General features: G+C 33.5%; 1 protein-coding gene across 1 annotated transcript; it reads left to right on the top strand.

Annotated features, from left to right (window-relative positions):
- The first annotated feature begins 37198 nt into the window (after positions 1 to 37198).
- On the top strand, positions 37199 to 224474 carry LOC126892659 (nose resistant to fluoxetine protein 6-like). The gene is made up of 11 exons (XM_050662301.1): positions 37199 to 37459; positions 48460 to 48605; positions 49605 to 49843; positions 57208 to 57508; positions 84187 to 84353; positions 85738 to 85906; positions 120598 to 120791; positions 130753 to 130903; positions 176516 to 176714; positions 192078 to 192220; positions 224282 to 224474. The coding sequence occupies exons 1-11, from the start codon at positions 37387 to 37389 to the stop codon at positions 224423 to 224425; spliced, it is 1926 nt and encodes a 641-aa protein (XP_050518258.1). The 5' UTR covers positions 37199 to 37386; the 3' UTR covers positions 224426 to 224474.
- Positions 224475 to 240092: the final 15618 nt, after the last annotated feature.

The raw sequence follows: 240092 nt of genomic DNA, 5'->3' as shown, positions 1-240092 counted from the left end.
AAACCTACTAAATTTTATTTGCATATCTCAACCGGTTTCAGAGCAATAAATAAATCGTCAGTTTGTAAGAAAAACTTCAACATCCCGTATCTCGGAAACGAAGCATTTGAGGACATATGTTTATAAAGCAAATGGTCATTATTTTTTCATGCACCCCTTAAAGATTTTTGCACTTATTTAGAAACACCCTGTATTGATGAATAACATGGCTAGTTGTTAAAGTACCTAACTTTTTTATTATTATCACACATAAGCGAATGAATCGAAAAGCAAAATATTAAGAAAGCCGAAGGCTACAGTTGAGTTTTAATTTGAATATTTTATATACACTAGAATATTCCATAGGGTGTTCCAAACTTTGAGGAAAAAGCACACTATCATTGTTACACCCGGTATACAATGACACTGTTTAGCAATAATATTATTACATCGATATCCTTGAAGAATAAAGCTATATACTAAAAAAATTACTCAAGTCGAACAACAGGTTTAGGAAATACGAGACATCAAAAATGTACCATTTTTAGGGTGGTGCGTTAATTTTGATGCCTATTGTATTATTACATACTATGAAACTTCTTCTTCTTCTTCTTCTTTTTGTATAGACATAACTTTGTCTGTTTTTTCAATGTGCCTCTAGTAAGTTGTCGTTCCATCGTTTTCGTGGTCTTCCCACTGATCGTCTTCCTATTGGGGAACCGTCTCTCGCTGTCCTGACTACCCTATTTGTTGTCATTCGGCTTATGTGGTCCTTCCATTCTATTCTTCTGTTTCTTACCCAGTTGTTAATGTTATCCACCTTGCACCTTCGTCGTATATCTGTACTTCTAGCTCTGTCCCATAGAGTCTTACCATCGATTTTTCGAAGGGTTTTCATCTCCGCTGTTTCGAGCAATCCTTTTGTCCTCTCTGTATCGGGTCGTGTTTCTGCCGCGTATGTCATTATTGGTCTGATGACTGTTTTGTAAATTCTGCCTTTCATTTCTTTTCCGATATTTTTATTTCTCCATATTTTGTCATTGAGGCAACCTGCGGCTCTGTTTGCTCTATTCACTTGATCTTCCACTTCTGTTTCGAGTCTTCCGTAGCTAGATAGTGTGATGCCTAGGTATTTAAACTCCATCACTTGTTCTATTATCTGACCTTCCAGCTCCAATTTACATCTTATTGGATCTGCTGTTATAACCATGCATTTTGTCTTTTTTGAGGAAATTAACATGTTAAATTTTCTGGCGATTATGTTGAATTGGTGCAGCATTCGTTGTAAATCATCTTCACTTTGAGAGATTAGTATTGCATCGTCCGCATAGCAGATTATTTTAAGTTGTTTTTTCCCATTTGGTATCCTTTTTTAGTTCTGACTTTTTGTATTATTTCGTTCATGATCAGGTTGAACAATAAAGGACTCAAGGAATCCCCCTGTCTTATCCCATTGTCGGCTTCAATTGGGTCAGTTAGTTCATCTTCCACTTTTACTTTTATTGTGTTGTTCTGGTAGATGTTTTCTATCGTTTTAATTATTCCCAGAGGTACCTCTCTCGAGTATAACAAGTGGATAACGTCTTTTAATGTGACCCTGTCAAATGCTTGCTTAAGGTCCACGAAACATAAATATGCAGGTTTGTTGTATTCCAACGATTTCTCTTGAACTTGCCTCATTATAAATATAGCGTCAGTGCATGACCTTCCCGACCTAAAACCTTCCCAAGTAGCAATTTTACGACCTGCAACCAATTTTGTCCTAATGGGACGTTAAATTTAAGGACAAAATTGGTTCACAATAAGCCTTAACCAAGGACAACGTCTGTTTTTCCTATGGACCAACGTTGCTGCTAATAAGTAATATAATCTGATGACCAACAGACATCGGGAATAACGACGTCAATTATTAGGATAAGGTTTGACGTTAAGCTGACGTCGGTCTTAACCTATCTGTAGTATAAGTGCAATTAAGTGGCATACATCAACGACTACTCAACGTCGGGAATTACAACGTATTTTTTAGGATAGATGCCAACGTTCAGAGGACGTTGGTGTTTTATTGAGTATGGTAGACGTATTTTTCGGGAAGACGACAACGACAATCCAACGTTGAGAATACCAACGTTAATTATTAGGTTAAGGTTTAACGTTAAGCTGACGTCGGGTATAACCTCTATACTACAATGTAATTTACTGGAAGACATTTAACGACTGCTCAACGTCGGGGATTACAGAGTATTTATTAGTATCGAACCCAACGTTCAGGAGCCGTCGGGTGTTTTCTCAGTAGGTATATGGTAGATGAAGGTGAGAACGACAATACAACGTAGGTAATAACAACGTAGTACTTAAGTAAAGTTGTATACGTTAACCTGACGTCAAAGTTTTTTTATAAGATACCTGTAATTAAAAAACGTCGACGACTATCCAACGTCGTAAAGTAAATTTTCGACAATTGGTTGTTTAGTTCACCAGATTAAGGCGTGTTCACGACGACGACCGGTCGTCGGGAGTCTGTCGTCAAGACCAGGTTGTTTGCACTTACTTTAGGACGTATTAGGTATACCAATAGGTAAATTCGAGGTGTGCAAGGTAAAAATAGGTTATACTAAAGATCGGCAGGGGGTGTCCTTGTCCAAATCAGTTAAAATGTAGTGCAATTAAGGTCGCGAGTCAAATCCGTCATTAATAAAAGATCGCCATGGTTCAGCCATTTTTTGAAACATAATGTTTGGCAATTTTTTTGCTAGATTGTAATGAATATTTGATTTTAATTAACGAATTTTGTTTATATATAAATCAAGGATAATTTTGTATGGGTCTAGACATAATAATATGTTTTTTTAATTACGATGGTTATTTCTATTTTTACCGTTTTGTTCGATTTAACCTGTAAATTTCTGAGGCGCTTTCAGTTTTTAGCAATTTTTATACCTAGTTTAACAGTACACTTCCTTGCGTTTGTAAATTTTCGACCGCATTATGCAATGAGGCAGATGATTAATAAAATAATTATTATACAAGTCACTTAGGTTATATTCTGAATAGAGTAGGAACCTACTTAAATAAGTTAGCAACAGGCCGTCATACATCTTAGTTTCTGATGATTTAATATCCTCCAAGATTATTAACCTATTTGATAAAAATGAAGTGTGTCGGCCGTACTTCTGTGGTAGAGAATTTTATACTATTACTGTACAAGACCAAAGTCCTAAAAACTAACGTAATTTGACGATAAAATATCTCGAGCTGAGAAGTCGAGAGGGGGACGTCGAGGCAACCCATATTTCTATTCCCCACTTAGGTGTAAATAGCGGTTTTCTGACCGTCGTCGCAACGTCGCGTATTAACGTTGGGGCAGTTAATCCAACGTTAAGACGTCGTAATATTACGTCCAATTGCTTCTTGGGTTGTTGTTCTTCTGCTAATGTTATAATTTCATTCAATTTGTTTGTTATCACTTTTGTTGTTAATTTTAATGTTGTGTTTAATAAGTTAATCCCTCTGTAATTCCCCGGGTCTGATTTGTCTCCTTTTTTGAAGAGAGGTATTAGGATGCTTGATCTCCATTCTTGTGGTATTCTGTTTTGTTCTATTATTTTTTGTATTAGTTTTAATAGTTGGTTAGTTAGATCTTGTCCTCCGTACTTTAGGAGTTCCTTCGATATTCTGTCCTCTCCTGGAGACTTTCTATTTTTTAGTTTTCTTAATGCTTCCTTTACCTCTCCCTCCTCGATGTTTATTTCTTCGTTTGTCGTAACTTCAGGTGTTGGTGGTTCATTATCGTCGCCTTTAGCAAATAGAGATCGGAAGTAGTCTGCCCATGTTTCCTTCTGAATGTGTTTCGCTTTTATTAATTCGTTCATCTCCTTTCTTTGCCCTCTGATCATTCTCCATACTTCTTTTTGTGTTCCGTAGAAGTCGTAATCCATCTGTTTTGAGAAACTCTGCCAGTGCTTCCTTTTTATTTACCTCACTAAAGTATTCGTTTCGTTTCTGATTCGTTTGTAGTGGTTGTATGCCTGTTGTGTTTGTTTTGTTCTGTATTGTAAAAAGGCGTTCTTCTTTTCTTCACATTTTATCTTAACTTCCTCTCTAAACCACGGGGTTTTCTTCTTTAATATGTGAGTATTCGTTACTTTTCTCTCTCCAAGTGATTCTGTTGCAGCGTCGTTTATGTTATCTTTGAGTTTTTGCCAGCTTTGATCTGTAATAGCTTCATACTATGAAACTTTTACAGATAATAAAAATAAAGCTTTTTTAAACACATTAAAAAGTTCTAATGGGTATTTACCGAAAAGTTCTTCATTTTTTGGTTATTTCACATTGAAATATTCGATTTGGAATTTAACGAATAAGAACGTATTTTTCATGAGCTACAACTTTGTTTTTGCTGGTTTCAATAGACATCACGAATACAATTTTTTATTTCGTTTTTTTTTATGCTACACGTTTGAAACCCTTTTGTTATAAGTAAGAAGAATTGAAACACCTTTTCAACGAATGCCTTCACAATGGGGAAGTTCCAGATGATTTTAAAGAAAGTTTGACAATAATTATCTTCAAAAAAGAGGACACGGGGATCTGAAGAACTATAGGCCGATTTCCCTGCTGTAACAATGTATGAGAGTAATAACTAATAGGTTATCGTCGAAGCTTAATAGCTATCAACCGGTCGAGCAGGCAGGGTTCCGAAAGGGTTACAGTACAGCGGATCATCTTCTTACAGTCAGAACGCTAATAGAGAAAGCCAATGAATATCACTTGAACTTATACATTGGCTTCGTTGATTATGAAAAGGCATTCGACTCCATATAACTTTGAGCAATAGAGAGAGCTATGAACAAATGCAGGATAGATTGTTGATAGAGAATGCTAATACATAATATTTATAAGAAAGCTACAATGAAAATAAAAATAGATGAAAAAACCAAAGCTATACCAATCAATAGAGGAGTTCACCAGGGAGACGTTATTTCACCAAAGCTGTTCACACTGGGACTTGAAGACGTGTTCAAAGACATTAACTGGGTAGATAAAGGAATAGAATAGAATAGAATAGAATAGAATAGAATAGAATAGAATAGAATAGAATAGAATAGAATAGAATAGAATAGAATAGAATAGAATAGAATAGAATAGAATAGAAATATGCTTTACTGTCACTGAAAATTTTTACAATTTTATGGATAAAGCTTACATACAGTCAAAAGAAAAACATAATATAAATAACAAATAACGACTACAATTTACTAAAATTAGATAAATCGTCAATAATGTACAGTATAAGATATAAAAGCCAAGACAAAAACAATTTATTGCAAAATATATATAAATTGCAAATTGAACATACAACAAATAAAATAAAATAGGTACAACATAAGGAACTGACAAGTTTATGCTACTGCGCATGGAACCCAATTTTCTTAGTTATTCATTAAGAAATTCTTCTATTGAATAATATGGTCTTTTGGATAGATAGGCTTTTGTCATTTTACGGAACTTAGGGAAAGATGTTGCAGATTTAAGTTGTAACGGAAGATGATTGTACAGTTTCTTTGCGGAATATAATATAGATTTCTTTACTAACTCAGTGGATTGAATCGTGTTTACGAATTAAACAAACCGTTTCTAGAATATATAAAGATGGAAGTGTTAAAATTTCGTGATCTCTGAAGTAACTTCTGCAATGTGTAGATCTTCTGAGGCCAAACAAATATCTTATTGCTCTTTTTTGCAATCTAAAAATGACATCAAATTGAGCAGCTGTACTAGAACCCCAAAAAGGAAGACCATATCGAAGATGAGACTCGAACAACGAAAAATATGTTATTTTAGAAGATGCTAAATTGAGTTCCCTTGAGACAGATCGTATTGCATAGCAAGCTGAGGCGAGTTTCTTACTTAACGAATCGATATGAAGGGACCATTTGAGGTTGCTGCCTAAAAAAAATACCAAGAAATTTTACAGAATCAACGGTACTGATCTGGCTGTTATGAAGTGGCAAAGGTTGAAGAGCTCCTTTATAGGATAATGCTACTGTTTTATTTACGTTAAAAGAGAGTAAATTAGAGTCAGACCAGGTCTTTATCGTCAGTAGATCCGAAGTTATAGTTTCATGAAGAGATGCAATAGTTGAGTTGCTTCAAGTGATACTGGTATCATCAGCAAAAACATAAATTTTCCCATTGATTTTTAAATTAGTGATGTCATTTATAAAGATAAGGAACAGTATAGGACCCAATACTGAACCTTGTGGTACTCCACATACGATGTTTTTGAGACTAGAGTCAGTAACATTTGCTCTAACTAGTTGTTTCCGATTATTCAAGTAGGATTGGAACCAATTCAAAGAAATACCTCGAATTCCATAGAAATTTAGTTTTATAATCAAGATGTCGTGATTTACACAATCAAAAGCTTTGGCATAGTCACAGAAAACAGTGGCAGTATAAAGATTATTGTTTAGTGCTTGGTAAACCTCATGTAGTACAGAAAACATGGCATCAGTGGTACATTTATTTGTTAAAAAGCCGAACTGGTTTTGTGATAAAATGTTGTTATCAACGATAAAGGACATAAGTCGAGTTTTAATGAGTCTCTCAATAATTTTGGAGAGTACCGGTAGTAAGGCAATAGGTCTATAGTTGCAGGCATCAGATTTTTCGCCACCCTTATGAAGAGGAATAATAATGGCTGTCTTTAGGCACTCTGGAAATTTACCTTTTTCGAAGGAATCATTAATTAGTGAGAGGAGGATTTCCAACACATTTTCTGTGAGATTAGAGAAAATTTTTATAGATAGTCCATCAGTACTACAGGATGATTTGCTTTTGATACTATTGATTGTTTGGATAAGTTCAGAGTTATCGACTGGTCGTAAAAAGAATGAATTCGAGACCTGTCTTGAATTAGGAAGATAGGAAATGGGATCTTGTTGCGGCAAAATTGTTGATGTTATATTTTTACTCACATTAACGAAGTAGTCGTTTAGACTTTCAGTATTTGGAAGGGAAAATTATTGAGCTGTGTGAGTTATATTTCGAAGATCGTTTATTATAGACCAAGTTTCTTTTGCAACACTTTTAGAGCTTCCCAGACGATTTTGATAATAGGCTTTTTTAGCTGACCTGACAAGTTTTAGATATGTTGTCCTGTACTTCATGATATATTCAGTGACAGCAACATTGGTAGTAAATTTCTTGATGTATAGTAGTGAACGCATATTCTTAGCTGATATGCGAATACCTTTCGTAACCCAAGGTTTCCGATGTTTTGGCTTAATAGGAATTAAAGGAAATGCCTGAGGCCGCGTTCAGAGTGGACGAGCAAAGAGCAAAGAGCAAAGAAGTGCTAATAGCGGGTAGTTACGCTAGACGAGAGTTAAGTTCTTTTCCATTCGGCAGTATGGATAGGAGCGGTAGGATATTTGCTCTTTACTCTCACAGTAGTCCATGTAGTGAGACCGCTCCCGTCTGAAAAAATTTCCGATTCGGTCTCTTTGTGGATTCCTATTTAAAAATATTTTAAAATTTCCTTTAAACAAATCTGAAGGGTGCCGGGCGGTATTTTTGGGCAGAAATTGTTTAAACAATTTTTTTTAAACAAATACAAAAGATCACGTTTTTTGCTCTGGAACATATATTTTTAAGTTTTGTGGGTCATTCTAAACAACAAAGGTATCTTGTAAATGTTCTCAAAATTGATAGTTTTCGAGTTATAGGCAATTTAAAATCTGCAAAATGCGAAAATACGCATTTTCGAGGCCTAAAAACTCATATTTAAATTAGTATTTTTGAGGTTGCCAGATACTTAAATTGAATTTTAAACATTGAGCTTCAAGACTCTGAAGAGTGATCGCGTTTAACCTTAATTTATACCGTTGTTTTTTAATTGTTAAATATACGTGTTTATCCGATTTTTTTGCCGGTGCGGCGCGCTCTATTTCAAAAATCTCCTATTTTCCTCCGAAAATTATTTTTCTAGATTTTTTGGGATTTTCTAAATAAAATAAGTTTCTTGACATTTTTCTCAAAAGTTAACAGTTTTAAAGTTATAAGCGATTTAAAATCCAAAAATGAGTTTTTTATTAACTTATAACTTTAAAACTATTAACTTTTGAGAAAAATGTCAAGAAACTTATTTTACTTAGAATGTCCCAAAAAATCTAGAAAAAATAATTTTCGGAGGAAATAGGAGATTTTTTAAATAGAGCGCGCCGCACCGGCAGAAACATCGGATAAACACGCATATTTAACAATTAAAAAACAACGGTATAAATTAAGGTTAGACGCGATCACTCTTCAGAATCGAAGCTGAATGTTTAATCATCAATTTAAGTATCTGGCAACCTCAAAAATACTAATTTAAATATGAATTTTTAAGCCTCGAAAATGCGTATTTTCGCATTTTTCAGATTTTAAATCGCCTATAACTCGAACACTATTAATTTTTGGGAAAAATTACAAGATACCTTTTTTGTTTAGAATAACCCAAAATGCCTAAAAATGTATGTTCCGGAGCAAAAAAACGTGATCTTTTGTATTTGTTTAAAAATAGTTATTTATGAAACAGTTCGTGAAGTATGCTTTTTGCGAACGCACGCGATATTTAGAGCACGAGCGACAGCGGAGCGAATGCTATACATCGCGTAAGTTCGCAAAAAGTACTTCACGCACAGTTTCATACAATATTTTATCTACTCTACCATAAACAAATACAAAATCTGTAACTCTTCGTCAGTGGAATTCATTTCTATTCTACAATTTTTAGAACTTTGACATTTAAAAATTCTAACTTCTTTCAAACCACAAAACTGTAAAAACTTTTGTTGTAATTTATTGCTCATTATGTCATCACCATGACAACGCCAAAGTTAAGGATATTTGATTATATGAAAGTGTGTTAAAAACAGTGCGAAAAGTAAGTCCCATTTAAAATACATTGTTACTTCACGCTCACTTTAAACACTTCACGCACTGCTATCTAGAATGACAGTTTTCACAAACTAAAAACTTACACATAATATAACATAGAGTAGATAAAATTGTTTAAACAATTTCTGCCCAAAAATTCCGCCCGGTGCTCTTCAGATTTGTTTAAAGGCGACATTTTTGAATAGGAATTGACAAAGAAACCGAATCAAAAATTTTTTCAGACGGGAGCGGTCTCACCACATGGACCAAAGAGTGCGACCGGAGAAATCAAACTTGTTTGGTTTCGCCGCTTTGCTCTTTGCTAGCACTCTGTATACCTCCATTTACCAGTATGAGTTTGATTTCTCCGCTTTGCTCTTTGCTCTTTGCTCTTTGCTCTTTACTCTTTGCTCTTTGCTCTTTGCTCGTCCACTCTGAACGCGGCCTTATTGAAGATGTGGAGAAGCTTATCTAGAAAAACACTGAAATTATAGTCCACGTCTATAGAAGGAAATTGCCACTCAGAAGTTAAGCATAAATTTTGTAATTTACGAAAATTCTGGGCGGAAAAAATCCTACCCAAACGTCGGGTTTTTGAGGAGGGTTTGCTGAAGATGTTAAACTTCGTATACACTGCTTCATGATCAGATAGTCCCGCATTAATAACTGTAGAGCAGACATCAAGGGGTGAGAAATCTGAGACAATATAATCGATTATGGTAGATGTAGTTTTTGTAATCCTTGTAGGAGAATCAACGTGCATTGAGAGACCATACGATTCAAATATGTTTGCCAGGGACACTTGGGTAGCACTAGCAGCAGCATAATTAATGTTAAAATCACCGCATAGAATTTTTCTGCTTTTATGAGGCAGGTCATCTAACAAATTTAGCAGGTTCTGAAAAAATAGTTCCACGGTACAATCAGGTGATCTATAAATGCAAATAATGTAAAGATTAAGATTTTTATTATAAACTAAGGAAAACTCAAAGAAGGATTCACTTAACAAAAAGTCATATTTTGTTACCAGAGAAAAATCATTATTTCTAGAGAGAATCAGGGTGCCTCCATGAGCCGAACTTGGACGATCATACCTGGCAATTGTGGTATATTTTTCTACAAAAAAAGGCTCGTTAACTTCAAGCCAGTGCTCTGTAACCGCAACTATCGGAGGAAATCCTAATTCCTCCAGAAACAAAAATAATATGTTAATGGAATAAATGTTAATGGAAGAAAGAGAGAAATAAAGTCATTTGAGATATACTGACGATATTGTAATATTCGCTACAAGTTTCGAAGAATTACAGACCATGATGACGCAACTATTTCAAGCTTCGGAAAAAGTAGGCCTTAAGATGAACTTTGGAAAAACAAAAGTAATGACGAATGCACGGAACATTACAAAGATAACGTTGAATGACATAGGTTTAGAAACAGTAAATGAATACATCTAACTGGGACAGATAATGAAAGTAAACAAATAAAATCAAACTGCCGAAATTACCAGAAGAATAAGGTTAGCGTGGGCAGGATTTGGAAAACTGAGTTGGATCTTGAAAAACACTAAAATAGAACAATATTTGAGAACCAGAGTTTACGATCAGTGTATCCTCCCTATACTTACGTATGGTTCACAGACATGGAGACTCACCAAGGTCAATATGGATAAAATAGTAAAGACACAGAGAGCGATGGAAAGATCAATGCTCGGGGTGGGGCTCACAGACAAAAAAAAACAAATAAATGGATATGAAGCAAAACCAAAAGTAAAAGACGCAGGAGAACATGCTGCCAAATTAAAATGGAGCTTCGCAGGACACAATGCCCGACTGAAGGATAAAAGATGGAATCACGAAATACAACAATGGAGACCGTGGTTAGGAAGAAGAAGTAGGGGAAGGCCCCAAATGAGATGGGCCGATGACATAAAGAAGTCTGGAGGACACAACTGGAAACACGTGGCGCAAAATAGACAACACTGGATTGAATTGGGGGAGGCCTATGTCCAAAGTTCGATTACTGAAGGCTGAAGAAGAAGAAGAATGCTACACGTTTGCTAAGAATATTTTTTCCGACCGAAAAATACCGGAAATCATGTTTTTTTGGGAAAATAAACATTTTCAATCACAAATAACTCAAAAAGTATTGATTTTTAAAAAAAAACTGTATACAGTGATGAGCGCGCTAATAACCTGCAAAATAGCTCAAAATATGAAAAACATAATACATTGCGAAACAAAAAGAGATCAAACTAGTGGAGGTCGAAATTATCGTTATAAACGTCTAAAATAACATTACATTACATAGTTTCCCACCTTTAGACGTATTAGAGGAGTATGACAACTGCCACTGTGACAGTAGAATTTTATAAAATACTCCGGTCACAGACGTCTAAAGGTGGGAAACTATGTAATGTAATGTTAATAATTAATACGTTTATAACGATTATTTCATTCATAGGAGATTCTGACCAATAGGAAGCTACAGAAATCTAAATTAAATCGATAATTTTTGATAATCTCCCGTGGTTAAGCATATTACGTCAGATGCCCTTCGTTGCTATGAAAAAATACATTCAGTGACATTAATGACAATTAATGTTTTAAAAATTATAAAAGTGATGGCTTTCCATCGTCAAATATTTATAAAAACTGTGCGTTTAATGGTACTTACCTAAATAAGTTACAATAAAATTTTGGTTTTGAACAGTTTTATTCATGAAATAATCGCAACAAATTGCACTCGACCTCTGAAATTAATATAGAATTTTTGCTCTCGTGACACTTTGACATAATTTCACTCGCCTTCGGCTCGTGAAATTAAAACTGTCAAAGTGTCACTCGGGAAAAATTCAATAATTTCAGAGCTCTTGTGCAATTACTACTGATAATTTCCACCTTCACTAGTTTCATCTGTTTTTGTTTCGCAATGTAAGGTACAGCTGGTTCCAAAAAAAAACTGATACGACTCTTAAAGCGTATTTTGTAGAAAATTGAGCAGTGTACTTTCTTCTTCTTCTTCTTTTTGTTTTTGGTCTCGGTGCAAGGCAATTACCAGCACGATTTATAGGCGATCTTGATGTAGTCTGGCTCTAAGCCATATCAAAATCGCTATGTTCTTGTAAAAAGCTTTTGATGAGGTGTGATATATTGAATATGAGTTTAATTATATTTAATTTATTATATTTTGAAGGATAAATACTTATTATTTACATACTGTCACTGCCAAATCTTAAAATTTGTCAGATAACTTCAACCTCAAAAAATGGCTGTTTGTTTATTTTATTATTTGTCTGTCATAATAAATATAATATAATGTCAGACCAATCATACACTGCTCAAAATGATCAAATATTACTAAGAGTCGTATCAGTTTTTTTAGGAACCAGCGTACATGCAGCCAATATGGCCAAGCAGGCAATATGGCCACTTCCTTATAACTTGGTAACTACCTTGAATTTGAAGTAGATGGCGCAATAGATATAAAGAGTATGTTCGCCAAATACGACAGCCGCTAGAGTAATCAGTCTTAAGCCGACATTGTGAGTGTGTGCTGCATTACAGAAGAAAATAGTGCCTCGTAAGTGCGTCATTATAAACGTGAAACTTATTATATCTCTTTTTACAGTAACAATCACGTAAGTATTTTTTAAGTAGATATTACGTTTAGATTGTGCAAAGGTACGATGATAAATGAGTGCAGTTATTTTTTGGATAAGTTTATGATAGTCCCTTATACTTGAAAAAACAGTTGATTTGGTTCATGTGAGCAATATGGCCATTACCGATAGACAGCAATATGACCATGGCCATATTGCTATGCATACATTTTCCTAATAGCGTATGTATCATACCAGTTTTTTTGTAATGTTTTCTCTATTGTTTAAGGAATAACGATGGGTCGTATTCGCTCTAGAGGCATAAGAGGGCAATGGAGTGAAGAAGACTTAACCCAAGGTGAACGCGGATATGTCAGTAAATAGGGCCAGTACAACTTATAATCTACCAAGGAGAACCCTTAGGCGCTATGTCGAGCAAGGTAAGACAGGAAAAGCCGCCATGGGTCGTAAACCCATCTTAACTCAAGAACAAGAAGCTGAATTAAGTCGAAGAATCATTCGGTTATCCGAAGTAGGTTACCCGCTAACTGCAAGTGTACTTCGTCGATGTGTTTACCGGTATACCAAGTTGAATAATATTCCAAATCCTTTTAGAGAAGAAAAAGAAAAGGCTGGGCGATATTGGCTAAATGGATTTATGGAAAGAAACCCTCAAATTCGAGTTAGAAAAGCACAAAATCTAAATCCGGCAAGAGCCCAAAAACTAAACAACATCATTGTAAATGACCATTTCACCAAGCTAGAAGAAGTATTGCGATCTTTACATATAATGGAACATCCTGAAAGAATCTATAATATCGACGAGAAAGGATGCAGGCTCTGTTTGCACCATCAACAAAAGGTGTTAGCTGCAAAAGGGTCACGGCGGGTACATCTCGTTACGAACGAACACGCACAAAATGTTTCAATTGTAGCCTGTGGTAATGCTATCGGAACAGCAATACCTACCGTAATTTTATTTAAAGGGAAGCGCATGAAACAAGAATGGAATGATTCAATGCCTGCAGGGACTTCAGTACTTATGACCGAAAAAGGTAGCATGACACAAGCAACATTTTCCCGTTGGATAGAGCATTTTGCAAAGTTTAAGGTTCAAGGTCAATGTCTGCTTATTTTTGATGGAGCCAAGTGTCACTTGGACTACAGTATTTTGGAAACCGCTGACAGATTTGATATAACGTTGTATTGTTTGCCCAGTAATACGACTCACGAACTCCAGCCAATGGATAAGGCTGTATTTAGGGCGTTTGAGTATTACTGGGACGATGAGGTAGTAAAATATTTTTCCACGCATCCAGACGAACGTTTAATTAGTAAGATGCGTTTTGAAGGCATATTTTCAGCTGTTTGGGATAAAACAATGACAATGTCAAATATTAAAGCAGGCTTCAGAGCAACAGGGATATATCCTCTAAATCGTGAAGCCATTCCAGAGATTGCATTTGCTCCAAGCACTGCAAGTCAAAATCAGGACCAAGAACCTCAACAGCAACAGCAAATGTCTCAAGAAACAGTTCCATCTAATACATCTGGTTTATTAGAGAATAAGGAAAATAATGTCGATCGCTCAATTTCTTTAGAAGCTGGTCCATCCACATCTGGTGTAAGATCACAAAAGAAAAACGGTACTAGAGCCAGAACTTGTACCCATGATGACAGCAGCAGTGATTCAGACAGTCATTTCAGTGTACACCATGAATCTAGTAACTCTTATTCTGACGAATAAATTGTACAAGATCCTGCCTTGAACGAGAACAATTCGTTTACTAAGATGCTACCAACTCCAGATATGGTACTAACCAAAGCTAAGAAACCCAGAAAACCTGCTCTGAACAGTGGAGCCCAAGTTGTCACAAGAAACTTGTTCACTAAAGAAAACAAAATTCTTAAGGATATTTCAGTATCAAGTACGAATATCAAAAAAAAAAAATCAAAAATATCTAGAGCACCAAAACCACAATGTAAAATTTTAAATGAGTCTTGGTATTGTAAACTCTGCAGGGAAGATAGACAAGCAGATATGCGCTTATGTGTTAAATGCAAGGCTTACGTCCATGAGGAGTGCATGGGACTCACTAAAGACGATGTGATAGAAATTTTCATGTGTCCAGATTGTGGATAAAAATTTCATTTTTATGAATAAAAAAATTGTTTTTGCAGTTACCCTATATTGACCTGTCATAATACATTAATTTTTGAGCTTATGTTATTATTTTGGCCTTTTATTTCAATCATTCCCGAATAACATTTTTTTGTAATTCTGTACATAATGAATATTTTGTATGGCCTTATTGCCATACACCCGGTTGGCAATATGACCAACTCATATTATATCTAATATTACTCATATTTTTGTAACGGTTCTTACGGTTGACTTTTAATTACTTAGAATATCTGTCTAATAATGTAGTTTATACTATAGCATATCAAAAGTTTTGAAAAACTGAAAACATTATTATGTAAAAAAATAAAACGTATTAGCGTGACCATATTGGCTGCATGTACCTTATTATGCTTTCCATCTTTTGAGCTATTTTGCCGGTTATTAGCGTGCTCATCACTGTATAACAAAAATATAAAAACCTTATTTTGTAAAAGGTATATACGTATTTAAAATCCCTAAAAAGGGCTGTATCACAACAAAACGTTTTCGGAATCAATATTCAGTCATTAGTGCTATCACCTAAAATAAGTATAACTCTATCAGTAAAACAAACGTGAGGTTAAATTTTGACAAAGGTAAAAAGGTGAATAGATAGTTATATTTACAGGTTTACATGCTTTAAGCCACCAAGATGTACGGGTAAAAACCCTTAAATTGATTTTAAACAGTTGGGGTTACATTATATTATCTGATTTTGAAGGATGTTAAAAATATTTCCAGATTAACCCCTGGCATCACATGACATCAACCATATTGGTTGGAAAATTGTAGGTAGAACCTTACATGGCAGAGTTTAGGTGACAACTGATCGGAATGACCCCCGGAAGGATGTCATTACCAGACTGACTTCAGCCAAAAGAATATAAATTTTATGTTAATATTTAAATAATAACAGTAGTGAGAAATATTTGTTGGCATTAAAAATAATTTATAGTCCAGGGCGCATCTGTTTTGAGATGGACGTTGAGAGGTGACCCAATTTTTTTGCAGAAATTGCTTTAAAATAAATCAAATAATAATATTTGAGTTATCCTCCCTGTCAAAAAGGTCCGGAACATTGTTTAAATAATCAAAATGTCAAAAAATTAAGGAAAAATTCGATTTTTTTCTTCGTTTTTTGATTATCACTTTAAAAGTATTCATTTCAGAGAAAAGTTGTACGACATAAAAGTTGCGTAATTAAATTTCCTACAACATAAAATTGGTTTAAAACTTAAAAATAGTCACCCTAGTTGCAAAATAGCAATAATTGCGAAAAAACCATACAAAAACAAGTATTCGCATTTTACGTTTTTCAACCATTTATGCTACACTTAGGACCTTCATATTTCACCCAGAAAAACTTTATGATACAGTAAAACAATACTGTAAATTTCATTAAGATCGGTTTAATAAATTTTGCAAAATAAATTTTGCAATCCAGCTTTCGCAAAAAAATTCATTTTTTCAAAATGTTACAGGACTGAAAATAAAACAGATAGCAGGTTGAAATTTTTTTTTGCTTATCGAAGTGTACTGTACCTTTCATTTGCAATTTGCAAAATTAAAATCGATTAATTACCACGGCGTCAGGACAATTACCAATTTTTTAAATAAACAATAATTTTTGGTGTTACGCGCAGGACAGCGGTGTTCGATTCACACGAGTGGATTTCCACCAAAATTGCTTCCAATGTTTATTTAATATATTATTTTCTTACTCTATATTTTGTTGTATTTTAATATTTTAATTCCACAAAAATCAAACTAATTTTATTATTGTTTGTGAAATATTGTTTAAACAATTGCATATGTTTAAAAATAATAAACTTTTATTTTTTAAGTTAAAATATATGAACAAAGAAAGGTTTTGCTAATAAAAGTGTTATTTTAAAGGATAGAGTATGTGTTTTTATTTTGCAATAAACAAATTTATTTATTTATATCGAAATTTAATAAAAATTAAAATGTATCAATCATTATCAAACGTAATTGGAATGCCCAATCAGAGCAAACTATCCGCTGTCCTGCGCGAGGCACCAATAATTTTAGTTTATTTAAAAAAATTCCTGACGCCGTGGTGTTAATCGATTTTAATTTTGCAAAATTGCAAATGAAAGGTACCGTAGACTTCTATATGTAAAAAAAATTTCAACTTGCTATCTGCTTTATTTTCAGTCCTGTAACATTTTGAAAAAATGAATTTTTTTTACGAAAGCTGGATTGCAAAATTTATTTTGCAAAATCTATTGAACCGATCTTAATTAAATTTACACTATTGTTTTACGGTATCATAAAGTTTTTTTGGGTGGAATATTAGGGTCGTACGTGTAGCATAAATGGTTGAAAAACGTAAAATGCGAATACTTGTTTTTGTATGTTTTTTTCGCAAGTATTGTTATTTTGCAACAAGGTTGACTAATTTTTAAATTTTTAACCAATTCTAAATTGTAGGAAATTTAATTATGCAACTTTTATGTCAGTACAACTTTTCTCGGAACTGAATACTTTTAAAGTTATAATCAAAAAACGAAGAACAAAATCGAATTTTTCCTTAATTTTTTGACATTTTTATTATTTAAACAATGTTCCGGACCTTTTTGAGAGGGAGGATAACTCAAATATTATTATTTGATTTATTTTCAAGCATTTTCTGCAAAAAAATTTGAGTCTCCTCTCAACGTCCAAATGTACTAATATTTTTACAGATGCGCCCTGGTCTATTACCCTAAATAAGTATGATTGATGATATAGTATTTTTACTACAAAAACGTTATTACGTAGGTCAAAATTTTTGACGTAAGAGAACTGTCAAAACATTAGAATGTGACTTTTCATTATTGGCATATTTATTATAAACATGGCAATAATGAAAAGTCACATTCTAATGTTTTGACAGTTCTCTTACGTCATAAATTTTGACATACGTAATAACGTTTTTGTAGTAAAAATACTATAGTTAAAAATTATAGGATCAAACAGAAGTGAATTAATACTTTCTTTAGGGTAGGCAATTATCATTACATGAGATGGAAAATTATGTTATTAGGTAAGCTGATGGGGGGTTCCGTCACTGGCTATATATTAGAAGATACGTATAATTAGATCGATCGTCTAAAAATCAAGTTTTTGGTGGTAAAAAGTGAATTTTAAAACTTATAAACAACAATTAATAAAACTTAATTAATAGTTAAATGGTTTAAAATATTTACATAGTGAAAATTCATAATATTTTATTGTGGAAGTGTAAATTTAGTTTATTAACCTACAAACAAGTAAGACGCGTGGTGACAGAATTTAATAAGGTACTCAAAAATAACAATAACATAAACATAGGCGTAACAATTCAAGGTAAGAATATTCCATATTTTTATTATTAAAAATAGATTTTGGATCCTCTGGACGGTTGGATGGTTAAAGTATTGGATTATAATAGTATAAATATTCTTTAAACCATAATAAATAAAGTAAGCCTAAAATCAACTTAAAAATCAATTTAAAAATAAAATATTTGATTTAAAATCTAAACAAACTACATTTAACCACTCCAGGAAAGGCGGTTCCTCCGCAGGGTCGACTTGGGATAAACCTTTATCGGTGAGTGGTCGTGTAGGGAAAGGTAAAAACAAATACATCGTCATGGAAAAAATAATGGAAGAAATAATAGAAAAACTTAATAAAATGGAAGAGAGAGAGATTAGGGTAGAAAATAAAATAGATGCTATATCAATCGAACTCAATAAGCTAAAATTAGAAAATGAACTGATCAAAAAGGAAAACCTGGAAATCAAAGAGGAGATGAAATTGCAAGAAAGAAGAATCGAGGCTCTAGAAAAAGAAGTAAGAAAGAAAAACATTGTGATACATGGTGTAGACGAAACAACAAATGAAAATAGAGCAATCCTAAAAAATAAATTCAAAGAAATAACTAATAAAATGAACATTTCAATAGACGAAAACGAGGAGATACAAGATATCTATAGAGTAGGAAACCAAAATAATAAAAGCAGGCCTATAAAAATAGAACTTAAACATGTGTCGAAAAAAATAGAGATACTAAGCCAAACACGCAGACTCAAGGGCAGCAAAATATTCATTACGGAAGACTACTCAAAAGAATACCAACAGAAAAGGAAATTTCTAATCCACCAACTGAAATTGGCTAGAGATAAAGGTTACAGAGCGTTCCTAAACTATAACGGGCTCAAAATAGATGGAGAAATATATACCCCGGAGCAGTTGGGCTACAAAAATGATAACAATGGAGAAATTCAACCTGAAAATGGAGCAGAGGAACAAAAAACAAAGGGGAGAAAAGCGAGTGAAAGATCCCCAGGAAACGAAATACAGCAAATACCAAAATCAATAAGAACAGCAGAAGGGGGAGCATATAACTCAAAAAACTGAAAACACAGGCACCAAAAACTGCAAAGATACTAGTAAAAAAGACAACGCAAATGGAAAAGGACAACGAAAATAATGGAAAGGAAACAACAATAATAGGTACTTGGAATATCACAAGTCTTTATGGTAAAGAATTCGAATTGACAGAGGAAATGAAAACATACGGCATTGACATCCTAGGCCTGAGTGAAACGAAGAAGAAGGGAAGAGGAAATATGAGATGTGGCGATGGTTACAAGCTCTTCTACTCAGGTGTACAAGAAATGGAAAGAGCAAAAGAGGGAGTCGGTTTTATAATCACGGATGATCTGAGTGGGAGAGTTGTAAAATACCAAGCAATAAACTCTAGAATAATTACCGTAAGTATAAAACTAGACGAGTTAGTTAGCATAATACAAATATATGCACCAGTCGAGGGCACAGAAGAACAGAAAATGTCTCAATTCTATAGCGAACTCCAAACAGCTTTAGACGAAGTGAGAGAAGATACTGAGAACATAATTATTATGGGAGACTGGAATGCTAGAGTTGGAAATGACATCAACAAGGGACTTGGAAGCCTTGGGCGGTATGGAGAAAAAGCTGAGAACAGAAATGGGAAGAAGATGATACAATTTTGTGTAAATAACGACTTAAAAATTGGAAATACATTCTGGTATCAAAATATGGAGGACAGATACACTTTTGAAGCACAGGAAAGAAATGCCAAAAGTCTAATAGATTACATCGTGATTCCTGCAGAAATGAATATTATCAAAAATATAAAAACAGAAAAATTTGCAGAACTTAATACTCAACACAAGCTACTCGTAGCCGAAATGACTACAAAGAAAAAGCAATATATAGTCGATAAGTCATACACTAAGATAAATATTAAGAAGCTGAAAACAGAGAAAGAGAAAAGTGACTATAAACAAGAAATATATGAGGAATTGCAAAGAATGGAGCTGGAAAGAGAGCAATTGGATATGGAAGAAAGATGGAAAATACTAAAAGACACACTATATAAAACAGCAGAGAAAATTTGTGGAAAAAAGTCAATAAATAAATATCATAAGAGAACAGAATGGTGGAGTCAAGAACTAAAGAAAATAATAAAGGAAAAGAAGCAAGCCTGGAAAAAATATCAACAATGTAGAAATGAAAATAACAAAGTAGAATACATGGAGAAACGTAATAGAGCAAAGATAGCAGTAAGGAAAGCGAAAAATATGAGCTGGGAAGAATTCGGAAAAGAATTGGAAGCAAATTACAAAACAGATAACAGAAAATTCTGGAACCGTATAAAGGGTCTAAGAGGGAAAAAAGGTAGGGAACAGTATGGAATCAAAGATAAAAATAACCAATTGAAAATAGAGACTACAGAAATAGTAGAAGTATGGAAACAATACTACGAAGATAAATTCAAACACGAAGAAGTAGAAATATATGAAGCAGGAAGAAATAGACCAGAACTGGAGGAGGAAGAGGAACCAGAGAGTATAAGGAAGGAAGAACTGGAAGAAGCTATAAACAATATTAAACTTGGAAAAGCGGCAGGAGAGGACCAACTAGATCCAGAAATGATAAAATGGATGGGTGAAAAAGGAGAGGACTGGCTATTACAGATATGCAAGGAAGCATGGAGTACAGAGAAAATCCCAGATGACTGGAAGAAGAACATAGTTCTACCAATATACAAAAAAGGACAACATAATGAATGCGAGAATTATAGAGCAATATGCTTGTCATCGGTCGCCTTCAAGGTATACACGAGAATTATAGAGAAGCGTCTAAGATCAGTGATAGAGAAAGAATTGGAAGACGAACAGGCTGCATTCAGATCAAACCGTCAAACAAACGATAACGTCTACATCATAAGAAATATAATAGAGAGACAATGCCGTAAAGGGAATGAACTATTTCTCATGTTCGTCGATCTGAAGGCGGCATTTGATACGATAAACAGAGAAATATTGTGGAAAATATTGGAGAGCTATAATATACCAAAAAAGATGATAAAAGTCATAAAATCTATATATATGGAAGTAGAAGGCCAAGTACAAATAAATGGAGAAAGATCAGGCACTTTTAAATGGGATAAGGGAATTAAACAAGGAGATGGACTAAGCCCCCTCTTGTTTATAATAGTCATGGATACTTTAATCAAAAATACCAAAGATCAAACAAGAAACCTTCAATACATAGTAGGATATAAAAACTTAAATGCAATAAAGATCAACTCCCTTCTATACGCTGATGATATAGTTCTAATCACAGACACAGTAGAGAAAATGCAGAAACTAATAGATATTTGGCAAAAAGAGATACATAAATTAAAAATGGAAATGAACCTCAACAAAACAAAACTTATGATAATAAATGAAGATGAGAAAAGAGAAAGGAATACTAATATAATAGTAAGGGAAAAAGTAATAGAACATGTATCTACTTTTGAATATCTGGGAAATATAATAACAGATGATGGGAAAACGGACTTGGCAATAAGTAATAAACTGAAGAAGGCAACTAGCGTGTATTACTCTTTAAATAATACAATTTTTGGAAAGTCAGAAATAAGCAACAAAACTAAACTCAGAGTATATAACAGCATAGTAAATCCGATAATGACATATGGGGCGGAAACATGGATTGTCCAAAAGAAACATGAATCAATGATAAACGCGACGGAGATGAAATACATGAGAAAAATAGCCGGAGTTACGAAGTTTGACAGATTCAGAAATGAAGATATAAGAAGAGAGTTGGAACAAGAACCGATAATTAGGAAGATCGAAAACAAACAATTAAGCTGGTTTGGACACATACAACGAATGGAGCAAAATAGACTTACAAAGAAGGTACATGAAGCCAAAATGGGAAACAAAAGAAAAAAGGGAAGGCCGAGGAAGACATGGATGGACCAGATCCAAGATATAGGTGAAAGGAGACACATCAGTATGAGGGATATGAAGAACCTGGCCACCAATAGAAGCAATTGGAAGAAGTGGATAAAAGGCGGAACCCGACATCCGACGCCCTGAAGGGCACTAAGGATTATGAGAAAGAAGAAGGTAAGCTGATGTTATGAGCTTAATATTTGGTGTAATTTATTAATAGAAGGATCCAACAAAATAGATAAAAGATGATATATATTTAGTTTGGCTGAAGAACTATGTACTACTAGATGTGAATATAAATAAGAAAAGTAGTAATGAGGAGACTGAGAAATCCAGAGACCCGACATCAAAGTATCTGAAGATGAAAAATTTAAGCAATGATGGGATAGGAAGGATATAAGGTTATTGGTGTGTAAGAATGGAAAAAGAAGTAGTGATGAAAGACAGGATGTAAGTTGATATTGGTGGGTTGGTCTGTTACAGGAAATTAGACTGTGTATGAGGTTTAAATGAGTGTGATAAGTCATAGGTACACCGAGAGAACAATTTCTTTTCTCCTAAAACACCGATTTCTTTGAGCAATATTTCTTAAAAGTTAACATATCCTATTAACTTAAACATACCGGTTCACATATAAAGAAACGAGTTTTTTAAAGACAACTCAATAATTTCTTACAGATAATTTCTTCAATACTAAGAAATGCATTAATGGTTACATTTAATTTTCTTATCCTAAAGTTTTTATTTCTTAAATTGAAAACTACAAATATTTTGCAGTATAAGAAATATAATGTTAAGTTAATCCATATTTATATTAGTGAACAAGAGATTTTCTTGCAATCAAATAAATATTTTAAACCACAAGAAATAATTCTTCAGAAATACCCTCTGTAGTAACTGTGGTTATAAAATAAAAACTTTGTCATTAATGCCGAAATGTTACTTGCAAAGAGATTTTCTTCCACAAAAGAATTGCGCAGATTAACTATGTATGATTTAGTCGTCAGTGTTTGTCAAGATGGCGTGATATGTTCATGTTCATATAGATGGATTTTGGAGTTATTGGTGTTCTTTAAAAATTTACGGATATTTTAAAGGTACGTACATATATAGGTATTAAATAAAAGTAAATTGAGTAATTTAAGATGTAATAATAATATTGTTGCGTATTCGAATGGTTAAAAAAGAAACATAATATTATCTTTATATGCTTTTTAGGTATAATGATGGACGACTCTGAAATAAAGGAGCTTATTATTCTAACTGGGAAATATGCCACAATTTAAAGCTGGGACAGAATGATATAATATATAGCTTCAGAACAATATTAAGAAAGGAGTTATTAACCAACTGCGGGGCCTTCCAGAAATGGTAGAATTTCATACATGTAAGTACCTTTTTAAAAATGTGTATACTTATGTATCAACTATAATAGGTTTCTTGAATGTATCGTCTTCTATAAAAAATATACAATACAACGCTATATCAAACATGGCGGGTGCAACGCTGAGGATGTTTTCTGTTAATTTATTTGAGATAAAGAAATCAGTTAGTCTAAAAGAAATATATGTTTATGGTTAAGAAATGTTATTGCCGAAAACCGTGAATTAGTTAATATTATGTATTAAATGACATAGATGTAAACTAATAATACTTTCCCGTAATAAAATTTCGCTGTCTCTTTTAGGTTATAAAAATTAAGAAAATTGCATATTATTATGTCTGATTCAATGTTTTACATTGGTTGCATTTTCCCTCTTGTTTTAGCTAAACAATGTTTATTGTGTGACTTAATATTATACAGATAAATAATTAATATTTCATTAACAAAAAGAAAAAAATAAACAAAGATGTGTAGGTTAAATAATGCCATGTTTGAACTAAATATGATTGATTATTATTAGTAGGTATTAATAGTTTTTATGTGGGGCTTTTTTTTTGTATTTCCCAAATTTGTCAAAATAAATATCTATATCTTTATAAAAAAAATTATTAAAGTAAGTTTACTCTTTCTACGTAACGATTTTGTTTTAGTGAATTGCTGATATACAAAGTGCTATTAACAAAAGAAGGAAAATTTGAAGAAGTTGGATTTGCCTCTCCATCCTTTTATTGTTGTGTAGAAGCTAGTGGTTTAAGATTGGAGAAAATATTTGTATGTAATAATAACGTTTTATATCTTCTTTTATCAATAAATAATGATTTTACCTTAACACAATGATTTATTTCGCCGTATGTAATATCACTTTATTTTCAAGAAATCTTAACTTAACTCTAAATATACGTTTATCTCTGCGAAATATATTTCTTAACATTAAATACATTAATTATTAATAGTAAAATGATAATATTCCTTACTAAGAAATATTATTGCTCAGAAAGAATAGTTTTGTAATGTGTAGAAAATATATTTTTATGACTAATAAAATTAATTAACATCAAGTGTAATTTCTTTCTGATAAATGGGTTTGAAGTTTGCCAGAAAGTGATAGTTCAATCGTGTTTAAGATATATTTCTTTGGCTATAGTGGAATTTATTTGAAATATTTTAGAAAATTATATCTTACATACAAAGATATATTTCTTAGGCAATATGCCAAGTCGATCTTTCTTAAATATTAATAAAGTTTCTTTATGTCAAGAATTTTTTTCCCTCGGTGTATAACTTATCAAAAATGCGGTTTACGCAATTAGGGCTATTTTGTTTCTTGTTGACTATTTCTAGGTCCTCATACAGGTCCAATTTTAGGTAGTCTTTCTGAGGAATGTTGTGTAACAAGAAGACGTCTTCTGGGATGTTGAGAGTGTGTTTTTATTGTTTAAGATGTTGTGAGAAAGTGGAAGTGTTCTCTCTTTTGGTGTGTTCTAGGGAACGAGAAGCTAGTGATCTACAAGTTCTGCCAATGTATGTGGCATCACAATCAGAGCATTGTAATTTATAGACCCCACTACGATTCATATAATGAATAGGGTCCTTAGAATTAGTAAGACACTGTCCTAGATTATTAGGGACTTTAAAAGAAATATGGGTGTTATCAACTGGTCTTTTTAACAGATGTTTAATGTCTTTAGCAAGACGCTCATGGTGATAAGGTAACGAAGCATAGATGGATTTGATAATCCGATCTCTGGGGAAAGCAGTCTCTCTCAAGACCCTGAGGTGTTTCTTATCAATGATTTTGTTTATGAGATTGGGGTTATAACCGTTATTGAATGCTATTTGACGTAAGATGTTGAGTTGTTTATTGTAGTTAGATGGAGATAAAGGAATGGTTTCTAACCGATGTACAAAACTGTGAAAGGCTGCATGTTTGTGTGACATAGGGTGGTTGGAAGATATTGGTATGACATGATCCGTTTGTGTAGGTTTCCTATAGATACTGAAATCGAATTGGTCATTAAATCTGGTGATGGTAAGGTCAAGAACGTTAATTGATTGGGACGATTCTAGTTCCATAGTGAACTTGATGTTGGGGTGGATGTGGTTGATTTTAGAAAGTAATAGATCTGCTGATTCAGAATTCCCGGATATGAAGACTAAAATGTCATCAACAACAAGTTTGCAACAATTGAATAATTGAGTTAGTAGTAGACATAGTAATAGAATTTGCTCTTAGAAGAGAACGGACCAGATTAACGGTTTCTTGTTTGGGGACAGAAGTGAATAAGTTACTGACATCGAATGACAGCATTGTGATGTTGGGGTGAAGATTAATTTGTTGAAGGTTGTTGACTAGATGACTAGTATTTTTGACTGAGAAACGAGGGGCGAAATTCGTCATGTTGTTAATAAGACTAAGTATAAATTTTGAAAGGATAGAGACTGGAGTGTTAATGAAGCTAACAACTGGACGAATGGGAATGCCCTCTTTGTGTATCTTAGGTAAACCATACAGTCTGGGTGTCCAAACCAATGAGTTGCTCGGTATTTTGTAGTATATGGCAAAATGTTCTGAGAAAAGTTGTGTGAAAAGTTTATTGGTGTGTTTAAAGTTTAATTATGAACTTTTTTGAGGGATCTTCTGGGAGTTGAGTAAAATCATTCTGGGAAAGAAACGTAGTGACTTTGTCGTTATATAGAGTCTGATCTAGAATTACTAGATAATCTGCCTTAGTGATAATTAGGTTATTAGATTTGATTTTATCTTTGATTGATTTGAGAGTTTGGAGTTGGTTCCCAAGTAGCAATTTGTCGACGCGACAACGTTGTCTACCGCGTGGCAACGTTTTCTTACAACGTTGTTATTGCCTAGAAGACGACCCTATTCTGCACTGATTTGGTGGACGATTTTTGAGTTGTCTTAACGTTGCCTAGGCAACCTCCTGTAAGCAACATCGTTTCGTAAGCGTTGCATAAGACAACTGAAGCGACTATAAAAAGCACCTGCTCGTGCAATGGTTGCTCAAGGAGTCAGACTAGTTATGTTTCTTTACCTATATTTTTAACACATGTATGGTGAATGCGAAAACCAAAAAGTAAACTGTTTTGACATCGTATTGGGTATTTAAATTTATATAAATACATAAAGGACTTATTACCTGATGTGAAATTTATAAACGCATCTCAGATTACCGTCAAATATGGATATTTCACCTTTAAAAAACACACGCGCTCCTTTTTTTATGACATTTTTGACAAAAATAAGCAATTTTAAAAAATCAAATTTTAATGTAAATGTCAAAATTTATGTTAAAGATGTTCTGTATAAATTTAATGTATTGATGGTGCTTTTAAAGGTATCAGAAAATGCCTGCATTTTTATATTCTGTGTTTTCATTTTCTTTACATCCCAAAAATCTCAAGTAAAACCAAAATGGCGCATTAAACAATATCACCAATATTACTAAAAAAATACTTTATAACCAACCTTAGACGGACAAGACAACTTAGAAGTCCAATCGCCAACCAAACCCGACCGCACCGACTATCAAAACCATTTTAGAACGCACCCTCTTATTGGGCGACAGAGGTCATGTGACCAGTGTCAAAAGCGTATCATTCTCATTAACAGCGTTGCCACATTTAGTAGATTTCTACTTTTTTGGTAGATTTTTGATATTTTTTAAAAAATTCTATAGTTTATTTTTTAACCAGGAGGAGTAAACTTAAAAGGCAGATTCACGCCTAAGAAAGTCACTAGAATAACAACCAAATACATCTTCTTTTTTGGTTGATCATGTCGGCCCTCAACGGTAATCCATAAATATTATATTATATTAATACGTCGCTAAAGAGTTCTAAAAACGACTGCTTTTTATATAAAAGCAGACTAACAATCATTATAGGAATAACACAGAAGAGTGGAGTAAACTTGCCTGCAGTTGGACCAATTACAAACAAGCATTACAGGGCGGTAAATTTGAATCACTCCTCTTGGTTAAAAACAAACCATTAGTAGGCAATATTTTTTAGTAGATTTTTGGTATATTTTAACAGAATTTAATCCATTTTTTTCGAATCATGAGGAAACTGTAATAAGTATTTTTGAAAAATTTAAACGCAGAATGAAAGACTGCATTATTTAGAAAAACCGAGACGTTTCTTTTGAACGAGATATTTGGAATTAAAGTCACACTAATTTTTTTTTTTCACCCCTGTAACTTATTAAAATAAACATTATAGAAGTTTTCAGGGACTTTCGGTCCTCGGTAATAACGTAATCTTTCTTTGTGCGTTCAAATTTTTCAAAAATACTTATTAGTTTTCTAAGGATTCGCAAAAAATGAAAACATTTAAAATACATTGAACATTTTAACAGACGATTTGCGCCTATCCCCTTAAGGTAGCTGTTGTTTTTATTATAAAAAATCCCAAATATATCCCAAAAATCCTTAAGTATATTTCAGTTTTTGATTTAGTAGATTTTAGCTAAAAAATGGTAATTACCAGTTAGTGGTTTGGAATAATTAGGTTCCCCATTTTGTGGAATTCCTCTTGGGACATTTAGGACGGATGTGCATATCACTGTATTACTGTATATTTACATGGCCTAAAAAGAATCTACTGATTTTGTGAAAACAAAACTACTAAAAGAGTAAAAACTGACCTGGCAACCCTGTCTACGAAAGCTGATACAAATTATCAGCTGATACAAATATGAAAGGTTATCAAATCTCAAATCTACTGATAAAACAATGGAATGGAAACCAGCTATTAAAAAAACAAATAAACAGGTTGTTAAATAAATCGAAAATTTCCCTCAAAATAAAATATATAATAATAAGAAAAAAATAAGGTTATAAAGTAAATTCTTTTTCTCCTCTGGAAATTGCCGCAAACGTATCACACCTCTAGAACAACACAGGGTCGTGACGTGACCAACAACTCTACTCAAACTCAACTACAGAGTCGGCCAGGGCGTAAATTAGTTTAGCATTATAACATTTTTAAGTCGTTGCAATTGTTGAAAAAACTGAACTGTGATATGTAGTTGTCACAATGGTAATAAATTAGTTGCCCGTATAACTAAAGGTTGTAACATCGTAATGTCAGTTGGGGTAGGGGACGTTGGCCGAAACAACTGAAAATGCTCTCGGGCAACGTTGTATATAGTGCATTTGTTTGTACTGACAACCAATGCGTCGAAAAATTGCTACTTGGGTTGTTCCGTTTTTTGCCGGAAAATTGAGGAAAGGATTAATTGAATAATGTGTTTTGATAAAAGGAAAGTGTATTGATGGATGACGAGGCATTCGATGTATTTTGTGAGACATTCAGATAAGAAGAAGCAGCAGCAGATGAGGTATTTTTGTTCTTAAATTTATTAATAGTGTTGAAGCATGACTTTCTAATAGACGTTTTTTGATTTAAAGGGACAGAAAGATTTTGGATGATAAGATCTAGTTCAATGGAGAGACTCTGAAGGTCCTTTTCAGAAACCTTACTTGGGATAGAGTACTTGAGACCTAGATTTAGTCAATTTAGTTCATTATTGTCAAAGACAACTGACGAGAGGTTTTTAAGCCTTGGATGAAAAGTGAAATTGGAATATTTAGTGTTATGTATATGTATATGTATATGTGTAACGTTTCCTGGAGTTTTGACTCTACAAAATTTTGGATAAACATTAGAGTTGATACATTGAGATATGAACCATATATCCAGTTTGGTGGTGCATATTTTAGTGGTTAAACGCATGTACTGGGGAGCCAGGCGGGCCATACCGTCAAATTAAAAATATCACAAGGAAATATCACATATACTTTTTACAAAATAAGGTTTTTATTTTTTGTGATTTATGGTATACAGCCAGTACAGGAATTTTTCCATGTGATATTTTTTGTATAACAAAAGTTGCTTATAATTAGTCAGTTTATCTATTTCTGGACTTATTAAACAAGCGTTTTTTACCCCCAAGAAAGGGAGACTGTCACCCCCCAAGTAAAAGCAACCAACGTGGCAATATTTCCTGTTAACTTACTGGGATATATGGGATATCTCCAAAACTACACACAAATAAGCGGCAATTAACAGTCACATTTTATGGTTGAAATTATATTGGTGCAATCATTGAACCCCAAGTTAAATAATATAATAGGAAACTTGTACATTTTTGTTTTATTAAATAATAATGTTCAGTTTCGTTTAATAATAAGATTTCCAAAATTGCACGCCTCAAAAACATAATAACAACTTATAAACCGGGAGATATTAACAGAACTTCAACCACGATTTTCTAAGTCCTGCCCTTTGCAATACTGGAAGGTTAGAAAAGGTACTTACAATTTATGGAAAAATCCACGGGTTTCCTGTGACATTTTCCTGTGAAAATTAGATTTTCCATAAGGAAAAAAATGGGGAGTTGCGATGCATTTCTGAGTCCTGCCATATCCATAGAATGACAGGATACTATCAATTTTATGAAGAAAATTTTTTGGGCAGGAGGGTTGAAAAAGGACTAAGGGAGTATATGGATATATGAACATATAATGAAAATAATGCAATTTTCATAATTTTCTTAGTCCTGCCAACTTAATAAATTAAACATAATTATTTGAAAATGATCGAAAAAAATGTTGGCATGACGTCTCCTAATGTTTAACTGCACTTGGAAAATTCTGTGGAAAATTTTCACCCTGGTTCCGTGATTTTCTGAGTCATAAAATAAATTTTATTATAAAATAAATAATTTAAGTAGGCATTATTCAAAATGGCAGGATGTTTAGTTACACCTTTTTTACTATACATAGTTAAAAAATGTGTAAGAAAATTCGTGGAAAGTTACACGATTTTCTGAGTCATGCCATTTTGGACATATCTCAATAATATTAATATAAAGCTATTTACAAAGAGGCAGGATGGTTGTGTAGTTATTTCGTATATAAAAATAACATTTTAAGTCATTAAAATTATTGCAGGTTATTATACAAACATATTCATATCACCACAATTTTCTGAGTCATGCCATCTCAAGTATGCTTAAAAAAACTAATGTAAAACCGTCTACAACGTGGCAGGATTACCGCAAAGATATTTAATACATCAAAATTAATTTTTATATCGATAAAAGGATCGTACGGTACTAAATATTATTTTCCTAAGTAATGTCTTGGATTTTTACACACCTTTCAAATCTAATACCAAACTGTAACATATTTATTTTAAGCGACTAGATCATATTTGTATCTAAGTAAACGTAATAAAAGTAATAGGAAAAATATCAATAATTTTACAATTAATTGTAAATATATAGTACGGATTGTACCTATTATACAGGGTGTCCAGAAACTCTTCTAACAATCGAAACGCGGAGATTCCTCAGATAATTTTAAGAAAATTAACTCAATTCACCTCGTCCGAAAATGCTTCCTAAGCTATATAGAGCTCTTTAAAGATGGCGTATTCTAATTAGTTTTTTTTAAATACCTCCAGAACACTTCTATTTAGAAAAACAAAAACTGGTACACCTATTTATCTTCCAGAGATAAATAGATTCCATCATTTGTCAATTTTTAGTACCGGTCATAGGCGTCCCTTTAGGGTTGGGAAACGGATATTCTATAGCATAACTTTTCTGTGTTTAACTTTTAAGCATTTTTGACACTGGATTATTAAATTATGGGATATTCTTGTACTAAACGGTACTCTTGCTTTAAGTCGGTAGGATAAGCCGTGTTCTAGAAAAATCGATTTGAAAAATTGTTTGGTTTTTTAATTTGAAAAAAAAAAAATAATAAAAAAAACTATTCAGAAAAACGAAAATTGGTACCTTTATTTCTCTTCCAGAGATGAATATTTTATTAGTTGTGAATTTCTAGTATCGGGCATAGGCGTCCGTCTTGGGTAGATCAACAAAATCTCATAACTTGCTTTAATTTTTAATCATTTTTGACAGTAGAGTATTAAATTATGAGGTATTCTAGTGCTAAAAGTTACTCTTGCTTTAAGTCGCTAAATACACCGTTTTTTTTTATTTTTTTCGTATTTTTCTTAAATTCAAAATACGAAAATTTTTTAAATTGGTTTTTCTAAAAAACGGTGCATCCTACCGACTTAAAGCAAGAGTATCGTTTAGTACTAGAATACCTCACAATTTAATAATATAGTGTCAAAAATGCTTAAAAGCTAAAGACAAAAGAGTTATGCGATAAAATAACCGTTGCCCTACCTAAAACGGACTCCTATGACCGGTACTAGAGATTCGCAATTGATGGAATTGATTTATCTCTGGAAGATAAAAAGGCGGACCAGTTTTTGTCTATCGAAATGGAAGCGTGCTTGAGATGAAAAAAAAAATCAAATTACAAGGCGTCATCTTCACAGAGCTCTAGTTCCCCTAGGAAACATTTTTGGATTATGTGAATTGTGTTAAATTGTCTTAAAATTATCTTAGGAATCTTAAAATTATATACAGGGTGTTCCATTAAAAAAAACGTAAGTTTATGTCACGCTGTCTATACGGGTAGCCCTGTATATTAGAAAATATTTTTAAATTATGATCCTCTGTTTGCTCCAGGTTTTACCTAAATAACTTTTTTTCGTATCTCTTATGACAAACGAGTGATTGGACTTTGTCACACTAATGCCCCACCCTGTATACGAAATAACTATAAAACCATCCTGCCTCTTTGTAAATAGACTTAAATTAAGATTCTTGAAACATATGCAAAATGGCACGACTCAGAACATCGTGGAATTTTTCACGAATTTTCTTACAAATCTAGGACTCCTGCCGTCTTACAAGAACCGTTTAACCTTCCTGCTGAGTACCGAAAAAGTATTGATTGCATTTGAGTATTATAACTTTTCAAAAGCAGGACTCAGAAAATGACGGAATCAGGGTAAAAATTTTGCGCATAATTTTCCTAGGGAAAAGTATTAAACAGTAGGAGACGTCATGCCAACATTTTTTTTTGATCATTTTGAAATAAATATGTTTAATTTATTTAGTTGGCAGGGCCCGGAAAATCATAAAAATTTTATTATTTTCCTTACATGTTTGTACACATATATACTCCGTTAGCCCGTTTGCAACCATCCTGCCCAAAAAATTTTCTTCATAAATTCCATAGTATCCTGTCATTCTACGGATATGGCAGAACTCAGAATATCATCGCAAAACCCTATTTTTATTTTTTGGGAAAATCTAATTTTTATAGGAAAATGTCACAGAAAACTTGTGGATATTTCCACAAATTGTAAGTACCTCGTCTACCCTTCCACTATTGTAAAAGGCAGGACTTAAAAAATCGTGGCTGAACTTCTGTATAATATCTCCCGGTCTATTAGAAGTACAAATTTAAAATCTTCTGTGTATTTAAATTATTTCAAACGATCGAAATAGCGCGCGAACACTTGTGACGACATATCGTAATATTTTGTAATGACATGTTTCCTGTCTCATATAAAAGTATATACCTACCATTTTGTTTATATTTAATGGGAGTTTGATACAAGTTTTGAAGAGATATTATTGAATTGTCTGCTTGTTTACTATGGAAAATAAAACTTATAAGTGTTGTTTTAGTACCTACCATTAAAACCCCCAATAAAATATTTATCAGCAAACAGATCCACTCAAAATATTCGGCTCTGTCGAAGCTCTTTTCCAACAATTTAAAATACGAAATGCAGCGCTCATAAAAAGCGTGAACGTCACTCATGAAGTTTTTGATATTTATGAAATCTTTCAATTTATTTAAGAGTTGTTTAGTTGCTTGGGGAAGAAAGGACATCGCACACATCTTATGGAAAATATAATGTCACTCAAATTCAATAAAACTTACATGAATAGATTCGTTTCAATGTAACGGTCACTTATTATCATTGCGCCAACTCTGAATTTTCAGTAATAAGAGCAGGAATTGATATAAATTAATCTGAAATCAAATGGGTAGGTACATAAGTTAGAGAGAGAAAAAATATTTTAAGATATCCAAATTATCGGGACTTCATAAATCTTTTAAGATTATTAAGCCTCTTACCTTGTAAATCATAAATGACAACGCACTTCCAGTGACGCACCGTAAAACAAGGGTATTTAACGCACTAATGAGAATTTAACAGAATTTTATTTAATTAACACTATTGAATTACGACTTAAATTGCATTCTACTGTGTTTTAACATTATCGATCAATTAAAAGAAAATTAGGCAAATCGTTTGCTTTAGAAAGAATCAAAAGTTTTTGTCACTAGTCAACTTTATCTGGTAATTATTGTAAACTAGTAATTATTATAAAGGGTCGTTACGTTCCGCCAAATGGTTAGTTTTTGTCGAACTGTTGTTCTACTATTAACTATTTTAATTAGTGAAAATGCAGTGTTTTATTTGTGATGTTCGAGTTCGTGCTAGAGGTTTTCGTCGAGTTGAGAACTTAGATAATCTTCCACCAAGATTTCAGGAGATTGCATTGGGTCGCCGCATGAACAACAGTCTACCGGAAGCCAATTTTGATATTGGGATTGTGATTCACATAAACTGCTACAGATACATCATTGAAGAAATTGAACAAGGTAATGATGATAATGTGAATGCTTGTAGATTCAAGTGTGTATTACAAAGAAATAATTTATGTTTTGTATGTGATAGAGCTAGAAATCTTGAACGTTTGTCATTAGAAGCTAGAGTAGATATCTACATGAAACGAGAGATTTTTGTAGGAAAGGGTGCTTTATGTTGCAGTGATCACATAAATGATGACAGTATGTTAGATCATATTATAATAGAGAATTTGCGTGGTAATATGCGTAATGTTAACTTAAGTCCGAAAGAAGTTTCAGAGTGGTTTCAAGCGTTACGTCTGACATCAATTGAAAATACTACTAATCGTTTCGAGACAGACACGGGTATTCAAGAGGACGACTTCAAAGCATTGACAAACTTAAGCAAAAATAATTTTCAAGATCTTTATACTTATTGCGATGAGGTCGTAGTTTATGATAGAACTAGAGTTATTACTAAAAAGGATTTAATTACATTTCTTATGAAATTAAAATACAATTTAAGTGACGATTTATTAAAAATTTTGTGCTCATATTCTAGCAGATCCAACGTTAGTCTGACAATAACTGCAGTACGTACAAACAAGTCTTTGTCAACGATTTGTTAGAGAAAATCTGGGTTTAGAAGCAATTGGTCGCCAACAATTTATTAGAACCCATGTTACAGATTTTGCTAACTCTTTGTACAATCCGAATCCTGACAATCCTCAAGCCATTATTTACATAGATGGAACCTATCTCAAAGTTCCCAAATCGTCTAATTTTCGAAGTCTTCGCCAAACTTACTGTCTACATAAGGGTTATCATTTAATCAAACCTGTTTTAATAGTCGGACCTGACGGATATATTTTGGACGTACAAGGCCCCTATTTTTCTGATTCAAGAAATAACGATGCTGCAATTTTACAACATCACCTTGAAGATGAGGAACAAGATGAAGTAAATAACTTGCGTAACTGGCTGCAACCAAATGATATTGTAATTGTAGATAGAGGCTATCGTGATTCTATTCATTTATTAAATTATTTAGGCCTAGAATGTCATATGCCACCACTTCTATCAAGAGGACAAAGACAGTTGTCTACTGAAGATGCTAATAAAGCGCGATTAATTACTAAAACAAGATGGATAGTTGAAGCTCGGAATGGACATTTAAAAAGTATTTTTAAATTGTTTTGTGGATTAATACCGGTCCATCATGTGCCTAATATTAGAATGTTTTTAAAAATTGGGTGCAGTTTAATTAATAAATATTTTCCACCTATTCAAATGCAAGGTGCAACTGCAGAATTGTCAGAAACAATGCAGGAATTGGCTGCATATGAAAATGTCGTAAAAGCTCGTGTTGAAGTTGACCGTTTGGACTTACAACGTATTCAAGATGATGCATGGGTGAATTTAGATGAACTTATTTTAACAGAATTTCCCATTTTGTCGTTACAACAGATAAGAGATTTGACTATTGGAATCTACCAAGTAAAACTTGCACCCAGTTACATTCAAGATAAATTACAGAGAGAAAACATTGAACATTTTACATTTCAAGCACTTTTAGAAGAACAGGGTCTTCTTAGAGCTCGTATTTACTCTAGATTTCGTCAGGCGACTAAACATCAATTATGGATAGCTTTTCAACCACTCCACCTAGAAAATGACTGTGACAATATACCAATCGACGGCTACTACTGCACTTGCAAAACTTGTGCACGAACTGTTGGATGCTGTGCTCATGTTGCAAGTGTGTTATGGTATCTAGGGTATGCAAGGCATGACGCAAATGTAAGGTATCCATCAACACAGTTATTACATTCTGTCTTAGACGCTCCTAATAGAGACGTGCATTTGAATCAGTAATTGTTGACTTTTTGAATACCACAACTTGGTTTTTAATTTTTATATATATATATATATATATATATATATATATATATATATATATATATATATATATATATATATAATATATATATATATATATATATATATATATATATATATATATATATATATATATATATATATATATATATTTTTAATAATTAATGACAACACGGATTAGGCCTAATGGGGAAACCATGCAAAAAGAAAACGCGCCTTGCATTTTACCTCAATGGTGGTGGGGAAATGAATGCATTATTTAATCGAAATTAGTTACAGATTTTATGTATACCTACCATACATAAATAATAAAAAATGATTAGTATTGCACAACATTTACACAGACGAACCACTCACTAATGAATGCATTATTTAATCGAAATTAGTTACAGATTTTATGTATACTTACCATACATAAATAATAAAAAATTGATTAGTATTCCACAACATTTAAACAGGCGAACCACTCACCATTGATAATTTTTAACGAACGCCTATGTAATAATTAAATATTTGGTGAGAAGTAGGAAAGTATAATAGTTTCACTAATCCGCTTTTAGGACCCGCTGGGTTTAAGCTGCTTTGAATAGCACCCTGAGTAATAGTAATTGTAACTGACATTTTTATGAACTCCCAAAATATGATTTTGATAAACTTTAATTGCAATTTGCGCCGTAATTAATCATAATTAAGAGTTGGCGCAATGATAAGATTTGACCGTTAATTTAAAACGAATCTATTCGTATAAATTTTATTGAATTTGAGTGACATTATATTTTCCATAAGATGTGTGCGATGTCCTTTGTTTTCCATGGTGTTTTGACGATTGGTTTTTAACTTTGTCAACTCCATGTCCACATCTGTCGCAGTTAAGTTAGTCTTCTCCATAAACTCAATGGTTTTTACCTCTCTTTCTTGTCGTTTCCCCATTACTGAGGATCGTGATTTCTTCCAATATTCCTAACAATGTTTCTCCATTGGTCTCTATCTTTAGCTGCTCTAAGAGCTTCGCAGAATAAGTTTCCGCAGACTGGAATGGTTTTTATGGAATTCATTTAATTATTGTCCGAGCACAAAAGCCAAAAATTCATTTAATTTTCTGTTGTGAAGACTGTCGCAATGAGAGAGGGTAGTTTGTTATCACAACAGAAAGCAGCCACCGTCTTTTGTATTTCGTGTTTTTTGATTATCGACATTATGTGATTTTCCAAGATTTCAGACGTTTCTCCGGCGACAGATAGAAAATTGAGTAACTTTACAGATATTCCAGGTACAAATTACCTAACAACTATCCCGCCCTGTTTGATGTATAAATGTTAACTTGGTATCAAAGTACTTTCAACATAGTTATACTTATCAATTACACAATTTTATTTACGTACATTCACGTAATTTGTTACAACAAATTTGTTGTTTTAATGTTAATCAAAACTGATATATTTTACATGCTATAAATTTTCATTTAACATGAAAATTTTATTGAGTATAAGGTCACTACTGACAAATTGAATTAAGTGTGAGAACCGATAACATTTTCTTCTATGAATCGGTCAAATGAAATTTAAAGAAATAGTCAGTCGGGCAAAGAGTAGGTAAATACATATCTATACTATCAGTGAAATATGAATTTTTTATTCAACATAGTTTTTTTATTTCTTGTAACAGTTTTTTCTACTACTGAAGGGTTGGTTACAGGTAAGTTACCTCTTCAGTAAATTTAACATTTGCTTTTTTTAATGAAATTCATGATAAATGTGAAACTTTTTTAGTATTAATTTTTTGAAAACTTCCAATAATTTCTTCTTTGGACTCCCTCTTCTACATCCCTAATTTCTATCTTCTTTAGTCTTGTTTTATCATTTCGGTTCTCAGGCATTCGTATAATGTGGGCCGTCATCTGGCTATTTGGCCTCTTATTTTTGCTGTAATTATAGGTTTTCCATATTTCCTAATTATTTCTTTATTTGTTCGCAGAACCGTGCGGTACATATTTTCAATATGATGCAAGTCTTCGAAATGCCGCCCCTTAAATATTATTAAACTTAACTTTTATATTTAATAAATGAAACTACACAAAGTGAACGATAACTTTTACTTAAGTAACATTTACAAAAATTATAATTTTACTCTTCTGACTTTAATTTTGGTAAACTCGTCAATCAGATTGGTGTAGTCTAGTGGGGATAGAGATAGGTGTAGCAGCTAGTGACAACTTTATTGAAATTAGTGCTAATCTTTTAGTTTCATCTGTCTTATGGCTTCGTAAATACTTTTTAATAATTTTTAATTTTGAAAAACTTCTTTCCCACTGGCTACCAAGACAGGGAGTGTTCTTTGTGTTACAACTACATTTGGGTATAAAGAAATTAAAGGTTTCATGGTAAAGGTATTTGAAATTGAAATTGAAAGTATTGAATTAAGATTCATACTTACAATATTTTTCTAGTGTTTTATTATCTATTTCCCTCAGTTTAAAAATATCATAAAAATTTATTACTTATGAGTTTCTAAAAGGGAAAATGGATCAATCAAAGAATTAACGTAAATGTCTAAAATATAGATGAACAATTTTAAAGGAAAGAGCACATATCTTATGGAAAATATAATGTCATTCAAATGAAATAAAATTTACATGAATAGGGCTTTTCATTCACAGTCATTTGTTTCGAGCTTCTGTCATGTGTCACATAATATTAATATATCTACGTCATACGTTATTGGTATATAACAATGATACAAACCAAAGACGTATGGCGTAGATATATTAATATTATGTGAGACATGACAGAAGCTCGAAACAAATGACAATCGATGAAAAGCCCTATATATTCGTCCCGACATTTCAATCATTTGATATCATTGCGTTAACTCTGAATTTTGCTTAATTAGGGCGTTAATTGTAATTAAAGTTTATCGATATCAAATTTTGAAGTCCATAAAACTGGCATTCATAAATAATATTAGTCTAGCGGCTATTGCAAACAGTCTATTCACCATTAGATTAAGCCGACTAGACGCGGTACAACTAACCAAATTATACCTACTTTATTATCAATATTAATAGCCTCTGCCTTAATCCCCCAGAAAGATTTATGGAGTAAGCGAATTACAAAATCTTTTTTCTCTCTTTGACAGACGTAAATTCCCATTTTATTTTAGATTTATTTTATCAATTTACGCTCTTGTTATTCAAAATACAGAGTTGGCGTAATGATAAGAAATTATCGTAAATTCGGGACGAATATATTCGTGTAAATTTTATTTCATTTGAATGACATTAGGTATATTTTCCATAAGATGTGTGCGGTGTCCTTTAGCTTCATCTAATAAGAGCTAGTCCACGGATTTTTCGTAATCAAAGAAATGCTTTTTTCACCTGGCTGGAATATCATTTCCAGCTGGAAATTCAGAACTTATATTAAGATTTTCTGCAATTTCATTAAATTTTCATTTTGTTATTAGTCATATATCTATTATTGTCTGGAACCTTTCTATTTTCTATAGTTTCTGACATTTTTACAAAATCTGACAATTTATTTTATTATACTGATTATGCCGCCCCCCTTGTGATGCCGCCTGATGCGACTGCCTTGCCGCATCATAGCACGGCACGGCCCTGTTTGTTCGTATTCTCCAAATATTCTATTAGACCGGGCAGTATCGTCGCCCCCGCTAGCGCAATTATTCCGATTCGATTTTTTTGCACAAACTTACTCAAAAAGAGGTCCTTATAACATATCCACAGGGTGCCGGGCGGTGCCGTGGTCGAAAAATTTTTTAAACAATTTTTTTTAAACAAATTCACAAAAATAATTTTTTTATTTCCAACAATTTTTTTTAGATAATTTGGATCATTCTGAGCAAAAAAGGTATCTGGTCATTTTTTTCTAAAATTGACTGTTGTCGAGTTATACGCGATTAAAAATTTGAAAAATGCGAAAATGGCCATTTTTAAAGCTTCATAACTCGATCAAAAATGATTATTATGAAATTCAAAAAGTGACAAAATCAAGATTCAAATACCTTCTTCAGCGTTCTGAAGAGATTTTCGTCATTAATTTATTACAAAGCTGTTATTTTTAGTTATTAACAATTAGCGCCATAGTCCAACTGTATCGTCGACCCCGTTAACGGAACTATTTCGATTGGATTGTTTTGCACCAACTTACTCAAAAAGAGGTCCTAATAACATATCCACAGGGTACCGGGCGGTGCCGTGGTCGAAAAATTTTTTAAACCATTTTTTTTTAAACAAATTCACAAAAATAATTTTTTTATTTCATATTTTTTTTAGATAACTTGGGTCATTCTGAGCAAAAAAGGTATCTTGTAATTTTTCTCTAAAATTGATTGTTGTCGAGTTATATGCGATTAAAAATTTGAAAAATGCGAAAATGGCCATTTGAAGGCTTCATAACTCGATTAAAAATGATTATTATGAAATTCAAAAAGTGACAAAATCAAGATTGAAATACCTTCTTCAGCGTCCTGATGAGATTTTTGTCATTATTTTATTACAAAGCTGTTATTTTTAGTTATTAACAATTAGCGGTATAGTCCAACTGTATCGTCGCCCCTGTTAGCGGAACTATTTCGATTAGATTTTTTTGCACAAACTTACTCAAAAATAGGTCCTTATAACATATCCACAGAGTGACGGCCGGTGGTCGAAAAATTGTTTAAAAAATTTTTCGACCACGGCACCTCCCGGTACCCTGTGGATATGTTATAAAGACCTTTTTTTGAGTAAGTTTGTGCAAAATAATCTAATCGAAATAGTTCCGCTAACGGGGGCGACGATACAGTTGGACTATACCAGTGGCGCGCTGGAACTTTTCGAGCGGCCCGGCGATTTTATAGAAAAGCGGCCTCCCATCCTCATTTTACCTTCTATTATCAGGATTTTTATTCGTTATTTATAAAACAAAAATACAAATAGTGTAGGAAACAAAGGTTGAACCTTGCAAAATGGACACAAGTCCGGTTTTATTTTTTTTCTGGTATATCAAGGGGTGCTTATTATAAGACTAACTTTTTCTGAAAAAATTTCGCCCCGGAACCTCCCTTTTCACCCCTTTAAAGGGGGTAATTTGTGGTTTTTGCGGAACGTAGCCCTTCCTGTAACTTTTACAAAAAATTTCTTTTATAGAAATATGAAGAGGACTATATTTTCTACGATTTATTTCCAACACCATCTCTCTATCATCCACCATTTAGCGGGGGTGGCGCCCTAAAGTTGACAAGTTTTTAAAAAAGATGTTTTTAAAAAATATATATTTTTCCCTAACTGTAACGGAAATTAAGAAGAAATCCTGCGGTAATTATTCACAAATAATTGACTGATTTTTTGGTATAGGTTTTACTTAAGGGTAATTGCCTTTTTTTTAATTGCAGGGTGTTACATTTTAAAAAACCTCTTTTTATACCATCTGAACCGTTTATGCTAGAGTAAAAAGACTTTCAGCGATTACCCATGTACTGGTGTTATTTACAAATTTGTATAATGCACCCCCATTTTTTCCCCGGAACCACCCCAAAAAAAGAAGAATTAATAAATAAATTGATTTTCTTGGAATCCTTCACACACAATGCCCTTTATTAATATGCTTCATACATCATTTTGTGGACGTTATTATTACCCATGCATGGACACCAAAAGCAATTTCCTAATGCAACCCCTGAAGCAAAAAATAAATAAATAAAATGGGGGGTTGAAAATTTTTTTTGTTTTTTGCTTTTTGATCCATATGGGCATATGCTTCATCAATAGTGCTTTTCAAAAATATATATGGTTATTGCAACATCTCTGAGAAAACCACCCCTATCCTTGAAAATATACTGCAGAAACTACCCCTATCCCTTGGCGAGCATGTTTTTACGATTTTCTCATTACCTATGTATTCTTTTTAAACAAAACTTATACAAGGTTAAAGACCACTATTTACTCTAAAAATTATGTCGTATTCATTTTTTCGTATAAGCAACCGTTACGGCACAGTGGCGCCGTAAACCTCATATATGCTTTGGCGGGCTCCAGTTTTTGTTTTTTTTTTGGTCATCTGTTCGTTTTATTGATAAAGTACTTATGCAAAATAAAACAACACAGTGTAACCTACAAATTATTACTTATGCACATTTTACATTCTTTGCTCCCCAAAGCCACAGTGGTGGCCCAAAATAAATTTTTGCATATTTTCGCCACCTACATGCATTTTATTGCATTAATGCTACCTTAACAGCACAATATTTACCCTTAGGTGGTCGCTACGCAGTGGAGGATCCAGGGAGGGGTGATGGGGGTGATCACCTCCCCCCCTCTCAAACCAAGTGATATTATATTCAAAGATTATAAAAATATTCATTTATTTTTATAGAAATTTAACCAATTGGCACCCCCCTCTTAACGATGCTGGATCCGCCACTGTCGCTAAAGCATAAAGAGTCATTCTTATAAAAATAATATTAATATAATATAAGTATTTCTATAAAAATAAACGAATATTTTTATAATCTTCAAATATAATATCACTTGGTTTGAGAGGGGTGGGGGTGATCGCCCCCATCACTCCTCCCTGGATCCGCCACTGCTTAGCGACCACTTAGGGGTGAATATTGTGCTATTAACGTAGCATTAACGCAATAAAATGCGTGTAGGTTGCGAAAATATGAAAAAATTTATTTTGGGCCACCACTGTAGTTTTGTGGATCAAAGAATGTAAAATGTGCATAGGTCATGATTTGTAGGTTACACTGTGTTGTTTTATTTTACATAAGTACTTTATCAATAAAACAAACAGATGACGAAAAAATAAACAAAAACTGGAGCCCGTCAAAGCATATATGAGGTTTACGGCGCCACTGTGCCGTAACGGTTGCTTAAACGAAAAAAATTAATAGGACCTAATTTTTAGAGTAAATAGTGGTCTGTAACCTTGTATAAGTTTTGTTTAAAAAAAATGAATAGGTAATGAGAAAATCGTAAAAACATGCTGGATAAGGTATAGGGGTAGTTTCTGCAGTATATTTTCAAGGATAGGGGTGGTTTGCGCAGGGATGTTGCAATAACCATATATATTTTTGAAAAGCACTATTGATGAAGCATATGCTCATAAGAATCAAAAAGCAAAAAACAAAAAAAAATTTTCAACCCCCCATTTTATTTATTGTTTTTGGCTACAGGGGTTGCACTAGGAAATCGCTTTTAGTGTCCATGCATGGGTAATAATAACTTGCACAAAATGATATATGAAGCATATTAATGAAGGGCATTGTGTGTGAAGGATTCCAAGAAAATCACTTTATTTATTAATTCTTCTTTTTTTTTGGGTGGTTCCGGGAAAAAAATGGGGGTGCATTATACAAATTTGTAAATAACACCAGTACATGGGTAATGGCTGAAAGTCTTTTTACTCTAGCATAAACGGTTCAGATGGTATAAAAAGGGGTTTTTTAAAATGTAACACACTGTAATTAAAAAAAGGGCAATTACCCTTAAGTGAAACCTATACCAAAAAATCAATTATCTATTTGTGAATAATCTCCGCAGCATTTCTTTTTAATTTCCGTTACAGTTAGGGAAAAATATATATTTTTTAAAAACGTCTTTTTTAAAAACTTGTCAAATTTGGGGCGCCACCCTTGCTAAACGGTGGATGATAGAGAGATGCTGTCGGAAATAAATCGTAGAAAATATAGTCCTCTTCATATTTCTTTAAAAGAAATTTTTTGTAAAAAGTACAGGAAGGGCTACGTTCTGCAAAAACCATAAATTACCCCCTTTAAAGGGGCGAAGAGGGGGGTTCCGGGGCGAAATTTTTTCAGAAAAAGTTAGTCTTATAATAAGCAACCCTTGATATGCCAGAAAAAAAATAAAATCGGACTTGTGTCCATTTTGCAAGGTTCAACCTCTGTTTCCTACACTAAAAAATATCAATTATTTTTAAATCAAACATAAGACTTTGAATTCAATGACATTTTTTTAAATTTTTTATTTTATTTTAAATATTTTTTATTTAGGAATAAGCAATCTTACAAATAATAAATATTATCATAATAATATCACATATCATCACATATCACATAATAAAATATACATAGTTTCAAAAGTTATGCATTACCTAAAATTATGCTCATTTTCATAGTTGATTTTTTCGTGTACAGATTAACGTATTCCGCTATTTTTTTACAATTTTAGTTTTTTCTTTGGTATTTACCCAGTTGAGCAAAGGTTTACTCAAACTTCTTTTTTGAACTTATGCCGGGTAGAGGAAAAGATATGTTTTTCTGATGTTAAATTTGAGACACCCTGTAGGGAGGACAAGGTATAAGTGTTGATATATGTACATAGAAATCGTATTGTAGTCTTATGTTTTGTGAACATTTTGTTTTTTGAATGTCCCTGATATCTTTAGAAACATAGAAAATGGACGGTTTAATTCTTTAACATGACATGTTTTATCCGAAACAAAACTAAATTAACAATAAAAAATAACGGCTAACAAACCTTTAAAAACAGAGAGGCATATAACGTTAACAATTCTGGTCGAAACCTTAAGATATATTTGTCCACCAAGTGAGCGGTATGTACAGCGCAACATAAGAGAGACGAGATTGTTTAATAGAGGCTCTGTGATGTTTTGGCGTGGACTTTCCTTGAGAGTGAGTACGGATTTGGTGTATACGTGGAGGTTCTTTAAATAGCGAGAGGTATTTATTTGAACACTTTGTTCCTTTCGCACTATATATAGAAAATAATTTCATCTTAGTGTATGATAAGACATAATCTCCTCACGTATCGCATGTCATCAGTTAAAACACATATTAAAGAGTAAAACCGTCTAGTTTCTTTGTTATTAAAGATATGAGAGAAACTAAAATAAAATGTTCACAAAATATGGGACTACAACATAACTTTGATATATACCCACCTTTGTACGTTTTCCTTCCTACAGGGTGTCTCAAACTTTTGTTTCAGTTAAAACACATGTTGAAGAATAAAACCATCTATGTTCCTTGTTTCTAAAGATATCATATCAGTGACATTCAAAAAACAAAATGTTTTTGAAATATTTTCTTAATATCATTCGATTAGAAATTAAAAAAAAAAATGTTTGTTACATCTAAAATTTTTTGGGAAAAAATCCTTTTTGACCGGCCTCAAGAGGCCGCAGCCTCTCGGTGATTGCACCGATTCATTTACATGGCCAGCACGCCACTGGACTATACCGCTAATTGTTAATAACTAAAAATAACAGCTTTGTAATAAAATAATGACAAAAATCTCTTCAGGACGCTGAAGAAGGTATTTGAGTCTTGACCTTGTCACTTTCCTAATTTCATAATAATAATTTTTAATCGAGTTATGAAGCCTTGAAAATGGCCATTTTCGCATTTTTCAAATTTTTAATCACGTATAACTCGACAACAGTCAAGTTTAGAGAAAAATGAACAAATACCTTTTTTACTCACAATGATCCAAATTATCTAAAAAAAATTGTGGGAAATGAAAAAATTATTTTTGTGAATTTGTTTAAAAAAAATTGTTTAAAAAATTTTTCGACCACGGCACCGCCCGGCACCCTGTGGATATATTATAAAGACCTCTTTTTGAGTAAGTTTGTGCAAAAAAATCGAATCGAAATAGTTCCGCTAACGGGGGCGACGATACAGTTGGACTATACCGCTAATTGTTAATAACTAAAAATAACAGCTTTGTAATAAAATAGTGACAAAAATCTCTTCAGGACGTTGAATCTTGATTTTGTAACTTTTTGAATTTCATAAAAATCATTTTTAATCGAGTTATGAAGCCTTAAAAATGGCCATTTTCGCATTTTTCACATTTTTAATCGAGTATAACTCGACAACAGTCAATGTTAGAGAAAAATGACAGGAGACCTTTTTTGCTCAGAATGACCCAAATTATCTAAAAACAAAATTGTTGGAAATAAAAAAATTATATTTGTGAATTCTCTAGTTCTCTAATTTTTTTCCTGTTGGTTTATATCTACGTTGTATACATATTATTATTGCATCTGAAATTTTACACTTTCTTGAAATTTGCATAAATCAAGACTATTTTGAATTCAATAATCAAATATACACAAACAACAGTGCAGGACTTATTATGGGTAATCCTCTAAGCCCATTACTATTCTCCTTTTCATGACCATTTTTCAGTGCGTTACAAATTATAGAAAAAAAGGCAAGTCCGTGATAATACCAAAGATCTTATACACATAGATTTGGCCAACTCGGAAAAATAGCGTAACGCGGAGCAGTTCGGGTCGGTGGTCTATCTATCTCTCTCTACCGGCGCTTAACTTTCTCTCTCTAGCATATGATGGCTGCCGCCTCTGTGTAACTGTCGTTCCATTACTTCCACCTCTTGGTAGATACGCTTACACTCGCACGACAGACAAAGATAGCTAGACCACCGTACTTGATATCGGAGTTACACCCCGATGCATTGAGTGGCATATCCCTAGCCAGATCTATTCACTTTACATATCTCTGGATAATACACATTTATGACATTTATTCTAACATGACATTTTAGTTAAATCTGACAGTTGTCACATTTTATTTTCAATTTGGAATAAAAACAAATCAATTTTGTGTCTATTGCATTTATAAAATGGTATTTTCTTTGATTTGTATAGTCTTATAAATTGCACAGATTATATTGATAATATTATTATTTTATTTAATAAATAATTCTTTTTTGATTATGGCGCCATCTACCGACAACTAGAATAACTAGAATAAATGTTATAAATGTCTGTAATCAGCGACGTGCGTTTTTTTCTGTCACATACAATTTAATGCGTTAGAGAGAAATCGAAAAACTGTTACGCACTGAAAAATGGTCATGAAAAGGACTATATTAGATATATTTATGAACCTGAAATATGTTATGAACTTGAAACAACAATCTCTAAACTTCCGGTATTTAAACAGTTCCTATATTGGTGTAGATACGTGGATGATATACTAGTATGCTTTACAGGAACTAACAGACAACTTGATTTCTATCATACATTAATTCACTTCATAGTAATATTGAGTTTACAATAGAAACAGAACAGAATAAGTCCATAAACTTTCTAGATGTAACAATGACCAGACTACACAACAAACATGAGTTCTCCGTATATCATAAACCTACCCATACTGACACCACCATATACAATTCATCAACCCATTCTACACAACACAAATTAGCAGCCTACCATAGCATGATACATAGACTGACAGAAATTCCCATGACAAAAAATAACTTCGAGATAGAACTAAACATCATTAAACAAATAGCAGTAAACAACGGCTATAACGAACAAACAGTTAACAAAATTTTAAATCAAAAACTCCATAAGAAAGCCCTGAAATTAGTGTATCCACCACCACAGAAATAACCCAGTACCTTCTGCTCTCTCACATATACTGGCAAGATAACAACAAAAATAGCTAGATATATAAAAAAGAAAGGAATAATACCAGCTTTCAGAACTAACAACAAATTAAGCAAATATATTAAGAACAATAAAAGCGGAAAGAGAAAGCAACTACAGTGTGGTGTGTACAAACTAACTTGTGGTGACTGTCCGAAAACGTACATCGGTCAAACTGGCAGAACTTTTGACAAACGGATAGCAGAACACAAAAGGGCTTTCAACAATAGAAAAACAGACACTTCTACATACGCACTTCACCTTCTAGATCATAATCATTCTTTCAATGAAGAGTTTCAAATTCTGCATATATCCAAAATAAAGGCCTTAAGCTATCTTTTTTAGAATCTATGGAAATTAATAAACTGAAAAATGCAGATATAATTCTGAATGACCAACTCGAGACAAACAGCTCCCCACTCCTCAACCTCTTCAGTTAGAGACTTAAAAAGGCAAACACATTGTAAATTATATCACTTGAGAAAGGCACTCTGCCGAAACAGCTGTAGTCACATAGTTGTAAATAATAAATTTTGTGGAAGTATAGAAAACAAAAGTTTTCAGTGTTTTATTGTGAGAATTTTTTGATGTGGTTTTATGTGCTATTAGATTGAAAACTTAGTCTTCAGTTTAGAAGCCTTCGAAATGTGGCTTTATCGCCGTATCCTAAAGATATCGTGGACGGCGAAAGGCACAAATGCAGATGTTCTTAAGAGAATCAACCAAGAACGCCAACCTTTCGAAACCATCAAGGAAAGGAAAACGGCGTATCTGGGTCACACCATGCGAAACGAAAAATACCAGTTCCTTCAATTTATAATCGAGGGTAAAATTGAAGCCAAGAGAGGAATAGGTCGCAAGAAAATGTCGTGGCTTCGACACATAAGACAATGGACAGGGATTAACGACATACAGTCTATGATACACATTGCAAGAAACAGAGAGTTAATGGAGAATGTGATCGCTAACATCCATTAGTGGATTTGCGCCTGAAGAAGAAGAATCCGTATATTCCAGGAGATTTCCAGGTACAATACTGTGATAATATTTAAGATTTCGTCAGTAGACACAAACATTATTATTATTTTAAACAGTGCTTCGAATATTTGAAACACTGTACACTAAAACCAATTTGTCTGCAACCGTGAGGAGAAGAGATGACACACGTTTGTTTATGCGGTTAAAGTGACCTGGAGGGTTTTTGTTAACTCTATTTACCTGTACATGTTTATTTTTTTTTTCTAGATAAAGATTATGCTTCTTTACCAGACTTATTTCATCAAGATAATTTTGATAAATGCATGCTTTTTGGTGATGAGGCACTGTACTGCTCTTTTGAATACGAATTGGAACCACTAAATGATGAGAATGCCTTGTGGAAAACTATGCAAGTAAGTCTATACAATTTGGAAAACGTTTTATTCCCAACTCAATACTTTGGGAACTAGGTAGCCACTAGCTGATTGTCTTGAGTTCTTTTAAGCTCAGTACGCTGAGTCGAACTGATTTTATGTTCGATCCAATGTATAGTCGTCGTTTAGTGTGTTGTATAAGTAGTGTGACCAACTAGACCGAAAAATCCGGGACATGGCCCGAATTACGAAGTCGTGTCCCGGCGTCCCGGACAAGGCTTCCGGGCCATCCGAATTTTCAACGTTTTGGTAAAATTCCATTTTGAAATTTTCAATACATCATTCTTCTAAGAATTCACATCAAATTGAATTGGTTGGACGAAAAAAAGTCGACAATTTCTAGACTGTTATACCAATACCACATCCAAAACGCATGCATTTTATATCGTCGTATTATATGTAGTTCGACGAAAAAAACTCTGGACTTTTTCCGGTGACTGTATTTTAATTATCTTCTTCTGAAAAGACGATTTAAAAATATGAATATCAAAAAATGATCATTATATTTTATCCCAAGGTTCAATTTACATGGAAATCCAACATTAGTAGATTTTCTAATTTTTCGTTTTTTGAGAACAACATCCAGATTGGAAGTCGAAACATCAAAAACTAACAAAAATGATATTATCATTAGGTACAACCCATTCCATCAAAAACATTTTTGTCAACATAAAAATTTTAAATAATCAATAAAATGATGATAAAAGTTAAATTTTTATTTATTAAAGTTTTATATTTAAAAAAATGGCCCGATTTTCATTGAAAAGTCCCAAATTTTTGGTAGTTTTTTCAGTCTTGTCCCGAATTCGACTAAATTGGAGTTGGTCACACTATGTATAAGACTAGAGAATCTTGGTCTGTCCTGTTTTAAGTGACATAACACCTCTTCAGAACATAGTTTGTTTTGCCAGTTGCTATCAAGTTTACTACTGAATTATTAATTTATCCCATTTTTATCCAATTATTTATTTATTTTAGGAATTATCAAAAGACAATTATAATTACAGGCATGATAACTTGAGACACTGGATATGTGTTCCGACTAGTTGTCCCAATGTTACTGAAAAGTTTGAAGACAGTAGTATGCTGACGAAAGAAATAAATAATTGTTACGATAACAAAATGCTTAAGTACGGATTTAGAGGAACCGTCAAAAAGTTGACATGTGACACCAACAAATCTAAATTCCCAGTCGACTGGATAGATATATTAGTCGGGTAAGTATCCAGCAATCTTCTTCATATGCCTTGTCCGTTAGCCACCCAAAAATACTAAGGTTAAAACCTTTTAAAAATAGACTAATTGTCTTATATAAATGGATATGGATACATAATAAAATCCAGAGGATGGATATAATTCCTTTGGATATAGCCTTAGGGCAACATATGACTCCCACACTTGGTACATGGGTTGTTCATCATCATCATTGGCTCGACAGCCCTTTCTGGGTCTTGGCCTGTTCCAGGATTCTTCTCCACTCTGATCTGTTTCGTGCTTTTTTCTCCAGTTTTTTATTTTTAAGGTTTTTATATCATTTTCTATTTGTTCTAAATATCTCAGCTTCGGTCTTCCTCTTGTTCTTTTTCCGACTGGCATCTGTTTGAATATTTTGTTTGGTATTTCGCCTTCTTCCATTTTTTCTACATGTCCCATCCAACGCAGCTGTCCTATTTTAATGAATGTTATGATATCCAGATCCTGGTATATTTCGTATAGTTCAAGGTTGTACCTTCTTCGCCAAATTCCATTTTATTTTGTGCCCTTATATGTGTGTCGCAAGATTTTTCTTTCAAAGGTGACTAGCAATGTTTCCTCTCTTTTAGTGAGTGTCTAGGTTTCTGAGCCGTATGTGAGTACCGGTCTTATTAAGGTTTTGTATATTTGCCATTTTGTTTTCCTTGCGACGTTATCTGATCTTAGTTGCCGAATTAAGCCATGGTAACTTTTATTGGCAATAAATATTCGCCTCTTCACTTCCTCTGCTACGTTATTATCAGATGTGACTAGGGATCCCAAGTATGTAAAGTTTTTTACCCCCTCAATGTTGTATTCTCCTATTGTTATATTTTGTGGCTGCCTTATTTCTGTGTTTTTACTTACCTGCATATATTTTGTTTCGTTCTGGTTGATTTTAAGGCCACTATTTTATGAAGCTCGTTCTATTTGATTGAATGCCTCTATCATTTCTCTTCTTGATCCTGCGATTATGTAAACATCATCTACAAATGCTAGTATTTGCACGCTTTTATTAATTATTGTTCCTCGAGTATTGACTGTTGTGTCCCTCATTATTTTCTCGAGTACGATGTTGAACAAGATGCATGATAGAGCGTCTCCCTGGCGTAGTCCCTTTTTCACATCTATTGTTTCCGTTAGTTCGTTTTGTATCCGGATTTTACTTTCTACTTTTAGAGATTCTTTTATCAGTTCTATTAGTTGTGTTGGTATATTAAATTCTTTCATTGCTTTTATTAAGAATTCTCGGTTTATATTGTCATATGCGCTTTCGAAGTCTATGAAGAGATGATATGTGTCGATGTTATGTTCACTTGTTTTTTCGACGATCTGTCGCAGAACAAATATCTGGTCTATTGTTGACTTCTGTCTACAGAAGCCACTTTGGTACCTGCCAACTATTTTTTCAGCGTGTGGTCTAAGTCTTTCATAAATGACGTTGGACATTATTTTGTATGCTGCATTCAGTAGCGTGATTCCACGGTAGTTTTCACATTCTAGCTGATTCCCTTTTTTATGTAATGGTACAATAATACCACTATTCCACTCCGCTGGTAGCTGTTTATTTGACCATATCTTTGTTATCAATTCATGTATTGTTTTCTGTAGTGCGTCTCCTCCTTCCTTCAGTAATTCCGATGCTACTTGATCCGATCCCGGTGATTTATTGTTCTTTAATTTGTATACTGCTGTTCTAATCTCGGCTATTGTTGGTGGACTCTTTTCTCTGTTGTCTGCTTGGTTTAATGGTTTATCAGGGTTCGTCTCACTCCCATCTCCTTCAAGCTTTTCTGTAAAATGTTCTGTCCATCTTCTTAGTATCTCTTGCTGTTCTGTCAATATATTACCTTCCTTATCTCTACACATCGTCGTTCTCGGTTTGAAGTCTTTTCTGCTTTTGTTCAGTTTCTGATAAAATTTTCTTGTCTCTGTCGATCTACTTAGTTCTTGCAGTTCTTGAAGTTCTTTGTTCATATATTCTCTCTTTTTTCTTTGGTGAGTTTTCTTTTCTTTTTTGCGTAGTTGTTTATATTATTCCTCTGCTTGTCGGGTTCTGTGCCCCTGTTGCATCAGTAAATATGCTCTGTTTTTGCTGTGTGTTATAATCTGACATTCTTCGTCAAACCAGTCATTCGTTCTTGTTCTTTCTTTACCTTCTATGCCTAATACTTCTTTAGCTGTCTCTTTTATGATTTCTCTGCACTCTTCCCACTCCTTATTTGGGTTTTCATGTTTTGGTCTGTTTTCTAGTTTGATGCTTATCTTTTCTTTATACTCTTTTATTTTTGTTTGTTTCTTTGAGTCCTTCTACCTTATATCGTTCATGTTTAGAGCCTCTTTCCTTTTTGATGTTTGAAATTCTAGCCCTTACTCTACTTTGCCCGTCTTCTGGTGCGGACGTTTATTATATTCGATTGGTGTCTCGAGTCTACAATGACATGATCTATCATATTTACTGTCAGTCCATCTGGGGACTTCCAGGTACCCTTGTGTATATCTTTGCGAGCGAAGTATGTGCTAGCAGTCACCATGTTAAGTGATCTTGCTAGGTTTATTAACCTATTGCCATTGTCATTTGATTGCTCATGGAGACTGTGCCTACCTATTGTGGGTTGGAATTGCTGTTCTCTTCCAACTTTGGCGTTTAGGTCTCCATAGATTATTTTTATATCATTTTTTGGGCATGACTGATATGCGGACTCTAGTTCATCATAAAACTCTTCTTTAATTTCATCTTCTTTTTCTTCTGTCAGGGCATGCGCATTAATTAGACTGTAGTTAAATAAACGTCCTTTAACTCTTAAAATACACATTCTGAAGCTAATGGCTCTGAAATCTCTTATAGTATGTTTTACTCTTTTGTTTACTATGAATCCAGTGCCCAAGACGTGATCTTTAGGATCGCAGCTGTAGAAAATCGTATGGCTTCTTTTTTCCATTATATTGTTTCCAATCCACCTCATTTCTTGTATGGCAGGTATGTCTATTTTGTATCTATTTAGTTCATTTAAGAGATTTTGGAGAACTCCCAATCTATACAAGGTTCGAATATTCCATGTCGCAACCCTCAAATCGTATTCCTTTTTCTCGCACAGTCGTCGTCGTTTGATCAGTCCGGCTTTTCTTCCTTTCACGTTCATAACTCGTAGTTTTTCTAGGAGGAGGTAGTTAACCTTCAGCCCAACCCCCTATTCTTTGGAGGACCAAGACTCCCTTCTTCGTCAGCCCTGACCCCACCTTCCACTGGGGTTGGTTACCCAATCTCCAGTGGAGTTGCTCAGGTTACCGGTGTGTACCAGCTTGGAGGTGAAGATAGGAATTGAGTAGGAGAGGCTAAGTGATGCCAACAGAACACGACATCATGTATTGCGCTTCACTACCCCTTTACACACCACATGGTTGTTAGGTATTAATTAATTAGGTCATTAGGTTGAAAGAGGTGAAAGAACACCAGGAGTTGTCTTTCGCCTATTTCAACGTAATGACCTAATTAATTAATACCTAGCAGCCCACGTACCACTTGTGGGAGTCATATGTTGCCCTCAGGCCATATTCATAGGAATTATATCCATCCGTTGGATTTTATTATGTATCCATGTATATGTATAAAGCATTTGGTCTATTTTTAAAAAGTTTTAACCATTGTATTTTTGGGTGGCTCAGCATGTTCTTATAACACTGATAATGCTCTTGTTACAGAGCAAAAACGTTTTGTTTTAATATCTATAGCCCTTTTAGGGGCTTTTTAAATAAATAAACCTTTTACCAAGACAAATTTTTCATTAAATTTACTTGTAATTAATGGTATACAGCCAGCTACAGGAAATTCTTCCCTGTGGATATAAATAAAGCATAGTTTTATTCATGAAATAATCTTACCGAAGTAAACTCGAACTCTTAAAATTGCCGATTTGTGATCTACTCGTGACAATTTGACATTATATGCCGAACTAAAAGTTCATTATGGATATTTTCTTAAATGTGACAGAGTTGTCAAAACTAGGAAACTAGTTGCAATTAAACAAAAACAATCTACTTAAAATTATTCCCACTGTAATAATGTACAGTAGAAGATTACCCCTGTAATAATAATCTGGACAGAATTAAACATGTAATGAAAAATCTTACTATCCGATTGGAAGTTAAAATCGTTAAAAAATAATCGCTGTACTTTTTATCCTTGTAGGTTTCTATTGGTCAAAATATCTATGGTAAGGATATTACGGGTGAAAGGGATACGGGTTCATGTGATAATTTATGGACACCAGGAGACGAGCAAGGTGCAGTAGCGAATGGTGGGTAGGGAGAAGGATTTATAGGTAAAACGCACTACCTGTCGATTTACACCACATTTATTCCGTGATTAACAATAGTTGCTACAATAATATGAAGAAATACAACAATAAATCAAAGTCTTTTTCCCACGCACCGATTCGTATCGTCATCTCGTGTCTTAAGAGGAAAACTGACAGAGCTTGTTGCGACATTATGAGTGAAATAAAAAAATGTAACAGAAAAAGATAAAAACTGAAGACGCGATTCAACCCAACGTGAAAAAGATTAAACCCAAGAAGGGATGGAGAAATTTCTGTCAAAATTTGGTATTTATGACCCTTAAAATAACACCAATTGCTAAAATTTATTAGCCTGTGGATAGTGTGGATGTCTCGTCAGCCGAGGGTACGATCAGTGGCGTGGTAATTTTATGGTCAAACTACGTTTTTTTCTAATTTTTATCATTGTGAGAATTAAAAAAACCAACTAATATTTTTATCTCCACCACTGAGGACGGTCAACTTTTTGGTTGCCTGTATTCTTTGGGACATATTCGGGACATTTTATCACAAAGTAAATATTACTAATTTTACCGTCTTTTAGGGTATCTGCGTTCTCTTTCTTTTCCACTATTATATATATTATATCTCTCTTTGCCGACGTTTAAATTAGGACCCACTTGAAGCTCGCTTCAACACGCGCCTCGACCTCGTCGTGAGAATTCTCCATTATCGTTCTGGCGCGCAGTCTCTTCGATTTTAGTCGAATGAACATTCGATTCTTCAAGGTCGTCGTTTCGTAACTCGGCCGTAGTGGCACAGGGCCGGCTTATTACACTATGAATAAAATAATCACTGAAACTTCGTACACATCTCTGCATACAGATGTACTTCGTAAATTTAAAAAATTAGTTCGTTTGGGTCTTAGAAAACATTTCATCCTGGATACGCTTTTTGAAAACTCTAATATGAATTTTACAAATTAGACAAATAGGCAATTAAAATGGCATATTTATTTTTTCCACACACGATTACTTAATTTTTTATAAAAAAATCAAATTTGACTATGAATTAAAAGTTTGGTAAAGTGAACCATAGATTTAAAAAAATTAACTTTTACAAAAATTAATTTTTTTTAACAAATATTTAATTTATGTTACCACCCAATCAACTGATTTATTTAAACTAGAAAAAAATCAGGTCCTGCTTTAAAAAATAGTTCGTTTGGGCCTTAGAAAAAATTTCACCCTGTATACGCTTTTTGAAAACTCTAATATGAATTTTAAAAATTAGACAAATAAGCAATTAAAATGGTATATTTATTTTTTCCTCACACGATTACTTAATTTTTTATTAAAAAATCAAATTTGTCAAAATCGGAATTTTAACCTAAAAATGAAAAAAAAAATGAAATCACGGTAACTCGCTACAACTCTGTTCCATTTTAATATTTTTTTTTTGAAATTTTTACAGCACATATAGCTTACCATTGTGAAGACTATGAAAATTGTTGTAGACTTTCAGTCTTCTTATCGTAAAAGTTATGAATTTTAAAAAATAAAAGATGCAGATTCGTGAATTGCAAAGTTAAATCGCAAAAATTAAGTGAAAAAATTTAAAATTTATCTATTTGATCACGTCTATGTTAAACTATAGAATCCAAAGAGAAGTGTATGGGGAGTTTTAGATCTAGACGTGTTATACAAAAAAAAAATGGTGAAACTTTTAATTTTAAGAAAGACGTTGTTTATTTTTTCTTATTTTTATGGTAAAATTGCGATTTTGACAAATTTGATTTTTTAATAAAAAATTAAGTAATCGTGTGGGAAAAAAATAAATATGCCATATTAATTGCCTATTTGTCTAATTTGTAAAATTCATATTAGAGTTTTCAAAAAGCGTATACAGGGTGAAATTTTTTGTAAGCCCCAAACGAACTAAATTTTTAAAGCCGGACCTGATTTTTTTTTAGTTTGAATAAATCAGTTGATTGGGTGGTAACATAAATTAAATATTTGTTTAAAAAAAAATTAATTTTTTTAATAAAAGTTATTTTTTTTTAAATCTATGGTTTACTTTACCAAACTTTTAATTCATAGTCAAATTTGATTTTTTTACAAAAAATTAAGTAATCGTGTGGGGAAAAAATAAATATGCCATTTTAATTGCCTATTTGTCTAATTTGTAAAATTCATATTAGAGTTTTCAAAAAGCATATACAGGGTGAAATTTTTTCTAAGACCAAAACGAACTAATTTTTTAAAGCCGGACCTGATGTTTTTCTAGTTTGACTAAATCAGTTGATTAGGTGGTAATAGTGTAACGATTGACCAAAATAAGAGACACATCGATCTGACCGTTCAAAAATTATGACGAATACAAGTTTCTGTCAAAATGCGAAACTCGCCCTGTATATTATTAAACAATGGGAGCAGATACTTTTTAATGGTCATTTGTTATTCCCCATAGGGGCCTCTATACGAGGTAGGAGTATGTACAGTTCCTCATTCATGACTCACCCTGTATTATGCATTTCTGTTAAAGTCGATTCGCTTATCGGAGACACAACTGTCGAGTGACGTTGGTAATTTTTTGTGGGAAGTTAGGTTACTAGACGTGACTGGTAATTACTACACAACCAAACATACCTGCTCATAGCCAATATTATTAATAGTAAAAAGACATGAATAACATAAACCTTACGCCAATCTATAATTATTTATTTACACCACTATAATGTATAAAAACATTATTGTATTGAGAACACATGAGAAAATTATTTATAGTTCCAAATAAAAATATTTTGTAAAAATAAATTCCACAAAACTTTAGGAGTTTAGTGTACACTCCCACTATTTCCAATAATTCTTCTTTTTTAATGAAAGATTAAGTTGATTAGAGCAGTTAATAGTGTGAGGTAGGAATTTTTGTGTTGTATGTTTCCTATTCCGAATGTGTCAAAGTGAATGTCGGCTGAGGGAATTCAGTATAATAAGATTTTTAAGCTTTGGTATTAATATTTTTAGGCATTAGAATTAATTTAATTTAATTAATTATTTATTTATTTTTAGCTTCCTCTTCATTGCCTACATAAGTTTTGTACTTTTGTGTACAATTGTAGATAATGTAGTACAAAGCTGTTATGAGAAAGACTACGAAAAATTTTCTAACAAAATCTATGGAAGAATGGTGATCTCATTTTCTTTATATAGAAGCTGGATAAGACTTACAACTGTCAAAAGTACGCCAGAAGTCGAGTATTTTAGGCCGTTTCAAGGTCTTAGATTTTACAATCAAATTATTGTTATTTTGAGTCATACGGCCATGGTAGGTCTAGTCAGTTCAGTTGGTAATACGAAGTTCGTAGAAACGGTAAGAATACTAAGTTTCTCTTGCATTTATTTTTATTCCATACAGTAAGCCCCACGCTTGTAGACACACAGGTATATTCCATCCCAAACCCTTTTTTCAGTGCGTCACAAATTATCGAATTCAAAAAATTATGTATTCCTTGACGGGTAGATATTTGCATATTACAACGGATTTATACTTATATATGTATCATTGGTTGACGATTACAATAATGTAAATAGATAACCAATCAATGAGGCGAGTAAGATGATTTGACACAAAAATAACAGTAGTTTACAACCAATTTGCGACTGGAATGCAAAATGCTGTTGTCAGTTCATTTTTGCGCCCATATAAAACCCCTTAAAGACATAAATGGAAAAATTATTATAGAAGTCAAAGAGAAATTAAAAAAGTGGAAGGCGTACATAACAGATCTGTTTGAGGATAATAGACAAGAACCGGAAGAAATGGATAGCGAAACGGGACCAGAGATCATAATGGAGGAAATCGAACAAGCAATACGAAACGCAAAAAACGGAAAAACTGTAGGTCCAGACGAAATACCTGCAGAATTACTGAAATGTCTAGACCAGCGGTTCTCAACTACCGTGTCGCGACACACTGGTGTGCCGGAAGAACCTATCAGGTGTGTCGTGAGATTTACGAATATGATATTTTTATTTATATTTTTATACTTGTTATAATATACCAATTATACATTCAACCATTTTTTTTAACTATTAGGTATATACCACGTTATACCAATCAATAAAGTACCAATCCGTAATTGTTTCCTAATATATATTCATCTGTACTTACCTACCACTAGCAAAAATTTGTACATATAAGGGTGTCGCGAATCTGTAAGGAGTACGTTAGTGCGTCGCTGAGTAAAAAAGGTTGAGAACCGCTGGTCTAGACGATGAACTCTACCTGTACTACTGGATCTGTTTAATGAAGTATATAAAACCGGAAAAATACCTCAGGAATGGTTGGTGTCCACCTTTGTAACAATACCTAAAACAATATATGCCAAAGATTGTTCAGACTATAGGACAATATCACTAATAAGCCATACCCTCAAAATATTTCTAAAGGTGATTCATGGAAGATTATAAAGAAAGCTAGAAAATGATATGGATGATACCCAATTTTGGTTCCGCAAAGGACTTGGAACAAGAGAGTAATTGTTTGCATTTAATGTCCTCTCTCAAAGATGCTTAGATATGAACCTGGATATTTATTCCTGTTTCATCGACTTCGAAAAAGCGTTCGACATAATCCGACATGAAAAACTAATAGAATTATTGAAAAACAGAGATATAGACAGACGAGACTTACGAATTATCATCAATCTGTATTGGAATCAAAAGGCCAATATAAAGATAGACGAACAAGAGTCCGAGAATATTGATATAAAGAGAGGGGTAAGACAGGGTTGTGTACTGTCGCCGCTACTGTTTAACGTGTACAGTGAAGCCATATTTCAGGAAGCGATAGCGGAACTAAGTGATGGAATTTCTATAAACAGAAGAATAGTAAATAACATAAGATTCGCTGATGACACCGTTATAATGGCAGACACCTTGGAGTCGCTACAAGAATTGTTAAATAGAATTAACGATTATTGCATTCGATATGGACTCAAAATAAACAAGAATAAAACTAAATTTATGATTGTCTCAAAAACACAACATGGAAATAAAAGGTTAATACTAGAGCAAACCCAAATAGAAAAAGTAAAGACATACAAATATCTGGGAACCTGGGTTGATGACAAAAATGACCAAAGCAAAGAAATTAAAGTCCGAATTGAAACTGCAAGGCAAGCATTTATAAAAATGAAAACACTGCTTACAAACAAAGACCTTCAGTTGCCTCTCAGATTGAGGGCTCTAAGATGCTACATATTTTCTATATTACTATACGGAATGGAAGCTTGGACATTGAAAAGGCAACACATAAGAAAAATAGAAGCGTTCGAAATGTGGTGTTACAGAAGAATGTTGAAAATTCAGTGGGTTCAAAGTATTACCAATGTTGAAGTACTACGAGGTTTAAATAAGGAGTTAGAAATTACGAACAGTATAAAAACAAGAAAACTAGAATATTTGGGTCACATTACCAGAGGAGAAAAATATGAGCTGCTGAGAGTTATTATGCAAGGAAGGATCCAAAGAAGAAGAAGCATAGGAAGAAGACGCATCTCCTGGCTGAGGAACCTTAGAGAATGGTTTAACTGTAATTCATTACAACTGTTCAGAGCAGCAGCCAATAAAGTGACCATAGCCATTATGATATTCAACCTCCGTTAGGAGATGGAACTTTAAGAAGAAGAAGAAAACCCCATGAACGCCCATGAACCACCGGCGCACCTATAAAAATTTTTAGGGGGACCAGACGTGAAGATGTTGCACTTTATATTTTGTATACTTGGATAACCATATATAATTTAAAGCATCCGAAAAGCCAGGGGGGGCACGGCCCCCCCTACCCATAGGTTTGGGCGCCCATGGCAAGAACGGCTGTATCCTGAGCGTATCTGATATTGTTGATTACTTCTCCACCTAGTCTTACTCCCTCTTGTCTCTCATCTAAAGCTTTCCTAAAGATTTCTTCAGAGTATAGATTAAAAAGACTGGGTGACAAAATATAACCATGACCGACTCCACGTTTGATGGGCACGGGTAGTTTTTCAGTACAACTATCTGCAATTTTAATAGATGCTAATTGATTGTAATATAAGTATTTTAGCAGTCTTAAATTGTAGTATTGTAGTGATCAAGTCCTGCTGCTCGCAGGCAATCGAAAAGTGTATCGTGTTGTACTTGGGCAGATGCTTTGTTGAAGTCGATGAAACAAACATAAATGTTCTGCCGGAACTCACAACTTTTTATAAGAGAACGCGCATACAAAGGAGTGATTCTCTAGTTCCTAAACCATTTCTAAATCCAAATTGCTTATTAAACATTCTACTTTTGATTTGAACAGAAGAAATACTCGGTTATTCATAAAGCTGAACGCAAACGACTCGTATAATTGGCGAATAATCGTTACTTCCGTATACTTGCCTTGTAGTGTGACTCAGTTAATAGTAGGTACAATAATTATTTGTCACTCGTTACCACTCGTTGGTTTTCCATTTGTTGTTGGTAAAAATGACCCGAGTCAAAGACATCACGATTATTTGTACACATGCCAAGTACATACTTGTCTATACTTGCAGATGAGGTGCTCAAACGAAATGTACAAATAAATGGCATTTACTGCGACTATTCATTTAGGCCAATCAAGTTAGGTTTTTTCTAGACATAACGGAAAAGACGAGGTTTGACAGTTGAAATGTGTAGTATGACATATTACAAAAAGACTACCATCTTGGGATTCATCAATTTTTTAGTGGAACATTTTTTAAATAAACAATCAAAACGTCAAACTTAGTTCTTTGCTCATAACTTAAAAACTTGTTTATTTAGAAATTTGACATCCACAGATAACTTTTTCAAAAAAAAAAAAGATACATCGAATGAGATACGCTAAATGAAAATCGGTTAATAAACAAAAAAGTTATTGCAAAACGGAAGACAAAATCACTGTTTTTGAATATTGTTAATAACAATTTTATTGTTTATTAGAATATGTTTTAATATAACTAAAATTGAGGGCATTATGGTGTTTGAATGGTGTGCAAAAAATGGTCCAGATCTGTTAAATAGTTTTCGCAAAATTGAATTTGTTTATAAAATTTTTTGAAAAACGAGCTGATTCCTGAGGCTGGTCCAGTTAATATGGCTGAATGTATCTCAATAATCCGGGACTCATTTCCTTCGTTAAGATGTATACTAACAGCGTATAAAAAAAAAAGTAAATAAAATTACATATACGTACACAAAATTATTTGTTAATAAATAGCAGTTTTTAAGCTTATAAACAATTACAATAATTTCATAGAAATTAGATCAAATTAAATGGCAATAAAAAATACGGAAAGCTGGTTAAAATACACAACTTGTAAAAAAAAATTTTAGGTCGTACGACCCTTGGGGTCTGAGAGAGCCCCTTTTTTGAAAAAATCACTGTTACGTTAATTAACAACACTAAGATCTGAAATTAACCAATATTTTATAAGAAAAGTCAAAGTTTTTAACAAAGTTTTTAGCGGTTGAGGTTAGGGGGGCTTCGGCGGCAATGGCCGCCGAAGGATATTTTATGTAGAATGAAAAATTTATTTGAAGTTATCTAAATAATCCCCAAAGAAAAGTTAATTTTTAGTTATAATTCGTGAAAGTGAAGTAGCTTAGTGTTGTCTGTTATAGTTATTGTAGTACAATTATGGCAGTTTAGCTTTAATAAGGAAGAAATATTTTCGAGCATGATTGCTAATGTGTTTGTTCTTAGTTAAATGGAATAATGGATATTTGAAGAAAAGTTATATATATTATTTGTAAGGATAAAAACGTAGGTTGTGCATATTGTTTCGAGCAAGACTCGCATAACCTACATACATGTACTGGGTAAATGATAGCGCATTGCATAATCGAAACCCATAAAAAAAGGAAGAAGAAGAAGAACAAAGTTTTTAGCAAGAAAAAATGTTAAAAATTGTTTAAACAGTAGTGTTATAAACAAAAATATTTTGCGTTCCGACTAAAGTAAAAAATATCGAGCGTAGTCGACTGACTGAATAGTGGGCGCGGTTGGCGACCGGCAGCAACTCCTAAAATTACGTTATACCGACCACAAAAATCAACTTTAAAGTGAATAACAAATTTTCGTCATTCCTTATGTTTTCGAGGTCTCCAAATCCGAATATGGAGTTTATTTTTTTCTAGAATTAGTGGAACATGTTCAAAAATCAAATTTTTTGCAAAAATGCGATAAATCAATTTTGATGATTTTTCAATTTTAACTCACTGTATTTTTGGTCGCTGTAAATATTTCCTTTTGAAAATTTTACTGTGTTATCTTTGAAGCGTTTAGATAACAATGAGATTTGTCCAAAATGATTAAACACATTAAAAGAGAAGTTGTTAATTTTTAAACATTTTGTCGTCAGATTTCGTTAGTTTCATGCTTACAAAAAAAGTTGAGTGACAAACTTTTTAGTTTATAATTTTAACTAACACAGAAGTAAAATATAATTCATGAAGAAGTTTTCCAAAAAAATTTAATTTAAAATATGCAATAGGAAAAATGTTATGTGACTTTATAGACGAGCGGCACACTGGCACACCCCAAAAAAAAGCTTATTTCTCGAGATACTGATACTAATTTTGGTAATAGGTACTTTATATTTTTGATGGTGCTGAAAACGAAAATTAGAATTGTTTTGAATTTTACGTGGAGGAACATTATCAAAATCGCAACTTTACCCTAAAAATAAAAATCACGTTTTTTGAAGACAATGGGACCTGCTTCAATATTTCTGTCTTGCTATAAAGAAAGTTATAAATTGTTTGAAGTAAAAGGTGCAGATTATTGAATTGCAAAGTTTAATCGCAAAAGTTGAGTGACAAAATTTGAAATTTAGCTGTTTAATTAATTTTATGTAAAATCTAGAGTACAGAGAACAAAATGTTTTATAGAAAAAAGGTGGTGTAACTTTTAATTTTAAGAAAAACGTGATTTCATTTTTTTAATTTTTAGGGTAAAATTTCGATTTTGACAATGTTTCCCCATCTAAAATTCAAAATAAAACTCATTTTCGTTTTCAGCACCATCAAAAACATAAAGTAAGACCAAAATTAGCCATTCACCAGAGTGTGGTTGATATCTCGAGAAATGAGCGGTTTTTTTTTTGGGAATACCACTCGTCTATAAGGTAGCGTAACTTTTTTTCTGTTGCATATTTTGACTTGAAATTTTCCAGAAAACTTTTTCAGGACCTATGTTTTAATGCTGCGTTGATTAAAATTATAAACTAAACAGTTTGTCACCCAACTTTTATAAGTTAACAGAAAACTAATGAAAAAATTGTTTAAACAATTTTCCGGCCGCGGTAGCTCTTGGTACCCTTTGGATTTGTTATAAGGAACTTTTTTTTGAGTAAGTTTGTGCAAAAAATAAGAATCGGAATAATTTACCTAACGGGGTCGACGATACAGCCTGGACTACACACGGATTCAAAATAGAGAATAAAAAATGGCCTATACCTACCAATCGGGTTCTACTGTACCAAGTTTACTATTTTTTTTTATCTATGGTACCACATTAAAATAATCATGTTTATCTTATTTTCATTGCAAAATTATCCAAAACAAAGCAGCTAGTGGGATGTATAAACCTTTTTTTTAAGTGGCCTTTTTATTGTCATTTTTTAAATTTATTTATTTAAAATTTATAATTTTACTAAATAAATGTGCAAGATAATAATATTCATAAAATGCAAGTTTCTACCAAAATATATAAATATAATATTAAGCTTCAAATCCGGTATACTGTCAATGTTAAAAATGGGCTGCAAAGGTCTAGCGCTAGCGAATGGTAGTCCGCAAATTTATTCTCATTCGGTTACGCCCATTATTTTTTTTTACGTTAGTCGCAACGCAAAATACTTTTTGTTTATAACACTACCGTTTTAACAATTTTTAACATTTTTTCTTGCTAAAAACTTTGTTAAAAACTTTGACTTTTCTTATAAAATATTGGTTAATTTCAGATCTTAGTGTTGTTAATTAACGTAACAGTGATTTTTTTTTTAAAAACGGGCATTTTTTCAAAACAACCCTAATTTTCGTTTTCATCACCATCAAAAATAAAAAGTATTACCAAAATTAGTATCAGTATCTCGAGAAATAAGCTTATTTTTGGGGTGTGCCAGTGTGCCGCTCGTCTATAAAGTCACATAACATTTTTCCTATTGCATATTTTAAATTAAATTTTTTTGGAAAACTTCTTCATGAACTATATTTTATTTCTGTGTTAGTTAAAATTATAAACTAAAAAGTTTGTCACTCAACTTTTTTTGAAAGCATGAAACTAACGAAATCTGACGACAAAATGTTTAAAAATTAACAACTTCTCTTTTAATGTGTTTAATCATTTTGGACAAATCTCATTGTTATCTAAATGCTTCAAAGATAGCACAGTAAAATTTTCAAAAGGAAATATTTACAGCGACCAAAAATACAGTGAGTTAAATTTGAAAAATCATCAAAATTGATTTATCGCATTTTGGCATAAAATTTGATTTTTGAACATGTTCCACTAACTCTAGAAAAAAATAAACTCCATATTCGAATTCGGAGACCTCGAAAACATAAGGAATGACGAAAATTTGTTATTCACTTTAAAGTTGATTTTTGTGGTCGGTATAACGTAATTTTAGGAGTTGCTGCCGGTCGGCAACCGCGCCCACTATTCAGTCAGTCGACTACGCCCGCTATTTTTTACTTTAGTCGGAACGCAAAATACTTTTTGTTTATAACACTACTGTTTAAACAATTTTTAACATTTTTTCTTGCTAAAAACTTTGTTAAAAACGTTGACTTTTCTTATAAAATATTGGTTAATTTCAGATCTTAGTGTTGTTAATTAACGTAACAGTGATTTTTTCAAAAAAAAGGGGCTATTTCAGACACCAAGGGTTGTACGACCTAAAATTTTTTTTAGAAGTTGTGTATTTTAACCAGCTTTCCGTATTTTTTATTGCCACTTAATTTGATCTAATTTCTACGAAATTATTGTAATTGTTTATAAGCTTTAAAGCTGCTACTTATTAACAAATAATTTTGTATACGTATATGTAATTTTTTTTTACTTTTTTTTTCATAGGCTGTTAGTATACATCTTAATCAAGGAAATGAGCTCCGGATTATTGAGATACATTCAGCTATATTAACTGGACTAGCCTCAGAAATTGACTCGTTTTTCAAAAAAAATTATAAACAAATTCAATTTTGCGAAAACTATTAAACAGATCTGGACCATTTTTTGCACACCATTCAAACACCATAATGCCCTCAAGTTTAGGTATATTTAAACATATTCTAATAAACAATAAAATTGTTACTAACAATATTAAAAAACAATGATTTTGTCGTCTGTTTTGCAATAACTTTTTTGTTTATTAACCGATTTTCATTTAGCGTATTCTCATTCGATGTATCTTTTTATTCTAAAAAAGTTACCTGTGAACGTCAAATCTCTAAATAAACAAGTTTTTAAGTTATGAGCACAAAACTAAGTTTGACGTTTTGATTGTTTATTTAAAAATTGTTCCACTAAAAAATTGATGAATCCCAAGATGGTAGCCCTTTTGTAATATCTCATACTACACATTTCAACTGTCAAACCTCGTCTTTTCAATTATGTCGAAAAACGGCTTATTTTTTACTAACTTGATTGGTCTAATTTAGTAATCACACCCACACCACTGATTCATTTGTCAAGGTTTCTAAGCAAAATATTTACGCTCGACAGTTTACGCTTTACTGTCGAAGAAATCGCTGCGCTAAAGTGGAATCGGGCAGGACAAGTCGCCAGATTGTCAGACAACCGATGGACAAAACGTATTGTCGAGTGGAGGCCACGAGAAAAAGCACTACGGAGCAGAGGACGACCACCAACCAGATGGGCCGACTATATCTGAAGCATATTATTGGTAACTGGATGCAAGCCGCACAAAAGAGACAGATGGAAAGAGCTGAGGGAGACCTATGCCCAGCAGTGAACGCGCACGGGTTTATGATGATAATGATGTTTATGCTCCCCTACTTGTAAATTGTAGACGTCAATTCAAAAATACGCTCGTATACTTGCTAAAAAGATAAATAGTCTAGTAAAATAAAATTACACTACATGTAAATCAAAATGTAAATTCGTACAGGTTGAAACAAATTTTATATCAAAGTTTAGGTGGGTACAAAAGATATTTTCAAAAAAGTATCCAAATCATACAGGGGGATCATTGTTTAAATAAATAAAAAGGGGTCATTTTTGCAAAAAAAAATACTTTTTTAACTGCTGAGGTCATTCAAGTACTAATGAAGGTCTATAGGATTATTTTCTACAAAGTTGAAGGGTAAATCTTTTAAGACTTATATATATATATATATATATAATCCTAAACCCATTTACCCTAAGGTGTCGGGTATACAAGACTTACTAAATTAAATTTGACCCCCTATTTATTTAAATAATTATATATCAAACTTTAAAAACAAATTTGCAAAATATTATTTTTAGCGTTTTAAAAAAGAACTACAAAATATCTTATTTTACAGAATAAGTTGCCCTATATTACCAGTATAAAGCAAAAAAAAATTGGTCAAAAAATATTTAATATTTTTTGAGATATTCAATTTGATTATTAAATGTTACTATATTTTCAATTGCAAAAACGCGGTTGTTCCCAAAGACCTATTTACCTGTATTAAATCTTATTATTTTTATTTTTATGTATGTTCTCGATAAATGATTTGATAAACACAAATTTCAATTAAACTTCCCCCCAAAATGGCATTTGAAAATTATTCAAATTTGTTTAAAATTTGTTTTTTAATAACGTCGCGGGGATTAAATATTTTGAAATGCTGTTTCCATAATTGAGTTCCTGGGAACTTTTCACTAATTAAAATTTTTTTTTGTCTTTTTTTCCTCTTCTTTTTTTTTCTTGGAGTTTTATTGCTACGGGCCCTTTTAGGGTTAAGTTTCATTAAGCATCTCGACTCTCTAAGTTGTAGATTCTAGACCTAAAAATATTAAGATTTAACTAAAATCTCTTTAATAAAATGTGGCTACTTACTGAGTTACAGGGTATTTCATTTAAAAATTTAAAAATTATTGTTACCAAGTACTTTAAAACTATTTGACGTATCCGTATTATACTTGACAGAAAGTGTGGGTACTATACAGTCTACTAAATTGTGATAAATAAAAGTTTCTATCTAGTACCAGAGGCGTACGACAGGGGATAGTGAATTATTGACCCTTCCCAAATTCTACGCCACTGAGGGAATTACTATTTTAGCGAAATTTTTCGATTCTCCAATACTTTCTATGTAAATAATATATTCTTTACTGGTAACGATTAAGTCATTAGTTTTCGAGATATTGGACGTTAAAAATGAAATGACATAGTTATTTTGATTTATTCATTCATTCATTTTAAACTTCCAATATCTCTCAAACTGATGACTTTATCGATACCAATAAAGCTATTTACATACAAAGTATTGGAGAATCGAAAAATTTCGCTAAACTAGTAATTCACTCAGTGGCGTAGAATTTGGGAAGGGTCAATCATTCACTATCCCCTGTTGTACGCCTCTGGCACTAGCTAGAAACGTTTATTAATCACAATTTAGTAGGGTGTATAATTACCACACTTTCTGCCAAGTATGATAAGGATACGTCAAATAGTTTTGAAGTACTTGGTAACAATAATTTTTAAATTTTTAAATAAAACACCCTGTAACTCAGTAAGTAGCCACATTTTATTTAAGAGATTTTAGTTAAATCTTAATATGTTTAGGTCTAGAATCTACAACTCAAAGATTCGACATTCTTAATAAAATTTAACCCTAAAAGGGCCCGTAGTAATAAAACTCCAAGAAAAAAAGAAGAAGAAAAAACGACAAAAAAATGTTGTTAATTAGTAAAAAATTCCCAGGAAGGCAATTATCGAAATGTCATTTGAAAATACTTAATCCCCGCGACGTTATTAAAAAAACAAATTATAAACAAATTTGAATAATTTTCAAATGCCATTTTAGGGGGGAGTTTAATTTAAATTTGAATTTATCAATACATTTGCCGAAAATATACATAAAAATAAAAATAATGAGATCTTCAGCAGGTGAATATTTCTTTAGAAACAACCGCATTTTTGCAATTGAAAATATAGTAACATTTAAAAAACAAATTCAATATTTTAAAAAATATTAAATATTTTTTGACCAATTTTTTTTTTACTTAATACTGGTAATATAGCGCAACTTCGTCTGTAAAATAAGATATTTTATAGTTCTTATTTAAAAGGCTAAAAATAATTTTTTGCAAATTTGTTTTTAAAGTTTTATATACAATGAATTAAATAAATAGGGGGTTAAATTTAATTCAGTAAATCTTATGTGAAAGATCTACCCTTAAACTTTGCAGAAAAAAATCCCATAGACCTTAATTAATAAGTGAATTACCTCAGCAGTTAAAAAAGTATTTTTTGCAAAAATGACCCCTTTTTAATTACTTAAACAATGATCCCCTTGTATGATTTGGATACTTTCTTGAAAATATATTTTGTACCCACCTAAACTTTGATATAAAATTTGTTTTAACTTGGACGAATTTACATTTTGACTTTTTTTTTATTTTATTAGGCTAAAATAATTGTATATTTGCCAAGTACGCCAGTATCTTAAGCGTGTGGCTCGTCAAACTGATTAGTCTAAAATCGATGCATTTGTTGATTAGTCTAAAATCGCTGCATAATTCCAACCAGTCATCTGGATTTTCAATGGATCAACCATTTTTACTTCGTTGTAACGTTTGTTAAAGAAAGCGGTTAAGTAGGTACTGTTTTCTTCGTCAAGTAGGAAAAAGTAGAAATAAGTAGGAATAAGTAATAATAACACAGGCCTACAGAAAAAAAATTGTTTTGGTGCCGTGAATCTTTAAGCTGATTTTTACTATATTAGGGGCGATAAATCGAAATATGGATTTCGTTTTTTTGTATCAGCTCTAGTTTTATGGATATGACAAATTCCGAAATTAGAGTTTTAATATTTGAGATAATGAAGAGTATGCTATTCAAAGGAATATACATTGTTAATTAAACTTATTCCTCAGTATATATTTGTTGTTCTCACTGTATTATGCCTTATTTATGGAAGAAATAATACTTTAATGTCGTTACATTACTATTTTATAAGGAAATAAAACAGCTTGAAGAGTATTTTTAAACTTTTAAAATGATACATTTACCACTTGTAAACCCATTCAGCCTCCACCTAATAATGGCTCATAGCCCATGGACCATGCTTCGCCTACATAGAAAGGAAGCTCTCCCAGATAAGTATGGAAAAACTTAAAGCAGGAATATTTGATGGAGCAGAGGTCAGACTTCTTACAAAGGATCCGGCTTTTGTGGGGTCAATGAATGAGGAAGAGAAAAAAGCTCGGTTTTCATTTGTGGACATTATGAAAAATTTTCAAGGAAATCACAAAAGTGAAAACTATGCTGAGCTGGTAAACCGTTTGCTGAATAACTTCCAATCACTTGGATGGAATATGAGCATCAAAGTTAACTATTTTCACAGCCACCTGGTCCGTTTCCCTGAAAACTTAGGTGACACAAGTGAGGAGGAAGGTGAGAGATTTCACCTAGAGATAAAAACTATTGAGGACCGCTACCAAGGAAGATGGACACCCATATGGTGGCAGATTTTTGCTGGGTTTTTAAGACAGGCTGTTTAAAGTTCATTCCAGGAAATCAACGCAAGCGAAGCTTTCGTTACGTGAAGTAAAGGTTTTTTTCTATTTTGTTAGTTTTCTCTCAAAACTAGTTGTATATCTGTTTCATTGTACAAAGGGTTTTATTGTAGTTAAATGGCTTAATTCGCAGATGACATAGTTTTGTTCTCTGACAACCTCAAGGAGATATGTGCAATGCTACATGAACTTCAGTTAGTGTGTGCCAGTGTAGGTCTTAAAATAAACAACTCCAAAACAAAATTCATGACAAACCTAATACCTAGCGGAAATATCAATATTGGAGACAACGAAGAAAAATACACATACTTTGGACACGAACTAAAGATCACAAGAGACAACCCAACATGCGAACTACGAAGAAGAATAAACCTAGCATGGGCAGCCTATGGAAAACTCAAAGACATCTTTAAAAGCGATATACCAATTTCTTTAAAACGTAAAACATGTGACCAATGTGTGTTGCCTGTGTTGACTTATGGTGCCGAAACTTTGACATTGACAGCTACAACTTCTAAAATGCTGCAAACAGCACAGAGGAAAATGAAAAGGTCAATGCTGAGTATGTAGCTTCGTGACCGAGTTGGAGATTAAGAATTAAGACTAAGAACATGAGTTACCGATGTAATTTCCCGAATTGCCACCCTCAAGTGCAACTGGGCCGTGCACGTCGCTCGAATCAGGGATGGGAGGTGGACGAAGAGATTACTTGAGTGGAGGCCGAGATTAGACAAAAGTAGTAGAGGAAGACCCCCACTCGTTGTACTGACGATCTCAAAAAAATGTCAAGAAATTGGATGCAAAGTGCTCAAAATGGAGCACAATGGACAAAAATGAGGGAGGCCTATGTCCAGCAGTGGACGCAAAGGGCTGGACGATGATAATGAAATGACTTAAAATATACGTATTTTTTAATTGTGTGGTTTTTATTTCAATTTAGTATATCCATATCAGCATATTCGTATTTTAATGCATAAAAGCTGGCATGACCTACGTTATCTTGAAAACTAGAGCTGATAGCGCAAAACTAAAGCCATATTCGAAATCAGCAACCCAAATATACCTAAAATCAGCTCTAAACACTTTGTCACCAAAAACACTGTAGGTCTGTGTAATAGTTATTTATGTACCAAGTCAGTAAAGTTACTCTTTATCGAACGAGTCTGATATTATAAGCGGAGCGAGCGTTAGCGAGCGAGGCGAATAACAGACGAGTTCGACAAAGAGTTTTTACTGACGTGGTGCATACAAAATTTTATCGCCAATCATAAAAGACGTTAACACTTACTTAATTAAATCCTAATGAAAAAAGAGTGAGTGTACTTGTTACGCACGTAAGACGTTATACTTCTATTATTATAATTTCAACGAAATAAATATATTTTAAACAGTCTAATCGTATTTTTAGTTAAATATTAAACCAATTTTAACACTTAAAATAAAATACCAAAAATTAAAATTACCGTTAATAGTTACGTTATTGTTTATGAAGCGTAGCCTTCCGTAGCGCAGTTGCTTTTCCCTTGATGAATAGTAGAAAATCTAAATAAATATATTAGCTAACAAATTATCATTAACATCTGTCACCGTCCTATATTTTATATAATCGAATTAACAAAAACACAATTTCATAATATATTTGCATTAATACAAAATTTAAAAGATTTAAGAATTTTATCAATTTTAGACGAAATAAAAATTTCGTATGACAGTAATGACAATGACAGAAAGCTTTTGCATAATGGCCGATTTCGATGTTTAATCGATAGTTTTTGAGGTAATCAATATTGAATAAGTACCTAATTACTAAATCTGTAAAATTTCGATTTATATTTTAAAAATATAATTGCGAAATACTACGGAATTTCACTTTCTGACATAAATTTAATTAATAATAACGTAAATTTTGTACAATATTTTTAATAATTAAAGTAAATAAATTTTAAGTTAACTCAAATAAATAATCATATGAGGGCAAATGAGTACAATAATGAATGACTTTAGTGACGGTTGGCGATAAATATTATTATCATTAGTTGGCGCTAGCCCTTCGTGGGCCTCGGCCTACCTCAAAACATTCTTCCATCTTTTCCTGTAGAGTGTCTGTCTTCTCCATCTCCTTACTCCAATCTTCCATAGATCTTCCTGCACATCGTCCAGGTATTTCAGTATAGGGCGCCCCCGTTTCTTCTTCCGACCCGCTGATTTAGCATAATAATTTTAGCAGGATTTCTTTCATTCATCCGCATAGCATGTCCCATCCATCTTATACGGTTTATTTTGATTGTTTTCTCCAGAAACCCTATCCGTTAACTTTGCCATATATGGTTCTCAGTACTTTTCTTTCAAAGATCTACACTTTTTATCTCGAACCATCAGTACCATTTTTCCGATCCGTAAGTGAGCACTGGGCATGCGTAGTATTGTTTTATAAAGTTTGCACTTTGTTTCTCTTTAGTAAATCATCAGTAAATTTACAAATCAAAGATAGAAGCGGATTTTGTGCGTGATAAGTAATATGGAAAAACTATACGGGGATATGTTAAATTAGTTGTGTAGATACATGACTTTCACCAACGGCCGGAAACCAGAGTGGGGGCCGAGGGTAGTTATAATGGGTCAAAGTCGCGGTTTTTATTATTTTTTTTGTGGCGCTCATGATCGAGATAGTGCACCAAAATTTGGGAATAAGTAGGTCATGCCGTAACTAAGTAAAATCGCTAGTGGCGGAACGCTGCGTGGCCGACAAAGGGGTGGGGGTAGGGGTGAATATAAAAAATATAAAGGGTTTTTTGCGACGTTCGTAATTGAGATAGTGGACAAAAATTTGGGAATAAGTAGACCATGACATTACTAAGTAAAATCTCCAGAGCCGGAAACCAGAGTGGGGGACGAGGGTAGTTATAAGGGGTCAAATTCGCCGTTTTTATTATTTTTTTGTGACGCTCATGATCGAGATAGTGCACCAAAATTTGGGAATAAGTAGGTCATGACGTAGTCATCAAGCCCGGGGCCAGATCAACTGCCTATTGATATTCTTAAAATAATAGAAAATGAGTACATATATGTCCTCTTAAAGCTATCTAATGAAATTTATCAGTCGGGTAACATACCCAATGAATGGTTGACCTCAACATTTATTTGTCTCCCAAAAAAGAAAAATGCTAGAGAATGCACCGACCACCGTACCATAAGCCTGATGTCTCACACACTTAAAATGTTTTTAAAGATCATTCATAAACGCATTTACCAAACACTTGATATGGATATTGAAGAAACCAACGTACTAATCCAGAGATGCTTGGAAGTGAACCAGGATATGTACGTCTGTTTCATAGATTACAACAAAGCTTTCAATAAAGTACGCCACAAACAACTAATGGACGTCCTCAAAGCAAAACAAATACAATACAATGACCTTCGAATTATAACAAATCTATATTATAAACAGCAAGCACACATACGCATTAACGAACACACATCAGAAGAGTTCGAAATTAAAAGAGGAGTGCGACAGGGGTGTGTATTGTCACCACTACTATTCAATGCATACTCTGAAGAAATTATGAAAAGAGCTCTTGAGGGAGAAACAGCAGGACTAAAGGTAAATGGAACGCCAATTAACAACATTAGATATGCGGACGATACTATCATAATAACAGACAACCTTAAAGACCTCCAAAAGCTAATGAACAAGATAGTTGAGTATGAAGAAGAATATGGATTATCAATAAACATCAAGAAAACTAAATTCATGAGGATATCAAAAACCCAAAATAATGATGAAAGCCTGACAATTAAAGGTAAAACTTTAGAACAAGTAAAAAACTATAACTATCTTGGCACAATAATTAATCACACAAACGATTACTCCAAAGAAATCAAAGTTCGAATAGAGAAAGCAAGAACAAACTTCAATAAAATGAGAAAGGTAATTTGTGCAAGAGAACTGAAATTAGACTTGAGAGTTAGGCTGGCAAGGTGTTATATTTTCTCGACTCTGCTTTACGGGATAGAAGCATGGACTCTTAACGCATCGACTACTAAAAAGTTGGAAGCATTTGAACTGTGGGTGTATAGAAGAATCCTGAAGATATCATGGACCGAGCATATAACAATCAACGAAGTCATGAGAAGAGTCAACAAAAGACTGGAAATATTGGAAACCATCAAGACACGAAAGCTGCATTACCTGGGGCATGTTACGCGTAATGAGAGATACAACATACTTCAGTTGATTATACAGGGGAAAATCCAGGGCAAGAGAAGTGTAGGAAGGAGACGAATTTCGTGGTTGCGTAACTTGAGGGAATGGTACGGATGCACATCAACCGAACTGTTTAGAGCAGCAGCATCTAAGATCAGAATAGCCATGATGATTGCCAACCTCCGTCGCGGAGATGGCACGTGAAGAAAGAAGAAGAGGTCATGACGTAACTAAGTAAAATTTCCAAGGGTGGCACGCTGCAAACCGAGAAAGGGGTGGGGCATGGGTGAATACAAAAAATATAAGGGGTTTTTTGCGACGTTCGTGATTGAGAGAGTGCACCAAAATTTGGGAATAAGTAGACCATGACTTAGCTAAGTAAAATCTCCAGACAGGGGTCGAAGTCGCAGTGTGTATTATTTTTTTGTGACCTAGCACAACATTTGTCCCCCACGCAGCGTTCCGCCCCTGGAGATTTTACTTAGTAATGTCATGATCTACTTATTCCCAAATTTTGGTGCACTATCTCGATCACGAACGGCAAAAAAACCCCATATATTTTTATACTCACCCCTGCCTACCATCCCTTTGTACCTCAAGCAGCATTCCGCCCCTAGAGATTTTACTTAGTTACGTCATGACCTACTTATTCTCAAATTTTGGTGCACTATCTCCATCATGAGCGCCACAAAAAAAATAATAAAACCGCGAATTTTACCCCTTATAACTACCTTTGTCCGCCTCTCTGGTTAGCGCCTCTGGGGATATTACTTAGTTATGTCATGGTCTACCTATTCCCAAATTTTGGTGCACTATCTCAATCACGAACGTCGCAAAAAACCAATTACATTTTTTTATATTCACCCCTGCCCCACCCCTTTGTCGGCCACGCAGAGTTCCGCTCCTGGAGATTTTACTTAGTTACGTCAGGACCTACTTATTCCCAAATTTTGGTGCACTATCTCGATCATGAACGTCACAAAAAAAAAATAATAAAAAACGGGACTTTGACCCCTTATAACTACCTTCCTCCCAAACTCTGGTTTCCGGCTCTGAAGATTTTACTTATGTCATGGTCTACTTATACCCAAAATTTGGTGCACTATCTCTATCACGAACGTCGCAAAAAGCCTCTTATATTTTTTATATTCGCCCCTACCCCCACCCCTTTGTCGACCACGCAGCGTTGCACCCCTAAAGATTTTACTTAGGTACGTGATGACCTACTTATTCCCAAATTTTGGTGCACTATCTCAATCATGAGCGTCGTTAAAAAAATAATAAAAACCGCGACTTTGACCCCTTATAACTACCCTCGGCCCCCACTCTGGTTTCCGGCCGTTGGTGAAAGTCATGTACACAACTAATTCAACATATCCACGTATAGTTTTTCCATATTACTTATCACGCACAAAATCCGCTCCCAGCTCTTAGACTATACTGTCTATGGAGCATTTCACGTTACGAATAGAACATTGTGGAGATAGCCGCATGTATTTCTAACGAACGATAGAATCCGTACTGACTAGAATAAATCGTATATCGGCAGTCGAGTATCCACCCGTGCGCGATAGGTTTGGCAACACTGATCTCCGTAAGCGTAACGTTCTATTCTTAACGTGAAATAAAGATTATACATGTTTTATACCTGATTGCACCAACAGATCTTAAGCTTAAAACGTGAGTTAGGCTCAGCTAACGAAACATACGCGTTACACCATTGAGTCTTAGATCACTTTTCAGTTTGCCATAATGGACTGCCACTTACATTGATTAGATAAGAATCGAAAATTATGGTATACCTAAGGTAAAGCGGCCTATCTGGGTGTTTGGTAAATAATGGGCTATAGCTTAACCTTAGATTCCTGAGGTTAAAATAGGTCGATTTAAGCTAACTTTCCTTAGTGCAAAAGTTGATAATAACCTAAATACAGGGTGTCAAAGTTAAACTTGTATTTTATTTATTTTTGAATATTTCCTGACAGGCATGGGACAACAACACGAAATTTGGTAAGTGGTGCTGGTACTGTACAATCTACTAATTATGTTAAACAAACGTTTCTGGCTACTACCAGAGGCGTACGACGGGGGAACGTGAATGGTTGACCCTTCCCAAATTCTACGCCACTGGCGGAATTGCTATTTTAGTGCAATTTTTTTATTCTCCAATACTTTCTATGTAAAAAATATACTCTTCATTCGTAACGATAAAGCCATTAGTTTTCGAGATATTTGAAGCTAATCTAAGCTGAATTAGCATAATACATTAATCAAAATAAGTGTGCCTTTTCATTTTTAACTTCAAATATCTCGAAAACTAATGACTTTATTGTTACGAATGAAGAGTATGTTATTTGCATAGAAAGTACTGGAAAATATAAAAATTATGCTAAAATAGCAGTTTCATCAGTGGCGTAGAACTTGGGAAGGGTCAACCATTCACTTTCCCCTGTAGTACGGCTCTGGTATTAACCACAAACGATTATTCACCATAATTTAGTAGGGTGTACAGTACCCACACTTTCTGCCAAGTACCATAAGGATATTTTATCTCAAATAGTTTTATAGTACCGGGCACACATAATTCCTTAAAGTTTTAAATAAAGAATGTATTATCTTCTTCTTCTTCTTCCTTTATTGGGTTATATCCCTCGGGATAATTCGCCCAGCTTACACCAGGGAAATACTCTTGTCTTGCTCTGGGCCAAATATATATATATGCTAAAGCCTCAATTTTTTTAAATATAAGTAGGAACATCTTCTCATAGGGCCAGACAGTCCCTACAGGAAAGGCAATATTATAACATAAGGGTTAAAACTATTATCGTTTGGAGGTCTAATATCTTTTTTATCTTTATCTTCTTAATTTTTTTAATTCCAAGTTGGGAATTGATTAATTTATAAGTTAAGTTTAGCTAAGTTAAGGAATTTAAGGATCAAGTTAATCCTACGTTGATTAAGGTTGGACATAAGTAGGCACATTTCAATGGGGGTAGGGATATTTGTTTTAGCTAATTCTTTATATAGGTCAAAATTGGGTGACATATTTATAGGGCACTCAAAAATCAGATGATTCAAGGACCCAACCCGGCCACAGTCACAATATGGGTTGTCTTTTACTCCTATCCTGAATAGGTGAACTGGAGTAGCACAATGACCTGTCCTCATTCTAATAATGGTGGTTATATGTCTTCTGTCTTGATATGCAAAATTGTGGGACCAGGGGAGTTTATCTATCTGACCTATAATTTTAGAGTAAAATGAATTATTTCGATTTTTCCCCTGCCATTCTTGCTTCCACCGATTCCAGATGGAATGCTTGATGTCTGGTAGAAAGTTGGAATAGTGAATTTTAATTTTTACAATGGGAAATAAGCCACAATATTATTAAAAAATGATTTTTTATTAACGTTTCGGCGCCCAAATCGGGTGACGTTGTCAAAATACAAAATACTACTAAATACCTACTAATCAAAATACAAAATACAGTAGTATTTTGTATTTTGACAACGGCACCCGATTTCGGCGTCGAAACGTTAATAAAAAATCATTTTTTAATAATATTGTGGCTTATTTCCCATTGTAAAAATTAAAATTGTAAAAATGCCACAAGAAACTAGCTTCAGAACAACATTGGAATAGTGAAGAGTGATACCAACAGCTACATTTAAGGTTCTACCTATATTAGCTAGTTTATCAGCCACCATGTTCCTTTTAATATTCGAGTGTCCTGGAATCCATGCCAGACTAATATTAACGTTATTTTCTTTCGCTTCAATGATGCCTCTCTTGGTCATGAACGATGAGTGTTCTGTTTCCATAGAATAGGTTGATCTGCCTATTTTCTGTATGGCACTTTTAGAGTCCGAGCAGATGATTGCTTGTTTAATCCCATTTTTCAAAATAATTTGGAGGGCATGATTAATTGCGACAATCTCAGCCGTACATATTTGGGTATACCTAGGTAGTTTACTGGTATACGAATAGTTGATCTCTGGGCTAAAGACACCAAAGCCTGCTGATCCTTCACCATCAACCGAGCCATCCGTGAAGAATTTGATGTGACTAGGTTTATTTAGAATTATTTTTTGGAGTTCAACTGAGGCAAGTTCATCTGAACGATTAGATTGGATATTTATGATTGGAATTGTTGATAATTGATGGTCTAGTTCAAAGTTATGGCATGGGTATAAGTCACTTAAATATAAGTTGGGATAAGTACTTTTAAATTTGTTTTTTAAAAGCACTAGAAATGGAATATTTCTGTTTTTCCAATGATTTTGGTTCCTTTGAATTGCCAAGTCTAACAGGTCGAGGGCGGAAATAATTGGGTTGCCAATTAACATTAAATTTTTTAATATAAATTTAGAGCTAAGCCATTCCCATCTAGATTTAAGCGAGATCTGACCACTTTCACTTAAGAGAGCATGGATTGGGGTAGATTTCATGCATCCAGTTATAATTCGGATACTTTTGTATTTTAGTTTCTGCAATCTTTTAATTAAGGAAGTTCTACAATCGAAAATTACCTGGCAGCCATAGTCCAGATGGCTCTGAATCAGACCATTGTGTACAATTTGTAAGGTTTTTGGATCACTTCCCCAATAAGTCCCACAAAGAGCTCTCATCACATTCAAGCCACGATTTACTTTTAGTTCTATTGAGTTTACATAATATGAATTCCACTTTAATTTTTTTTTTTTAATATTTACCCCCAGGTATTTGACTGAATCCACCCAACCAATATTCTGGTTACAAAATATTACGTTGGGGGGAGAGATGTTCGTGTTTCCTTTTGTAAATAATATTGCAGAAGATTTGTTCTGTGATAGATTTAAATTGTGGTCTAGCAACCATGATTCCATCTGAATCAAGAATTTATTTACATTAATTACCAATTCATTATTATCACTCCCTCTAATCAGAAGAACTAAATCGTCTCCATACTGAATTAGTTTGTATGAAAAGGGGATTATATTATACAGGGACAGACAATATAGGTTGAAGAGGATAGGGCTTAATGGGGAACCTTGGGGTAGTCCCAGACTTGATTTTCTTGGGCCATGGGTTTGTCCCAGTTTGTCTTTGACAAATAGCTCTCTGTCATTTAGAAGGCAGAAAATCAAATTAGTCAGTTGGGTTGGAATGTTATACTTTAATAATTTGGAATACAGGAGTGATATATTGACATTATCATAAGCAGAAGAGATATCTAGAAAGATGCCAGTAGTGTATTGGTTTAGAGCGAAGCCTATTTGAATTGTTGAGGTGAGGTATGTAAGGCATTCCGTACAACCTCTACCCCTTCTAAATCCTAGTTGTAGTGGATTAAAAATCTTATTATGTTCCACAGTCCACTCTATTCTATTCTTTATAAGAGTTTCGAGCATTTTGCCTACACATGAAGAAAGAGCTATTGGTCTAAAGTTTAACGGATTATTACAATCTTTATCTTTTTTGATTATAGGTAAAATTACTGATTGTTTCCACTGAACAGGAACTATACCCGTTCTAAGACTTTCATTGAAAAGTTGAATTAATAACAAAGATCCAACAATGGGAAGATTTTTTAACATGGAGTAGGAAATCTGATCCAAACCAGGAGCCGAGTCAGATTTAATTGAGAGGGAGTTCTGATACTCGTCTAGAGCAAATGGCGGTTCTAGGGCTTGAGGAGATCTAACCAATACTTTATTGACAGCGGAAAGAGGGGTTAAGCAACATAGAATTTCGTGTGATATAGGAGTAGAAGGCAATTGAGTATATATTGTATTGAAGGTTTCGAAGCCGATACCTTATTAATTTTCTCCCACACAACTTTTAGAGGAGTGTTTCTATTTAATTTACTGCAAAATAGCCTGAAACTATTTTTACGTTTTGATTTTAGGAATTTTCTTGATTTGGCTATATTCTTTTTAGCCTCGATATAGTTTTCCACTGATGGGATATTTTTAAATTTTTTTAAGGCAAACACTCTCGCAGTGACCACTTCAGCACATGAGTCATCCCACCATGAAATGTGGTATTTGGAATTATTAGCAGGGTGAAGCCAAGGAATTGTTTCATCAGCTACCGATGATATGGAGTTAGTAAAAAATTCGTAATCTTCCCTGGGAGAAGCTGAGAAAATGCTGTTTAAATTGTTGTGATAAGTAGACCAATCAGCTTTCTTTAGATTTCTTCTTTTACATGAATGCGGGGGAGATTGAGGACATACACCTATCTGACATATTATGGGGAAGTGGTCACTAGTTCCAGTATCTGAAATAGTGGACCACTTGCCCACCCTGGCTGCCACATCGACTGATGCCATTGTTAGATCTACTACCGACTTACTGCCTCCTGGGGCCACCAATCTAGTTGGAGACCCATCATTGAGAAATACTAGCTCAAGTTCCTCCAAAGAATCAAAAATAATCCTACCATTGTGACTGTCTCTAGAACTACCCCATGCCTTATGATTACAATTTAGATCACCCATGATTAAAAATGGCTTATTAGGTGATTTCACAAGGGAAGACCAGTTGGATTTGGAGATAGAGGTGTCTTGTGGACAGTATGTATTAAGAATATTCAAATTAAAGTTAGGGAGAAATGTGAGTTGGAATTGGACATCATGATTGAAGCCTGGATTGGCAATTTGAATTTCCCTATAATCAATATTGTTTTTGATAAGAGTAATTAATCCACCATAGCCATCCTCTCGATCTTCTCTGATTATTTGATACCCTCTACATCTTATAACATGTTGGTTTAAGAGCCAAGATTCGCTAATAAGGATTATATCTGGGTTAAGGTTTTTTATAAGGATTTTTGGATTGTCAGAATTAGTGTTATATGAACGTATATTCCACTGAATAATAGTTATCGGAGTGTTAGGATTCATTATATAGATTATGTTTGCTAGACCAAGGAGTCAGAAGATCTCGAATTCTCAGGCTCGAGATCCTCTATTCCCCTCCGACTCTGGTTTACATTTGTATTGAAAGGTGATACATTTTTAGTTATGCTGGTCTTTAGATCTACCATATTGTAAGGAATGGAGTATGATTTTGAGTTTATTAAGTCCCCAATGAAGGTCATGACGAGCTCCCTGTGAGATTGGTTCAGCATAGACATGGCCTGATTGAAATCCAAATGAAGTTGGGATAAAGATTGTGAGCTAGTGATTTGAGAATCATGAGCAGGATTGAATTTTAAAGTTGAGGGCTCATTTATTCTTCTACCTGATGGATTAATAAGTAGTCTTCGGTGGGAGATTTTATCATAACCTGTATTTTCTTGTATTGAAGGTCTTCTTCTTTTTTGTGGAGATTGAGTGACTTGACTAAAAGGTTTTGAATATTGAGCTGAGGCTGCAGACCTCCTCTCCTGTGGTAAGATGCCATTAGAATTATTCTGATCGTTATGTAAGGGGGAAATCGTTTATGTTGAAAGATGAAATATTAGAGATTCTAGGAACCTGCTGACTTGCCTCATAGAAAGATAGATTAGAAAAGTACATTACATTCTTAATATCTTTTTGTCTGACTCTCTCTTCAATTACGACTACTTGATTCATGGTCAGAAGATTTGCAGAAAATGCAATATTTTGTACACGTATTAGATGAAGAATCCTCATGAGAAATTCCGCATCTAGCACATTTCTTTTTTCCTCTACATTGGTTCGTAGAATGGCCATAAAGTAAGCAATTCCCACATTGAAGAAAGGGCTGATGAATGGTGTGACCCTCACTGGTAGTTGATATATGGAAGAGACAAATTCAATCTTTGAATCTACTTGTACTCTTCGATTCATTCGCTTAACACTTAATATCTTACATAAAGCCAAGTTTGTTTCTGATGCCTCCTTTATTTCTTCCTCTGTGAATTTTTTATTAACTCCCCTTACTATACCCCTACAAGAAACCTGATGAAATGGAATGAAATGGAATGAACACCTCATACCCTAGGGCTTCCCAATCTTTTCTCACAACGAAATCGTTGGCTGCTTTTCTAGTAGCAAATAATACACCTATCCTGTTTTTGCCCTTTCTACTGATTTTCGTGATGTCTTTAATTTTTAAAACGGAAATAGATTTAGCTATCCTTAACACGTGGTAATCTCCAATATTGCTATTCTGACCTTGGACAAATACTTCGTAAGGACCTATGTCAGTCTCCGAATATAGTATTTGTTTTTTTACTGTAAGACTTTTTTGAATACTTGGACGTTGAGATTGACATTCATATTGGTTGATTTTATTAGGAGGGTCAGGTGGTGGAGGAGGATCGGGAGGAACTTCTTCCTCCATCTTATGCGGCGGATTGACGAATTTAAAATCTATACTAGGCGATGCAAATTAGAAATTAACAGGAAAATATAGATAGTTTTGGCCTTTGTTGGATTTTTGTCTTCTGAATTCAAATCTGAAAACGGCATTTCGATATCTCTAACCGTCTTCGAGATAATCGACCACAAAGTCTAAAATGTGACGTCATAATCCTTTTATTTTCTTCCGACAAACTAAACGTTAGCTGAAATCGTTGCTAGTAAGTAGGCTAGTTTTTTAATCTGAATTTGTTAAGCAAAGCATAGGTTATTTGCATTATTTGAGTTTGACACTTCGTGAATGTCAAACTAAATTTTAAATAAAGTATTAATAAAATATCAATGACATTTGATAGTGAATTTAATTATTATATAAAATAAATACGATGTTCAAAAATACAATTTAAGTATATTTTGAAAGCAATAACTTATTAACAATTTTAAAAAGGTTTATACGAGTATACGGCCTCCCTTTTAATGGACTGTTCCATTTGTTATGAAATGAAAATTGATATTATAGTCGGTTCGGTAAACTCAGACACAACTGGCTAGTGATTTTAGTAGGTAATTTTTTGGTTTTTTGCCAATTTTGCAAAAATTGGCAAAATTACTAATTATTTAGTAATTATTAACTATTTAGTAATTATTTTTTTTTGCCAAATTGGTAAAATTACTGACTAAAATCACTAGCCAGTTGTGTCTGTGTTTAGCGAACCGACTATATAAAATATTGTTTGGATAAAAAATTATGGTCTGATATGTGCAATTATATCCTTCTAATGGAAAAAAATATTTGAAGATTTTTCTCAAATTATGGATACCAACAACATTTTCATTTATAACTCTTTTATTTTTAATTTGACGAAGAAAAGTTATTCTTCATAAAAAGCTCTTCATGGTCTAAGATTTATGATGCAACCATCTTATATCAAATTTTATTAATTTTATACGAGGTATATAAAAAATATGAATTTCGATCAAGAGTAAAGTACCTTTATAGTTAACAACATTTAAATTAGAATGATATAATTGCACATTAAAACATAATTTTTAGTTCTAAACAACTTTTCATAATAGCAATTTTCCATATTATGAATTAAAATACGTAAATAAACAAAGTTTTCGTTATGATAATGCTGGTATTTTCAGCTTGTTGATTAATGTATTATGCTCCTTCGTTTTTAGCTTTAAATATCTCGAAAACTAATGGCTTTATCGTTACGAATATAGATTATGTTTTGTTCATAGAAAGTATTTTAGAATCAAAAATTGCATTAAAATAGTAATTCCGCCAGTGGCGTAGAATTTGGGAAGGGTCAACCATTCACGTCCCCCCTTCGTACGCCTCTGGTAGTAGCCAGAAACCTTTGTTTTGACATAATTTAGTAGATTGTACAATACTAGCACCACTTACCAAATTTCGTGTTGTTGTCCCATGCCTGTCAGGAAATATTCAAAAATAAATAAAATATAAGTTTAATTTTAACACCCTGTATCTGGGTTATTATCAACTTTTGTACTAAGGTAGGTTAGCTTAAATCAATCTATTTTAACCTCAGGAATCAAGGTTAAGCTCTGGACCATTGTTTACCAAATACCCTGTATAAGCTGAGCTGGGCTAAGCTTGAGCTCAAAATTTATTAGTGCCACCAGGCATTAGTGATTCTTTGATTATTTTCTTTTTGGTTTTTTTTTAGTTTATTCATTATCAAACACTTAGGTAATACATAATATTCCTTTGATTTTTAGATGAATTCTTCTCTTGGTAACATTTTTTTGTCAAGTGGGCCGATGTGTGTTTCCACAATGTTTAGTTTATCTTCCACCCTCTTATCATATGCAATTTTTTCTCATTTTGAAAAAAGAAAACTTACACTAAATGTTTTGGTAATGTTGTTTGTTGAGCGATATTTAAGGTAAGTATAAATTATTTATTTTTATACCTTCATGCAAAAACAAAACTTTTTTATACATAATTTGCTTATGTTAATCATGTTTTTTTTCTCATTTAGCATACAAAAATCGAATAAAAAGTAAATAGAATTTATGATGATTTAATTATAAGAATTATGATAAAATTGTATTAGAATCTTCAAAAATGAAAAACGAAAATAGAGTATACATGTCTAAATTATGTATAAAATTAACATTTTACTAAGCTCAAAATTCCTTTTGAGTTCTTCCATCATTACTGTTAAAGTGGGTGTTGATTAAATAAAATTCAATTAAAATTAAATAAAAATAAATAATTTTTTTTAATATTAAAAAACTAAATGACATTGAAAAAGATTTGGTAAAATAAAATAAAATAAAATAAAATAAGTGAAATTAATAAAAAATTAAATAAAATTGAAAAAAAATTAAATACATTTAAATAGAATTAAATAAAATTACAAAAAAAATAAAATAAAATATAAGATTAAAAAAAGTAGGTAAACTTAAATAAAATATGCGAACAAAATAAGTAAAATTAATAAAAATTTAATACAACTAAAAAAATTAAATAAAACTAAGAAAATTGAGAGAAATTGCTTGAGAGAGTGGTTTGGCTGCACCACTAATGAACTTTTTAGGTCAGCTGTAAACAAAGTCGGGGTAGCCTTGATGATTTCCAATCTCCGATAGGAGTGGCACAAGAAGAAGAAGAAGAAAATTGAATAAAAGTTAATAAACTTACAAAAAAATAAATATATATTACCGGTTTTATAGCGTTCTACGCCTTCCGGTAACCAATCGCCAAGCCTGTCGAATAAAAAAATTAAATAAAACTGAACTTAAAATTCAATAAAAATGAATCAAATTCGATATCAATTAAATAAAATTATAGAAAATAAAATAAAATAAAATAAAATAAAATAAAATAAAATAAAATAAAATAAAATAAAATAAAATAAAATAAAATAAAATAAAATAAAATAAAATAAAATAAAATAAAATAAAATAAAATAAAATAAAACAAAATAAAACAAAATAAAATAAAATAAAATAAAATAAAATAAAATAAAATAAAATAAAATAAAATAAAATAAAATAAAATAAAATAAAATAAAATAAAATAAAATAAAATAAAATAAAATAAAATAAAATAAAATAAAATAAAATAAAATAAAATAAAATAAAATAAAATAAAATAAAATAAAATAAATAAAATTATATCGAATCGGATTGCATCTAATCGAATCGAATCGAATCGAATAGAAACGAATTGAAACAAATCGAATATAACTGAATATATGTATAAGAATTATTCACTTCTCTCAGCACTCCGCAAGTGACACGTTTTTCTTTTTTATCTTTTAGGTTGATACCGCCATTAGTAGTAGTCCTACTTTTTAACGTAACTTGGTGGCGCCACTTGGGAAGTGGCCCAATCTGGAACAGGATTGTTGGAAAGGAATATTTAAATTGTAGAAAAAATATGTGGACTAACTTAATGTTTCTAAATAACTTGATAGATGCTGAGAATATGGTAAGTACAAATGTCAGACTCAAATGGGTTAAAAAAAAAAGGCTTAAGAAATTTATTACTTTGGCTGCATTCCCACTTATTATTAACGGCTATTGTAGCTACAGACCTATTTTGCTATTGTGTCATTTTTAAAACTATATTAGAAACTCATCCTCGCCAGAATAAAAAAAAATGTCGACAAGTACCTCATCCCACAACGAGGAGAATTCAAACCCGGCAAATCTTGCATCGGTCAAGTCCTCGCACTAAAAGGAAACATTGGAGAGGGCTTTGAAGAAAAACTTATAACAGAGGCTGCTTTCGTAGATTTGACAGTAGCCTATGACAGAGCAAGGCATAAATCTCAATGACTAGTATGACCACCATCTGGGTAAGGCGGTGTATTATTTCTTCCTTATGCTGGAGGGCAAAGTAAGTAGGTAGAGAGTTCAAAAGAACGGACTTCCACAGGAAAGTGTTTTAGCACCAATGCTCTTCAATATATATACAAACGAACCACCTCTCCAACGTAGCACCTAAACCGTACTGTACTTAACAATCGCAAAGGGTAGAAAATCGAAATATTTCCAAGAAAATAAAAATAAGCAGTTGGACTTCGTAAGTCCTAGGTTTTTACCCAACGTGACCGGAAGTAGAGCCGGAAGTCAATATTTCAACTCTTCGTGTAACTTTGCGTTGACTGACGTTTGGTATACAGTGCACTCGAATAAGTGTTACCTCCCCTTATTACCTTTTCTATTTTTAGAACATAAGCAAAACGCTCGGACAGGTCGATTTTTAAAATAATCATAGTATATTACAGCATCAATGTTTCGAACTTTACGTGATCCCTCTTCAGGTAACAGGCATAACTTTGATTTTTTTAAATAGGAAAGTACATCATGTGTCATGTGACAACTCATTTAAAAGATTTGAAATACTTATTACAAATATGTTTAATACTTTAATCCTATTTGAGAGAGTAGGCACAAAATTAGGCCGAATTCTTTTTAAACGCATTCATTTTTTTTCGAATCCTGAGAAAACTAATAAGTATTTTTAAAAAATTTAAACGCAGAATGTAAGATTACTATATTACCGAGGGCCGAAAGTCCCTTAGAATGAATAAAAAGTTTCTTTTGAATTAGATATTTGAAATTAAATATCAACAAAGGAAGAGGATATAGAATGGGAAACAAAGAAGTAAAAATACTCTGCTACGCAGACGACGCCATATTGATAGCCCAAAATGAAGATAGTCTGCAAAGATTATGCCCAAAATAGAAATTGATGGTATTAGTATTGAACAAGTAATTGAAGTAAAATACCTTGGAATTACATTGTCAAGTTACGGAGACCTAGACAAAGAGGTGAGAAATCAAGTACAAAAAGCAAATAGACTGGCAGGATGCCTTAATAACACTATATGGCGAAACCGTCATAATGCTGAGATGAAGTCAACAATTTATAAAGCCAGTGTAACACCAATAATGACATATGCATCAGAAACAAGACCCGATACAGCCACAACACAAAGACTACTGGAAACGGCAGAGATGAGAGTACTGAGAAGAATTACAGGAAATACACTGAGAGATCGAAAGAAGAGCGAAGATGTTAGAAGACAATGTAACGTACAGTGTATAAATGAATGGACATTAAATAGAAAAATAGAATGGAACAACCACATAACCAAAATGGAGGAGACACGTGTGGTCAAAATAGCACGAGATTAAACACCAATCGGTAGAAGAAGTATCGGCCGACCGCGCAAAAGATGGAGTGACAACCTTCCATAGAGGTATCAATCCGCCAACGAACAAGCAGAATTGTTTATAAAGAGTAAGAAGAAGAAGAAGAAATTAAAGATTACACTAAATTTTCTCCAAGTATTTAACCCCTGTAACTTATTAAAATAAACATTATAGAAGTTTTCAGGAATTTTCAGCCCTCGGTAATAATGTAATATTTCATTCTGCGTTTTAATTTTAAAAAAATACTTATAGTTTTCTCAGGATTCGAAGAAAATGAATCCCATTTAAATAGCATTGAAGCCGAACGTACCCGAAAGTACGTACCCATCCCCTTAACCTTTAACTACTGACGTGCATGTTTCAGAGCGTTGACTCTGGCATGCGGTATGTCATACTGTAGCCTGATCTCCTTTATTTTCAATATGAATAATTCATAATATGACATAATATTTTAAGTTCTTTAATTTCTGTTAACAGACCATTTACTAAAAGTTAATAGTTTTCGAGGTTTGAGCAAAAAAGCGGAAAAAGCTGAAATCTTTCGCTTTTTTCGCGATTTTTTCAATGTTCCGGCAAGAAATTTTGTCCACAAACCTCATATTCGGATTCAGCAGCCCAAAATCCATATATAATGAAAGAAATCAGAACTACCCCAAAACTTTCCTAGTCAAAACACAATTTTATTGAATCATGATGTAAAAAACAAATACAGTGATATGAGACAAAGAATTTGTCAAATAATATGATACAAATAATATTATTGGGCCGGGAATGTCTCTGCTTTTCCCTTAGAGCCACAGAAGATCAGGCACACATAGAGTCACAGTTTCAGTTGGTATGAACATTTCCTTCGGATATGTTATCTTGATTTCTGATAAACCTTGAGGTTTTGTCCTATTAAAATGAATTAGTTGAACAGCTCCCTGACTTCAATAAACCTCAGGCGCGGGATTCTTTTTTATCCGAGGAATGGGTTGCTTAGGAGCTACTGCATTTTTTGGTGCAATGCAAGAAATGCCACATATGACGTGAAAAGTGTGGTATTCGTCGATTGTATGTACGTTAAAATCAGCGTTATCGTACACCTGCTGTGTAAAGCGCTGCAGGTCAATTTTCTGCGGATCGCCTGCGAATGCTGACACTTCCAGGCGAACAGCTTCTGTATAGGATGAACAAAACCCCAAAGAGGAAACTACATCAACCTATTTTTTTGAGCCGTACTTTTTGTAGAGAAAACGGGCAACCCTGCAAGGAATGGTGAGACCAACTATGTGGGTCTTTCTGCCGCTACAACACTTTGAGCAAGCGCGTTGCTTATCTGGAAGTGTCAGCAATATCAGGCGACCCGCAGAAAATTGACCAGCCGTGCTTTACACAACAGGTGTACGAAAACGCAGATTTTAACCCTTTCTATGCCAGGCCTTAATTTGCATGTTGGTCTCTATCCCAAAGGTTTTTTCATGCTTAGAGTCCCATTGTCTTATATATACGTCGCATATAAATAAACAAATAAATGACCAAAACATGTTTTTAATGAGTTTTTTTTAACCAACGTAAACGTTTTCTTTTCAAAAGTACTCATCAGGGAGCAAAACCAACTTGAAAAAATGTAACTAACTTAAAAAAATAATGTTATGTAAATTAATATTAAAAGTTTTCTTTTGTGTGGTACTCCTCAAAACATGACACTACGCAAAGGTCGACTCCGCATCTTGCACACATGTATCTCGATTCGCTTCTTTTTTTTTCTGGTCTTTTCTGTGGCTACAAACGCTTCACATTCTAGCAGCTACATATAAGAGTTGTCACCAGTGCTACAATATAGCATATATCTAAAATATGTGAACAAATATATACGGCAATGGGTCCGCATGACCTGTTTTAGGTGCCAATATTTTGAGGCTTTGGGAGCAATAATCTAACATTTTCGGACATATTTCTACGGCATTGGGACACCAATGAGTCTAACATTTTATAAGCAACGCATATTTTCGGCTTTGGTAAATTGACACCATAACACCTTGAACGTATATGTATATACGGCGGCTGGGAATACAGACCCACTTTTTCAAAAACATATATATGCAGCGTTAAGACAGAAAGAGTAACCGTACATATAATCGACGGATACCACACTTTTTACATCATGGGTGGCATTTCTTGTATTGCACCAAAACATGCAATAGCTCCTAACCAATCCATTCCTCGGCTAAAAACTAAACCCGCACATGAGGTTTATGGAAGTCAGAGAGCTGTTCAACTAATACATTTTGAAAGGAAAAAACCTCAAGGTTTATCAGAAATCAAGATCCGAAGGGAATGTTCACACCAACTGAAACTCTGACTCCATCTGTGCCCGATATTCTGTGGTTCTAAGGGAAAAGCAGAGACATTCTCGGTATTTTATAATGGAATGGATTCATGGAAGCTGTGAGAAGAGACATACCATATTCATATTATGAACTAACATATATTATTTTTACAGAGAACTAGGAGAAATATATTAAATGAGGACATTTTAATAAAAACTATAGTTTAGGAATGTAAAAATTGGGTTTTGCCGAGACCGTTAAAAATTGGCAATTTTCAACTTTCAATTTAGACCGAACGGTTCGTCTGAAAAAAAAGTAAATATAGGTCTGGATCCCGCGTATGAAAAAAAAGTTGATTAATAGCAAGCTGAAAATTTGTTAATAGCTTAAGAGTGTCTAGTTGGATAAACTTTGATATATGGGAATACTGAAACAGGGGCAGTTCTAGTTGTGGAACAGGTTAAAAATTTGGAACGGTCACACCACGAAAACGGCACATTTATTTTGTCCGACAGAATAGACTTAAACTCTCCTAACAGAGATTAAACTCTCATGCAAAAATCAGACTGCTATTTATCACCTGTCATAATTCCTGTCATTTGATATATTCTACATGTTCCACTCATTAAAACGCCCATTTGGTGATAAATAGCAGTCTGATTTTTGCATGAGAGTTTAATCTCTGTTCGGAGAGTTTAAGTCTGTTCTGTCGGACAAAATAAATGTGCCGTTTTCGTTGTCTGACCGTTCCAAATTTTTAACCTGTTCCACAATTAAAACTGCCCCTGTTCCAGTGTTCCCATATATCAAAGTTTATCTGACTAGACACCCTTAAGCTATTAACAAATTTTCAGCTTGCTATTAATCAACTTTTTTTTCATACGCGGGATCCAGACCTAATAGTGATATTTGTAGATAATTTTAAGTACTTTAATTTGTGTTAACAGACTATTTATACAGAGAGAGTCTGTAATTTGGAATAAATTCAATATCTCAAATACTAATCGTTTTTTTGAAAAATGCTTAGACCCATCGATTAGTATTTCAAATTGTCCTTTTTGACATACAATAATAATGTGTACAGGGTGTCCCAATTTAGAGATGTGACGTCATCTTTACTTTTCTTAAATGGCAACACTCTCATTTTGATAGCTATTTTGATAGGGTGTGTAAAGTTATACATAACTGCAAAATATCAAATTTTTATTCTTTACCATTTACAAGATAATAAAAGATAACACAAGTTATGTCTGTAATTTGGAATAAATTCAATAATTCAAATACTAATTGTTTTTTTGAAAAATGCTCATACCCATCGATTAGTATTTCGAATTGTCATTTTTGACATACATAAAGAATGTATACAGGGTGTCCCAATTTAGAGATATGACGTCATCGTTGATTTTCTTAAATGGCAACACTGTCATTTTGATAACTATTTTGATAGGGTGTGTAAAGTTATACATAACTGCAAAATTTTAAATTTTTATTCCCTATCATTTATAAAATAATAAAAAATAACAAAGTTATGAAAAACAAGTAATCAAATAATAATTGAATTTAATTATTTGAATTAAGCAAATGTTCATAATGTTGCCCATTGACTATTTGACAGTAATTGAGGCAACATTATGAGCATTTGCTTAATTGAAATAATTAAATGCAATTATTATTTGATTACTTGTTTTTCATAACTTTGTTATTTTTTATTATCTTGTAAATGGTAGGCAATAAAAATTTGAAATTTTGCAGATATGTAAACCTTAACACACCCTATCAAAATAGCTATCAAAATGACAGTATTGCTATTTAAGAAAATCAACGATGACGTCATATATCTAAATTGGGACTTCCTGTATACATCAGTATTGTATGTCAAAAATGACAATTTGAAATACTAATCGACGGGTCTGAGCATTTTTCAAAAAAACAATTAGTACCTATTTGAATTATTGAATTTATTCCAAATTACTGACATAACTTTGTTATTGTTTATTATCTTGTAAAAGGTACCTAGAGAATAAAAATTTGATATTTTGCAGTTATGTATAACTTTACACTCCCTATCAAAATAGCTATCAAAATGACAGTGTTGCCATTTAAGAACATCAACGATGACGTCATATCTCTAAATTGGGACACCCTGTATACGTTATTATTGTATGTCAAAAAGGACAATTTGAAATACTAATCGACGGGTCTGAGCATTTTTCAAAAAAACGAGTAATATTTGAGATATTGAATTTATTCCAAATTACAGACTCTCTCTGTATACTTAGTCAACAAAATAGCAGTGTTCCAGGTAAAGACAATATTCCATATTCCATGATATACCATATACCACTTCAATATAAAATATCATTATTACATATTTTTAATGAAATTTGGAATGACACGTCACAAATTCCAGAGAGTTGGAAGGAATATATTCTAATACCTATTAAAAAACCTGGAAAACCAGAAAATTCTTATAGTTCATATAGACCAATATACCTAGCTTCTTGCTTCCTAAAGACGTTAGAAAGATTAATAAAAAATAGAATTGAACACTGGTTAGAGCAAGAAGATATTTTCCCAAAATCTCAGTATGGATTTCGAAAATCAAAGTCAACTCAAGATGCGATAATTTCCTGAGTCTCATCTATACTAATATACTTTACTGATAATGCATATACTATGGCTGCTTTTCTAGATGTCTCTTCTGCATTTGATACCGTTAATTTGGACATTATGTATAAAAAACTAGTAGACATTGGTTTTCCCATCAACTTAGCTAGATTTCTGAGGACACTGTACACTAATAGATGGACGGTTTTAAAAATCAACAATTCCATCTCCACTCCACGTCTTACAAATATAGGACTACCACAGGGTAGCATATTAAGTCCAATATTATATATTTTATATAATATTGATTTAGAAAATTGTATTAATAGCACAACAAAGATTATTCAATATGCTGATGATGTAGTAGTTTACACATCCCACAAATCATTAGATATATGTAAAAATAATTTTAATGTCTCAATTAGGGCTGTTCTTAATCACTATCAAAATATTGGTTTAGCAATATCAGAATCTAAAACAGAAATTTGCATTTTCTCCAGAAATCGTCAAATTCCACAAGGTCATTTGGCAGTAGGTCAAATTCAATATCCTATTAAAAATTGTATAAAATATCTCGGTACTTATTTGGATAGAAAACTTCTATGGAAGGATCACATGCATCATATCATAAAAAAGTCTGAAAATGCAATGAATATTCTACGAGCCTTTTGTAGAACTAATTGGGGTGCCGATCCAAATATAGCACTTTTATTTTACCGTACTATGATTCGTCCTATTTTCGATTACAGTTGTCATCTGTATGGAACTGCTGCAAACACACATTTGAATAAATTAGAAATACAAAAAAATAAATGTCTTCGACTTTGTCTTGGATATTTGAAGTCTACACCCGTTAATATAATGGAAGTTGAGGCGATAGAACCTCCCCTGGAATTTCGACGACAGTTTTGAAGTGATAAATTTATTACTAGAACCGTAGGAAAAAATAAAACTATCTGCAATATATACATAAGTTATCAATTTTAGATCTAACTTATAAATATTGGACAAAGAAAAAATGTCCCCTTCTTGTAGATAGTTACTTGAAAATATCTCAATACCGAAGTACTTTCTATACTTATGAAAATCAAGTTTCACCTATGTATTCCCATGTATTAGAAGAAATTTTCTCAAAACAAATTAATACTTTTTTTATGGATATTAATTTAAATCCAGCCGTTTTTCAATCATTTATACTTCATAAATGGCCACATTATCAGTTTTACTATACAGATGGATCCAAAGTACAAAACAAAGTAGGATGTGCAATAATCAATATTCAAAGTGGATTTAAAAAATTATTCAAATTGCCTTGTGAATCATCGATATACACCGCTGAAATGATAGCGATACTTTTTGCTTTAAGACACATATTTAGTAACGAACCCTATAGCTGCATAATATTTACAGACAGTAAGAGTGTCGTTGATAGACTAACTAACGTACATAAGTCCCAACAACTCAATCATATAGAACTGGAAATTATAACTGTTTATAATAAAATTGTAAATTTAGGAAAAAACATCATTATATCATGGATAAAGGGACACGTAGGCATTAGGGGTAACGAAATAGTAGACAGGCTAGCCAAATCCGCCCTAGAAATAGGCGAAGAACTTCCCATGAACTTACTACCCATTTCGGATATTGATATTATTAGTAGACGACACCAAAAAGAAAATTGGCAAAGGTATTATCGAAACAAAAGAACTGGTAGTAATTACAAACAAATGCGACCTGAAATTCCCATTAACAGATGGTTTCATTCTGTATCAAATCGCCATTTCATAAGAGTTATAAATAGATTGAGATGTAATCATGCTCTTACCCCCCTTCATATGTACAGTCTGGGTCTCACAGAGTCACCTAACTGTGAGTGTGGAAAAGAAGGTAATCTACTACATATTCTCCTCGAATGTTCACATCAATCAGTAAATATAAACAAATTTTATGATAAGCTTAATATATTAAAAATTCCACTTCTCGTCTACCTGAACAATTTGATTTTTTCTGAATATATTAATATATTACAAACAATTTACGAACATATCAAAAATTGTAAACATAGATTGTAGAAATAAAATTTACCCTATATTTAAGAAATTTTATTAAAACAAAGCAGGCATGTTTGTTAAAACAAAACAAACATGTTTGTTAAAACAAAACAAACATGTTTGTTTTGTTGTTATTTTGTTTTAAATCCTGTAAATTTAAGTAATTATTGTATATTATAATTGAAAAAAGAAAAGGACAAAAAAAAAAGAGAAAAAGAAAAGAAAAAAAAAGAAAAAAAACAGAAAAAATAAAAAAAGCAAAAAAAAAACTAAGAAGATGTAAACCTCCGCGAGGATGAATCGGGTTTACGTCTTAGCGTAGTAAAAAAAAAACAATTTATAAAAAATAACAATAAAAAAATTAATAAAAAAAAACAAATTAACAATATAAAAAAAATCCAAAAAAATACAAAAAAAAATAAAAATTTACAAAAAAAAATGCACAACCAAAACAGAGTATTATTTAGATAATAATTGTAGATAATAATGTTAGTTTGTTATGTATTTAGAGTTAGAAATACAGAAAAAATTCCTCTGATTGAAAAATCAAATTTGTTTGTTTTTAAAATAACAAAATGTCTGGCTAATTGGCTCGGCCAAGGCCATCAAATTCACTAAAAAAAAAACAGACTATTTACTAAAAGTTATTAGTTTTCGAGATTTGAGCAAAAAAGCTGAAATTTTTCGATTTTCTCTCGATTTTTCCAATGTTCCGGCAAGAAATTTTGTCCGCAAACCTCATATTCGAATTCAGCAGCCCAAAATCCATAAATAATTAAAGAAATCAGAACTACCCCAAAACTTTCCCACTAGGGAGCTCGTAGAGTACAAATTGACTGAAACATCAACCACAGAATGATTATTTATAATAATAATAATAATAATACAATGGCTAAATACCCCACGTGGGTAGAGCCGCTAAAAAGCTATCTAGATCCATCTTTTTTGGGGTGATCAGTCCCAGTCTGCTACTCGATACTATTGACTATGCTTCTCCATTTCTTTCTAGCCCCTGTCTTTACCTGTTAGTCTCTAATTCCTGCCCTATGTAAATCTTCCTTTACTTCCTGTAACCATTTTGTTCTAGGTCTTCCGCGTCTTCTTCTTACTCTGGGTTCCCATTGTAAAAGTGAGTGTATATTTGTTGCGCTACCTGCTCTCCAGATACGCCCCAACCATCTAACTATGTGCTGTTTAATTTTTTAATTATATCTCCATCTTTCTCTCCTCTCCTCAGTCGTTTCCTCATTGCTGAGTGTCGTGATTCCCTATAACACAGGCCTACAGTGTTTTTGGTGCCAAAGTGTTAAGAGCTGATTTTAGGTATATTTGGAGTGCTGATTCCGAATATGGCTTTCGTTTTGCGCTATCAGCTCTAGTTTTCAAGATAACGTAGGTCATGCCAGCTTTTATGCAGTAAAATACGAATATGCTGATATGAATATATGTACTAAATTGAAATAAAAACCACACAATTAAAAAATAAGTATATTATAAGCCATTTCATCATCATCATCCAGACCTTTGCGTCCACTGCTGGACATAGGCCTCCCTCATTTTTGTCCATTGCGCTCCATTTTGAGCACTTGGCATCCAATTTCTTGACATTTTCTTGAGATCGTTAGTCCAACGAGTAGGGGGTCTTCCCTACTACTTTTGTCTAATCTCGGCCTCCACTCAAGTAATCTCTTCGTCCACCTCCCATCACTGATTCGGGCGACGTGCCCGGCCCAGTTCCATTTCAGGGTGACAATTCTGGAAATTACATCGGTAACTCATGTTATTAGTCTTAAGTCTTAATTTCCAACTCAGCGATATACTCAGCATTGACCTTTCCATTTTCCTCTGAGCTATTTGCAGCATTTTAGAAGTTGTAGCTGTCAATGTCAAAGTTTCGGCAGCATAAGTCACCACAGGCAGCACACATTGGTGACATGTTTTACATTTTAAAGAAATTGATACATATATCGCTTTTAAAGATGTTTTTGAGTTTTCCATAGGCTGCCCATGCTATGGTAGGGGAGCAAAGTATGCTAAATGTGCAGTCACTCGAGCGCTTTGGGGACTAAGTAAAGTTTTCCATTTTAGTAGGCGCTTGCCATTTTTTAATTTAATTTTCCATTTCCAACAATCGTTTTTTCCGATTATAACGCCATCTATCCATAATTCGAAAAAATGTTTCGAATAAAAGTTATTTATTTTTACGTAAGGAATCCAAATCTGCAATAAAAAATGAGGGCTCCTATTTAAGATTTTAAAGTAACCTCCCACCCCACATCCATGGGGGGTCGTATTTGGTGCCATTCGATAGATTTTTCAAAAATATTGAATAAGTGTATTTTACAGTTTTTCGATCTGATGTTCATTTCGCGAAATATCGCGGGATTCGTATTTAAAATATTAAATTTACCCCTCATCCCTCTCCGTAGAAAGTCGTGTTTGGTATCATTCGATAGATTTTTAAAAAATATTGGGCATATATTTTTTAGTTTTTCGATCTGTCATTCATTTCGCGAAATATTCGCTTTTTTCTGGTGAAACTTTGGGACTCACCCATTTCCTTACGCCCGGCTCAAATCGTCAGATTTTTAAAATATACACTCTTTTGCATGTACTTAACTTACCTTATCTTAACACATTCGCGGTCATGACTGCATATGAAGTCATTTACTCCATAAGAATACGTTTATAAAATGACAGCGTGTCCGCGAATGTGTTAATCTGACAATTTCGAGTTTTTTTAAGGATAGATTTTTTTTTCGGGCTCCCCTTAACGAACTCCCCTGTGTTAAGAGCCAATATATGGTAGAGGTACATCTGCAGGGTACCAGGTTTCTCTCCATATACTAATCTGACGGGCTCGAATAACTGCAAAAATCCCCGCTTGGGCTCCCCTACCACTAGGTTTATTCTTCTTCGTAGTTCGCATGTTGGGTTGTCACTTGTGATCTTTATTTCGTGTCCAAGGTATATGTATTTTTCCTCTAGCTCTACTTCGTTGTCTCCAATATTGATATTTCCGTTAGGTTATAGGTTTGTCATGAATTTTGTTTTGGAGATGTTTATTTTAAGACCTGCACATATTATCTCCTTGAGGTTGTCAGAGAACAAAACTATGTCGTCTGCGAATTAAGCCGTTTAACTACAATAAAACCCTTTGTACAATGAAACAGTTATACAATTAGTTTTAAGAAAAAAACTAACAAAATAGAAAAAAAAACTTTACTTGACGTAACGAAAGCTTCGCTTGCGTGATTTCCTGGAATGAACTTTTAAACAGTCTCTCTTCAAATCTAAGCAAAAATCTGCCATCACATGGGTGTCCCATCTTCCTTGGTAGCGGTCCTCAATGGTTTTTATCTCTTGGTGAAGTCTCTCACCTTGCTCCTCACTTATGTCACCTAAGTTTTTAGGGAAACGGTCCAGCTGGCTGTGAAGATAGTTGACTTTGATGCTCATATTCCATCCAAGTGATTGGAAGTTATTCAGTAAACGGTTTACCAGCTCAGCATAGTTTTCACTTTTGTGATTTCCCCGAAAATTTTTCATAATATCCACAAAAGCCGAGCTTTTTTATCTACCTTATTCTTTGACCCCACAAAAGCCGGATCCTTTGTAAGAAGTCTGATCTGTGGTCCATCAAAGATTCCAGCTTTAAGTTTGTCCATACTTATCTATGTAGGCGAAGCATGGTCCATGGGCTATGAGCCATTATTAGGTGGAGGCTGAATGGGTTTACAAATGGTAAATGTATCATTTTGAAAGTTTAAAAATACTATTCAAGTTGTTTTATTTCCTTATAAAATAGTAATGTAACGACATTAAAGTATTATTTCTTGCACAAATAAGGCATAATACAGTGAGAACAATAAATATATACTGAGGAATAAGTTTAATTAACAATGTATATTCCTTTGAATAGCATATTCTTCATTATCTCAAATATTAAAACTCGTAATTTCGGAATTTGCCATATCCATAAAACTAGAGCTGATACAAAAAAAACGAAATCCTTATTTCGATTTATCGCCCCTAATATAGTAAAAATCAGCTTAAAGATTCACGGCACCAAAACAATTTTTTTTTCTGTAGGCCTGTGTAATACGAGCAACTATCTCTTTCCATCGGCTTCTGTCCTGAGCTTCCCTCATGGATTCAGATAATGTTTTTCCACTGGCTTTCTGTACTTGATCCGTCCATCGAGTAGGTGAGCTACCTCTACTTCTGCGCCCTTCAACGTTTCCCGAAATTATAAGTCTCTCAAGATTATCATCACTTCTTCTTGCAATATGGCGGAAAAATTTTAAGACGGTGGAGAGGCAAATAGAGGAAAGTCGAGTCTGAATGTTAAGCTCTTGGAGGATTGAGTGATTTGTTCTCTGTTCCGTCCATGAGATCCGAAGCACTCTTCTCCAGCACCACATTTCAAAGGCGTCAATCCATTTTCTGTCGTCCGATTTCATTGTCCATATTTCGGATCCGTAATTAAATATGGGAAAAATTAAGGCACGTACTAATCTTATTTTGGTTTTCTTCGACAAGGAGCGATCTTTCCAGATTCTCGATAATCGACTCATAGCCTTTTTGGCCAAGCCTATTCTCCTACGTATTTCTGTTTCACAAGATCCTGTATTACTGATGTAGGATCCTAGATAATTGAACTCGTTAACCACTTCAAACTGGTCCAAGCCTCCTGTTGTCTAAAGTGAATTTGAATAATCTACTATCATAATTTTTGTTTTTTGTTTATTGATCTTGAGACGATTTAGAGACGTTTATTGATCTATAGAAGAATACGAAATGATACAAAGCAATTGGTACGAAGAACAAAAAATGAACACTGGGAACAGTTTACAAAAAGGATGGAAAGCGACTTCTACGGAACACAAAAACAAATATGGAGATTCATAAGAAACCAACGGAAAGAAATGGCAGAATTGAAGGAATACAATAACATACCAGCAAACGAATGGGAAAGATACTTGACGGAACTGTTTAAAGGAAAGGAAAATCATAATCAAAATAATAACCTACCTGAATTAAGACACGAAATTGAAATCAGTTTTCAGAAAGTAGGGGTAGCCATAAATTCACTCAAAAATAGGAAGTCACCAGGACCAGACGGAATAACCAACGAGCTTCTAAAATACGGAGGAGAAAGTATAACCCTAGAGATGACAAAACTTATACAAAAACTAATATTGCACTGCAAGATACCAGACGCATGGAGAAACAGCATAATGATACCAATGTTCAAAAAAGGAGACAAAGAAGACCCCAACAATTATAGAGGTATAAATCTACTAAACACCGCACTTAAGCTAACCACAAAAGTCCTAACCAACAAAATCAATAAACTAACAACTTTATCAGATGAACAACAAGGATTCAGATCCGGAAGATCCTGCGTAGACGCCGTATTTGTACTGAGACAAATCACAGAAAAGGCCATTGAGTACAATAAACCAGCATATCTATGTTTTATAGACCTGACAAAGGCTTTCGATCGCATCCAAGTCGAAGACGTCTTACATTTACTGTATGGAAGAAACATACCAATCAATATTATACAAACCATCGAAAACATCTACTTTCATAATCGAATACAGGCAAAGATAAATGGAAAACTAACGCAGTTTATACCAGTACAAAGTGGAGTCAGACAAGGTGACTCATTAAGCCCACTGCTCTTTAATATAATAATGGACGAAATAATAGAAGCAGTACGTAAAGGTCGTGGTTACAGAATGGGGAATAAAGAAATCAAAGTATTGTGTTATGCAGACGACGCCGCATTAATCGCCGAGACAGAAGACGATCTCCAAAGATTAACACACATCTTTAATACAACAGCCAAGAAATACAATATGATAATATCAGCAGAAAAAACCAAATGTATGACAACATCTAAATACCCACTACGATGTAAAATCGAAATTGATGGGAAAATAATAAAGCAGGAAGCAAGGTTTAGATATCTGGGAATTGATATAACCAGTTACGGAGATGTTGAAGAGGAAGTACGACAACAAAGCTTAAAAGCAAGTAAAGCGGCGGGATCTCTTAATGACACAATCTGGAAGAACAAACACTTAAGACAAGACACAAAAGCAAGAATCTATAAAGCAGCAATTAGACCTATATTAACATACACGGCGGAGACAAGGCCTGACACATCTAAAACGAGACGACTACTAGAAACAACAGAGATGAAAATACTCCGACGAATATCAGGGAAAAGTCTGTTGGATAGGGAGAGGAGCGAAAACATAAAAAGATCATGCAGTATAGAAGACATAAATGGATGGGTGACAAAACGGAAACAGGAGTGGAACGAACACATTAGTAGAATGGCAGAGGATAGGATAGTACGAATAGCACGAGATAAGTCACCAAATGGACGAAGAAGTATTGGCAGACCAAGAAAAAGGTGGTGCGATAACCTAAACAATTTAGGAGGATAATATTGAAGAAGAAACAGGCTTTAAAGCCTACATACAAGAAGGAAGAAGAAGAAGAAGATCTTGAGACCGCATCTATTGCTTTCGGCTTCCACTAGCTGCAGCAGGCTGGACATTAGGGTGCATCGAAAAAGGCGAAAAAGATTTTTTTTTGCGATGGAAAAGTAATACCTCACAAAAGTTGCCCAATCAACTGTTAAGTATTTTGGTAAAATTTTTTCGAAGTTGGAAAATATCTTCTTCCCCCCCAAGACAGTTAAAAATTTTGAAAAAATGTTAACAGACGAAAAAAATTTTTTTTGGGATGGAAAATTAATACCTCACAAAAGTTGCCCAATCAACTGTTAAGTATTTTGATAAAATTTTTTCGAAATTTGAAAATATCTTATGCCCCCCCCCAAGACAGTTAAAAATTTTGAAAAAATGTTAACAGACGAAAAAAAATTTTATTTCGAAATGAAAATCAAGCTCACAAAAGTTGCCTAACACACTATTTAGTATTTTAGTAAAATTGCGTTGAAATAAAAAAATATTTTCTGCCCCCGACGGCAACTAAAAATTAGAAAAAATACATTTTCCGCAAATCGCCAGGAAATTTTGACATTCCTGTCAAAATTTCTTGAAGAAAAAGTCAGGACTTCCTTACTGTAAGGAAATGTCATTTCCTTACTGTAAGGAAATGATATTTCCGTACAGTTGTTAGTGTTCTACATAAATGATAGAAAACACATTGCTATTAAAACCTTGTAAATTACCTTAATCATTAAATTTTCTTTATCTGGAGCTTCCTGGATAAATTTTCCAATTTCTTCCTTCGTTAAAATCTTAGATTTCTTTGCCCTATAACCTTGAGCTTGCCGTTTCAATAAAGAACGAAGTTTTGAGTATGTAGATATATCTACATTGTGTTTAAGTGCAAGGGTTGACTTCAGCATTGAATAATTGGCCCATAATGTTGAAGATTTCATCTTTAAACAAAGGTCTAGGAAGTATGCCATTACAACATTTTCTGAGAAAGAACTCGTATTTTTACTCATGCGATAATCCGTAAAACGTCTGTATGCATTTTCGTACTTTTCTCTTGATTTCTTTGGCAATAATTCTAATGAAGCAGTATTCACTGCCTCAACCAGCTCTGGAGGAGTCCCAGGAATGGAAATTTCATCATCACTTATCATTTTACTTTCGAGAACACCAGCAATTAAATTTATAAGCGTCAAGTTTGACAATTCAACCTCAATACGTTTCCATAGTAACCCAAGTAATTTTATTAGGAATTTCAAAGCACCATTTATTTGGGAATAAAATTATCGCGTTTTTTTTAAATCAATCAATATCTGTCGAATTTTAAACGATTTGCGGAAAAATAGTATGTTTACCTCGTAGGAAAAGCCACATTCCTGGACTCTGTGTTGCTAAGTCTCGGCTTGCGCCTCGACTTAGCAATCTTCACAGTCGTCCAGGAATGTTAAGCTTTTCCTACCCGGTAAACAATATACTATTCTTTTGTGAGGGAAATGTAATACCTTATAGAACTTGAATAAATAAATTCGGTTTAAATTGGAAAATATTTTCTGGTTTCACAAGGCAATTAAAAATTTTACTTAAGAAAAGTATACTAAAAAATTCTTTTTATAAAAAATAGCCTAACTTATCCGTCTCCCTGATGTCACCCAAGTTTTTTAATACTAAAATAAATATAAAACAGAGTACAAAATTAGGTATATAAATTTTACAAAAAAAATATGGTAAAAGCATGATTTTTCGAAGATGTTTTCCGATTTAGCATTAAAGTGAGGCATAGTTTTTCTGGAATCAATTCGAATTTTTATAAATACATCCCTCAAATACGCTCCACAAACTGCTAGAGAAGCTTGTGTCACAAGCTTGACACATCGCTCTACACATTGTTTGTGGCAGTGATATTTCTCAATCTCAATGTTAAAAGGGTCTAAGTTAGGATTCTTAATAAAATCTCGCAGATTGTCACTCGAAAATCTAGAGAATATGAATATAGGTGGTTCTGTAAGGTGATATTCTTGTTAGTTAATTAACTCAAAGTAGTGGTTTGAATCAAAATTTTTATAGGAAAAAGTTTGAAGACCCTCACGTTTTTTGATTTGGTCACTGGCAAACTTCTTTTGATGTCCAAGGGGTAGATCATTTGAATGTCGCAGACATACAAACCACTGAAGCGGTTTTTAAAGATGTTCTCCTAACAGCAGTATTACATCACCCTTAACGCCAGTATTTACGACTGTTTCGTCACATGCAATAGCTGGATTTGATACTTTCTGATATACCAGACAGCGGATACTCATATCCGAAATATTTGCACCCTGGCTCATGCACAAATGTTATGTGTTCTTCCACGATCGATTGACCATAAAACTTGGTACTTGGTACTGTTTTTTACTTGAGCTAAAGTTTTGTTTTTGAGTCGGTAATTTTCTTCTTTTGCCGTTGTTCTCTCTGATTATATTTGTTTTTGTTTTTCCTACCAATCGAGCTTATCACCATTTTTCTGGGACCTCTTTGATTTAATAGAAATTCACGCTCATCCAGAGGCACTTTTTGAGATTTGCTACAAAGACAATTAATCAGAGTGTCACATTTGCATGCAGCAAGATCGAAACGTGTAGTTTTACTTTTATTCTTAAAGCATTGAATTTTATTTTTGTAAAATTCACTGTTTTGCTTGTTCTTAAATGGTTTCATAAGTTTCATATTTATATTTGTCATGATAGGCTTTTAAAAGCTGAATAATTCTTGTATGTTAAATTATTGGAATTAAAGCCTTTTTCCATATTTTCTCCAATTTAATTGCAATGTGTTTGGCAATACCAAAAAATTCTGGCTCTTTCTTGCTGAGTTTTTTATCCTCTTGCAACCACAAAACTTCATCGCTTGTTTGTATTTCGGTAAAACATATTCAGGTATATTTGGTGGTTGCCCAAAAATGGGGCGGTACACAGCACATCTTGATTTTATTCCCCATGATCCTGGTTTATCTATTTTAAAAATCTTTAATTTACAAACAACAATATGTAATAACAAAGTAACGCACCGCACCAAACATAAGCGAAAATTACACGCACGGACTCACGAAGCGGGACATTTCAAAGGGACTGGGGAGACTGAAAAAACAAATAAAAACTTTAAATATCGTTTAAATTTGTAATTGACAACATTTTTAGTTTTCTTTAATTGATCTTAGACCGACTTAGCTCATATTTTATTCCAAATAATATAAATTGAAATTTCCATAAAAATCAGATATTTAATAAAATTCAAGGTCGTTGGGGGGGGGGGGGCAGAAAATTCGCTCAGAAAAAAAAATAAAAATACTAATATGCTGAAAAATAACACTAGCAACTTTTTTCACGCTATTAGATATAACATTTCCAACTTTTATTTTTTCGATGCACCCTACTGGACATTTCTTCTTCGGATGCAATTATTAATGTTGTATCATCTGCATATCTGAGATTTCAGATCTTCTTTCCTGCGATAGAAATACCGGTATTCCATTTGTCGAGTGCTTTTCTCATTATATATTCCCCATAGAAATTAAAAAGACTTGGAGATAGAATACATCCTTGTCGGACTCCTCTACCCATTTTAAAAGGATCGGACTTATGGCTTTCAATTCTTATTCTGGTTTCACTGTTCTCATATAGGCTTTTCACCAGCTTTTCTCCATCTTTCAGCTCTTGTTTTATTTCGTTGTTAGTCCTAATCCTGTTATACTGTTTCAGACAATTTAACATAATAATATGTCCCAGTATAGCTCTCATCACTTTCCTCTCCACACTGCTGTAGTATAAAATACTGCTCCAAAATTATTATGAACGCATGAATAATAGGGTGGGTCGAAAATATTGTTTTGCGAATTTCGATTTGTAATAGTGCGGAAAACATGACCTGGGTAGAGACTTAAAAACGTGCATATTTATTTTTTATTTATATTAACATTAATTACCCGCGCATGACGTTTGAAAATTCGGAAAAATTGTTAAAATTACATTTATTTTATCAGAGTTTATTGTATAAATTACATGGCATAAAATGATATTACATTCTTATATTCAGAGATACACGTAATATAAATAATAATCAATCCAAAATATGAGAATAATCGTGCGCATACTGCGGAGGAAGGAGTGCGGAAATAGGGCGTAAACTGTCGATCACGCGTCTTTGCCTCAGTGCACCTAATTAGTTCCGGGCGAAAGGTCGCGCGCATTTATCTAATGTTTTCGCGATTTTAAGTAGTTTTTGTTAGCTTTGTGACTTTGTGCATCATGGAGATTTCAAATAATACCCGAAAATCCACAAGTTGTCCCATATTTGGTGCCCCGGAAGAAATTAACGAAAATCAACTACCCACTTACAAACAAGTCATAAAATATTACAATTTAGTAAGACATCAGCTTAAACTTGAGAACAATTCAAAAAAAGAGCCATCCATTAATGAAGTATCTGAAATAGTGTCATTTAAAGTTGAATATTTATGGAGAAAAGCGTCTATTCCTACTGTGTCTCATAATCGTGTGATGCAATATAAAAAGTTACCACGCGAAGTGTAAAAATTTAATAAAATCTTTGAAACGTTTATCAGAAGAAAAAATTCAAGATTTTCATAGAAATTCGGAAAAACTGTTTGATTTGAGTTCATGTAAGTGTAAAGATTTAGAGTTATGCAAATGTTCCAAAGACCAAAAGATTCCTAAGGAAGAACGAGTTTTTTTAATAGATCAGAGAACAGAGAGAAAAATGATTATGGGAACTGTTGATTTATTGACAAGTAAGAGGAAAAGAAAACTGAGTGATAGAAAAATTAAGCTTAAATCCTATTACGATTCTAGCGTTTGTGAACCAGGCCCTTCTCACGAAAATCCTAATACCTCAATAACGTCTGGAAGTAGCGATGAAGAACAAACTTTGCTCTCAAGTTCTCACGAAAATCCTAATACTACAATAACGTCTGAAAGTAGCGATGAAGAACAAACTTTGCCCTCAAGTTCATCAAAACCAGCATCAAAAAAACGTGAAATAACATCTCTCAACAATTTATCAACTATCTGTGACCGATACGGGATATCCGATAGAGCAGCTGCTGCTGTCGCTTCTGCTGTTTTGCAAGATGTGAAAATCAACAACGAAGTAATCGATAAGTCGAAATTGCGACGAGCGAGACAAAAATTACGAAAAGAAACCTTATCTCAAAGCCAACTAGATACTATTCCTGCCTTATTTTTTGATGGACGAAAAGATAAGACCCTGAAAATTGTTATGAAAGGGGGAAGAAAATACCGCTCAACATCTGTGGAAGAACATATTTCAATAATTAAAGAACCAGGATCAGTTTTTGTCAGATATGCCGTTCCAAGCCTTGGAACTGCAAAAGGATTGGAGTCTGCTATCTTTCAAACAGTAACAGGTCAACTGAATATGTCTCTAGGCAGTGGTTCCCAACCTTTTATGTCTGGCGACCCACCTTCTGATGTTTTTTCATATTCGCGACCCATCCCTCACCCATGATGATATATATGTACGTTATTCAGCTACTGTAAGAGCCACGCCGCGACCCACCTAAAATTCGCCCGCGACCCACTAGTGGGTCGCGACCCACCGGTTGGGAAACGCTGCTCTAGAGGATACTCTTGCCATAGGTTGTAATGGGACGGTAACTAATACGGGCAAATACGGCGGAGTCATACGGCTCTTAGAAAAGCGTTTACACCGACCACTTCAATGGATCATATGCCTTTTACACTTAAATGAACTGCCCTTAAGACATTTATTTGCAAAACTTGATGGCACCACAACAGGACCTAATACTTATTCAGGTGCTATCGGAAAGTTATTAGATGATTGCGAGAAGCGCTCTGTTGTCGTGTTTGAAAATATAGAAGGTATGTTACCAAACATTTCAAATATAAAAGACCTCAGTTCTGATCAACGTTACCTTTATCATATCACATCTGCCGTCATAAGTGGTAAGTGCCCTTCTGATTTGTCTAATCGCTCTCCGGGGAAAATGTCGCATGCCAGGTGGCTAACAAAGGCCAACAGGATTTTGCGCTTATATGTTTCCACTGAGATACCTACAAACGAACTCAAACAACTCGCTACTTTTGTAGTTAAAGTATATGCTCCTATTTGGTTCGAAATCAAATTAAATCCGACATGTAAAGATGGAGCAAGGCACTTTTGGAAGTTGGTATTTTATTCTCGATATCGTCCGCAAGAATTGAAGAGTGTCGTTGATCCTGTAATAAAGCGAAATGCTTACTTTGCGCACCCAGAGAACTTGCTCTTATCTATGTTATCTGACGAACAAAAACATGTGAGAGAACTTGCCGCTAGACGCATTATAAAGGCAAGGAAACCATCTGAATCCCTTCAGCTTCGAGTCTTTGAAGTGCCTAAGATAGATTTAAACGCTTCGTCTTACATCGATTTGATAGACTGGCACCGGCACCAATCTTACTCGCAACCACCTATATTGATCAATGTTCTGGATGAGACTCTTCATTCCCTAGTTGAGTCAGGTGGTGATGATGAAGTCCTTTTTCTGAGGCTACCATGTCATACTCAAGCTGTGGAGCGGGCTGTAAAAACAGTAACAGAGGCGTCTATGCAGCTTTGCCATAAAACAGCAAGAGAAGTTTTAATTAAGAATAAAATTATTTCACGAAAGCTTATGCCTAAGTTCGAAAGTAAGAAAGATTTTAACGTGATTTGAAGATTTTTTATTTTGTCATATTATTTGTTTATTTTTCTTTCTTTATAATAAAATTTAGTCCAAAAGCACTTTATTTTATTAGTTTACGTTGTTGTTATTCCTATGAGCCACGATAAATCGATTTTCAAACAATTCACAAAAAAACAAAAATTTCAGTTTTTTAAACTCAATGCGCGGGTAGAAGGGGTTAAACTAGAAAAATTCTTTTTTCATTGTTTTTCATGAATGGATGTGGGTCACGTTTTTTTTACTATTACAAAACTTATTGGACAATTTTATTTTTTTCCATACAAAAGTGACCCACCCTAATGAATAATATTAAAAAATGGTGGAGGTGCTTACAAAATCCTTTATAAATTGAGTTACAAAAAAACCCGTGTATTGGTAACTAAAATATAGTAAAATAATGTTGATAGCAATTAGATAGAACAACTAGATGAACTTGCTGCCATACCAATAGCGGAAATATACACTGGACTTCTTCTTCTTTATGTGCCGTCTTCTACCGAAGGTTGGCGCCCATCAAACGATAGGTTTCTCTGTTTTGTGCCGCATGTATTATGTTCGCAGCTTCTGGTATTTGAAACCATTCTCTCAAGTTTCTCAGACAGGATTTCTTCTTTCTGCCCAAACCTCTTCTACCTTCAATCTTGCCTTCCACGATAAGCTGTAGCAGACTGTACTTATCATTACGGAACACATGGCCCAGGTATGACGCTTTCCTCCTTTTAACAGTTGTTAACAATTCCACCTCTTTACCCATTCGTCTCAATACCTCTGTGTTGGTCACTCTGTCTGTCCAAGGTATTCTCAGTATGCGTCGGTACAGTCACATTTCTAGAGCCGCTAACTTCTTTATAGTTGCTGCTGTTAACGTCCACCCTTCTACTCCGTAAAGTAGCGTAGAGAGTACATAGCATTTTGTGGCGCGCCATCGGAGGTTAACGCTTAGGTTGCGGTTGCTTAAGAGCTTTCTCATTTTTATGAATTTGGATCTTGCTATTTCAATTCGGATCCTAATCTCTACGTCTGGGTCCCACTTATCATTTACTGTATATCCCAGATATTTAAATCGGCGTACTCTTTCAATACGTTCGGCTTCAATATTCAGGTCGATATGTTGAATGTTCTTTTTACTAATCACCATAAATTTAGTTTTCTTTCTATTGATCTTCAGTCCAAATTGGTTGCCAGTTGTATTTACTCTATTTAGCATCATCTGTAAATCTTCGATGTTATCGGCCAGTATAACAGTATCATCTGCATATCGAAAATTACTTATTGGTACGCCATTAATCTTGATGCCCTCATTGTACTCTTCCAGGGCCTCTAGAAATATTTGTTCCGCGTACAGGTTGAAAAGCAGTAGCGAAAGAATACAGCCCTGTCTAACCCCTCCAGAAATGGTTATGTTTTCACTCACCATATGTCCATTCTTTATGTGGGCTGTTTGATTCAATTATAGATTTTTTATAATCTGGATGTCCTTAGTGTCAAGTCCTGAAAGATGTAATAGTTCTATGAGTTTGTCATGTTTGATAGTATCAAATGCTTTCTCATAGTCGATAAAACAGGCGTAAACATCTTTCTGTTGATCCAGGCATTTTTGAATCAAGACTTGTATTGCAAATAGGGGCTCTCGAGTTCCAAAACCGCATCTAAAACCGAACTGTGTTTTACTTATGCTGTGTTCTAATTTTGCTCGTATTCTGGAATGGATAATACCCAAGAATACTTTAAGGGTATGACTCATTAAACTTATAAGGCGATATTCGCTACACGTCTTAGAATTGGATTTCTTGGGAAGGGGCACAAATGTAGATTTCAGCCAGTCCGATGGACTTTGACCAGTATCGTATATCTTATTAAACAGTTCCAATACTACATTCATGTTGTTCTCGTTAAAAACTTTTAAAAATTCGACTGGTATTTCATCGCCCCCTGTTGCTTTCCCATCTTTCGTTTGATCTATAGCTTTTATCACCTCACTTTTCAATATTTTTGGTCCATTCAGATCAAGAGTGTTCGTAGAAATATGACGATAATCCGTAAACAAATCTTTTATGTAAATTTCCCAAGTCTGTAACTGTTCTTCTTTATCTACAATAAGTTTGTTGTTCTCGTCTATTAACTTACCAAACTGTTTTTTCTTGTAAGTATAAGTAAACTCCTTAATTTTTTTATGCATGTTAAAACTATCGTGTCTTCGTTCTAGCTCTTCTATTTCTTGACATTTTTCTTGTAACCATTTCTCTTTGGATTCTTTTATCTTTCTGCTGACAGTTCTATCCAGTTCTTTATATTGTTCGGGAATATTCTTATTTTCCCTCCTTCTCTCCATGAGGTGTAATATTTCATCTGTCATCCATTCGTTCTCCTTCTTCCGCTCGTAGTCACCAATTACTTCTTTCGCACCGTTGCATATAGCGTCCCTTAAGTTGATCCAGTCTCTTTCAATATCATCAGTATTGGTTGTTAAAGCAACATTACTATTATTGCTATTTGTAAGCTTGACTTTTATCTCGGGATTTCTAAGTTGATCCATATCTAATCTTTTGTTATTCTGTTTCTGGATTAAGGTTTTTAGTCTGACTCGTAATTGGGCTACAAGAGGATTATGATCAGAGTTTATATCAGCTTCAGGATATGTTTTGGCTGATATTATTGCGTTACGGAATCGTTTGTTAATTGTTATAAAGTCTATCTGATTTCTAACGATGTACCCAGACTTGTCCTGTGGTGACCTCCAAGTGTACAATCTTCTTAATGGTAACTTAAACCAAGTATTAGTGATAATTAAGTTTTTCTCCTGGCAAAACTGTATTAGTCGATCACCTCGTTCATTTCTTGTTCCCAACCCATACTTGCCAACTACGTCACTGACTTCGCCTTTTCCTATTTTGGAGTTAAAATCTCCCATTACCATAGTTATGTCTTGTTTCTTTAGGTTTTTTATGATTTCATCTAATTGTTCGTAAAACTCTTCAATTTCTTCATCAGTACTCTCAGATGTGGGAGCATAATCATGAATTATATTTATGTCTAGAGTGTGCGCACTTATCTGGATCAACATGCAGCGTTCTGAATATGGAATAAAAATTTTTATATGTTTTCTGATTTTATTATTTACTAGAACCGCTACTCCATGCCTATGGTTGACATCTTCTTCTCTGCTGCCTGAAAAAAATATTGTTGCATCCTCCTTCTCGTACTTACCATTACCTGGCCATCTTATTTCACTCATCCCCAGAATATCAATTTTGAGCCTCTTCATTTCATTAATTGCGTTGTTTAGTTTTCCAGTCTGATAAAGAGTTCTTACGTTCCATGTAGCTATCTTAACAGTATATTTTCTGACATTTTCATTTGTTTTATCCAGTCGCATATTTTCCACGTAAGGCCTGGTTCCCACCGTTGCGTGGCCGATCTCTGATTTCACATCGTCCAGCCCGGAAACTCGACGACGCCGGTTGCTAATCGGGTCGCATGGCATATCATCTTTAAATCTCCTACTCGTCATGATGGACACTGGACTAGTTATATAAAAGTAAACACTGACTTGTGTGAAAGTACATGATACCGCAAGAAAACCTAGCGTAGCAAAAAGACTAACGGCCGATTTCATAATGAAGTTAAAGGAGGCTTTAAATTTAAAGTTGCCTTTAACTTGAGATTTCCGTTTCATAATCAAGTTAAAGGTCCCATTTTATCAAAAGTCTTCTTTAACTTTAAAGTGCAGATTTCGTACCTTTAAGTTGCTAAAGTCTCCTTTAAAGGGTACATAACCTATTTTGTTGAGTTGAAAACACAGTTGTTTTTGGTTAACTTTTAAGGTTAACATAACAGTCAATATAATTAGTATTACTAGGATTAATTAATTGTACTTAAAAAGCACAATTATGTATAATTTTGAAACGTCTAGTTCAAGAAATTTATTGTATTCAGAAGACCAAAAATTAACCAGAACAGATTAAGAACAAACTGTTTTGAACAATAATAATATGATGATATGGATTTTTATCAAAGATTTAGGTTGAAAACAAACAGTTTTGTGTGCCTTCTTAAATAGAAAACCAAATAACTTTGTCTACTATTAGGTAAGTGACTAAAAATTTGTTGATATTAAGTAAAAACAATGCTGTTTATTTATTTTAGAGGTGGATGCATTACTCCCATACAACAAATTCTGTTGGATTTTATGCATCAAGAAGTATGCAATTAAATGTAGCTGATTTTACAGCAGTGTCCAGAGGTTCAGCAAGTAGAATTATAAAAATAGTATCCTTTACAATTGCAAGAATCATCAAGAGATGGAAAGTTGTTGAAGATTTTTACAAGTTTGCTGTATTCCCTAGAATAATGAGTGCAATGGGTTATACTTTAATTAAAATAGATTCTGGAGGTGTCCAGGATGCAGAAATTTTCAGGTCCAGAAAATCATTTTTTGCATTGAATGTTCAGTCAGTGATGCAAAATTTAAAATTAGAGATATATTGTTGTACTGTGGCCATCAAATAAGACATTTTTAATAATAATGGGGTGAAGCAAAATTCAGGGCCTTAGAATCACACAAATGTAGCTACATTTTGTTTTATTTTCGTCTACAGAAATATTAGGGTTATGGTAACTGAATGTTATAATATGTACCTAGGTATGCATGTGCTAACCCCCTGAATGTTGAAAGTGGTATCTTTGGTCATTACATATTGGTTGGTGACAGTGACGAACAAGGAATGTAGTAGAACAGCAATATGGGTTGTGAAAATGAAGATTTCCTATACTCCGCTTAGGAACGAGATTACAATTAGAAAACATGACTGTGATTGTTGCAACTAGAGTGCTTCATAATATTGCCATTGATATGGATGACAATTTTCCTGTGAATAAAACTGAAGATGAAGCAAACGATGAATAATTACAACTGATAAAAAATAATGAAAATATTTCATAAAACAATATAACTGTGTTAATAAATGAACACTTTGGTAGATTGTAAATATATTTATTAATAAAAGCAAAATGAATGTATTGAACTTTTTATTTATTTTAGTTTATCCCATTTTTTTATAGACCTGGATCCCACATACCAAAAACAGTTGATTGATAGCAAGCTGAAAATTTGTTAATAGCTTAACGGTGTCTAGTCGGACAAACTTTGATGTATGATGTATGGGAACACTGGAATGGGGGAAGTTTTAATTGTCGAACAGGTTAAAAATTTGGAACATAAAACTACGAAAACGTTCTACGTATTTTGTCAGACAGAAGTTCCAGTTGATTTGTTACCATTTCATTAAACTCTCATGCAAAAATCAGACTCGTGTTTATCACCAACTGGGCATTTTAATGAGTGGAACACGAAGAACATGTCAAATGACAGGAATCATGTTGGTTAGTAATAGCAGTCTGATTTTTGCATGAGAGTTTAATGAAAGCGTAAAAAATCAATTGGATGTTCTGTCCGACAAAATAGATGGGGCGTTTTCGTAATCTGACTTTCCAAATTTTTAAAACTTCCAGTGTTCCCATATATCAAAGTTTGTCCGACTAGACACTGTTAAGCTATTAACAAATTTTCAGCTTGCTATTAATCCACTTTTTTTGGTGCGCGAGATCCGCTTATTAGGTAATTTTATTTTTAAATCCAATAATTTTATTTTTTTATATTCTGCCTCTTCCCTTTCAATCCTTTTGTCCTTCTGTTCTGCAAATATGCAATGCAAATGAACATTAGCTTGCCTATACATGATACTCAATTATTTGGATAATTTAAATGATTTTTAACAAATAAAATATTGTACCGACCTTTCCTTTATTCTTCACATTTATTTATTATACATATTTCTATAACTTTCTATCTTTTGTAACACATGAAGTTTCTCCTCTTTGCTAAAGCTTGTAGAATTATTTTTTTGTTATCTCGTTATATGTCCATTTTTTTAGATTTTACTTTTTATTGATGAGTAATTAAGTAATATTAGTAGGTGTATATAATTATTAAATAATAGTAATACCTGTAAGTACAATAAAATAAAATTAAAAAGTAAGTATTAGGTAGTGTTGCCCAAAATCGGTCTTGGTCTTGCAGTCTTGGTCTTGTTCTTGCGTTTTCGCAAGACCAAGACCAAGACCAAGACCGCCTAATTTTAGCAAGACCAAGACCAAGACTTACCGTGCAAGACTTGAGCAAGAACAAGACTAAGCCTGCGAGACTCTTGCGTCTTGCAGTTAGAACTGAGGGTCGTTTTAGGGAGTATATAAGTTCGGCTATACTCTTAGATACTCTATCAGAAACAAAAAAAATTGTATTAAAAATTTTGAAAATTGGACTTATGCGCATTTTTTAGTCATAGATTCTTTCTCAGCAGCAGTGGCGTAGCTAGCCCCACAGGGGCCCCGTATCAAAGATTTTCGCGGGGCCCTTTTCAAGAACTGATATAAGGTAGTGCTAGAAAATGTTCGATGGAACACCGTACTTATGTGAATGTGTACTCTTTTGTATGGTGTCTAAGGTTAGACTTTAACGGATACCCTTCTCAAAAACCTGGAAGCCTTTGAAACCTGTGTATCGGAGGATCCTACGAATAAGTTGGGTGGATAGAGTTCGTAACGAAGTTGTTATACATTGGAGGGGAAAAATTACGGGAAGTCATCAGAACAGTAAAAACTCGCAAACTTGAATATTTTTTTGGCCATGCTATGAGGTGATATGTGCTATCCGGATTATACTACGGGATGGAAGCGTGGACACTGAAGAAAATTGACGTGAGAAGACCGGAGACATTCGAGATGTGGGTGTACCGAAGAGTGCTAAAGATCTCATGGGTAAATAGAATAACCAACGTAGAGGTAATGAGACAGACGTATGCATAAGGAAAGAGAAGTACTTCTAACCATTAAGAGAAGAAAACTGAGATATATGGGACATGTGATGAGAGGAGATAAATATCTAATACTCCACTTCATTATGTAAGTAAAATCCAGGAAAAAGATTTATAGGAAGCTGATAGCTGGTTTAAGAGGAAACAGTAGCGATCAACAGGTAGCGAAAACGCGTTCAAAGATTACGGCTGTAATTTTGAATATTTTTTCGAGATATTTGGCACACGTATTCGTAATATAATAAAGAATGGCGGTATAGAGCCCAATTTGAAAAATATATTAATATGTGGAAATTACTCTGTAATTAAATACAATATTTTTACAAACTACTAAAATTTTTTATTTCATTAGTAGTTCCAAAATGACACAAAATCTAGGCATCTGATAAAAAAGTTTATTTGAAGAAAGTGTATTTTTTTGTTCTTCTTAGTGGCGGTACAGGCTCGTTTTTTTTAATATTGCATTTAATTACAGAGTAATTTCCACATATTAATATATTTTTCAAATTGGGCTCTGTACCACCATTCTTTATTATATTACAAATACGTGTGCTAAATATCTCGAAAAAATATTCAAAATTACAGCCGCAATCTTGGAACGCGTTTTGGCTACCTGTTGATCGCTACTGTATCACCTTAACTCATTGCTGAAGAATCTTAGGGCATAGTTTGGATGTAGTAACAACGAATTATTTAGAGCCGCACTCTCAAAAGTAAAAATCGCTTTGATAATTGCCAACCTTCGAAGCGGAGACGGCACCTAGAGAAGAATGCGCCACCCAGAGAATTATAATATACTCCATTTAATAATAAAAGGCAAAGGAGACGGAAGAAAAGGGTCAGGTCGAAGAAAGACGCCATGGCTTAGAAACTTAAGAGAGTGGTTTGAGAAACTCCAGCTTCCATTTTCCGAGCTGCCGCCAACAAAATTACTATAGCCAATTTGATAGCCAACACTCGACAATCGAGCACGGCACATGAAGAAGAAGACATGTGTGAATGATTTTATTCCACTTTAAAATTCCTGAAATTCAGTTACTCATCAGTACCAACTAACCAGCATCTAAAAGAATTACTAAGAAGTGTTGTCACCATTTATTCACTAAGGTTTAAAGAATTATCAAAAGAAGTAAAATAAATTTATAATATTTAAATTTAGTACAAATAGATTGTACTTTTATTTACACGTGTTCAACAAATATTCTGTACAAAATTCTGTAAAAAAAATTTTAACACCTCTTTTGCATAACGGCATAACTTTTTAATACGCATTTAATGACGGCTTCTAAAAAATTTCAAATTTCTATCAAAGAATATCAAGGACCTTGGCCACCCCTGTTACAGACGACAATTAGATAAGAATTAATTATTGTTTCATTAGTAGATAGAGATCTAGATCTAGTACTTACCATTGCAATCTAAATCACTTTGAGAATCTGGTTGATAAAAAATGAAGAAATTTTGGGTATTATCTTCTTCAAAACTTCTTCCTTTTTTTGTTTAATTTTTCTTTTCATCGCTCCACTCAGCTACACTCTTTTTATTTCACTAATTTTTTTCACTTCACAATATTTTCAGAATTTAAAATTTAAACTTTCTGAATCGACTGCACAAATTGAACCTAATAAACCTAATAAACTCTAATAAACCAAACTCAAAAAATAGATTTGAAAACAGATTCAGTTTTTTCAACAACACTTGTTATATAAGCCAAGGGTGACTGGACAATGAAAAAATGGGCTAAGGCTAAACAATAAATAGATTAAGTACACGCAAATATACCCAAAACAATACATATACACACTGTTCCAAATCGTCAAGGATTAAGCGATAACAAAAATTGCAATTTGGCCATTTTACAGTGTGTCACCGCCAACGGTAAATGAACCATGAAAAGTACCTAACTTGAAAACAAAAATAAAGCTTCTTTGTTGTTATGGAATAAGGCGGCAAATGGATATACAATATACATATTATGATTTACAATGCAATATTATAGATAAAGACTCCATTATACGAAAAGGTCGACATCCAAACAATACACTGTTTCAAAGCGTTTTATTAGGGAAATTGTAGAATATTTTGTTCAATTTTTTCAATGGAAGTTTTGTTTCGACATGCAGCGCCAAGGTCCGGTATAATATGCCGGATATCGTGTAGACATAATACCGAAATATTATTTTAACGATATAGGTACACTTCTCCAAGAAATTAACGCACCACCCATCTTTATTTATACGTCCATGGCACCACCTTAAAAATGGGTCATTTTTAATGTCTCAAATTTCCTAAACCTGTTGTTATTTAAATTTAAGTGATTTTTTTTTAATATTTGGTCTTATTCTATTCTTTATAAATATCGCAGTAATAATAGATATTGTTGCTAGACAGGTCAATTTTGTCAGTGTATACCGAGTGTACCAATCAAACTGTGTTTTTTCTCACTCTGTGGAATATTCTAGCATTATGCTAACTTATTATTCTAGCATGCAATAATAGCATACTGAAATTAAAGCCCAACTAAAGCCTCATATTTTCTTAACATTACGTTTTTTTATTCATTCACTTATATTGGATAATAAAATAGTTATGTACTTTTTTAACTATCCATGTTTTTCATCAATACAGAATGTTTTTAAATATAGTCTGTTCGCTAAACTCAGACGCAACTTTCTAGATATTTTAGTCGGTAATTTTGAAAATTTTAGTAAAATTAACAAAAAATAATTACTAAATAGTTAATAATTACTAAATAGTTAGTAATTTTGCAAATTTTTGCAAAATTGGTAAAAAACAAAAAAATTATCGACTAAAATATCTAGCCAGGTGCGTCTGAGTTTAGCGAACCGACATAAGTATGGCAAACTTTAATGGGTAATTCTGCACGAAAAACTAATGACAGTTTACTTCATAAACGTTTACTTTATAAATGCTTTGTTTACCAAATAGGGAGGGGTTGAAATTTTTCTTACAAACTGACGATTTATTTATTGCTCTAAAATCGGCTGAAATACGCAAATGAAATTTTGTGGGTTTTAAGAGGTAGTTTTAACTTTAGTTAGTTAGAACATAACAGCGATCACTTTAGATCGTGGGTTCAAACCCCACCCGGTGTCAGTTGTTTAGATATTTATTAATTTGGCTAGTCTTTACTATGGCTATGATATTCAAGCTTAAAATGTACCTCTCTGTTACGTTGTTCTAAGATATGCAATAGGCTAATGGGCAACTGCGAGACTTGCAAGACTCTTGCTGCAAGACCAAGACCAAGACCAAGACTGGGAGCGCAATACCAAGACCAAGACCAAGACCAGGTGTACTGCCGCAAGACCAAGACCAAGACTGTCTAAGTCTCGTCTTGGTCTTGCATTTGGGCAACACTAGTATTAGGTGATTAAAAAGAAAAGTATAGTAATAATAAATATATAGAAATAGTAATAACAATAAGTAATAATAATTATTATAATAATTAAGTAATAATAAGTAACTTTTTGTAGTAAAAACAAAAATTATAGGGGGAGTATCATACAAACTGGCAAAATGTATGACATTCAAATGTCATTATTTCCATTTTAGTTCAAATATAACAGAATTCAGTTTAACCAACAGTATAAAATTTCATTAAAACACACTTTACTAAAAGGATCCTTTAAATCGAATTATGAAATCAAAATCGTTAACAGCCGCTTTAAAGTCCACTTTAACATAAAGCCTCCTTTTACTAAAGTCCACTTTTTCGAATGATTATGAAATCGGCTGTAATAAACCATACTAAAACTGCAGCAATTGAGAACAGGTAGGTACAATTACACACCACTTAAAGGTACACATATGATTTTAACTATTTAGAATGGGAAATAAGCCACAATATTATTAAAAAATGATTTTTATTAACGTTTCGACGCCCAAATCGGGTGCCGTTGTCAAAATACAAAATACTATTAATATAAACAAAAATGTTGTTGCTTAGTAAAAAAATTCTTCTAATAATTTATTTAATTTGACTCATTTATATCGGCAATTCAGATACATATGATACATTTTAAAGTAGAAGACTTTAAAATGATATTGCTAATATTTATGAGTTGCGTTCCTGGGACGACTTTACTGAAAGATAGTTCATTCGATTACATGAAATCAACCCCAACTCAAGAATATCCGTCACAAAAAAATCATAGCATGTGATCTGTCTTTAAAAAGACAACCACATGCAACGGTGACATTAAAATTCTCGCGTTAGAGATCTCATAGTAAATCACGAGGGAAAACCAGGAAAAACCTCGTGATACTATCCCGACATCTTATCATTGTCTTTTTAAAGACAGATCACATGCTATGATTTTTTTGTGACGGATATTCTTGAGTTGGGGTTGATTTCATGTAATCGAATGAACTATCTTTCAGTAAAGTCGTCCCAGGAACGCAACTCATAAATATTGGCAATATCATTTTAAAGTCTTCTACTTTAAAATGTATCATATGTATCTGAATTGCCGATATAAATGAGTCAAATTAAATAAATTATTAGAAGAATTTTTTTACTAAGCAACAACATTTTTGTTTATATTAATAGTATTTTGTATTTTGACAACGGCACCCGATTTGGGCGTCGAAACGTTAATAAAAATCATTTTTTAATAATATTGTGGCTTATTTCCCATTCTAAATAGTTAAAATTGTAAAAATGCCACAAGAAAATAGCTTCAGAACAACATACACATATGATGTTATAAAACATGTTCTACAACAAAATATATTAAAAATCCACAAGGACAAAGTTTTCCTGTAGTTGGCTCTATATCATATAATACAAAAAAAACATGAAAAAAAATTTTACGAAATGCTTTTCTTTGGGTACGAGGACTAAAATTAAAAATATTAATTAAAAATATTATAAAAAACATATGCAAACATATTTGCAAAAAAAGCAAAAAATAAAAAAATTGAAAAAATCTAACACATTCGTTCAAGAAAAGCGTGGGGCGAAAACCGTTTATTTGATGAAGACGCGCCCCACGCTTTTCTTTAACGAATGTGTAAGATTTTTTAAATTTTTTTTATTTTTTACTTTTTAGTCGATTTTTTTATAATATTTTTAATTTTAGTCCTCGTACCCAAAGAAGAGCGTTTCGTAAAAATTTTTTTTCATATTTTTTTATTTTTTACTTTTTAGTCTTACACTTTTCAAATATAAAAATATATCGTCATGTTTAAAATATATGTATAAAACGTAATTATGTACAAACATGAAAAGTAGTCGGAATCGGCAAAAAATTTGGAACTTTATTGTTTATTTATGAAGAATAGCGTAAAAAATTAACGAAAAAAAATGAAATTGTGTATAGTTCATATAATTAGCTACAATCTGTAAAAGTTTCAAGTTTTTTCATTGTAAAAAACAAGAAAGTTCAATCATTTTCCATTAAAATCGTTTTTTTTATTTAAACAATTAATAAACATAAAAAATAATTTTTATTGACTTTTCGTGTATTGTTCCCAGGAACGCATATGTCTGCAAATTTTCATTCATTTGCATTGAAGAAAAGGCAGTCAAATTAATGTCTAAAAATTTGACGCAAACAAAGATCCTTTATAAAAGGTATATATTTAAAAATCACTAAAAAGGACTACATCACAGAACTAGTTTTCGATTGGATGACCAATCATCATCAGTGCCTGCTTACGTGATCTAACAAAAAAATATAATATATTCGATGCGGTATGGCATACCGCATGTCAGTGGTTGAGGGTTAAACTCTTTTCTAGTTGAAAATATCATATTACCTGTGTACGATGCGCTTAACCCCCACAATTTTTGTACCCCAATGTTAACTCTCTTTTTTCAATAATTATTTTTATATCAGACCAAAAAAATGTAATTATTTATTTCAGTGTACACCTACAACATGGCATGTAGCACTAGATACGCAATATTTCATCCTGCTTTTGCTACTTTTGTGGTATATAAAAAAACATGAAAAATATATGTTACATATAGTTGGAGGTTTACTATCTACAGGTATATTAATCACATTCTACATCAACTATATCAACAAGTTGGAAGCTTTTAATATACCAAGGGCAGAGTAAGTAGCCTTCTCACTTCTAAATCTGGACCTCGGAGGTAAACTACACTATGTCGACATGGCGTTGTTTTGTTTTTATTCTTTTAACTCACTCAGCTCTCCAATAGCTTTCTAGAGGTATACTACACTTGGTACTAATGACCACGAAAACGAAATTAATAAAAAATAATTTAACACTATGTTCAAATAATTTGAGAGGTAAAAAGCGCCATGTAAACTTGGGTGTTTTTACCTCACAGTTACTCACTGAGTGTTGATCGCAAACAACACTATGTTGACTTAGTGCACTGAACACCTAGCGGCAAACGGGTCATAGGTAACTGTTCTTCTTAACAGAAATAAATTTCTTTGTTTTTATCTATTCTTTTTTATAGTAGTTACCTAGTTGTTTTTATAAAAATCGTGGTTATTAATACATTGTAATAAACAATCAACAAATATTGTGTAGCTTCTCTTGAAATTAGTGTTTCTATTTCGAATGGTGTTATGCTAAATATACACATAGTTTTAAAAGTTATGCTTCACTTAAAACTAAAAAATATATAAAAGAAACAAAAATAACCACAAGTATTATTAAATATTATTATTTTGTTGAGCCACAATATGTCAGCAACAAATTGCCAACATTGTTGTTATTTCTGTTTTCTTTCAAGTGACAATAAGTACATATTGGTTCATTAATAATAATGTTCTATTTGTGATAAAATATAGACAATTAAATAGACAACCAAACAACGTACCTTGTGTCTGGTATATACATAAAACTTATTTAGTATTACAATGGTATTACCTCATAATAACCATTTTTTTAAATCTTTTATAGTGCGTCTAATTAATTTGGCCAGATACTGTATACTACGGAAAAACAGAATCTCTTCAGATTGTCAGCAGATGTTGATGTTAGCGTTTATTGAATCGTTTTAAAGAATTCTTCACCTTACTTTTATTTTTTTGTTATAATACAGCTTCATAATTTTACAACACTATATTTTTCGGCAAACTTTTGTAAATTTAAACCAGACTTTTCACTTTCTCAGCTATTATAATAGGTACATTTTTATTATGTTTCTTAGCGGCAAAGGTTTCTTATTTTACGACATCCTTCCTTCGTGTTACCGACCACCGACCGTAATAAAAAAATTTTATGCAGGGTATTTCGCAATATTGGGTATTATCAACAAGTACCCATACAAAATATTTTGGCCGATATTAACTGGTAAATTTCTATGAAGTGGGATTTAAAAATAATGAGATTATTTAAATGGCCGTTAATACAGGTTGCCGATTGTGACAGGTGGCCATTAACACAGGTTTTAAGGTAATAACATTTAACTAAATTAAAAATTTGTTTCATGAGAAGTACCTAGCTAATTTTTTGGGCTTAAATACCTTTAAATTCAATAAATAGTTTATAAGTATAGATCAAACCTATCAGAGGCAAACTGCACTATGTCACTGTAAATTACCATTAATAACAGTAATTAGGGCAAATTTTAACGTTTCATTAGTTGAATTGTATAAACTAGTTATATGTTATGATTAAAATACGATCGCATTGTCTTTCAGAGCGAAACATACCTAATTATGGGATATATAAAATTTTTAAAACATTCAGAGGTAAACTGCACTATGTCACTGTAAATTACCATTAATTACAGTAATTAGGGCAAATTTTAATGTTTTATTAGTTAGATTATATAAACTAGTTATATGTTATGATTAAAATATGATCACATTGTCTTTCAGAGCGAAAGATACCTAATTATGGGATATATAAGATTTTTAAAATATTCAAACTGATCTACTGAAAAGTTGCTTAAAATGACATAGTGTAGTTTACCTCCGAGGTCCAGAAATGTTGCTCTACTGAAAAGTTGCTTAAAATGACATAGTGTAGTTTACCTCCGAGGTCCAGAAATGTCTTTTAATTTTTACTTAGCGCATCGTAATAACAATGATAAAATGTTTATATCATATACGTTCACGTTCAGTTCTCCAAACCAATACAGTCTTGTTAAAAATTCCACAATTAATGAGATCTTATACAGTGATGAGCGCACTAATAACCGGCAAAATAACACAGAAGATGGAAAACATATTAAGTTGTGAGATAAAAAGAGATGAACCTAGTGGATGTGTTAAATTTAGCGATAATAACTTAAAGATTGACATTATATTGATTGTTTCCCACCTTTATACGTATCGGACGAGTTTAAGAAATGCCACTGTCACAGTGACAGTTTTAGTTGACGTACTCCTCTCACGCGTCTAAAAGTTGGGAAACAATCAATATAATGTCAATTTATATGTTACTATCGCTAAATTTAACAACTGTACTAGTTTTATTTCTTTTTATCTCACAATTTAAGGTGTTTTCCATCTTTTGCGCTATTTTGCCGGTTATTAGCGCGCTCATCACTGCATACTGGGTGTTTGGTAAAGAATGGGCCATAGCTTAACCCTAGATTGTGGAGCTTAAAAAAGGTCGATTTAAGCTAACTTACCTTAGTACGAAAATGATAATAACCGAAATACAGGGTGTCAAAGTTAAATTTTATTTCATTTATTCTTAAATATTTCCTGACAGGCATGAGCTAACGACACACAATTTGGTAAGCGGGGGTTTTTTAAGACAAGAAATCTAAATTAGCCACCAAAAATGGTGTATTGCCCAGAGGGCGCCACATACGTCTTTCAGCGGGTATTTAATACGTTCAATTTTTTTTATCCCCACTCTATATACTTTTTGAATAAAAATTTATATTCTCTTAATATTTCTACTTAAAAAAGTTATACTACGTTCATCTCGCTAAACTTAACCGTTTTTATAGTGTTGGAAAATTCTCGAGAATGAAAAATCGGAGAAGATTCTCGAGAATATTCTTGAGAATATTCTCGATATGGAGAATTTTCTGAGAATGAACCCCATGACGCGCTTAAGAATATTGTTGAAAATGGAAAATAGGGTATTAAAAATCATGATCTTATATACAAAATTATGAGACGAAACAACAGTGTTATTTGTATATAAAAAATACAACAACAACAGAAAACACAAAATTTCTTTGATAAAAAAATTAAATTTTCTTCTTTACAGCAAATTAATCGATGTGGTTTGATAAAAGATGAGGCCTCGGATTCAGAATCTATTTTTATCATTAGCTCATCCTAGTCACCTACATTCTGAATTTCAATGTACTGATCAGAAGTTGTGGGATTTTGTTTTTCACGAGTGGCCAGCTCAGCTTGGTCTACGTCTTACAATTTTAAATGGTGGGCAATAAAAGTTACCTTAGCGTACGGCTCCACGGGCGAGAAATTGACGCTAGCAGTAGCAGTAAAATGAACTTAAGGTTGTTCTGAAGCTATTTCCTTGTGGCATTTTTATGATTAATTATTTATATGGGAAATTAGCCACAATTAAAATGAAAAAAATAATTTTATTAACGTTTCGACGCCCAAATCGGGTGCCGTTCTCAAAATACAAAATGTATTTTGTATTTTGACAACGGCACCCGATTTGGGCGTCGAAACGTTAATAAAATTATTTTTTTCATTTTAATTCTAGCTTATTTCCCATATAAATAATTAATCAATGAACTTAAGGTTCCGCGGAACGGAATAGAAATAGCCGAACTGTACCGACTACAGGACTTGTGCGTAGTCCGTTCAGTTTGGCTATTCCCATTCCGTTCCGCGGAACCTTAAGTTCATTTTACTGCTACTGCTAGCGTCAATTTTTCGCCCGTGGAGCCGTAGCCTTACGAGCCCATTTAGCAGTGAGCCGGTTTCTTTTAGAGGAGTGGATTAAAAAACCATAAGTATTGAAATTCCTTTCAGTCGCTGCACTGGATGAAGGCATGCTTAATATATCAACTGCTATTTTAGTTAATTTTGTTCCGAAACATGTACCTTTTCACCATATGATTGGGACTACTTTTTCAATTGATTTTACAACGTATGGTTTTCCAAAAAATCCCTCCTTATACCGATAAAGTGCCAAATCTGCCATTATTTCAGCCGACTCATCATCATATTTTAAAGTTGCTAAATTATCTACAAACTCAGTTTCCTCAACTTGTTCTTCTCTGCTTAAGTGAACACCATTCTAAATATTTGCACGTTAATATTGCACCAAAACAATAAATATTGACACTGTAAACACCCTTCCTAGAGGTTCATGAAATTGGTAAAAAAAATATACCTACATATTTTTTAAATTATAATAATTTCACCCGTATCTAGTTTTTATTTTTTTTTTTTTCGGTTTTTGAAAATATAGAAAATTTTTGCCGAGAATATTCTTGACAGAATTTTCTGGCCGAGAATATTCTCTTGAAAATATTCTCTTCTAACATCACTAGCGATGCAACATATTATTTGCATATCATTGTAGTTACACCCGAAAAATAAACTTAAAACCAAAATAATTGTACAAGTTCTCATATTTATGTTATTGCATCGCAAATTCCCTTAGAAGAAATTTGGATACATTTTTGGAAATTATTATGGCTTTAAGTTTATTTTTCGGGTGTAATTACAATGATATTATGCAAACAATTATGTTGCATCGCAGATTTAAAATGCGGTTATTTTGAAACCTGTTAAGTTTAGCGAAATGAATCTAGTATATCTTTTTTAAGTAAAAATATTAAGAGAATAAAAATTTTGATTCAAAAAGTATGTAGAGTGGGGGGCAAAAAAATGAACATATTAAATGAGCGCTGAAAGACGTATGTGGCGCCCTCTGGATAATACATCATTTTTGGTAGCAAATTTAGATTTCTCATCTCAAAAAACTCCCGCGCACCAAATTTCGTGTTGTTATCCAATGCCTGTCTGAAAATATTTACGAATAAATAAAATAAAAGTTTAACTTTGACACCGTGTATTTCGGTTATTATCAACTTTCGTACTAAGGTAAGTTCGACCTATTTTAAGCTCAGGAATCTAAGGTTAAGCTATGGCCCATTCTTTATCAAACACCCTGCATACGGGGTGAGGCAGATAAACGGCCTATTAGAAATATCTCGAGAACTAAAGGCAGCAGAATCATGAAAATTGGAATGAAGCGGTTTTGAAGAGTGATCTATTTAATGAAAATATTTTCATCTATTTGCTACTTCCGGTTATACCGGAAGTTGCTTATAACTTCGTTTTTTTAACTGGGACACAATGTACATTTTTATATTTTTGGATTCTCCTTGATGCCGTCTCTCTTAAAATATGAGGTTTTGTAATATTATACAGAGTAGATTAAAATATAATTACTTCAGTTTTTTTATTAATCTCGTACCGATATTCACACCCTGTAGAATTGTAGTAGTTTGACATAAAAAACTCTGTTTATGTTCAAATGAATTTAATATAGTCTACTGTTGTTAAGAATTAGCTAAATTTTTAATTTTATTATACAGGGTTGGTCGAAACCCTGCATCAAAAAAATATTTGAAATTTTATTAGGTTGGCCGTGAAAATATTCAAAGACAAAGAATTTTTCAAAAATAAATACATATTAATTTAGACTGATCCTTAAAATTACCAATAATGGTTGAGCTATCAAAATAGCTAGGTATGTGGTTAAGATTTATGTTATATGATATGTAGTAGTTGATATGTTGATATGTAGTAGTTGAGACACGATCGAGATTAAATCGTCTGTTATCGATGTATCCACATACGATCTACAGTTTCCCCTAATCGATATGTTAGCTGTAAAATGTTGTGTTGGTTATAGAAAATTTTATGTTTTAGTTCTTTATATTATTGATAAGTTAAGTTCTGAAGACTTCGAATACTTTTTTGAATGTTTAGAACAACTGGATATATTTAATGAAACCATTGTTATATTAGGTGACTTCAATGTACCCAAGTTTGTAGATCAAAGCAGATTAGATAAAAAAACATCAACTGTATTAGATTTTTTAAGTTTATTTAATTTAGTTCAATACAATGATGTGCCTAATAACTTAGGTCGTTTGTTGGATTTAGTAATGTCATCAGAGAAATGTGATATTATTCATGATAATTCTTCACTGGTTAAAGAAGATGGTCATCATCCTGCACTTATGATAAAGATTAATAATTTGGGAAAAAAGGAAATTAGGTTTTTACCAAATTCTAATTCGAAAATGTATAATTTTCGGAAAGCAAATTTCACTTCTCTGTATTCTGAACTATTACAAACTAATTGGGACTTTTTAGATAATTACGATGATGTAAATATAGCATTAAAGCAATTTTATAATATATTGTATACAATAGTTGATAGATATGTTCCGGTATACAAAAATTATAACCATAAGTATCCAAATTGGTATCACTCAGATATTATTAAAAATATTAAACTCAAAGCCAAAAACCGTCAAAAGTATAGAAAAACAGGAAACGAAATATATCACATAGAATTTAAAAGATTGCGCAAAGTTATTAAACAGCAAATTAAAACTGCATATAACAATTACATTGAAAACATTCAAGACAGTATTACCATTGAAACAAAATCATTTTGGTCTTATGTACATACTAAAAATAAGTCATCGCGAATTCCAGGTGAAATGTGCCATGAGGGAAATACTTTTGATAATCCCCAGGATATTGTCAACGCTTTTAAAACATTTTTTGAAAAAGTATATGTATCTACTGACAATAATGAACCAGAGGACATCAGCGTTCAGGGTTTTAATTTACCAACCATTAATTTTTTGAAATTTGAAGAAAATGAAATTCTGGAAGCTTTTAAAAGATTAAAAAATAAAATGACGACTGGTCCAGATAAGATTCCAGCATTTCTAGTTAAAGATTGTACACGAATATTTGTCAAACCGCTTCAAAAACTGTTTAACTTGTCTTTGGAAACTGGAAAATATCCTGAAATATGGAAAGAGTCAAAAGTATGTCCTATATTTAAAAATGGAGTTAAATCTGATATATCTAATTACAGACCTGTCTCTCTGTTGTGTAACTTCTCAAAGATTTTCGAGATTGTTCTGTATAATCGTATATATCCGTGTGTTCGCGGCTATATTGCACCTTTTCAACACGGATTCATAGATAAACGATCTACCGTCACAAACTTGGTAGTGATGACACAATTTATTTCTGAAGTATTAGATGAACAAGGACAAATTGATGTCGTATATACAGACTTCTCGAAGGCATTTGATAAGGTGGTTCATCCGTATTTATTATCCAAGTTATCAAATTTAGGATTTTCTGTTAATTTAATTAAATTCTTTGGTAGTTATTTAATAGGAAGGAGACAGTATGTATTCTATAATGGCTTTAAGTCAGATTTAATTCTGTCTAAGTCTGGTGTTCCGCAAGGCTCCAATCTAGGACCGTTATTATTTTTACTTTATATTAATGATTTGTTTCAAGAAATTAACTGTAAAAAATTGTGTTTTGCGGACGACTTGAAAATTTTCTGTAAGATCGACACTATTGGCGATTGTTTAGAACTTCAGCGTAACTTAACTGCTATTGATACATGGTGTACTAATAACAAACTACTATTAAATGCTGCAAAATGTAAAGTAGTGAGTTTTTGCAGGAAATTGACGACAATTAACTTTAACTATATAATTCAGAACTCTGTTTTGGAAAAATGTAATAGCCTCAAAGACTTAGGTGTCATTTTTGACTGCAAGTTAACTTTCAATTTGCATATTGAACAAAAAGTTTCTGAAGCTATGAGAATGTACGGTTTCATTATTAGGAATTGCAGAAACTTCACCAACATAACACCAATAAAATTATTATACTATTCTCTAGTACGTCCAAAATTAGAATATTGCAGTTTAGTTTGGTATCCTATATATAATTGTTATACAAAAGATATTGAAAAAGTACAGAGAAAACTTATAAAATATCTGATATTTAAAATTGATGGAATCTATCCTAACCGTGGATGTGATAATAATACATTATGTTGTAGAGTTGACATGGTTAGTTTAGAATTAAGGAGAGAAATTAGTTCATTAACATTTTTATATAAATTATTACATAACAGTATTGACTGTAGTGATTTATTAGCACAAATTAATTTCAACGTTCCTCGAGTTAGATCTAGATCAAACGTTTTATTTAAGTGTCCAAGAGCAAGAACAAATATATTAGTTAAATCGCCTCTTTTTGTCATGTGTAAGAATTATAATAGTATTTGCAATCATTGTGATATTTTTTCGTGCTCACTTAATGATTTGTTAAAAATGGCTTCTCTTTACTTAGATTAGGTCTCTACTATTACTTTGTAGATGTTATACTAATGAATTATGTGATTTTTTTTTCTGTATTTGTCCTATAAATGGGAAACTGTTGGGCAATAAAGCTATTATTATTATTATTATTATTATTATTAAGATTGTTGGTGCGATTAACAATTTAAGCACAAATTAACCCAGTTAGGTGTAGGGAATGCTTAAGAAATAAAAAAAGTACCATAACATATCATTTCATTGCAATACTAAAATATAGGGTGTTCCATTTAAGAAAACTCAGAAAATGCTCATTCCGAGCTTCGACCAACCCTGTATACTAAAATTAAAAATTTAGCTATACTAATAATTCCTAACAATAGTAAACAATTTTAAAAATTATTTGAACATAAATGGAGTTTTTAAACTACCCTCTATAATATTACAAAACCTCATACTTTAAGAAAGAAAAAATCGTGTAGATTCAAAAAATAAAAAATTACAGGCTGCCCCATTAAAAAAATGAAGTTATTCAATATAACCGGAAGTAGCAAATAGTTAAAAATATTTTTATTACATAGATCGCCGTAATTTTCACTATAAAATGTCGAAATATACAAGCCTAGAATTTTACCCCTTGGCATTGTGAAAGTATGCAACTACCATCAAGCAATACATAATTTTATGAAATGTATTTATAATAATCACGGCAGTGGCGGCTTTTGGGGGTAGGCAGGATAGGCCGGGCCTACCCAATAATTTTAAGAGCTTTAAAATTGAAAAAGATATATTCAAAAATTATGTTAAAGCATGTAAATAACTTTTAAATATACTAAATCACTCAATACATCAGCGTCCGTTAAGACAACTTTGTTATTATATTATCACAGAAAGCATCGAATCGTATTCAGGCATTTTAGATATCATTAATAGGCCCGCTCGCACCAGGCCGACCTAGCTCACATAAGATCTCCGCACAAAAAGCTTTTGAAGTTAAGCAGCTTGCCGGACAATGATTTTATTTGTCGTGTTATGCTTGGTGTATAGGCCCGAATCGAACTGGCCTTCGACCAGCCTCGTTGCCACTTTAAACATAATTATCGAATTCTAATATAAATTTTCTTTTTATCGAATTCTAATATAACTTTTCTTTTAAATTTGAATAAAAAATATGTAACACAATCTATAATTGTAACATATTTTTATACAAACAACACAATTGTAAACAAGTGCACGTTTGCGCAAAATGAGTTCAAAAAAATTCGTAAAATTGGAAAAAAAAATTGTTCGATTTTCACTGTTATTACTAGTGGTTTGGCCGATCTCGGTTGATTGTTTAAACTTTTTCTTGGAATAGTGCGATAGTTTTATAATTGATACATAAAAATGAGTTTTTCTGAGGCTTTACTAAATATGTTAAAGTTACCTTCTAAGTATTTTTATACATAAAAATAAATTTATATTTGCATATTATGTATTACACATACTTATATGTAATTTGCTGGCTTGGCCTACCCAAAATTTTACCCCACCAGCCGCCACTGAATCACGGACTTACGCTTTTTTCTGTCACTTGCAATTTAATGCGTTAAAAAGAATTCGATGAACTGCACTGAAAGAAGGGTTTGGTATAAACTGTACATACTGATTTACTATATTTAATATCATCTGATTATTATCCTAATGTTTTTATTTTTAATAAAAATGTATACCATTTTTTATACCATATCTTTTTTTTTTCTTTTTTGTTTTTATTTTATTTGTAGGACTGTGTATGACATTAAAAACCTGAGAGGAAATCCACATTGGCATAAACAGTTTATATCACCCTTTGGAAACACATGTGGTCCTCTTCTTGGTATTATCTTTGGTTATATCATATATAAAACAAGAAATGTCGAGATGTTCAAGCAAAAGGTAAAATATTAATTTCTGAATATTTAAGTATTAATAATTTATTTTCCTAATTTTTTTTTATTTATTTAAAACACTTATACCACATCAACCACGCAGGGTTATTAGTGGGATTACAAACACAATATTTTTAATAGGAATTACATTAAAAATAATATGATACAATTTTATGTCCTTTACATAATTCAATACATTTAAATTTTTGTCCGTCAGGATGGATTTGAGGTTGTCTGGAATTCCATGTATTCTTCTTTCATTTTGGAAACAAGGGCAGTCAAGCAGGAAGTGTTTCACTGTTAATGAAGTGGAGCAGTTGTTGCAAATTGGCGGTGGATCTTTACTGATAAGAAATTTGTGTGTTACAGCTGTATGACCAAACGGTTGATGATTACTTGGTCTCGTCTACTAGTGGGGTTATTCATACAGCTGTTCACCTGTGGGCATATTGGGATTAATTTGTTTGCAGAATTTTCCCAGTAATTTTGCCAAATGTTGTTGCAGTGAATTTTAATTAGATTTTTCATATCACTGTAAGGGTACTTTGTAATTTTTATAGTATCTTCTAAGTTGATTCGGCTTGTAGTTGCTAGTTGATCTGCTTTTTCATTTTCCCAGATTCCAGTGTGCGATGGTACCCAAATGAAGGCTATGTCCTTTCCCATCGAATGTAGTATGTCTAATTCATTTTTTATTGAATCCACAAGGAAAGAAAAGTTTTCCTGTAGTTGGCTGTATACCATCAATCACAAAAATTGGAATAAATCCTTTGTAAAAGGTATAAAATTTATTAAAATCCCTAAAGGGCTACATCAGAACAAAACGTTTTCGATTTTTTTACAAAATCATCATCAGTGTAAGACAGTCTGAGCCACCAAAGAAATATAGGGGTAATAACCCTTCAAATATAAAATGTATGCTTTACAGATGCATATTTACTGAAAATGCCTTGTGATGGGCATTTTGATGCATTTTAAGTAAATATGCATCTGTAAAGCATACATTTTATATTTGAAGGGTTATTACCGCTATATTTCTTTGGTGGCTCAGCTAGCATCCAGGCTGTCTTACACTGATGATGATTTTGTAAAAAAATCGAAAACGTTTTGTTCTGATGTAGCCCTTTAGGGATTTTAATAAATTTTATACCTTTTACAAAGGATTTATTCCAATTTTTTATTGATTGTATAATGGGATTTGTTGTATAAATTTGCTTTAATTTCAATAATGCATTAAGTGAATCTGTAATGATGACGCACTTCATCGTGTTAATCGATTTGAAAAAAGTTAAGGCTTTCAATATAGCCGTGGTCTCTCCTGTGAGTATACTACAAGTTGTAGGTAACTGTATGCTGTAGGAGTTTTCATCAGAATAGTAAGCAGCAGTATGTCCATCAGGGGTGTTAGAGGCGTCTGTAAATATGTGTAAGTGATTGGGGTAATATGATATGATTTCTGCAAAAAGAATTTTAAATAATTGAGATGTTTGTATTTGATTTGGGGTACTTTCTTAGTGTTAGGTCAATGGTGAGAGGGTGGGTTGTCCATGGAGGAGAGACTGCATTTGTATATAGCAATAAACTAAATTGATCCATGTTAAAATTTGTGGCTTTTATTCTTTCTATTAGAGGTATACAGTTTGTTGATTTTTTAGAAGAGGGGATACCAGGTTGGAAAATTTGAGAGAAAAGAGGATGTTGTTTTTGGATTGAAATTTTGGCAATGTAGTTTAGTGATAACTGTTGTCGTCTTATGGTCAGAGGAGGCTCTTTAGCTAGAACTTGTAGGCTACAAGTGGGACTAGTTCTAAATGCACCAAGTGCCAGTCTCAAAGCTGTAGATTGAATGCTGTTGAGTTTTTTAGGGTAGTTTTGTTTGCGGCGTTATAACATATGCAGCCGTAATCTAGTTTACTTATTATGAGTGATTTGTATCTGCGCCCCAAACTTTATTAGACAGAATTTTGAGTATATTTAACCTAGATTGACAGGAATGTTGTAGTTCCTTTATATGCGAGTTCCAATTTAAGGTTCTGGTAAAAGTTAGACCTAGAAAATTAACTACTTCTGATTATTTTATTGATAAATTATTTAAAGTAAGTCAGTAGAATATCGAGATCTGTTTTTATTAAAAATCATGTATTGTGTTTTTTCTGTAGAGAAGTTAAACCCAGTTTTTGACGTCCAATTTTCAAGCCGAGTTATAAAATTTTGTAAGATTTTAGTTGCAGATTTTATATTGTTTGATTTAGTATAAACGACGATGTCGTCTGCATAAATACTGGCTTTAATAGGTGCCCTAATTTCATGAATAACACTATTAATAGCAACTAAGAATAATGTTGGACTTATTATGGAACCTTGAGGGATTCCATTATCTAATGTTCTTGTTGAGCTTTTAAGGCCATTTATTCTAATTTCTATTGATCGATTATTTAAAAAATTGTTTACAAATGCTAATATGTTACCTTGAATTCCGTTTTCGCTTAAATTTTTTAAAATACAGTGTCTCCAAGTTCTTTCAAAAGCTTGGGTAATATCAAAAAATATTGCAATCAGTTTTTGGTTATTAGCAAAGGCTTCATTAATTGAGTTTTGTAAAGTAACATGGTTATCTGACTTCGACCTGCCTCCTCGAAAGCCGCTTTGATAGGGGGAAAGGAAATTATTGTTTTCCAAGTGCGAGATTAAACGTAGGTTTAAAATTTTTTTTCAAGATTTTACACATACTACAGGTAAGAGAAATGGGGCGGTAAGAAGAGGGATTATCTTTGGGTTTATTTGGCTTGATGATGGGAATTATTATTGCCTGGGACCAGGGCCGCCGAGAGGGATGAGCGGGCCCCAGTAAAAAGTGAAGGGCGGGCCCCCGGCAAAAAGTGAAGAGCGAAAAAAATTGTTTAGTTTTTATAGAAATAATAGTATATTACATACCTAGCGGGAAAGTACTCTATTTCAGCCGAGCAGCAAGGTAGTTTACCGAGGTAAACTACAGACGCGAGGCTAGAATGAGTTCCCGCGAGGTTTGTATACTATTTTACTCACAATCGGTTAGTAGTTTATGGATTTCTAATACTCTAATACTAATCTACCAATAATTATTTCGTTTCAAATATCTGTATCCATTTTCATTATGTGATAAGATGAATTATTTTAAGTAACCTGTGAGATCGTTGCTAGGTAATAAAACAAGTTTGTTGAATCTGACATTTAGGCGATACACGACGCCATTAATTGTACATATAATCAAATTGTGTTTATTATATTTACTAATCATCTATTTCTGAAACTCATAATTTTGAGCAACACGGTCTTACTTTAACCGTTAATAGTAATCATAATTCCAATGTAACTATTACTTATTTATAATTCCAAATAATTGACGAGTTGGCCGTCTTTGCAAACAGACGTGTTTTATTTAAATTCAAATGGGACATGTTTTTGTTAAATTGGTGATTAGTGTATGGTAATTAACAACTAGGAAATCAGTAAGTAGACTTTTTGTTGAGCAGATATTGGTATAATATCTGTAAATTTAATACCTTTATTTTTATTTTATTTTCAAGTGTTGCAATTTTGGCATCCAGAATCGCAATATGTCTAATCAATCTCACGTCACCTCTGATTTAACCTCCAAAAATGAATCTCAATCTACTTCTTTTCTACCACCTCAAAACCCATCTCCATCTAAAAACAAAAATCAACGATCTTATGCAGCTGCTACTCTCACAAAAGCTCCTCCACCCACTACTCCTTCCCGTGACCAAGCTATCATAATGCCCTCCGCTCCCAACACTGTCATTTTTGATTACATTAAGGCAATCGGCACAATTGTTACACCCAAAAATATCCATTTTGCATCACGCGTTGCCTATGGTCGTATTTTTATATATTTATCTTCTTCTGAGCAAGTAGATAATCTATTAAAAACCACTCAAAATATTTCAATTAACTCTCAAATTATCCCTATTCGCAGACTTGTATCTCCATCAAAAAGAATTTTAGTGTCTAATGTTAGCCCTTCTATCCCACATGCTGTTATCGAAAAAGCTCTCTCTGATCTTGGATTAAAGACTATTACACCTCTCACTCATGTCAGATGTGGTACAACTGACGATGAATATGCACACATTATGAGCTTCCGAAGGGTAACTTATATAATTTCGGAACGAGAAGACTTTTCCCTTCAAACGTCGGTTCTAATTGTTCATGAAAATATCCCACAAAGAATATTTATATCAACAGATAAATTGGAATGCTTCCTTTGTAAACAGCCAAATCACACTGCCGACTCCTGCCCCAACATATCCAATCCTATTTCCTCTCAACCGAATGAAAAAACTATTGATCATATCTCTCACATTTCTCATACTGAAAGTGCCAACAATGTTCAAAATTTTACTGACGACTCTCAGAACCTTCCCGTCACGTCTATATCTACACAATCACCGGAACCCGGTGACAAAAGACCTCACTCCAACGATAGCCGTCTAGAAACTCCAACCCCTAGCTTACCAGAAAATCTTTCCGATCCAAATAATCGAGATCACTCTGAAACCAATACATCTCAAATTATTCATCAACAACCTAAAAAGAAAACCAAAAAATCTAAGTCAAAAGAACATGGAATACAAATAATAAGTGATATAACTCGCTCTACCATTCAAAATTTATATGCTAAAGCTGACACCTCATTCTCCCTTCAAGAGACGCAGCTAATTGCCTTTCTTGAAAATACTTTCGGTAACTCTGACCCTTTAGCGGAAGCATACAAATTTACTACAGACATTCCCTCTCTTCTACAAGATTTAAATAAGCTATATAATGCTTCCAATGAACGTTCCTTAAAAAATCGTCTAACTCGTCTTCAGAACAAAATTAAATACAAACTAGACCCCGACTCTTACACATTCTCTGGAGATCCTACTACTGACGAATGCTACTCTACTGACTCGTCCTTACATTAACCTTCTTTTTTAATATAACGTTCACCATTCTCCAATGGAACTGCGATGGATTCTATCCTCGCATAGAAAGAATACAAAAACTTATTACAATCCACAATCCTGAATTTATCTGTTTTCAAGAGACTAATTTTAAACAAAATCACTGTGGTCGACTTAAAAATTTTGAAGGGTATCATCGCATTCGTACTAACTGTTCTAGAGCTAGTGGCGGTGCATCGATATTTGCCTCAAGCGATATATACTCCTCTCTTCTACCTCTTACCACTAATCTCGAAGCGGTAGCAATAAGTGCTTGGTGTCCAACCAAACTCACTATATGCAGTTTATATATTCCTCCAGACTATAAATTAAAAGAAGAAGAATTAGTTGATCTAATCTTTCAGCTTCCACAACCTTTCATACTTACTGGCGACTTTAATGCTCATAACACCATGTGGGGCTCCATTCGTACATTTGGAAGAGGTAAAATTGTTGAAAACGTTTTAAGTGTGTCTGGTTCTTGTCTTTTAAATACGTCCTCACACACTCACTTTAACTTATCATCCAATACCTTTTCCGCTATAGATCTTACCATATGCGACCCTAAATCAGCACCCTTTCTTTCCTGGAACACTTGCGATGATCTGCACGACAGTAATCATTTTCCCATCATAATATCTTCATTCTCTAATCAGGAACATCCTATCCGCAATTACTGGAATCTAAAATTTGCTGACTGGACAAGATACACAATTGAAACGAAAAACATCCTCTCTACTCAAACTTTCCATACAGACGCAAACATCGCTCTTAAACAAATAACTGACTGTATAATTACAACGGCTAACAAGTATGTTGGTAAAAAAACATCATCTTTCACCCGCAAAACAGTCCCTTGGTGGAATTCAGCATGCGATGAAGCTGTCCGCAAATCCAAATCCGCTCTAAACAAATTGCGCCACAATAACACCCCGGCCAATCTTATACTCCACAAAAAACTTAAAGCCAAAGCCAAATATATCATAAAACAAAGCAAAAAAACTTCCTGGCAAAATTACGTCTCAACCTTAACAATCCATACCTGCCCTAGTCATGCCTGGAACCAAATAAAACATATACAGGGTCGCAAATCTAGTAATAAGGTTCCTAATATTATCATAGACGACAAAGTCATCTGTGATAGCCAATCAATTTCAAACGCTTTCGCCCTTCACTTTGAAGAAAAATTTAAAAATAAAAATTCCTATTCTACATCCAATTCCTCTCTTGTCCCTCCCCTTATAAATAATTCTATTGACCCTCTTGATATCATATATGTAAATGAACCTTTTACCCTACATGAACTAAAATTAGCCTTATCCTCTTGTAGAAGCCATGCAGCTGGTCCTGATAAAATCCCATACATTTTCATAAAAAACCTCTCCGATATCTCCCTTTGCAAACTACTGGATTTTTATAACCTTGTATGGAATTCCCAACAATTCCCAACGAAATGGGGTGACTCTACCATTATTCCGATAAGGAAAAAGGATCAATCCTCCTCATTAGCAAAATCTTATCGTCCTATTTCTCTTACTAACACTTCCTGTAAACTTCTTGAGAAAATGATTAATAAAAGACTACTATGGTTTTTGGAAAAATATTATCAAATTTCAAATTTTCAATCCGGATTTCGACGTAATCGATCCACTAGGGACAACCTTGCCCTTCTACAAACCCACATAGCAACAGCACTCAACGGTCAACAAGATATGGTCGCAGCTATTTTTGACATTGATAGTGCCTATGATACAATCTCTAGAAAATCCATATTAAACAAATTACGTCATTGTAACCTTAACGGAAATATTTTTCACTTTATAGAAAAATTTCTACAATCCAGATCCTTTAAAGTATCTGTAAATGGTAAGTCCTCTAGAATATGTTCTCAGCGACACGGAGTACCTCAAGGTTCTGTTATTAGCCCTACCCTTTTTATTCTTGCTATAAATGACATATGCAATAACTTCCCCAAGCCTGTTCAATATGTTCAATACGCCGATGACCTTATTATATATTGCCATGGCAAAAACGTTAAGACCTCCTGTCAACTGTTACAGCTTTCAGTTGACCCTGCCCATCCCTTCTCCAGTCACTCCTCCCTGGACCAAACACCTCCCTTTATTTAACACATCCCTTACCATTTACAACAAACATGACACACCCCCTGCTCTTATAAAGAAAGCATTCCTAGAAATACTAGACAGAACATCTTTTGATTTAATACTTTATACTGATGCTTCCAAAAATTCTTGTGGTGTAGGATGCGCAGTTACTACTTTGAAAGATCTTATAAGTTCCTCTCGGTTGCCTTCATCATGCAGTATTCACACGGGAGAGCTGTATAGCATTCTCCAAGCCTTTAAATCCATCTCCACATCATTCAAAAATGTAGCAATTTGTACCGATTCGCTTTCCTCCATATTCTCATTAAAATCAATGTTTACTGATCATCCACTAGTTCAGAATATACACGATATATACCAATCTCTTCATGCTCAAGAAACAAGGGTCTTACTTATCTGGCTCCCATCGCATATTGGCCTTGACGGTAACGAAACTGCTGATCACCATGCTAAAGAAGCGGTTACTTCATCTATTAGCCAAATAACCCAAACAACAATCCAAATAAGCAAAGACCTTAAATCCAAGTTCAAAAAGTCAATCCTACAATCTTGGCAAACTCGTTGGGATAACTGTGACACAGCCTTACACAGAATTCAACCTACACTTATTACTCGGCCAAGTCTTAACCACCTCACCCGCAACGAATCAAGACACAAGACATAAGACTGACACATGGACACTTAATGTCCACCAATAATGAACGTCCAACATGTCAAAAGTGCAATACAACCCTTACAGTAAGCCATATTTTAACAGACTGCCAAATGTACACCAGATATGCCAGAAAACACAACATGAAAACGTCGCTTCAAGATATCCTAAACGATACAACTGAATTCTCCAAAGTGCTACAATTCCTGAAAGACATTAATCTCTTTAATAAAATTTAATAAATAATATCAAAGTGCAACACAACCCTTTCAGTAAACCATATTTGAACCGCCTGCCAAATGTATGAACACCATAAACCACAACATGAAGACGTCGTTTGAAGACATCATAAAGGGTATAATACTCGTGAAAGACATTAATCTATTTAATAAAATAAAGTTTAATAGCTAAGTAATATCTAATTGTTATTTTTTTGTACTATTAAGAATTTTTGTTATCTTGTAATCTGTAATAATTGTTTAAATTAACTGTACCATGCCAATGGCCTTAGCTGTCGAGGCATTTAAGCTAAATAAAAAAAAAAAAATTCCAAACAGTTTTCTTTTTGTTATTGTTGTTGTTGTTTCTTAATTAAATAAATGTTAAGTGGATTCTATTCTTTCTAAACCATCTTTTAATCAAAAATGACATTGACATTTGCAGGTAGAAAAGTGAAAGATGCTAGCCGGGAAAGTACTTTCCCGGCTAGCTGGGAACGTAAAGTAAGTAATAAGTCGCTTCCTGATTACTTCAAAGGCTAGAAATCCATAAATTACTAACCGATTGTTAGTAAAATTATTAATAAGAAATATTACAAATATAAATTTTATTAAATTTTGATTATATTTATAATAGTGAAAATATTTATAATACAAGTGTTTTTCGAGTTTTCTGATCGACAAAAATGTCTCTAATTTTCGAAAAATCGCATGATTTTACCAAATAATTCTCAATTCACAAAGCTGATACCTAGATAGGTAGCTAACCGATCCTGTTTCATTGCGATTTTTAGCATTTTGTTCCATAGCATTTTTATGCGAAAAAGAAACCTAAAGGATCTTTCTGCTTTGACTGTCAACGGTAATGTGCAAAATATTCTTAACGCAATAACGATTCAAATTTGAGATGTTTAATTTTATTAAGCAAATCTATTGGAGAAAGTCGAGATTCACCAATATTATCCGTGTATATCACTCTCAAATAAAAAATTTCATCTATCAATTCGTCACTGATGTCTTCTTTATAAAACTCGCGCAATACATATATAAATTTTTTTTAATATTGTCTTCATCTTCATCTCAGAATAGCCATACAATTTTAAATAGCGAATGAATTTTATTATCCGCATTAAATCTTGTGGTTAAATTGCTTATTATATGACAATATTAAATATTTCCCAGCGAAATATTGCGTTGCTGGTAACTAATTTGGATTCTTCAACATAGATTCTTCTGATTTTTTGTAATTCTTCTAGAAGCCCTGATATATTTTTAATCTCCATATCCATACCATAGTTTTATCTGACTGCACACTGCACTGTAGTACTCCTGTGATTTATTGCTGTTAAAATTTTAAACCAAATCGATTAAAGGTCATAATATTAAATATAGCCGAGTATTAATTAAACGCATTATGGACATGAGAAGGGAAGAGCAAAAAAACTGGAAAAATTACGTCTTTCGTCTGGTCAACGCCGGGCCGCCGGGCCCCTTATATCGCCGGGCCCAGGTAAAATGTACCGGCTGTACCGCCCTCTCGGCGGCCCTGCCTGGGACCAAAGGTCAGGAAATTTATGTTTTAGAAAACAAATATTAAATAAATCTAGTAGAACTAGTTTAACTGTAAATGGTAAGTTGTTTATAAATATTGGTGGTATGTCATCTGGTCCGGCCGAGGTGTTTTTTAAATCAGAAATAGCAAATTCCAATTCTTGAAGAGTTATGGCGATATTTAAAGAATTATCGATTTCGTTTATGGTGATAATAGAGGATTCTAGAGATTCCTTGTGCGTTAACATTTCCTGAGGTATATTATTATTGATAGAATTGTGTTGGTAAACATCAGCTAATGTTTCTGCAATAGTTTTGTTACAAGTAATTAGCGTTTGACCAAGAGTTAAGGTATTTATTTGTCTAAAAGAGTTGGAACCTTTGAGTTTACGTATTTTAGACCAAATGACAGCTGAAGGGGTTGATGAATTTAGAGACGAGACATAATTTTCCCATGTATTTCTTTTGCTTTTTTTTATGAGATATCTCGTTTTCGCTCTAAGTTTTTTAAAATTGAGTAAATTTTCTTCAGTATTCTGCTTTTTAAGTTTATTAAACGAGCGTTTTGTTATAGATAGAGCCAGTGCGATTTCGCTGGCCCACCAAGATACTGGTTGCCTATTACAAAGTTTAGTTTTACCGATATTAGTTAAGGCTGCTTCTGTTATGATATTATTTAGGGATCTAATGTCAGAGTTTATGTCACTGCTTAATTGGAAATTTTCAATTTTCTTTTGGATGTCGATTTGATAGGAATTCCAGTTTGCATTTTTTAATTTCCAAGATTGATATATTGGGAATTTAGGAGATTGAGATTTATTAAATGTTACATTAATGGGGAAATGATCACTGTCATGTAGTGATTCTAAAGTATTCCATAAGAGATAAGTTGACAATGATTGGCTACATAATGTTAAATCTATAGCGGAAAATAAGCCGTTATAAGAATTAAATCGGGTCGATTTACCAGTATTAAGTAGTATTAAATCTGAGGATTAAATGAAGTGATTCATTAGGTTGCCGAATTTGTCAGTTTTATGACTTCCCCATGCCGGATGATGACAATTCATATCACCTAAAATTATTTTTGGATTTGGGATTTGATCTATAAGATTACTAAATTCTTGTAAATCGAGGTCGCTGGGATGAGGCAGATATATATTGCAAATGTTAATGGGTTTTTGATAAGTAACTGCTACAGCTACAGCTTCAAGACTAGTATTTATTGCAATGGGTTTAGCTTGTATATCAGTTCTAGTAAAGATAACTACTCCGCCACTGGCATGGTGAGCGTTTCTGTTTTTTAGAAAACATTGATAGTTTCGAAAGTTTATATTGGTATTTTTAAAATGGGTCTCTTGAAGACAAAGTATTTTAGGAGATAGTTCATTTATTAACAGTTTTAATTGTTCAATATGGGTGTAAAACCTATTAAGGTTCCATTGCACAATAAAAGAATCTGACATTAGATTTCCGATTGGGATTGCGGTTCGTCGGACTCTTTAATTGAAGATGCTTGATTGGGGTTTAGTTTCTTCTTTAAACGGGTAATGTTATTTTTTAGTTTTGAGTTATGGATGTAACAGTGGATGAAGTTAAGAATATCGATTAGTTCAGAAGGTTCATTGAAATAATTTTTGGAGATTAATTCAGGATGTTGAGAGTATAATGTATTTTCTAGAAAATCGCAGATTTCATTATAATTTAAAATAAATGCGGGTGATCTATTCTCTATTTTATCTTTTATTGATTCCAGAGAGAGAGTAAGTTCTTTGCGTGAGGATTTATCTGATTTTTTGTATTTTTTCTTTGGTTTGTTTAAAGTAGGCGGCATAAAAGGTTGTGTGTTAATTTGTGGATTATTGTCAATAATGTCTGGAGAGGAAGAGATTTGTCTTTTAACTTGATTGGTTTTACTGGGAATATTTATAGAGGATGGGGACTTTTCGACTGCTAGAATTTTGGTAGAATTATCTGAGACTGATGATGTACTGGGAGGAGGGTTTTGGTTTGTGTTGTTTATAGGTGTTACTGGTGAGTCAGTTTCTATTGTTAAATTTGTTTGCTCATTTGATTCCTGAGCTATTGTACTAGGTTGGCTAGTTTCTAGTGAAGGGTTTGATGGGGTCAGATCAGTTCTATGAGGACATTCAGTTTCTTTGTGGCCTATAGTTTTACAATTTGAGCAGTTATATCCATCTATGGAGAGGAACAGATGATATAGGGTGTTGTCATGTGTTATAAGAAAAGAATCAGGGATAGACATATTTTCTAGAGGATTGATAAATATTTGCCGTCTAAAACTGAGGACATGGCTGTATTCTGTTTCCGGCATACCTACTCTTAAGATAGTCATCTTAGACACGGCAATGATACCCATCTTTTGTAGTTCTGCTTCTATAATGTTGCTAGGAATTGTAGGGCATGCATTAGATACTATGAGTCTATCGGCTGGAGTAATCAATCTTCTTATTTCTATCTCTGCTTCTTTTATAGTTACACATTTGTAGGAGTGGAGAAGTGAATCGACCATGCTTTTTGAGGAAAGATAAATACAAATTCGATTGTTAGAAATTCTTGATGCGAAAATGACGTTACGAGGTCCTACTAGTGATCCTACTGCAATGATGTAGTCGTGAATTTTGGTATCTTCCATACTGGACCGGACAACAGCTTGATCTTTTGTTGGATGTTTAAAAGAATTTACTACACTGGAATATGAGATTGGAGATGAGTTTTGTGTTTGATTCATGTTGATTGAAATAGTGTTATTTAAAGTAATATAGTTTGAAGTCATTATATTTTAAGGTGCCGTAAGTCCGGCCCTGTCGCCAGTTCGAAAACTGGTCTTCGTTCTGGACACAATCTTGTTTTATCAGTATTTTGTAGGTTATATTTCTGATAATATTGTTTATAATAATGTAATTTCAAGTACTCACGTTTGTCTATATTGGTGGGTACTTGTGTTGCACTAGAACTTTTATGCACAGGTGAAACAACAATATTTTTGAAAGGTAATTTACCATTCAAAAATAATTTTATTTTAGGACGGCTTGAAACGTGGTATATTGTACCATAGTCAGGACCGTACCATCTTCCTAAATTTATATATTCAAAACCCCACGATACTGGCGGTGAGAAGGACGTTCTTCTTCTTCCCCGCTTTGGACCCCGCTTTCCAAAGATTTTTTCCTTGCAGGATGAGGAGGGAATTCCTTGTAGGAGGAAATATTTGGATTCATTTCGTATTTTGTGTCCGAAGTATCATAACTTTAGAGATCTGATGGTGGTCAGATAGAGTCACTTTTTCTTGTTAGTAATCATAAGATTTGTCTTTTTTACGTTTATATTGTTGACTGTAATACATTATTTTGTTCATAAGGACTTATAGGGCTTTTAGGCTGTCCGAAAATACTATGGTGTCATCTGCATATCTGATATTGTTTATAGTCCAGGAACGGAAGCTTTTCACCTCGCAATTTTTACAGAATGGATCGATTTGCTTGAAAATTTGAGAATAAGTAGTTGATAGTATAAGAATCGTTGCTACGAAGAAATACATTCAGTGACATTAATGACAATTAATGTTTTAAAAATTATAAAAGTGATGACTTTCAGTCGTCAAATATTTATAAAAACTTTGTGTTTAATTGTACTAATTTGTACTTACATAAATAAATTACAATAAAATTTTGGTTTTGAGCAGTTTTATTCATGAAATAATTTTTGCCCTCGTGACACTTTGACATAATTTCACTCGATTTTGGCTCGTGAAATTAAGACTGTTAAAGTGTCACTCGGGAAAAATTCAATAATTTTAGAGCTCTTGTGCAATTACTACTGATAATTCGATGAAATAAAATTATTTTGACATAATATTTAAAAGTCAGATCAGTAGACAATTACAATGGTTTTGAATCGTCGTCATGGAAACCAATATCGTCGTTGTGGTAACCCATTATATTGAAAGTTTAGTTTTGACAACCTTGTCAAAGAATTAATTTGTGTATTTTCACTTCTAAATAAAAATTGATATACCTCTATTTTTTGTGGCTTTTTTTTCAAACGTACGGCCCTATAAAAAATATTGTTCCTAACTCATGCGGAAAGTGTCTTCCCCGCACTCGATTGCTTGCCCGAAACGCTATCGCGTCGTTCGTGTCAACGGCAGTCTCGTGCGTGAAAGTATCACTTTTCGCACTAGTTAGGAAAATAACTACATATATTTTTATTGTTTTTTTACTAGCAGTCGATCGCTTGACGCTTGCAGTTTGTGTAGTAGATCCTACACAGTATAAGTCTGAGCACCACTGATGTACATGGTGTCCAGAAACTCTTCCAACAAACGAAGACCGGAGATTCCTCAGATGATTTTGACAATTTAACCCAATTCACCTAGTCCGAAAATGCTTATTAAGGGATCTAGAGCTCTTTAAAGATGGCGTCTTGTGATGCGATTTTTTAAAATACCTCCAGAACGCTACCATTAAAAAAAAAACGAAAACTTGTATGCCTATTTATTCTCCAGAGATAAATAGATTCCATTTATTGCGAATGTATAGTAGTGGTCATAGGCGTCGGTTTTGGGCAGGGCGTCGGTTATTTTATCGCATAACTTTTTTTGTTTATCTTTTAAGCAATTTTGACCCTGGATTATTAAATTATGAGGTATTCTGTTATTAAAAGTTACTCTTACTTTAAGTCGGTAAAATACACTGTATTCTATAAAAATCGATTTGAAAATACTTCGTTTTTTGAATTTGAAAAGAATGTTCACAAAAAAAACTATTTAGAATAACGAAAACTGGTACATCTATTTATTTTCCAGATATGAATCGACTTCATCAATTCCAAATTTCTAGTACCCATCATAGGCGTCCGTTTTGTGTAGGTCAACGGTTATGCTAGCGCACAACTTTTTTGTTTTGAATTCTTAAGCAATTTTGACACTAGATTATTACAGTATGAGGTATTCTAGTACTAAAAGTTAGTCTTGCTTTAAATCGGTAAAATACACCGTTTTATTTTGAAAATATTTTCAAATTTTTCTCAAATTAAAAAAACGAAAAGTTTTCAAATTGATTTTTCTAGACAAGGGTGCATCTTAGTGACTTTTATCAAGAGTATCTTTTAGTACTAGAACACCTCACAATTTGCTATTACAGTATCAGAAATGCTTAAATGTTAACGACAAAAAAGTTATGCGATAAAATAACCCTTGCCCTACCCAAAACGGACGCCTATGAGCGGTACTAGAAATTCGCAACTAACGTAATCGTTTATCTCTGGAAGATAAATAAGTTTTCCAGTTTTAGTTTTTCTGAATAGAAGCGTTCTATAGGTATTTAAAAAAAATTAATTACAAGACTCCATCTTTAAAGAGCTCTAGCTCCCTTAGGAAGAATTTTCGGACTAGATGAATTGGGTTAAATTGTCTTAAAATTATCTGAGGAATCTCCGGTCTTCGTTTGAACACTTATTTGGAGGCCAAGGAATATAAGCGTACTTATATCCAATAGGGAACTTGCACATATTTTTAAATATTAAAATAATATTAAAAAATATAAGGTAACATGATCTTAAAACGAATGCATGCAAAAAAAACAAATATTTTTAACTCTACGCGGCTTTGAAAATGCTATAAAATTCAAATTTCTTCAGAGATGCGTAAACTGGTCTGACGTCACGACCCAGGGTCTACCTGCCATCGACAACAAAACCGCTAGGATATTTTGAAAATATTATTTACAAATTCATTTACATTCACTTAAAACTCTTATTACTCTGGGCTAATTAGCAAAATTCATGGGAAAGTTATTTACCAGCAATTTTATTGCTGGAATAGAATTATCAGATCCTATATATTAATAATATAGGTATGCAAAGTCCGCAGATAGTGTGCTACTTTTTTTATAAACAAAATGGCGCCGACAAATCGTATTTTTTCAATTATTGCTCTATAACTCCGAAGATTTTAACTTTACAACAAAAATATCCAAATAAAAATTCACCGCAATTAAATTCGGCATAGAGATATGTTTTTCACGATTTGCTCCGACGAAAATTTTCCTCGGAAAATGCGGGTTTTCCTAACATAATCTCTAATTTTCAAATAAAGTTTTAGGTAAGTAATTATTAATCAATAATTAAATAACTTAGTGAAATCAAAGCTTTCTTGGTATAGATTGTAATTCCAGAAGCCGGTGAAAATTAAACGAATATTTTAGCAACAATTCAATTGTTAATTAACAATTTACGATCGCAGTAATAACCAAAATAATCATGATACATTCATCAAACTTATAAAGATTATAAAGATGAGATGCTTATTTAATATTTTATCTTTAAATTTATAATCTTTAAATTTTGAAAAAAAAAATAGTTATAATACGCTGGTCTAATTAGTAAAGTACAAAGAAAGGTTATTTACCAGCAATTTTATTGCTGGAATCGAATTATAAGATCCTATATATTATTAATATAGGTATGCAAAGTCCGCAGATAGTGTGCTACTTTTTTTATAAACAAAATGGCGCCGACAAATCGTATTTTTTTCAATTATTGCTCTATAACTCCGAAGATTTGAACTATACACCAAAAACACTCAAATAAAAATCCACCCCAATTTAATTCTACATAGAGGCATGTTTTTCTCGATTTGCTCCGACGAAAATTTTCCTCGGAAAATGTGGGTTTTCGCAACAAAATCTCGAATTTTCAAATAAATTTTTTTGGGCTAGTAATTTATTTATCAATAATTATATAGCTTGGCGATATAAAAGATTTCTTGGTATAGATTATAAATTCAGAAGCCGGTGAAAATGAAACGAATATTTTAGCAACAATTCAATTGTTAATTAACAATTTACAGTCGCAATAACCACCAAAATAATCATGAGACATTGATCAAAATTAGAAAGATTATAAAGGTGTGATGCCTATTTAATATTTTGTCGACAAAATATAAATTTTTCATTTTTTTGCATAATCTTTAAATGTTTAAAAAAATTGTTACAATCAAATTAACATTTCTCAGAAATTGTTTATTATATTCTAATTGAAAACAATACTTAAAATGCGTATTTCATAGGTCTTGAAAATGAATGCTTTAAAAAAATTTCCAACCATTTGCAAAAAAGTTATGAAACAGCAAAGCAAATATACGAAATCTCCGTTGTTTATAATTTGTTTTAATTGTTTCAAAGCTTAAAAGTGAGTATATGGTACAATCTAATTACTCACAAAGAATGTCAAAAATTAGTGCAATGGTTATATTTTAATCAAAGATTAAAAATATTTTTTTTGTAATTTTTAGCGCAAAAGTAGCCTGATACAGAGTCGGAGCTTAAATGTTCACTCGAAGCGACTGACACGCAGCATACATTATTTATTAAAAGTGTACGTCGCGCGGCCGATCGTCGCTCCGAGTGAAAATTTTAGCTACAGTACTGTATTAGTCGACGTTCACGCGTGTAAATTACAAAAAAATATATTTATAATCTTTAATTAAAATATAACCATTGAACTGATAATCGATATTTTTTTGTAAGTAATTAGCTTGTACTTTAAACTCACTTCTACGCTTTGAAAGAATTTAAAAAAATTATAAACACCGTAGTAATCGTATGTTTACTTTGCTGTTTCATTACTTTTTTGCAAATGGTTACAAAAAAGTTTTAAAGCATTCATTTTCAAGATATTTGAAATGCGCATTTTAGCTATTTTTTAAAATTATAATATAATAAAAACTTCCTGAGAAACGTTAATTTGTTTATAACTATTTTTTTTAAACATTTAAAGATTATGCAAAAAAATAAAAAATTTATATTTTGTCGACAAAATGTTAAATAGGCATCTCATATTTATAAGATTTCAAAGTTTGATCAGTGTATCGTAATTATTTTGGTTATTATTGCGACCGTAAATTATTAATTAACTATGGAAGACACACAGTGTGGATTCAGGAAGGACAGAAGCACGCAAGACCTAATATTCACATTAAGACAAGTAAGTGAGAAGGTAATCAAGAAAAATAGAGAGATACATATGTGCTTCATTGACCTGGAAAAGGCGTTTGACAGAATCCGAAGAAAGGACGTTTGGAAGACACTAACAGAAAGGGGAGTCGACAGACACATAATAGAAGTAATAAAGGATATGTACAAAAATAATACAAATACAGTAAGAACCAATAACGAGGAATCCAGAGAATTTTCTACAAGTCAAGGCGTCAAACAGGGATGCGTGCTGAGTCCACTGCTATTCTCAGTGGTACTGGATGAAGCGATAAAGAAAGCCAAGAGAAGAATGAGAAAACTAACATTAGGATACTGGCAAATGAAACAGACTCAACTATCGGAGCTACTATTTGCAGATGACATGGTATTGATAGCAGAAAACAGAGAAGACTTACAGAACAATCTTGAAATCCTAGAAGAAGAACTATCAAACATAAATATGAAAATTAATACAGAGAAAACAAAAACAATGATAATTTCAAATACGAGGAAGACACACGCAATAGAATTAGACGGGAAACAACTAGAGCAAGTGGAATATTTTAAATACCTAGGAGTAATAATCGAATCAAATGGTAAACAAGACATGGAAATAAACGAGAGAATGGGACGAACAGGAAGCTTATTTAACACTATGAAAACAACATTTTTTGGGAAAAAAGGGATACCGGAAAAAGTAAAAACGGCAGTCGTTAAATCAGTAGTTAGACCAACAATCATGTATAGCAGCGAGACATGGACATTGACGGGGAGACAAAAATCCAGAGTCAATGCTATGGAAATGAGGTTCCTGAGGAAAATAGCAAACAGAAAAAGGACAGACAAAATACGAAACGAAACAATTAGACAAAACCTAAAACTAGAACCAATCAATGAAAAAATAGTAGAAGGACAACTTAGATGGTTCGGGCACGTGTGTAGAATGTCGAACGAGAGGCTAACAAAACGAGTGTTCGAAACGAGAGTGCAGGGGAAAAACAAAAGAGGGAGACCAAGAGTTATGTGGGTAGATGAAATCAGGAAAGAAGTCGAGAAGAAGGGATTGACATTGGAAAGTGCAAGAAACCTAGCGCAAGATCGGAAAGCATGGAGACTACAATGCCAAACTCAACTCCACCAGCCTTACACCTAAAGGTAGAAAGGCTTAGGACTAAGTAAGTAAGTAAGTAAATTATTAATTAACAATTGAATTGTTGCTAAAATATTCGTTTAATTTTCACCAGCTTGTGGAACTATAATTTAAACCAAGAAGGGTTTTAAGTCACCAAATTATTTAATTATTGGTAGATAATTACTTATCTAAAACTTTATCTGAAAATTAAAGATGTTGTTGGGAAGAACCGCATTTTCCGAGGAAAATTTTCGTCGGAGCAGATCGAGAAAAACACGTCTCTATGCAGAATTTAATCACGGTGAATTTTTATTTGAGTGTTTTTGTTGTAAAGTTAAAATCTTCGGAGTTATAGAGCAATAATTGAAAAAAACACGATTTTCGGGCGCCATTTTGTTTATAAAAAAAGTGGCACACTATCTGAGGACTTTGCATAGCTATATTATTAATACAGGGTGTCCCGGAAAATAGTGCGTTCCTTCAAGGTATGGGCTAAGTGCACCATTTAGAGCAAAAAAGTCTAATAATTTTTTTTTGTTAAGTCAACCGTTTTCAAAAAAATAATTTATTAATTTTAATGCATTTGATTAATTTCCACAGAAAAGCAAATACAGCCGGCAGCGCTGCGTTCCTTCTGTGCTAAAATAATTTTACTGTAACTCAACTATCATGAATCATCGATCATAGGCATAATATACATTGATAAAATACTGATAACAGTAATAGAAAAACAGCATAATATTTGTGTTTATTAAATATCTAATAAATAAGGTTTGTATAGTGTTTTAACTTACATAAAAATTTTTTATTACAATAAAGCACGTCTTCAAGAAGCATCGATAGAACATGTTGCAAACATTTGAGTACCTGCATTTCTCCATTCAATCTTCTGGGAAGTTCGAATGGTTGAATTAGATGATTATAAAAAATATTCCCAGCCCACAAATTCATACTTTTGTCAACCACGAAAGTTAAACACACCATTCGTAAAAATAAACTTTATCTGCACATAACACTTTACACAGAAATTCGGGTTCTCTGAAGATCTTATTTTACTTGGAGGTAAATAGCCTTGCTGTAAATCTTGCACTAAACGTAATTAACATAATATCATGATACTCGCTATCGAAATCATGACAATATCACAACAATAGGATGTACCTATTCTGGGGTTACAGGTGATTATGATATGACTGTTTGTGTTTACGATTTGTATATTTTTATCTAAGCTGTGTCAAAATAAATAAAACTGCCGTGTTGCCAAATGTAAATTTTAGTAAAATACATTATTTTAATTTTTTGGGGCAACAGATGACTTTAGAAAAAAAATTTATAAGAAAGTTTTGTTTTAAATGGTGCATTCTACCCACACCTTTAAGGAACGCACTATTTTCCGGGACACCCTGTATATAGGATCTTATAGTTCGATTCCAGCAATAAAATTGCTGGTAAATAACTTTTCCCAAAAATGGCCTATTCTCCGATAATCAGCCCAGACTATATATGTAGAAGTCGATTGTATAGAATAAAAGTTGAAAAGAAAAAAAGGTTGTTTTGGTGATTGTATTAATTCCATTTTAATCGTATTTAATTGGAAACTCCAATGTATTATTTGTGTTCTTGTATAGTTCATAATCAGTTTATTTAGTTTCAAACTGAAATTGATCAGGTGTTAAAACAAATAAGTATTATTAATAGGCATGTTTAAATTGTTTATAACAATGGATTTAATTCCTCTTACTTTTATTACTAAATATATACTATAATATAAAAGTTTTGTTTATTTCTTTCTTCTTTGTTATGAATCTAAAATATTTATAAATGATAGGTTTTAGTTTTGTTTATCACAAAATATTACGACCAGAAATATATTCGGAACATTTATTATTATAAGGGACGAACGTTTTGGATTTGTGTTGTTAGAAAACCGAGACCGAGAGCTAAAATCTAATCTCTCAACCAAATAATCAACGTTACAATATACAATGCACATGCAAAAGTACAGTTGCAAAAATGTTCTATTTAAAAAATAAGTGTTTTTTGCGTAGCAGATACAGACTTATAGTACGTTCTTTAACGGTAAAATATTGCAAAACCTCTAAATTTTAAATAACCTCTTGGATTGACATGAAATTTAGCATACACATAGCTAACAAGTTAAAGAAAAAAAGTGATATTGTGACGATGTGTGCTTTTGCCGTGGGGGTGAGTTTCGCCCCATATTGGGGGTGAAAAAATATATGTCCAAAATAAGTCCGGAAATCGATAAACTGATTAATTCTAAGCAACTTTTGTTCTATAGGGTTTTTTCACCAAGCCAATACTTCTCGAGTTATTTGCGAGTGAACATGTTCATTTTTCAACGAAATAATCACGTTTTTAGACGGTTTTTCGGAAATAACTTAAAAATTAAGTATTTTGTCGAAAAAAAAATTCTTAGCAAAAATATAGCCTGTAAAAAAGTGAAAAAAATGATGTATAAACTAGCTCTCTTTGCCTAGTAGAACCAGAGTTACAGCTAATGAAAAATAGGTTCATATTCGTCAAATTCCAAATCGAATATTTTAACGTGACGTAACCAAAAAATGAAGTATTTTTGGGGAAAACTCATTACAACTTTCTTAAAGAATTTAAAAAAAGCTTAATTTTTGTTTTATAAAAAATATTTCTAGCATCAAAAGTAAACAAGTTACGCTCAAAATAAACTTGGTCCTTTTTTTGCAAAAAAATCGTGAAAATTACCCCCTAATTAGCACCTCAAATAAACTTAATCGTTACCACTTCACAAGTTTCTTTATTCGTGTATGTATTATTTACATGATATGGAAGTTTCATCGGTTCAACTTCCTTATTTTTCAAAGGTCTGTAGTTAAAAGGGCTTGAACGATTCTCTAATCAGGAGTGTATGCAAATTGAGAAACACCAAATCTTAACCAATTTTTGTCTTACAGAAAAACAAAAAAATACAAAATATTCAGAAAAGCAAAGCCGACTCTTTTTATTGTTTGAGATTTTTGATATCTCTTACAAATTTTATAGACAAGGCGAAATCGGCGGGTTCGAAGGGAAAAATATTCCCATGAGATTTTTTTGCATAATCACATTCGTGAGATATCCTAGAATAAGGTTCAAGAAGTCGCCTACGTGAAAAGTGGGCCAATTTTTTTTAACAATTTTTTTAATCAAATTGCAAGAATCAATATTTTTGGCCCGAACAATTTTTTCTTTAATTTTTTGGACGTTTCTGGACAAAAAAGGTCTTTTATAATTTTTCTCTAAAGTTGATCGTTTTCGACTTATAAGCAATTTAAAATTGAAAAAAACGAAAAATGGCGATTTTTAAGGCTTAATAACTCGGTTAAAAGTTATTATTATGAAAGTCAATATATGACTAAATCAAAGTTTAAAGCCCTCCCTACAAGATCCTGAAGAAATTTTTGTCATTATTTTATTACTAAGCTGTTATTTTTAAGAAATAATAAATAAGCGCCATGCACGTGTGCGGAGGCTGTAAATGCTGAGTGCGAGAGAGAAGCCATTCCAGCAGTCCAATTGTGCATCTTACTCGCACTCACATTTACAGCCGAGTCAATACGATTTAACCGCTCATTGTTATTAATTAAAAATAACAGCTTAGTAGTAAATTGATGACACAGATTTCTTCAGGATCATGTAATGGCGACTTTAAACTTTCATTTAGTCACTTTCTGACTTTCATAATAATAATTTTTAACCGAGTTATTAAGTCTTAAAAATGGTCGTTTTCGCGTTTTTCAAATTTTAAATTGCTTATAACTAGCAAAAAATCAACTTTAGAGAAAAATTATAGGAGACCTTTTTTGTCCAGAATGGTCCAAAAAACCTAAAAAAAATTAGTCCGGGCCAAAAATATTGATTTTTTGCAATTTGATTAAAAAAATTGGGCCGCTTTTCACTTGGGCGACTTCTTGAACCTTATTCTGGGATGTCTCACGAATGTGATTATGCAAAAATATCTCATGGGAATATTTTTCCCAACGAACCCGCCGTTTCCGCCTTGTCTATTAAGTTATTTTAAAAAAAAAGCGTTTTTTTTAAATTAAAAAATTTTAAAAATTTTACTTTAAAACCAATTTTTTTTCAAAAATAAGTACTTTGAATCGATGAAACTTAAAGATCATATAAACACAACATAATTAAAGCAACTTGTGAAGCGGCAATGATTAATTTCATTTAAGTGGCTAATTAGGGGCTGATCTTCCCGATTTTTTGTGCCAAAACAAAAGGGACCAACTTTATTTTAAGCGTAACTTGCTTACATTGGATGCTAGAAACTTTTTTTATAAAAACAGAAATAAATCTTTTTTAAAACACTTTAAAAAAGTTCTAATGAGTATTCCCCAAAAAGTGCTTAGTTATTTTGATATTTCACATTGAAATATTTCATTTGGAATTTGGCGAACATGAACCTATTTTTCATTGTCTATAACTCTGGTTCTTCTGGGTGTAGAGACCTCATGCGTACACCATTTTTTGTACTTTTTTACAGGCTATATTTTTGCTAAGAATGTTTTTTTCGATAAATTACTTACTTTTTGAATTATTTGCGAACTAAAAACAATATTATAAATAGTTGAAAGACTGATAGGTTTTGTACGCACTTGAAATGAATGAAAGAAGTGAAAGAAGTATATTAAAGTGTGTAAATGTTTTTTAATTTCCTTAGCTAAGCGCTTTCGACATAAAAGTCATCTTCAGAGCTAATGGTCAATATATAAAAAGTACCGGCTACTTAGGAATGTATTTTCTTGCATCTCATTAAGAAATTTGTAATTCAGGTCCACCGTACAACTCCGGCTGATGAAAGCTAGTTTTAATTTTTAGTTTTTCTATGGTAAAACAATGAAAACAACCACTGGGACGATACATACATATAAAATTTTTTTCATGGTAAAGGTTTTACCCAACCATTTTGAAGTGATATGAGCTGGCGACTGACTCTCCTGACTGAGAGTCAGTCGCCAGCTCATATCACTTCAAAATGGTTGGGTAAAACCTTTACCATGAAAAAAATTTTATATGTGTGTATCGTCCCAGTGGTTGTTTTCATTGTTTTACCATAGAAAAACTAAAAATTTGGGTCTACTGAATCCAAAAATGCCACCAGATTTGTTCCATCAGATCGTTTTCAGAAAATACGACAACAGATCACATTTCTAGCATATAGGGTAATTTAACGCAGCACCACCTACATATGTAGTGCTGCTACCCATGAAATAAACCAAATACGAATAAAAAGTAAGATATTAATTGGACCGCGTTATGTAATAGCGGATTAAGCGCCAAAATGAAGTTTTGAGATAAATCGGTTTAAAGATTTTAAATTTGTTTTTGGTACTGTTTCTAAAATATAGTACTGACATGTTTCATATTTAATATATAATGCAAATGTAAATAGACTTTTACATGTGTTTAAAATTTTTTAAAAATAATTTATATTTTAAAACTTATTCGATCAAATGTCGCTTAATTCGTTAATGATTTTTTAAGATATGCATGAGTTAAGATCCGAATACCGGATTAAGAGACATATTTGGCGCTTAATCTGATGTTTCCTGACAAAGGATATCTTTCAATTCGATATCTTGAACGTTAGTAAATATGTTATGTTTTGTAATAAAGAATTAACTGACTATTCGTGGCGCTTGATTCGTTATTACACTTACAAAGATGCGGATTTTTGTTTATGACAATGGATTATGTACCATTATTGGCGTTTAGTTCGATATTACAAATCCTAGTGTGAGATTTTTTTTAATAAAATAAAAAATGTCGCTTAATACAGGCATTTAAAAACAGCTTTTTTTTTAATTTTTTTACAAAAAACATATTTTTATACATAGATTTGCACCCTAGCTGCAAGATGGCACTATTATCTCGATTTTGGACTTTTGGCGGTTAATCCGTTATTACATAACGCGATCCAATTGTACTATAATGTACTTACAAACATCATCACACATCATATCTGCCAAAAAAACTTAACTTAACTCTAACCTAACCGGCAGCGTCGCAACAAAAATGTGTTATTCGACGTCACCTAAAAACTTCCTTTTGTATGATTTTCTTGCAAAGGCTTTAAAAGGACGGTCCCTTTGAAGACTCCAGCAGTAATCCGCCATCATGTGATAGCCCCATCTTCCTGATACCCCTCTTTCATCGTTTTGGTATCTTGGTGAAGATTTTCTGGGAAACGGTCTAAGTGGCTGTGGAAGTAATGAATTTTAATACTCATATGACAACCGTGTTTGTTAAAATTGTTGAGCATTTATTCCACTTTAATGCTCAATTGGTATACTTCCATATTTGTTGCCATTATGTAGAAGGACACACTTTAAACTTCGTTTGGAACTGTCGATAAAAAGATGCCAGTGATCTGGTGTATACTCCGATACACCCATTTTTTCTAACAGTCCTTTAAAAAACCGTATCATCTTGCTGAGAAAAAAAGGCAAAAGATCTTTTATCTCTATTACCGTAGTATGTAATTTTGGTGTCTGAGTGACGAACATTCTTTTCTTTTAGTCTGGAGGTAAGCAACTCGGAAGAATCCTTGGGAAGGTTCAAATTTCTGATAAGATCACTTAGCTCTTCCTGAGTAAAGCGCTCAGGACGTGTTGAATCCCCTTCAAAATCACTGTCGTCTTCCTCAAATCTATTAGTCTGCAGTTCGTCAAATAATGTTTCGGCATTATCCTCTGGTAATATAGGTAGGCTAAATATTGAAATGGGTATCTGCTCAAGCTGATGTGGAATTGGTCTTATTGCTGAATCCAGGTTAGGATATGTTCACGTATATCGATTGTGACGATTAATGCCCTTTATATTCACAAGACAGAAATACCAATCGTCAAAATAATTTTTGGTTCCCTCCATACCATTGGAAAACCAAATTTAAACATTTTCGTTGTCCTTTCGTCCACTCACTGTCGCAAGTTTTCAATACAAGTTTTGCACACTACATGTGGAGCTCAGGATTTATCTTGATCTCCTAAATTACCACCAAAATAGGCCTTTTGTTCATTTGCCCATTTGTCTTAGAATTTGTTAAGTTTGTTTATAAACAATTATAGTGGTGGAATATACAGAAATGTAAGAATATTTAAGTATTTGATAAGTATGTTATACCTATCTCGAAAACTAGAGCTTATACAAAGAAAAGGTTTTTATTTTTGGAATCAGCACAGATGAATCAACTAAAATCAGTTGATTTTTTTTCGGCAGCCAGACAAAAATTTTTTTTTGTTGGGCTGTGTTATCGGAGAATAGGCCATTTTTGGGAAAAGTTATTTACCAGCAATTTTAGGATCAAAGGATTATTGCTCTATAACTCCGAAGATTTTAACTTTACAACAGACACACCCAAATAAAAATTCACCGTGATTAAATTCTGCATAGAGACGTGTTTTCCCGATCTGCTCCGACGAAAAATTTTCTTTGGAAAACGCAGGTTTTCCCAAAAAAAATTTTTAATTTTCAAATAAAGTTTTAGATAAGTAATTATCTACCAATAATTAAATAATTTGGTGACTTAAAAGCCTTCTTGGTTTAGATTATAGTTCCAGAGCTGGTGAAAATTGAACGAATATTTTAGCAACAATTAAATTGTTAATTAATAATTTACGGTCGCAATAATAACCAAAATAATTATGCTACACTGATCAAACTTTGAAATCTTATAAAGATGAGATGCCTATTTAACATTTTCTCGACAAAATATAAATTTTTACTTTTTTTGCATAATCTTTAAATGTTTTAAAAAAAATAGTTATAAACAAATTAACGTTTCTCAGAAAGTTTTTATTATATTATAATTTTAAAAAATAGCTAAAATGCGCATTTCAACTATCTTGAAAATGAATGTTAAAACTTTTTTACAACCATTTGCAAAAAAGTTATGAAACAGCAAAATTAACATACGATTACTACGGTGTTTATAATTTTTTTAATTTTTTCAAAGCGTAGAAGTAAGTTTAAAGTACAAGCTAATTATTTACAAAAAATATCGATTATAAGTTTAATGGTTATATTTTAATTAAAGATTATATATATATATATATATATATATATATATATATATTTTTGTAATTTACACGCGCGAAAGTAGAATAATACAGTACTGTAGCTAAAATTTTCACTCGGAGCGACGACCGGCGGCCGCGCGACGTACACTTTTAATAAATAATGTATGCTGCGTGTCAGTCGCTTCGAGTGAACATTTTAGCTCCGACTCTGTAGCAGGCCTACTTTTGCGCTAAAAAGTACAAAAAAAAAGTAATTTTAATCTTTGATTAAAATATAACCATTGCACTAATTTTTGACATTCTTTGTTAGTAATTAGATTGTACCATATACTCACTTTTAAGCTTTGAAACAATTAAAACAAATTATAAACAACGGAGATATCGTATATTGATTTTACTGTTTCATAACTTTTTTGCAAATGGTTGGAAAATTTTTTTAAAGCATTCATTTTCAAGACCTATGAAATACGCATTTTAAGTATTTTTTAAAATTAGAATATAATAAACAATTTCTGAGAAATGTTAATTTGTTTATAACAATTTTTTTAAACATTTAACGATTATGCAAAAAAATGAAAAATTTATATTTTGTCGACAAAATATTAAATAGGCATCACACCTTTATAATCTTTCTAAGTTTGATCAATGTCTCATGATTATTTTGGTTGTTATTGCGACTGTAAATTGTTAATTAACAATTGAATTGTTGCTAAAATATTCGTTTCATTTTCACCGGCTTCTGAATTTATAATCTATACCAAGAAAGCTTTTATTTCACTAAGCTATATAATTATTAGTAAATAATTACTGGCCCAAAAAAATTATTTGAAAATTCGAGATTTTGTTGGGAAAACCACATTTTTCGAGGAAAATTTTCGTCGGAGCAAATCGGGAAAAACATGCCTCTATGTAGAATTAAATTGGGGTGAATTTTTATTTGAGTGTTTTTGGTGTAAAGTTAAAATCTTCGGAGTTATAGAGCAATAATTGAAAAAAATACGATTTGTCGGCGCCATTTTGTTTATAAAAAAAGTAGCACACTATCTGCGGAATTTGCATACCTATATTAATAATATATAGGATCTTATAATTCGATTCCAGCAATAAAATTGCTGGTAAATAACCTTTCTTTGTACTTTACTAATTAGACCCACGTATTATAACTATTTTTTTTTTCAAAATTTAAAGATTTTAAACTTTATAAGTTTGATCAATGTATCATGATTATTTTGGTTTTTATTGCTAAAATATTCGTTTAATTTTCACCGGCTTCTGGAATTACAATCTATACCAAGAAAGCTTTGATGTCACTTCTTCTTCTAAAAGTGCCTATTTTCTGGAGATGTTGGCGACCACATTGACCCATCGTATTCTATTTACGGCAGCTCGAAATAGATCAGTTGACGTTAGACCAGTCCACTTCCTAAGATTGGCCAGCCAGGATATACGTCTACGTCCAGGGCCTCTCCTGCCCTCAATCTTGCCTTGTAGAATCAACTGCAGCAGTCGGTATTTTTCATTACGCATAATGTGGCCGAAGTAAGCCAATTTTCTGTTCTTTACGGTGTTAATTATTTCTTTGTCTTTTCCTAGCCTCTGGAGAATAGTTATATTAGTTGTGTGGTGTATATATGAGACCCTCAACATACGTCGGTAGCACCACATTTCAAACGCCTCTAACCGTTTTATGGCGTCTTCTGTCAGGCTCCAGCTTTCAACTCCGTATAGGAGGACACTAAAGACGTAACATCTAAGAATTCTTATGCGTATATTGATACTTAAAGACAAGTTGCAGAGAATTTTCTTAAGACTGTTAAAAGAGCTTCTGGCTTTTTCAATACGAGTTTTTATTTCGTAGCTATGATCCCAAGTATCCTTAATGTTGCAGCCCAGGTAGCATATTTTCTGTACTCTCTCTAGGGGTGTATTGTTTACTGTAATTTGGGCGTTTATGTTGGTGTTTTTACTAATGATCATTATTTTTGTCTTCTTACAGTTTAATTTTAGGCCGTATTTGTTACATGCTTCTACAACATTATCCATGATCCTTTGGAGCCCCTGCGCACTATCTGCCAGCAATACTGTATCGTCTGCATATCTAATATTATTTATAAGTTGTCCATTTACTGCAATACCATCTTCTGATTCGTCCAAGGCCTCTCTAAAGATGTTTTCAGAGTATATGTTAAATAATGTTGGTGACAGTATGCAACCCTGTCTGACTCCTTTTTCAACCGTGAAGATTTCGGACAGTTCATTTTCGAATCGAACTGTTGCTTTTTGTTGGAGATATAAGTTTGAAACGAGTCTTATATCCTTACCATCGAGTCCTGATGTTTTTAGGATATCGATTAGTTTTCCATGTGGGACTTTATCAAATGCCTTCTCGAAATCTATGAAACATGCATACACATCGCAATTGACATCCCTGGCTCTCTGTATTAGAACTTGCAAGCTGAAAAGTGCTTCCCTCGTTCCGAGTCCTGATCTGAATCCAAATTGAACTTCACTCAGCTGTTCTTCTAATTTGGTGTATATGCGCGAGTGAATGATACTAAGGAGTACTTTAAGTACATGGCTCATCAAACTAATTAATCTATGTTCTTCACATTTTCTAGCGTTGGCTTTTTTGGGAAGTGGAATGAATATTGATAGTAGCCAGTCTTTTGGTAAGTAACCAGTCTCGTATATGTTGTTGAATAACTTCGTAAGAGCTGTAATTTGTTGTGCCTCTAATAGCTTTAAAATTTCACCATGCACCTCATCAGATCCTGGTGATTTCCCATCTTTAATCCGCTTAATGGCCATAGTTACTTCTTCGTTTGTTATTTCTGGGCCGTAGGGATTGTCTATTTCATACGGACTTCGTGCAGCATCTTCGAATAATTCTTGCATATATTCTTTCCATCTTCTTAATTTATCTTCAATTGTAGTCAAAATTTGACCTTCAACGTCTACGACTATGCTTATGTTGCGTTGTTTTCTGATGTTCTGTACTTCTTTAATCTTTTTATGCATATGGAAATCGTCATGTTTGCGTTGTAGTGTTTCAATTTCTGTACATTTCTCCATCAGCCATGCTTCTTTTGCCCCTTTTATTTCTCTTAGTATACTCTTATGCAACTTTTTGTATTCATTGTGATTTCTACCTTTTAATTTCCTTCGCTCTTCCATCATCTGCAATATTTTATCTGTCATCCATTCTTGCTTCTTTTCTCTTTTTGATTTAAGATATTCATGCGAAAGTGTGTTGATGGATGTCTTCATTTCGTTCCATTGGTTTTCTATGCCACTAGGAGCGTCTTCAACTATTTTCGCAAAATTCTTATTAATCTCTGTTTATACTTTTTCCTGGATTCTATTTTCTTTCAGTAGTTTTATATCTATCTTGGGTCTTATTTTCTTATGAATTATTTTGAGTCGTATGTTGATATTTGCAACTAACAGACTATGATCTGAGAAGACATCAGCGCCTGGATATGTTTTTGTTGAGGTGACAGAATTTCTAAACCTTTTGCTTATGTTAATAAAATCAATTTGATTTCTTATGATTTTCCCTGGGGTATCACCGGGTGCTTTCCATGTATAAAGCCTTCTTGGATGTAATTTAAAGAATGTGTTCATTACAACCATATCCGTCTCTTGGCAGAATTGTATCAGTCTTTCTCCTCTTTCGTTTCTTGTGCCAAGACCATATGACCCCACAACATTCTCGACTGTACCTTGTCCTATTTTGGCGTTGAAATCGCCCATGATGATAGTTATCTCCTGTTTTTTTGTCAGCTTTAGAGAGTTTTCTAGAGTCTAGTAGAAATTTTCTATTTCTTCTTCGGTTGATTCGGATGTCGGTGCGTAGACCTGAATGATATTTATATTAGAGGGACTTGAATTAATCTTCAATAGCATAACTCTATCTGATATGGGCGTAAATCCTATTACTGCTTTGGCTATTTCCCTTTTTACTATGATCGCTACGCCATTTCTGTTTCTTGTTGTGTCATCTCCCGAATAATAGATATGGTGTTCACCTATAATTTGTATGCCAGAATTTGGCCATCGAACTTCACTGCATCCTAAAATATCTATGTTTAGGCGAGTCATTTCTTGATTAATATTTGCTGCGTTGCCTGCTTGATACATGCTTCGAATGTTCCACGTACCGATCTTTTTCACTTTTGGGACATTATTGGCTGACCGGGGGATTCTTAGCACCCTCTCCCCACTTAAGGGTTGCCCGGGACTGAGGGCCGTTTGTTTTGGGTTTTCAGCCATTGTGGTGTCCTGGGGATATCCTTATGGATCTTTAATGTGGTAGTCATCCCGTGGCTTTCCACATCTCAATTCCGTTGGCTAATTTAGCTCATCCGTCTTCGGAGTCAATTTCCCAGCTCCAGGGCAATGAAGTGCCCTACCAAATGTCGGTTCTTCCACCCGTAGCTGTTGACCAACAAATGGGAGATTACTTATACCGGTAATTGTTCGGTTAGTAGAGGGTGAAGTAGCAGGAAATATAGTGACCGGTCTGCCTTCGGAAACCTAATCGCCATTCGGGGTCGGAAGAAACAAGAGTTAGCCAAGAAAGGCTGATAGGAAAGATTGAAAGACATTTCACTCAAGACAAGTTGAAAGAGAGTAAAATGTGAAGGCCCTTATGATCCGCCAGGTGCGTTTCATAAGCGTATGAGTATTAATACATTTTGTGTTCCCGCTCATACTTCGGGGTGTTGACTACAGACTGTATGGCTCGTCCAGCATGCCATAGCATGGAGGATGGGGTACACGACATTTTTACAATGTAGATACTCCAACTCCACGGCCTGACCCCAAGTGATGTCACTAAGTTATTTAATTATTGATTAATATTTACTTACCTAAAACTTTATTTGAAAATTAGAGTTTTTGTTAGGAAAACCCGCATTTTCCGAGGAAAATTTTCGTCGGAGCAAATCGTGAAAAACATATCTCTATGCAGAATTTAATTGAGGTGAATTTTTATTTGGGTGTTTTTGTTGTAAAGTTAAAATCTTCGGAGTTATAGAGCAATAATTGAAAAAAATACGATTTGTCGGCGCCATTTTGTTAATAAAAAAACTAGCACACTATCTGCGGACTTTGTATACCTATATTATTAATATGATCTTATAATTCGATTCCAGCAATAAAATTGCTGGTAAATAACCCAGAGTACAACATTAAAATGGGTATTGACTATCTATTTCTGTACTTATCTCCAACTTAACCAAAATTTCACTTATACCCCTTGGCTTCTAGACGCCTCAATATATTCTGATCTTTGGTGCTTGTGTTAGGCTCTTAGAGTTAATAGTATTGTGGCAGCCCAAGTAGCAATTTTTCGACGCATTGGTTGTCAGTACAAACAAATGCACTGTATACAACGTTGTCCGAGAGCATTTTCAGTTGTTTCGGCCAACGTCCCCTACCCCGACTGACATTACGATGTTACAACCTTTAGTTATACGGGCAACTAATTTATTACCATTGTGACAACTATATATCACAGTTCAGTTTTTTCAACAATCGCAACGACTTAAAAATGTTATAATGCTAAACTAATTTACGCCCTGCCCGACTCTCTAGTTGTCTGTCACGTCACGACCCTGTGTTGTTCTAGAGGTGTGACACGTTTGCGGCAACTTCCAGAGGAGAAAAAGAAATAATTTACTTTATAACCTTATTTTTTTCTTATTACATATTATATATTTTATTTTGATGGAAATTTTCGATTTATGTAACAACCTGTTTATTTGTTTTTTAATAGCTGGTTTCCATTCCATTGTCTTATCAGCAGATTTGAGATTTGATCTTTGTATCAGCTTTGGCAGACAGGGTTGCCAGGTCAGTTTTTATTTTTTCAGTAGTTTTGTTTTCACAAAATCAGTAGATTCTTTTTAGGCCATGTAAATACAGTAATACAGTGATATGCACATCCGTCCTAAATGTCCCAAGAGAAATTCCACAAAATTGGAAACCTAATTATTCCAAACCACCAGCTGGTTATTATCTACCATTTTTTAGCTAAAATCTACTAAATCAAAAACTAAAATATACTTAAGGATTTTTGGGATATATTTGGGATTTTTTATAATAAAAACAACAGCTAACTTAAGGGGGTAGGCGCAAAATGTCGTCTGTTAAAATGTTCAATGTATTTTAAATGTTTTCATTTTTTGCGAATCCTTAGAAAACTAATAAGTATTTTTGAAAAATTTAAACGCACCAAGAAAGATAACGTTATTACCGAGGACCGAAAGTCCCTGAAAACTTCTATAATGTTTATTTTAATAAGTTACAGGGGTGAAAAAAAGAAAAAATTTAGTGTGACTTTTAATTCCAAATATCTCGTTCAAAAGAAACGTTTTGGTTTTTCTAAATAATGCAGTCTTTCATTCTGCGTTTAAATTTTTCAAAAATAATTATTATAGTTTCCTCATGATTCGAAAAAAATGGATCAAACTCTGTTGAAATATACCAAAAATCTACTAAAAAATATTGCCTACTAGAATTTTTTAAAAAATATCAAAATCTACCAAAAAAGTAGAAATCTACTAAATGTGGCAACGCTGTTAATGAGAATGATACACTTTTGACACTGGTCACATGACCTCTGTCACCCAATAAGAGGGTGCGTTCTAAAATGGTTTTGATAGTCGGTGCGGCCGCGTTTGGTTGGCGATTGGACTTCTAAGTTGTCTTATCCGTCTAAGGTTGGTTATACGGTATTTTTTAGTAATATTGGTAATATTGTTTAATGCGCCATTTTGGTTTTACTTGAGATTTTTATGATGTAAAGAAAATGAAAACACAGAATATAAAAAATGCAGGCATTTTCTGATACCTTTAAAAGCACCATCAATACATTAAATTTATACAGAACATCTTTAACATAAATTTTGACTTTTATATTAAAATTAGATTTTTTAAATTTGCATATTTTTTGTCAAAAATGTCATAAAAAAATGAGCGCGTGTGTTTTTTAAAGGTGAAATATCCATATTTCACGGTAATCTGAAATGCGTTTATAAATTTCACATCAGGTAATAAGTCCTCTATGTATTTATAAATTTAAATACCCAATACGATGTCAAAACAGTTTACCTTTTGGTTTTCGCATTCACCACACAAGTGTTAAAAATACAGGTAAAAAAACATAACTAGTCTGACTCCTTGAGCAACCATTGCACGCGCAGGTGCTTTTTATAGTCGCTTCAGTTGTCTTATGCAACGTTTACGAAACGATGTTGCTTAAACAGGAGGTTGCCTAGGTAACGTCAAGACAACTCAAAAATCGTCCACCAAATCAGTGCAGAATAGGGTCGTCTTTTAGGCAATAACAACGTTGTAAGAAAACGTTGCCACGCGGTAGACAACGTTGTCGCGTCGACAAATTGCTACTTGGGAGGCTATGCAACTATGCATATATCTGTTTGCTCCCTGAATTTTTCCTTTAATCTCTTCCGTGGTATCGTTATCTGCAATGATTGTTGCTCCGAGATATTTAACACTATCCACTCTTTCAAAGCTATATGGGTCTAACGTAATATTTTACCCTATCCTATCTCGTCCCTATCGCCTAATTGTAAATTGTAAACTAATTATAAGGTAAGTTGACCAAATAAGGCCCACTTAATGTTTGTTAGTTGTTTTTTGATAAATAAAATCACGATATAAATCTGAAAACCACAGAGAAGGTAAATCACATATTTAAATTTAATATGCGATTGTTAAATTTTGTCAAATGTTTTATGAGTTGTTACTTTTTAGTCTTTAAAAAATGGTTGCTTCTGGGCCTGATTAGGAACACCATGTTCTTAATAAGGCCCACTTCATGTTCTTAATAAGGCCCACTTTTTAAATGTGACAATTATGCCTGGTTGCACCAACAGATCTTCAGCTCCAGTTTAGCCCAGTTCAGCTTATGTCGCATTGATGTTCCACGTCTTAAGCTTAAGGTCTATTGGTGCAACTATACATTATTCAAATTAAACAAAGGTGACATGTAGAACATTTATTTTGTAAAAAATAATAGGTACTTAAAATAATTATTGCAAACAGTCTGGACATATGAAAACTGAGTCTTTATCACCTGCTGAAAGTCCTACAAACTCTTCATGAATATATCGTTTGCAGCTGTCACAAAGTCTCATATCTTTAACGACATCCTCATTGCAGACGAAACAATACCAACTATCTTTTCGTTCTTCTTTGTTTTTTGAGGTTTCAAGTGAGCAGTGTTTATTTTTCTCTTCTCCTTTTTTTAGTTGTTTTTGATTATTTTTCCGTTTGCCAAGTTTTTTCCTTTTCTTGATTGGTTTTTAGGGTAATTTAAACCAGCTTCATCAAACAATGATTTTGTGACTTCCTGTGCTCGATGGTTCAGGGATTTCTTTCTATCACCTTTGCGTTTTCCAGTTTCCAATTCTGGTGTTATTAACACTGCGTTGAAATTTACTGACATTTCGTTTTCTTCTTCTGAGCTGTCATGTACTGAAAATTCATTGTCAGAACCGTCAAAACTCTCAGAGCTATCTTGCGTATTTTTCTCCTTTAGAGCTTTTATTTTCTTTTTTCTGTCTGGAGTGGAGCTGCCAATGGGGTTATTCGTTGCGGAAGTCGAAGCTGATGGAATAGCAGAATCTTCTGAGTCTAATTTATTTTTTGTTATTTCTGATGGGCAAAAAGCTATGTCAGGAATGACACTCGGATCATACGGGTATATTCCCGTAGCACGAAAACCTGAAATAACATTTGATGCTGCAGTTGCTTTTGGCCATACTTTTGAGAAAATTGTGCCAAACGAAAATTTATTGATCGTTCGATCTGGTTTATTTGTCCAGTAGGTGATAACTTCGTCGTCCCAGTAAGATTCGAAGGCTTTAAATACCGCCTTGTCCATAGGTTGCAGTTCATATGTGCAATTACTTGGCAGGCAAAAAGCGTAATTTCATGCGACTCGGCTTCATCAACAATACCTGCATCCAAATGGGACGATGCTCCATCAAAAATAAGCAGTCCTCTTCCTGTTGGCTTGTACTTAGCCAAATGTTGTACCCACTTAATGAAAACTGGCGTAGTCATACTTTCTTTCTCGGTCATTTCAATAACTGTTCCAGCAGGAAGATTGTCATACCATTCATTCTTCTTTCTTTTTCCTTTGAACAAGATCATAGGTGGAATTATTTGTCCTATAGCATTTCCACAACCGACGATTGACACATTCTCAGCGTGCTCTTGCGAAATCAAATGAACTCGTTTGACACCTTTACGAGCATATACCTGTTGTGATTTATGAAGGTTTAGACGGCAACCTTTCTCATCAATATTAAAAATGCGTTGAGGGCTTTGAAGGATATCAAGCTGCAACATAACTTTGCGTAGCTTTTCAAAATAGTCATTGACTATGAATCTGTTTAATTTGGCGGCTCTAGCTGGATTCATGAATTGAGATTTTCTTTTAACTACTTCGGGATGTCGATTTAAAAAAAGTTTGAGCCATTTTCGACCAGCTAAGTTTTTATCGATAAAAGGTGCAGATATGCCATTTATTTGGCAATATTCATGGACAGAACGTCTTATCACTGTTGATGTCAGAGGCATTCCAACGTCAGCTAGCCTAAAAATTCTTCCACACAACTCAGATTCTTGTTGGGGGGTTAAACATGAAGGGCGCCCAAGTTTCTTTTCCGCTTTTCCACTAAGCAAATGATTCCTAAGTGTTCGACGGGCAATATTAAATTCCTTGGCGGCTGTTCTTACTGACATCCCATTTTTAACTGCTTGCAAGGCCAAAGCCATTTGTTCTTCAGTCCATAAAGCTCTAGGCATCTAATGCTTTTTAGTATTTTTTTCTGAAACAAAGTTAAAAACTTATAAAACGTGTTATTGTAGTGGTCTTAACAAGTCTCACCCATAGTCTTAATAAGGCCCACCCGGGCCTTATTAGGAATACTGTAGGTGATCAATGTTTTTTAAGACATTACTGTAACGAAAGAGAAATCTTGGCCGACCAGCGTCGGCCTCGGCGGAGAGGAGGACAGACTTCTCGAACGTACGTCCCGTAGGCGGAACAAGCTGATAGCTAGAGATGGGCGTCGATTGTTCCAGAATAACAACTGGGTATAAATACGGGCATATTTGTAAATAGAGTTTAGTCTTAAGCTAAAGTTTGTAAAGTAAACTTGTATAAATAAATAATAAAGTCGTAAATAAATACCCGAACGCTCGTTTTTGTTACAGTGGTGTCGGTGTTCGGTAAAAAATACAGTAAACTTAGTGCGATATAAATAAGTGAATTCGGAAAGACTTTTAAAAGACTTTTGAACTTTATTCGTCGGGAATAACCGGAGTGCGTTTATTGTTCGGTATTCGGAAAGACTTTAAAAGACTTTTGGACTTTATTCGTCGGGAATAGTTAAAGTGCGTTGATTGTTCGGTATTCGGAAAGACTTTTAAAAGACATTTTGGAAAGTACGTGTGTGCCGACCAAAGATGTTGCTACAAGAACTTACAGTAAAACAGCTCCGTGAACAGCTAGAGGAACGGGATGTGGACAGCAGTGGGCTCAAGATAGTCCTACAAGCACGACTCGAGGATGTCCTCACGAAGAACGGAGAAGACCCAAAGACGTTCCACTTCCAGTCAGCAGAACAAGCAATCTTATCGAAATTCGAAAGTGTTTCTCAAAAGATCGATGAAACTTCTATAAATAACGAGAAACTTGAAGAAGTTAGTAGAAAAAGCGACGAGAAATTCGATAACGTTGCTTAAAAATTTGACGAGACTGCTCAAGTAATTAAAGAAGTTTGTAGACAGAGCAACGAAAAATTTGAAAGTGTTTGTCAAAAGATCGATGAAACTTCTAGAAAAAGCGACGAGAAATTTGAAAGTGTTTCTCAAGTAATTAAAGACGTTTGTAGACAGAACGACGAGAAGTTTGAAGAGGTTTCTAGAACATTCGATAAGATGCAGAAAAGTGTAGAGACCGTAGAAGAAAAGATCAAACAACTAGAAAGCATGATAACCGATACAAAAGTACAACCATCAGTTAATGCAGCAGCGTTAGATCCTGTAGTGAAAGATGAACTACCGAGAGACGAAACGTCGCATAATATGAGATTCAAATTACCACCATTCGATGGATATCTCTTGGTCCATATATCTTAGACAATTTGAAGCTATTGCGACCGCCAATCATTGGACCGAACAAGAAAAGGCTGTTTCATTGACTGCTGCTTTACGAGGTGATGCTGCAGATATCTTAAGGTTAATTCCTAAGGGTCAAGAAAAATGTTACCAGACCTTGTTCACTCGTCTAGAAAAACGCTATGGAGATGCTCATCTACAACAAGTATACAAAGCACAACTGCGAAGTAGAAGTCAACGAGCAAGTGAGAATCTGCAAGAATTTGAAGCAGATGTTGCTCGTGTGGTGCGGTTGGCTTGTCCGGAGGCGCCGACAGTATTTTAGAAGAAATTGCCGTAGATACCTTCATAAATGGGTTTAAAGGGAATGAACTACAGAAAGCCTTACGACTAGCAAGACCGAAAGTTTTAGATGAAGCACTTGCTATTGCATTGGAGCACGAAACGGCTAGTCAAACTTCACGAAGCCATAGAGTAAGAACCATTGAAGAAAGTGACGAACACAACGATGAACCTCTGGAGAAAATGATACGGAGAGTAGTTCGTACCGAGATGCCAAAGAGACGCGACCCTAGATGTTGGAATTGCGGCGACGTAGGCCGTATTCGTCGTAATTGCAAGAAGATCGTACAGCCGTCGGAAAACTAAAGCGGGTCGACACCAAGGGGCAACTGCCGACCTCGAGAACTAAAGCCCCCATAGTAACTGTCAACCTTACGTCCTCCGGTGCAACCCACAACTTATACATCGAAGGTCGTATCAATAATAGATGTAGATCGTTTTTGGTGGATACAGGTGCAACGAGAACTATCGCACGCCCAGACGTAGTACGAGGCCACCATAAGTTATCACCTGCAACAGTAAAGCTTAGAACAGCGACTGGTAAGCTAATTAACACATATGGCGAGGCTAATATGTGAATATCCATTGGCCAGACCACAGTTGAACATCAAGTATTAATTGCCAATTGAGTTTATATTGGGGATGGACGTACAAGAAAAGTGGGGGCAATATTGGATGTTTAAAATGGAGTTCTCAGGATCAATGGTGAAGAGTTGCCCTTTCACGACGACAAAGAAGATGCCATCCGCTTACTAACTACATGCGACGTAACCATACCCGGTAATAGTGAGAAAGTTCTGATGACCATGCTTGATGGACACTGCCGAGAGGGAAGTTTAAGGATGGTCGAAGATGTGGATAATGTCGAGTTCCTAACGGCGAAAACTTTGGTAAAAGTTCGAGATGTCATTCCTGTAAGAGTTATGAATGTAAGGGAAACTGCTATTAAGTTAAGTAGAGGAGCTTTGATCGGACAGTGTGTTCCCGTGGCTTCCATTTGCTGAACGAACGGAAAAAGTGAGGTCTATGCTGATAGAGTACCAAGATGTTTTTGCTATTGATAAGAAGGATAAGGGCAAAACAAGCATAGTAACGCATAAAATAAATACCAGAGACGCTCAGACAACGGCCTAGACGGCTTCCATTTGCGAAAAGAGATGAAGCCGAAGAGATTATCAAGGATATGGACAAACAAGGGGTAATTGAACCATCGAACAGTCCATGGACATCACCAGTAGTTCTGGTAAAGAAGAAAGATGGTTCGACGCGTTTTTGTATCTACTACCGCCAGCTCAATGCGGTAACAAAAAAAGATAGTTATCCTTTGCCCCGAATAGACGATACATTGGATACTCTCTCTGGTTCTCGATGGTTTTCCACACTCGATTTAAAAGGTGGATATTGGCAAGTAGACATGGAGCCAGTCGATCGGGAGAAAACCGCATTTTCGATAGGATCAGGGCTTTGGCAGTTTACGGCTATGCCGTTTGGTTTATGTAATGCCCCTACCACATTTGAAAGATTAATGGAAGCAGTTTTAAGAGGTCTAACATGGAAAACATGTCTGGTTTACTTGGATGATGTAATTGTGGTTGGAAATTCATTTGATGAACACGCCAAGAATTTAATAGAAGTCTTTCAATGATTGAGGGCAGCGAACTTGAAGTTAAGTCCGAAGAAATGTCACATGTTTCGACGAGAAGTTAAGTACTTGGGACATATTGTATCAAGTAACGGTGTAACAGCTGATCCTGAAAAGATTGAAGCAATTAAAGATTGGCCAATACCAAAAGATAAACATGAAATTAGAAGTTTCCTTGGCCTATGTACATATTGCCGACGATTTGTCAAAGGATTTGCCAATATCTCCAAGCCCCTAACAAAGTTGACGAAGGAGGGCAAAGAATATACATGGAGTGAAGAGTGCCAAAAAACTTTCGAACAACTACAAATAGCTCTGATCAGTGCACCGATATTAAGATACCCGGTACAGGCAGGAAAATTTGTTTTGGATACCGATGCTAGCAACAGTGCCATAGGAGCTGTTCTCTCCCAAATCCAGGATGGACAGGAAAAAGTCATCGCTAATTTCAGCAAAGTCCTGTCGAAACCAGAAAGAAACTATTGCGTTACCAGAAGAGAACTGCTGGGTGTGGTGAAGGCTTGCGAACATTTCCATAAATACTTGTATGGCAGAAAGTTCCTTCTTCGAACAGATCACGCTGCTCTAAAATGGCTCATACAATCCCGTAATCCAGAGTTCCAGATGGCAAGATTGTTAGAACGATTACAAGAATATGACTACGAGATAGAACATAGGGCCGGAAGAGTTCATTCAAATGCTGATGCCCTTTCGAGAGGACCATGCAGTGCAAATTGTAATCACTGTGCCAAATTAGAGGAACGATTTTGCCCCGTGAGACGAACCACCGTAGTTAATGAACAATGGCAGCCCCAACAGTTACGACACGCCCAAGAAGATGATCCATGTATAAAAAGAGTATTGGATTGGATGCGTCGAGGTGAGAGACCTAGTTGGCAAAACATTAGTGCATGTAGTCCGGAAGTCAAGGCCTACTGGAGCCAATGGAATTGCCTGATACTAAAAGATGATCTTTTGTACAGAACCTTTATGGTACAGAATCTAAGCTTCAGTTGATTGTACCTAAAAGTAAAGTGTCAGAAGTATTGCGTCAGTTGCATGACGGTACATCAGGTGGACACTTTGGTATTACGAAGACTCTGCAAAAGGTTCGAGAACGGTTCTATTGGGTAAACTGTAAAGATGATGTAAGAAGATGGTGCCAGAAATGTGAACTGTGTGCATCCGGTAATGGTCCAGTTGGTAAAAAGAGAGCACCCATGAGACAGTATAATGTTGGCAGTCCTATGGAAAGAGTTGCAAGTTGGAAACATTGCAGGTCCATTTCCAGAAACTGAGGCTGGAAATAAATACATCCTGGTAGCCATGGATTATTTTACGAAATGGACCGAGGCCTATGCATTACCAAATCAAGAAGCTGCTACCGTTGCAGAGGTACTTGTTAAAGAATTCTTCAGCCGATTTGGTGTTCCCTTGGAGATCCACTCCGACCAAGGGCGAAACTTTGAGTCAGCTCTTTTCCAAAACGTTTGTAAATTGATTGGTGTCAATAAGACCAGAACAACACCCCTGCATCCTCAATCAGATGGGATGGTCGAGAGGATGAACCGAACGATGGGTAAACACTTGTCCAAAGTTGTATCTGAAAATCAGCGAGATTGGGACCAACACATTCATTTATTCCTGATGGCCTACCGCTCGGCCGTAAATGAAAATACAGGTCAAACCCCAACCTGCCTGATGTTGGGTCGTGAAGTTCGTTTGCCCTGCGACCTAGAGTTTGGCTGCAGACCTTCCGAGGAACATGTTGCGGGCGAAGAATACGTCGACCGCCTGAAGTTACGAATGAACAACATTCATGAATTTGCCCGACAACACATCCAGATAGCCAGTGACAGAATGAAAGATCAATATGATTCTCGATGCAAGAATGAAAGCTTCGAAGTAGGTGATCTTGTCTGGCTGTATAATCCACAACGTCGTCTCGGCTTGTGTCCTAAACTGCAAAGACAATGGGAAGGTCCGTATGAAGTTAAGAAGAAAATAAATGACGTAATATACAGAATTAAGAAGTTGCCAAATGGTAAACCAAAAGTTATTCACATAAATCGTCTTGCAAAATATGCTGGCTCAAATGAAACAGAAGAAGCCCGAGTCCTCCAAAAGGAGATGAAAGACGCCGCACAGCCAAGTTTTAATCAATTTATGTCAAATTACGCAGCGAGAAAGAGTGCTAGATTCGGCGTGACCACAGAAGTTCAGCAAGATCTGTTTGGTGTTCCAGAAAACGTCTCTCTAGCCCACTGTGTTGCCCAAGACCTCGAGATGACTAAAGGAATCTCGTCCGTATTCAATAGAAAGTTCGGCCGCCTGGACGAGTTAAGACATCAGCACCCTAAAATTGGAAGAGTACTGCGATTGGAAGATGGTCCTCGATCTTTGCTGTATCTGGTGACCAGGAAGTCTTATACGGACACGCCAAGCTGCGAGAGCATATGGCGTGCTCTAACTAATTTGAAGAAAATCGTGTGTAATTTTGACATCAAAGATTTGGCTTTACCAAAAATAGGCCATGCAGTAGAAAATCTGGATTGGAAGATTGTGAGAAGCATGCTTGAAGTGATCTTCAGAGAAACTGGCGTACGAATTACTGTGTGTTGCATGAACCCGAAGATGCCATACCCTTCAAAGACAAGTAGACTGCTACTTCTTTTCTAGGGGTGTATGCAGAGCTGGAGAATCCTGTAGATTCCGCCATCCTGGGCCTTCATCTAGAGTTGCTGATCGGGACGCTCAGATCTTAAGAGGGGAGCAGTGTAACGAAAGAGAAATCTTGGCCGACCACCCTATAACAGTAAAACACCTCGAGAATGACGTAATCGAATGATCTAGGCCTCGGCGGAGAGGAGGAGAGACTTCTCGAACGTACGTCCCGTAGGCGGAACAAGCTGATAGCTAGAGATGGGCGTCGATTGTTCCAGGATAACAACTGGGTATAAATACGGGCATATTTGTAAATAGAGTTTAGTCTTAAGCTAAAGTTTGTAAAGTAAACTTGTATAAATAAATAATAAAATCGTAAATAAATACCCGAACGCTCGTTTTTGTTACATTACTATTATTTACGTTTTATTAAACATAAGGTAATTCAGGTACTATGAAAGTACAACTAATAAGTACACAAATGTCATGCAGAATAAAAAAAAAACGCTGGACGGAAGGGCCGCCCGAGAACTTTATCGTACCGATCTATTATCGTTATCGTACTAGATACTGGCATTCTATAAAAATAACAAAGTTACTCGTTATTTTGATATTTTAGATACACCTTGTATACTTGAAAATATTTTATGGTTCTACGCATCATTAATTCCCGCATTTGAGAAAATGTTCGGGGACACACTATGGATTATTGCATAAATCAATAGAATATTAGTCATACTTTCATTTCAAATTAGTCCATTTTTCTGAGAAATTAATAGTTTACAATATTTGCATTTTACTGCATGGATTGTAATGAAATTTTGGGAGTAGCCCAAAGCCCAATCTCCTAATTCAAAGTCTATCCTATATACTATGGCGCTTTTATCATGGGGGCGGTTCTCACCACTTCTCGGGGATAGAACATTTTTATTTTCGAATGGCATGGAGCAAAAGGAAGAATTTTAAGAAAATTTAAAAATGCGCTCTATAATTTGATCTTATTTTTTTCACCCGTCCAACTTTTTGAAAGTAGAAGTAACACTATATTAAGAGGTATTGCAAAAGAAAAACAATGCATTTAAACTCTGGTGAATGAGGGGTTAAATGTATGTACTTCTCATTTTTCCTTAAAGTACATTAATCATATATATTTTTGCACCATATCTCGCTTAGTTTGAATGTAACCGACATTTAACGGTGCTCGTTTTAAAGGCCTTTTCAAGCACTACAAAAGCATGAGCACTTTGAGCATGCACCAAAAAACAAACTCTTTTTACCTACCATATCTCTTTTTGTATTATAAATAGAAAATTTACGAAGGAACGAATCTCTTTGTTATTTATAATTAAAAAAAAAATTTATATAGTGTTTTTAGTTTGATGCATAGTTTTTAAGGTATTCACAAAAAACCGTCCGAAAACGTGTCATTTTTAAATGAAAATGGCCAATTTTTAACTACGCATAACTCAAAAAGTATTGAGTTCTCAAAAAAAAGTATAGATCAGTTTTTGCTTAAAAATAGGTTCTCTAGCCACTTCCATGCTTATTTTGACCAATAAATTTTCCACCCCCTTGAAGGGGTGGGAATTGCCCCAAGATAAAAGCGCCATAGTATATAGGGTAGATTTTGTTTCTTGAGCTATTCCCTACTTACTGTGAAAATATCAAGTACATCGATGTAGTAGGATGGAATTCGGAGCCAAATACCATCATTGACTGCTCTATAATAATGCTCTGCTATGATCGCGTGAGAGGGGACACACACAAGATTCTAGCAAAATTTCAGTTTTCTATAACTTTTCGAGTTTTTGAGTTTTATGCCATTGGAAAGATAATTTTACATTCTTTCAAAATATGTAAAAATATACAGGGCGTATGTAAAAAATTAAGATTTTTTTTTTTCATTTTCGGTTAAACCGGAAGCCATATTGTAGGTAAAATTTATTGTGCTAATAGATAACAAAGTACTATATATGTCTGCGAAATTTCAAATTTTAGTTTCTATTACAGAGGTAGTTACGGGCACTCTAATATTTTTTTATAAAAAATTCATAACTCCCCTTCTATGAGGAGTTAAGAAATATGACTAATGTTATTCAATTTACCGATAGGATATAAAAAACATATCAAAAAATAAATAAATTCCTTGGAGTCATTTTAGAGAAAATCTAGTTCAAATTTATGTCAAATTATGACCCCTTAAATATAGGCAACCCATAGCTTTTTCTGAAAAACGATAATATTCTTGTTATAGCCCCATCTTTAGGCTATATAAATGTTTTTTCAAATTAAATTTATCTTAAACAAGATTTTAGATTGGTAGGGAAATGTATCGGGTGGGCGGTCGGCCATGCTGGCCGCCATTTTGGATTTGGAAATGTCAAATTCCGTATTTCTATTTACCTATCGATGAGCTAACTTTAAGTTAAATTTCATTCGTTTCGGTCAAAATTTGCAAAAATGGGCCCCAAATAACCCCCCTATTTCGGCCCCCCTTTGAGAGGTTTTTTTCAAAAGCTTAGTTTCTCGACAAAATTCTCTTAAACTTACTCATACCGAATTTCATCGAAATCGGTCCAGTAGTTTTTGCTGGGCGTTGGCGACATACGTACGTACATACGTACGTACGTACATACATACGTACATACTTCCGACATGTTTTTTTATTTGCTTTTTAGACTCAGGGGGACTCAAAACGTCGAAAAAAAAGTGAAATCTGAAAAAAAATTTTTTGCACGATCCTATAACTTTATCTATTATACTCATACTGCGTATGTAGTACGATAAAGTAAAAAATCGCACTCATAATCGTATTAAATTACAAAAGCATACTAACCTCAATATTAGATTGGATATTTACCCTTTGAACACTGTAAACGAATGATCATATAAAAGCGACAGTTCGCGTCGCTGCTCAACTTAGTGTAACAATTTGCACCTAGATGGCTCTACTGCATCTGTACATTGCAGCATACTGCCATTATTTGTCCATCCTGAGGAATAAGGGCGAGTGGGCTTTATTAGGAACCGGGCTTTATTTGGCGAACCTACCTTACGAGTCGAATAAAACTGATTGCTTTATTTTAGAGAACAATGTGGAAAATATTGCACTATCTATTCTCTTATGTTCCGGCGCTATCGATTATAATAATTCCAGGCTGGTATATATTAGTACTCAAACCTGAGTATGATCCATTTATGGCTTCTTTCATCGCCGTGGTTGGCAGGCCTATATTCCTTTTAGCAATAGGATTTGGAATATATGGATGCTTGCACGGAATTGGTGGTAAGTGAAAATTTACTATATAATTTAGTTTCCTAAACAACTTATATAGGTATTTAATAAATCTTCGTGTGCCTCATCCTTGAACATTATCGATCATCATGGCTCACCTTACTCACCTTACTCCTGCGTCGTGTACCCTGTTCTCTTTTTCCTTTTACTTTCCCTTATATAACCAATCGCATCAACTCAGATTTTTCATTTCTTAGTATGTGACCAAGCTTCACAGGTAGCCCAGTCCTGCTAAAACCATTGCCTACTTTAAGCTTGGACCATTTTCGCGACCTTTTCCGTATGGCCGAAAGCAGTACTCCACGATAAATTTTTTTTCTGCAAAACTGAGAACCATCCTGAAACACCTTAACATTAACACGACATTCACCAGTGGCGGATCCAGGGGAGGGCGATTGGGGCGATTGGCCCCTCCTCTCTAACCAAGTTATATATAAAGCTTGGATTATAGGCAAAATGCTTTTTTTTGCCTATTTTGCCTATTTTAATTGTTTTTTGCACTTTTTGCCTTTTTTCGTAAATTCTGATATTATTCTATTACTAAACCATTCTATAATCAAATTTTGGGTCAATAATAAAATATCAATGGTTTGTTTATATAACAGATTTCTAGGAAAATGTACCTGATCGAGACTTGAGGGTTAACTATTTGGAAATCCCTAAGCTTTATTAGTTTATTATCAGTTGTACAGTCGATTACTGTATCAGAGTTTAGTCACAAATTGCTATATCCTAGTTTACTTTTGTTGCGTATACCGAAAAGCAAAGAACACGTTTTAAAACGTTTTAGACATTTGTGTGAAAAGATGACATCTAAATTAAGGCTATGGATCGCACCTTATTCGGAACTTTCTCTAGAATGAGATGGAGCATTTTGTAAACCATGCGGCAAATCGGTAAGTTTTATTTTTCTCTTTTTTTCTTGTCCCACAACATAACTAAATTCTAAAGCGGTTTTAGAATTCTAATTATTTTTTTTTTAATTCTCAGATTTCAAGTAGAAAAAAGTACTTTATTGACCAGCATTGTGGAACCCCACTTCATAAACGTAATTTGGAAAAATTAAATTCCTCTAAGTTAGCCCAAATATCTCTGCGGGATAGTTTAAGCAGTTCAAAAAAAAGGAGGAAGACGCATTTAAATTTGATTTATGCCAGATGATGATTGCATCGAACATTCCTCTATATAAAGTTAATAACCCTAGTTTTAAATGCTTTTTCGAAAAATATCTTAATAAATCCTTACCGGACGAGAGTACATTGAGAAAACATACTGTGGAAAAATGTTATGTGAAGTGTATATCAAAAATTAAGCGGGAGTTAGAGGGCAATTTTTTGTATATTATCGTGGATGAAACGACAGATGTATGCGGCAGGTATATAGCTAATTTAATGATTGGAATTTTGAACGAAAACTTTGCGAGAAAACCTTATTTAGTTGCCGTTAAAGAATTGGAAAAAACAAACAATTTAACAATAAGTCGATTTATACAAGATAGTTTAACAAACCTCTTTTTACCCAACCCTATACCAGTGAATAAAGTAGTTTTAATGCTTTCAGATGCTGCGGCATATATGTTAAAAGCTACTGTTAATTTAAAAATTATTTATCCTAATTTAATTCATTGCACTATAACGATCAGATGGACAAGAGGTCATGAAGACTGAACCAGAAGGATCAGGACGATATTATCCTTAGATGGAATAAAGGAATGACCGAAGATAGAAAGGTCCAATCGCCTACATTGACGAAACAATGGCCACGTTGCTCAGTCGGAAGAGATGTGGGCATGGTTCTTTGTGTTGGGCTTCTGTTACAATGAAAGGTGTTAAATGAATAAACAATGGTATGCGAATAGAGCTAATGAAACGAAGATAGACAAAAGGTAAATAGATAACGTTAACTGCTGGTTTGACACTTGGACTCTAAGGAAACGGAAATACTTAATACTCAAACGAAAATATAGGGCGCCAGGTATTTTGACCAAAAAATACTCAAAGGAACAATAATTAACGAAACATAACACAACAATAACAAATTAGCAAGAATGCTACGACAAAACAACATTGTTCTTAGTCTTGAGCTGTAAATAATAAATAAAAAACGGCATCGTACACTTTAACAAAACATTTATTAAAATACTCAATGAAATCTCTTAATGCTCACATAATATATGCAAATAAAACGTAAAAACGTCAACCACAAAAACAAAAATTACTCAATAATTATTTAAAAATGGTTAACAAATTGCATATACGTTGGTGTATTCACCAGTTCACCAACACCGCAAAACTAACAAAATACGAGATGTACCTATAATGTAAGTGAACGAATATAACTCTTATTAACTCAAAAAAAAATAAACTGAAGTTACTCAAAAAAATAAAAAATCGATACTCTAAATAAAACTTATTCTTACCGTTCACTTACAACAAAAAAGAAAGAGCTCTTTGTTTATATATATATATATAAATCTAATAATACTCAATAATAATACTCTAAAGATACTCAAAAAAATTTACATGGTGAAAATGTCTTTTATTTAAATATTAAAAATAAAAAACAAGTGACCGGCATATATGTAAATGTCACTATTAACACTAAAAATGGGCTAAAACTGTAAGTCAATGAACTTATCCCACGGAAGAAACACAAACATAAGTTCCTTGTTCTGGACACGCGAGAAGACATCTCAATACTTCTAATAAAGGATGCGTAACTTACTTGAAACAGATGTAGAGGATGCCCTTAGAGGCATTCTTTATCTAGGCCAGGTCATTTACCCAGCGGCGAAGTCGAAATAAAAGGAACGACAAAGAATAGCTTTGGCCACAGTGTAATGTGGATTCAGGTGCTAGCGATAGGTGATATCTGGGACTTGGGCCAGGGACCAGCCCTATGAACAAAATTAAGTATTCACAGCGAGTGTTCTATAAAGAAAAGGGTTTTGTAAAGACTTACCAGAAGAAAATTCTAGGCTGGTCCATCACAAAACAACTAACGTCCACTACATGACTGACACGGCTTAACTTACTGCCACAAAGTTTAACTCACGAATGCCAAGATATCTCAGATTTCTGCTTAAATAAGACTGACGGCTTGGGGTACGCGACTTGCCAACGGTCGCCACAGAAATGCAAAAAAGGGCCTTATTAACACTATAAAGGGCATATCAAGCCTAATACTTAAAATGAGTTATGGGATGCAAGGCCCATATCATTCACCAGAAAGCTATTAAAGTCTAACATTCGACTCTATCGATAGCACACATGTGTTTCTAAGAAAAACACGGCACTAGAGATTCTGAAGTCTACAGGGAAATAAGTTAAAATCCATGTAGCAATGAAAACTGAATTAAATTCTACACTGGGAAAACTTAAACGTTATACAGCTTCCCCCCACGATTTAAACCGTGGTGTAATACCACTGTTTACAATCGGAGTCTGCAGTAAGCACCATAAACAAAAGACTGACCATCAAGCAGTAGCCTGACACAGTTGGTAATGATCTAGACACACTAAAATAAATTTTGGTACTTGAGGTGCTTGAACACAAGTGACCAAATCGGAAAAAGCTAATAAGCAATAAAACTCAAACACCAAACTAAAAAGGGTTATCTCTATGATAAACTAAACGCAAATAAAACACAAAAACTAGGAACTATATATACAAGGACTACTCTAATTCTAAACGACTAAGGCAGCAAACACCTACAGTGTTGCTTAAATCCTTAACATAAAACTAAACATTCAACTCAAAAGTCGACTCAAGGTATGGTTCGTTGACTCGCAAGTACAACGACCAATGGCAAATATTTACACAGATGGCTCTAGCCAAACTAAAAAGGTGGAACATACCAATGTTGAAGTTTTAGACGCGAAAATCAAAGTTGCTCCAGCTCAACAAAGGCGATTGGCCAACAAGGTAACGTAGGCAAACTTCGTTATGGTTGTCCCCTCAACCGGTAACTAGGTAAGCGTCAAGCAATGCTAAGGTTTTGACTGCAAGATCAAAGCAAACAAAGTGTCGAAATTCCAACAGCTGGTCGAAATTTTATGACAGGGAAAGAAAACAGGTTGGCCAAAAGTTCCATAAAAATCTTCTGGGGTTAACCACGGCGGAAAATTTTCAATCGAGAAACTCCCAGAAAAACAAGGAATGTAATCAGGACAAGATATGTCTGAATACATTATAAGATATTATTATAAATAACTTTAATAAATAATATCTACTCAACTCAAATAAAGTCAACTCCATTGGAATTAACTCAAAACCAAACGCAAAATTAGCACAAGCAAACTCAACACAAAAATATTTGTCATAGTGCGTCCACTAACAACAAACAAACTCGAGTTCTAACAAACTCGACTATACGCATAGGTGCCTTGGAGTCTCTCATCCAGGACTTTATGAGCTACACTCAAAAATTGCCACGAAATCTTTCATTCGGGACTTTAATAATAACAGACGCACTAGTTATTGCTAATGGTTTGCTTATTTGATTTCACTTTGCCGGTCTAGGACAAAGCATTTCGCAATCAAACGTTCTTAAAATAAGTATAATGTTCACAGAACACTGACTCAAAAAAATATTTACTGCTATCCCGATAACATGAACCGGAAGAGCCTAAACAAATTCAAACAGCAAACATAATACAAAAGCAAATAAACACGAGTAACATATAAAATTACCAAAGCACAATTACTATCTCACGTAACGAATAAATTCGAACTCAAACAAAAGGAATAGAGAAGTTAGTAAAACATGCCAAGGAGTTCTCAACAAAGAAATATAGAAAGAAATGAACAAAGGAAAGTTCAGATATTTGTCGAAATCTACCTTTAATTAGGACCGGAAGTAATTACGCATACTAGACGCCTTATTGTTATAATATATATGATAATATATTATTATAAAGGTACTTAAATCGTTAGGTTAAATCACAGGTAGCTCACAGGTAGGGAAGTGTCACAATTTAATAGGGACTTAGGTCCTAAATAGATACGACATTTTATCGAAATACTATTTTATGAAAGCCGCAAGAATAAAATTGATTCTGTAAATACATCTGGGCCTAGTACGTGCCTGTATTTAACAAAAAAATTTCACCCTTTATTAGCCGACACAAAATTGCCAAAACATTATCCTAATTCACCCAAACTATCGACAGAACTAACAATAATTACTCGAATTCTTTTACTCGAAACAAAAAATATTTGCATTATCTGCTAACTAAACATCGAAAATTTATATTCACGAGTCAAACTACTTGTGAAATATAAACAAGCAATAAGATGCTACTTTTTACATCTCATTAATACCTAAAATAGGGTCATAGCCCTTTAAAAATATCTACTATCAAAATAAGTGTATCTACAAGCTTTTGCGGTTGCAACATATGCTAAATAAAAGCTAATAAAATCATTACGCCTCTTTATCTGAAATTAGGGTCAAAAGACACACTTAAATACCTCTAGCCCTGACAGATGTTATTGGGGGTGGAACAAGAATTTTGAAATGTCAACCACCTTATCGTAGGCTAGTCGAAAAATATTAAGATTACCTAACGGTAAACGAAGACTCTACACTGAAAAAAGGAATATTTTCTGGACTGGAAGTAGTTTTGTACCGAATAGATTTTAGAATGCTGATATTGGAATGGTAAAACATAATTTCTCAAACATATTTCACAACAGCATGCGCCGAGGTCTTTCACTCGCGACTAATAGCTAATTGTAAAAAACAATTTCTGGAATGGACAGCTTAACTTCTTTCATTTAAGACTTAAATCACAAACCTAAAACAATAGCATGACGGAAAGCTGCAGGACTCTTTCATTCTCCAGACTAACACCACGCCATGACTAAAAACTCTCTAAAACCACTCAAAACATTCTGGTACTGAAAAACATACGATATCAACCAAATAGGATATCATCAAAAATACATAACCACATAAAAATCCAAAAATATACTGCACAGAAATCATTACAACAATACTATTCTACGAGGTCAGAAAAGATTGGTCATAAAACCGGACAGAACAATATCGTTGAACGACGAAGAAGCATGTACCCGAAAATTTAGAAGACAACGCAATAATAATAGTGATAGTTGCTACCTCTAAAAACAGTTACAAAGCATTTCATGACTCAAAAACGGTACCTAAATGCAATAAAATAAACGCAATACAGTACAAAAAATATACCGCAACACAATACATATACAAAAAATATAAAAAGTAAAATGCACTATACATACACTGATATAATGCAAACTGAAATAAATCACAAAAGTTGCAAAGTACTACACAAAACAAAAGTAAAAATCAAAAAGTTAAACAATTACAACTTCTTTGTGATTTGCTACAAAAAATACACAGCTCAAGATCTAGATACCTTTACCTTAATTAGATACATAACAAAAGACGTATCCCTTTGACATAAGGAAAAGTAATAAAAATGCTCAAATCTACTCAACTAAAAACATATCTAAAGAAAAAAGATCGATACTATACTATATACTTCACAGAATGGTACTCTAGAATTCGAAAAGGCAGAAATGAAAGTGTAAGGTACTACACTGACATTTAAATACAATAAGCGGAAACAAACAAACTAAAATGTGTCAAACTATTATTATCTATTAGCAAATAATAACACGAAAATATATTGTCAATAAAAATAGCTGCAAATTAGCCAAACTTGAACAAAAAAAGAAAATCAGGTCTAATAGGAACATGATAAAAAAGAAAATCATGCTTCACGCATAGACAAGAAAATATATATAGCCCGTGAAAAGGCAATTGACAAAGCTCTACGAAATTATGTATAAGGCAACCATAGGTAACAGAAGAAGTCCCACGTAATTTGTATAAGGCTCCACGAGAGGGGCGCCAATTTGTATAACGATCAGATGGACAAGAGGTCATGAAGACTGAACCAGAAGGATCAGGACGATATTATCCTTAGATGGAATAAAGGAATGACCGAAGATAGAAAGGTCCAATCGCCTACATTGACGAAACAATGGCCACGTTGCTCAGTCGGAAGAGATGTGGGCATGGTTCTTTGTGTTGGGCTTCTGTTACAATGAAAGGTGTTAAATGAATAAACAATGGTATGCGAATAGAGCTAATGAAACGAAGATAGACAAAAGGTAAATAGATAACGTTAACTGCTGGTTTGACACTTGGACTCTAAGGAAACGGAAATACTTAATACTCAAACGAAAATATAGGGCGCCAGGTATTTTGACCAAAAAATACTCAAAGGAACAATAATTAACGAAACATAACACAACAATAACAAATTAGCAAGAATGCTACGACAAAACAACATTGTTCTTAGTCTTGAGCTGTAAATAATAAATAAAAAACGGCATCGTACACTTTAACAAAACATTTATTAAAATACTCAATGAAATCTCTTAATGCTCACATAATATATGCAAATAAAACGTAAAAACGTCAACCACAAAAACAAAAATTACTCAATAATTATTTAAAAATGGTTAACAAATTGCATATACGTTGGTGTATTCACCAACACCGCAAAACTAACAAAATACGAGATGTACCTATAATGTAAGTGAACGAATATAACTCTTATTAACTCAAAAAAAAATAAACTGAAGTTACTCAAAAAAATAAAAAATCGATACTCTAAATAAAACTTATTCTTACCGTTCACTTACAACAAAAAAGAAAGAGCTCTTTGTTTATATATATATATAAATCTAATAATACTCAATAATAATACTCTAAAGATACTCAAAAAAATTTACATGGTGAAAATGTCTTTTATTTAAATATTAAAAATAAAAAACAAGTGACCGGCATATATGTAAATGTCACTATTAACACTAAAAATGGGCTAAAACTGTAAGTCAATGAACTTATCCCACGGAAGAAACACAAACATAAGTTCCTTGTTCTGGACACGCGAGAAGACATCTCAATACTTCTAATAAAGGATGCGTAACTTACTTGAAACAGATGTAGAGGATGCCCTTAGAGGCATTCTTTATCTAGGCCAGGTCATTTACCCAGCGGCGAAGTCGAAATAAAAGGAACGACAAAGAATAGCTTTGGCCACAGTGTAATGTGGATTCAGGTGCTAGCGATAGGTGATATCTGGGACTTGGGCCAGGGACCAGCCCTATGAACAAAATTAAGTATTCACAGCGAGTGTTCTATAAAGAAAAGGGTTTTGTAAAGACTTACCAGAAGAAAATTCTAGGCTGGTCCATCACAAAACAACTAACGTCCACTACATGACTGACACGGCTTAACTTACTGCCACAAAGTTTAACTCACGAATGCCAAGATATCTCAGATTTCTGCTTAAATAAGACTGACGGCTTGGGGTACGCGACTTGCCAACGGTCGCCACAGAAATGCAAAAAAGGGCCTTATTAACACTATAAAGGGCATATCAAGCCTAATACTTAAAATGAGTTATGGGATGCAAGGCCCATATCATTCACCAGAAAGCTATTAAAGTCTAACATTCGACTCTATCGATAGCACACATGTGTTTCTAAGAAAAACACGGCACTAGAGATTCTGAAGTCTACAGGGAAATAAGTTAAAATCCATGTAGCAATGAAAACTGAATTAAATTCTACACTGGGAAAACTTAAACGTTATAGCACTTGTGTAGCCCACGGGGTAAATATAATTGCTGAAGAAATAAGGAATCCGTTGCCGTTGGTAAATAATTTTATAAATTTTACGAAAAAAGTTTTTGTAAAGTCTCCGTTGAGGGTGCAAATATATAAAGAAAGACTTCCCGGTGTCCCTTTGCCACCTAAACCAGTAATTACAAGGTGGAGAACCTGGCTCGAAGCAGTTTTTTTACTTTGAACACTGCAATGAAATAGAATTAGTTATGTCAGAATTTGATGATGATATTTCCGAAGCCATTCGAGAAGCAAAAAAAATATTAAAAAATCCCAAATTGAAACAGGAACTCGCTTATATCAATGACAGTTATAAATTAATAGTTACAACAATTACCTTATTAGAAAAACAAGAGATAAATTTATGTGAGTCAGTAAAATTAATAGATAATTTAAAGACGAAAATTAAATCGGCACCTGGAAGTAACGGTCAATTAATTTTTAAAAAAATGAAATATGTTTTCGACAAGAATGAAGGTTTTTCGTTTTTATCTAATGTTGCTAAAGTTTTGAATGGGACATTTTCCGAGGAATTACAAATTATGCCAGATTTATTATCCTCTCTGAAATATGCTCCAATTACATCTGTCGATGTCGAACGTTCGTTTTCAATGTACAAATTAATTTTAAGTGATCGAAGACATAGTTTTAAGACCGAAAATATTGAAAAACATTTAGTTGTTTCTATTAATGATAAAATTTTAAGTGGTTATAAATAATAAGTTATATTCCTTTATTGCCTAAATGTTAATATTCCTGCCTTTTTTAATAAAATTCTTTGCCTATATAGGCGCCTTTTTCTTCAATTTTTGTTGCCTATAAATCCGAGCTGTAGTTATATATATATATATATATATATATATATATATATATATATATATATATATATATATATATATATATATGATTATTAAATTATGATTATTATATATATATATATATATATATATATATATATATATATATATATATATATAAAGATTATAAAAACATTATTTATTCATTTATTTTTCATAGAAATTTAGCCAATCGCCCCCGCCTCTTGAAGATGCTGGATCCTGCTGAATCTTTACAGTTGTTACCTTTTTAGAGCTTTGTTCAAATCCATACTGCTGAAATTCATTAGTTAATAATGAATTATTTTGCAAAATATCATTTTTTATGGGATTTTCACTAGTGGAATATTCCTTGGTTTCACCGAACAATAAAGCCCGTTTTAAAATGTTTCTCGATCTACTCGACATGGCTAGGAAATCACAAATGTAATAAACAATTAATTATTATATTCTGTTAAAAAAATCACTTTTTAACTCGCCAAAACACACCAAAACGACACTGCGAAAATCGATAACACAAATATAACTAAGTAAGGTTAGGTCGTATTTTCTTGGTATTGGTATTACTAAGGCGATTTGGCGGTTTCTACATGTAGGCACGTCATTTTTGAAAGTATATTAGCGGCAAGTGAAATATGCTAAGGTATATTGCCGGCGAATATAGCAGATACCGTCAAAACCCCATAGTATTTAATATTTGACGTCAAATGGCATAGTATTTTAATTGAAAAGTGTAGATACCGCTAACAAAATTGCAGCTTTATTTAAAATACAAAGCTTCTACAACTCCAAAGACTTTATAAATAGATTCTAAACACTCTATTCAACCTAGAAATACAAAAAATCTCATTTTTGATAAAGAAGCAGTTACCGCCTTTGGGCTTAGCACGACAGAATAACGCTTACGTGAAGCTTTCGAATGGTGTCTAACTGGGCAGGATAGAACGTACACACAGTTCAGTATAGCCTAAAAACTGAATAAATGAACTTTGAAAATTTTGGATTTTGGACAATTACTCAAAATTTAAATCTACCAATGGCGCTAATAACTGAGCGTTTGTAGAAGGACTCGATACGCGTCTAGCGGTATATACCTCATACCTGGGAAAATTAGAATTTTTAAGATATAAGCCTCATAAATATGATCAAATGTATTTATTACATTTGACCTTAGAAGCCTCAGGCAGTATTTGTAAAAACCTTTGAAATGTATGTTTGATGATCAAAATCGGTTAAGCCGCCTAGAAGTTATTGAGTTCCAAAAGTATAATCCATTTAACCATTATTACCGAAATGATCTAGTTGTAGTGGATACGACGTTAAATTTAATCGGGCAATCCGAGTTCATTTCTCTCTCTCTCTCTCTCTTGTCGTTTCCTTATTACTGAGTATCGTGATTTCTTCCAATATTCCTAACAATGTTTCTCCATTGGTCTCTATCTTCAGCTGCTCTAAGAGCTTCGCAGAATGAGTTTCCAGCTGAATGCTTTATTTGGTCAGACCATCTAGTTGGTGATCGTCCTCTTGATCTTCTCCCCGAAACAATTAATCTCTCTAATTTGTCGTCACCTCTGCGAACTACGTGACCAAGAATTGCAGAATTCGTTGCAGACATATTGTGGACAGCCTTTTTTAATATTGAGTTGGTTTAGAATGGAAACGTTTGTCCTATGAACTATCCAAGGTATGCCCAGCACCACATCTCAAAGGCATCAATTCGCATGCGCGAAGAGTCGTCTCTGCTCCGTATAAAAATATTGAGAATACAAGGGCATTCACCAGTCTCATCTTGATATTTTGAGAGATAGATCTATCTTTCCAAACTTTAGTTAGGCGACTCATCGCATTTTTTTGCCATATCAATACGTCTCCGAACTTTTGATTCATAGTTACCATCGTTAGTTATACTAGACCTGAGATAGACAAAGGTGTTTACTATCTGGTATTCCTGTAACATGTTAGTCAGTTGAATAGTGTCGAATCTGTCGACCACCATTATTTTTGTTTTAGCTTTATTGATTTTCAGACCAACTTTATTGCTTTCGTACTCAACTCTTCGCAGAAGATCAACCATTTCCTGCTCATTTGCTGCTATAAGTATAGTGTCATCAGCAAATCTTAAATTGGAGATTTTCCTACCAGCTACTGTTACTCCACCGGCCCATCCTTCTAAAACCATCCTCATGACATGTTCACCATAAATAATGTTAAATAAGTCAGGTGACAACACGCATCCTTGTCTAACACCTCTCTCGCTCTTGAACTGCTTTGTAAACATTTACCAGCCATCAAATATTTTTTTCTTATTTTTTTCTTAAACTGTTCCGAATGGAAAAAAAAGAATGCGAGTGTACTTTGTACGCACGTAAGAAGTTATACTTCTAAATATGATTTCAATGAAATAAATATACTTTCGGACAGTTTATTTGTATTTTAGTTAAAGATTAAATTAATTTTTACTTACTACTTTCCAAAAATTTTTATTAAAACAATACCAAAAATTAAAAAAAGATTAGAAAACACCAGGATTTGAACCGGGGACCTCTTGATCTCCAGCCCAACGCTCTACCACTGAGCTATACCCTTTTGTTTATACGGGCTACAATATTTCTCAGACATAGTGACAAACATACGAAGTGAATTATAAAATACTTTAAATATTACTTATTATCTTATTCCCGAGGTAGACAAGTTCAAATACACAAAAATTATAATAATAGTTATTTATGATATAAATGTTAAAAGCACAATTTTAAGGCACGTATGTGAAAGATTCGCTTCGCTCATTCTGCAATTCACATGAGTGCCTTAAAAATGTACTTTTTAACACCTACATCATACAATATTTTTTCTACAAACGTCTTATATATCAACAATTATAATTTATTCATTCTCAATTACAGGACAATACCTACAAAAACTTTTACTTGAAGTTACTGACATTCCATTTTTATATTTTTCTTGACATTACATCAAACCTGTACTGTCAATACGTAAATCATAACAACTATAGAATAACATCTACTTTTATTTTTGTATATTCTAACAAATTTTAAGAGTTTTTTTCTACAAACGTGTTAAAAATGCAATAATACAGTTTAAATTAAATTAAAAAAAACCTTTTAAACCACCTTTTTCAAATTGCGCAAGTTGTATTAATAATATTAATGTTAATAAATGAAATTTAAATATTTTGACGTTTCACAATTTGACAATACACTTTTAACTGCAGTGCCTTAAAATTTTTAAAGCACTGGTGCTTTAAAGTAGCATTTTTAACGCTCCTATGGAGTGCTATAAATTGCATTTTTAGCACGTTTATAGAAAAATATATTTAAAAACACTAATATATCCTTTCCACACCTTTTCTGGACTGATACATACATGTATTAAAACATTTACTAACGAACTCCACACTGTCTGTGTGCGCAAGCGCTCAGATTAATAAAATTTCACTCTCAATCGCGCTTAAAGAAGTATAACTTCAAAAATCTAGCGTACATTCGAAGCACACAAAGAATTATATTGCAAAAAAGTATCTATTGTGATGTCTGGGATATGAACCCGGATTGTCCTGTCACAAATTTAGTGTCGTAACCACTAGATCGTTTGGGAGGTAATGCGACAAAGGCAATTATACCGCTAAACGTGTAATCTAGAAACATTACATTCAAGTTCATATATTTAGTTTTAAAAAACTTCGAAAAACTTCTGATACAAGAATAAAAAGCCGCTAAACGCCGTAAACACAATATTTCAGCTACAAAAAAACTGATATGAATATTACGTGGAGCAAAAATGTATTTTCATTTTGATGGAAAATAAAATGCTAGTTTTATTTTGAATGATTTTTTCATTGTATACTATGTGCTAAATTTGAAGTAAATCGCGCCACAAAAGAGCTTCAAAATAAAAGCTGTATCAAAGTTACTCTTTTGAGGCGGGATTTACTTCAAATTTATCAAATATTACGAAAAAATCTTTCAAAATAAAACTAGAATTTTATTTTCCATCAATATGAAATAGTTATTTTCCTAACTAGTGCGGAAAGTGATACTTTCCCGCACGCGACTGCCGTTGACCCGAACGACGCGATAGCGGAGTTCGGGCAAGCAGTCGAGTGCGGGAAAGACACTTTCCGCATGAGTTAGGAACAATATTTTTTCTACGGCCGTATGTTTGGAAAAAAGTCACAACAAATAGAGTTATATCAATTTTTATTTACTAGTAAATACATACAACAAAATATTTAGTGATAAATGAGCAATTGACAGCATTCTCCAAATTTATAACGGATGAAAGCTGATCCTTGAATTGGCACTGTGTATTCTCCCTCGACCTGTGCTCGCTGTGATCAGTCGACGTAGATGTAGATGGTTCTAAAGGATCGATAATTAAAATTTTGTTACACACATCTCTTTTTTGCTTTTCAGAGTCTTCTAGGTAGCCTTCGGCTACAGAAGTTGTTTTCCAACCTCCTAGACGTTTAATACCTATTTGTAATTGTTTCTCCAGAATCGGCTAAAAAGGTTGCTGATGAGCGTCTGTAGCTGTGTCCTGTGTAACGTTCAGGATTGGGTAGATGCAAAAAGGCTGAAATTTCGGTGGGGATTTTTCCAAATGTATTAATTCCTACACATTGCACTGTACATTTTCATTTCTGGTATTTTATAAACAAACGCCGATGAGTTGTGGTTGAAGGTCGTAAACTGACGTATTCTCTGTATAGCTTCAAAAACATTCCATTGTTTATTTCTTCTGAGACAACAAATGATCTCGCAGAGTTGTTTTTCGAGTCCGTAATTTTGACGATTATTAGATTCGCTTAGTCTTCAATATCGTCGAGAGTGATTTTCGTAAGTTCGGCTCTACGAAGCCCCAGATAAACCAAAAATGGTAACTACTTTTATCATAAGATATATCTCATTTGGTGCGTCTAACATAAATTTGGCTATATCTTCTTTACTAAAAATTTTTGCTTTTTGTGTTCGAAAACCAATATTTTGTTTTTTCAAAAAAGTTGTTAGTTTATAAAACTTACTTATATCAATATTGTGCTTTATTTTCATTAAACTTTGCAAGCACTTTGCTCAATTCTAAAAAGTATCCCAAAAATACTTCCTCTTTATTATAGCTCCTTACTTTCATGGATTCGCACCAGTTCGCAAAATGGACAAATTGTTTTTGATACCCCTCTTTGGATTTGGCAGGCAACAAATTTAAATTTGCTTCAGCGGCGGCTATCAAGACAGCTTCCGGGATCTCTTCGTCCGATGAATCTATGTAATTTTTTAAAAATTGCAGCGGAAACACACAAATGCATACGTTCTTTGAAGGTTGTCAAAATCAAACTTTCAATAAAATTGGTTACTATGACGACGATAATGGTTTCAATTACGACGATATTCAAAACCATTGTGATTGTCCTCTGATTTGGCTTATGAATATTATGTCAAAATAATTCTATTTCAAAGAATTTTCGCGTTAATTTCATTAAAACATGAACACAATAAGATAAATTTGAAATAAATTAGTAAATAATATCTAAATATTAGTTTATTGCATATATTATAATATATTATAATCCCATATTACAAGGTATTCTACTTTCCCGCATTAGTGCGGGAAAGTGCAACTTTCGGAAACAAAATGCGTGCGGGAAAGTGGCTGTTTAGGCACGGCCGTAGAAAAATACATTTTCGCGCCACGTAATATTCATATCAGCTCTTTTTTAACTGGAATATTGTATGCGCCACTCATTTTTACGGCGTTTACCGTTTTTTTAGTCTTGTTTATTTATTAACAAATAGCGATTCAAAAACAATTTCATTTTTAGGAATTACTGAACAAGTATTAACATGGCGCCCAGTGTATGTTCTGGGCAGATTGTCGTATAGTGTTTATCTGGTACATTGTACACTAATTATGTCCAGAGCAGGAATAGCGAGAACTCCTGCATATAATTCGGAAATACTGATTGTAAGTATAAAATTTTTCAACGAAAACTTTGTTTTTGTTTATAAATTCTCAAAATTTCAGGGTGCTTAAAGTAATAAGTATCTCTCCTAATAAAAATAACATTATTTTACCGATTAGCATGTCATGAGATTAATAGTTGAGCAATATTTCTACTTTTCGGTGAACTTTGTGCTGGAGGTCTTCGGATTTTCTTCAAATTTTAATATGTTTTTGGAACTATTAAAAAAACATTATCCTGAGAGTTGCAGCCCCCTAGGGGCCTTAGAGCCCTAGATAGGGCCCGTCAAATACCCACAAAAATTTCGTTTTTGCCCTATATTTGACAGGCTGTATATCGGCTCCCAGTTAACCGATTTTAACTCACCAAACACTATTTTCTTAGTAACTTAAAGTAGTTTTTTCAGTGACAATTTCAAGTATCTAGTCAATAACCCTGATTTTTGGGACTATTTTAAGTAACTCTAAAAATTTCAAAAAATTGCTATTTTCAAAAATTTGTCAAAAATATACTTTTAATCCGATTTTCATTTTCTGGACGACAGTTTAAAGGTATTAAAAAGGACTTTTAAATGATATTTTTTGAGTAAAAATCCGTTTAGTAGAAGCGGAGATAAAACAGATTGAAAATGGACATTTTTGTAAAAATCGCGTTTTTTCGCATTTTCAAAGTGTTGGCACCTTTTGGGGTATATATTAAATTGTACAAAAAATTTTTTACAGGTAGTTTTTTATATAAATAATAACGGTTTATTGGAGATTTTCTTGGCCCGAGCCTCTATCTACCTTATATAACCCTCTAAAAATGAGTATTTTGTTACTCAAATGAGGCAACTTAACAAACAACTTACGGCTTATTTCTATCAATCAGATGCCTGAGGACTTTATCTATTACAGATTATAAAAGTACAGATCAAAACCTTTTATTTAAGGGGTCATACAAACTTCTAGGTAGCCTAGAAGTAAAGTTATGATATTTCAAAATCTTAACTAAAATCAAAGTACACTTCGCGTCAAAAAAAACTGGTACACTTTTTTTTCCCAATGTAAACCTGTGTTCAGACTGGACACAATGGCTCGTGAATCACGGCGTTGTTGCCAGCACAGATAATGGAATTGCACTAAATCTAAATACAAAAAATAACGTTCAAAAATCATGGTGGTGAATCGTAAAACGGACCATAGGTAACTCAATATAAAATTCTAAACTGTTAAATTTCTGCTTCCCTAATCATTTTATAACAAAAGTCATGAGAAGCTATTTGTAGAGGATTAAAATCTGTTGTTCTGAAGCTATTTCCTTGTGGCATTTTTATAATTGTAAAGTATTTTCTATGGGAAATAAGCCACAATTTTAGATGTCGGGATAGTATCACGAGGTTTTTTCCTGGTTTTCCCTCGTGATTTACTATGGAATCTCTAATGCGAGAATTTTACTGTCCTTATTTCTTATTTCCCATAGAAAATACTTAATTACATATTAAAATCTGTATTAAAAACAAAAGCTAAAATTGTTCTAGGATTTAAACACATTCCAACATTTTGAAAAATCCCTACATTTGCCACAGTAGGTATGTGTGTAAAAGTTAGACCCACGTTATTATTTTCCTGATTGTTCGCACACTATTGACTGAATAAAACACCTTTATTATTATTACTTTCTCCTCAGTTGAGGCTACCTTATCAATTTTATTATTTTTTAAACAAGAAATGATAAAATAAAAATTTTGAGAGTTCAAATTGTCAATATTTATAATAATTTCACTGTGACCGAACGCAACCGATAAACATTATTGTAATGTGTGTGGCCTAACTTTGAGTATTTCTGTGAAAAATTATTATATTTTTACAAAATTTTGGAATATGTTTAATTCGTAGAACAATTTTAACAGTAGTTTTCAATACAGATTTCAATCCTTTAGAAATACTTGTTTATGTGTTTTGATATAAAATAATTAGGGAAGCAGGAATTCTACAGTTTAAAATTTTACATTGAATATGGCCCGTTTTCCAATTCACCATTCGGTATAAAAATTTTAGACAGGTATTATTTTTACCATTAACAAAAAACCGTTTCTAATAAATTTAATATCCAGAGAGCCGGTTGAGTTAAATGAGTTGAGTTTTGAATGAAATATTTGCAATTAAACATCATTAAATGTTCTTTTTATTTTCCCCCTGTAACTTATTAAAATGAACATAGAAGTTTTCAGGGACTTACAGCCCTCAGTAATAATGTAATCTTTCATCCTGCGTTTAAATTTTTCAAAAATATTCATTATATTTCTCATGATTCGAAAAAAATGAATACATTTAATAAAACACATTGCACATTTTGACAGGCGACATTTTCCACTTATGTCTTTAATATTTCAGCAGTTTCGAATTTTATTGTAATACATGATATTTAAGTTCCACACTTGTTCACTGTTAAAGCTATTCATTTTGTATTAATTTCAAATTTTAATTTTTCCAGTGTGTTATATTTATTAGTATCTCACAACTCTAAAAGAGTTTTGTGCTACACTTTACGAGAAACCCTTCACACTTCTCGATTTTAAATTAAACTATGTCTCGATTAAATCATGTCTAGAGATATTATCTGTCATTCATGTCATATCTGTCATAAATTATAATAGAACACGAATTAATTTATGGGTACTTAATGAGATGATGGAACATTACAAAATTAATAAGAGAATTTTTTAGGATACATGTGACTGACTAATCGAGAATGCTCGATGTTGTTTTAATTTTTAGTAAACCTACTAAAAACTTGCGATCTGCCGCACCTGCTTTTAGCTGGTTTGATATATTTTAGTTGAACTGGCAACGTTGCCTAGAAATAAGAATGACATATGTGACAAGACCAATTTACACAACTAGAAAAACACGATTTTCGGTTATAAGACACCAGTTTTTTTTTGACGCGAAGTGTACCAATTCTGTGAACGCTACTTTTATAGACTAAGAGCCGCTATAGATGAAATTTGCTAATTATTTTAAGCACGATACGAGCCTATAACTTAAATAGTAGAACCTAAAAGAAAAGCTATGAACACTGTACCGTCACTTTTTAGAGGCACATACCTCGACAGTGGCGCATCAAACTTTCCACTTATGGAGGGGATAAATAATAAATTTAAAGGTACCCTCCCTCACTCCCAGAATAAATTATTTTTTTTTATTTTTTAAAGTGATACGTGATTAAAAAATAAGACTCAGTGTAATTTTAAGCCGCCTCCCCTGTCTCCCTACCCCCACCATCAAAAACATCATTTTAGTCCATTCATTAACGGTAAAATATTGCAAAACCTTTAAATTTTGAAGAACCGCTTGGATTGACATGAAATTTGGCATACACACAGCTAACAAGTCAAAGAAAAAAAGTGATATTGTGCCGATATGTGCTTTTGCCCTGGGGGTGGTTTTCACCCCCTCTTGGGGGGTTAAAAAATATTCGTCCAAACAAAGTTAGGAAATGGGTAAACTGGCTAATTTAAAGTAACTTTTGTTCTATAGAGTTTTTTCACTAAGTCAATACTTTTCGAGTTATTTGGCAGTGAATATGTTCATTTTTTCAACAAAATAACCACGCTTTTAGACGGTTTTTCGCAAATAACTCAAATTGTAAGTATTTTGTCGAAAAAGCATTCTTAGCAAAAATATAGCCTATAATAATTTAAAAAAATAGTGAATATATCACGTTTTTTTATTTAGTAAAAGCAGAGTTATAGCTAATGAAATATAGGTTCATATTCGTCAAATTCCAAGTGGAATACTTTAACGTGAAATAACCAAAAATGAAGCACATTCCGGGGAAAACTCATTTAAACTTATTTAAAGTGTTTAAAAAAAGCTTCATTTTTGTTTTATAAAAAAAATTTCTAGCATCAAAATTAAACAAGTTACGCTCAAAATAAAGTTAGTCCCTTTTGGTTTTGGTAAAAAACTCGATAAAATCACCCCCTAATTAGTATCTTAAATGAACTTAATCGTAACGAAAGTTTCTTGACTCGTGTATATATTGTTTATATGATCTGTAAGTTTCATCGGTTCAAAGTCCTTATTATTGAAACGGCTGTAGTTAAAAGGGGTTGAACGAGTCACTGATCACGAATGTATGCAAATTTAGAAACACCAAATCTTGATTAATTTTTGTCTAACAGAAAAACAAAAAAATACATGATATTCAGAAAAGCAAATCTGACTTTTTTTGTATTTCGAGACTTTTGGTATCTCTAACAAATTTTAAGTTATTTTGAAAAAAAGCATATTTTTCAAAATTTAAATTTTTAAAAATTTTACTTTGAAACCAAATTTTTTCAAAAATAAACACTTTGAATCGATGAAACTTACAGATCATATAAACACAATATAAGTAAAATAATTTATGGAGCGGCAACGATTAATTTCATTTAAGTTGCTAATTAGGGGGCGGTCTTCCCGATTTTTTTTTGGAAAAACAAAAGGGACCAACTTTATTTTGAGCGTAACTTGCTTAAATTTAAGGCTAGAAACTTTTCGTAAAAACAGAAATAAAGCTTTTTTTAAACACTTTAAAAAAGTTAAAATGGGTTTCCCCAAAAAGTGCTTAATTTTTTGGATATTTCACGTCGAAATATTCTATTTGAAATTTGGTGAATATGAATCTATATTTCATTGGCTATAACTCTGGTTCTACGAGATCCAGAGACCTAACGCGTACACCATTTTTTTTACTTTTTTATAGGCTATATTTTTGCTAAGAACGGTTTTTTCGACACAATACTTACTTTTTGAGTTATTTGCGAAAAACCGTCTAAAAATGCGGTTATTTGGTTGAAAAATGAACATATTCACTCGCAAATAACTCGAAAAGTGTTGACTTGGCGAAAAAGCTCTATAGAACAAAAGTTACTTAAAATTAGTCAGTTTATCCATTTCCGGAGTTGTTTTGGACATATATTTTTTCACCCCCAAGAGGGGGTGAAAGTCACCCCCAGGGCAAAAGCACACGTCGGCACAATATCACTTTTTTTCTTTGACATGTAAGCTATGCGTATGCCAAATTTCATGTCAATCCAAGCGGTTCTTTAAAATTTAGAGCAAAAACCGTGAAAGAATGGACTATTTCTCGTTTTTATTTTTTTTAGGTGGGATATAATCAATTTTAAAATTTCAAAAAATTCACCCGTATAGTTGTGGCTTTTACAAAACATGTCTATTTTTTATAGACACGTTTTGTAAAAGGCACAACTATAGGTTGGGGCTTCGGTTGAGTGACATAACCTAAAAAAAATATTTTTTTATTTTTGTAAAAAAGCGTAAAAACCTTTTTTGGGATGGTTGTTGGACTATTGTGTTTTAATCTAGTGTATTTTATCAAATGCTATATTCCTAATTTATTTCAGAAGGTTCCGTAAGGTTCTCCATCTTCAAAAATTCAAAAAACTGTTTTTCTAGGGGTTTTTTGAGTGTTTCAACGTGTTTCTCCAATTTTTAAATATTCTACAGGACACAGTTGCTTCAATTTACATATAACCTATAAAAACATTAATTTCATCTATTTTGAAGTCTATAAAATAGGGCAAATCACCAAAAATCCCCTAAAAAACAGTTTTTTTGATTTTTTGATGGTGGGGAAAAGGGGATGGGGGTGGTAGGTTAAAATTACACTGTATTTTATTTTTTAATAACGTAGAACTTTCAAAAATTAAAAAAAAATCATTCTAGGAGCAAGTAAGGGTACCTTTTAATTTATTTATCCCGTTCATAAGTGGAAAGTTTGATGCGCCACTGTCGAGGTATGTGCCTCTAAAAAGGGACGGTATAGTGTTCATACGTTTTCTTTTAGGTTCTACTGTTTAAGTTATGGCCTCTTATCGTGCCTAAAATAATTAGCAAATTTCACCCATAGCGGCTCTTAGTCTATAAAAGTAGCGTTCACAGAATTGATACTTTGATTTTAGTTAGAATTTTGAAATATCATAACTGTACTTCTAGGCTACGTAGAAGTTTGAGGGAGCCCTCAAATAAAAGGTTTTGATCTCTACTTTTATAATCCGTAATAGATAAAGTCTTCAGGCTCTTTGATCGATACAAATAAGCCGTAAATTGTTTGTTAAGTCGCCTCATAATGAATTTGAGTAACAAAATACTCATTTTTAGAAGGTCATATAAGGTAGATAGAGGCCCGGGCCAAGAAAATCTCTAATGGGAGGTTATTACTTATATAAAAAGCTGTTTCTAAAAAAATTTTTGTACAATGTAATATATACCCCAAAAGGTGTCAGCACTTTGAAAATGCAAAAAACGCAATTTTTACAAAAATGTCCATTTTTAATCTGCTGTATCTCTGCTTCTACTAAACTAATTTTAACACACAAACATCATTTTGAAGGCATTTTTAATACCTTTCAACGTGCCTTCCAGAAAATAAGAATCGGATTTAAATTAGATTTTTGACGAATTTTTGAAAATGGCAATTTTTTGAAATTTTTAACGTTACTTAAAATGCTTCCAAAAATCAGCGTTATTACCTAGAAACTTGAAATTATCACTGAAAAAACTACTTAGAATTATAAAGCAAATGACGTTTGGTGGGTTAACATCGGTTAACTGGGAGCCGATATACAGCCTGTCAAATATAGGGTAAAAACGACGTTTTTTGGGTCTTTGACGGGCCCTATCTAGGGCTCTAAGGCCCCTAGGGAGCTGTAACTCACAGGATAACGTTTTTTCAATAGGTGAAATAACATACTAAAATTTGAAGAAATTCCGAGGACCCTCAGCACAAAGTTCACCGAAAAGTAGAAATATTGCTCAGTTATATTCCAACACTAGATTGTATCTATATTTCTGTCAAAATAGCATCGTCCCATGAAATGCAGAATATCTTCCACCTCCCTCTCATTACACAAAGCCCATTTTTTGCTATCATCAGCCCTGTACGATTAAGTACTTCGCCGTACCGAACACCGAACACCGAAATGTGTGTTTTCGCACACAAGTTCTGAGAATTCTTCTTTTTCGAAGGACCAGCTGGTAATCCAACACCTGAAAGGATTCCCTTTACAAAGAATAGGGATGGTAAATAAGTTGTTAAACACAATGTCGTTTATAAAACCAAAAAAATAAAAAAAAAATGAATAACCATTTTCAATGTCGTTGCAACACGAATCTACAGCCGCGCGATATTCTAGTCCAATCAGAGAGTGCCGCAAGCACCTCTACCGGTTTCGAAACTTATTAGTCTCTCATCAGGAGGCACATATGCTGCTCCAACCAAAACAAACCCCGGCGTGCAGTCACGGATCGCAACGAGCGAAATGGCATAGATGCCCTAGCGGCAACTGCTATCAAAAGTCTAAGTTTTCACTCTAATGGCATATAAAGCAACATAATGCTACTCTACATCCCACCAGAATGAAAACAATGGGAACCTTCTCTGGTTACACCTCCGAGGCTTCTACAATTTGCAAGCCATACGGATGCCGAGACTAAGGAAGATGAGGGAATTTTACAATATATAATTCACGTCCCATCTGCTCAGCGCGGTAAAGTTCCAACGAGAATAGTTCCCTTTGTACTCCAAACAGAGTAATGTAAATCAAAAATGAATAACCATTTTCAATGTCGTTGCAACACGAAACTACAGCCGCGCGATATTCTAGTCCAATCAGAGAGTGCCGCAAGCACCTCTACCGGTTTATGCCTCTACAGGTGCCTCCTGATGAGAGACTAATCCAGGCCATTAGAGTGAAAACTTAGTCTTTTTGCTAGCAGTTGCCGCTAGGGCATCTATGCCATTTCGTTCGTTGCAATCCGGGACTGCACGCTGGGGTTTGTTTTGGATGGATTAGGGAGAGCAGCATATGTACCTCCTGATGAGAGACTAATAAGTTTCGAAACCGGTAGAGGTGCTTGCGGCACTCTCTGATTGGACTAGAATATCGCGCGGCTGTAGTTTCGTGTTGCAACGACATTGAAAATGGTTATTCATTTTTGATTTACTTTACTCTGTTTGGAGTACAAAGGGAACTATTCTCGTTGGAACTTTACCGCGCTGAGCAGATGGGACGTGAATTATATATATTGTAAAATTCCCTCATCTTCCTTAGTCTCGGCATCCGTATGGCTTGCAAATTGTGGAAGCCTCGGAGGTGTAACCAGAGAAGGTTCCCATTGTTTTCATTCTGGTGGGATGTAGAGTAGCATTATGTTGCTTTATATGCCATTAGAGTGAAAACTTAGACTTTAGACCAAAAAAATATGTTTATTGACAAATTAAATGCACAATTAAATAAGTGATAGATAGTAGATATATGTTTAAATTAGAAGTATAATGGTATACAGCGTAGTGTATAACTTGTTGGAGCAGTAATAATAATAATATCGTATGGCATTTTTGCCGGGGAGATCCTTTCGGATGGTTCCAGTTCCAATTACATCTTTAACCCTGTTTCAAGTAACTAGTGTCGATGTACACTAGCCCAGGGGGACCGACGGCTTAACGTACTCTCCGAGGCACGGTGAGACGGCTCGTGTCATTATTGGAAATGAAAATTGATTGTCTGTGCCGGGACTTGAACCCGGGCGCTCTGGCTTATGAAGCCAGTGTTAATGCCGCTGCTCTACGGCTGTTCACAGGTGTTGGAGCAGTAAACCGTTTTGAAGCAATGGTAACACCGCGACTTTGATTTGTTTGAAGTTAGATGATTGAATAATATATAGTATCTTTTAACTTACAGTTACAGCTTTGATTGATTGAACATTGAGCACTATTCACTCACGGCTAAGTTACTTTGGCTATTTACACTAATTTGTGGTTAAATTTGTTAATAAATAGACTAAAAACTGCATTTTTACAAGATCTTGACTTTCGATTTGCTCTTGACGAAGGTTGCTAACAGACTGGTATTGGGTAACTTATTGTTGTCGGAAAGGATAGTTCAGGGTATGGAGAAAAAACTGGTTAGAAGGGCAGGCAGGCTTAAGTAAAGCTTAAAAGTTTTTTTTTTGAATTTTTTCCCAAATTACGGATACTTATCATAATTTTATTACAATTATGATAACTATTTTATTATCACTTTTACGAAAAAAAGTTATTCTTCCTAAAATGCTCTCCCTAGTCTAAAATCTAAGATACAACCATCAGATATCAAACTTTTTTAATTTTATACGAGGTACATACCTCGTATAAAATTAATTAAATTTGATATTTGATGACTGCATCTTCGATTATATGTGTGTGTGTGTTCACAAAGAGGGGATGGAATTAGATATCTTCGATTATATGCGATGCAGAGTATTTTATAAAGAATAACTTTTTTTCGTAAAACTGATAATAAACAAGTTATCAATAGGTTCCAAATTACGCAGACATACTGTATAAGAGCTAAAAAAATTTTTTTTGCTGAACATTTATTATTGTTGAACCCTATTATTAAATGTATTTTAGGTAAGTTTTACAGAAAAAAGTTTTGAGCACTTTGTATAAACATTTTTTTAGCTGGTAATTTTCGGTTTTTGTATTACATTTTTGTTATCTTTCTAAATTTTCTCAAAAAGAAATAGTCCATTTCATTTCTAAAGTGAAATAATTCAATGCATTTTAAAGATTACATCCTAAGCTTAAAAAAACGCTTAAAAAACTGTAATAGATCTGTTCAAACTTGAGTAATACCGTCTTAAAATGGTGGTAATTCTATAAAACTACAAAGATTTCAAAAATTATATTTTTTGAGACGTCATATCATTTGAATTAAATTTTTTAGATTTTTTTGAAAGAAAAAGAATTTAGTAACAATATTGAAAGGTAAGTGGTGCAAAATTGAGGGTTTTATAAGAAAAATTGTATTAGTTACACATTTTTAAATCATTTTTAAACAAAATTCATGTAAGGCTCATTTTCCGCCCCCACCGTACTTATGCCCATACATTTTATTTCTTTTTATTATAACCATAAGATAGCTTAATTATTCTTCTTTCATGTTCAATTCGCAGAATTTCATTTGATTCATCAGTTAAAGAATTACATTAAAATAACTCAACCGTACACTTCGCCGTACGCTAGTTTACAGTGCGCCAATGTTTGTGAGAAGGGTGACTTTAGCGTTATAAATAAAAAATTATAGAGGATACAGATTTAATTTTAGAAAATTCTTGATAAAAGATTTTTTTTGTAAAATTTTCTGAATTTTTCAATGGTCAAGTCAGTTTTTTTCTAGAATTTATATTTTCGGAGTTATTTAAAAAACATCTGATTTCGTAGTTCATGTGTTTAATAAAAAATGAAGCACCCACTTCTCGAGTAGAACTTTTTGATATGTTGTTTATTAAACATTTCTTAATAAAATTTCAAAAAGTTCTATCTTGTTTGATTTTTTCCGAAGTGAAAATCTATATGCACTCCCCTATATTTTTAAATAATTCATAGATAGGTCCTATGAAAGATATTTATACGATATTAAAGATATATCATTTGAATATTAATTATAATTAGCCTGTGATTAATGTTATATTTATTAGTTATTTATGATATAAGTAAAAGAAGACAGTTGACGGAAAAATACGACTCCAACTACACAACACTGAAGAAATTAAATAAAGATATCCACCGATCAATCCAAAAAGACATAAGAGAAAACAGCACAAGGGCAATAACTCACATAATTCCAGGAAACAAAGGTTTAAAAGTTTTAAAAGGTTTAAAAATGGCAACATTGCCACGGATAAAGCCGAAATCCTCAAGGTTGTCGAATCGTTTTATCGCGAAATGTATGAGAGCACCAACGAAAGGCAAGATCAGCCCCTGCCCAAAATCACAAACCAGGGATCAGAATTAATGCCAGAAGTAACACCACATGAAGTTAAAAAGGCACTTTCAGAAATGAAAAATAATAAATCCCCTGGCGATGACGGAATAGTAATCGAGGCAATCAAACAAGGTGGAAATAAAATTATCCAGGCTTTGGCCAAACTTTTCACTTAATGCATTTACCAAGGAAAAACTCCTTCTCAATGGAACAATGCAGTCATTGTTTTATTATACAAAAAGGGTGACATAACAGATCTAAAAAACTACCGTCCTATCAGTTTGCTATCACACATATATAAACTTTTCACAAAAATTATTAAAAAAAGACTGGAGGCTAAGTTAGACTTCTATCAGCCTAGAGAACAAGCTGGATTTAGATCTGGATAAAGCACTAACGACCACTTACTGGTAATAAAAAACCTAATAGAAAAGTCTGCGGAATATAACAAACCATTGGTACTGATATTCGTGGACTACGAGAAAGCATTCGATACCATAAGCCAGCAGAAAATGTTAAAAAGCATTGACAGAATGCCGAATATACGATCGCTACATTAACATGATCAAATATATCTACCAAAAGGCAACGGCTAGCTTAAGGCTGTCTGAACATAGTCCATTCTTTCACGGTTTTTGCTCTAAATTTTAAAGAACCGCTTGGTTTGACATGAAATTTGGTATACTTATAGCTTACATGTCAAAGAAAAAAAAGTGATATTGTGCCGATGTGTGCTTTTGCCCTGGGGGTGACTTTCACCCCCTCTTGGGGGTGAAAAAATATATGTCCAAAATAAGTCCGGAAATGGGTAAACTGACTAATTTTAAATAACTTTTGTTCTATAGAGCTTTTTCACCAAGTCAACACTTTCCGAGTTATTTGCGAGTGAATATGTTAATTTTTCAACAAAATAACCACATTTTTGGACGGTTTTTGGCAAATAACTTAAAAAGTAAGTATTTTGTCGAAAAAACGTTCTTGACAAAAATATAGCACATAAAAAAGTAAAAAAAATGGTGTACGCGTTAGGTCTCTGGATCTCGTAGAACCAGAGTTATAGCCAATGAAAAATAGATTCATATTCACCAAATTTCAAATAGAATATTTCGACGCGAAATATCCAAAAAATTAAGCACTTTTTGGGGAAAACCTATTTTAACTTTTTTAAAGTGTTTAAAAAAAGCTTTATTTCTGTTTGTACAAAAAGTCTCTAGCATTAAATTTAAGCAAGTTACGCTCAAAATAAAGATGGTCCCTTTTGTTTTTGCAAAAAAAAAATCGGGAAGACCACCCCCTAATTAGCAACTTAAATGAAATTAATCGTTACCGCTCCACAAATTATTTTACTTATGTTGTGTTTATATGATCTGTAAGTTTGATCGAGTCAAAGTGCTTATTTTTGAAACAATTTGGTTTCAAATTAAAATTTTTAAAAATTTAAATTTTGAAAAATATGCTTTTTTTCAAAATAACTTAAAAATTGTTAGAGATATAAAAAATCTCGAAAAACAAAAAAAAGTCAGATTTGCTTTTCTGAATATCATGTATTTTTTTGTTTTTCTGTTAGATAAAAATTGATTAAGATTTGGTGTTTCTAAATTTGCATACATTCGTGATCAGTGACTCGTTCAACCCCTTTTAACTACAGCCCTTTCAGTAATAAGGACTTTGAACCGATGAAACTTACAGATCATATAAACAATATATACACGAGTCAAGAAACTTGTAAAGTCGTGACGATTAAGTTCATTTAAGATACTAATTAGGGGTGATTTTCTCGATTTTTTTACCAAAACCAAAAGGGACTAACTTTATTTTGAGCGTAACTTGTTTAATTTTGATGTTAGAAATTTTTTTTATAAAACAAAAATGAAGCTTTTTTTAAACACTTGAAATAAGTTTTAATGAATTTTCCCCGAAATGTGCTAAATTTTTGTTATTTCACTCCATTTGGAATTTGACGAATATGAACCTATTTTTCATTAGCTATAACTCTGCTTTTACTAGGTGTAGAGACGTAATATATACACCATTTTTTTTTAAATTTTTTACAGGCTATATTTTTGCTAAAAATGTTTTTTCGACACAATACTTACTATTTGAGTTATTTACGAAAAACCGTCTAAAAGCGTGGTTATTTTGTTGAAAAAATGAACATATTTACTGTCAAATAACTCGAAAAGTATTGACTTAGTGAAAAAACTCTATAAAAGAAAAGTTACTTAAAATTAGCCAGTTTATCCATTTCCTGACTTTCTTTGGACGAATATTTTTTCACCCCCCAAGAGGGGGTGAAAACCACCCCCAGGGCAAAAGCACATATCGGCACAATATCACTTTTTTTCTTTGACTTGTTAGCTATCTGTATGCCAAATTTCATGTCAATCCAAGCGGTTCTTTAAAATTTAGAGGTTTTGCAATATTTTACCGTTAAAGAACGGACTAACAACAAACAAATACATTCTGTATACAGCAAGGAGTACGGCAGGGAGACACCATCTCACCAAAGCTGTTCACAACCCTTTTAGAACACACATTTAAGAAGGCAGATCTAAACGAATATGGTATCAATATAAATGGAGAGAAGCTCAGTCATTTGAGATTCGCAGATGACATCGTCCTTATAGCCGATCGTATGGATGATGCAATAATAATGTTGAACAAATTATATTACGCTTCCTTAGAGGTCGGACTAAAGATTAACATCAACAAGACGCAAATAATGGCTAATCTGGTGCTAAATCGTAATATTGTTGTTGATGGAATGGATATTGAACAGACTGCATCTTATAAGTACTTGGGACATGAAATTCGGTTGGGACGAGATAACCAGACGTGCGAACTCCCACGTCGCATAGGATTAGCCTTGGCAGCGTTTGGTAAACTGAACTATGTATTTAAATCGGACTTGCCCATATGCCTCAAAAGGAAAATCTTTGACCAGTGTGTGTTGCCTGTACTCACTTATGGAGCCGCAACATTATAACACTAACAAAAAAGGTAGTAAACAAGATTCTCGTAACTCAGAGGGATATGGAGCGAAAGATGTTGGGTGTCTCCCTGGTCTCCCTGAGAAACCGAATCCCAAACGAAGAAATACGCCGTAGAACAAAAACAACAGATGCTGTCGAAAAAATCGCGTCGCTTAAGTGGAATTGGGCAGGACATGTCGCCAGATTGCCAGACAACGGATGGACAAAACGTATTGTCGAGTGGAGGCCGCGAGAAGAAGCACTACGGAGCAGAGGACGCCCACTAACCAGATGGGCCGATGATTTAAAACATGTTATCGGTAACTGGATGCAAGCCGCACAAAATATAGATAAATGGAAATAGCTGAGGGAGACCTATGACCAGCAGTGGACGCGTACGGGTTAATGATGAAGTGTTGAAAGTACAATTTTAAGGCACGCATGTGAAAGTTTGTAGAATGAGCGAAGCGAATTATGCAATTCACATGAGTGCCTTAAAAATGTACTTTTTAACACGTGTACTTTGTACGCACGTAAGAAGTTATACTTCTATTACATGATTTCAACGAAATAAGTATACTTTCAACAGGTTATTTGTATTTAAAGATTAAACTAATTTTGTCTTACTACTTTCAAAAAATTTTTATTAAAACAATACTAAAAATAAAAAGAAAGTTAGGTAACACACGGATTCGAACCTGCGACCTCTCGATCTCCGGTCGAACGCGCTACCACCGAGCTAAACTCCCTTTGCTTTGACAGCTTACAAGAGTTCTCATACATACTGACAAATTTAATAGACCAAGTGAGGTATAAAAATACTTTAAAATTTATTTAATATAAATATTAATATCTCTTGGCAACACTGTTCTTCATAAGAGTCTGTACTGAAAGGTGACCGTGGAACGCAGTATAGTAGGCTCGGTTTATTTTAGTTTGTTCAGAGATATCAATATACAGGGTGTTTGGTAAAGAATGGGCCATAGCTTAACCTTTGATTCTTGAGGTTAAAACAGGTCGATTTAAGCTAACTTACCTTAGTACGAAAGTTGATAGTAACAGAAATACAGGGTGTCAAAGTTAAACTTTTATTTTATTTATTTTTGAATATTTTCTGGCAGGCATGAGATAATAACTCAAAATTTGGTAAGTGGGGTTTTTTGGGACGATAAACCTAAATTTCACGCCAAAAATTATTTATTACCCAGAGGGCGCCACATACGTCTTTGAAAATTTTATTTTCCCCGTTATTTTTACTTAAAAAAGTATACTACGTTCAACTCGCTAAACTCAACCGTTTTCGAGATAATCGCATTTAGTTACCAAAAACCACTTGACATATCCTTGTCATACTTGGTAGCAATTGTAAGTACTGTATACCCTTGTAAATTGTATTAAGAGGCTACAGTAGCGATCAACAGGTAGCAATAAACGCGTTCCAAGATTGCGGCTCTAATTTTGAATATTTTGTCGAGATATTTGGCACACATATGCGTAATATAATAAAGAATGGCGGTACAGAGCCCAATTTCAGAGATATGTTAGTACGTGGAAATTACTCTATAACTAAATAAAATATTGAAAAAAGGAGCCTGTACCGCCATTAAGGAGAAAAAAATACACTGTCGTCAAATAAACTTTTTTATCCCATGCCTAGATTTTGTGTAATCTTGGAACTACTAAATTTTTTTATTTCTAACAAGAAATCGAACATATTATAACTAAATAACTAATTAGGCAACGTAGAGTAATTATCACTGTCATTTTGACAAACCTGCGTCAGATTTTCTCTAATCTGTTCTGTCATCTGTATCGATATCTGTTCAGTGCAGTAGTGTGTTAATTTAAGAATTCGTTTTTGTTGTTTCATAGGAAAGTAGTGTTTATTGATAGTTAATTTATTATATATTTGTTGTTGTTGTATAAGTTGTTGGCCTCTTTGAAAGAATAGATTGTTGTTAATTGTGAGTTTTAGTTATATGTAGGTAGGTAAGTATATTTTACGTAAAACTATTTCGAATTCTAATGCGACTACATAAGTTTTAGGAGGATTTTTTATTCTAAAAATATTATCAACAGTTTAACAAAATGGAAAAAGTAAATCAAACGAAAAATAAAGTGAAACCTTCCAAGAAAAAGTCCATTAAAAACCGTGCCAAAATTATGCGAAAATCGAAATTTGTTTCGCTTCACAACAAAAAACGATTATTTATCATTGTTTTATTATTAGATATTTCATGCAAATACCTTTCTAAATATCTAGCTTTTAAGATAAAATTTTCACCCATTTTGGTTTGTTTTTATAAATATCTATTTATTAATAATAAAATCGTTTTCTATTACTTCCATTTAGCGCGACTATGATATTGTCAAAATACTAATCTTAGATAATGTCAAAGATTACCACTGTTGCCAAAGTTTATGATACTATCTCCCGAAGTTATATTTTGTTGCTACCTATTGATCGCTATTGTTTACTCTTAAGCAAACGTTTCTGGCTACTACCAGAGGCGTACGACGAGAGAAAGGGAAGGGTCCACCATACACTTTTCCGTGTCGTACGCCTCTGGTAGTAGCCAGAAATGATTATTCAACATAATTTAGTAGGGTGTACAGTACCTACACTTTCTGCCAAGTATGACACGGATATGTCAAATAGTTTTAAAGTATTTTTTTTAATAATTTATTCTTTATTTAAAACATTAAGAAATATTTGTACCCGGTACTTTAAAGCTATTTGACATATCCTTACCATAATTGGCAGAAAGTGTAGGTATTGTGTGCTAAATTATGTTAAATAATTATTATTTCTAACCATAACCAGAGGCGTACGACACGGGATAGTGAATGGTTGACCATTCCCAAATTCTACGCCACTGACGAAAGTACTATTTTGGCATAATTTTTAGATTCTTCAATACTCTCTATGAAAATAATGTACTCCTTATTAGTAACGATAAAATCATTAGATTTCGAGTTATTTGAAGTGAAAAATGAAACGACACAATTTTAATTTAATTAATAGTCCTGTCGCCAGGGGGGGTACAACGGCCTCCTTAATTCAGATGGACTTACTTAAGTTTTTTTTTATATATTTTGACCCGCAGAATACGAATTTTTTGGGTAACAGTTGATCCGGATGTCGATAAGATTGTTATAGACAAAGAACTTGAGGAATTACATAACAGCGATTTCTCGCAAAACAAAACATCTTTTTGTATTTTTTGGGTCATTTTAAGCAAAAAATATTCCTACAAGTTTTTTCGTAGAATGCATAGTTTTCGAGATAACCGCGGTTGAACTTTCAAAAAATCGAAAAATTGTAATTTTTGAATCCGAATAACTTTTGATTAAAAAATAAAGTAGCAATTCTGCTTACCGCATTTGAAAGTTTAAGTCAAATTATATCGGTTTTGATTATTTGCATTGCTAAAAATTTATTATTTTATTGTTAAACAAAGTTATAAACACCTAGTATGTGAGTGATGTTTTCTATGATTTCTCATTTAAAATCGAACGAGTAGGTAGAGTAGCTACAAGTGCAAGCGAGGCAATTTGTACGTAGCATGCGTTAAAACGCATGTATTAGGCACGGGAAACACTATGTGTTTAGAGATTAGTTTAACAATAAAAAAATTAATTTTTAGCAATGCAAATAATCAAAACCGATATAATTTGACTTAAACTTTCGAATGCGGTAAGCAGAATTGCTACTTTATTTTTTAATCAAAAGTTATTCGGGTTCAAAAATTGCAATTTTTCGATTTTTTGAAAGTTTAACCGCGGTTATCTCGAAAACTATGCATTCTACGAAAAAACTTGTAGGAATATTTTTTGCTTAAAATGACCCAAAAAGTACAAAAAGATGTTTTGTTTTGCGAGAAATCGCTGTTATGTAATTCCTCAAGTTCCTTGTCTATAACAATCTTATCGACCTCCGGATCAACTGTTACCCAAAAAATTCGTATTCTACGGTTCAAAATATATAAAAAAAACTTGGGTAAGTCCATCTGAATTAAGGAGGCCGTTGTACCCCCCCTGGCGACAGGACTATAATGTATTATGCTCCTTCGTTTTAACTTCAAATATCTCGAAAACTAATGACTTTATCGTTACCAATGAAGTGTATTTTATTTATAGCGAAAGTATTGGAGAATACATAAATTGCACTAAAATAGCAATTCTGTCAGTGGCGTATAATTTTGGAAGGGTCAACCATTCACTTTCCCCTGTCGTACCCCTCTGGTAGTAGCCAGAAACGTTTGTTTCTTACAATTTAGCAGGATATACAGTACTTGCAAATTGATAAGAAAAACTTTAGCATATATTATTCGGGAGAAAACAAACAGGGAACGAATGGTACGGCATTTATGGTGACCAAAAAATGAGGGAAAAAGTGATAAAATTCAAACCACTTAATGGAAGGGTATCTTACATAAGAATAGAAAATAAACAAGCCAACACCTCGATAGTCAATTGCTATGCACCCACGGAAGAAGCAAGCCAAGAAGATAAAGCAGAATTCTACGATATCCTGCAAGAAACCTGTGAAAATATTCCAAGGGATGACATATTAATATTATTGGGTACCTTTAATGCAAAGATCGGAAAGGAGGAATCATAATCGTAATGTCGACGCTACCAAGCCAAAATGGCATAAACGCCAAAATGACCACTTTTTAGTTAGCTGCACCAATAAATAGGATTTTAATTTCCGCACCAGACAGTCAACGCGGAATAACCGCAGACACAGTGAAATAGGTGTAATATAGGTTTAAAATTTTTATAAACGCCAGTCTAGTCACGCACGTGAACACCGACGTGAACACCGATTGACATAATCGCCAGTGCCGGTAAGATTATCATTGTGTACATTTCGGTCCAGTAATAATAGTAAAGGTATGTATTTTTACAATTTTTATGGATACCTACCTTTTCAATGTTTTCAATTTGTATTGATTTTTGAAGCGTAAACACACTGAATTTCTTTAAAAACTATGAGGCGTTTATGCCAAAACCACATATTTACATCGTGGTTGACACAAGCGCCATTCCTCAATGGTATTCTTATGCAGGTTTCTTATTTAAAAATTGCGCAAATAAGAAGTTTATTTTAAAATTTTCTATTGTAACTTTGTACTAGTGTGATGAACAATTCATTTTGTATTTAGAGAGTTCAAATTAATTTTATGTAGCTAAAAATGGCGATCGATTTTTGGCGTTTCTGCCATTTTTTGTTGAAGATGAATAGCAGAAGTAAAAAAATAATGGCCTTACTAAATGAAAATAAAACATATACCGAATCAGTACAAATGATATACTGACTGACAATAATTCCCCTATATTCCCATTAGAGGTTTATGATATTTATAATGCCAACATTGCAGAAGCTTTTAGCAATGACATTATCATTTTTGAGGAACCACCAGACGTTGCAGTAGAAGAAGAAATAATTAGTCACGATCTCACATCATGTTTCAACTTAGCAGCAGATAATTGTTTGGGTGCCGGTATCAGTAGTGATCAAAATAAGGAAAATATAAGCAATCAAATCAATACGGATGTTGAACCAAATATTGACAGTGATTATGAATTAAAATCCCCTATTATTAGATATCCGCTTCTATTTGCGAATTATTTACTTTTAAGTATTTCATTCTAGCACCAAAAACAAGTTTAAAGAATTTAGGGTTTTGTTTTTAACTTAGAATGTATTTTTGATTAATAAAAAATAAAGCCTATCAAAAATCTTCGTAATTTCATAATTTTTCTTGTTGGCATAAACGACAATTTTTAACTTTCGTTTCTTTTTTTTCATTAATGGCATATATCCCTTTTAAGCGCCATATTGGCTAACCTTACAACGATGCGATCGACACAAACGCTAGAGGTAAGTTTGGCATATTCACCAATGTTATATCTTGATTGGACATAAGCGCCATTTTATAGTTTTTAATTTATTTCAGACAGTATTTTCAGCCACATTAATGTTCACAATATGTTAAAATTTGAAAAAAAAAATCACCAGTTTTTTTAAGTCACTGTGCAGATAAGCATAATTGGTAAAAATAAAAATAATCAGTTTTTTGTGTTTCCTGAAAAATCAAGTTAATGTCGTTTATGCCGTTTTGGCTTAACAGCGTCAATGTAGCGGGCAAAGAAACCATTCATGAAACGATGAATGATAATGTAGGAAAAATCTGCAACCTAGCAGCAGCAACAAACACATTACTGTGGGCTAATTAGCAAAATACAAGGAAAAGTTATTTACCAGCAATTTTATTGCTGGAATCGAATCTTATTATTGTATGTATTAATAATATAGGTATGCAAAGTCCGCAAATAGTGTGCTACTTTTTTTATAAACAAAATGGCGCCCGAAAATCGTGTTTTTTTCACTTTTTGCTCTATAACTCCAAAAGTTTTAACTTTACACCAACAACACCCAAATAAAAATTGACCGCAATTAAATTCTACATAGAGACGTGTTTTTCCCGATTCAGTTTGACGAAAACTTTCCCCGGAAAAAGCGGGTTTTTCCAACAACATCTTTAATTTTCAACTAAAATTTTAGATAAGTAATTGTTAATCAATATTTAAATAACTTGGTAATGTAAAAGCCCATTTCATATAGATTATAATTCCAGAAGCCCATGGAAATTGAATAAACAGTTTAGCAACAATTGAATTGTTAATTAAAAATTTACGGTCGCTATAATAACGACAATAATTATGATGCATAAGAATAACTATAATTTTTTCATAAAAAGACACTATACATATCTAATGTACTTAACAGAATTGAAATTTTACTATTAAAGCGGCCTCAGAAATATTTTAAAATTATAAACATATTTTTGGCTTAAAACAAATAGAATATCTCGGGAGATGTTAAACTAAATTAAATTGTGAAAACAGTATTCGAAAGACAGCGGCAGGATGCTTCTTATAAAAGAAAAAACGTTTAATTATGACGAGTGGTTCCTGAGATACAACCAGTCAAATTTGACCGGAATTTACGGCAAAGATATAAACAATAGGATCAAAATTTTTAAACCATCACCTTTTTATTTTTGTTCTCTTTCTCCACACCAATTTTCATATCTTTAAAATACTCATAACATATATTATTATAATAAAAACTATCGATAATACGTGTGAAAATTGCCAAAAATAGCAAAATTCCAATCAAAAATTAGGTTGGAGAAAATGTAACCCTCAAAGTTCAAAATCGATATACGTTAAAGAAATGCATTTTCTCGGCTTCCCTTGGAGCAATTTTCTTCATTCTTTTTTTGTTCCCTAATAACTCGAGTAGAACCATTGAACTAATGCATTATTAAATGTCAAACTTGCTTTTGTTTTGTTATAATAGATTAATTTATTTATAAGAACAGAAAACTACATATTTTCTCAACTTGTAGGCTTTTTTTAGATAAACTTACTACAAGTGTACCTTTTAAAGTTAAAAACATAAATATTCTCATTTGAAAGCTGTATAATTATTTAAACAATTTTTATTTAAACAAATTAAAATTTTGTGTTATAATAAATAAATTCATTTATTATAACAAAACAAAAGCAAGTTTGATATTTAATAATCCGTTAGTTCGATGGATCTACTCGAGTTATTAGGGAACAAAAAAAGAATGAAGGAAATTGCTCCAAGGGAAGCCGAGAAAATGCATTTTTTTAACGTATATCGATTTTGAACTTTGAGGGTTACATTTTCTCCAACCTAATTTTTGATTGGAATTTTGCTATTTTTGGCAATTTTCACACGTATTATCGATAGTTTTTATTATAATAATATATGTTATGAGTATTTTAAGGATATGAAAATTGGTGTGGATAAAGGGGACAAAAATAAAAAGGTGATAGTTTGAAAATTATGATCCTATTGTTTATATCTTTGCCGTAAATTCCGGTCAACTTTGACCGGTTGTATCTCAGGAACTACTAATCATAATTAAACTTTTTTCTTTTTAAAGTTTTTTCTTTTAAAGGAAGCGTCCTGCCGCTGTTTTTCGAATACCGTTTTTATAATTTAATGTAGTTTAATATTTCTCGAGATATTCTATTTGTTTATAAGCCAAAAAATTATTTATAATTTTAAAATATTTCTAAGGCCGCTTAAATAGTCCAATTTCAATTCTGTAACATACATTAAATAGGTATAGTGCCTTTTTATGAAAAAATCATAGCTACTCTTATGCATCATAATTATTGTCGTTATTATAGCGACCGTAAATTTTTAATTAACAATTCAATTGTTGCTAAACTGGTCATTCAATTTCCATCATCTTTTGTAATTATAATCTATACGAAAAGGGTTTTTACATTGCCAAGCTATTTAATTATTGATTAACAATTACTTATCTAAAAGTTTAGTTGAAAATTAAAGATTTTGTTGGAAAACTCCGCTTTTTCCGGGGAAAGTTTTCATCGAAGTAAATCGGAAAAAATACATCTCTATGCAGAATTTAATTGCGGTGAATTTTTATTTGAGTATTTTTGGTGTGAAGTTAAAATCTTTGGAGTTATAGAGCAAAAATTGAAAAAAACACGATTTTCGGGCGCCATTTTGTTTATAAAAAAAGTAGCACACTATCTGCGGACTTTGCATACCTATATTATTAATATATACGATCATAAGATTCGATTCCAGCAATAAAATTGCTGGTAAATAACCTTTCCCAAAAATGGCCTATTCTCCGATAATCAGCCCAGACTACATATATAGTTAGCACTCGGCATAAACATAAAAAAGAACAAAAAATAACATAGATGACACCAGGAAGAATGGATGGAAACCCAATAGATCTTATTCTAATTTCGAAAAAGTTGACACAAATAGTACAAGACGTAAGGTCATATAGATGATCAAATGCGGACACTGATCACATATTGTTGATAGCAAAACTTGAGATGAAAATAATGAAAGCAGATAATCATAATGAAAGAAAAAGGAGGAAATGGAATATAGCAAAACTAAAAACGTAAGAAACGAAGCAACAATATACAGAAAAACTGGAACAGAAACTGGGTAGGTACGAGAACATAGAAATAGAAGAGGAATGGAAAAACATAAAGAACAGCATAATAGAGACAGCAGAACAAATAATAGGATTCCAAAAAAAAAACAAAGAATCGAAAGAATGGTTTGATGAGGAATGTCACCACAAATTCAACAAAAGCACCTCGCAAGAAACAAATGGCTACATTGTGAAGAACAAGATCAACTGGACCAATATAGAAAAGAAAAACGGGAAGCATTAAAACTCTATAGAAGAAAGAAGAACACATGAATCTCTGAACAAATGCAAGAATTAGAAACGAATATTAAAGACAACCAGAAATTGTTCGAATACATAAAACAACACAGTACCAAAAAAACTGTCACAAAAATAAACAAAAAAGATTGGGAAAAAGATTTCACGGACCTATACAAAAACAACAATAAGGCAGATTCATAGGATGAGGATATAAGAGATAACAGAGGTGAAGAGGAAGGCGCACCTACTTATCAGGAATTCATGGAGGTATTAAAACAACTAAAAGTAAACAAAGCATCAGGGCCAGATGAAATCAACAACGAGCTGATCGTCAACGGAGCGAATGAACAAGTTAATGATTACAATTTGGAAGGACGAAAGCATGCCCATAGAATGGAAAAACGGACATATCGCACCAATCTTTAAGAAAGGAGATCCAACTAAGTGCTTCAACTACAGAGCAATTATGCTACTAAATACAACGTATAAGATATTGACCACAATTATAAGAAACCGACTAAATCAGTACACAGAAAAAATTATAGGACCATACCAACAGGGCTTTAGAAAAGGAAGATCAACAATAGATGCAATACACGTACTAACACAAACAATTGAAAAAAGCTATGAATATGACATAGAATTACACATACTACTCATCGACTTCCAACAGGCCTTCGACAGCTTATACAGACAACAATTATTAAAGGAAATGAAAAAGATGGAGATACCGGCAAAACTAATAAGACTAACTATCCTTGTCATACTTGGTAGTAATTGTAAGTACTATATACCCTTGTAAATTGTATTAAGCAAAAGGTTCTGGCTACTACCAGAGGCGTACCACGAGAGAAAGGGAAGGGTCCACCATACACTTTCCCGTGTCGAACGCCTCTGGTAGTAGCCGGAACATAATTTAGTATGGTGTACAGTACCTACACTTTCTGCCAAGTATGACATGTATATGTCAAATAGTTTTAAAGTATAATTTTTTTTAATAATTTATTCTTTATTTAAAACATTAAGAACTATTTGTACCCGGTACTTTAAAGCTATTTGACATATCCTTACCATAATTAGCAGAAAGTGTAGGTATTGTGTGCTAAATTATGTTAAATAATTGTTTCTGGCCACTACCAGAGGCGTACGACACGGGATAGTGAATGCTTGACCCTTCCCAAATTCTACGTCACTGACGAAAGTACTATTTTGGCATAATTTATAGATTCTTCAATACTTTCTATGAAAATAGTGTACTCTTCATTCGTAACGATAAAGTCATTAGATTTCGAGATATTTGAAGTGAAAAATGAAACGACACAATTAATTTAATTAATGTATTATGCTCCTTCGTCTTTAACTTCAAATATCTCGAAAACTAATGACTATTGTTACGAATGAAGACGATATTATTTACGTCGAATGTATTGGAGAATCCATAAATTGCACTAAAATAGCAATTCTGTCAGTCCCGTAGAATTTTGGAAGGGTCAACCATTCACTTTCCCCCATCGTACCCCTCTGGAAGCCTCCAGAAACGTTTGTTTATTACAATTTAGCAGGGTGTACAGTACTTACACTTGCTGCCAAGTATGACAATGATATGTTCAATGCTTTTTAATAACTACAGTGAAATTCAAAAAATTGAATTTTGCATAGTAAACTAAAAAGGCGTGTATGTCGAAAACGGTTGAGTTTAGCGAGATAAATGTAGTATAACTTTTTTAAGCAGATATAATAGAGGAATCAATTTTTGATCCTAAAATTATGTAAAGTGGGGAATAAAAAGATTGAACGTATTAAATGAGCGCTGAAAGACGTATGTGGCGCCCTCTGGATCATGTATATAATTTATGTTGGAAAATTTAGATTTATCGTCCTAAAAAACCCCCACTTACCAAATTTTGTGTTGTTATCTCATGCTCGTCAGGAAATATTCAAAGATTAATAAAATAAATGTTTAATTTTGACACCCTGTATTTATGTTATTATCAACTTTCGTACTAAAGTAAGTTAGCTTAAATCGACCTATTTTAACCTCAGGAATCTAAGTTAAGCTCATTCTTTACCAAACACCTTGTATACAATCTCTGATGATTTCTAATAAGACTGAAGCTAGTAAGATTGTTTATGGCACTCTTTGAACAAATTAAAAAATAATACACCTCTTGTTTTCGTTTCACTACAACATTCTTTTGTATTAGTTTCTGCCCAAGTTTGAAATTTTTTACTCCTATCTGAGTATAAAGACCTCTTTTGCGTTGAAATTTCGCCAGGTGGGATAGAGGGTAGGCCGGGCCGAAAAAGGGAAAAAAAATGTTTTTGGGAAATTTTAAACGGGCTAGTAAAAAAAAGTTGTATATGGTAGTCCTAATACTGTGTACCAAACATAGGCCGCTTTTTTTTGCTTTATTTTTGGGGCGGGCTAGTGTCCAAAATATTAATATCGATGCTACTTTCTCGTTAAGAAATTTTCATCACGATTTAAAAAAAAATTTAACCAGCCCCCAGGACTAAAAATATAAAGGAGGGGTAAACAATTCATATTTATTTACTATTTTTGCGTTGTGAACTGTGCAGCTCTTTGCTTGAATTAATATTAGGCACGAAAGGTTGTTACATTGAACTATTATGGACATATTTAACATTATTTTGTATATTATTATTTATTTAACCCAGAACTCATCACGATGAGGTAGCTGCATGGCGAGTTCCACCCGCCCAATATGAGATGTATTTAATCTTCTGCATCGAAATTGATTTAGGGATTTGGGATACTGTGAGAACGCAATTATTATACCAGCCTTCCTATATTTTAAAATTTTTCTGACAGCAACATCTCTAATACGTTAACGTGAATCTGTTAACATACAAATTTGAATGACTTCCGGGTGTGCAAATTAAGCATCGTCTTAAATAACTTTATTGATAATTGATGAGACATTACTCGGAAAATCTCTCGAGGCCTGTATTAATTTCTATAGATGCCTGGCTGACAGGCCCGGCTTAAGGGCCGGGCAAACCGGGCGCTTGCCCGGGGCGCTTGCCCGGGCCGCTTGCCCGGGGCGCTTGCCCGGGCCGCTTTCCCGGGGTGCCGCGAATGTAAGGGCGCCGGAGGCACCCTTGCATTCGCGGCTCCTCAGCTTTGTCGACCACCAACAGCGGGCGATCCACTAAGTTGGTGATCCACAGCTCTGAACAAACAACGTGTGGTGCATTTTCCTTTTACTTATCTTGGACACTTTTACTTTGGAAATAATGGGGTTAATCAAATTACATTTTTAATAATAACAACGATGGCTATACACCAAATACAAGATAGTAAGTACTATTCGGTAATTTTAGACTGCACACCAGACGTAAGCCGAACGGAGCAGATGACTTTGGTATTGCGTTATGTGCTATGTGACGAAGGAAACTACCCAGAGGTAAAAGAACGTTTTTTGTGCTTTATACCGATTGAGTCTTCAACAGGTGAAGCACTTACTGACGTTCTCTTGTCCAAACTGAACGAAATAAACCTGCCAATAGGGAACATGCGAGGACAAGGGTACGATAATGGATCAAATATGATAGGGAAAACGCTGGGGTTCAAAAAGGAATTTTGGACATTAATCCTTGCGCGTTTTTTGTCCCTTGTAGCGCACCCACTCTTAACCTGGTCGTCAATGACTCAGCGTTGTCTTGTACCGATGCTGTAAACTTTTTCATGGGTTTACAAGAAATGTATAACTATTTGTCTGCCTCTACCCATCGATGGACAGTTCTAAAAAACATGTATCTGCTCTGACCGTGAAACCACTCAGCGACACAAGATGGGAAAGTCGCATTGACGCGATCGGACCTGTACGTTACCAAGTTGGTGAAACCTATGATGCACTTCTTGAATTATCCACTGATCCATCAGGTGACGCTTATGCTAAAAGTACAGCCTTAGGTCTGGCTAAGAAGCTGAAAAACTTCAAATTTATTTGCTGTCTGGTGGTTTGGAATACAATTCTCTCGAGGATAAATGTGATCAGTCAACTGCTACAACAAGAACATTTTGATATTGCAGCCGCTACGGAACTGATAGCTTCTGTAAAGTCCTACTTTAAAGAAATAAGAAGTGACAAGGGGTTTGAAGAAATGCTTGTTGATGCCCGAGAAGTAGCAGAAAGCCTTGAAGTTGAACCATCCTTCCCTTCTGATTCTGAACAACAAGTTCGACCAAGGAGAGTCAAGCGCCAATTTGATTATAAGGTACGAGATGAAGCAGTTGTGGATCCAAAAAAAAACTTCAGAAGTTTTTACCTCTACATTTTGGACACAACAATCGCATCCCTTGAAGAGAGATTTTCTCAGTTATCCACTCACAATGACAGGTTTGGATTTTTTTACAAACTGAAAAGAGAAGACATCAATACTCTAATGACTAAATGTGCAGACCTGCAGATATCTCTAACTGATGGAGAGCACCGTGATGTTGAAGGACACCAGATGTATCAGGAACTCTTAGTGCTTAAAACAGTTCTACCCGACGTTTGTGGAGATAAACCAAAGGACATTTTGAAATTTATTTCATCACATTCTTTAAGTGAGAACTTTCCAAACGTTTGTGTAGCTCTAAGAATTCTTCTTTCTCTTCCATAAGTGTTGACTCTGGAGAAAGAAATTTTTCTAAACTTAAGTTACTTAAAAACTACTTAAGATCCACTATGTCCCAAGAACGGCTAGTAGGACTGGCACTTATGTCTATAGAATATGATGTATTACAACGACTTGATTTAAGCAACATCATTAATAGTCTAAGAGCCGGGAACGGCCGGAAACCAGAGTTGGGGCCGAGGGTAGTTATAAGGGGTCAAAATCACGGATTTTATTATTTTTTTTTATGACGCTCATGATCGAGATAGTGCACCAAAATTTGGGAATAAGTAGTTCGTGACGTACCTAAGTAAAATCTCTAGGGGCTCAACGCAGCGTGGCCGACAAAGGGGTGGGGGTAGGGGTGAATATAAAAAATATAAGGGGTTTTTTGCGACGTTCGTGATTGACATAGTGCACCATAATTTGGGTATAAGTAGACCATGACATAAATAATTGAAATCCCCAGACCCGGAAACCAGAGTGGGGAAGGAAGGTAGTTATATGGGGTCAAAGTTCCGTTTTTTATTATTTTTTTTTGTCACGCTCATGATCGAGATAGCGCGCCAAAATTTGGGAATAAGTAGGTCAGGACATAACTAAGTAAAATCTCCAGGAGTGGAACGCTGCGTGGTCGACAAAGGGGGGGCAGGGGTGAATATAAAAAAATGTAAGTGGTGTTTTGCGACGTTCGTGATTGAGATAGTGCACCAAAATTTGAGAATAAGTAGACCATGACATAACTAAGTAATATCCCCAAAGGCGGAAACCAGAGTGACGGAAGAGGGTAGTTATAAGGGGTAAAAGTCGCGGTTTTTATTATTTTTTTTGTAGTGCTCATGAAGGAGATAGTGCACCAAAATTTGGGAGTAAGTAGGTTATGACGTAACTAAGTAAAATCTTCAGGGGCGGAACGCTGCTTGGGGTACAAAGGGGCGGTAGGGAGGGGTGAGTATAAAAATATATGGGGGTTTTTTTGCCGTTCGTGATCGAGATAGTGCACCAAAATTTGGGAGTAAGTAGATCATGACATTACTAAGTAAAATCTACAGGGGCGGAACGCTGCGTGAGGGACAAATGATGTGCCGGGTCACAAAAAAAATAATACACACTGCGACTTTGACCCCTTAAAACTACCCTCATCCCCAACTCTGGTTTCCGGCTCTGGGGATTTTACTTAGCTAAGTCATGGTCTACTTATTCCCAAATTTTGGTGCACTATCTCAATCTAGCACGTCGCAAAAAACACCTTATATTTTTTATATTCACAACCTACCCCCACCCCTTTATCGGCCACGCATCGTTCCACCCCTGGAGTTTGTACTTAGTTACCTCATGTCCCACTTATTCCCAAATTTTGGTGCACTCTCTCGATCACGAACGTCGCAAAAAACCCCTTATATTTTTTGTATTCACCCCTGCCCCACCCCTTTGTCGGCCACGCAGCGTTCTGCCCCTAGAGATTTTACTTAGTTGCGTCATGACCTACTTATTCCCAAATTTTGGTGCACTATCTCGATCATGAGCGTCATAAAAAAAATAATAAAAACGGCGACTTTGACACCTTATAACTACCCTCATGCCCAACTCTAGTTTCCGGCTCTGAGGATTTTACTTAGTTATGTCGTGGTCTACTTATTCCCAAATTTTGGTGCACTCTCTCAATCACGAACGTCGCAAAAAACCCCTTATATTTTTTGTATTCACCCCTGCCCCACCCCTTTGTCGGCCACGCAGCGTGCCACCCCTGGAGATTTTACTTAGTTACGTCATGACCTACTTATTCCCAAATTTTGGTGCACCCTCTCGATCATGAGCGTCACAAAAAAAATAATAAAAACGGCGACTTTGACACCTTATAACTACCCTCATCTCCAACTCTGGTTTCCGGCTCTGGGGATTTTACTTAGTAATGTCATGATCTACTTATTCCCAAATTTTGGTCCACTATCTCAATCACGAACAGCGCAAAAAACCCTTTATATTTTTTATATTCACCCCTACCCCCACCCCTTTGTCGGCCTCGCAGCGTTCTGCCCCTAGAGATTTTACTTAGTTGCGTCATGACCTACTTATTCCCAAATTTTGGTGCACTATCTCGATCATGAGCGTCATAAAAAAAATAATAAAATCCGCGACTTTGACCCCTTATAACTACCCTCGGCCCCAACTCTCGTTTCCGGCCGTTGGTGAAAGTCATGTACACAACTAATTCAACATATCCCCGTATAGTTTTTCCATATTACTTATCACGCACAAAATCCGCTTCTATCTCTCCGACTATAAGGACTTTGCTGAAAAAAAGACTCGTAAAGTTGCCTTTGTAAACTAGACTTGCAATACTTAGAGAAGCCTAACAGACTAAATTACATCATTGACACCAGGCTATTGTTCATTGTTCTTTATATAAAATTTTTAAATACAATGTAAATATACTTTACGTCCAAAATGTGTCCAAAGTCTTATGTTTCTTTAACTGACACTGTGCAAAATATACAACGGTTATATAAAACAAAATGGCGTTGATTTACTATCCAATTACATTTATATGGTATTACACACTTTTTGTGAGTGTCAAATTGACACCGTCTGTGTGTCATATGCACATACGGTGTCAATATGACACACAGTTGGTGTCCAAATTACACACAGACGGTGTCAATATGACACACACAAAAGGTGTGAACATCCTGTGATATCATGCTGTGTTGATTTAACACGAACATTTTTACAGTGGGGCTGTCAAAGGTCTTAAAATGAGCAGTTACTCGAAAAGTGTTGCAAACTTAAAAACCAGCTGATTGTTGTTGTTTTTATAGGGGTTTTTACTAGGAGGGGTGGGGGCGACTCAAAGGATCCTTGCCTGGGTGAAAATTTCGTCTTGAGCCGGGCCTGCTGGCTGAGATTTTATCTCAAACCTCATACGAGTATATACTTGTCTTGTAATACAAACTCAGCTAAAATCTTTCACAAGGATCAGTTGTAGCTACATAAACTCTAAGAATGCGGTTCGCTGTCGTGAACCAACGTGTTTGTGTCATCTTCTCTGGACTTCTCTCTGCCAAACTTTGAGAACATATTTCGTCTCAAATTATTATTATTATAATAATTGGAGAAAACTATATAATTATATAGTTTGAATAAATACTGTTGATCCGGACTTAGATCATTTTCGTTTACAAGAGGCAGGATAGCTTCTATGGGTTTAAATTTAATAACAGGCATTTTTTCGCAATTGGGAAGAGGGGATCCAATCAGCTCAGAATATGAATAGGGACCTTTTGTGTGGGCATCTAGTTTTTGAAGCAAATATCGCAAGGCAAGTTCAGTAGCGTGCAACGGGCATACATTCCGCTGTAATGGTTTATGCACTCGCCTTTCTATAATTCCAATGATTCCACCTTCCAACCGTATTGACATTTGTACATCACATCCCATAACACTTAAACTGCTTAGATCTATATTATGGCTTTGTAAATAATAATAGATATTCCTTCGACAATATCTATGAAACGAGACTGGCTAAGAGCTAAGTACCCAAAATATAAATTACCGGGTCCTTCGATTAAAGCTATATGGTCTTCAGTTTTCATAATTCGTTTCGCGTTTTTGAAGACCATGGTTTGATATTTTCTTTCATCACAGTATAGCGCTTTAATTGACTTGTTTAAATTTTTATTCTCGCGCTGGAGTTGCCGCCTGTTTTCCTTAACTCCTCTCCTAATTTTATTTTTGTCGAAGACCAGCGTTGTATTATCTTTGAAAATTTAGTTTAGACCTTCTAAAACGGCATTTAAAAGCTTCAGTATTTTTTCCTGTCGACTGTATTATCTTTCTTTCGCTTAACAATAGAATATGACAACAGAAGCTTTTTTAATAGCGAATAGCCCCTAGCATTTTTTTAACAAAATAAAAATCCTTTAAGGGCTGGGGGGCCCGGTTAATTACTATTTAACCCGGCGCAAATTTGATATAGGATTATATAAATAGTAGTTTCAACTTTTAGTCACTAGCCTTATACAAGAATTTGAAAAAAAATTTTAAGGGCCCGGTTAATTATTTTTTAAACCGGCCCAAATTTGGTATATGATTATATAAATACTAGTCACAACTTTTGGCAACTAGCCGTATAGAAAAAGTAGAAAAAAAATTTTTCGGCCCGGCCTAATAGAGGGGTACTGAGATGCAAATTTTATACCTCCCCTTTAGTCTACTTTTATCCAACATTCATATGGTTGGCAAGTAATAAAAACCACAAAGGCGTAACCAGAAAATAGGTCTCATTAAAAATTGATTTCTTTGGAAATAAAACTTTGAATGTTGTAGAACATATTGCATTTGAAAATAATAACAAAGAAATTTCCGTATATTAAAATATTACTTATTTTATAGGGTTACCATCTGCTGGCAGATGTTGCAGCTTCTTTTCTGGTAGCTCTATTGGTGACATTATTTTTCGAAATGCCAGCCTCAGCCGTGACGAAGTATATATTGCCACAACGGCCAAAATATGTGGAAGAAAAGAAAGAACAATAATAGTAGTAAATTATTTTTGTACTGTAATAAAAACTAGACCATGTTGTTATTTTGATTTTTTTGATCTTTGGGAACTTTGATAGAAACTCATAATTTTATTATTAGCCCAGTAAAAATGACCGTTTTGGAGTGTAATTTTCAGGGTCAACTCCGAACTGCATGAAAATTTGGATAAAATGACTAACTCTAAGTAACTTTTTTTCCATAGATTTTTAACTAAGTTAATACTTTTCGAGTTACTTGCGAGTGAAAATGTGTATGTTTCAACAAAAAAAAAACACGTTTTCAGGCGGTTTTTCTCAAATAACTCAAAAAGTAACTATTTTATCGAAAAAAATAAGCAATTTTCGGGAAAAATTTATTAAAAATTTTTTAGTGTTTAAAAAAGCTTCATTGCTATTTTTTACAAAAGTTTCTAACATCTAAACTAAGCGAGTTACGCTCAAAATAAAGTTAATCCTTTTTCTGGAAAAAAAATCGGGAAAATTTAGCACCCGAAATAAAATTAATCACTACCGCTTTACCATTTAATATACAGTGATCAAGCCCCTGATTCTAAATCAAATTTCGACCAAAAACAAGTCGCTTTCAATATGGCGACGGTTGAAATGCGATTGTGCGAGCCTTGTGGATTTTAGATGAACTAACGATGTGACGTCATGAAATAGCGACTATCGAAATTAATAGCGACTTTAAAAAGGGTGTTGATATTATAATTTCGACTGTCGAAATTATTTGACACGGAGATGAATGAATGGCCGAATGGCCAAAAGCGAGGTTAGGTTTAGTTTAGATGTGTTTTGTTTATTTCTTGCAAGGAAAACTAAAGCAAAAGGTATTATAATATAACTGGGTTTAATTGAAATTTGCTTGTTTTGAGGAATTAGATAGAATAGTATTAAATTAAAAATATAATAATTGAGAATGTCCACAACATGAATCATCAACTCAATGAAGAAAGATGTAAGGTAATAATCTGGGAAAATTAGTAAAAAACAAGGAAAATTAATTACCAGCTATTTTATTGCTGGACATGCTGAAATCAAATCTTAAGATTTCCTATATTAGTAATATAGCTGTGCAAAGTCCACAGAAAGTGTGCTATTTTGTTTATAAACAAATTAGCGCTCCGAAATCTTTTTTTGAAGTTATACTTCTTTACCGGTGATAGAGGGAGAATTTTTATATGGTAAAACCTAGCGACCGGGCGCATGCGCATTATAACTTTGTTCTGATTGGATGTTTAAATGACATGTCAAAAATTATTCAATATGGCGGCTGTGGCACAGCTGTAGTTAGATTATTTATGGTTGTTGCGTTTTAAAATTTGTGTGAAAAGAAACAACAAACAAAAGTTAGTTAATAGGTATACTGCCTTTTTAAATAGTTTTCATATACCTATATTTTTGGACTATTTTGGACAAGGAAAACTCATTCTAATTTGGTAAGTAGTTTTTATTATAATCATATTGTAATTATACATTTGGATTAGGTTGATATACATACATTTATTTTCTCAAGAATGCGGATTTTAGAGAGAAATTCCAAATTAGGTTCGATTTTTATTTTTAAATTATGATTTTTGGCGTAGATTTATTTATCTAGTAGGTATGTAATGCTTTGATTTACATACTTAATTTGATTACCAACAAAAGTTCTACCAATCTTCATCTAATATATTGTTTTCTTACTGTTTTGTTATATTTTTATATTTTCTTCCACAAAATTTAAACTACATAATTTAATTTTCAAAACAACTGTCCAACAGTAAAACGTTCAGTTACCGTATTTTTCCACATGATAAATAATGTGGGATTGGACGAGTGAGTCTACGCTTCGATTACGAATCAAAGCGCTACGAAATTCACGGATTCAATTCCCGATGCAAGTTTTATTTTTTTATGCATGTTATGATTGTAAGTATATTTGTTATATAATTTTTTTTTCAGAAAATGCGTATTTAAAAGTTTTGCCAACAATTATTATCGTTCAGAAATCATTTTTTCTTTGTGGCATTTTTCAATGTGTTTGTGTGCGTTTTATTCTTTTATTTTTTTTTAATTTTTGGTATTGTCTTAAAAATCAGATAATATGTAGTAGAAGTATAACTTCTTACGTGCGTACAAAGTACACACACATTCTTGTTTTATTATTGCTCTATAACTCCGAAAATTTTAACTTTAAACCAAAACACTCACATAAAAATTGACAGTAATTTAATTCTGCACATTGATAATTTATTCCAATTTCCTTAGACGGAATTTTCCTCGGAAAATTCGGGTTTTCCAAACAAAATCTTTAATTTTCAACTAAAATTTGAGGGAAGTAATTCTTTATCAATAATTAAATAATTTGGCGACAGTGACATAAATCTTTTTTGTTATGAGTGTCTTGAAGATATGAAAATTTGTATGTACAAAGAGGACCGAAATTAAAAGGTATCTAATGGTTCAAAGATTAAAATCCTGTTGTTTATAACTCTGTCGCAAATGCCGGTCAAATTTGACCGGTTATACCTGGAATCACTCCTCGCAATTCAATTTGTTTTTCTTCGAAAAGGACACAGAAGCCGTGCCCTTTTCAACAGCGTTAACTTAATTTAATTTAATCTAATATTTTCTGAGGGGTTCTATTTGTTTATAAGCCAAAAAATTGTTTCTTTATAGCATTCCTGAGACCGCTCAAATGGTCCAATTTCAATCCTGTAAGGTACGTTGAATAGGTATATCCTTTTTTATACCAAAATCATAGTTATTCTGGTGTATCATAATCTTTCTGGTTATTATTTCTAAACTATTGGTTAGATTGTCGCCGGTCTCCTGATATACAGAGAGGGGCTAAATTATGGAATCAATTCATTTTCTCTAAAATGGACGATTTTAGAGAAAAATCCCGAAACAGGTCGATTTTTATTTTTAAATTAAATTTCTTGACATATATTTGGCATATATTTCAAACTAGTGACGTCATCCATCCGAGCGTGATGACGTAATTGATTATTTTTTTAAATAGGAATAGGGGTTCATGTTGTAGCTCATTTACAAAGGCGTTCAATTCTCTATTCAGTATTATAAACATTAATATCATTATTTATACAGGGAGGCCAAAAATATTTTTGAATTAAATTAATTGACGCAAGAAGAAGAATGCATGTAATTTATTTAACTCAAAATACATTATATTGCTGTCAGAAAATATAAAAAAATGTTTATTTTGCAAATAAACATTGCTTTTAGCTTAAATTAAATGTTCAAACTGCCAATAGGTAGGAGGGAGGCTGTTTGTGATTTAATTTAAGCGAAAAGAAATGTTTATTCGTGAAATAAACCTTTTTTTTTCTATTTTCTGACAGCAGTGCAATGTATTTTGAGTTAAATAAATTACATACATTCTTCTTTTTGCGCCAATTAATTTAATTCAAAAAATTTTTTTGGCGACCCTGTATAAATACCTAATGATATTAATGTTTATATTACTGAATAGAGAATTGAACGCCCTTTCAAATGACCTACCACACGACCCCTATTCTCATTAACAAAATTATCGATTACGTCATCACGCTCAGATGGATGACGTCACTAGTATGAAATATATGCCAAAAAATTTTAATTTAAAAATAAAAATCGACCTCTTTCGGGATTTTGCTCCAAAATCGTCCGTTTTAAAGAAATGAATTTATTCCATAATTTAGCCCCTCTGTATAATCTACTATAATAAATCATTCATGTCATCAATTATTTAATTATTGATAAATAATTAGGTACTTCTCTAAAATTTTAATTGAAAATTGCAGATTTTTTGGAAAAACTCGGATTTTCTGAGTAAAATTTTTGTTGAAGGAAATCGGAAAAAAAAATAACTTTGTGCAGAACTAAATTACGGTGAATTTTTATTTGAGTGTTTTTGGCTCAAAGGAAAAATTTTAGGAGTTACAGACCACTAATTGAAAAAAAAAGTAGATTTAGGAGTGCTAATTTGTTTATAAATAAAATAACACACTTTCTGCGGACTTGTCATACCCCATATTACTAATATATGCAATCTTAAGATTCGATTTTAGCAATAAAATAGCTGGTAAATAATTTTTCCCAAAAATGGCATTTTTTCGATAATTTTCCCAGACTATCAACAAATTCCAATAAAACGGAGCGCCAACCCAAATTCTGAGCAGTGTCACACAGTGTCAACATGATAAGGTTAATATCCCCAGTTGTAACTAATATCGAAATGAATAAGAATCGCTATACTCTGCGGCTGTCATGGCGGTGTCGAAATAAAATTGCGACTGTCGAAATGAATTAGAATCAGGTCCCAGAGCGCTAATAACCAAAAAAATAATGCAAAATGTGGAAAACATTTAAGTTGTGAAATAAAAAGAAATGAAACTAGTAGAGTTGGGAAACTTAGCGATAAAAACCTATAAATTTAAATTCGATTTACTGTTTCCTACCTTTAAACGTTTCGGACGAGTTTGTCAACTGCCACTGTAACAGTGACAGTTTTAGTTGACATACTGATAGGTCTAAAGGTGGGAAACAATAAATAGAATGTAAGTTTTTAGGTTTTTATCGCTAAGCTTCGCACCTACTCCTACACTCAGTTACTATGGTAGCGGAGCCCAAGCGGGGATTTTTGCAGTAACTCGAGCGCCTCAGATTATCATATGGGGAGAAACCTGGTACCCTGTAGATGTACCTTTACCATATATTGGCTCTAAACACAGGGGAGTTCGTTAATGGGGGCCGAAAAAAAATCTATACTTAGAAAAACTCGAAATCGACAGATTAAGATCAGGTAAAGGGCCCTATTCACATGCGTATTTGTCCGGCGGATGCGGCGGACAGATACTCCGGACAGATCTTCATGTGTGTATCCGGGCGTAGGCCGTATGTGTCTTGCTCGCCGTCTGTGGTTCAAGACGACGACCACAGACAGCGAGCCAGACATATACGCATGTGTGTGAACGTTTCAAGGATTTGTTCGCCGGATGAGTTAATTTTGTGTCAATTTTCATTCTAACCACGGTAGTAGGCGTGTCGCGTGTATTTATATTACATTAACCCTTAACTGGTCCGGTACTGTAGCAGTAGCGTAACTGGTCCGGCGTCGTCTGCGAAACTACTCTTTTCAAGAAAGCAAAACAACACTCGAAAATAATTTTTTTATTAACCCTCAAGTACTAACAGCCTGTCTCTCAGACGGCATCGCTTGTCGAAAGTGGGATATTTCCCTCCATAGAAAATTTTGAAGGTCACCCGTTTATGACTTTTCAACTTGGGTTGTTCTTTAGTAATATTGAATTCGGCAATTTGCTGCAGGTTGTTATTCGAAAAATATTTAGGCTCAAAGTGTGATTTCCGTCTAATAGACGGGGTGTTAGTGTTTGTGCCCAGTTCGTCATTACACATAATGTACCCCAGTTTGTCAAAAAACATCAAATAAGGGAATAAAGACCCTGAGGAAACTCTTTTGAAATGGTTTGATGAGGTAGAAGACGACATAAGCGAAGTGAAATCAATTTTTGATGAAAATGTTGCCACTAACTACCATTGCTAGACTGTACTAACTATAGTACCTGTCAGTTTTTTTTTTTTGTTTTAACATTGTTTAAAAACCTTTTTATTTTCATTTTTCTTACCATTTGTTTAACTCGATTATAAATTTTTATTAAGATTCTTTAATTGGTTTAATTTTTATCACACTTTTTTTCAGGAGTAAAAAGGTACACAAGCAATCCTTCCATTCTTGTTATAATATTTTTTATTTTAATAAATACAGAAAAACTAGATTAATTACTGTGTTTTTTAGATAATAAATACTTTCAGTAAGCCATCGAGATATTTTTTTGCATTAAAATATTTAACAAATCAACAATTACCACTAAAATGTTAAGCCCGTCTGTCAGGCGGTTAGTTAGTGTTTACGCCAATGATTTAAGATGTTAGTACTTAAGGGTTAAGAATAAATGTTACAAACATACCTTGATATGTTTATATAAAAGTGAACGTATTAGATTTGGGCATTATTTTTGTTAAGAAAAAAATATTAAAATAAAACTGAAATCCGCACAAATATTTGTGAAAAAGTACATAGTTTTGTAAAGTAAATAAAAAAAATATAAAAAACAACATGAAAAAAAAAATGTATTGCTAGGATATATGTTCAAACTGCACACTAAACAAAAAACTAGGTAAAATAAAAATCGATCAAAAATGTTTGTTTCCAGCATCAGTCAAACTTTACCTATTTTATATGCAATTTTTACATAGGTAGTGGTTTTATACATCCCAAACAAACAGGCTTTTTGCAACTCAAGCACAGGTATTTTGTCATCCTGCGCTTTCTACAAGGACATAAACTGCAAATCTTGCGCTTTTTCTAAAATAAGAACATCCTCTTGCTCTTCTTGAACTCCAAGTATGAACACAAAAAAGTGACACAAACGGTCCGGCGTCGTCTGAGGAACTACTCTCAACCTAACTGTTGCGATAACTTTTTAGGAACTGAGAGAAACTTGTCTCAAATACACCCACTTGTCACGCTCCAATAGTTTAAGGATTAGATACAACGACTTGCCTGTGGGCGGTGTGGGCGGTCCGGCGGACGACGCCGGACCAGTTGAGGGTTAAAATGGCATTTTCGGATAATAAAGTATTTTGGGAAAGTTTTATTTGGTTATATAAGTTGAAGTCATGCTTGTGGAATGTAAAAAGTAAAGACTATTCTAACAGGCAACTGCGAAACAACGCATATGAAGAATTAGTGGAAAAATGCCAAGAAATTTGTCCTGATGCAGATATAAAGTATTAAGAAAGAAAATAGATTCCTTGCGTGCTGGATTTCGACGTGAGTTAAGAGAAATGAGGAAGAGTAGGAGAACTGGGTCATCTACGGACAGTATTTATGCCATAAATATTTCCCAACAAGTTTCAGGTATTATTTGTCCAAGAAGCTGTGGGGAGATTGCACAACTGAACTTTAAATCTTCACCACTTCGTCCAGTTGTTAAGTATCGTAGCGTGGCGATTAATCGCTCTCTGCTACTTACTGATTCTCTCATGTGTGTGTTATTTCTTTCGATTCTAGAACCAACATATCCTAATAATGTTTCAAATGCTTCATTATCCATTCGCGGAAAATTGAGTAAATCTTCGGGTTCGCTTGTTTCGAGTTCTCTAATTAAATTCATATGTGAGTACTTTCTTCTTTCCAATAACCATCGTTTGGCCATAGTCTTTTTTTTTCTATCATCAAATAAAACCATATATACTCCAATTATTGCTAGTTGTCTTTTATTATTCATAGCACAGTGGAAAACAGATAAACACACAACGGGGGAACAAGTACAACTGAGAGATTTGTCCGTGAATGTGTAGCACCAACGAATTTGTCTGGAGACACATCTGCCTGTATATAGCTAACAACGGATCTGTCCGCCGTACATATCCGCCGGACAAATACGCATGTGAATAGGGCCCTTTAAGTTAAGTACATACATGCAAAACAGTGTATATTGCAAAATTCTGAAGATTTGGGTGGGGCGTAAGGAAATGGGGGTAAAATTTTAAATACGAATCCCGCGTTATTTCGCGAAATGAACATCAGATCGAAAAACTGAAAAATACACTTATTCAATATGTTTGAAAAATTTATCGAATGGCACCAAACACGACCCCCACGGAGGTGGGTGGAGGTTACTTTAAAATTTTAAGAAGGAGCCCCATTTTTTATTGCAAATTCGGATTCCTTACGTAAAAATAAGTAACTTTTATTTGAAACATTTTTTCGAATTATGGATAAATGCCCTATAATCGGAAAAAACGATTGTTGGAAATGGAAAATTAAATTAAAAATGGACAAGTCCCCACTAAAATAGAAAACTTTACTTAACTTTTTTTGGTTTTAGGACCTACTCTTCAAAACCCAATAGGTCCCCAAAGCGCTCGAGTGACTGCACATTTAGCATACCTTGCCACTACTACCACTAGTTTGATTTCTTTTTTCTCAAAACTTAATATTTATGTCGTCCAACTTTTGCGTTATTGCCGGTTATTAGCGCGCTCATCACTGTATAATGTGTATTAATTATACGATCTGTAAGTTTGACCGGTTCGAAGTGCTTATTTTTGAAAAAATTTAGTTTTATAGTAAAAAAAAATTATAAAATCTTTGAAAATATGCCCTTTTTTAAAATAATTTAAAAAGTATTAGCGATACGAAAAATCTCAAAGGGTAAAAAAATATAGGTCTTGCTTTTATCAATATGCTAGTTTCATTGTGTTTTTCTGATAGACAAAAATTGGTTAAGATATGGCTGTTCAAATTTTGCATACACTCGTGGTTAGTGACTCGTTCAAGTCCCTTCAGCTATAATCCTTTCAAAAATAAGCACTTAAAACCGGTAAAACTTACCGATCGTATAAAAAACATAATTAAGTAAATTAAATTGTTTGTAAAGTGGTAACGATTAATTTCACTTGGGGTGCTAAGTAGGGGGAGATTTTCACATTTTTTTTTTCGCCAAAAAAAGGAGCAACTTTATTTTAAGCGTAACTCTCTTAGTTATGGTGCTAATACAACAGAAGAACGGACATAGGCAATGCAGTCCTTATGAGAGTTTTTAGCGCGGTGATGCCGATTTTATCAAAAAGAATTCGTAATCGAACATTGGAGAGATTAAAATAAAACTATTTTAGAAAGACAATCTATAATTTTAGGATTCGTTTGCGTTTAATATTATTTAATATACTATAGTTATTACGCATATGAATCCTAAAATTGTAGATTGCCTTTCTAAAACAGTTTTAATTGAATCTCTCTAATGTTCAAGGACTTGGCCACGTGGTGTTGAAACGTAACAACATCTGTGAATTTAACAGTGAAAATTAAGCAAATTCAGTGGGTTTAGTGCATATTTAATTTAAAAAGTGACAAAACTGTAAGTAGAAGTAAAATATCTTAACGTCATCAAGAAAATTTCAGAGTATTAAAGTATATAGAAAAGTTAGAATCAATCAATAACCTAATTATTATCGCCAAATTCCGCAAAAACTAAAAAATTATTCAGCAAACTTCCTAGTAATAGGAAATATGGAAATGACACAAAGAAATTCACGAAGAGAAAAAATTGGAACGTAAGGAAACTAGATTCGGATACTGTCCAGAAAGATTATTCTAAAGAGTTTGAAGCAAATTTAAAAGTTTCGAACCCTAATAACATAGAAGAAACGTGGAAAGAAATAAAAGGACACATTTCGATAGCAGCAAAAAAAGTAATAGGATACAAAGAAATAAAAAGGCAAAAAGAATGGTATGACGAAGACTGCGAAACAGCAACCAGGAAAAAACCTAGCCCGAAAGAAATGGCTGAAGACAGGTAGAGAAGAAGATCTGGAAGAGTATAGGAGAAAAAATAAAGACTCAGACAAATGCTATACAAATAAAAAAAAGATATGAATTGATGAAGTTATAGAAGAGTTGGAAGTAAATAGCAAGAATAATGTAAAGCTTTACAAATATATAAAATCCCAAAACAAGAAGAAACGCACAGTTAGGATTGATACCAAAATATGGGAGAAATACTACGAACAGTTATTTAAGGCGAGAGAAAGTTCTCTCGAATATACAGAGGAAACAGACCTTGATGATGAAATCGAAATCGAAAAGCCATCATATGAGGACTTTTTACATGTGATAAGAAATCTAAAACAAAAGAGAGCAGCAGGCCCAGACGAAATCCCAAATGAGCTAATAAAACGAGGCGGAGAAAAACTACATCGGAAAATATACGACCTAATAATAAGGATTTGGGGAGAAGAAAGAATGCCCGAAGAATGGAAAACTGGATGGATATTTCCGATTCTTAAGAAAGGGGACACCACAAAATGTAACAACTATAGAGGAGTAACACTGTTAAACAGCTGCTACAAAATATTGACATCATTAATCAGACAAAAACTCTCAAAACACATTGAAACTAAAATAGAAGACTACGAGCACGGATTTAGGGAGGGAAGGTCAAAAATAGATGCAGTTCACATAATCACACAGTCAATTGAGAAATGCTACAAACATGATATCGACTTACACATCCTTTTCATAGACTTCAAGCAAGCCTTTGACAGCTTAACAAGACCCGACCTAATAGAAGACATGAAAAACCTAGATATACCAATGAAACTTATAAAGCTTACGAAAATGACAATGAAAGGATCGACTGGAGCAATAATTACAGATAACGGAATCACCAAAAATATAGAAATAGCAAGTGGAGTACGACAAGGCGACTCTCTATCAACGTCACTATTTAATGTCGCTATAGAAGGAACAATAAGAGCTACAGAAATAAAGGGTACGATTATAGCATCGACGTCGCAACTTGTGGCGTATGCTGACGACATAGCATTAATTAGCAGAAACCTAAACAGTTTAAAGGAAGAATTTACGAAGTTATGCAAAGAAGCATACAAAAGGGGTTTAGAAATAAATCAAAACAAAACAAAATACCTAATATGCTCAAGAAAAAACCAAGTTAATATGATAAGCTTAAATATCGGTGAATATGAATTTGAAAAGAAAGAACATTTTAAATATCTTGGAGTGTCAGTTAATGGAACTAATGATAGAAGTATCGAAATTAATGAAAGAATCCAGGCAGGAAACAGAACCTACTGGAAATACAGTAACTTCCTCAAAGATAAGAAGCTTACTCAGAATACAAAACTGAAAATTTACAAAGCAGCAATTAGACCAGTAATCACATATGGTGCTGAAGTAATGTGTCTGACAAAGAAAGAGGAAGAAAGATTGAGGATCCTAGAAAGGAAAATAATTCGGAGGATAGCAGGACCACTAAACTTAGGTAATAATGAATTTAGAAAACTCATGAACCACGAAGTAAGAGAACTTCTGAAAGGAGAAGACATTGTCAGATTTATCAAGGCACAGAGACTCAGATGGATGGGACATATAGAAAGGAGGAATCCAGAAGCCGTTATCAAGGACATTGACAAATGGAGACCTGTATCAGGCAGACCACGAGGAAGACCCAAAACTAGATGGGAGGACCAGATAGTGGAGGACCTTAAGAAGATGGGAGTCAGAGAATGGGTAAACAGAAGCAAAAACAGGAACGAATGGAGGAAAATTGTAGAAGATGCCAAGTCACACAACCAATTGTAAAACGAAAATGTTAATGCGGATTGATTCACCTCGACAAACGAATTGGAAGGGCCCAAAGAGGGCGGCAATCACTTCGCTAGGAGTGTAGATGTCATGATGATGAATGTTCAATTACAAATTATTTTTGATAAAATCGGCATCACCGCGCTAAAAACCGCGCAATGCATTGCCTATGTTCCCTGTACTGTAAAGTCAAGGTGGGAAGGACTATAGAAACTATTATAAATAATAAAAATAAAGCTTTTTTTAAACACTTTAAAAATGTTTTTTAAAATGTATTTCCCGAACTGCTTCATTTTTTGGTTTTTTGCGTTGGAATATTCGATTTGGAATTTAACGAATAAGAACGTATTTTACATTAGCTACAACTTTGGTTTTGCTGGTTCTATTGACTTCATGAATACACATTTTTTTTTCGGTTTTTTTTCTATGCTACATGTTTGCTACAAGAATATTTTTTTTTTCGATAAAATACGTACTTTTTGACTTATTTGCGAAAAATCTTGGTTTTTTTGGCGGAAAATAAACAATTTCAATCGCAAATAACTCAAAAAGTATTTATTTTTTAAAAACCTCTAGAGCCAAAGTACGAGTTGGGAGTGAGACCATGGAGTTTAAGGTGTCTACATTGTAAAAATGACGTGAACCTTATCCTTCATGCTATGGCATGCTGGACGAGCCATACAGTCTGTAGTCAACACCCCGAAGTATGAGCGGGAACACAAAGCGTACAAATACTCATACGCTTATGAAACGCACCTGGCGGATCATAAGGGCCTTCACATTTTACTCTTCTTCAAATTGTCTTGAGTGAAATGTCTTTAATCTTTTCTATCAGCCTCTCTTTGCTAACTCTTGTTTTTTCCGACCCCGAATGGCGATTAGGTTTGAACTGAATGATCAAACGTCACGCGGCCGCTAACGATGCTCTTGGGACACCGGGCGAAATCCCATTGAAAATTAGCCTTGTTCCTGTACGCGGGGCTCTACAGGAATCGACAACGATTCCCATATACTCGTGGGAATAAACATGATACTCACCAACATGCAAGGCAAGCACGGCATGCAAGGCAAGCACGATGGAAAAGTCCTGATGAAAAAACAAGGAACGAAATCGACTATTTCTTAACAAACAAAAAAGAATTATTTAAAGACGTAAATGTGTTAAACCAGTTCAGTACAAGCAGTGATCACAGATTAGTAAGAGCTAAAATATAAATAACGATATCGATCGAAAAGGAAAGACTCAAAATGATAAATAAGAAAAACCCAAAGAAATGGGCAAAACCAACTAATATTCAGGAGTTTGAAAAATATATTAATGATACATTGAAAGATACAACAACAATAGACATTAATATATTGAATAAACAAATAATCACCAAAATACAATCGGCTCAAATTAAATATTGTAAAACAAACGAAAAAGATGAAAAACTAAGTCAACATACTAAAACCCTTATAGAACTAAGACGACAGATGAAAGGAGATACCAGTTAAAGCAAGGAAGTGCTAAATCAAATAAATAAGACGATCACAAAGGCAATAAGAAAAGACATAAGAAACTACAATGTAGAAAAAAACAAAACAAGCAATAGAGCAAAATAAGAACATAATAGTTTTGAAGAAAAGCGTACAAAAAGGAAAAATAGAAATCAAAAAACTAAGAAACAGAACTGGAAAAAAACTACAAACAGAGATGAAATATTAACAATAATCGAAAAGTTCTACACAGAGTTATACAAATCAAGAAAAAAAAAGATGACAATACGCAACCTCCAATTACAGTAAAACCTGGGGTATTAAATCAAGGATCAGATTTAATGCCCGATATAACAAAATCAGAAATCAAAGAGGCTCTGAAGAAAATGAAAAATAATCGAACCCCAGGCGAAGACGGAATAGTATCAGAAGCACTAAAAATTGGAGGAAATATACTACTTACTTGAAAAAATTAAACTACTTTTCAATATCTGCCTTCACAACGCCAATATTCCAACAGACTGGAACAACGCTACTATGATTCTATTACACAAAGCAGGAAACAAAGCCAATTTAGAGAATAACAGACCGATTAGCCTCCTCAGCCATTTATATAAGTTATTTACGCGAATAATAGTTAAGAGAATGGAAAGAAAGTTAGAGACTTATCAACCAAGAGAACAGGTAGGATTCCGAAAAAGTTACGGAACAAATAAATGACCATCTACAAAGTATAAAAACCCTAATAGAGAAAATAGTGGAATACAATAAACCTCTAGTTCTAGTTTTTATCGATTTTCATAAAGCCTTTGACACAGTTGAGCTTAGCAAAATATTACAGGCGCTTAAAGAATGCAGGCTAGGGCTAGATTATAGGTATACAAAATTATTACACAAAATATACTTACAGGCAACAACCACTGTCAAATAACGTACTAACAGTAATCGCATAAAAATAGAACGGGGGGGTTAGAAAAGGAGACCCAATGTCTACAAGATGGACTGACGCCTACAAGATGGACTGACGACTTAAGAAAGGTAAATAAAAACTGGATGAGAGCGGCGCAGGATAAATGGGGCTGGAAACGAGGGGAGGAGGCCTATGTTCAGCAGTGGACTTTTGAGGCTGGATGATGATGATGAGAACCAAAGTTGCTTAGAATTATTCAGTTTATCCATTTCTGGACTTATTTTAAACACGCGTTTTTTCACCCCCGAGAAGGGTTGACTGTCACCCCCAAGTAAAAGCAACCAGCGACAAAAATTCAACTTTGAAGTGGAGGGTAAGTAGAACTTAAATCCAAATTTTTATGCTCGTTGGCGTTGACCCTGAAAATTACATGGTATCGCCGTATTTCCCGTTAATTTACTCGGATATAGTATGATTATGATACAATTGATCCAAAAGGTGACTAACGCAGACATAGAAAGTGAAAGTTATCTTTCAACACCAAATTGTTCTATATGCTCCACATAATGTTCACAAAAAAGTCACAACATTTTGAGCGTCGGTTTGGGGGGTTAGGGGGAGAAATCAGTAAATTCGTAGTTTTTTACATTTTTCGTCAATATTTCTAAAACTAGGCGGTTTAACTTGAACAAAAACTATGTTAAAGCGTAAAAAATGTTCTATACAAAAATTTTCCATACAAAAATGTTCTACATAAAATTTAAAACAAAAAAGGTCCTATACGTAATTGTTATAAAATCAACGGTTCCAGAGTTACGGAGGGTGAAAAGTGGAGGTTTTCGATACTTTTTATATTTTTTGGGCAATTGATGATGATTTTGAGTGGTGAGGTTGACGTTTCTTCAAGGGCTTATCACTAACATACCATCGGCCACTGAAATAGCAAATTTTATTTGCAAAACACAATCCTGTTAAACAAAATTTCTTTCATCAGTAATAAATAATAATATTATAAATTGCCAAAAAATACAAAAAGTATCGAGAACCTCCACTTTTGATCCTCCGTAACTCTGGAACCGTTGATTTTATAACAATTATGTTTAGGACCTTTTTTGTTTTAAATTTTATGTAGAACATTTTTGTATAGAACATTTTTTAGGCTAAAGCATAGTTTTAGAAATATTGATGAAAAACTTAAAAAAAACTATAAAAAAGATCAAGGCAGGTTTTGTTTATATTTGATTCAGAGTTGGACCACCATCTCCATATAGCTACTTCAGCATCCTTATGCCTCAACTACTAAAAAACAACTACTTAAAAAAACTACTAATTTACCGACTTCTCCCCCATGTCCCCCCCAAACCGGACGCTTAAAATGGTGTAACTTTTTACTGAACAATATGTGGACCATATAGAAGAATTTGGTGTTGGAATAAAACTTTTACTTTGGATGTTTGGATTAAGCCTTTTTTTGGACCAATTATACTATACTACCTCCGTAACTTTGGAACCGTTCAATTTAGAAGGATTATGCATAGTACCTTTTTTTATTTCAATCTGGACTGGAATCAAACATCATCTATTCGGACACAGGCAGGAGAATCCGACCTTGAGGTCCGTTAGGGATGTATACTATCATCACTGCTGTTTAACATCTACTTTGAGGAAATATTTCAAGAAGCAGTGGATGTTGTTGAAGTCGGAATTCGAGTTAAGGAGAATGTATTAATAACGTGAGATATGCTGACGAAACGGGGGTATCCGCTAACAGTTCTGAAGTCCTCAGGTTAATGAACAGAATCACAGAGGTCAGTCAGAGATACGGACTTTCACTGAAGACTAAGAAAAAAAAATGTATGATGATCTCTAAGAAGGAACTGCAATTTGGACAAATCGGTGTGAACAGTCAACAAATAGAAAGAGTAAAAACATACTCCTACCTTGGTAGGTACGAACGTCAATGAAAATTGGGACCTATTTCCATAGAAATCAAATGCACGATAGAGAAAGCAAGATCTGCGTTTCATAAAATGTCTAAGTTATTCAAATGTCATGATTTATCAATACCCATAAAAATCAGGTTACTCCGTTGTT

Source organism: Diabrotica virgifera, chromosome 9 (genome assembly GCF_917563875.1).
Source record: "Diabrotica virgifera virgifera chromosome 9, PGI_DIABVI_V3a".
NCBI lineage: Eukaryota > Metazoa > Arthropoda > Insecta > Coleoptera > Chrysomelidae > Diabrotica > Diabrotica virgifera.
The sequence above is the reverse complement of the archived record's forward strand: the minus strand, read 5'-3'. Positions and strand labels throughout refer to the sequence as shown.

Bases quoted from the DNA above. Each gene is read 5' to 3' on its own strand.
- LOC126892659 (XM_050662301.1), top strand. From the start codon at position 37,387: ATGAATTTTTTATTCAACATAGTTTTTTTATTTCTTGTAACAGTTTTT. The intron at 37,460-48,459 runs GTAAGTTACCTC...TTTTTTTTCTAG, and splicing joins TACTGAAGGGTTGGTTACAG to ATAAAGATTATGCTTCTTTA. The intron at 57,509-84,186 runs GTAAGAATACTA...TTTGATTTTTAG, and splicing joins ATACGAAGTTCGTAGAAACG to ATGAATTCTTCTCTTGGTAA.